At 37.9% G+C, this 288,358-nt stretch overlaps 1 protein-coding gene, 3 non-coding genes and 1 pseudogene across 4 annotated transcripts; 2 read left to right on the forward strand and 3 right to left on the reverse strand.

The window, feature by feature from the left end:
* Nucleotides 1-25,915: 25,915 nt before the first annotated feature.
* On the reverse strand, nt 25,916-142,329 carry SLCO6A1 (solute carrier organic anion transporter family member 6A1). Its single transcript, XM_066276812.1, has 13 exons — nt 141,987-142,329; nt 127,124-127,384; nt 122,018-122,200; nt 120,097-120,193; nt 115,845-115,966; nt 114,902-115,011; nt 92,973-93,117; nt 72,940-73,135; nt 67,695-67,848; nt 59,532-59,719; nt 36,142-36,206; nt 33,395-33,532; nt 25,916-26,064 (listed from the first exon to the last, which is right to left on the reverse strand). Exons 1-13 carry the CDS (start codon nt 142,327-142,329, stop codon nt 25,916-25,918), a joined length of 2,151 nt encoding a protein of 716 aa, XP_066132909.1.
* On the forward strand, nt 29,183-29,258 carry TRNAN-GUU (transfer RNA asparagine (anticodon GUU)). The gene has a single exon. It is a non-coding gene; the product is annotated as a tRNA-Asn (tRNA).
* On the forward strand, nt 44,811-44,917 carry LOC136336942 (U6 spliceosomal RNA). Its single transcript, XR_010731676.1, has one exon. It is a non-coding gene; the product is annotated as a U6 spliceosomal RNA (small nuclear RNA).
* Nucleotides 142,330-147,538: 5,209 nt separating the features above from the next.
* On the reverse strand, nt 147,539-147,640 carry LOC136336795 (U2 spliceosomal RNA; annotated as a pseudogene).
* A 136,853-nt stretch (nt 147,641-284,493) lies between these two features.
* On the reverse strand, nt 284,494-284,569 carry TRNAA-AGC (transfer RNA alanine (anticodon AGC)). The gene has a single exon. It is a non-coding gene; the product is annotated as a tRNA-Ala (tRNA).
* Between the last annotated feature and the right edge of the window lie 3,789 nt (nt 284,570-288,358).

A 288,358-nucleotide genomic window follows, 5' to 3' on the forward strand; every position in this document is an offset into this window, starting at 1 on the left:
TTAACACATTTGCACCAGGAATTTACTAAATCTTACTAAGAATGTATCTATATATATAAAAAGATAACTCTTTTGTCATTTTTAAATTTTTAACCCCTATTTTTTACTAATTCTAAAAAATATAACTAAAAAAATGTAACATAAAAATGTTTTTTAATGTCAGAATTGCAGCGGACCAGCGTGGCTCCTAATAACGGTGCGGAATTAAGGAAACACACTTATCAAAACAAAAATGATGGGACCGGGAGGACTCTTCAAAATGCCTGGTAGTACCCAAGTGCCCTATAGCCCCAGTTTGCTTTATTATATAGCCATATGCAAATCAAGGACCTTTATACAAAGTTGCACATCCAAGGCTAAGACAGGAACTCTCCCAAGGCAAAAACAGGATACATTAGTGAAATCTACCAACATCTGAAACAAACAAAGAGTCAGAGGAAGGGCATGTATATTGCTTCCAGAAACCCAAGGAAGCAAGTAGAGTGGATGCAAATACTCAGCATCATAGCCAAATATGGAGATGGAGGGGGGAGAACTTAGCCCCCCTCCATCTAAGCCTCAAATCTAAAATGGCTTTTTGCCATTTATGGTCCACAACATATCCCCCTTTTCTTTTTTATTTTTAATTTGTGTGCTGAGATTTGCACTCATCTGATTTCCTAGTTCCTCAGATTCGAATTTGGAGGCAGATTGAAAAAATACAGAACAAACACAAAATTAGTATAGCCAATGCTAACAGATACCCAAACAAACATTCTAATACATTACAGTGATTAAATCCTTTAAGCAAACTCTTGGCCAATACAACAAGAATCCATAAAAGAGTAGTGTCCTTAACATGTTCATCAAGTCCAAGTTGGCACCAACCCCATTCCAAATTTCTGCAAATGCAACCCAACCCCAGTTCAGTCCATCAAAAGCTGTCACAGGAGCAGGAGTCCAGGAAACAAATCCAGGAAAAGTCCACAGGGCACTGGAATTGCTGTTACACTTCTAAACTTTGCAGCTCACGTCCACATCCACGTCCCAAAGACCACTGCTTCTAGCTGGTAATGATTCAGGAGACTGGAAAAGCCAACCACAGCACACATGAAGACGGAGCTTCGTTTTCTTTAAACTGGAAAGATGAACCCAGGGGCCTTATACTGGAGCTTTACAGCCATGGGATGGTGAAGAGAACCTTGGGATACACTAAGCTGGATGGCAGAGATAAATTTGTAAGTTGGGAAAAAAGGAGCTCTAAATTAGGAGTGGGTCCCAGCCTAAAATATAAATGAGGCATTGAGGCAGGAAGAATAAAGGAAAACTATATGTTAAACAAAGCAGGGGGCCCTGGCCGGTTGGCTCAGTGGTAGAGCATCGGCCTGGCGTGCAGGGGTCCCGGGTTCGATTCCTGGCCAGGGCACACAGGAGAAGCGCCCATCTGCTTCTCCACCCCTCCCCCTCTCCTTCCTCTCTGTCTCTCTCTTCCCCTCCCGCAGCCAAGGCTCCATTGGAGCAAAGATGGCCGGTCACTGAGGATGGCTCCTTGGCCTCTGCTCCAGGCGCTAGAGTGGCTCTGGTTGCGACAGAGCAGTGCCCCTACGGGCAGAGCATCGCCCCCTGGTGGGCAGAGCATCGCCCCCTGGTGAGCGTGCCCGGTGGATCCCGGTTGGGCGCATGCGGGAGTTTACCCCCGACTGTCTCTTCCTGTTTCCAGCTTCAGAAAAAAAAACAAAAAAACAAAAAAACAAAAAAAACAACAAAGCAGGGCATGGGTGTTGGGCAGATAAAATGTATTATGCTCACTTTGTTAAAGAGGCCGTTGCCCAGGTGATATTAATGTGTGTTGAGAATTGTAGCATGAGGCTTGGTTTTGGGATTAAGCCTTTCCCACCCTTTTTGGTGTAAGGTGGTACAATCCAATCATGCCTCAGAGAAGTGACTTTGTATTAGAGACTTCCCTATTTTGTATATTGGATTAGAGGTTGTGAAGCTACACTATAAAATAGGGGTAGAACGGGAACTTGCCGCTTGGTTCCTGAGGTTAGCATGAGAGAGCAGAGAGAATAGAGCCAGCAGCGGGAGGAGGCCACGTGGAGGAGGCCAGGAAAAGCAGCCAAGATGGCGGAGTGCTGAGTGAGATGCCAGTTTGTACAGAGTTTGTATCTGGGATAAGGAAGGAGATGGGGAACTGAGGAGAATAAGTCTGGTGAGCTAGAAACCTTTGATTCTAGGAAACTCGGATAAATCAGTAGCTTTGTGAGCACTGAATGAGACTGGGTTTTGGAGCCCAGTGTGTATTTTTACTTGCCCGCCGGGTGCAAGGTAGGATTAAAGGCTATGGCCCACCAGTTTTTGGCTCCATGGTTTCTTTACCGACTGTCCGAATCCAATGCGAACCTGCAAGGGCCGGGCTGCTCTGATGGTGGCCCTGGCCCTGGCTCCTGGCTTTACAATGGGGTTATTAGTAATGCAGTTGGTCCTGAGGTCAGTGTAAAGCCAGTAGCCACGGCTACCATCACAGCTGCCTGGCCCATGCGGGTTCGCATTTGATTCAGACAGACGGTAATGAAACAATGGAGCCAAGAACTAATGGGCCATTACCTTTAATCCTAGTTTGCACCTGGCGGGCAAGAAATACACACAGTGGGAAAATACTTCCCTTTCCATTCAGGCTCCCAAAGCCACTAACTCATCCAAGTTTCCTAGAATCAAAGGTTTCTACCTCACCAGCCATATTTACTTCTGTTCCCCATCTCCTTCTCTCTGCACAAATTCTGCACAAACTGACTTCTTCAGCACTCCGCCATCTTGGCTGCTTCTCCTTGCAATGCTGTTGGGCAGATAAAATATATTATGCTCACTTTGTTAAAGATGGAGCTGCCCACATGGAAGCCATTGCCCAGGTGATATTAATGTGCGTTGGGGGCGGGCTATGGGCAGGCAGAATCCTTGTAGCCTGGGGCTTGGTTTTGGGATTAAGCCTTTCCCACCCTTTTTGATGTGGGGTGGTACAATCCAATCATGCCTCAGAGAAGTGACTCTACTAGAGACTTCCCTATTTTTGTATATTGAATTAGAGGTTGTGAAGTTACAATATAAAGTGGGGGCAGAACAGAGTTTGTGCTCTTGGTTCCTGAGATTAGCAAGAGAGAGCAGAGGAGAGCAGAGAAAGGCCACGTGGAGGAGGCCAGGAGAAGCAGCCAAGATGGTGCAGTGCTGAGTGAGATGCCAGTTTGTGTAGAGTTTGTATCTGGAATAAGGAAGGAGATGGGGAACAGAGGTGAATAAGTCTGGTGAGCTAGAAACCTTTGATTCTAGGAAACTCGGATAAATCAGTAGCTTTGTGAGCACTGAATGTGACTGGGTTTTGGAGCTGTTGGGCAGATAAAATGTATTATGCTCACTTTGTTAAAGATAACACGAGGAGGCCCTCGCCCAGGTGATATTAATGTGTGTTGGGGTGGGCTAAAGGCAGGCAGAATCCTTTAGCCTGGGGCTTGGTTTTGGGATTAAGCCTTTCCTACCCTTTTTGATGTAGGGCGGTACAATCCTATCATGCCTCAGAGGGTGACTTTGTATTAGAGACTTCCCTATTATGTATATTGGATTAAAGGTTTTGAATCTACACTATAAAATGGGGGCAGAATGGGAGCTTGCTCTCTTGGTTCTTGAGATTAATATTAGAGGAGACAGCAGATAGCAGAGAAAGGCCACGTGGAGGAGGCCAGAAGAAGCAGCCAAGATGGTGGAGTGTTGAGTGAGAAGCCAGTTTCTGCAGTTTGTGCAGGGAGAAGGAAGGAGATGGGGAACAGAGATGATTAAGTCTGGTGAGCTAGAAACCTTTGATTCTAGGAAACTCGGATAAGTCAGTAGCTTTGTGAGCACTGAATGTGAGTGGGTTTTGGAGCCCAGTGTGTGTTTTTACTTGCCCGCCGGGTGCAAGCTAGGATTAAAACTAATGGCCCACCAGTTTTTGGCTCTGTTATTTCTTTACCGACTGTCCGAATGCAATGCAAACCTGCATGGGCCAGGTGGCTGTGATAATGGCCCTTGGCTGCTGGCTTTATAAATGCTAATTTCAGGAACCAAGAGAGAGCAAGCCTCCAGTCTGCCCTGTTTTATAGTGTAGAAATCAAAACCTTTAAGCCAGTATACAAACAAGGAAGTCTCTTATACAAAGTCACTTATCTTCCTGACCAGGCGGTGGCGCAGTGGATAGAGCATTAGACTGGGATGCAGAAGGACCCAGGTTCGAGACCCCGAGGTCGCCAGCTTGAGCATGGGCTCATCTGGTTTGAGTAAAAATTCATCAGCTTGGACCCAAGGTCGCTGACTCAAGCAAGGGGTTACTCGGTCTGCTGAAGGCCCATATGAGAGAGCAATCAATGAACAACTAAGGTGTTGCAATGTGCAACAAAAAACTAATGATTGATGCCTCTCATCTCTTTGTTCCTGTATGTCTGTCCCTGTCTATCCCTCACTCTGACTCTCTCTCTGTCTCTGTCCAAAAATAAAATAAAATAAAACAAAGTCACTTATCTGAAGCATAAATGGGATTCCTCATAAGAGTATACCACCCCACATTATGCAACAGACAAGGGTGTGGGGAAAAGCTTAGTGTTGAGAAGATTTTAGAATTAAAGGGTGGGAAAGGCTTAGTCTTAAAACTAAGCCTTAGGCTATAAGGACCCTGCCTGCTTACAGCCTGTCTCCCACACCCAATGCAAACTATAAGCAAGCAAACATATACATCATATTTGCAAACTTATTTGACCCACAATCAGCCATGGCATTGCTTGTCTGGTTTTGCTGCTATTCTGGGCAAAGAGCTGAAACACAACTGAAGTGTAGATGTATTTGATGTGGGTCAGAACTGGGGGCTTTAATGCTTAAGGGCTATTTTCCGCCCCCCCCCCCCGTTTACTCTCCTGCTAAGGGGATCTAACCCATATGATTACAACATTTGAGGGGAGAAAAGGTCAAGGAATGGTCCAAATCACATTACCAGGAACATGAAATTAAAGGGTCTAAACACAGACCAACAATATGCTACTGTAAACAAGATCCTTGTTTTCCTACTTTTGCTTGTTGCTAGGTGTTGGGCAGATAAAATGTATTATGCTCACTTTGTTAAAGAGGCCGTTGCCCAGGTAATATTAATGTGTGTTGAGAATTGTTGTAGCCTGAGGCTTGGTTTTGGGATTAAGCCTGTCCCACCCTTTTTGGCGTGAGGTGGTACAATCCTATCATGCCTCATAGAAGTGATTTTGTATTAGAGACTTCCCCATTATGTATATTGGATTAAGGGTTTGGATTTCTACACTATAAAATGGGAACGGAGCGGGAGTTTGCTCTCTTGGTTCCTGAGGTTAGCATGAGAGAGCAGAGAGAATAGAGCCAGCAGCGGGAGGAGGCCACGTGGAGAAGGTCAGGAAAAGCAGCCAAGATGGCGGAGTACTGAGTGAGATGCCAGTTTGTACAGAGTTTGTATCTGGGATAAGGAAGGAAATGGGGAACTGAGGAGAATAAGGCTGTTGAGCTAGAAACCTTTGATTCTAGGAAACTCGGATAAATCAGTAGCTTTGTGAGCACTGAATGTGACTGGGGTTTTGGAGCCCAGTGTGTATTTTTACTTGCCCGCCGGGTGCAAGCTAGATTAAAGACTATGGCCCACCAGTTTTTGGCTCCATGGTTTCTTTACCGACTGTCCGAATCCAATGCGAACCTGCATGAGCCAGGCAGCTCTGATGCTGGCCATGGCCCTGCCTCCTGGCTTTACACTAGGCACCTGGGGCTTTCTACATTGGTGGCCTCCTGTGACTGATCTATAATCCTTGCTCTGCTCATGTCTAACTGCCTACCACACCTTCAAGCAAGAACAAGGGTGTAACCAGTGGATTAGTAATGGATAAAGCAATTCTGGACATTGTTCTTCCTGATGGCAAATGACCAACACTTTAGACGGTACAGATTTAAGGGCATAACCTTTGCCTTTCTTCTGCCCCACCTGTCTCCCAATAAACAACATTCCCTGTGGTTTATGCAGGGGAAGGGGGTGATGTATACGCCAGAAATGTCTGCCATAGTCTCCTGCTTTGGTACAAAAAATTAACCACTGGCATCCATACCTAACTCTACTTATCTCTTCCTTCTTTCTGAGCTTAAGTAAACAATAAGCTCTTTGTCCTAAAAATGCTGGGAATCCCTGGGTCTCTCCTTGCCTACACAAAGCAGAACTACATATTAAAAATAGTATATGACAATAACCAGTTTAGATAACATCACCATGCAATATATCTATCTCAGATTAAAAAGTAATAGAAATGAACTTGTTGCAATATTTTATAGTAAGTGAAAAATAGAAACTATATCTGATACTGATTTTTATTATCCTCACTTGTGTTGGTTCATATTACATGACTAATTAAACAGTATTTTCATGCCTGACCAGGAGGTGGTACAGTGGATAGAGCATCAAACTGCGATGCAGAGGACTCAGGTCCGAGACCCCAAGGTTGCCAGCTTGAGTTTGGGCTCATCTGGTTTGAGCAAAGTTCACCAGCTTGGACCCAGGCCGCTGGCTTGACCAAGGGGTTACTTAGTCTGCTGAAGGCCCACGGTCAAGGCACATATGAGAAAGCAATCAATGAACAACTAAGGTGTCCCAACGAAAAACTGATGATTGATGCTTCTCATCTCTCTCCTTTCCTGTCTGTCTGTCCCTATCTATCCCTCTCTCTGACTCTCTCTCTCTGTCTCTGTAAAAAAAATAAATAAATAAAAATGGAACTGCCTTAAAAAAATAAATGAACAGTATTTTCATCTGTTAGCTCATGACACAAGTTCAATTTATATATATTCCTTTGGAACATTTTTGTATAAATTGAGACATCCATTGCAATCTAGTTAAAAACTCATATGTTTGTCTAATACTATCTTAACTGTTTACTAATAAAAAATATATTATATTTTAACTGACTTTAAGGTGATAAGATATATTTATAAAAATGCTAACTAGGATTGACCTGTGGCAGTGCAGTGGATAAAACATCGACCTGGAATACTGAGGTCACTAGTTCAAATCCCTGGCTTTGCCTGGTCAAGGCACATATGGGAGTTGATGCTTCCTGCTCCTCCCCCTCTCTCTCTGTCTCTCTCTCTCTCTCTCCTCTCTAAAATGAATAAATAAAATCTAAAAAAAAATGCTAACTAGTCTTTTTGTTATCTCCAGTTTCAATGAAAAGTAAAAATACTTTTTTTATATTTTAAAAACCAACTTGCAAGCTAAATTTATTTGTCAATAGTGCAGCAGCTTTTGAATTGTATTTATTTCTTTGTGATCCTCCTGAAATCATTGAGCATGGAGACATTTTTCCTGTGAAGTTTCTTTCTTTTATTTTTTTCTGAAGTGAGAAGTAGGGAGGCAGAGAGGCAGACTTCTGCATGAACCCGAGATCCACCAGTCATGCCCACTAGGGGGCTGTAAAGCCAGCAGCCATAGTTACCACCACAGCAGCCTGGCCCATGCAGGTTCGCATTGGATTCGGACAGTCGGTAAAGAAACAATGGAGCCAAAAACTGATGAGCCACCATCTTTAATCCTAGCTTGCACCCAGCGGGCAACTAAAAACACACACTGGGCTCCAAAACCCACTCACATTCAGTGCTCACAAAGCTACTGACTTATCCGAGTTTCCTAGAATCAAAGGTTTCTAGCTCACCAGACTTATTCACCTCTGTTCCCCATCTCCTTCCTTCTCCCTGCACAAACTCTGCATAAACTGGCTTCTCACTCAACACTCCGCCATCTTGGCTGCATCTCCTGGCCTCCTCCATGTGGCCTTTCTCTGCTCTCCTAATGCTAATCTCAGGAACCAAGAGCACAAGCTCCCGTTCTGTCCCCATTTTATAGTGTAGAAATCCAAACCTTTAATCCAATATACAAAATAGGGAAGTCTCTAATACAAAGTCACTTCTCTGAGGCATGATGAGATTGTACCACCCCACATCAAAAAGGGTGGGAAAGGCTTAATCCCAAAACCAAGCCCCAGGCTACAAGGATTCTGCCTGCCCACAGCCCGCCTCCAACACACATTAATATTATCTGGGCGATGGCCTCCTCGTGGGCAGCGCCATCTTTAACAAAGTGAGCATAATACATTTTATCTACCCAACAGGGGCAATGCTCTACCCACCTATTGGGCATTGGTCCATTGCAACCAGAGTCATTCTAGCGCCTGAGGCAGAGGCCATGGAGCCATCCTCAGCACCTGGCCAACTTTGCTCCAGCGGTGCTGTGGCTACTGGAAGGAGAGAGAGAGATAGAGAAAGGAGAGGAGGAAGAATGGAGAGACAGATGGGTACCTCTCTTGTGTGCCCTGGGAGGGAATCAATCCCATGACTTCCACATGCCAGGTTGATGCTCTACCACTGAGCCAACCAGCCAGGGCCTCTCCTGTGAAGTTTCTTATGTGAAGTCCATGACAGATGGCAGCAAATCTTTCCTACCACCTTCTTAGTCGTTGTTGTTTCCTCAGTGTTCTTCATAGCAATTTAAACAAAACTAAATCTTTTCAATCAAATAATAACATTGAAGTGAAAAAGAAAAAAGTCATAAAGAAAATAAAACATAAAAGTAATAAAGTCATGTGATAAGTGCACTTTTTGTTCTAAAAATAATAAGGCAGGTTTTTTGTTTGAATGTTATATATAGTATATATGTTAAAATTATATATAATACTATATTACATATTATATATAATTATATATAGCATTAGTTTCCTAGGGCAAGCAGAAGAAAGTACCAAATGGGGTGGCTTAAAACAGCATAAATTTATTCCTTTGGAGGCTAGAATTTCAAAATCAAGGTATGAGTAAGGCCATGGTTCTTCCAAATGCTATAATGATGAATTCTCCTTTCCTCTTTTTAGTCACAACCTTGGCATTGTTTGGTTTAGAGACATATCACTCCATTTTCTGCCTTATTCTTCACATGATGCTCTGTGTCCATTCCTTTCTTATAAGAAGGCCTATCCTAAGCCAGTATGATTCCATCTTCACAGATCGTATTTCCAAATAATGTCCATATACAGGTCTTAGGGGATTAGTACATAAATATATCATTTAGGGGGACACAATTCACCTGCACTTACAGTAAACAAATTTTGCTGCAACAGGCTTCCATAGGAAACATGCAAGTGAGAAAGGCTGGAATAAGTTAAGAAGTGGCTTTAAAGAGAAGTCCTTCAGATTTAATTGCACATTTTCTAAATCCCACAGAAGGTTTTATACTGCTATTCAGCAATCTATTATCTGAGAATCTTTAAAATAACTAAAACAGACTTTGACTCCAATTGCATTAAAGATAAAAGTCACTTGCCATTCCTTAGCTCAACTGGTTTTTTTGAAAGTTTATTATCTAAAAAACAACAGAATAATGAACAACACAATGCTTCCTTTCAAAGACTCTACTCTAGAAAAGAGCCAGTCAGGTAAGCAATTATAACTCATTGTGTAACATGATCAGACTGGCATTTTAAAAAGAATCCTTTCACAGAAGGGTGGAGAGTGGGCTGGAAGAACAAAAGGCCAAGAGACCAGTGAGAGAAGTATCATGCTGATTATATAAGAGCACTTAGGTTACAAAGGTGAGGTCATGAGGAAATGGTTGTAATGACAAAAAGAAGAGACACACAAAAGATTGTGTAGCGTGAGAAATTCTGTAAGGTTCCAGTCACCAAATCTTTAACATCACCTGCAGTTGCATCCATCCTTTCCTGTGTCCTCTGTTGCCAAGGGCGAAGTCTTTTCTCTTTACTCAGCTAATCTTCCTGTGCTTTGAAATCCATCCTATCCCCTTCAGAGTAGTCTAGCTCTATTATCTATATTCTTGCTCTTTGACCACAATTTCTTTCTACTTGTTCCTTCTCACTACTAGCCTTTGAAAGTGCTCAAACTACCCATTATTACACTAAAAGCAACAACTACTACATCAGCCACCCTCAACAAACCTCAGGACTCTGTTCACAGCTGTACTTAGAGTTGTTATAGTTGATGTGTCCAACTGCTTATCTCCAACACCTTCCTTAATCTTCTAGCATTTGACTTCAGCTCCTACAATTCCTCTGAAAGTTCTCTCATCCTAATTTCCAATAAACTCTTTGTTGTTAAATCCAGTAGAAATTTTCATTGCTTACTTCCCTTGACCTCTCAGCAACATGTGACAATTCTGACTACTCCCATTATCTTCATATACTCTCTTACCTTGCCTTTTATTACATTGAATTTAATGGTGGTTTTCTTCTTTCTTCACCTTCTTAGTCTCTTCATCTAGCCATTTCTGATACATTATGTTTTTCAAAATTCCTGTTTGTAGTAGATTTTCATTGCTTGGGAAAATTTATCTTTTTCCACAGGTCAAATAATTATTTTTATACTGATGATCCCCAATTATGACTCCAATGGAGCTCTGTCTCCCCAGCTTCATATCTGTATTTTCAGTGGCAAAATGCATCAGGCTATTTCATGGATACCTCATAATTAGTATGTCCAAAACTGAACTCATATCTCCTAAGCCTTCTATTCCTCCTGTATACCACATATTAATAAATAGCAACACTCTCTATCAGATCATACAAGCCAGCTCCAAGGTACAAAGTTTAATATCTCTCCCATTTTCACTCTCTCTTTCCCTCCTTTTTCTCCCCTTTTCTCTCCCAGTTTCATTCCTCATCTCTCAACATTTCACCCTCAGTCTCACTGTACTACAGCAGTCCTGGTCACACTAACACTTTAACTCCTACAGATTTCTTCTTCTTAAAAGAATTACATTTGTTCATGATATATGCCTCTCCCAAACTGCCCGTGGGACCTAGGGGAAGCTGATTGCATGTTCAGCTCCAAGGCGAGGACCTAGGAGGAAGCTGATTGCGAGGACCTGAGTTAACCATCCAATTATACCAAATATATTCCCTTTGGTTTAATTAATTTAGGAGCTCAAATTTAAGTCAATCTAGTTATTATTACCTTTGCAACTGGTAGTGTTCCAAGACTCGGCACAAACCAAAATTTATTCTACCCCTGGAATACTCCCACACTGAAGCAAGGGAGTATTGTTTTCCTTGTCAAATTTGGGAAGAGAATTTTTCTCCTCCAATGAATGCATACAATGTAGCATGTTAGCTTTGCTGCCCTACTGATATTTATCTCCTTAAACTTCTTTATAATTATATTACAAATGTAATATTACAAATTATAAAAATTTATATCTTTAACCTGCAATTTGGCATTTTTTTTGTTCAAAAATTTTTGTAAGATTTGTTCATTTTGATAGCTATACTTCCACTGCATTCACTTTCATAGCAGCCTGGTTTCCATTACAAAAAGATAATACAGCGTATTTATACATTATCTTATTAATATTTATATATGTTTCCTTTATTTTCAAGGATTCTATAAACATTTCAAACATAACTCTTTTTTGGACATATGTAAGAATTTTCTAAGCTATATATTCTCAGGAATGAAATTTCTGAGGTACAGGATACACACTTTCAATTTAGAAGATAAAACTAAATGGCTATCCACAATGCTTGTACAATTTTACACTTATGTCAGAAGTATAATAGAGCTCCTGTTTGGACAAATCCTTGACAGGAAATATTGCCATGCTTTTTACATTTTTGCAATTCTAATGAGTACAAAATGGCGTTTTTATGATGTTTCTCAATTTGTGTTTTCATGCTTACTTAATTAGGTCAAACATCTTTTCATATGATTATTAGATAGTTGTGTTCCCTCCTTTATAAAACGCCTATTATTTTTCTATTAGGAGTTTGTTTTTTGCTGATTGAATTTTAGAACTCTAGTATTTACTTGTAATAATATATTCAGTATTGGCCTAGACTTAGGCAGGAAACACCCGTGTCTCGGGGTCTGTGCTTTGTGAGCCCTCACTCATGCTGGCTCTGCTCCGGCTCCCTCCCCTCCCACTGGGTGAGGGGCACATGAGGCCAAGGGATATGCCAGGAGTTCCAAGAACTTGGAAGTTTTCTGATTCAGCAAACCTGAACCTGCTTCCTCAACCCACACAGACCTCTTCTTTTTTGCTAAATCAATCACTGGCGGTCATACCACAGTGCTGGTAAAACCTAACCAACATTTTACTTTCAAATTTAAAAAAAAGAAATGCAGGAAAAATAAAAAGCAAAATCAATATAGTAGAGATTATTAAAACTATATTAATAATTATGCAAGAGCGTATGGCTTAAAATTGCCATTTAAAAAACAGATATATCACACTGGATGGGAAAATGTAATTAAAATATAAAGATACAAAAAAATTAAAATGAAAATACCGGAAAAGTTATTCTAGGTAAATAAAAACTAGTAAAGCTATATTATTATAAAATAGTAAGATAAAAGCAAAGTTAACGCAAAGAATACTAGATGATAGGAAAAGTTGTCATGCACTTTTGTCAATGTTATAATGTGTACTTTTTTTATTAATATTATGTTGGGCAGATAAAATATATTATGCTCACTTTGTTAAAGATGGCACTGCCCACATGGAAGCTGTTACCCAGGTATTATTAATGTGTGTTGGGGGCAGGCTGTGGGCAGGCAGGATCCTTGTAGCCTGGGGCTTGGTTTTAGGACTAAACCTTTCCCACCCTTTTTGATGTGGAGTGGTGCAATGCCTTCATGCCCCAGATAAGTGACTTTGTATCAGAGACTTCCCTATTTTGTATATTCGATTAAAGGTTTTGATTTCTACACTATAAAAGGGGGGCAGAATGGAAGCTTGCCCTCCCTCGGTTCCTGAAATTAGCATTAGAAAGCAAAGCAGAGAAAGGCCATGTGGAGGAGGCCTGGAGAAGCAGCCAAGATGGCAGAGTGCTGAAGGAAAAGCCAGTTTGTGCAGTTTGGGCAGGGAGAAGGGAAGAGATGGGGAACTAAGGTGAATAAGTCTGGTGAGCTAGAAACCTTTGATTCTAGGAAACTTGGATAAGTCAGTAGCTTTGTGAGCACTGAATGAGTGGGTTTTGGAGCCCAGTGTGTGTTGTACTTGCCCGCCTGGTGCAAGCTAGGATTAGAGATGATGGCCCACCAGTTTTTGGCTCCATTGTTTCTTTACCAACTGTCCGAATCTAATGCGAACCTGCATGGGCCAGGCAGCTGAGATGGTGGCCGTGGCCACTGGCTTCACATATTACTATTTCTACCTTTTTAATCAACAAAGTTTGCTCAGATTTAGCCAAATTTTTCCTTGTTCATAATTCCTTCTTGCCTTACACTATACTACTAAAATCACCTTTAGATTTCAAAATTCTATGCATTAGTGCAGATGTGAATGTCTAAAGGTGTTAGTTTGATTATTTGTATGTATGTTTTTTAAAATAATTGCTTCTTTTTGAAGTATTATCTTTGTGTCGCATTCTACCATTGCAGTCTAAATGTAAAGTTTAAAAAAAATTTTTTATTAATTTTAATTTGTGTTAACATGGATTCAAGTGTCCCACTCAATATAACTCCCTGACACTCAACCACGTGCCCCCGATTACACCCCCTTTTACCGCCTCCTCCTAACTGCCTCCTCCCTTCCCTCTGGGATTTGCTGTCCTGTTATCTGTATCTATGTGTTATGTGTATATAATTTCACTAATCTCTTCACCTTTTCTGATCCATCCCCTCATCCTCTTCCTTCTGACAGCTGTCCCTATGCTCCCTGTGACCTTGCTTCAGCCTCTATTTAGTTCCTAAGTGAGATCATGTGGTTAAATGTAAAGTTTTTTGTGCCTCAGTTTAGACTATATTCTTTAAAGGAGTGCCTCATTATAGGGCAGAGAATTTTTTAGAAGGTTCTATTAAGATCTGAATCTTGAGCCCTGGCCGGTTGGCTCAGCGGTAGAGCGTCAGCCTAGCGTGCGGAGGACCCGGGTTCGATTCCCGGCCAGGGCACATGGAGAAGCGCCCATTTGCTTCTCCACCCCTCCGCCGCGCTTTCCTCTCTGTCTCTCTCTTCCCCTCCCGCAGCCAAGGCTCTATTGGAGCAAAGATGGCCCGGGCGCTGGGGATGGCTCTGTGGCCTCTGCCTCAGGCGCTAGAGTGGCTCTGGTCGCAACATGGCGACGCCCAGGATGGGCAGAGCATCGCCCCCTGGTGGGCGTGCCGGGTGGATCCCGGTCGGGCACATGCGGGAGTCTGTCTGACTGTCTCTCCCTGTTTCCAGCTTCAGGAAAAAAAAAAAAAAAAAAAAAGATCTGAATCTTGGTCCTAAATGTTTTGTATAACATACTTGTCCTACCTACCAAAAAAAAAAAAAAAGAGCTATGTAATACTTCTGTAAGCTCAGAGTTCTTCTCACTTCTCACTGCATGTGCAGGCAGATTGAAGAACAAAGCACACACCAGGGCTATACTTTGCTTAAGAAACATATATTAGCCCTGGCCGGTTGGCGCAGTGGTAGAGCGTCGGCCTGGCGTGCAGAAGTCCCGGGTTCAATTCCCGGCCAGGGCACACAAGAGAAGTGCCCATCTGCTTCTCCACCCCTCCCCCTCTCCTTCCTCTCTGTCTCTCTCTTCCCCTTCCGCAGCCAAAGCTCCATTGGAGCAAAGATGGCCCGGGCACTGGGGATGGCTCCTTGGCCTCTGCCCCATGCGCTAGAGTGTCTCTGGTCGCAACAGAGCGACACCTTGGAGAGGCAGAGCATCGCCCCCTGTTGGGCAGAGCATCGCCCTTGGTGGGTGGGCTGGGTGGATCCTGGTCGAGCGCATGCAGGAGTCTGTCTGACTGTCTCTCCCCGTTTCTAACTTCAGAAAAATACAAAAAAAAAAAAAAAAAGAAACATATTTTAATCAAAAAGATTCAGAAAACTACAAAATAAAATAGTAAGCATAAATATACAAGAAAATACAACTAAAAAGAAAAGGATTATGCAATTTTAATATTTAACAAGGAAAAGTTCAGCAAAGAGCATTAAAAGAAGGACTGTAGAGTTATTAACATTTATATAACCAGAAATACAGTAACTTCTTGTGTAAAGCAGAACTTATGAAGGTTGAAGAAATAGACACTAAAAAGATGAGACTTTGTCATACTTCTCGAGGCTGCATTCCCTGAGAAGCACAACCTGAGGCAAGGATTTGCGTATAGTGATTTATTTGGGAGTGATTTAGTAAATGGATCAGAGGATGAATGAAAAGATAGTGAAGGATGCAAAGAAGACAATAGATGGTGAACCAATGCATAGAATATCACTCGACTGGAAGGCCGTGGGAAACCTGCCTCAGAGTTATTATTTGTGTTTATTTCCCCATCTACCTTAAGGATGAGGCAGCTTCTGAAGGCTTTCATTCTTTAAAACTACTGGCCTTCACTTACAGTTTGATAGAGACCTCTACAGTAGAAGTCACAGGCACTTGTGGTAGGATGCTCCAGACATGTTCTAGAATAGTGAACACTGGAAAACTGAGTTGTGCAGAGACACATGGTGAAATTGATCCCATGCACAGCTCTGATTCCCTTGTGCTCCATGTTAAGTTCGCTTAAGCTCCATTGTTGCATTATCACCTGACCTCCAGGGGTTTTATCTTATTCTTTTTCTTTTTAAGTTCTATTTTATTCTTTTGTTTGGAAAATGTTTCTCCTTTATTCTCTGTGTGTTGATTTCTGCACATGAGATAAAACAGCCATGTCATTCTTAACCAAGTGGCCTTGTGTATGTAATGTACCTTTTCCCACAGCTCGGCCCAGACTCCAGGTTATCTTACAAACATTTGTGATTGTCCGACTTGTCTTCTTTATTTATTTATTTATTTTTTTATTTTTTTATTTTTTGCATTTTTCTGAAGCTGGAAACAGGGAGAGACAGTCAGACAGACTCCCGCATGCGCCCGACTGGGATCCACCCAGCACGCCCACCAGGGGGCGACGCTCTGCCCATCCTGGGCGTCGCCATGTTGCGACCCTCCTGGGTGTCGCCATGTTGCGACCAGAGCCACTCTAGCACCTGGGGCAGAGGCCACAGAGCCATCCCCAGCGCCCGGGCCATCTTTGCTCCAATGGAGCCTTGGCTGCGGGAGGGGAAGAGAGAGACAGAGAGGAAGGCGCGGCGGAGGGGTGGAGAAGCAAATGGGCACTTCTCCTATGTGCCCTGGCCGGGAATCGAACCCGGGTCCTCCGCACGCTAGGCCGACGCTCTACCGCTGAGCCAACCGGCCAGGGCTCTTCTTTATTTTTAATGGCTCCCAGTAGTTGAGGATGGACAAACAAAAACTTAGGACACCAAAGAAGTAGAGGTATATAAAAGGCTATGTCGTTACTAGGCAATCAGTAATATCTGCCACTGACTCCCAGCCATTGCTCAAAAACTTCTTCCTACATATAAAATGCCAAAACTACATTAAGAAAACCTCATGTCCTTTATATTTAGAGACAATCCCAAAGTCTCATCACATCACTCCATCCAGCTCTAAGCCCAGAACTTCTGTGCTGTATTCTATCGTTATCATTAGGTCTGTATGTAGCTTGTTGTGTTCACATATTACTAGATGGAATGCACATAGCCCCTATATACAATAAATAATCAAGAAAACATTTTGAAAAATTATTTTAAGCCTGACCAGGCGGTGGCACAGTGGATAGAGCATCAGACTGAGATGCAGAGGACCCAGGTTTGAAATTCCAAGGTCGCCAGCTTGAGTACCAGCTCATTTGGCTTGAGCACAGGCTTACCACCTTGAGTGCAGGGTCACTGGTTTGAGTGTGGGATCATATATATGACCCCATGGCTGCTGGCTTGAGCCCAAGGTTGCTGGCTTGAGCAAGGAATCACTCATTCTGCTGCAGCCCCCTGGTCAAGGCACATAGGAGAAAGCAGTCAATGAATGGCTAAAGAGACTAAGGAGCGACAACAAAAAATTGATACTTCTCATCTCTCTCCCATCCTGTCTGTCTGTTCTGATCTGTCCCCCTCTCTGTCACTCTCTCTGTCTCTCTCCCTGTCTCTGTCACACACAAAAAACATTTTATTTTAAAAATATGGACTAGGAAAAAAAAATATGGACTAGGCCTTGGCTGGTTGCCTCACTGGATAGAGCGGTGGCCTGGTGTGCGGATGTTCTGGGTTCGATCCCCAGTCAGGGCACACAGGAGAAGTGACCATTTCTTCTCTTCCCCTCCATCTTCCTCTTCTCTCTCTCTTCCCCTCCTGCAGCCAGTGGCTCAACTGGTTCAAGTGTGGGCCTGGGAGCTGAGGATAGCTTGTTAGTCCGAGACTCAGCCTCGGGCACTGAGGCTAGTTCAGTACTCGAGCATCAACCCCAGACAAGAGTTGCCAGATGCATACTGATTGGGTCATGTGAGGAAGTCTGTCTCACTATCGCCCCTTTCACTTAAAAAGCAAAAATAAAATAATTAATTAAAAATATGAAATAGATTTTAAAATAGGGATTTAATAATATGGAATAGAAGTATGGATTAAATTTCCATATTTTTCGCCTGACCAAGTGGTAGCACAGTGGATAGAGCATCAGACTGGGATGCAGAGGACCCGGGTTTGAGACCCCGAGGTCGCCATCTTGAGCACAGGCTCATCCAGTTTGAGCCCAGGATCACTGGCTCAAGCAAGGGGTCACTTGGTCTGCTGTAGCCCCCCAGTCAAGGCACATGTAAGAAATCAATCAATGGACAACTAAGAACCGCAACAAAGAATTGATATATATTTCTCACCCCTCTCCCTTCCTGTCTGTCTGTCCCTCTCTCTGACTCTCTCTGTCTCTTCCAAAAAAAAAAAAAAAATCCAGTTGGCTTAAAATTTCCATATTTTTCTTTCCTTCCTGTTGGGAAGATAAAATATATTATGCTCACTTTGTTAAAGATGGCACTGCTCACATGGAAGCCGTTACCGCCCAGGTGATATTAATGTGTGTTGGGGGCAGGCTGTGGGCAGGCAAGATCCTTGTAGCCTGGGGCTTGGTTTTAGGCATAAGCCTTTCCAACCCTTTTTGATGTGGGGTGGTACAATCCCATTATGCCTCAGATAAGTGACTTTGTATCAGAGACTTCCCTATTTTGTATATTCGATTAAAAGTTTTGATTTCTGCACTATAAACTGGGGCAGACTGGGAGCTTGCTCTCTCAGTTCCTGAGATTAGCATTAGAGAGCAGAGCAGAGAAAGGCCACGTGGAGGAGGCCAGAAGAAGCAGCCAAGATGGTGGAGTGCTGAGGGAGAAGCCAGTTTGTGCAGAGTTTGTGCAGGGAGAAGGAAGGAGATGGGGAACAGAGGTGAATAAGTCTGGTGAGCTAGAAACCTTTGATTCTAGGAAACTCAGATAAGTCAGTGGCTTTGTGAGCACTGAATGAGTGGGTTTTGGAGCCCAGTGTGTGTTTTTACTTGCCCACCTGGTGCAAGCTAGGATTAAAGATGACGGCCCATCAGTTTTTGGCTCCGTTGTTCCTTTACCAAATGTCTGAATCCAGTGTGAACCTGCATGGGCCAAGCGGCTGTGATGGTGGCCATGGCAACTGGCTTTACACTTCCTAACACCACAGCTCCCTCTTTCCAACCCCAAGTGAGGGAGTGAACTAAGAGAGACTGACAATCTGAAACATAGATGACACATGAAAGATAATGGTGACATAGGAGGCTCCTGAACTCATACCCTCCTATGGACACACCAAATGTACAGCTAGCTATACATGGAGCCATTAGAAAATCCAAAACTGAAAAGAATCCAAAAACTAACAAAAAATCTTACAGATTGGGAGAACAAAAATACATCCACATCAAAATTGGTCTTGGTAGACCCTCAAATACTAGAAGCCATTAAGAATAAAGAAGGCAGCCCAGATAATCACAAATGTTTGTGATATAACTAAGAGCTTTGTTTGGGCTGAAGGAAAAGATAAATTACCTACATGGGACCACTTGGTTAAGAATGAGAGATGGCTCTTTTATCTCATGCTCAGAAACAAACACACAGAGATATAGTAAAATAAAATGACAAAAAGGAGAACTATGTTCCACTAAATAAAAAAAAGTTAAAAAATAAAAATATGTTCCAAACAATAGAATAAGATGGAACTCCAAAAAAAAGTAAAAGAAGAAAGAAATTAAAGAAGAGAAATGAAAGAAAAAAAATAAGATAAAACTACAGAAGTAGTTCTTAATGAAATGCAGATGAATGATTTACCTGATAAAGAGTTAAAAATAATGATCATAAAGACATACACTAAGGTCAGGAAAACATCCATAAAAAACCCCAAGAATTTCTTTAAAAAACAAAATATAATAAAGTGTCAATAATCACAGAACTGAAGAAATACAACAACTGAACTGGAAATTTCAATAGAGGGGTTTAACGTAAGACTAAATCACATTTGTAACAGCATCAAAAACAACAAAATACTTACAGGTAAATTTAAGCAATGAGGTGAAAGACTACACAGAAAACTAAAAGACATTGATAAGAGAAATCAATGAAGACAGTAATAAATGAAAAGATTTCTCATGCTTATACATTGAAAGAATTAATATTGTGGGGGTTTTTTGTTTTTTTTGTTTGTTTGTTTTTGTATTTTTCTGAAGCTGGAAACAGGGAGAGACAGCCAGACAGACTCCCGCATGCGCCTGACCGGGATCCACCCGGCACGCCCACCAGGGGCGACGCTCTGCCCACCAGGGGGCGATGCTCTGCCCCTCCGGGGCGTCGCTCTGCCGCGACCAGAGCCACTCTAGCACCTGGGGCAGAGGCCAAGGAGCCATCCCCAGCGCCCGGGCCATCTTTGCTCCAATGGAGCCTTGGCTGAGGGAGGGGAAGAGAAAGACAGAGAGGAAGGAGGGGAGGGGTGGAGAAGCAAATGGGCGCTTCTCCTATGTGCCCCGGCCGGGAATCGAACCCGGGTCCCCCGCACGCTAGGCCGACGCTCTACCGCTGAGCCAACTGACCAGGGCCAATATTGTTAAAATATCCATACTACACAAACCCATCTATAGATTCAATGCAATTTGTATAAAAATTCCACTGGTTTTTTTTTTAAGAACTACAAAAAACCATCCTAATATTTATATGGAACCACAGAAGTCTCCAAATATTCCAAGCAATCCTAGGACAGAAGAAAGCAGGAGGCATCACACTTCCTGATTTCAAGCTACAGTAATTATAATTTTTAAAAAGCTCTATATTATTATTATTATTATTATAAAGCTTTATTATATAATATTATAAAGCTATAATAATCAAAAGCAATATGGTACTGGCATAAAAACAGAGATATAGACTAATGGAACACAACCAAGAGTCCATGAAAAATCAACCCATGCATATACAGACAACTAATTCCTGACAAGGCAGCCAGCAATATCCAATGGAGAAAAGATAGTCTCTTTAATAAATTGTGCTGGGAAAATGAGATACTTACATGTAAAAGAATGACACTTGGTCCCTATCTTATACTCCTCACAAAAAATCAACTGAAAATGAATTAAAAACTTAAATATAAGACCAGAAACCATAAAACTCCTAGCAGAAAACATAGGAGCAAACCCCTTGACATTGATCTTGGCAGTGATTTTTTGGATATGGCACTTAAAACACAAGCAACAAAATAAAAAATAAAGTGGGACTACATCAAAATAAAAAGTTTTTACACAGCAAAAGAAATAATAAAATGAAAATACAACCTATAAAATGGGAAAAATATTTGTAATTTATATACTTGGTAAGGGGTTAATATTCAACACATATAAGGAACTTACACAATTCAGCAAAAAGAACCAACTGATTGAAAAATGGGCATCGGCTCTTGTTGTGGACTGTAAATGGCAAAAAGCCATTGTAGATTCGAGGCTTAGCAAAAGGCTAAGTTCTCCCCCCTTCACCTCCATGTTGGTTTAATGCTGAATATTTGCACCCAATTCACTTGCTTCCTTAAGTTGCTGGAAGCAATTTACATGCCTTTCCTCTTACTCTTTGTTTGTTCAGATGTTGGTTGATTTCACTTATATATGGTAGGGGGATTCCTGTTTATGCCTTGGGAGAGTTCCTGTTTTGGCCTCAGACGTGTAACTTTGTATCAAGAACTTCCTTGATTTGCATATGGCTATATATATAATAAAGCAAACTGGGGTTATGGGGCACTTGGATATTGCCATCAGCATTTAAAGAGTCCTCCCGGTCCCATCTTTTTAAATAAGTCTATTTCCTTAATTCTGCACCGTTCTTAGGAGCTGCGCTGATCCACGGCAGGCTCTTAATAGACATTTTTCTTAAGAAGATATACAAATAGCCAATAAGTACATGAAAAGGTGCTCATCATCAATTATCAACTCATACCTGTTAAAATGGCCATCAACAAAAAGACAGGAGATAGCAAATGCTGGTAAGGATATAAAAAAAGGGAACCCTTGTACACTGTTGGTGGAATTGAAAGTTGGTACAGCTGCTATGGAAAGCAATATGGAGGTGGTCAAAAAATTAAAAATAGAACTTCAATGGTCCAGCAATTTTATCTCTAATAATGTATCCAAAAGTAATGAATATACTATGTCAAAGAGATTTGCATTCCTATGTTCATAGCCTCATCATGACATGGAGACAACCTAAGTATCCAATTGATGAATTAAAAAGTTGTTATATATATATGCACACACATACATACACACAGAAGACACACATATACAAACACAATGGAATATCATTTAGCCATTAATAAAAGGAAATTTTGGCATTTGCAATAACATAAATGGACCTTGAGGGCATTCTGCTAAGTGAGAATAGTCAAACAGAGAAAGAAATACTGTATGATCTCACTTTTATGTACCATTTTATTTTATTTATTTATTTTTTTTTTCATTTTTTTCTGAAGCTGGAAATGGGGAGAGACAGTCAGACAGACTCCCGCATGCGCCCGACCGGATCCACCCGGCACGCCCACCAGGGGCGACGCTCTGCCCACCAGGGGGCGATAATCTGCCCATCCTGGGCATTGCCATGTTGCGACCAGAGCCACTCTAGCGCCTGGGGCAGAGGCCACAGAGCCATCCCCAGCGCCCGGGCCATCTTTGCTCCAATGGAGCCTTGGCTGCGGGAGGGGAAGAGAGAGACAGAGAGGAAAGCGCGGCGGAGGGGTGGAGAAGCAAATGGGCGCTTCTCCTGTGTGCCCTGGCCCGGAATCGAACCCGGGTCCTCCGCACGCTAGGCCGACGCTCTACCGCTGAGTATGTACCATTTTAAACAAGGAAAATAGGCCCTGGCTGGTTGGCTTAGCGGTAAAGAGTGTTGGCCCAGTGTGTGAAAGTCCCAGGTTCGATTCTCGGCCAGGACATTCCACCTCTCCTTCCTCTCCTTCCTCTCTGTCTCTCTCTTCCCCTCCCTCAGCCAAGACTCCATTGGAGCAAAATTGGCCCAGGTGCTGAGGACGGCTCCGTGGCCTCCACCTTAGACACTTGAGTAGCTTGGACCACAATGACAGAACATCGCCCCCTGGTGGGCATGATGGGTGGATCCCAGTCAAGCGCATGCAGGAGTCTGTCTGCCTGCCTCCCCCCTTCTAACTTTGGGGGAAAAAATACAAAAACAAAAAACAACAACAAAAAAACAAAGAAAATATAACAAACAAACATTAACTCCAAAGTCAGAAAAAAAATCAGGTTTGTCATTACCAGAGGCAGGGTTTTAAGGGTAGGGGATTGGGTGAAGGTGTTTAGATATATACTGCTCACATAAATTAGGGGATATTTAAAAATGAATATGAAGCAATAAAAAAAAGAAGCAATTGAATTTTTTTATTAAACAAGAACATCAAAAAGCAAAGGGCTAGTCAAAGAAAGTTGTTTGATTATGCAAATGAGATGCAAAACCAACTTTTATTTCATTGGTGAAAATGCACTATACAAAAGGCTGAAAGTACTGGAGTATCTGCAAGTTCCCTGATCACCTAATTTTTGTTAGCAATACAAACTTTCCTGTTGTAAGTTAAATACTGGGGATATGATGGACAAACATGATGACTACAGTTCATACTACTGTATGATATATCTGAAAGTTAAGAGAGGAGATTCTACCTAAGAGTTCTCATCACAAGGTAATGAACATTGATTTTATTTTAATCTACATGAAATTATGAATCTCAATTCAATTTATTGTGGAAATCATTTCACAATATATGTAACTTAAATCATTATGCTAAATACACCTTAAACTTACACAATGAATGTCAATTATATCTTAATAAATCTAGGGGAAAATTAGAGTAAGCTGTTAGTGCTGAAAAGGGAAGTATTCCATTAATAAATGAAAACTTGATACTTTTTATTGCACATGAGAAAGATTACATGGGTAATTTACAGCAGGAAACCTACAATCAGTATAAACAAGAATCCAGAAAAGGAACTTGAGGAACTAGGATTTTCATAGTAACTACAACTTTGGAGAAAATACCAGTTGAAGAGCACAAATAAACTCTCATCAATGCTAAAACAGAAGAATTTCTACTATACTATTATGTACGTGTTCCTTTAAAATGTTCTTTTAGGCAAAATCAAGCACCAGAAACAACTAGGCTTAGGAAAAAAATACTGACAAGGTAAACTACTAAAAAATCTATGCAACTGTGTAACCTGTCCTAACAAAAACAATCAGTCTTAATAAATCTTACCACAGCTAAATCCCCATTAGTATTTTCACCCAGCACCACTGTCAAACAATTGTAGGTTTCAATGCTGTGCTCAACTTCCTCCTTTGATATGTAGCTCCTTGAAGGCATGAATATTCAATAGAGATATTTCATCGTAAATTAAAAATCTTATATTAAGAAATATTTCCATCTTCTTCATTAGCACTTGCAGCTTCACTAGATACATTAACATTGTAGAAAGTACAAGATTCTTGATAACATTAAGTCATTCGAAACTGACTGCAAAAGGAAGGTATTTCTGCAGGATTTTTAGCTTGTTTTTCTTAAGACCTAATTTATTGCTAAGGTCTTCTCTTTGGTAGTGAGAATAAGTCCCATGATTGTTTTAAAGCCTGTAGATTGTAGATTGGTATTAACCAATGGACTATCTGGGTTATACTTATATCATTTCTCTATTTACCAATCCTCTGTGAACTAGTTTATGACAAACTGTTGCATGTCCTATTGCAGCATAAAGTTATATTTAAATCTAAAGTCTTAATGCTACTTCCCAAATCATTATAATTTTATTATACCTTTGCTGGTTTGCATATATATATATATATATATATATATATATGAAATATACTTTGTATATATTTTATTTGAAATAATATGTATTTATACATATACCTATATTACAGGTTTGTTTTTTAATACATATATGATATGTATTTATATATACACCCATGTTACAAGCACCTTCAAAACAAATGTGACTGTTATCATTTTACCTTATTTCCTGGTTATATAAACTTTCAAATACTACATTTAGATAGTAGAATGTTAAGAAAGGATATGAATAAACTAAAACTATTAAACTTTATTTCTCCTAGAAAAACCTATATTGTAAACTGAAGTTTAAAATTCTATATTTATTAAAAACATATTAGAACTGTTTCACAAGAAAGTACTTTATTATGAAAAGAAAGATCTTCATAGGTACATTTTTATTACTTAGGTAAACATCATGTGTGATACTTCTTTTTGAATACAGAGCACAGCAACACATTTTGTAGAATCTTTGAAGGAGCAACTTCTGTTTTCATAGCCTGAGCTTCAGATATTCTGCCATCTTGCTGGTTCAAACAGAGAAGAGTCAAGTAGTTAAGGAGATTTTCACATAAAGACTAGTTTATAGATCTTCATAAATGCATATTAAAATTAAGAAAAATATATGGTATGATATGAATATTCCCTGCTTTACATTCCTTTCTTCCAGATATGACCACAAACAGGGCAATGTCTACCATTACACACAGAGTCATTGACTAATGTCAATAACAAAGGACAAATTTTGTCAGTTTTCCTTCTCTCAAAAGAATAAAAGCCATTGTAGAGAAGTTTTTGTTTTATAACAATCTGATTTTTATTCCAATACTTGGAAAATTGCTATATAATTTGAATGGATGTACTAAGATATATGAAGTAATTATAACAAAAACTTTTGTTGACTCATATTTAAGCTTAAGAAAAATTCCACAAATTGTTGACACATTTTCTACATTCAAATCTGAATACTTCTTCACATGAAATAATTATTATTAATCAGAAAATGAGAAGCACAAAATGGATATCATTTCAGGTATCAAGTAGTCTATTAATAAAATTCAAGTCAAAGTAAAAATAGGTATTATGATCATTCTGAATTTTATGTCTACTAAAATTAAAGGACCATGGAAAATATGTATTGTAAACTGGCCAAATGACTAGAGAAACGTCTCTATGATCATATAAGAGATAAAATGTTAATTTTTAAAGGTGTAAAATAGGTTTCTTTTGGAGAATAAATATAACTTTGATTTACAATTTTATTTTATGAATTGGACTGACAAATAAAATTTTATTTTGAAAAGTTATTGGAAATAAACATCCACAATGCAAATGAAAAGTTACAAGAATAAAACATATAAAACCTAAGTAATCTTGTATTATCAAAGGCCAGTAACTACTATATAAGCTGTCCTTGCAATCAGAATTAATTTGTGTATTTTTTCACTTTCATTTCATCCATCTCTTTAAAGTATTATCATTATATTGAAAATATTAAATATGTTTATTAGAATATATTTTAAAAATTCAAAATACAAAGACTATATTATATTTTTACCAAAAGTATAATAGAACATAGCATCATATGAATCACATTTATTTAATTAAACATGTAATTATATTATTATTGTTTTAAAATTAATTAAATTAACATTCACTGATGGACTGACCATGTGTAATTCTCATAGAATGATGATCTAGTTACAAATCAGTTCTTTTCTTCTTTCTTTTTTTTTTAACTTCTACATTCTTCAAAGGTATAGGCCAGACAGTGCTTGTTTTTGGTGAATGTATGTATAGGCAAAATGCAATACTACTGAAGATGATAGTGAATAATTTGCATGAAACACCTATATTAAAAAAAATACAACCATCAGATGCATAAATTTATTTAAAGCAGAAATGTTTGAGGAAAGGATGTCATTTGCCAAAGAGAAGTATATTTTATCTCTAAAGGTATCAGTTTTTCAATTGTAGAATGTAATTAATGTCATAAACATATCAAGTTATTTAAAGGAGATTTTAAAAAATGTTTACAAAACCTTTTAGATGTTTAAAACATATAGCTCAAGAAAAATACACTGCATGTTATTTCACAGAATGTATTAATTCGAAAACAGAAAAATGCATTTCTACATTCAAAACTCAAGTATCAATAGGAACTGGACTGATTAAGTCACTTCAAGAGGCTTTATTTTCTTAAAATATTCATCATTTCCCAAATACAAACAGAAATACTTTAGCAATATTAATTGATTATGTAGGGGTTTTAAATTAATTTTCATGTTTCAAGTTTTAGGAAGTTAGTATAGTATAAATATTATTAATAAGTACTTGAACTTTGGATGCAAATAACCTTGTTGATTAAAGTAAAAATAAATATCAGAGCAACAAATTTAATTATCTGACAATATAAATTTTAGTGGTTTCAAAAAAATAAAATAAACAAAACAGTATATACTGTATTACATTTGTATAAATTTCTAAACAGGCAAAACCAACATATTGTTATAGATTTCTGAAAGAGGTTTATCTGTGGAGGAGGGAAATTGACGGGAAAGTGGTACAGGGAAAATTTTTGTTTTGAGTGTTGGTTCCACAGGTGCCCTCAATCACCAAAAGCCATCAAACCTAATACTAAAGATCCATATAATTGTATATTAATTAAAAAAACTCAATGTTTAAATATTGCTGCTTGATGCATTTTTCACAAATAAAACACAGGGTATCCAGCATCTGAATCATAGACATGACCGCATGGTTGCTGATTTGAGCCAAAAGGTCGCTGGCTTGAAGCCCAAGGTCGCTGGCATGAGCCCGAGGTTGGTGACTTAAGCAAAGGGTCACTCGTTCTGCTGGAGCCCCCTAGTCAAAGCACATCTGAGAAAGCAATCAATGAACAATTATGGTGCCCCAATGAAGAATTGACGCTTCTCATCTCTCTCCCTTCCTGTCTGTCCTTATCTGTCCTCCTCTCTGACTCTGACTTTGCAAAAAAAAAAAAAAAAAAAGCAAAACACTGTCTGCATGCCAGAAGCCCTCTTCATATTTCCTCAAATTCAATACCCAAAAGGGTTAGTTTTGTTTGCTTTTGAAATAGGTATATTAGGTCAAAATTATGCAAGTGGAATATGACAATGCATATTCATATATGGCTGATATCTTTCAGCATTATGTTTGTATGATTCATGTATGTTTTATACAGTTGTATACATTTCCTTTTCATTGTTGTATAGTATTCTATTGTTGATTTTTATCACAATTTATTATTTGTTTTATTGTTTATTGACTATATGGTTATCCACTTTTCTATCACATTATCTCTCCTTTGTTTATTATTTATTTGTGGGAGTTCTTTATATATTTTGAACATTAGGTCTTTTTCACCTTTTTAGCTTTTACGCTGTCTTCTACACTGCATCTCTCTTTTCTAGCTCTTTATTTCTCTGATGATTAGAATTTATTAGTTTTAATATGGTCTGATTTTTCTTTTATAGCTAGTGCTTTTTATGAAATATTTTTCTTCTCCAAGACCATGGAGATATTCTCCTGTTTTTCTCACAAAGCTTTATTGTTTATCTTTTACATTTAGATTTACAATGCATTTAGATTTGATTTTTGTATATGATTTGACCTAGGGATCTAGATATATGTTTTTAGATATGCATATATAAAATGAGCCATTATTCTTTATTTAAAAACTGTCTTTTATCATTGCAGTGTCTCCTTCTTTTGTCATAAATCAGTTGTCTCTATTCTGTTCCATTGCTCAGCGTAATGACACCAGCATCAATAACCTACTGTATTATTATAGCTTGATAATGGGTTTTAATATCTGATATACTATATCCTGCAATTTGGGTCATCTTCAAGATTCTCTTGATAATTTTTGGCCCTTTGGCTTTCATATAAATTTTGTTTCCCTTTTCAACTTCAAAATCCTTCTGGTATTTTGTCTGTGACCACTTGATGTTGTAATTTAGAAGAAGTGATATTTTCAAATCTTCCTATCTGTAAACATATACATATTCTAATTTACTTACATTTTAGTGTCTCAAATAAAATTTGTAGTCATCAGTAAAAGTTTTTATACCATTTTATTTATTTATTTATTTATTTATTTTTCCATTTTTATTTTTTTTGACAGACAGAAAGTCAGAGAGAGGAACATATAGGGACAGACAGATAGGAAGGGATAGCATCAACTTGTGATTGCGGCACCTTAGTTGTTCACCGATTGCCTTCTCATATGTGCCTTGACTGGGGGCTATAGCAGAATGAGTGATCCCTTGCTCAAGCCAGTGACTTTAGGCTCAGGCCAGTGACCATGGGATCATGTCTATGATCCCATACTCAAGTCGATGACCCTGCGCTCAAGCTGGTGAGCCCACACTCAAGCTGGTGAGCTTGTGCTCAAGCAAGCAACCTCAAGGTTTCCAGCCTGGGTCCTCTGCATCCCAGTCCTACACTCTATTCACTGTGCCACCACCTGGTCAGGCTTTATACCATTTTCAATGGATCTCTTTTTGGTACTTCAATTTTTTGTTATTATATTTATTGTATTATTTTTGTATTTGGTTGTGCCTAGAATATAGAATCACAGTTGATTTTTGCATATTGATTATATATTAGGCAACCTTATAAGTTCACTTATTAATTCTAATTAATTTTATTTGTTAAAAATGCTAAGTACAGATATGTTTACTTTATAAAAATATGTTGTTATAGACTTATAATATGTGCTCTTTGCTGAATATATATGTAATATATATTTCAATGAAAATTCTTAAAAACAATCAAACCCAATGAAGTGGTAAACATAAAAAGTTAAAATAGGAAATATTTACAAAAGACTTATAAATCATCTCTCTAGTGCAATTTAAAAAGTTGATGGAATATTTTATTTGAGGAGAAAGGTATGTATTGAGTCATTCCAATGAAAACTTAAGATTAAGAGAAAGAAAGATGGCCCTGGCCGGTTGGCACAGTGGTAGAGTGTCGGCCTGTTGTGCAGAAGTCCCGGGTTTGATTCCCGGCCAGGGCACACAGGAGAAGCGCCCATCTGCTTCTCCACCCCTCCCCCTCTCCTTCCTCTCTGTCTCTCTCTTCCCCTCCCGCAGCCGAGGCTCCATTGGAGCAAAGATGGCCCGGGCTCTGGGGATGGCTCTGTGGCCTCTGCCTCAGGCGCTGGAGTGGCTCTGGTCGCAACAGAGCGACGCCCCGGAGGGGCAGAGCATTGCCCTCTGGTGGGCGTGCCGGGTGGATCCCGGTCAGGCGCATGCGAGAGTCTGTCTGACTATCTCTCCCCGTTTCCAGCTTCAAAAAAATACAAAAAATATATATATATATACAAAAAAAAAGAGAAAGAAAGATTAGAAGAATTTTCTTGCTATCAAAAGGAACTGATGGATTGATATAAAAAAATTTTACTAGCTTATTTGAGTGATAAAACTTTTGAGAATAATGAATAGCACAGCCCTCCTCCACAGGGGAAGATTTTTTTGGACATAAAATGTACAAATAGCCCTGGCCGGTTGGTTCAGTGATAGAGCATCGGCCTGGCATGCAGGAGTCCCAGGTTCGATTCCCAGCCAGGTTACACAGAAGAAGCGTCCATCTGCTTCTCACCCCTCCCCCTCTCCTTCCTCTCTGTCTCTCTCTTCCCCTCCCGCAGCCAAGGCTCCATTGGAGCAGAGTTGGCCCAGGCACTGAGGATGGCTCTGTGGCCTCTGTCTCAGGTGCTAGAATGGCCCTGGTCACAACAGAGCAATGCCCCAGATGGGCAGAGCATCACCCCCTGGTGGGCGTGCCGGGTGGATCCCGGTTGGGCGCATGTGGGAGTCTGTCTGACTGCCTCCCCATTTCCAACTTCAGAAAAATACAAAAAATAAAAAATGTACAAATAAAATTTTAGGTTTCAAAAATATACTAAAGTTTGCATGAGCTCCTCGGGTTCATGGATTTCCTTTGAAATAAGCTATAAAATTTGCTTTATAGTAGTTGTGTACATAGAACTTCTTGTGACAATGGTGGTGTTCTACATCTGTACTGTCTAATAGAGCAGTAAAATGTGACCATTAAGTATGTGAAATTTAGCCCTTGTTACTGTGAAACAATTTTTAATGGTATGTCTTTTTATTTAACTTGAATTTAGGCCTGACCTGTGGTGGTGCAGTGGATAAAGCTTCGACCTGGAATTGCTGAGGTCGCCAGTTTGAAACCCTGGGCTTGCCTGGTCAAGGCACATATGGGAGTTGATGCTTCCAGCTCCTCCCCCCTTCTCTCTCTCTGTCTCTCCTCTCTCTCTCTCTCTCTCTCTCTGTCTTTCCCTCTTCTCTCTAAAAATGAATAAATTAAAAAAAAATAAATAAATAAACTTGAATTTAAACAGCTGTACATTAAGATATGCCATATTGGACAGTGTGGCTCTCCAGTAGCTCATACTTGTCTTCCAAATTTACTGTGATTAAATCATCTGAGATGTTTTGTTAAAAATAAACATGCCTACCTCTAATTCTTGGTATTTCATTTCAGAGCCTCAGAACCTATATTTTTCACAAGCACTCCAAGGTTTTCTAATTGAAGTGACTCATAGAATACACTTTAAATTGTACTTGTTTACATGAAATTGCCACAAATGCATATTCCTTTTATAGTTTCCTGTGTTTGACTTCTCTTACTATAATTTTCTAAGTTCTTTATTACCCCCTCCTCTTTTAGTAGCTCCTTACCAGGATCTCTCATAGTTTATCAACTCTCTCAATTATGTGCTGACTTTGAAAACTGTGGAGTGGCCCTGGCCGGTTTTCTCAGTGGTTAGAATGTCAGCCCAGCATATGGACATCCGGTGTGATTCCCAGTCAAGGCACATAGGAGAAGCAACCACTTGATTCTCTCCCCCTTTCCCTCCCCTTTCTCTCCCTCTTCCTCTCCCACAGCCAATGGTTCGACTGCTTTGAGTATTAGCCTGAGCTCTGAGGATAGCTCAGTTGATTTGAACATTGACCCCAGATGCAGTTGCCAGGTGGATACCAGTTGGGGCGCATGCAGGAGTCTGTCTCTCTATCACACCTCCTCTCACTAGAAAGAAAGAAAGAAAGAAAGAAAGAAAGAAAGAAAGAAAGAAAGAAAGAAAGAAAGAAAGAAAGAAAGGAGGGAGGGAGGGAGGGAGGGAGGGAGGGAGGGAGGGAGGGAGGGAGGGAGGGAGGGAGGGAGGGAGGGAGGGAGGGAGGGAGGAGAGAGAGAGAGAGAGAGGAAGAGAGAGAGAAAGAAAGAGAAAGAGAAAGAAAGAAAGAAAGAAAGAAAGAAAGAAAGAAAGAAAGAAAGAAAAGAAAAAAATAGTTGAGCTTGTGACATACAGCTCTATCTAATATAAAAATTAAGAGACTCAGTCAGCAGTATTTTAAGAGAACTTCCTTAAGAACAATACCTAGTTTTGTTAAATTATCTCTAAGAAATTTATTTTGACTTCTTAAATGTCATTTTAATTTTTTTCTTAAATTTTACTTTGTTCAGGTTAAGTATTGACTAATTTTCTTGTTAATTAATTTCTGAATTACAAAGCATTTCTGTATACTGTTTATCAAACAGGTAATTGTTATTAAATATTAGTCTATCATTATGTGATTCTTTGAATTACTGACCCCATTTAATAAAATCACAAAACATATAAACACTTTAAAATATTTATCATACTGATAGCTTCTACATCATAAAATCATTCAATGTTATTACTGATTAAGACTTTAGAAATTATGTAGTCCAAAATCCTCCTTTTACAGATGAAAATATTGAGCTTTCCAAAGTAATACAAGCGTATCTAGACTTTCCCACCACTGTGACTATAGCTCACACCACCATAGCATCTCAATTTCTTATATGCCTTATTTTGTTCAATAACTATTGAATGATTGATATGTACTCAGCACTTTTTTTTTTTTTTTTTTTTTATTTTTCCGAAGCTGAAAATGGGGAGGCAGTCAGACAGACTCCCACATGTGCCTGACCAGGATTCACCGGCATGCCCACCGAGGGGCAATGCTCTGCCCATCTGGGGCGTTGCTCTGTTGCAACCAGAGCCATTCTAGCACCTGAGGCAGAGGCCATAGAGCCATCCTCAGCACCTGAGCTAAATTGGAGCCTTGGCTGTGGGAGGGGAAGAGAAAGACAGAGAGGAAGGTGAGGGTGAGGGGTGGAAAAGCAGATGGGTGCTTCTCCTTTGTGTCCTGGCCGGGAATAGAACCTGGGACTCCTGCACGCCAGGCCGAGGCTCTACCACTGAGCCAACTGGCCAGGGCCTACCCAGCACTTTTATATCATTGAGCATAAAAGACCATATAAAATTTACATTCAAATGGGGTCAGAGTATGTTGATGCTTCTTAACAGTGCAAAAAATTTTTTTCAATCCAACCTTTTTTTTTTTTTTTTTTTTTTAGTGAGAGGAGGAGAGGCATAGACAGACTCCCACTTGCCCCCCAACTGGGATCTACACAGCAAGCCCACTAGGTGGCAATGCTCTGCCCACCTGGGGCATTGTTCCATTGTTCCATTGCTCCGTTTCGAACAGTGCCAATTTTTAGCGCCTGCGGTGGAGGCCATGGAACCATCCTCAGAGCCTGCAGCCAACTCACTCTAACTGAGCTCTGGCTGCAAGAGGGGAGGAGGAGGAAGAGAGAGAAAGAAAGAAAGAGAGAGAGAAAGAGAGAGAGAGAGAGAGAAAGAGAGAGAGAGAGAGGTGTGTGGAGAAGCAGATGGGCACTTCTCTTGTGTGCCCTGACCAGAAATCGAACCCAGGACTTCCACAGGCTGGGTCAATGCTCTACCACTGAGCCAGCCAGCCAGGGTTTCAATAATCCAATCTTTTACTGTGGGAATGGGAAGGGCCACAAAGTCAAACAACTTGATTATATATGTGTACAGGCAAAGTCACTTCCCAAACTAATATTCTGATTATTATTATCCTTTTTATAGAGATAGCATAAAACAATTGTGTATATAATGCAGAGACTCAAAAACTTGTGGAAATTCTATAGTGCTTTAGTATTCAAAATATCTTTTATATAATAAAGCTTCTTTAATCATCAAAGTATTCATTTATTGAGTATTACTATACCTTACTATAAACCACAAGTTTTAAAACAATTTTATCTCTCTACATTTCTTCAATAGATATCACTTACATAATCCTAAAAATAGGAAGGCCATTTGTTTCGTGTTATACATCCAACAATTTCCTGTATGTCCACAGCGTCCCTTAACCCGAAAGGTACAAGAAGTTTCTCCTGCCGCTCTAAAAATTATTGGTCCAGGTATAGAGCCTACAAAAAATGCAGAAATGGTAAATTCCCCATAAAAAACAATAGGTTGGCATCAGAATAACTTTTATCCTAATATTAAGCTTATACATATATATTTAGTAATCATCACTGTAAACATATTTAAATTTTTCTAATCCTGACTAGGCTATGGCACAGTGGATAGAGTGTCAGACTGGGATGTGGAGGACCCAGGTTCGAGACCCTGAGGTCACCAGCTTGAGCGTGGGCTCCTCTGGTTTGAGCAAGGCTCACCGTCTTGAGCCCAAGGTCACTGGCTCGAGCAAGGGGTCACTTGGTCTGCTGTAGCCCCCACCCCCTCCCGTCAAGGCACATATGAAAAATCAATCAATGAACAACTAAGGAACCGCAATGAAGAATTGATGTTTCTCATCTCTCCCTTCCTGTCTGTCTGTCCCTATCTGTCCCTCTCTCTGACTCTGTCTCTGCCACAAAAAATAAAAATTTCTAAGAATTTAGTTTTAAATAAGATTGGAAATAACTAGAAACAATGTGTTTTTGAGAAATCCTTATCCCCGTAAGTATAAGAAATTGGTGGCTTTGCATGTTGTTATTTAGTTGACAAAAAAAACTGTTGTTAATTTTTTAATGAAAAATTTAGGATAAAGTATTTCAAACAGAGATACTGATACTACATATTGATTTTAAGAACTCAGTGTTCCTTCAATAACTAAAAAATTAATTTCATAACTTCCTAGTTATCAAAATACTCAGAAAAATATCTTAAAGTGCAAGTGCTTTGGTATGTTAATAGCAACTCTAGATTTAGATGACCTCTTATCAAGAGGAACAGTGCAGTGCTGCTGCCTGAGGGAAACCTCAGAGATAATATCTCTTTAGCAACAATGTCACAACTAGAAGTGAATGAAGTAATTTTTTTTAGAAAGCCACCCCAAAGACATCAGAACCAGTTTCTCAGAACTAACATGTCTAATCATAGACCATCTTCCTTAAGAAATTATCAGTCTCGGATTTAATTTCCCATCGGGGCATACAGGAGAAGCAACCATCTGCTTCTCCACGTCTCCTCCTCTTCCCCTCCTGCAGGCATGGCTCAAATGGTTTGAGCACATGGCCCAAGGAACTGACTAAGGATAGCTCCCTGGAACCTCCACCTTAGGCGCTAAAAATAGCATGGTTGCGACCATTGTCCCAGGTGGGCAGAGCATCGTCCTCAGACAGGGGTTGCCAGGTAGATCCCAGCGGGTGTGTATGCAGGAGTCTGTCTCTCTATCTCCCCTCCTCTCACTTAGAAAGAAAGAAAAAATATTATTTAAAATAAAAAGAAATTATCATGATGCTCATGCCTCACAATTCTTGATTCCTGCCATAGACCATTTAACACCAGAAATCTTATCTCCGTGAGTGCTAGCACTCTGTTTATAATTGCTAACGGTGAAAAATCCTAGGCCTCCTATGCATTTTTTTATTTCCCACTATATTTTCCCAATCCATGATAAATCTTTGTAACACTAGCTCCAAACATATATTGGATACGCTTATTTTTCTCTGGCCTCCTATGACACCCAGAATCCAATTTAATGTGACTATGACTTATATTTCAGCAAAGCTTCCATTTTTATTTTCTCCACATTATAATCTATTAAGTATTTCTCCTCAGCAACAACTATCTTTTAAAAGTAACAGATAAAGCTATCCTCTGCTTAAAATTCTTTCATGGCAAAGCCCTGTAATATAGAGATAGTCTATATCTAAACATCTTATCCCACCCACTCCCATTAAAAACGCATCTATTTCACTGAATTCATTTCTGATGTAGGAAACTGTCTATGCAATTGATGTTTCTTATGCTCCCTTTTCCATTACAAACTGTTCATATCTAGTAAATCATTATTCACCATAAAAATATCCCACAATTTTCTCCAATTAAAGCTCATTTTAATCCTGCCAACTGATCTGACTATAGAATGAGTTCTGTTACACATCAGAGGCACACTAAAATTTTTCTACATTCTTGACTCCATTGATCATATGACTTTTAGTCTTCAGTCCAGTCTTGTTTCCTTACCCCATCAATATTTCAGTCCAATTTTTGAATCAAGGACCTTAATATAGTCACAATATGGACTTAAAAGCTAGTTTTTTTTCTATTTTAACAAAGCCTGGAGCACAGAGTGCATTACCCTCAGCAAAACTAATTTGTTCTTTTGTTACAGTACTTAAAAATATCAGATTCAGTGACTTGGGTAATGAAATATTTAAAAGTACTCATCAAGGTTACTAACTTTCTAAATATGAAGCCCTGTCCAGTTGTTATGCTTATATAAGTACTTCATTTCAGCTTACAAAACCACTTATATGAGCTTAATGAACATAATTCTGACCCAACAGATTATCTCTTCTAATTGAATATAATAGTGCATATTTTATATGACAGGATGGGCTTAACATTAGGTATTATCTTTTACACTAAGTATTGTATCATAAATTTTGCAAAACATCACCTAGTTCACTTATTTTTGTTTCAGTTTACTGTTTATTTATTTGAAGTTATAAATATGCATGTAAACACATAGATATATCAAAACATGAACATTTCAATGTAATAAAATATTGCTAAAAGTTCATACCAAACACTCTCAAAATCACATAGGTCAAACCCAAGGCCAGAGAACGTAGTTTGTTAGGTACAACCCTGCAAGCAAGTAACAATGATATCATCAAAACATCATTATTATTAGGTATAGAGCATCTTTTATAGGTTTGAAGTTCATTTTATTCCTGTGCATGAATTAGACAAAGAATCTTTGGCAAGTCACAGTTCAATCTGTTTGACTTAAAGAACTGTGACTCCTCCCATTTCTCCATAACCTGCCCCTTGCCAACCAATTCCAAAATTTCTTGCTCTTCACAGGAGGAAGGAGTTATGGCTTCCTGAAAAAAAAAAGCATAGCATTAGCTTTCCCATTTCTCTTTCTTCATTCTGTAGTGCACACAGATCAGTTTATATTTCTCTTTTTGCCCCTGTAAGACCAACTCTGCTTTCTTTACATTCTGTTTGCCCTGGGAGGCTGCCCTAAATGGAGGCTGCGCCACATCAGCAGGCTCTCTTGCCTTATGGCAGGGGTCCCCAAACTACAGCCCAGGGAGTTGCATGCGGCTCCCTGAGGCCATTAATCCGGCCCCCAACGCACTTCTGGAAGGGGCACCTCTTTCACTGGTGGTCAGTGAGAGGAGCATAGTTCCCGTTAAAATACTGGTCAGTTTGTTGATTTAAATTTACTTGTTCTTTATTTTAAATATTGTATTTGTTCCCGTTTTGTTTTTTTACTTTAAAATAAGATATGTGCAGTGTGCATAGGGATTTGTTCATAGTTTTTTTTATAATCCGGCCCTCCAACGGTCTGAGGGACAGTGAACTGGCCCCCCTGTGTAAAAAGTTTGGGGACCCCTGCCTTATGTCTTCTGCCAATGGGAATAAAAGTGAGGTCAAGATCTTCATTGCCAGGCCCCAACCCTGCTTAGTTTCTTCAGGCTGACTAGGTGCCTAGACAAAGAATTACCCCGTACAGGTCTCCCTCCTTCCTACTTGTTTTACTTTGGGCCTGACGGGATTGAAAACAGACCAGAGATACTGCATTATATCTTGGGATTTCTTACACCTATCCACTGTCTAACTGGCCACTTTATTCAACATTACTTGAAAAGTAGGGGGGGTGTCATCTCTTTCCTGTTGGGCCTCTCACTGTTACCCTCACTATTCAAAGTCCAAAATAACTAAAAAATAACTTTCCCAAATAAATACAATGAAGGTAATATCTGCATTCCTTACTGGTCAAACTGAGACTTTGGTTAAAAAAAAAAAATAGTGCATAATATCTCATATTATCGTTTGGAAAATAAATTGAAAATACAATAAAAAATAATCAACATTTTAGTAAGTAAAAAAGTAAAAGTTACATTTTAAGTGGATCTTTTAAATAAATTTTATGTTTACTTTTTGTTTTCTTGTTCTAGAATTTAAACAACAAATTAGCATAACCAGTATTTTCATCCAAAGTGGCTCAATTTATTAAAATATAGAATATGTATAATATTTTGTGACTATTTTACAAAAAGTGAAATAATTCTGCCTACTATATATATATTATTTCCTCAAATGTTTCCTACTAGTAAAATGAAAATAATCAATTCTCAAATCATAATTTTTAAATAAAAAATCTACTCTTATAAGCTGATACATTGAATAAGTAAGAAAAGTAAAGTTCCATATTTAAAACCACACTTTAGTCTCAACTTTCTGGTGTAGAGGAAATGATTATATGCCTAACTATAATTGAGTATTCTGCTTCATTTAGCATAAGTAGTTTTCTTATATGTATGATATTATTGCTCTCTGAAGCCTCTATAGAGCAGATCATAACTCATAAGTATAATCATTAAGAAGTATTCATGTATCTTCAGTTTGATTATAACCCTCTTTCTTAACAGATATACAAAACAAGATGAAGAAATTAATGATTCCCAGGATTTTCTAAATCAATTAAATAACTCAAAAGTAAATAATATTATGTACAAATAACCAAAATTTTAATGAAAAACTACTGTGTTAATTAAAAAGTGAATACTTTTCAGTATCTTGTAACAAATAAGGTTATGATAGGTTGATTTAAGAATTTCAAGGAATAAACAAAAATTTTGTTAGTATCCCTCCAAAATGTAAGAGGCAGTTCCTACTATCTCTTCCAAATTCTAAATTCACATTTTCAGTTTGTATCTTTCATATAAGACATCAATTGTAGACTTAAGTTCCTGCCTTGACCTAAAGTTGTTCTTTCCCTAGTGCTCCCTGTCATAAAAAGTGGAACCATCATCCATGCAGTTTCCAAGCCCAAAACCTGGAAAGAGGCATTCTTGATAACATCCTTTTCCCCACTCACTGCAATCAATAATCAAATACTGTTATTTTAAAAAAATAATTTGTTATATTTATTTCTATGATATTTTCTTTTTCTTTGGTATCATCTTTTTAAAAATTTTATTAGTTTTAATGGGGTGACATTAATCAATCAGGGTATAGAGATTCAAAGAAAACATCTCCAGGTTATTTTGACATTTGATTATGTTGCATACCCATCAACCAAAGTCATATAGTCTTCCGTCACCTTCTATCTGGGTTTCTTTGTGCCCCTCCTCTCCCAACACTTCTTCTTCTCCTCCTCCCTCTCCTCCCTCCCTGTCCGGTAACCACAACACACTTGTCCATGTCCCTGAGTCTCATTTTTATGTCCCACCTATGTATAGAATCATATAGTTCTTAGTTTTTTCTGATTTACTTATTTCACTCATGTATAATGTTATCAAGGTCCATCCATTCTGTTGTAAATGATCCGATGTCATCATTTCTTATGGTTGAGTAGTATTCCATAGTATATATCATATGTACCACATCTTCTTTATCCAATCATATATTGAAGGACTCTTTGGTTCTTTCTATGTCATGGCCACTGTAAACAATGCTGCAATGAACATCGGGCTGCATGTGTCTTTATGTACCAATGTTTCTGAGTTATGGGGGTATATGACCAGTAGAGGGATTCCTGGGTCATATGGTAGTTCTATTTTTAATTTTTTTAGAAACCACCATACTTTCTTCCATAATGGTTATACTACTTTACATTCTCACCAACAGTGGAAGAGGGTTCCTTTTTATCCACAGCCTCTCCTACACTTATTACCTATCTTATTGATAATAGCTCATCTAACAGGTGTGAGGTGGTATCTCATTGTAGTTTGGGTTTGCATTTCTCTAATAACTAATGAAGATGGGTATCTTTTCATATATCTGTTGGCCATTTGTATTTCTTCCTGGGAGAAGTGTCTGTTCATGTCCTCTTCCCATTTTTTATTGGATTGTTTGTTTGTTTGTTGTTGAGTTTTATGAGTTCTTTGTATATTTTGGATATTAGGCCCTTATCTGAGCTGTTGTTTGAAAATATCATTTCCCATTTAGTTGGCTGTCTGTTTGTTTTGTTGTATGTTTCTTTTGCTCTGCAAAAGCTTCTTAGTCTGATGTAGTCCCATTCCTTTATCTTTGCTTCACTTCCCTTGCCTTTGGAGTCAAATTCATAAAGTGTTCTTTGTAACCAAGGTCCATGAGTTTAGTACCTATGCTTTCTTCTATGTAATTTACTGATTTAGGTCTTTGACCTATTTTGACTTAAATTTAGTAAAAGGGAACAAACTGTAGTCGAGTTTTATTCTTTTGCATGTGGCTTTCCAGTTTTCCCAGCACCATTTGTTGAAGAGGCTTTCTTTTCTCCATTGTGTGTTGTTGGCCCCTTTATCAAAAATTATTTGACCATATAGATGTGGATTTATTTCTGGGCTTTTTATTCTGTTCCATTGGTCTGAGTGTCTATTTTTCTGCCAATACTATGCTGTTTTGATTATCGTGGCTCTATAATATAATTTGAAGTCAGGTATTGTAATGCCCCCAGCTTCATTTTTTTTCCTTAGGATTGCTCTGGCTATTCGAGGATTTTATTTTATTTTATTTTAAAGAATTTTTATTTATTTATTCATTTTAGAGAGAAGAGGGAGAGAGAGAGAGAGAGAGAGAGAGAGAGAGAGAGAGAGGAGAGACAGAGAGAGAAGGGAGGGAGGAGCTGGAAGCATCAACTCCCATATGTGCCTTGACCAGGCAAGCCCAGGGTTTCGAACCGGCAACCTCAGCATTTCCAGGTCGATGCTTTATCCACTGCGCCACCACAGGTCAGGCTATTCGAGGATTTTTACAGTTCCATATAAACCTGATGATTTTTGGTTCCATTTCTTTAAGAAATGACATTGGGAATTGCATTAAATTTGTATATCGCTTTGGGTAATATAGTCATTTTGACTATATTTATTCTTCCTATCCAAGAACAAGGAATATTTTTTCATTTCATTATATCTTTTTCAATTTCCCTTAACAATGCTTCATAGTTTTTATTATATAGGTCCTTTACATTCTTTGTTATGTTTATTCCTAGGTAATTAAATTTTTTTGTTGCAACCATGAAGGGGATTGTTTTTTTGAGCTCATTTTCTAATGTTTCATTGTTGGCATAAAGGAGGGCAATGGACTTTTGTATATTAATTTTGTATCCTACAACGTTACTGTATTGGTTTATTGTTTCTAATAGCCTTTCTGAGAAGTCTTTGGGGTTTTCAATGTACAGAATCATATCATCTTCAGAAAGTAAAACCTTTACTTCTTTTTCCCAATATGAATGCCTTTTATTTCTTTCTCTTGTCTGATTGCTCTGGCTAGAACTTCACACTACGTTGAATAAGAGAAGAGAGAGTGCACAACCTTGTCTTGTTCCTGATTTTAGAGGAAAAGTCCTCAGTTTTATGCCATTTAATATGATGTTAGCTGATGGTTTATCATAAATGGCATTTATTATGTTGAGATATGTTCCTTCTATACCTATTCTGTTGAGTGTTTTAAACATAAAATGATGTTGTATTTTATCGAATGCCTTTTTGCATCTATTGATAGAATCATGTGTTTTTTGTTTATGTGGTGTTGATATGATGTATTACGTTAACTATTTTATGTATGTTGAGCCATCCTTGTGATTCTGGGAAGAATGCCACTAGATCATGATGAATTTTTTTTTTTTTGTATTTTTCTAAAGCTGAAAATGGGGAGAGACAGTCAGACAGACTCCCGCATGCGCCCAACCGAGATCCACCCGGCACGCCCACCAGGGGCACGCTCTGCTCACCAGGGGGCGATGCTCTGCCCCTCCGGGGCGTCGCTCTGCCACGACCAGAGCCACTCTGGCGCCTGGGGCAGAGGCCAAGGAGCCATCCCCAGCACCTGGGCCATCTTTGCTCCAATGGAGCCTTGGCTGCGGGAGGGGAAGAGAGAGACAGAGAGGAAGGAGGGGGGGTGGAGAAGCAAATGGGCGCTTCTCCTGTATGCCCTGGCCGGGAATCGAACCCGGGTCCCCCACACGCCAGGCTGATGCTCTACCTCTGAGCCAACCGGCCAGGGCATGAATTATTTTTTTAATGTGCTGTTGTATTCAATTTGCTAGTATTTTGTTTAGGATTTTAGCATCTGTATTCATTAGAGATATTGGTCTGTAGTTCTTTTTGTGTGTGTTGTCCTTGCCAGGATTCGATATGAGGGTTATGTTGGCCTCATAAAATGTGTTTGGCAGTATTGCTTCTTCTTCAACTATTTGGAAGACTTTGAGTAGAATAGGAACCAAGTCTTCTTTAAATGTTTGATAGAATTCACTAGCATAGCTATCTGGTCCTCAACGTTTATTTTTGAGGAAGTCTTTAATAGTTGTTTCTATTTCCTCCCTGCTTATTGGTCTGTTTAGGCTTTCTGCTTCTTCATGACTCAGTCTAGGAAGATTGTATTGTTCTAGAAATTTATCCATTTTTTCTATATTTTTAAATTTGGTGGCATATAGTTTTTCATAGTATTCTACAATAATTCTTTGTATATCTATGATATCTGTGGTGATTTCTTCTCTTTCATTTTGGATTTTGTTTATGTAACTTCTTTCTCTTTTTTCCTTGGTGAGTCTTGCCAGGGGTTTGTCAATTTTGTTGATCTTTTCAAAGAACCAGCTCCTTGTTCTATTAACTTTTTTATAGTTTTCTGTCCTCTATTATATTTATTTCTGCTCTGATTTTTATCATTTACTTTCTTCTGCTTGTTTTGGGTTGTCTTTGTTCTTCTTTTTCTAGTTCCTTAAGATGTGAAGTTAAGTGGTTTACTTGGGCTCTCTCTTGTTTTTTCATATAGGCCTGTAGTGATATGAACTTCCCCCTTATTACTGCTTTTGCTGCATCCCAGAGATTCTGATATGTTGTATTGTTATTTTTGTTTGCCTATATAGTATCTTTTGATCTCTGCGGTTATTTCTTCTTTGTCCTACTCATTTTTTAAAAGTATGTTGTTTAATTTCCACATTTTTGTGGGTTTTTTTCCCCTCTTTTTTGCAGTTGAATTCTAGTTTCAAGGCTTTATGATCAGAAAATATGTTTGGTATAATTTCAATCTTTCTGAATTTGTTGATGTTATTTTTATGGCCCCACATATGGTCAATTCTTTTGAATGTTCCATATACAGTAGAGAAAAATGTATACTCTGGCACTTTGGGATGCAAAGTCCTGTATATCTCTATCATACCCAATTGTTCTAGTGTTTCATTTAAGGCCAATATTTCTTTATTGATTTTCTGTTTGGATGAACGATCTAGAGTCGACAGCAGTGTATTGAGGTCTCCAAGTATAATTGTAATTTTGTCAGTTTTTGTTTTTAGGTCAGTCAGTAGTTATCTTATATATTTTGGTCCTTTTTAGTTTGGTGCATATATATTAAGAAGTGTTATGTCTTCTTGATTCAATGTCCCCTTTATCATTATGAAATGACTGTTTTTGTCTCTGATTACCTTTGTTATCTTATAGTCAGCATTTTTAGATATGAATATTGCTACACTGCTCTTTTTTGGATATTATTTGCTGTATTGTTTTTCAACCTTTCACTTTGAATTTGTTTTTCTTCTTGTAGCTTAGATGTGTTTCTTATAGACAGCACACAGTTAGATTTTCTTTTTTAATCCATTCTGCTACTCTCTATCTGTTTATTGGTGAGTTCAATTCATTTACATTTAGTGTAATTATTGATATTTGAGGATTTCCTATTGCCATTTTATATATTGATTTCTGATAGTTTTGTATCTTGTTTGGTTCTTCTCTTTTATTTTTCTATAATTTGTTTTTGTTTAGTTGTAGTCATACTTCTTTTGTCTGTTACTTCTTTTTTTCAAGCCATGTACTTCTGTGTTTTTTTTTTAGGGATGGTTACCATTAAGTAATGGAAAGCATACATATCATGTTCACTGTAGTACATTATCTCATGAGTGCTTCTGCACTCTATTGTCCTTTGCTACTATTAATCTTTGTCCTCTCCCCTTTTTTTGTTTCTCTGTCACAGATTAATCTTGTTTTTATTGCAATCTTGATGAAGCTTTTACTTTTAATTTTATTTTGTTTTGTTCTTTGTGTCTGGTTGGAAAACCCCCTCTAGTATTTCCTGAAGTGTGAGTTTTCTGGTGATAAATTCCCTCATCCTTTCTGTATTTGTGGTTGTTTTTATTTCCCCTTCATATTTGAAGGATAGCTTGATGGGTATAGTATTCTTGGTGGAAGTTCCTCTCTTTCAGAACTTTAAATATTGGAGTCCACTCTCTTCTAGCTTGTAAAGTTTCTGCTGAAATATCTGTTGTTAATCTAATGGGCCTTCCGTTATATGTTGTATTCTTCTTTTCCCTTGCTGCCTTAAGAATTTTTTCTTTGTCATTGGTTTGTGCCAATTTTATTATGATGTGTCTTGGAGTAGGTTTGTTAGAGTTAAGATAACTCAATGTTTTGTTTGCTTCTTGAATTCGAGGCTTTAGTTATTTCTACAGTCTTGGGAAGTTCTCGTCTATTATTTGTTTGAATATGTCATTCATTCCATTCTGTCTCTCTTCTCCTTCTGATATACCCATTATTCTTATGTTGCTTTTTCTGATGGAGTCAGACAATTCCTGTAGGATTATCTCATTTTTTTAAATTTGTGAGTCTCTCTTCCCTTCTCTCTGTAGTACCTCTAGTTGCCTGTCTTCTATGTGACTAATTCTCTCCTCCATCTGGCCTGTTTTATTGGCTAAGCTTGTTACCTCATTTTTCAGTTCATAAATTGAGTTTTTCATCTGTTTGATTTGTTTTCATAGTTTCAATTTCCTTGGTGAAGTGTTCATTCTGTTCATTGAATTGTGTTTTGAGCTCACTAAATTGCCTTTCTGTGCTTTCTTGTCTATCCCTGAGTATTTTTTGGACTTCAATTTTAAATTCTCTGTCATTTAATTCCAAGGTTTCTAAGCTATTGAAATTTTTATCTATAGATTTTTCCTCATCTATCTCAATTACATCACTGTCATTTGTATCTATGATATTCAATTTCTTTTTCTTTAATGGCATTTGAGAGTGGCACTGTTAATAACACTAATAAGAGTTGATAAAAAATTTTTTTGAGATAATACAGTGAAAAACAGAAAATTATATTGTGCTAATTGAAACAAAAATATGTTGAACAGAGGGCTTGGGTTGGGGGAGATTGACAATATAATTTGTTTATAAATGATAGTCAAATGGAAGAAATGGGGTAAGAAGAAAAAAAAGAAAAAAAGAAAGTGAAAAATTAAAATTCTATTGTATTAAGTGACACAAAAACTATAGAATAGTGCTTGCTTCAGCAGCTCATATACCAAAATTGGAATGATACAGAGATTATTAGCATGGCCCCTGCACAAGGAAGACACACAAATTTGTGAAGTGTTCCATATTTTTCAGATAGATGAGGAAAAATCTATGGAGAAAAAATTTAATATATTGGAAACCTTGGAGCTAAATGACAGAGAATTTAAAATAGAAATCCTAAAAATACTCAGAGATATACAAGAAAACACAGAAAGGCAATTTAGGGAGCTCAGAAAACAACTCAATGAACACAAAGAATATATTACCAAGGAAATTGAATCTATAAAAACAAATCAAACAGGGATGAAAAACTCAGTTCATGAGCTGAAAAACGAGGTAACAAGCTTAGCTAATAAAACAGGCCAGATATAAGGTAGGATTAGTGAAATAGAAGACAAGCAACTTGAGGCACAACAGAGAGAAGAAGAAAGAGACTCAAAAATTTAAAAAAATGAGAAAGCCCTAAAGGAATTGTCTGACTCCATCAAAAAGAATAACATAAGAATAATAGGTATATCAGAGGGAGAAGAGAGAGAAAATGGAATGGAGAACATATTCAAACAAATAATAGATGAGAACTTCCCAAGCCTGTGGAAAAAAACTAAAGCCTCAAATTCAAGAAGCAAACAGAACTCCGAGTTTTCTTAACCCCAACAAACCTACCCCAAGGCACATCATAATGAAATTGGCACAAACCAACTGCAAAGAAAAAATTCTCAAGGCAGCCAGGGAAAATAAGAATACAAAATATAAAGGAAGGCCCATTAGATTATCATCTGATTTCTCAACAGAAACTCTATAAGCCAGAAGAGAGTGGACCTCAATATTTAAAGTCTTGAAAGAGAAACTTTCAGCCATGAATACTATACCCATCAAAGCTATCCTTCAAATACGAAGGAGAAATAAAAACATTCACAGATACAGAAAAGATAAAGGAATTTATCATCAGAAAACCCCCACTCTAGGAATTATTAAAGGGGGTTTTCCAACCAGATAAAGAACAAAACAAAACCACAAGTAAATGTTCCACCAAGAACACAATAATACCAAATTTAATCTATGACAACAACAAAAAAAAAGGTGGGAGAGATAACAAAGATTAACAGTAGCAAAGGAAGATGGAGTGCAAAAGTATTCACAAGATAGTGCACTACAATGAACATGATATGTATGCTTTCCATAACTTAATGGTAACCACTCCTGAAAAAACCACCACAGAAGCACATGATTTAAAAAAAGGTAGCAACAGAGGAAAGAAGTATAAAATACAAACAAAAACAAAAGATAGAAAAATAAGAGAGAAGAATCAAACAAAACATAAAACTAACAGAAAGCAATGTATAAAATGGCAATAGGGAACTCACAAGTGTCAATAATTACACTAAATGTAAATGGATTAAACTCACCAATAAAAAGGCACAGAGTAGCAGAATGGATTAAAAAAAAATTCAACTGTATGCTGCCTATAAGAAACTCATCTAAACAACAAGGATAAAAACAAATTAAAAATGAAAGGCTGGGAAACCATACTCCAAGCAAATAACATCTGAAAAAAAAGCAGGCGTAGCAATACTCACATCAGATAATGCTGACTACAAGACAGCAAAAGTACTCAGAGACAAAAATGGTCATTTCATAATAATTAAGGGGACGCTGAATCAAGAAGACATAACAATTTCTAATATACATGCACCAAACCAAGGAGCACCAAAATATATAAGACAGCTACTTATTGACCTTAAAACAAAAACTCACAAAAATACAATCATACTCGGAGACCTCAATACACCACTGACGACTCTAGATCGGTCATCCAAACAGAGAATCAATAAAGATATATTGGCCTTAAAATGAAACACTAGAGTAATTGGATATGATAGACATCTACAGGACATTTTATCCCTAAGTGACAGAGTATACATTTTTCTCCAGTGTACATGGATCATTCTCAAGAATTGACCATATGTTGGGCCACAAAAACAACATCAGCAAATTCAGAAAAATTGAAGTTGTACCAAGGATATTTTCTGATCATAATGCCTTGAAACTAGAATTCAACTGCAAAAAGGAGGGGAAAAAAACCCACAAAAATGTGGAAACTAAACAACATACTTTTCAAAAATAAATAGGTCAAAGAAGAAATAAGCACAGAGATCAAAAGATATATACAGACAAATGAAAATGACAATAAAGATATATTGGCCTTAAATGAAACACTAGAGTAATTGAATATGATAGACATCTACAGGACATTTTATCTCAAAGTGACAGAGTATACATTTTTCTCCAGTGTACATGGATCATTCTCAAGAATTGACCATATGTTGGGCCACAAAAACAACATCAGCAAATTCAGAAAAATCAAATCCCATATCAAAATCTATGGGATGCAACAAAAGCAGTGATAAGAGGGAAGTTCATATCACTTCAGGCTTATATGATCAAGAGAGAGCCCAAGTGAACCACTTAACTTCACAACTTTAGGAACTGGAAAAAGGAGAACAAAGACAACTCAAAACCAGCCAAAGAAAGGAGATAATAAAAATCAGAGCAGAAATAAATAAAATAGAAAACAGGAAAACTATAGGAGAAGTTTGTACCTAGATGAAAAGATCCTGGGATAATATCAAGATTGAGATCATTGTCAATTCATTCAAGAAGTGTGGCATTTCAAATGCCATAGATGGAACTGAGGATAAGGCAATATATAAAGACAGTGATTCATCATCAGATACAGATGAGGACAGGCTAATTGATGGATGAGGAGTTGACTATGATGAGGAGTTGTATAAATTTTATGATAAATAAAACTTGAGTTCAATAACTTTATGTAATTTTTTTTTTTTCAAATTTCAGGCCCCAAAATTAAGGTGCATCTTATACATGGGAATGTCTTATACATGTGAAAATATGGGTAATCACCATGTGAAACCTTAGGTGAAGATGGCCAAGAGAGATAGGGAAAATGATAAAAACTAGAAATAAATATGTCAATTCAAAAGAAGTAAAGAAAGGAACTAAAAAAGTAGAAAAAAATTTAAAAGAAACATTAAAATAAAAGACAAAAAATCTAACATGTTAACAATTATTTTTAATTTAATAGTCTTATATAGTTCAATGAAAAACTAAGTTGCTAACTTTTTTAATAAAGTCAACTACATATGGCTTACAAGATATACCTTAAATATATATAGTCAGAGAAAGATTGAAAGTAAAAACATAAAAAAGTATATATTATGAAAATGCTAATAAAATATAGCTGATGAAGCAATATTTTAGTCAGAACAAGTAACTCTAAGATAAGTTATTAGAGAGAAAGAAGACTATTTCATAAGGTCAATAAAGCAGAAAGTGGTAATAATCCTAAGTTTGTTTTCAACTAATATATATTCAAAATATATACATCAAAGTTGAAATAAAATAATAAATAAATCCACCATAATAAAACTTTTAAATCATTTGTAAGTCTAAAGAAACTTTCAAAGAAAGAAACCATAAAAACATGTTCTCTAAATACAGTGGAATCAATCTAAAAATAAATAACAATATATAACAAATGATTTTGAAATGTTAATTTCTTTTTTTAACCGAGACAGAGAGAGAGTCAGAAAGAGGGACAGAGAGTCAGAAAGGGAGAATGATGAGAAGCATCAATTCTTCATTATGGCATCTTAGTTGTTCATTGATTGCTTTCTCATATGTACTTTAACCAGGGGGGCTCCAGCAGAGCAAGTGATCCTTACTCAATCAAGCCAGCAACCTTGGGCTTTAGGTCAATGATCATGGGGTCATATCTATGACCCCAAGCTCAAGGCAGTGACCCCCGCTCAAGCTGGTGAGCTTGTGCTTAAGCCAACAAACTTAGGGTTTCCAGCCCAGGTCATCTATGTCCCAGTTCGACACTATTCATTGCACCACCCCATGGTCAGGTCAAATGTTAAGAAATTAAACAATACGTTTTGAATAACACTTGGTTCAAATAAAAAACACGTTAAAAGGTGAAAGAATGTGAAAACAACAAGACATTTGGATGTATACTTTGATAGAAAAGGCATATATACTAACATACAGAAGATATATGTGAATAAAACTAAAATACTTTTAATATAAAAGTCATATGATAAAAATTACAAAGATAAAAGTAGGAAGATTTAGTAGTACCCCCTACGAACACACACAGTGTCTCAATTTTTAATTTGAAACCTCTCACAAAGAAATTTCGAGGCAGGTGACATCACAAGTGATTTCTTCTAAATACTAAATTTAAAAAAATAACACCATAACTAGATAAAATAGTAAAGATATTATGAAAAAAGATATACTTCCCAACTCATTTTATGAGGCCAAAATAACACTAATGCAAAGACCAAACAACCTCATTAATAAGATGGGAAAATTATAAGGCAACTTTATTTGTAAATACAGATAAAAAATTCTAAAGAAAATATCAGTGAAATAAATCAAGCAACTAACCAAATCCAATTTATTCCTACAATAAAATAGACATATAATACTGTAATAATCTTAATACATAAAATGCATTTGCTAAATTTTAAAATTTATTTATTAAAATGTTTTAGTAAACTAGAAATGGAAAGAAATGTTTCTTTTGATAGGCAGTACAAATACCACACTTACTGTGAAATGTAGAGCATATGTAACAATGAAATATGAAGTCTTTATGTCCTATTGCGCATAAAAAATAAGGATAGTAATTATCACTACATCTATTCAGTATTGTACGAGATAACTTAAGTACAAGATAAAAAGGTATAAAGGAAAATTAGAAATAAAAACCTTTATTTGAAGGTTATGATTATGTACATAAAAAATCTGATATAATCTACCAACAAAATATTGGAAATTAATATGAGCACAGTCATAGAATATGAGGCCAAAGAACAAGAATAAATTTTATTTTTCTCTACCAGCAATAAACAATTATATTATACTGTGCTATATAATAGACATCAAAATCATTAATTACCAAGGAATGAATCTAATAAAGGTACTATATGATGTCCACCATGGAAATAAAAATTATTAAACATTATTGAAAGAAATAAATGAAGACAAATCAATGTGAGAAATTATACCTCACTGACCGATCAAGAGACTCAAGTGTGGTAGCTATAACAAGCATTTCTCCCAGATTTATTCAAAGGTATCCCAATCACAATCTCAGCATATCTTTTATAGACATCAACTAGGTAATTTTATTTATTTATTATTTTATTCAGTGAAAGGAGCGGAGGCAGAGAGACAGACTTCCACATGCACCCCAACTGTGATTACTTGGCAAGCCCACTAGGATAGGAGGCTCTGCCTATTTGGGGCATTGCTCCATTGCTCAGCAACTGAGTTCTTCTTAGTGACTGAGACAAAGGCCATGGAGCTATCCTCAGTGCCTGAGGCCAACTTGCTCTTATCAAGCCATGTCTACAGGAAGAGAAGAGAGACAGAGAGAGAGAGATAGAGAGAGAGAGAGAGAGGAAAAGAAGCAAGAGGGGGGAGGGGAAGAGAAGAAAATGGCACTTCTACTGTGTGCCTTGACCATGAATATAACCTGGGACATCCACATGCTGGGCTGATGCTCTACCATTGAGCCAACTGGCCAGGGCCTACATAGGTAATTTTAATTACATAGAAATACAAAGAGCTGACTTACCAAGTGGTAGAGAAGTGGATAGAATGTCAGCCTAGGATGCTGAGGATTCATGTTCAAAACCCTAATTTTGCCAGCTTGAGTGTGGGCTCATCTTCCTTGAGTGTGGAATCATAGATATGACCTCATGGTCACTGGCTTGAGCCCAAGATCACTGACTTGAGCAAAGGGTCACTGGTTCAGCTGGAGCCCCCGGTCAAAGCACAGAGGAGAAAGCAATCAATGAACATCTAAGGTGCCACAACTATGAGTTGATGCTTTTCATTTCTCTCTCTCTCTCTCACTTCTTCTCTGTCTGTCCTTATTCGTCTCTCTCTCTCCCTCTCTCTCACTTAAAATAAAATAGATGATACCAAGGAGGCCTATACCAAGACATATTATAATTAAAATGCCAAAGTTAAGAGACAAAAAAAGAATATTAAAAGCTGCAAAAGAAAAACAGTTAATTACCTACAGAGGAGCTCCCATAAGGATGACATCACACTTCTCAACAGAAACACTTCACTTCAGTCCTGAAGGGATTGGTGAGAAAGATTCAAAGTGATGTAAAATGATCCTACAACCAAGACTACTCTATACAGACTATCATTTAAAAATGAAAGAGAAATAGTTTCCCAGACCAAAAAATGGTTCAAGAAATTCATTACAAATAAAATCAGTTCTGTAAGAAGTGTTAAAGGGCCTTCTATAAAAAGAGCAAAGAAAAAAAGAAATCCAGAAAAAGAGGATTATAGGTTTGAAGAATAACATGGCAATAAATAAGTACATTTCAATAAAAACCTTAAATGTGAATGGATTAAATGCTCCAATCAAAAGACAGGATAGCTGCATGAATAAGAAAACAAGACCTGATTATATGCTATCTAGAAAAGACCCACCTCAGAACAAAAGGCACACATAGATTGCAAGTGAAGGGAAGAAACAAAGCATTTCAAACAAATGAAAATGAAAAAAATAGCTGGGGTAGCAATACTTATATCTGACAAAATAGCCTTTAAAACAAAGGCTCTATAGTAAGGGACAAAGAAGGTCATTACATAATGATTAAGGGTGCAATTCAACAAGAGAATATAACCATTGTAAATATTTATGCACCCAATATAGGAGAACCTAAATATATTAAGCAGATTTTGATGGACATAAAGGGTGAGATTAACACCCAACTATAGTAGTAGGGGATTTTAATACCCCACTAACATCAGTGAATAAATCTTCCAGACAGAAAACTAACAAAGAAACTATTGTCTTAAACAACATACTAAATACATTGAATTTAATTGATATCTTCAGAAGATTTCACCCCAAAGCAGCAGAATATACATGCTTTTCAAGTGCTCATGATACATTTTCTAGGATAGACCACATGTTAAGATACAAAACAAGTATCAATAAAAAGAAGACTGAAATCATACCAGCCATCTTCTTGACAATGGCACAAAACTAGAAATCAACTACAATAGAAAAACTAAAAAAAAATATTAAAATATTTGGAGGCTAAATAGCATGTTATTAAATAAGAAATGGGCTAACAATGAGACCAAGGAAGAAATCAGAAATTACTTTGAAACAAATAAAAATGAACATACAACTCAAAATCTATGGGGTACAGTTGAAGCAGTCCTGAGAGGAAAATTCATAGCATTACAGGCATACCTTAAGAAGATAAAACTCAAATAAACAACCTAACCCTGCACCTAAAAGAACTAGAAAAAGGACAACAAATAAAGCCCAGCAGAAGTAGAAGGAAGGAGATAATAAAGATCAGAACAGAAGTAAATGATGTAGAGGCTAAAAAAATTACAGAAGATCAATAAAACCAAGAGCTGATTCTTTGAAAGATAAACAAGATTGACGAACCTTTACCCAGATTAAAGAAAAAAACAGAGAGAAGACCAAAATAAATAAAATTAGAAATGAAAGTGGAGAAGTAAGAACTGACACTGCAGAAATACAAAGGATTATAAGAAAATACTATGAAGATCTATATGTCAAAAATGTTAAACAACCTAGGAGAAGTGGATAAGTTTCTATAAACATACAATCTTCCAAAACTCAATCTGGAAGAATCAGAAAACCTAAACAGACCAATTACAATAAATGAAATTGAAACAGTTATCAAAAAACTCCCTGTGGGGAGGGGGGAGAGGGAGAGGGAAAGGGGGATGGGGAGGGGCACAAAGAAAACTAGATAGAAGGTGACAGAGGACAATCTGACTTTGGGTGATGGGTATGCAACATAATTGAATGACAAGATAACCTGGACATGTTATCTTTGAATATATGTATCCTGATTTATTGATGTCACCCCATTAAAAAAATAAAATTATTAAAAAACAAAACAAAACTCCCTGCAAACAAAAGTCCTGGTCGGGATGGCTTCACAGGTGATTTTACCAAACATTCAAAGAAGAACTAACATGTATCTTTCTCAAGCTATTTTAAAAATTCAAGAAAAGGAAAGACTTCCAAGCTCCTTTTATGAAGCAAGCATTATCCTCATTCCAAAACCAGGTAAAGACACTACAAAGAAAGAAAATTATAGGTCAATATTGCTGATGAACATAGATGCTAAAATTCTCAACCAATTATTAGCCAACTAGATTCAGCAATACATTAAAAAGAACATATATCATGATAAAGTGAAATTTATTCTGGGGAGGCAAAGTTGGTAAAATATTTGCAAATCAATGAATGTGATTCATCACATAAACAAAATGAGAGATAAAATTTACATGATCATATCAATAGATGCAGCAAAAACATTTGATAAAATCCAGCACCCATTTATGATCAAAACTCTTAGCAAAGTTGGAATGCAGGAAACATATCTCAACATAATAAAGGCAATGGGCCTGACCTGTGGTGGCGCAGTGGGATAAAGCATCGACCTGGAACACTGAGGTCGCCAGTTCGAAACCTTGGGCTTGCCTGGTCAAGGCACATATGGGAGCTGATGCTTCCTGCTCCTCCCCCTTCTCTCTATCTCTGTCTCTCTCTCTCATTCCTCTCTCTCTAAAAAAAATCAATAAATAAAATATTAAAAAAAAATAAAGGCAATGTATGACAAACCAACAGTCAACATCATACTCAATGGGAATAAATTAAAAACAATCCCTTTAAAATTAGGAACAAGGCAGGAGTGCCCTCTTTCACCATTCTTTTAATTTTTTTTTCAGAGACAGAGAGAGAGAGTCAGAGAGAGGGATAGACAGGGACAGAAAGACAGGAATGGAGAGAGATGAGAAGCATCAATCATCAGATTTTATGTTGCAACACCTTAGTTGTTCATTGATTGCTTTTTCATAATGTGCCTTGACTGTGGGCCTTCAGCAGACTGAGTAACCCTTTGCTCAAGCTAGCAACCTTGGGTCCAAGCTCATGAAGCTTTGCTCAAACCAGATGAGCCTGAGCTCAAGCTGGCGACCTTGGGGTCTCAAACCTAGTTCCTCCGCATCGCAGTCCGATGCTCTATCCACTGTGCCACCGCCTGGTCAGTTCTTTCACCATTCTTATTCATCATAATTCTGAAAGTCCTAGCCACAGCAATCAGACAAGAAGAAGAAATAAAGCCATCCAAATTGGAAAAGAATAAGTAAAACTTTCATAATTTTCTGATGATATGATACTGTACATAGAAAACCCTAAAGTCTACTAGATATGATAAATGAATTCAGCAAGGTGGCAGGATATAAAATTAATATTCAGAAATCAGTAGCATATTTATACACAAACAATAAACTGTCAGAGAGAGAAATTAAAGAAACAATCCCCTTCACTATTGCAACAACAACAAAAAATAATAAAGTACCTAGGAGTAAATTTAACCAAGGAAGTAAAAGACTTGTACTTGGAAAATTATAAGACACTGAAAAAAGAAATTGAGGAAGATACAAACAAGTAGATGCATATACTGTGTTCACGGATAGGAAGAATTAACATCATTAAAATGGCCAAACTACCTGAAGCAATCTATAGATTCAATGCAATTCCTATTAAAATACTAATGCATATTTTACAGATCTAGAACAAATATTCCAAAAATTTAAATGGAACCAAAAAAGAACCTGAATTTCCTCAGCAATCTTGAAAATGAAGAACAAAATGTAAGGTATCACATTTCCTGATATCAAGTTATATGACAAGGCCACTGTAATCAAAACAACTTGATACTGGCATAGGAACAGGCATACAAATCAATAGAACAGAACAGAGAACCCAGAAATAAACCCATGCCTTGACAGTCAATTAGTATCTGACAAAGGAAGCAAGAGTATATAATGGAGTAAAGACAGTCTCTGTAATAAATTGTATTGGGAAAGTTGGACTGGTACATGTAAAGAAATTAAGCTAGACCACCAACTTAAACCATTCACAAAAACAAACTCAAAATGGATAGAAGACTTAAATGTAAGTCACAAAACCATAAAAATCTTGGAAGATATAGGCAGTAAACTCTCTGATATCTCTTGTAGCAACATTTTTGCCAATGTATCTCTGTGGGCAAGGGAAATAAAGGACAAAATAAACAAATGGGGCTATATCAGATTAAAAAGCTTTTTCACAGTAAAAGACACTATTAACAAAATAAAAAAGGCAACCCACTCAATGGGAGAACATATTCACTGATATGTCTGACAAAGGGTTAATAAACAAAATTTGTAAAGAACTTCTAAAACTCAACACCAGGAAGGTAAATAATCCAATTAAAAAATGGGCAAAGGAACTGAATAGAAACTTCTCCAAAGAAGACATAGAGATGGCCAATAGGCATATGAAAAAATGTTTAATGCCACCAATCATCAGAGAAATGCAAATTAAAACAAAAATGAGATATCACCTCACACCTGTCAGTATGGTGCTCATTAACAGATCAACAAGCAAATGTTGGTGAGAGTGTAGAAAAAAGTGAACCCTCTTGCACTGCTGGTGGGAATGCAGACTTATACAGCCACTATGAAAAACAGTATGACATTTTCTCAAAAATTAAAAATGGAACTGTTTTTTTGACCCAGCTATTCTACTTTTTAGAAATATATCCTAAGAATCCCAAAATACTAATTTAAAAGAAGATATGTACCCTTATGTTTATTGTAGTATTGCTTTCAATAGCCAAGATCTGAAAACAGCCCAAGTGTCCATCAGCAGATGAGTGGATAAAAAAGTAGCTGTACATATACACAATGGAATACTATGTAGTCATGAAAAAGAAGGAAATCTTAACTTTTGCGATGGTATAGATGGACCCAGAGATTATTATGCTAAGTGAAATAAGCCAGCCAGAGAAAGACAAATATCATATGTGGAATCTCATGAACATGGTGAACTGAGGAACGAAATAGAGGCTGAGGTGGGGTCACGGGGAGCAGTGGGACAGCTGTCAGATGGAAGAGGGATGAGGGGACAGGATCAGAGAAAGTGAAGAGATTCGGCTAATTATATATACATAGCACATAGATACAGATAATAGGACAGCAAGTCCCAGAGGAGAGGAGGAAGGTTAGGGGGAGGGGGAACCGAAGGCGTGGGTTGAGGGGCACATTGTGGGGGGATGTTGAGGGTATTATATAGAGTGGAAAACTTGAATCCATGGTAACACAATAAATTTTAAAATGTAATTAAAAATATAAAATAAATAAATTTGATTTTACTGTGGTATATCTCAGTGTTGATTGCTTTGGGTTAATTTTCCTAGATATTTGATGTGACATGGCAATAAGTAAATTCCAATACTATTTTATTTCATTGTTTATTTATTTTTTATTATTTCAGTATTTATTAAAAATTATTTCAGTAAATTTTAATTTATAGATTTAAATATTTATTGTTTGACTGTTTTGGTTTTCTTTTTTTCTCCAATTTTGTATGTTGATCTTTTCCTATCTTCTATATTTGTCTCATTCTTCTTTTAAGGCCTTTTTTCTTAATTTTATTTTATATTCTCCATTTCTCTTTCTCTCTCTCATTTTCTATGCCTCATATTTGCTTTCTACCTTGTCTTTTCTTCCTTGTGTGCTTTATAACTTACTTTTAATTTCTAAATTTTTTCTCTTTTTTTCTGAGTTCTATTCCTTTTTATTCCATAACCTTCTTCACCTAGATATTTTTCTCTTTTTTTATGACTACAATTGTTTAATTTTTTTTTTTTTGGTTTAAACTTATATAGTTACATTTATATATTATCTGATTTTTGTAATTTTTTTTTAAGTGACAGTAGGGGAAGAGACAGTCTTCTGCATGTACCCCAACCGGAACTCACCCAGCAATCCGTATCTGGGGCTGATACTCAAATCAACCGAGCCATCCTCAACTTCTGACAGACCGTCCGTACCACTGGCTCTGAGAAGGGAAGAAAAACAGATGGTCGCTTCCCATGTGTGCACTGACCGGGATCAAACCAGTGATATTTACATGCCAGGCTGATGCTCTATTCATTGAGTCAACCAACCAACGCCTGATTTTGGTAATGTTTTTCAAGTGAGTTTTTATTGTCTGAAATAATGATTAAATTTTTTTATTTCTTTCACTATAATTATTTTGTATGTAGGTAGAACCTTTTTTTTTTCTACTTATTCGTACTTGAATAAGATAGATTTTCTTCTTAAATTAGAGGCAAAAGTTTATTAAATTGGAACATGGGCCAGGGTTTTCAAGCTTCAAATAAAGTTACCTCTGTTGATATAGGGAGACTTGCATGTTTAGCTGTACTTCCTCTGCCTTTCCAAACCTGGCCTACTTCAAAAGAACATCTACCAACCTTAGACATATGAGGTCTCTTTACATTTCTTTCCAAGGTCATGTATTCATTTGTAGAAAGGATATTTTGTTGGCATTTTTTGAGATCTGTTGTGGCCCTCCTGGGCATTTTCTAAGCCTTTTCATTCATTCTTTTCGGAAATATTCTGCCTTAATTACTTTGGTCTTGGTCACAGAACTTCTAACAGTATTGTCCTCTTTCTCTGAGTAGAAATACATGACAAAGATAGTTGAAATCTGTCAATCCTGAGACCCTCTCCACATTTCTTGTAATTCTTTGTGACATCTTTGTGAAATTACAAACTGGAATACAGCTTCAATTTAGGCAATACTTATATGAAATTTCAACTTTGTCATTTTTTATCTTTCTCATAATAGTACTGAAAATATAGTATATGTGTGTGTGTGTTTGTGTGTGTGTGTTTTAGTCTCATTATTGCTTTATATAGTTACCAAGTTCAGAATTGAAAAGATGCAGAACTAAACTTCTGGAATATTATTATCATCTTTCTTATCTCAGTGCTGGGAATATTTCCTTGGATGTTTCACATGAGCTTTTAAGAAGGCATATTCAACATTGTACTGATTATCTTCAATCTGAGCTTTCTCTTCTCCTTAAATGTCTTCTTATCTTAGTGAATGGATTATCATTAATTTAGCTCTCCAGACTGGGAATCTGAACATAATCATAAATTTCTCCATATTTTGTGCCAGAAATATTAAAGTAATAACCTTGCCCTTTTATTTAAACTAAATATTTCTCAAATATGTTCTCTTATATCTATCTCTAAATACCATACTAAATTCTAAAATGCCTTAAGTATTTCTTTTCTTTCCAGTTTTTCCCCTCAGCATCACTTTCCACACAATTTTCAAAGAATTCTATCTAAAATGTACATTTGATCACTTTTACTTCTGCGGTTTATAACTGTCAATGACTTCCAGTTGGACATAGGATAACAGTATTCACATTAACATGGCAAAGAAAGCCACCCGTTATCAAGCCCTTACCAAGCTCAAATCTCCTGTCCCATTCACCATCATGCTACTCCTGCCATAACAAAACTCCTTGCCCAGATAATGTATGCAGTTTGCCCTACTGTCACTGTGCACTTTTCCTGTTAAGATCTTAACCCCAGTCTGCTTGCATTATGAGAAATCACTTATCTTCATAACTTACTTTAAGTGCCATACCTTCTGTAAGCATTTCTAAATCATCCTAGGTAAAAATTACAATCTTCACTTTGTTCTGTGTCAGGCTGTACAAGCTTTAACCAAGTTACTTCTAAGTATTCATTCTACTTCTTTTTAAGTGTTTTTCTCCTCTTATTAAACTCTAAGCAACTTAAGGTCAAGGTCCATATTTTATTGGTCCTTATCCATACGAATACATAAAAAAGTTGCTTCCGACATTGATATGTCCAAGTTTTGTCTCCCATCTGAAGTGCAAGTTCATTGCAGGCAGAGACTACATGTGCCCACTTCAGATCTTATTTCTGCATATATTTTTTTCATATTTTCATCTGCTTTTTTATGGGACAAAATATTGCTCCTTATGATATAAAGTTTTATGTTAGCTTTTGGAGAAAAAAAATAATTTGAAAATAATAATCAGATATTCTGCTACTGTGATAAAAATAAATATTAAGTCTATTTTTACATACAGAAAAAACAAATGAATAACAAATGTTGCCTTAATTTGGAACAGTAATAAACTTATATAGCTTAATTCTAAAATTCTAAACATTATGTTCCTTCGTTGATGACACTGATGTTTTCTCATGCTCAAATTGTCTATTATAAAATTAAATATTCAATAAGTTCCTATAAGCAATGAATCAACATTATAATTGCATCTGTGTTATAATTAAGAACTTTCCTATATATACAAAATATCCAGGTATGGTAAAGTAAGTATTTAAATTTAATTTTAAGTTAAAGCTAAACTAAATGTGATACCTATAGACTATGCAAATAAGATAATTTGGCATATACATAAATTTTTAACAATGTAACAATTTGCCTGTATATGAATTTTTTATCTTATAAATTAAATTTTATTAATTAGTTAATTTGAACTAAATGTGATATATGTAGACATTATACCGTAAATTAGTTAAAATGGAGAATGAAACATACACATGAATTTGAAAATGTAACAATTTCCCTTTTATCAGTTTTTACTTTTAAACAAGAGTAAATCACTTATTATAATATTGTAAAATCTTCCTAAAATTGCCTTTTTATATATTAAAAGACAGTTATTATGAATAATAATATACATACCGAAGGATGGTCAGCATGTTTGGTATACCAGAAAATCCAGCAAATAAAATTGTAGAAAAGATAAACACAACGAACAAAGGTAATTGATAGCACTTCGAACCACATGTTCCAGGTCTAGCATCAATAAAGTCACCCTGATCATCTGAAGTTGTTAATCCTTCATTAATGCAAGAACAATTGAAATATGTCTATGAAAATTAAGATAGAAAATGATCTTTTAGAAAGATAGTTATAAAGCACAAACATTATCATAAAATAAAAATTAAATCAATAACTATATGGAGTCTAGCCAACTTTATCAGTCAATGCCCTTACATTAAATCTACTAGACATCATTTAGAAATTAAATATTAATTATAAGTCCAAAATACCTAACAAAGACTCATGTGTTTGTGTATGTGTGTATGTAACTATAGTTACTTAAGAAAAATTCTATTAATATAAGAAATTCCACAAGAGATATTTATATGTAATCACACAAATAAGTTTTAGAGAGCTAAGTAAATTGAGAGCAATGAAGGATAATGCAATAAAAAAAATTAAACTTAGCTGGATTTGAACTATGGAAGTTTTGGGGATCACACTACAAAGATGATTTTATTTTATATGGAATGATGGCAAGGCTGTTGTCTATTAGGCAGAGTAAGCATTGTCTTGGACACCAAGTACATTAGGGTCACATAAAAATGTTGCAATTTTAGGGGTTTTTTTGTTTGTTTTTGTTTTTTTTTGTGACAGAGACAGAGAGAGGGACAGATAGGGACAAGCAGGAAGGGAGAGAGATGAAAAGCATCAATTCTTTGTTGCAGCACCTAACTTATTCATTGATTGCTTTCTCATATGTGCCTTGAACTGGGGGCTACAGAAGAGCGAGTGACCCCTTGCTCAAGCCAACAACCTTGGGCTCAAGCTGGTGAGCTCTGCTCAAAACAGATGAGCCTGCGCTCAAATTGGTGACCTCAGGGTTTCAAACCTGAATCCTTCGTATTCTAGTCTAATGCCCTATCCACTGTGCTACTACTGCCTGTGGTCAGTCACAATTTTAGTATTTTTTTTTACAATTTTAGTATTTTTTAATTTAAAAAATGAATATAATAATAAATCCAGCCTGGATCATATGATATTTGTCTTCATTATAACACAGTTGTACATTAATTTTCTAAATTAATTAAATTTTTTTGCTTACAAAGGCAAAGTGTCTAGGGCCAATGAAAGTCACAATGTAGTCTTACATGGAAGCTGATGAAATTTGAGGTGGTTGTAGGGTTGACAATTCATGAAAGATGAATAGGTAATATTTTCTAAGAAGAACTAAACAGAATTTGAAGGTACAGAGAGCAGTTAGCAGTTTATTAATCTATTGAAAAGACTTTCTAAATTTAAAAAATGATCATAAATTCAACAGAAATATGGAACTAGGTTACTAGTGAAGGTATAAGAGGAAACAAAGATAGCTTGAATCTAAGTTAGTCATAAAATGGTGGTCCAAAAGTCATCTCAATTTGTTACTAAGTGGTTCCTGAATATGCTAAAAAAAAATAGAAATAACCAAATATTCAAAGTGAAATTTTTTTTATTCCACCCTATTTTTTTAGTGCCTATGTTATAAACATCATTCTAGGTATTGGGAAAACACACTAAACAATACAATAAAAATACAGGGCATGTCGGGGTAAACTTATCATGAGCAGTGACTACTTCAATGACTCAGTGATGACTGAACAGAGATATGAAGAAGGTAGTGGAAGAAGCCATTTGGTTATCTGAAAAAAAGAAATGCAATATGCCTAACCTAGGGTGACACAGTTGATAAAGCCTTGACCTGGAACACTGAGGTCGCTGGTTCAAAACCCTGCACTTGTCCAGGAGTTGATGCTTCCTTCTCTTACCCCCTTTTTCTTTCTCTCTCTCACTCTCTCTCCTCTCTAAAATGAATAAATAAATTTTTTAAATGCAATTCAGGTAGGAAAACAAAAACAAACCAGAAATTGATAAGCCTTGAGGCAGGAGTTTGCTTGATAAAGTTCAAATAAATACAAGCAGAAAAATGTGGCTAGAGTAGAGTGAACATGAAGTAAACTAAAAGAAAAGAAAATTAGAGTAGTGGGGGAAGATGAGTTATACAAAAATTGGTAAATAATTATAAGAAAAATTTAAGAGCTTTGGTTTTTAATCTTACTAATGTGAAAACATTGGAAGATATATATCTATAAATAACATTTTAAAAGACAACTGGGCTGCTATATTGAAACTATTGGACTATAAAGGTAAAGATGAAACTAAAGAAAATACTTAAAAAGCTATTGAAACAAGTTGCAAGACAATGTGGCCTGAAACCAGGGTAAATATCTGAGGAAATGATAATTAGATCTAGCATTAATTTGAGAGCAGATTTGAAAGGATTTTCTGAAGAGTCTTAGGGTAGAAATGGTTATCAGAAGGTGACAGTCACGTGGAGTCTTCCCTGAAAGAAACTAAAACCCTCAGCCAGGGACACAACTATGTCCATGAGTCAGAAAGAGAACAAAAACATTTATCATGACTTCAATGTTTTTCCTCATTTCTCTGACTTTCTATTTGAATTTCTTGTCATTCTAATTCAGTCAGAAGCCCGAAGGCAAAGGAGCTCTCATCCTATAGGTAAGTCTTCAGGAACAATGAGGAGGGTGAAGAAAGGTGAAAAATGGAACTCGAGGTCAGAGAAAAGATATCTAGTACAACAAATGGCGGCAGGCTATAGAACCTGGGCTGACTAAGAGCAAAGGTTAAAATATGAAGAAGGGATAGTAAACCGAGTATAAAATCTCTAGATATCAGGCTCTGGAAGGGTCAAAGAACTACGAAATTATATTTGGTCGTATTCAAAGAAATACGACCAAAATGTCGAAAGTTATATCAAAATGAAAGAGTAAAATATATTTAATTCAAATGTGGATGTAAAGCCAGGAGCCATGGCCAGGGCCACTATCACAGCAGCCTGGTCCATGCAGGTTCACATTAGATTCGGACAGTCGGTAAAGAAACAATGGAGCCAAAAACTGATAGGCCATTTTCTTTAATTCTAGCTTGCACCTGGCGGGCAAGTAAAAACACACACTGGGCTCCAAAACCCACTCACATTCAGTGCTCACAAAGCTACTGACTTATCCGAGTTTCCTAGAATCAAAGGTTTCTAGTTCACCAGCCTTATTCTCCTCAGTTCCCCATCTCCTTCCTTATCCCAGATATAAACTCTGCACAAACTGGCATCTCACTCAGCACTCTGCCATCTTGGCTGCTTCTCCTGGCCACATGGCCTCTTTCTGCTCTCTGCTCTGCTCCCTCTGCTCTCTGATGCTAGTCATCCCAGGAACCAAGAGAGCAAGCTCCTATTATGCCCCTATTTTATAGTGTAGCTTCACAACCTTTAATCCAATATACAAAATAGGGAAGTCTCTAATATAAAGTCACTTCTCTGAGTCATGATGGGATTGTACCACCCCACATCAAAAAGGGTGGGAAAGGCTTAATCCCAAAACCAAGCCCCAGGCTACAAAGATTCTCAACACACATTAATATCACCTGGGCGACGGCCTCCCGTGGGCAGCGCCATTTTTAACAAAGTGAGCATAATACATTTTATCTGCCCAACAGTGGACAAAAAAAAAGATTATTTAATAAATCGAGATGTGATCACGAACTAAACCTGACAAGGTCAGGGAGAACCTACATACACCATGGCCTTGCGAACTCAGGGAACAAAGTTCAACACAGGATGATCTAAATCAAACCTTTCTAACTAAAAGCAGTTTATACTGTGTAGTCATGTCCTAGGGAGTTATTCTCTATCTGACTGAAGGTTAATGTTTGCTTTGAAGCCTATTATCTTTTGCATATGCAAAAATGATAACTTGCCTTCAAGGTGTGGGGGCAAGCTTCTTTTTCTGCCCCCTCAGAGCAGGCATTCTACCAGAGCAGGAACCAACAAATGCCTTTATTGTTATTACTATCAGGTTAATTAACTTGCATGTCTTGTGCCTTCCTACTTAAGAGAGGGTTAAATGTATACATTTTTACTTTTATCCAATCCCAGAGATTTCCCTTGCTTTGCTTTCTCCCACCTCCCTAATCTATCACCAAATCTCTAAAAGATATTTCTCCTCAAAATAAAAAGGAGTTTAAACTTTGTATTGCATGGCTGTTTTAGCTCTTGTCTATCAGATTGGATCAAAATGCCAAAGTCAAATAGTTCTGTTTTGTACTGTGGCAACAACATCAGTATTTAAAAATCATTTACCTATTTCAAACAAAAATGGAGAAAATAAGTAGGATTATAAAATAAGATTTTCTGTAAATTAATAAGTGTTTGAAAATGGGCAGTTGACTTATAAGAGTCCATTATTGCTTTCTTATTACATTTAATGCTTTCAGTGGTAACACATCATAAAGATTTTAAATGTCATTTTAAATATATAATTGTAAAGCCAGTGGCCAAGGCCAGGGGCACTATCACAGCAACCTTCCAGCCCATGCAGGTTCACATTGGATTCGGACAGTCGGCAAAGAAACAGCGGAGCCAAAAACTGGTGGGCCATAGTCTTTAATTCTAGCTTTGCACCCGGCGGGCAAGTAAAAATACACACTGGGCTCCAAAACCCAGTCACATTCAGTGCTCACAAAGCTACTGACTTATCCGAGTTTCCTAGAATCAAAGGTTTCTAGCTCACCAGACTTATTCACCGCTGTTCCCCATCTCCTTTCCTTATCCCAGATACAAACTCTACACAAACTGGCATCTCACTCAGCACTCCGCCATCTTGGCTGCTTCTCCTGGCCTCCTCCACGTGGCCTTACTCTGCTCTCCTCTGCTCTCTCTTCTAATCTCAGGAACCAAGAGCCCAAACTCCGGTTTTGCCCCCACGTTATACTGTAGCTTCACAACCTCTAATCCAATATACAAAGTAGGGCAATGGCCTCTTTAACAAAGTGAGCATAATACATTTTATCTGCCCAACAATCCACCCCTATGCTCACTTTACTACCCACAATCTATACCACCAGCATTCCTGTGCAAGGAAATTAGAACATTACACAGATTACAACAGCAAAAATCATACAGTTTCAACAATTACAAAGGTACATTTCACCAGTCTCTCAGCACTTAGCCCAAAGCACAAAATGTCCTCGGTCTTCTTTCTAGCCACGGGAAAAACTTCCTGGGGCAGGGGAGTGCTTCCAGCAAAGCCACCCCCCACCTCCATCAGGGTATTTCACATTGTCCAAATTCCGTAATCCATAAATCCATCCAACAAAGGAGCCAATGCCCACTCCGGTCGTAGTCCAGGAAACCAGTCCATGCACATGGGGCGTCAGCCACCCCCCTCATTCCTGCCGTCTTTGCAGGTCTTACACTGTCCCAAAGAGGGGCACGTGGCCATGGCAGTCAGCATTTCCATCTCTGCTCCGGATAGCATGTCCAGTCCTGTGTCCCAAAATTGCAAACCTACCGGGGCCGCAGTAGGTGCTCCTTCCAGCTGGGCTTCCATCTTCTGGAGACTGCAGATCACAACTCCAGCCCAATTCTCCTCATCCTCCAAAGAGGAATTGAAAACACCAACTCCTGCTGCCAGGCTCAAACCCCGGGCTGCCGCTGCCTTCTGCTCCGCAGACCTTGCAGCTCCGGACCCGGCCTCAGCCTCAGCCTCAGCCCCGGCCTCCTGCCGCTGCTGGCTCTCCACAACATCCAGGGCAATCTGCAACTCACGAACCTCTGAATCCTCCTCCAGCGTTTGCTCCATTTCCAGGCGAATCTCGCAAACCTGGTCGGCCTTCTCCTCCAGCGTTTCCTCCAGCTCCAGGGTCAGCATCTGTCTCTTCTGCGTTTGCTGCAGCTCCTTCCACTGCTCGGTTTGCAGGTCCCGGGCGGCGTCTTCCACAGAGCTCTCAGTTTCCTCACGCATGGCTGTAAAAGTTAGCCAGCCTACAATCCCCAAAAGGACAGCCATGGGGAACCCTAACACTAGCCAGTCCTCTACTCCACCGCTCAAAGGCTCCTTGCCGATCTGTATCGAATCCTGCCGACTACGCCAAATGTAAAGCCAGTGGCCAAGGCCAGGGGCACTATCACAGAAAACCTTCCAGCCCATGCAGGTTCACATTGGATTCGGACAGTCGGCAAAGAAACAGCGGAGCCAAAAACTGGTGGGCCATAGTATTTAATTCTAGCTTTGCACCCGGCGGGCAAGTAAAAATACACACTGGGCTCCAAAACCCAGTCACATTCAGTGCTCACAAAGCTACTGACTTATCCGAGTTTCCTAGAATCAAAGGTTTCTAGCTCACCAGACTTATTCACCGCTGTTCCCCATCTCCTTTCCTTATCCCAGATACAAACTCTACACAAACTGGCATCTCACTCAGCACTCTGCCATCTTGGCTGCTTCTCCTGGCCTCCTCCACGTGGCCTTACTCTGCTCTCCTCTGCTCTCTCTTCTAATCTCAGGAACCAAGAGCCCAAACTCCGGTTTTGCCCCCACTTTATACTGTAGCTTCACAACCTCTAATCCAATATACAAAGTAGGGCAACGGCCTCTTTAACAAAGTGAGCATAATACATTTTATCTGCCCAACAATAATGTAACACTTATTAAAGACTTTTTAAAGGGTGTACAATATTTTTATATTAATATCAATAAAAAACTGAAGATATATGATTAGATCATAAGACACTGAAACATGACTACGAGGAACTAAAGTCGGTCAGGTATGCTAATACCTTGTAATGAAATGATCTGGGTGTAACAGGAAAAAAATATTGTTATGTAGATTCATAATTAATAAAGGACTCTATCACCTAGAGAAGTGATATAATGCCTATGGGTCAGAGAAATATATATTTCTGTTGCTCTCTCCCCTTTACAATAACTAGCCAGAGAAGGAGGAGAGAAACAGAATTTTTAAAGCCTGATTTCTGTCTTCTATGCCATTTAAAAAGAAGAAGCTGAAGTTATTGTCAGAGACAGATTAAGGCAGGTTGAGGACCCAGGCTCAGAAGAAAATATTGGGCCCCTTAAAAAAAAGAGAGAGACAGGGGAAATAAAAATACATTTTAACTATATATATTTTTTAAACTATATTTTTTAATAAATAAAAAATATTATGTACTCTTAATGTTAAAATTGTATATATAAAACTGTAAGGCCAGGGACCACTACCATCGTGGCTAGTCACATGCAGGTTCTCATTGAATTCGAGCAGATGGTAAATAAACAGTGGAGCCAAAAACTGGTGGCACATTCCTTTATTCTAGCCTCACACTGGCCAGCGAATAAACACACACAGAGTTCCCAAAGCCACTTACACATTCTCTGGTTCTACAACCAGGAGAATCTTCTTCGGTTTTTCCTAGAATCAAAGGCCCCCACCAGTCTCAGTCACCTCTGGTTCCCCATCTGCACACCTTCTCCCTTCTCCTCTCTGCACAAATTGGCTTCTCCTTCAGCACCCTGCCATCTTGGCTTCCTTCTCCCTTTTCCCCCTTTTCCTTCTCTGTTGTTTTTAAAACTTTTTGGCGTGAAAACCCCTCCTTCCGTGACATTATCATAACAATGGCCCTTCCCAAGCAGGGAGGTAATTAGCAATTTCACTGACCAGCACCATTTTTAATAATAACAGTGAGCAAACTCAAAAAACACAAATTTTACAAACTCATTTAACCAATAGAAACCAAACTCGGTGTCATTAGAAAAAGCGTAAAGTTGGGGTTTTGTGGGGCCCTTCAGAAGTCAGGGCCCAGGGCGGGCACCCGGTGCACCAGTCATTAAATCCACCTCTGGTTATAGTCCATTATTTATTATTTAGCTAATAGCTCTTTGATGGAACTTTGGATATAAGAAAATTAACCTGCAGTCAAACACAAGAAGCTGAGTGGGAAACTGCTCTACATGACAAGAAAAAACCTGTCTGGAGGTTGATAGAAGGCCCTGGGATATAGGAATTCTGATAGTAATGCTCCTCAAAATGAGCAAATAGGGAAATTTTAAAATAAGACATGATTTATGTAAATATCAAAGGACAACATAGATAATTGTTTAATTTTAAGTTATTTGTATTGCTACCATAACATAATCATCCACAAGTTGAACATCTGACATGGGAGGAAAAAACACAATTAAAAATAAGTACCTTTTGATTATTTAATGTTTTAGAATATGTACAGCCTGCAAAGCAAGGAGAAAAATATCGAACATCATTTCTTCCACATACAAGAGAATAAAATTCAGTTGAGCATTTACAATGGGAATTGCAAGGAGCTGTCAGGTTTCCCAACTGACTTGTTCTGTAAAAAAAGAGACTGAAAGTAATTATAATGCCATTGCAGTGTACTTATTAGTGTCCACATCAAGATATCAGTGAGATCCATAGGAATGTTTTTAAAATAATTTTAACAGTTTTATTAAGGTATACCTGATATACTATAGACTGTACATGTTTAAAATTTACAACTTGAAATTTTTGATATATGTATACGCTTATGAAATCATTATCACAATCATGTTAACAAACATAATCATCATCCCCAAAAAGTTTCCCAAGGCTCCTTTGTACTTAATTCTTCCACCCCCTTGCATCTTCTGACCTAAGTTTTTTGTCACTATTCATCAGTTCGCATTTCATAGCATTTTGTGAAATAAAATACAATAATATGCAGTTTCTTCTTCTGGCTTCTTTCATGCCACTGAATTTTATTATATATAGTCTCTGTACGATAGTATACCTACATTCATGTCTCTTGAGTAAATATTAAGGGGTAGATGTTTGGATGATATGATAGGTGTTCAATTAACTTTTTAAGAAACTGTCAGCTTTCTATAGTGGTTGTAATATTTTACATTGCCTACAGGGGTGTATAAGCTTCACTTGCTCTCTGCATTTCTCATCAACACTTGGTTTGGTCCGTCTTTTTAATTTTAGACATTCTGACAAGAGATATAGTAGTTTTATATTGTGGTTTGTAATATGAATTTTTCTAGCAACAATGATGTTGAATATCTTTTATCATATGGATATTTAAGTATTTTTTTCTCAGTACAAATGCTAATGATATAGTATATTTTTTTGCTTATTTTTTATTGATTTAAATTTATTGTGTTTACATATATTAAAGTGTCCCACAAATACATCCCTCCTGCCCCCATGTTCACTTCAACATAACCCCTTGCCCCTCTCCCCTCCAGCATTTGCTTTTCTGCTCTCTATAACGCTATGTTATATATTTATATTTCATCAAACTCTTTCCCTTCTCTGATCCCATCCTCTCATCCCCTTTCCCTCTAGTCCCTTTGATCCTGCCTCTGCCTCTAATCTGTCCTCAGTTTATATTTTTCATTGGATTCCTCAAATGAGTGAGGTCATATAATATTTTTCTTCTCTGCCTGGCTTATTTCACTTAAAATAATAGTTTCCAGATCCACCATATTGTCACAAAAAGTAAGATTTCCTTCTTTTTCATGGCCCCATAGTATTCCATTGTGTATATGTACCACTGCTTCTTAATCCACTCGTAAACTGAGAGACACTTGGACCATTTCCAGATCTTGGCTATTATAAACAATGCTGCCATAAACATAGGGGTGCATTTCTTCTTTTGAATCAGTGATATGGTGTTCTTGGGATATATTCCTAAAAGTGGGATGGCTGGGTCAAAAGGCAGTTCCATTTTTAATTTTTTAAGGAATCTCCATACTGTTTTCCACAGAAGCTGCACCAGTCTGCATTCCCACCAGCAGTGCAGGAGGGTTCCCTTTTCTCCACATCCTTGCCAGCACTTATTCTGTGTTGTTTTGTTGATGAGCGCCATTCTGACTGGTGTGAAGTGATATCTCATTGTGGTTTTAATTTGCATTTCTCTAATGATTAGTGATGTTGAGCATTTATTCCTATGCCTATTGACCATCTGTATGTCCTCTTTGGAGAAGTGTCTATTCATTTCTTTTGCCCATTTTTTGATTGGATTGTTTATCTTTCTGTTGTTGAGTTTTACAAGTTCTTTATAAATTTTGGTTATTAACCCCTTATCAGACGTATTGTCGAATATGTTCTCCTATCATGTGTTTTGTCTTTCTATTTTGTTCATATTGTCTTTAGCTCTACCAAAGCTTTTTAGTTTGATATAGTCTCATTTGTTCATCCTGCCCTTTATTTCACTTACCCATGGAGATAAATCAGCAAATATATTGCTGCAAGAGATGTTGGAGCACTTACTGCTTATGTTTTCTTCTAAAATGCTTATGGTTTTCCAACTTACATTTAAGTATTTTATACATTTTGAGTTTATTTTTGTGAATGGTGTAAGTTGGTGGTCTAGTTTCATATTTTTGCATGTAGCTGTCCAATTTTACCAACACCATATGATAAAGAGACTGTCTTTACTCCATTGTATGCCCTTACCTCCTTTGTCAAATATCAATTGTCCATAAAGGTGTGGGTTTGTTTCTGGATTCTCTGTTCTGTTCCATTGATCTATATGCCTGTTCTTATGCCAGTACCAGGTTGTTTTGAGTATAATGGCCTTGTAGTATGAATTGATATCAAGAAGTGTGATACCACCCACTTTATTCTTCTTTTTCTAGATTGCTGAGGCTATTCGTGTTCTTTTTTGGTTCCATATAAATTTTTGGGATATGTACTTTATATCTTTGAAATATGTCATTGATATTTTAATTGGTATTGCATTGAATTTATAAATTGTTTTGGGTAATATAAACATTAATGATGTTTATTGTTCCTATCCATGAACATAGTATATGCTTCCACTTGTTTGTATCTTTCTTGATTTCTTTTATCAATGTTTTATAATTTTCCAAGTATAAATCATTAACCTCCTTGGTTAAATTTACTCCTAGGTACTTTATCTTTTTTGTTGCAATAGTGACCCATGTAGAGTTGAAAATATACATATAACTTAAGTTGACACTGTATATATGGATTTCCAACTTGGATCAAAAATACTATTTTCCATCCCTGGCCATTGGTGCAGTGGTAGAGCACTGACCCAGTGTGTGTAAAGTTCTGGGTTCAATTTCCAGGTAGGGGACATAGAAGAAGTGACTATCTGCTTTTCCTCTTTCTCCATCTCACTCTCTCTCTCTCTTCTGCTCTCACAGTCATGGCTTGATTGATTCGAGCATGTGGGTCTCAAGTGCTGAGGATGGTTCTGTAGAGCTTCCACCTCAGGCATTAAAAATAGCTCAGTTGCAAGCATTGGCCCAAGATATGCAGAGCATTGACCCCAAACAGTAGTTGCTGAGTGGATCTTGGATGGGGAGCATGAGGCAGTCTGTCTCATTATCTCCTCGCCTCTCATTAAAATATGATATATATGTGTATATATATATATACACATACACACATACACACACACACACACACACACACACACTACTTTCCATCCACAGTTGGTAATCCATGGATATGAAATTCAGGAACACAAAGGGCTGACTGTATATTTATTGAAAATAATATACAGTCAATGGGCCCACACAGTGCAAACCAATGTTATTCAATAACTGGTTTCCTTATTGGTCCATACTATCATCTGTTTTGTCTCACAGTTTTGGGCCATGTCCTTGGCCTTTTGGTAATTTTTTTTTTAAATGCAAGATATTTGCCTAAGACAATTTACAGCTCTACATACTATCGTTTGTTCAGAGTGCTGGGTCTCTCTTTCTGCTGCTAGGTAGAGTACTGGCCAATCACATCAACCTGAGTAGAGACCTAATTAACTTCGATCTAGGCTGTTGTAAGGCCAGGGGCCACTTCCATCATGGTCATTTACATGCAGGTTCACATTACTTTCAGGCAGATGGTAAAAAAACAGCAGAGCCAAAAAATGGCGGGCCATTCCTTTATTCTAGCCTCGCAATCAGCCGGCAAGTAAAAAACAGTGAGAGAAAAACACTTCCCTTTCTATTCAGGGCTCTCAAAGCCACTGACTCATCTAGTTTTCTCTAGAATCAAAGGCCCCCACCAGTTTAAGTCACCTCTGGTTCCCCATCTGCTAACATGGCTTCTTACTCTGCAAAACTGGCTTCTCTCTCCTTCCCCTCCATCTTGGCTTCTTCCTCTTCTCCTTCTTTCTTTTTCTAAAAACTACCTGGGCTCACAAAGACCCCTCCTCTAGCACATATTAGCATAACAATGGCCCTTCCCACACAGTAAGGTAATTAGCAGTTTCACCTGGGCAGTGCCATTCACATGGGCAGCTCCATTTTTAACAATAAAAGTAAGCAAACTCAGAAAATACAGACTTTACAAACTCATTTGCCCAACAGCTGTAGTATCATAGAAAGGCCCTTACTCCTAGGTCTTAGCCTTTCAGATGAGTTCACCAAAGTTCCTCTCACTAGCACATTTTAACCTCCCCAGAACATTCATCTTTTACATTAAGAGCATCATAATTCTGCTGAAAAATTTCTATGCTTTTTATTAGATTCTGCTTTATTTCAACCTCTTAGCTTCCTAATTCAACAAATATATCAAGTAAAAGCCCAATACCTATATAGTATTATCTCATTTGTCTACCTTCTTCTTTTTCTGATCCCCTACCCTGTCCATGTTCTAATTTTTGTCTCTTTACACTCATAGGCCTGTCAAAAATTTGTGCTGGTTTCTTATTATCTTAGTAGATGCTTTTTGCCCAAATCCTTTTTCCAAACTCTTCTTACCAATGTCCAGAGTTAGCAAATATGTTCAGGAAGTTCCTTTACCTGTTTCAGGATTTTGGCTTTTAAATTCCTACTTGCCTAAGTAGCTTTTAAACAAACCTTTTAAAACTTTATTCAGCTTTTCTAGTTCTTTTTAGTGGGCACATTGGTCTGCCATGTGCTACTCCATTTGTAGCTGGAAGTGGAAGTCTTATTTTCTTGTTTTATTTGCTCAGTACTTTGGTTTCCAATTCTAGTTATTCTCCTCTATATTTAACATCAGACTCTGCTCAGTTCTTTGAATTTTTGCATGCTTAGCTGAAAGGAAACATTATTCATGCATACTTCCAGATATACTTCAGTTCCATTCTTTGATATCTTTAAGGAGGCAGGCATACCAATTCAGGAACACAAACTAAGGCTAACTTTGTACAGATAGTACTGTCGCCATGTTGCTAGCCACTTTAATAAGAATTCTACTTCTAGGTTCTGAATCATTTCAATGTGTTTTTTCTTTAGTACTTTATGAATGCATCAGCAATCATATAGCAAGCTATCATTATTATACTTCTTCCCTTAATATGAAAGGTTAAACTATGCTTCATATTTCTTAATAATCCCAAGAGTGATAAAGATAAAAGTTACTGGATAAATAATTATTAATTGACTAAGAAATACATTGTTGGGTTTGGAGGTAAATATATAATGCATAAAATTATATTTACCCGCTATAGTTTTCACTAATTCCAGCAAAAGGTTCTGGTTCACAGCGTACAAGTAATGAAAACACAAGCAGTACAAGTGACATTGCAGATGTAACAATTATAAATCTCATAAAGCCTTTACAATCCATACGTAACTTGGAAACAATGATGCCTCCCAAAAGCTGGCTAAGTGCAGCTCCTGGAATTAAAACAAGTCCTGAAAGAAGAAAGGAGGAAGAGAAAACACAATAAAAAATAATTAACAAAAGGTAGTACAGAAAATTTATACATGATGCTATCTCCTCTGCTCTAAACATACAACAAACATAGATTTAAATAAAGAGACAGAGAGAAAACTTGAAGGCATGATAATCATCTCAACAAACCTGAATCTTAAAATTAATACAAATTTGTGAGTGAGGCTGAATCTATAGGTCTAATGGACCTGAGCTGGTAAATTTTCTGCTACATAGTAACAATGTCTAAGATAAACCCAAAACTTAATCCATGCAAAATAGATGAGAACTGTCTTATTGAGAACTATTATTGAACAGATGCCTAGATATTTATGGTTTATAGCAAAAGATATGCTCAGAGTGACAAGAGTTCACAAACAGGGATTTGTTACCAAGATTAAAACCAAGCTACCCACTGCTTCTGTGAATGCATGTGCAATACCAACAACCTCATCACAAAATGAGACTCCAAAATAGCCATTATGAGATATAGCTTTCTCTTCCATGAAGCCTAAGGGATCAAAAATAGTAAGCACAATAAGGAAAAAGAGGAGGGGAAGAAATATAGTTAAAAAATACTTAATCAGATGAAGATAGCAGTTATTCCACGCATTGATATGATCTCCTCTGCACCAAACATAGAAATGGTAGATTTAAATAGGAAAATAAGAAGAGAAATATAAGGTAAAAACAAACAAACAAAACTATTAAAACTTGATTACATTTAAATCATAGACTTGTCTGGTGGACTTGTAAATAATTTTAGAATGCTCAAAAAGATTAATGACACTATAACATCCATAAAAATGAAGAAATAAAATAATAAGAGAAAGTAATAAAAAATAAGAGCAATTGAGAATGTTGAGAGTAAGGGCGGAGTAGGAAGCAATACCGATAAATCTCCCCCAAAACTCAACAAGATCTTCAACTAGAAACAGAAAAACCTATACTTGGAGCTTCCAGATTCTTCGCAATACACCCAAAGGTATGATTGAGTGAAAAATTGGCTAAATATATAACCAAACCCCGAAGGAAATAGGGAGTAAGAAATGCTCCGCCTTCCTCACTAACCTAAACAGGGCGGCTTTCTCTGGTAACTGTGAATATAGAAACTGAGGCGGTCAAAGGGGGTGAATAGATCCAGGCCGCCGCAGCAAAAACGGCAGAACCAGGCTGTGGCTCAGAGATCCAAGCCGAGGAAAATCTGATCCTGTGGCAACCCGGGCAATACAAGCTAACACTCGCACCAAACCCAAACAAAGAAAGACAAGCGGAGCGGCCATTTTACCCGGTCTCCTGGTCGGTGCGCAGTTAGTGGAAGAGAGATTTCTTCCTAAGCCGCGGAAGTGGGTGCCTGTGTTGCCCCACGGAGAGGCAGGGTCAGAGGCCTTTCTGTGGGCTGAGGGCAGAGTCTCTGGGCAGCCCCAGCGCCCTGGGAAAGCCACGCACAGGAGGGAGTGAGAACTAATCCCAACGGTGGAGATTTTCCGTGCTGGAGGCTGTTTCACTCAGAGGGAACCGCGGCCGGCCTCATATCCTGGTTTGCGCGCGCAGATAAGGGGTGAGCGATTCCTCCGAGTGCCTCGGCAGTGCGCGCCCGTGTTATCGCACAGAGGGGCAGAGTCAGGGGCCTTTGTGTGGGCCAAAGCGGAATCTCGGGCCGCCCCAGCGCCTTGCAAAAGCCGCACACGGGGACGGAGCGAGACTCAATTCCAATGCTGCAACTTTTCCCTGCGGTAGGGGGTTTCACTCAGAGCGTGAGACTGCTGGCCGGATATCCTGGTTGCAGACAGTGAGTGAGAGTTTCCTCCAAGCGCCCCGGAAGTGGGCACCCGCTTGTGTTACCGGATAGAGTGGCACAGCCAGAGGTCTTCGAGTGGGCGGAAAGCCCGCCTGATTATGCTAGCAGCTCTGACTGACTGAGCCTTACCCAGAGCCCTGTGCTGAGTGGAAATAGAGTGGGGAGTTGCCAGCAATTTGAGCCTCTTACTATCCAGGCAGAGGCAGCAGCAACCCCATACCTGGACTATCAGGCTACTAATTGAGGAAGGAAAGACTAGGAGAAAGGCTCCAGGAACACGGACTCTCTCACTGTCGGAGCCTATAAATGCTAATGAGCTTCGACTGCCAACGAGACTAAAGCACAATACATGACATTGCCATAGAGACTTATCAACTGCAAACCTCTACCTGAGCGTGCCAAAGGGGCAGAACCCGGGGTACAGAGTCACCGACCAGGAAGAGGGAGAGAAAAGAAAAAGCAAGAAGATAACCTCTCAAAATCAAGAATAATCTGCAGACTTTATAACCTATCCCATTTTATTATATTTGTTCATTTGTTTCTCTTATCTTCATTCTTGAGACTTTTTTTTCCTCCTCCAATTTGGCCGATTAACTCTCTACCGGTCTTACTCTCTCCTCTCCTTGAACTACACTACCCATAAGTGTTACATCTCCCATTATCATTTCTCTTCTCTTCCTTTCTCTCTATGAGGGTTGCACTCCAAAACCCTTAACTCTCTCTCTCTCTCTCCTTTCTTTTTTCTTCTTTTAGTGGTTCCCTCTTTTTTTCTCTCTCTCTCTTTCTTTTCTCCCTCTATATTAGTTTCTTCCTTTCTCCTTTACATCTCCTTTCATTCAAACCTCAATAACAAACAAATTATCTTATCTGGGACTCAAACCTATGTTTGTGGCATTTTGGGGGGTTTTTACTTCACCTTTTTAACTCACTAGCAGTGCTCCCATCCCTGGCTCTCCATATTATCTAGTTCTTGTTCCACTAAATACAATAGTAAGTTTTTAATTTGTCCCCCCATTTTTCCATTTTCCTCTTATTCCTCTCATCATAACTCTTAGAAAACCAACACCTAAAAGCAAATCATTTTATTCTTGACCCAAATTTTTTCCTTATTTGCTTTTTGTGGGTCCATACGCTCTTTTTTTTTTCTTTTTTCTTTTTTTTTTTTTCCTTTTTTTTTCTTTTTTTTCTTTCTCTCTTTTTTGCCCCTTTATTACTTTTCCCCAATTCAGGCCCTCCATCACAGGCATTGTTTGTTATAACTCACAGTCCACCACAAGATTTTCTCAAGAAAGAGGGGAGAGGAGAGGAGAGGAAAAAAAGAGGGGGGGAATAATTTCCTTTTTTAAAAAATTTTTATTTTATTTTATTTTTCTATATTTCATTATTAATTTTTTTTAAAAAAAACAACTCTTTTCGATTTGTTATTTTTTTATTTTTTTAACTTTTTATTCTTTATTAAATCTCATTAATACTATCAACAAAACCACCCTCAGATGCCATTAAGGAAGAGAAAATCGAATATCATGGATACAAAAGAAAGAGAGGTAACACAGCTAGATGAGGAAAAATCTATGGAGAAAAAATTTAATATATTGGAAACCTTGGAGCTAAATGACAGAGAATTCAAGATAGAAATCCTAAAAATCCTCCGAGATATACAAGAAAACACAGAAAGGCAATATAGGGAGCTCAGAAAACAACTCCATGAACACAAAGAATATATGTCCAAGGAAATTGAAACTATAAAAACAAATCAAACAGAGATGAAAAACTCAATTAACGAGCTGAAAAACGAAGTAACAAGCTTAGCTAATAGAACAGGTCAGATAGAAGAGAGGATTAGTGAAATAGAAGACAAGCAACTTGAGGCACAACAGAGAGAAGAAGAAAGAGACTCAAAAATTAAAAAAAATGAGATAGCCCTACAAGAATTATCTGACTCCATCAAAAAGAATAACATAAGAATAATAGGTATATCAGAGGGAGAAGAGAGAGAAAATGGAATGGAGAACATACTTAAACAAATAATTGATGAGAACTTCCCAAGCCTGTGGAAAGAACTAAAGCCTCAAGTTCAAGAAGCAAACAGAACTCCAAGTTTTCTTAACCCCAACAAACCTACTCCAAGGCATATCATAATGAAATTGACACAAACCAACAGCAAAGAAAAAATTCTCAAGGCAGCCAGGGAAAAGAAAAATACAACATATAAAGGAAGGCCCATTAGATTATCATCAGATTTCTCAGCAGAAACTCTACAAGCTAGAAGAGAGTGGACCCCAATATTTAAAGTCCTGAAAGAGAGGAACTTTCAGCCACGAATACTATACCCATCAAAGCTATCCTTCAAATACGAAGGAGAAATAAAAACATTCACAGATACAGAAAAGATGAGGGAATTTATCATCAGAAAACCCCCACTCCAGGAATTACTAAAGGGGGTTCTCCAATCAGATACAAAGAACAAAAAAAAAAACAGAGCCACAAGTAAAAGCTCCAAGAAGAACACAATAAAACCAAATTTAAACTGTGACAACAACAAAAAGAAAGAGGGGGAGAAGACGGAGATTAACAGTAGCAAAGGACGATGGAGTGCAAAAGTACTCACAAAATAGTTCGCTACAATGAACAGGGTAGGGACCCTTTTCATTACTCAAAGGTAACCACCATTGAAAAAACCACCACAGAAGCACATGAGATAAAAAAGATAGCAACAGAGGAAAGATGTATGGAATACAACCAAATAAAAACAAAAGATAGAAAAACAAAAGAGAAGGATCAAACAAGACACAAAACTAACAGAAAGCAAGATATAAAATGGCAATAGGGAACTCACAAGTATCAATAATTACACTAAATGTAAATGGATTAAACTCACCAATAAAAAGGCACAGAGTAGCAGAATGGATTAAAAAAGAAAATCCAACTGTATGCTGCCTACAGGAAACTCATCTAAGTAACAAGGATAAAAACAAATTCAAAGTGAAAGGCTGGAAAACAATACTCCAAGCAAATAACATCCAAAAAAAAGCAGGTGTAGCAATACTCATATCGGATAATGCTGACTACAAGACAGGAAAAGTACTTAGAGACAAAAATGGCCATTTCATAATGGCTAAGTGGACACTGAATCAAGAAGACATAACAATTCTTAATATATATGCACCAAACCAAGGAGCACCAAAATATATAAGACAGCTACTTATTGATCTTAAAACAAAAACTGACAAAAATACAATCATACTTGGAGACCTCAATACACCGCTGACGGCTCTAGATCGGTCATCCAAACAGAGAATCAACAAAGACATAGTGGCCTTAAACAAAACACTAGAGCACCTGGATATGATAGACATCTACAGGACATTTCATCCCAAAGTGACTGAGTATACATTTTTCTCCAGTGTACATGGATCATTCTCAAGAATTGACCATATGTTGGGCCACAAAAACAATATCAGCAAATTCAGAAAAATTGAAGTTGTACCAAGCATATTTTCTGATCATAAAGCCTTGAAACTAGAATTCAACTGCAAAAAAGAGGAAAAAAATCCCACAAAAATGTTGAAACTAAACAACATACTTTTAAAAAATGAATGGGTCAAAGAAGAAATAAGTGCAGAGATCAAAAGATATATACAGACTAATGAAAATGACAATACGACATATCAGAATCTATGGGATGCAGCAAAAGCAGTGATAAGAGGGAAGTTCATATCGCTTCAGGCATATATGAACAAACAAGAGAGAGCCCAAGTGAACCACTTAACTTCCCACCTTAAGGAACTAGAAAAAGAAGAACAAAGACAACCCAAAACCAGCCGAAGAAAGGAGATAATAAAAATCAGAGCAGAAATAAATGAATTAGAGAACAGAAAAACTATAGAAAAAATTAATAGAACAAGGAGCTGGTTCTTTGAAAAGATCAACAAAATTGACAAACCCTTGGCAAGACTTACCAAGGAAAAAAGAGAAAGAACTCATATAAACAAAATCCATAATGAAAGAGGAGAAATCACCACGGACACCGTAGATATACAAAGAATTATTGTAGAATACTATGAAAAACTTTATGCCACTAAATTCAACAACCTAGAAGAAATGGATAAATTCCTAGAACAATACAACCTTCCTAGACTGAGTCAAGAAGAAGCAGAAAGCCTAAACAGACCTATCAGTAGAGAAGAAATAGAAAAAACCATTAAAAACCTCCCCAAAAATAAAAGTCCAGGCCCTGACGGCTATACCAGCGAATTTTATCAAACATTCAAAGAAGACTTGGTTCCTATTCTACTCAAAGTCTTCCAAAAAATTGAAGAAGAAGCAATACTTCCAAACACATTTTATGAGGCCAACATAACCCTCATACCAAAACCAGGCAAGGATGGCACAAAAAAAGAAAACTACAGACCAATATCTCTAATGAATACAGATGCTAAAATACTAAACAAAATACTAGCAAATCGAATACAACAACATATTAAAAAAATAATACATCATGATCAAGTGGGATTCATCCCAGAATCTCAAGGATGGTTCAACATACGTAAAACGGTTAATGTAATACACCATATCAACAAAACAAAGAACAAAAACCACATGATCTTATCAATAGACGCAGAAAAGGCTTTCGATAAAATACAACACAATTTTATGTTTAAGACTCTCAACAAAATGGGTATAGAAGGAAAATATCTCAACATGATAAAGGCCATATATGATAAACCATCAGCTAACATCATATTAAATGGCACTAAACTGAAGGCTTTCCCCCTTAAATCAGGAACAAGACAGGGTTGTCCACTCTCTCCACTCTTATTTAATGTGGTACTAGAGGTTCTAGCCAGAGCAATCAGACAAGACAAAGAAATAAAAGGCATCCATATCGGAAAAGAAGAAGGAAAGGTATCACTTTTTGCAGATGATATGATCCTATACATCGAAAACCCCAAAGAATCCACAAAAAGACTACTAGAAACAATAAGCCAATACAGTAAGGTCGCAGGATACAAAATTAACATACAGAAGTCAATAGCCTTTCTATATGCCAACAATGAAACAACTGAGAAGGAACTCAAAAGAATAATCCCCTTCACGATTGCAACAAAAAAAATAAAATACTTAGGAATAAACATAACAAAGAATGTAAAGGACTTATATAATGAAAACTATAAACCATTGTTAAGGGAAATCGAAAAAGATATAATGAGATGGAAGAATATACCTTGTTCTTGGCTAGGAAGAATACATATAATCAAGATGGCTATATTACCCAAAGCAATATACAAATTTAATGCAATTCCCATCAAAATTCCAATGACATTTTTTAAAGAAATAGAGCAAAAAATCATCAGATTTATATGGAACTATAAAAAACCCCGAATAGCCAAAGCAATCCTAAAGAAAAAGAATGAAGCTGGGGGCATAACAATACCTGACTTCAAACTCTATTATAGGGCCACGACAATCAAAACAGCATGGTATTGGCAGAAAAATAGACACTCAGACCAATGGAACAGAATAGAAAGTCCAGAAATAAAACCACATATATATAGTCAAATAATTTTTGATAAAGGGGCCAAGAACACACAATGGAGAAAAGAAAGCCTCTTCAATAAATGGTGCTGGGAAAACTGGAAAGCCACATGCAAAAGAATGAAAATGGACTACAGTCTCTCCCCCTGTACAAAAATTAACTCAAAATGGATCAAAGATCTAAACATAAGACCTGAAACAATTAAGTACATAGAAGAAGACATAGGTACTCAACTCATGGACCTGGGTTTTAAAGAGCATTTTATGAATTTGACTCCAATGGCAAGAGAAGTGAAGGCAAAAATTAATGAATGGGACTACATCAGACTAAGAAGTTTTTGCTCAGCAAGAGAAACTGATAACAAAATAAACAGAAAGCCAACTAAATGGGAAATGATATTTTCAAACAACAGCTCAGATAAGGGCCTAATATCCAAAATATACAAAGAACTCATAAAACTCAACAACAAACAATAAACCAATCCAATAAAAAAATGGGAAGAGGATATGAATAGACACTTCTCCCAGGAAGAAATACAAATGGCCAACAGATATATGAAAAGATGCTCATCTTCTTTAGCTATTAGAGAAATGCAAATCAAAACGGCAATGAGATACCACCTCACACCTGTTCGATTAGCTGTTATTAGCAAGTCAGGTAATAGCAAATGTTGGAGAGGCTGTGGAGAAAAAGGAACCCTCATACACTGTTGGTGGGAATGTAAAGTAGTACAACCATTATGGAAGAAAGTATGGTGGTTCCTCAAAAAACTGAAAATAGAACTACCTTATGACCCAGCAATCCCTCTACTGGGTATATATCCCCAAAACTCAGAAACATTGATACGTAAAGACACATGCAGCCCCATGTTTATTGCAGCATTGTTCACAGTGGCCAGGACATGGAAACAACCAAAAAGCCCATCAATAGATGACTGGATAAAGAAGATGTGGCACATATACACTATGGAATACTACTCAGCCATAAGAAATGATGACATCGGAACATTTACAGCAAAATGGTGGGATCTTGATAACATGATAAGAAGCGAAATAAGTAAATCAGAAAAAAACAGGAACTGTATTATTCCATACGTAGGTGGGACATAATAGTGAAACTAAGAGACATTGATAAGAGTGTGGTGGTTATGGGGGGGGAGGGGGGAATGGAAGAGGGATAGGGGGTGGGAGGGGCACAAAGAAAACAAGATAGAAGGTGACAGAGGACAATCTGACTTTGGGTGGTGGGTATGCAACATAATTGAACGACAAGATAACCTGGACTTGTTATCTTTGAATATATATATCCTGATTTATTGATGTCACCCCATTAAAAAAATAAAATTATAAAAAAAAAAAAATAAGAGCAATTGAATAAAAAAGAATAAATAAGAAACCCATATATTTAAAAATATAATTGTTAAAATAAAAACTCAAATCTCAGACTAGAGACATTTGAAAAGTGAATTAATAAGTTAGAAGAAAACATATTATTCATCCAGTATGTAATTTAAAAAAAAGAGTATAAGGAGAATAACTAAAATAAGCATTTAAAAGGCAATGAGTACAGTGGAGATTTTTTTTTTTTTTTTTTTACAGAGACAGAGAGAGAGAGTCAGAGAGAGGGATAGATAGGGACAGACAGGAACAGAGAGAGATGAGAAGCATCAATCAGTTTTTCGTTGCGACACCTTAGTTGTTCATTGATTGCTTTCTCATATGTGCCTTGACTGCAGACCTTTAGCAGACCCAGTAACCCCTTACTTGAGCCAGAGTTCTTGGGTCCAAGCTGGTGAACTTTTGCTCAAACCAGATGAGCCTACGCTCAAGCTGGCGACCTCAGGGTCTCAAATTTGGGTCTTCCGCATCCCAGTTTGATGCTCTATCCACTGCGCCATCTCCTGGTCAGGCTAGAGAAATTTGATATACATGATCTCAGCAAGATGATGGGCAAATTCAAAAATAGTAAGGTATAGTGATAGTATATTTCTCCCAAAATTAGGGGATATTTCAAAATGAATATGAAGCAATAAAATATACCTAATTTTTGTGAGCAGTGTATATATCCCTTATATGATGTGGTGAAAATTGCATGTTACCCCTGTGGTCTTCCTTTCAAAATCCATGATTCTGTTTAATCATGAGAAAAACATTAAACAATTCTCAATTGAGGAACATTCTAAAAAAATACCTGGAAAGCACTCCTTAAAACTGTCAAAGTCACCTGACCTGTGGTGGTGCAGTGGATAAAGCGTCGACCTGGAAATGCTGAGGTCGCCGGTTTGAAACCCTGGACTTGCCGGATCAAGGCACATATGGGAGTTGATGCTTCCAGCTCCTCCCCCCTTCTCTCTCTGTCTCTCTCCTCTCTCTAGCTCTCTGTGTCTCCCTGTCCTCTCTAAAAAAATGAATAAATAAAAAAAAAACAAAAAAAAACAACAAAACTGTCAAAGTCATCAAAAACAAAAGAAGACTGAGAAGTTATCATACCCAAAGAGAGTCTAAGGGGACATGAGAACTAAATATAATGTGGATGAGATCCTGGAACAGAAAAAGAATATTATGTAAAAGTTAAGAAAATATAAATAAAATGTTGACTTTAGTTAGTAATAACATACTGATACTGATCCATTAATTCTAACAAATCTACCACACTAACATAATATATATTAACAAAAAGGAACCTAGGCATGAAATATATAAAAACTCTATACTGTCTTCAATTTATTTTTCTGTAAATATAGAACAATTCAAAATACAAAAGTTTGTTTTAAAAGACAATGATAATAGGATAAGAAACCTCACAAAATGTTTTATAGCAGTCTTAAAAAATATAATGGAAGGTATACCAGAAAAACAGTATTGAAAAATTGGAACTGAGAATAAAAATTTTTCATAATTAAAGAAGTATTAGTCCTGGGGATAAAAGTACACTTCAACTACTGAGGAGTAAAAAATAAATAAATAATTAAATCCATCTTGCACATAAGGAAATAAGCTAAAGAAATTCATAACATCGATAAAAACAAAAATTATAAAAGCTGCCAGAGAGCCTGCTACTCACAAGAGAATAATAAGTATAACTAGTCTTTTTAAAGATAAAAATAACCTGACCAGGTGGTGGCAGAGTGGATAGAATGTCAGAATGGGATGCAGAGGTCCCAGGTTTGAAGCCTTGAGGTGGCCGGCTTGAGTGCCAGCTCATCCAGCTTGAGTGCAAGGTCACTGGCTTGAGTATGGGATCATAGACATGACCTCATGGTCACTGGCTTGAACCCAAAGGATGCTGGCTTGAAGCCCAAGGTTGCTGGCTTGAGCAAGGGGCTTACTCTGCTGGAGCCCCCTGGTCAAGGCACATATGAGAAAGCAATCAGTGAACAGCTAAAGTGTCACAATGAAGAACTGATGCTTCTCATCTCTCTCCCTTCTTGTCTGTCTGTCCCTATCTGTTCCTCTCTGACTCTGCAAAAAAAAAAAAAAAAAAAGAACAAAACATTGTCTGTACCCTAGAAGCCCTCTTCATATTTCCTCAAATTCAATAACCCAAAAGGGTTAGTTTTGTTTGCTTTTGAAATAGGTATATCAGGTCAAAATTATGCAAATGAAATATGGCAGTGCAAATTCATATATGTTTGGTTTCTTTCTTTCAACATTATGTTTGTATGATTCATGAATGTTTTATGTAGTTGTATACTGTCTGTCTGTCACTTTCTCTGTCTCTCTCTTTGTCTCTGTCTCAAAAAAAAGATAAAAATAATAACCTAGATAAAGACATTTGCACCTGCATACACACGCTCCTGAAAACTAGGGTTAGTGAATTGTCAGAGGGATACTTTAATTTCCTAAAGCAACTGAAGGAGATAAAATGAGTTCACTGAGAGAAGACAGGATAGTAGGAAAAAATAAAAATAAACAAATAGAAGGGCAATAAACAAAAATAATACAAATAAGTTAAAATTACTTAAGTAAATTTTTTTTGTGACAGAGGTAGAGACAAAGAGAAACAGAGAGAGGAACAGATAGACTGAAAGGGAGAGAGATAAGAAGGATCAATTCTTTGTTGCAGCACCTTAGTTTCTCAGTGATTGCTTTCTCATATGTGCCTTGACTGGGGGACTACGGCAGAGTGACTGATCCCTTGCTCAAGCCAGCAACCTTGTGTTCAAGCTGGTGAGCCTTGTTCAAACCAGATGAGTCTGTGCTCAAAATGACGACTTCGGGGGTTTGAACCTGGGTCCTCCAGGTCTCAGTCCAATGCTCTTTCCACTGCACCACCGCCTGGTCAGGCACTTAAGTAAATTAATAATCACAATAATACTAAATAAATAAAATTAAACTATTAAAAAGACATTATCAATGAACAGACACTTCTCCCAGGAAGAAATACAAATGGCCAACAGATATATGAAAAGATGCTCATCTTCTTTAGCTGTTAGAGAAATGCAAATCAAAACTGCAATGAGATACCACCTCACACCTGTTCGATTAGCTATTATTAGCAAGACAGGTAATAGCAAATGTTGGAGAGGCTGTGGAGAAAAAGGAACCCTCATACACTGTTGGTGGGAATGTAAAGTAGTACAACCATTATGGAAGAAAGTATGGTGGTTCCTCAAAAAACTGAAAATAGAACTACCTTATGACCCAGCAATCCCTCTACTGGGTATATACCCCCAAAACTCAGAAACATTGATACGTAAAGACACATGCAGCCCCATGTTTATTGCAGCATTGTTCACAGTGGCCAGGACATGGAAACAACCAAAAAGCCCATCAATAGATGACTGGATAAAGAAGATGTGGCACATATACACTATGGAATACTACTCAGCCATAAGAAATGATGACATCGGAACATTTACAGCAAAATGGTGGGATCTTGATAACATGATACGAAGCGAAATAAGTAAATCAGAAAAAAACAGGAACTGCATTATTCCATACGTAGGTGGGACATAAAAGTGAAACTAAGAGACATTGATGGGAGTGTGGTGGTTACGGGGGGGGGGGAGGGGGGAATGGGAGAGGGAAAGGGGGAGGGGGAGGGGCACAAAGAAAACAAGATAGAAGGTGACAGAGGACAATATGACTTTGGGTGATGGGTATGCAACATAATTGAACGACAAGATAACCTGGACTTGTTATCTTTGAATATATGTATCCTGATTTATTGATGTCACCCCATTAAAAAAATAAAATTATTAAAATTAAAAAAAATTACAATTAGGTTAAATACATCTGAGGGAAGTTGAATGAAAATAAGTTCAGTAAGAAAAGAAGTGGCATAAAAATATTGACCATTAAAATGATCTTGTTCACATAAAAAAAAAGACATTATCAAATTGGATATTTTTAAAAAGCAAGGTTTGAAAATAAAGAAATGAAAAAATATGTATCATGAAAATAGATCATGACATTGTATAAAATAATTATGTAAAAGTTGCCCAGATTTCAAGAAAAGTAAAAATCCAAAAACAAATTAGTATTTCAATCAGCTTTCTCAAAACAGATTTAGCTTATAATATTATTAAAGGTATTGAAAATATTAATTGATTTGAACAATCAGTTATTTTAAAAGAGAAACAAAAGTATATATTTAGCAACTAAAAATCTCACTCATTTATGGCTTAAATAAAAATGTGATGATGAAATTTAAAAATACTTAGAAATGAACAATAATAAATTTATATTTAAATGAATGAGATGTAATTTAAAAAATCTATAAGCAATGATACCTCCTCCATGTTGTTAGGAGCATTAAATAAGTTAATAAAATGTCTTAGAACAGTATCTAATCACAGAGTAAATATATGTGTTTATTAAAAGGTAGATATTTATGGAAAAATTCATTTATTAGAAAGCAAAAAGGTACAGAGTAGGGGCAACATTTATCAAGAAAATTATGAGCACTGGAACTGAATCAAGAGACTTCAGAGGGTAAGCAATAAGCCTGCAGGTAAGGACATCAAGAAGAAGCAAAGCACATTTTACCCCAGAATCACCAAAGTTGTGGGTAATAGGTACCAACAAAAACAAGAGTGAGGTAGGGTTAAAAATAAGAGGATGGCAGTGTATATAAAATGTTTGATCATCAAAATTCCTATGCCCACCTACATGCCAAATGACTGACCAAGATGACTAGATTATTCAGTTTAAACTTGACAAGTGTAGATTTGGGAAAACAGTAAACAGAAAACTGAGACCTGAACTCAGGTAAAAAAACATTGACTGTCAGGCTTATTGCCATAAGTAATAAGAAAATACTGGATACTGGGAGTTCAACAATCATATAGCTCGGTCCTTAAAAGGCCACCCTAAAAGGAAACAAATCAGGCCCTGGCCAAGAGCATCAGCATGGCGTGTGAAAGTCCCGGGTCCGATTCCCAGTCAGGGCACACAGGAGAAGTGCCCATATGCTTCTCCACCCTTCCCCCTCTCCTTCCTCTCTGTCTCTCTCTTTTTCTCCAGCAGCCAAGGCTCCATTGGAGCAAAGTTGGCCTGGGTGCTGAGATTGGCTCCATGGCTTCCACCTCAGGCATTAGAATGGCTCTGGTTGCAACAGAGCAACACCCCAGATGGGCAGAGCATCGCCCCCTGCTGGGCATGCCAGGTGGATCTCGTTTGGGCGCGTGTAGGAGTCTGTCTGACTGCTTCCCTGCTTTTAACTTCAGAAAAATACAAAAAAAAAAAAAAAAAGGAAACAAAACAGTTGAAAATTCAACTAGAATGCATAGAATTGCCAATCAACTTTTTTTTAATGACACTCTTAACTGACTGAGCTAACTGTCCAGTGCCCCAATCAACTTTTTATGTAAATATGTCATTGGTGTAGGAAAAAGTATACAAATCACAACTGTACATAGTGATGAATTTTCAAAGTGAACATGATATATGTAACCACTACCCAGGCCAAAAATTGAACATTACTAGAAGATCCAGAGGCTATTTCATGCACTTACTGAATTTTATGACATATGGTCATAAAGTATGCATACATTATGCCTTCATATATTCAGCATGATGTTTGAAAAATTCACCCATATTTTTGTGGATAATGAAAGATCAAATCTTCTTATTGCTAGTACAGTATATATGTCTACACCACAACTTATTTGTTTGTTGTAATGTGAATTGTGTTTCTATTTTAAAAATTCATGTACATGTTTTGTGAACATTTTCATTTCTGTTGAGCATATTGCTAAGAAAGGAACTTATGTTGGGAATGTGACTAGGAGCAAAATTTCTGGGTCAGGGGTATGTTTATATTCAGATATTTATGATATTGCCAAACAGATTTATAAAATGGTAAATCAGTTTATGCTCTCACCAGTAGAAGAAACACCAATAGCTCCACATCCATACCAACATCTGTCTCTCTCTTTTTCACTTTAGGTATTTTGGTAAATAGGTAATATTAGTATTACATTGTAGCATTTCTCTGAAAACCATTGAAGGTGAGTACATTTTCATATGAATATTGGCCAATTGATAAATCATCTTATATATAAGATGTTCAAGTCTTTTGTTCATTATTATGGATTATTTACCTTTTTATTATTGTCAAATACTTTTACATATCTGCATACAAGTCCTTTGTAGAAGTATTTCTATAAAAAGATTTTTGTTCTTGCACTCACACTCATTTTAAAATTTTTTTATTAATTTTAATTTATTGTGTTAACATGAATTCAAATGTCCCACTCAATATAACACCCTCACCCCACCCCTTTGTCCCCCATTATCCCTCCTCTGCCACCTCCCCTTAACTACCTCCCCCCTTCCCTTGGGGATTTGCCTATATATATATGTTTTGTAAATATAATTTCACTAATCCCTTCCCCTTCTCTGATCCCATCCCCTCCTCCCCTTCCCTCTGACAGTTGTCTCTCTGCTCCCTGTGACCCTGCCTTTGCCTCTATTCCATTCTTCAGGCATTTGCACTCTACACTTACATTTGTGAGCTGAAATTCTTGATTTTAGTGTAATATCATTTATTTTATTCTTTATTGTTATGTGATTTATGTCCTATTTTAAAAATCTTTGCCTTCTCTGAGGCCATGAAGATCTTTCCTTATACCTTATTCTAAAAAAGCTTTATTGTTTTATCATTCACATTGAGATCTATAATTCATCTAGAATTTGTATTTATGTATGTAATGAGGTAGAGGTCAAGATTTATCTTTTTTCATAAGGATGTATAATTGGCCTAATATCACCAATATTTAATTAACTCAGGTTTTTTTGATACATTTTAAAATTATGTTGGTGAGGGCATACATATACCTAACTATGTGTAGTACCCACATTAGGGAATCCAAATCTCCAAATATTTTATAATGGATAGTAATCATGCTTGCCTTTTGAGCCAGAGGGAGATGTTATTTTTTTTATTTAAAAATATTTTTATTTATTGATTTTTAGACAAAGAGGATGAAAGAGAGATAGTGAAAGAGAGAAACATAGAATTGTTGTTTCACTTGTTCATGCTGTTCTTGGTTGATTCTTGTATGTGCCCTCATCCGGGATCAAACCTGAAACCTTGGAATGTCAGGAAGATGCTTTAACCAAGTGTGCTACCTGGTTTGGGTCGTGAGATGTTATTTTTATTATACTTGACAGCAAGCGTGTCTTCTCTTAGTTCAAGACGGGACATTAACTCTGTCTTTCAAAACTAAGCAAACCTGCTCTCACTCTCAAGGAGGACTCTATCTCTATTATCAAAGACTGCTCACATTGTACAAAGACCCTTGGAAATATGAATCACAGAGTAATCAGTACTTCTGCTTGTAGGATATATAGCACCAGAGGCTAAGGGAGAATTGCTGTTCAATAAATAGTGATTATTACATATATATATATATATATATATATATATATATATATATATGTAAAGATTGGCAGGTTGAGGGAGAAGATCCCTTAATTTATATACAAGAGGCACTCCTTAAATATGAATACATGAAAAGGTTAAAAGTCAAAGGACAGAAAAAAATGGTACTGTATGAATACTAACATAAAAGGTGGTGTAACTACAGTAATTTTAAATATAGCATTCTTCAAAGCAAGAGGCATTCCTAAGTATAAAAAATGATTACTCCTGTAATGCAACCCATTGTATGTGCAGATGTCACTGGCTCTTCTTCATGTCATCTTGTGGACTGGGACTCAGAAAACTCATACATACACATACATACACACACACTCACACACACATACACACAGATTCTAGCTACTGCTATTGCTCATTCACAAACTTTCCTTCATTTATGAACAAGGAGTTTTATGCCTTCTGCTAGCATCCACAAAACTATGTTAGAATAATATTTTTGCTTTTAAATAGAGTAAAATCTAATCCCTTCACAGATTTTCGCACTTTTGGTGACAAAGATGGGACACTGACAGAGACATGGCTTTATGAAGGATGAAGAATGACAGCCTCGTAGACCAAGTAACAGGATTTGACAGTATTGATCAATACAGAATCGGTAATGAACATGCTGATTTTTGCCTATTAATGGTGAAGAACTGGAGAGGTGGCTGCATGCAGAAGTAGATTTAAAGACAGGACCACAGAAGATACATGGTAGCTATTAACTCTCTTGCAGGCAAAAAGACTTCCTCACAAATCTGACCATCAGCCTCTGATTTGCCCCATGGTAACAGCTAAGATACACCCTGGTTGAACAGAGGATTCCTCCTGATTTCAGACAACAGTTACAGAAACGTGCAACTCCATTGAGTGTGAAAGGACAGGAATTTACAACTACTGAGGACAGGAACTGGTGCATAATTAGAAGTTTATCTGATTTGTTTGGTTGGTAATGGAAAAGAGCGCATAACTGCTTGTTATGGTGAAATGGCAGTAGCTGGGCTGTCTGCTGGCTGTAATGAAATTTATGGCACAGACTGATGGTACTTAATATGCTTTCCTGGACATTGCCATATCTTTCCTTTCTATACCATTAGCACACACAGACAAAGACCAATTCTCATTGATGCTGCAAGGCCACAAATCCACATTTGCAGTACTCCCTCAGAGGTACCTAAACTCATCAGCTGTTCACTACAAGAAGATGGGTCAGCATTTGTTGTGACTACCACTATGCTCTGATACCCAGCACTTTCACTGATAGATGATATCCAGTTGGCTGGAGGTTCAGAAGCTGCAGACTCAATGGCTATGACTTTGGTGTTACCACACCTTCATCAGGGAGGGTGACTGAGAAAGCCCAACAAAATAGAGATGATAGATTCATAATATCCAATCCCTCAGACAGTTAAGGAAAAATAGTTGTCTCCTTTTCTCCCAACCAAAAGGCAGCCTAACATCACTTTGGACCCTCAGAATTGGAGATGTAAATTACTAACTTGGGCATTCCACTTAGTCTTTCCTAATAGCTAAGCTATAGACCTATACTGGAAGCTAATAAACAAGCTGTGGCACACTCCCTGCTTTGAGGTAGCACAAACCTAACGGCTCATTTGAGCTACAAGTCTCCAGGACTGATGATTTTGTGTGCTGGAGCCTCTGGAAAAGGGCGACAGCCTCCACTCAAAAAAACCCTTTGGGTAGAGAACTCACTGATTTCCTGAAACAGATACATTTAAAAAGCAACTCTTGGTTTACTAATGGCCTCCTGTCAACCTAAAGCCCTGACCAATGAAGGCTTTGATATTCATATTTTTGGATGGACCAACTCAGACTCATAACTATTTCTCAAGCCTTATTTGTCAAATAGAAATGGTAATATTTAAGCCATAGGCATGTTCATAAGAGATTTTTCAAGTGTTTAAAGAAGCATCTCCAATAGACTATACAGCCTTCAGAAGACTATGGAAATCTCTCTTAAATAAAGTTAGTCTTGGTTACTCAGGGGAGCTTTCCAGAAGGATCACTGACAATTTATGTTCACCCTTAGGGAAGTCATCTCTACAATAAGAATAATGCAATTAGAAAAGGTTGTACAATATTTGTCTCTGATTTCAATTGAACTAATAAATGACCACCTCATCCCTGGAAAGCACTACGGTCAGCCTGCCACTGATCAGCATTTTTATTTCTGGTAGACAGAATTGCCGAGAACTTTATCTTTTTAGACCAAGGTAAAATATATGCAATGACTAATACATTCTATTATACCTGAATTAATACCTGATGTTAAGTGAATAGGTCAATATAGAAACTTTCAGAGAAAGCCATCTTACTTTCTAAGGTAGACCCTGAGGGCCAAGGAGTTTGTTAATTGGCTGGGTCCCACACCTTGCCGGCATGGTTGAGACCAACATTATAGGTAGCCTTATCCTGTTGCTTGGAATTCTGTTGTATCAGCCTTAATTAAATACAATGGGAAAGAAATGGAATGGATTTAGTCTCAATCCCTGTTGATAAGATTAATCATGATGGCAAACAACATGGTTTACTCGTGGGAAAAATTGTCATTATGGGTCTTGAAACTGTGTCATGTTTTTGGCTTTTGTACTATTTGTAATCTGACAATGATGTGCCCTTATCACAAAATCTACTTAATAATAAGCTGATAATAAATGTTTTTGCACATTTTAACATCTGTTTTTTTATTTGGCCTACATGTTTTATGTTCTTTCTTTCCTTTCTTGCTTTTTCTTTTTTACTATTAATTAAAGTTTTTCAAATTAATAAACTTTTTTACTGTGCTTTTAGTGGTTACACTAAAAGTTACAGCATGCATTCTTGACTTTTTTTTAAGCATAAAATAAATAATTACATTTACCACTTTCCCATTAATGCTAGCACCTGAAAACATTCAATCAATTTGTAACCTCTTTTGGAGAGCCAATTGTCGATATCTAGTAAAATTGAAGACATACACAACAGCAATTCCCCTTCAATGTCTAAACCTGGATCAACTTTTACAAATGTGCACAAGGGAACATACAAAAGCCTACTGTTAGCATATTGTTTGAAAGAGAGAAAAAGACTGCAGGCAATTTTATGTGTCAGTAGGACAAATGGGTAAGTAAATAGTGGTATGTTCATAAAAACAGAATCTTATAGTACAGTAAATTGCCATAAATAGATATCAATATGAATCTGATGAACATAATTTCAAATGAAAGTAACAAAGAATATGTGCAAAATGATACATAAATTATAGAAATAGATTGCATATGGATAGGGACATAAGCACTAAAAAGACACAAACGTGTGAAAAAGATGCATTCTAACTTTAGAAGGGTGGTTACTGATGGGGAGGGAGAAAAGAGATGGGATAAGGGAGGGAAGGGAGGGGTACAGAAGTCTTATAAGATTTCATGTCTTAAGAAATAATGCAGTGATTACAAAGTGCTCATTTAAAAAATTTAAGCAAATGGTATTTAGGTATTTAAAATATGAACAACTACTATTTCTCCTCTACTTTTTCTTTTTTGAGATATTTTATAAATAAATATAAGAAAACTTTACATAAAAATTTCAAAATGAGTACATTGAGCAGAAAAGTTACCTGTAATGGTAACTGCCACAGCAGGTGTTAATACAAACAAATTCTCTGTATATTTAGGCAAAAATTCAGAAGCTCCAACCAGAAGTAAAGATTCCGAAGCTCTGGTCAGAGCTAAGCATACTAACATTGGCATCTTCAGCAGAATCTGAAACAGAAATAAAATATATGTCGATTATTTTATTTTGTTAGCTAAGAAGAAACTGAAAATCCCCACTCATGTATTAATAACCAATTCACAAAAATTTAACTTTTCCCATGTAAACTGAAAAATGTATACATATTAAATCCAACCAAAGATTTATAATTCGCCAATATATACATACTATGAAAGATATGTAATGTTTGAACCATTTTTATTTGTAATTTGACATCCATACCACCTGTAATTTTTATTTGTGAGTTTGTAATTTGTCAGAAAGATTAAGAAAAAATAGATATCATTAACAAGGTATCTAAAATTTCCCTTAGCTTTATTTTTTTCTTAGTAAATATTTTTATTTAACTGAAAAATAGACAAAGAAAATTTAAACAACATTAAAGGTACATCTCTAGGATTGCAATCAACATTCTGTAATATTTTAATCCTGGGAATTTCTGATATATAAAGAATGGGATCATTAGAGTGTCAGCCTGGCATGTGGATGTCCCAGATTCAATTCCCGGTCAGGGCACACAGGAAAAGTGCCCATCTGCTTTTCCACTCCTCCTCTTCTCCTTTCTCTCTATCTCTCTCTTCCCCTTCTGTAGCCAAAGCTCCATTGGAGCAAAGTTGGCCTGGGTGCTGAGGATGGCTCTATGGCTTCCACCTCAGGCATTAGAATGTCTCTGGTTGCAATGGAACAGTGCACCTGACAGGCAGAGCATCGCCCCCCTTAGTGGGAATGCCAGGTGGATCCTGGTTGGGCACATGCAGCAGTATGTTTTTCTGCCTCCCTGTTTCTCACTTCAGAAAAATACAAAAATAAATAAATGGGTTCATTTAAATTCTGCATTTTATCCAATAAAAAAAAAATGAGCAGAGAATCTGAACAGACACATCTTCCAAGAAGACATACAAATAGCCAACATCTATTTGAAAACTTGCTCAACTTCACTAGCTGTTATGAAAATGCAAATCAAAACTATGAGATAACCACTCATAACTGTTAGAATAGCTATTTTCAAAAAGAAAAATAATAGCAAGTATTGGAGATGTTGTGGAGAAAAAGAAACTCATTCATTGCTTGTGGAAATGTAAACTGGTACAGCCACTGTGGAAAACAGTACAGTGCTTCTTCAAAAAATTAAGAATAGAGTTACCACATGACCTAGCAGTCCCTCTGCTGGGTGTCTACCCAAAAACTTGAAAACATTTACTTGCAAGGATATACACACCCCTATGTTCATTGCAGCACTGTTCATGGTGGCCAAGACATGGAATCAACCAATGTGTCCTTTGATAGATGACTGGATAGAGAAGACATGGTACATATATACTATGGAATACTACCCAATCATAAGAAAAGATAAAATATTCCATTTGCAACAACATGGATAGACCTTGAGAAAATTATGCTAAGCAAAATAAGTCAGCCAGCCTAATCAGGTGGTGGCGCAGTGGACTGGGATACGGAAGGACCCAGGTTTGAGACCTCAAGGTCGCCAGCTTGAGTGCGGGCTCATCTGGCTTTAGCAAAAAGAAAAAAAACTCACCAGCGTGGACCCAAGGTCGCTGGCTCAAGCAAGGGGTTACTCGGTCTGCTGAAAGCTTTTGGTCAAGGCTCATACAAGAAAGTAATCAATGAACAACTAAGGAGTCCCAACAAAAAACTGATGATTGATGCTTCACATCTCTTGCCGTTCCTGTCTGTCCCTATCTATCCCTCTCTCTGACTCTCTCTCTGTCCCTGTAAAAAATAAATACATAAGTCAGCTAGCAAAAGCTAAGAACCATATGATTTCACTCATATGTGGATAAAACTGAAACACATAGACACAGACAACTGTTGGTCATTATCAGAGGAAAGGGAAATGGGAGGGTAGTAAAGAGTAGAGGGAGATAAATATACGGTGATGGAAGATGATTCAACATTGAGTGGGGGCACACAATGTAATATACAGATCATGTATTTTATAAAAATGTATACTTGAAACCTATATAATCTTATTAATCAATGTCACCTCAATAAATTTAATTAAAAAAATTAATTCTGCATTAGCAAATGTTTTGAACTTATTTAGAAACCTTACTAGGAAGTATAGTGATGATTTACTCTTACCTATTATACTATTACACTATACAGGCTAATTAACATGATAGTAAATTACATTAAAATATTAACTTTTAAACTAATTTCTGCATTTTCTGGATATGTATGTATATATATCTTGGAAAATATTTACTGGTGTCTTACATTTGCATATTTTAAAATTAACTTAAAATTTCTTTTTTCAGTCTTAAACACTTTTTAAAATCTAATATATTCTTTATATTTACCTAATTTGTCTTCTGATGGTTATTTAACTTCATATAGAGTTATTCCACAATATTTATCTAATCTCATAGGGTTAAATGTTTAGGCTGACTTTAACACACTACTGTCACAAATATGGCTATATTAAACATCCTGGTGCATGCACCCTTAAGGACCTAGGATAGAGTGTTTGGAAGTATATACTCCAGAAAGAAGTTCTAGGGCATTGTAATTTGGTATATACTTCAATCCATAATCTCTAGATTTTTTTCTCTAGAATGTATCCGTTTATACTTCCACTATAATGTAAAGAGAGTTGCATTTTCTTCCTGTAGTAGCTTATGCCTTCCAAAATTCATCCGAGCAATATTTCTGGTTCTGCATCTCCTTCCAGATTTACCATTCCCTCATCAGGAGGCACTGAACATAAAATGGTCTTTATGAAACTACCTCAACAAAGAAGTACAGTCATGTGCCACTCAAATATGGAGATATGTTCTAATTTGTCTCTAAGGGAGTTGGTCATTGAACAAACATCATAGAGAGAGCATTTACACAAACATAGGTGGTATTGTTTACTACACACTTATACTGTATGGTATAGCCTATTGCTTCTAGGCTATAAACCTGTGCAAAATGACATAAAACTAAATCAAGCACAAGATAAAATGATACAATCAAGAGACAAGGTAAACACAAGGCTGCCATTGGCATAACTGTTTTACAGTGTACTGTTTTACAGCAAACATTTTTATAAGTAGAAAGAGTACACTCATAAGTAACAATAAAAATTATAATATAATAGATACATAAATAAGTAACTCAGTCATTTATTATATTATCAATTAGTATACTCTGTACATAATTGTACTTGCTTTAATTCTATACCAGTGGTAGCACAGTAGGCTTATTTACAACAGACAAACACTGAAATATTCATTGTGTTATGAATTATAATAGCTATGATATTGCTAGGCAATATGAAATTTTCAGCTCCACTATAATCTTATGGGACCATTATCATATATGCGGTTCATCTTTGACCAAAACATTCTTATTTAGTGTATGACTGTAATGCTTCATGACTTCTGAGGTTGGATCATAGAAGGACAATATTATTTCTGCTGGGAACACTCACTCACTCAGAACAGAAGAAGAGGGTCATGTATGGGTGTTCTAGCAAACAGCTGGATCAAAAGCCAATAAATGAGTGAAGAACCCCTCATATAATTCCATTTCCCAGACTCAGATTATTCCAGTTGACCACAAACAGAGGTCAGAGGAACAAATTTTGCCCAAATTGAAGATTCATGATTAAAATAGATGTTCTATTATTTTAAGCCACTAAGTTTCATAGTAGTTTGTCATTAAAAATAGATAACTGGTACACCCCACAAAATAAGAAGTACTTAATATTATTAGCTGGTTTTCAAAATCTTGCCATGCTCACAAATATAAAGTAGTATCATAATGTTTTATTTTTTTATTTCTCTAATTTTAAATATACTTGAGAATTTCTTCATATAATTCTTAGCTAAAATTCATTTGTGTGTGTAAGCTGGTTATTCATATTTCTATTAGACTTCCTAAAATTCTGATGTAGATTTTCTGAGAATTCCTTGTTTATTATAAATATTAATCTCTTGATTGATTTAGGTATCTTGTCACCTACCTCTATGTCACAAGATATGTCTTTCATTTTTAACATGAATGGTTTTGTTTTCTTCTAATCATATTTTATTAACCTAGAAATCTCCTTTGTGCATGATATGCAGTACATATCTAACTTCATTTCACCATAGAAAGAACCAAATATGTCATCACGTCTACTAAACAAGTATCTTTGAAGATTCTCTTTTATCATATAGCAAGTTTTTATATGTATTAATCTGTTGGGGTTATCTGTTCTGCTCCAGTATTCTTTTTATCTGTACTGAGAAAATGCTTCACTGGTTTTACTACTATGGCTTTGTAGCCTATCTAAATGTGTACTAAAACCAATGCTCTTTGTTTTCCTAAAGCTGCCTTTATTCTACCATATTAATTTTGGAATTAATTTGCCATTTACTAAAAAAAAAATATTCTTGCCATAGTACTCATTAAATTGCATTGAATTCATAGATTATTTGAGGAAAAAAAATCACATATGAAAGTTGTCATTTTGGTCTATGGCCATACCACCCTGAATGCACCCAATCTCGTCTGAAAGTTGTCATTTCATCCATTAACATGGTATATCTCTCAACTTATCCCAGTCTTCTCTAATACTGTTACATACAGTTTTAAATTTTTTTGAAGTCTTGAGCAACTCTGCTAAAGTATTGCTGAATTATTTAGAGTTTTGTGATTCTTTTAAATGTTACCATCTAATTTTAAAAGTAGATATAATTCTTATATATCCACTCATTTACAGATGGAGACTTGGGTGGCTTCCAAATCTTGGTTATTGTAAATAATGCTACAATGAACACAGAGATGCATACATTCTTTCAAATTAGTTCTTCAGGATTATTCATATAAATTCCCAGAAATAGAATTGCTGGGTCATAAGGTAGTTTCATCTTTAACTTTCTGAGGTAACTTCATACTGCTTTCCACAGTGGCTACACCAACCTACATTACCATCAACAGTGCACAAGGGTTCCTTTTTCTCTACATCCTTGCCAACCTTCCTTTCTTTTTCTTTCTTTTTTTTTTACAGGGACAGAGAGAGAGTCAGGGAGAGGGATAGATAGGGACAGACAGACAGGAACAGAGAGAGATGAGAAGCATCAATCTTCAATTTTTCATTGTGACACCTTAGTTGTTCATTGATTGCTTTCTCATATGTGCCTTGACCACGGGCCTTCAGCAGACCAAGTAACCCTTTGCTTGAGCCAGTGACCTTGCGTCCAAGCTGGTGAGCTTTGCTCAAACCAGATGAGCCCATGCTCAAGCTGGCGACCTTGGGGTCTCAAACCTGGGCCTCCTGATCCCAGTCCAACACTCTATCCACTGTGCCAGTGCCTGGTCAGGCGCCCTTTCTTGTTTGTTGATTTATTAGTGATAACCCTTCTAATAGGTGTGAGGTGATATCTCATTGTGGTTTTAATTTGCATTTCTCTTATAATTAATGAGATTGATACTATCTTTACTTCATTGACTGTATTTGCCTCTTTTGTTAAATATTAATTGACTATATGAGCATTGGTTTATTTCTGGGGTCTCTTCTGTTTCATTGATCTACATGTCAGTTTTCATGCCACTACCAACTGTGGTACATTCACTCAACAGAATACTACTCAGCTGTAAAATAAAAGGAAATGTCACCCCTTGTGACAGCATGAATGGATCCAGAGAGCATTATGTTAATTGAAATAATCCAGTCAGAGAAATACAAGTACGATATGATTTCATTCATATATGGAATCAAATGAACAATATTAACTAACAAGCAAAATAAGAGACAGACTCATAGAGTGTAGCCTGGCCACTGTCAGGGAATGAGGTTGAAAAACTAGGTGGAGGGGATGGAGGGATTGAGAAAAAAGAAAAAAGAAGAAGAAAGAAAGAAAGAAAGAAAAAAAGAAAGAAAGAAAGAAAGAAGAAGAAAAGAAAAGAGAAATAACTTATAGTCATAGACAATAGTGAGGTAATTGCCAGGGGATCAGGGATAAGGAAAGGTGGAGGTGGGTTTAGGGGGGATAAATGGTAACGGAAGACTTGATTTAGGAGAGTAAACCCACAATACAATGTACAGGTGATGTGCTATAGAATTGTGCACCTGGAATCTGTACAATTGTGTTAACTAGTATCACCCTCAAAAAATTCAATGAAAATAAATAAATAAATAAATAGGGAATAAATGTAGATAATTCTTGTTGAATATTTTTATGTATTTGAATTTTATTTTTTGTTTTACTTTTATTGTTCAACTAATAAATTATAGCTGTTTTGTAGTTCCTTTAGTTCAAAATGTTAATTTATTTATAATAATTATTGAGAACTGAATACTAAGCACAGTTCTTACTATAATGCAAGTTGTAGTAATATTCCTTGATTCTATAGGAAGTGGCAGTCTTATTAGATATAACAAGTAGAACAAGGGACAAAAACTCTGATTTTGGTCTTGGCTCTACACTGATTTTTGGAACAACAACAAACAAATCGCAATCTCTACATATAGTCAGCGACATATATATAAAACTTCTGGGAAGTTTTATGTAATAGTAAACAGAACAATGGCACTGGAGTCACATACATACTATATTCTTTTCTTTTTTCTTTTTTTTTTTTGTATTTTTATGAAGCTGGAAACGGGGAGAGACAGTCAGACAGACTCCCGCATGCGCCCCACCGGGATCGACCCGGCACGCCCACCAGGGGCTATGCTCTGCCCACCAGGGGGCGATGCTCTGCCCCTCCAGGGCGTCGCTCTGCCGCGACCAGAGCCACTCTAGCGCCTGGGGCAGAGGCCAAGGAGCCATCCCCAGCGCCAGGGCCATCTTTGCTCCAATGGAGCCTTGGCTGCAGGAGGGGAAAAGAGAGACAGAGAGGAAGGAGGGGGGGGGGTGAAGAAGCAAATGGGCGCTTCTCCTATGTGCCCTGGCCGGGAATCGAACCTGGGTCCCCCGCACACCAGGCCGACGCTCTATCACTGAGCCAACCGGCCAGGGCCCATACTATATTCTTAAATTCTTAGCCTCAGTTTAGCTTGGTGTATATGTGTGTGTGCATGTGTCTGTGTCAAATATGTCTTTGGAAAAATTGTTCATCCTTTTAAAATACTGGGTTATCATCTATAAAATAGAAATGATAACATCTATTTTTCCAGGTGATTATGAGAATTTAATACATGTAAAACTTAATATAATTTCTGGCATATAGAAGTTGCCCATTAAATAATAGACATAATTTTCATAATTTATAAAATAAGAGGGTCACCATGGATTACTAGATTTGTTGTTTGCAAACCTCAGTAAAAGTTAAGCCATTTGGAGGGTATAAAACGCAGATTTCCAGGTCCTGCTTCCAGAGTTTCTGATCCAGTAGGTCTGGAGTAGGGTATAAGAATTTGCATTTCTAACAAATTCCCAGAAAATGATGATGATGATGATGATGGTGGTGGTGGTGGTTTGAAAAAACCACACTGAGATCCACTGCACTTGATAATTTTTGTATTTAAACTCTTTAGATGAAAATGAACAGACTCATTGGTTAATTCAATTGAAATGACTTATCATGGTACATATGAAAGTAACAAAGCTAAAAACACTTTCTCAGTGCTAAACAATTCACAAAGAAACAGAACACCATTCAGTATAAGATGGCAGCTTATCTTTTCTGCTCAATAGCGGGAATTCCACTGTTTTTCTTTTGATTGCTTCAAAGGCCTAATATGTTCAGTTTCGGTCAGTTTATTGTCTCTATGTCTACTTTTATTATTGCTATTGATTATTTTCTATCCATTTGTTTCTCTGTCAATGGCCTTTGCTCATTCATTTTCTCTGTCAATTTATTAAAGCTGTGTTGTTTGAATTTCCCTCTTTTTATCCTATTTATATTCTCTCAAGAAAGAGGAATTAACTAAATTAGACAGTTTAGAGCAAGGTGTCCTTATCAAACATTGTTCTCACGATATGATATTTAACAGGTTTTTGGAAAAATCTAAAGATTGCTCTCTTGAAATCAAGTGCTGATCCTAGACCTAAAACATAGTGACTCCTGCAGAAACAAACACTTTCAGGCTCTTTTTCAGAAAGAAACTCTGGGCACTTTATTTGGAAAGGAAGTAGGAGTATAGCAAACACTCAGAATACAATAGATTCCCTTCCAATAAAATGTCCAGGTTTTCATATTGGTTTTGCTTTTAATCTATTTCTTTTTCTTTTTTCTATTTTTTCTTTTTTTTTTTAGAAAGAGACAAAGGGAAAGAGATAAGAAGGGTCAATTCACAGTTGTGGCACCATAGTTGTTCATTGATTGCTTTTTCATGGGGCCTTGACCAGGGGGCCCCAGTTTAGCGAATGACCCCTCGTTCAAGCCAACAACCTTGGGCTTCAAGCCAACTACCTCTGGGCTCAAGTCAGCGACCATGGGGTCATGACTATGATCTCACACTCAAGCTGGCATTCCCGCATTCAAGCTGGTAGGCCTGCGCTCAAGCCAGTAACCATGGGGTTTTGAACCTGGTTCCTCAGTGTCCCAGACCAATGTGTTATCCTCTGCACCACCACTTAGGCTTAACTCATTTCTTTTCTTAGGTATAAATTAGGGAGTCAAAGAAGAAGGCCAGATATACAAATTAGTTTCCAAATGGTTTCATGTGGTAAACTCAGGCTTGATTCTGGCAGTTGTTGATATACAAAGGGATAAATCAAATTACTTCTGCACAGTAGCAGACAGTTTTTTGTTTGTTTGTTTGTTTTTGTTTTTTTGTGTTTTGTTTTTTTTTGTATTTTTCTGAAGCTGGAAACGGGGAGAGACAGTCAGACAGACTCCTTCCCGCATGCGCCCTACCGGGATCCACCCGGCACGCCCACCAGGGGCGATGCTCTGCCTACCAGGGGGCAATGCTCTGCCCCTCCAGGGCATCGCTCTGCCGCAACCAGAGCCACTCTAGCGCCTGGGGCAGAGGCCAAGAAGCTATTCCCAGCGCCCAGGCCATCTTTGCTCCAATGGAGCCTTGGCTGTGGGAGGGGAATAGAGAGACAGAGAGGAAGGAGCGGGGGTGGAGAAGCAAATGGGTGCCTCTCCTATGTGCCCTGGCTGGGAATCGAACCCGGGTTCCCCGCATGCCAGGCCGATGCTCTACCGCTGAGCCAACCGGCCAGGGCCAAAGTAGCAGACAGTTTTATGCAACATCTATACCTTGCAGTACTGCAGCTCTTAGCTCTACCATATCACAGAATTTGTCTACAACAAGAGACTTTAGTTGCAAGAGGAATTTCATGCTCATCTGGGTATATGATTTCAAAGTAGGCTAGATACTATTGCGTTTGTTTACTTAGTAGGAGTCTTAAATAAAGACAGGATCAGCAAAATATAAAGTAGAAAGTAGAAAGGCCATACAAAAGTAGACCATGGTTAAGAATAGGACTCAAGTACAGTGAGAAAAAAGGTTAATGAGGAAACTGATAAAGAGGATTGTTGCAGGAAGGAAAGAGATCTTAAAGAAAAATCCAAGGTTAAATGAACATGAGGTGTATAGTGTCCCAATTAATTCTGGAACTTTTTCATTCATGTGGCAAAAGCATTCATCTACTCCCTACCCTAATCAAGGCTGTGTGATGGGAGACATTGATTTTACCATTAAAATGCCTTGGTGTCTATTGACAAATAGGAGGAAAACATAAATTGAAAAGGATACCAATAAACTTCTTTGAACTTCTCAAGTGTTTTATTTGATAATTTAACTTCTTACTTACTCTGGTCTTGATACTTTATGGTAAATACATATATTTAGTATAGAAAATAAGTAATTGTTATCTTCATTAAATCTGTCAATAAGAATAAAATATCTCACCTACAAAGTGCTGCTTATTGCAAGATTTAAAATATTTCAGCTGTCTTTGATGTAATCTCACCTACTCTGCTTCATGAACATCAATTTATTTAGTAAAACTTAGACGGAAACTCAGACTAAAACTTACACATTATGTTCTGATATAAATGCAAGAGATAAATATATTTTAAAATCATGTTACTTATATACAATGTACATTGAGTATACTTTTTACAATAGTAATTTATTTTCAAAGGACATTCAATATTTTGACTAGAAATAGTAAAATATCTCAATAATTTGGACACTAGCTTCTTCTGCTATCTACTGTTATATATTAACAGTCATATAAGCAATGAACAGCACCTCATTTTAATTTTATCCTCTATAGTTCACTAAGTTCTTTTAATATTCATTGACACTTCTCTGTTCATTGAGTCCTGGTGTATAAATGTATTCCCTGCTAATAAGATATAAGACTTAAGGACTGAGATGAAGAAAAAGAGTGTAAAAGTGTTGATCTCTCCAGTCCACATTTAAAAGAGGCTTTTCCTCTGTGAAATCTTATTCCTTGTCTGCTTCTAGCCAGTTTTAATGTCATTGCTTTCTTCTTTTCCATGATTTATTTCTCAAACCTCCAAGCATTATGTTTTTATTCTTTTAAAATATGTTCTAATCATTATATTCTTATAGTTAAAGATATAAAGCTATTGTTTCTATTCACTGTTCTACTTTCTATTCTTCAGAATTAATCCCTCCTACTTTATATTTATAACTTTCCACCTTATAGATATATAACTTTATAAAAATATTAAATATTTTTCTTTTTTCTAGCTTTTTACATATTATTTTACCTTTTGTATCCATTTTATCTATGTTGACAGTATAAAATTAAGTTTACTGACATTTTAATAAAACTCTTCTCTTTCTTTACTTGATGAATTTTCAAATATATATGGTAATAGTAGAGAGAATCCATCCTAAAAATAGCCACTATGCTGATTCCCTTTAAAAATTAAGTAAAGAAGACTTTTTTAAAAAACACTCTATGTCTAGAAAAATAGGAGATGTATATCTCAAACAGCTGTTAGATGCTGATACATTTTACTGTTTAGAATGATTTGCTTGCAGAATTTTCATCAGTCCTTCTACTGGGAGCTTCTATAAACAGTCAATGGACTTCAAGCTAATGATGCTTCTAAATGCCATGAGCCAGAAAGTATTGAACTATAGGATTAGTAGAGAAGACAAACAATAGGCCTTAATAAAATCAAGTTCCTCACACTAGTCTTTTTAATTTTCTTATTTTTCAGTTGATAACTCATTCTTCTTTTCAACATAAAAGGGAGATCTTATAATGAAAATTTCCTTTAATTTTTGTGTGCAGTTTCCTTATCTAATATAAAAATCAGAACTATCTCAAGTAGGCATTCATATCATGTACATATTTGTTGAGTTTTTACCATGTGCTCTGTACTGATCTCTATAGCTTATATTTCTGTGAGAAAAATACCATTATGATACCAATTTCTTAGCTGAAGAAAGTAAGGCTCAGAAAGGGTAAAATACCATATTTCATTGAATTTAAAATGCCATCAATTGCAAGAGACCCCATTATTTTATATTCCACTAAGAAACAAAAATACTGCCACTTACACACTGTGATACAATATCGTACGAAAATTTCTATGCTATGCAATTATCAATCTCACCAGCTTTTGAATTTTATTAGATCTATTAAGAAGTACTTGCAAATTTTCCTGATTCATCTGCTTAGCCTGACAGGTGGTAAGCAATTCTTTTGCAGGTATCTCAATAAAAGAGCAATAAAGGTCTCTACTGTAGAAATGTTTACTTAAGTCCCATAAAACACTTAAATATTACTTTGCAAGAAATTGTGAACAAGTCATTCTTCCAACAGTAGTTATTGGTTTTACTAATATCAGAATTACATCCTATTACTGTTTCTGCCTTATTACACATGCAATAACTTTATAATTCAACACAAAATATTGCATCATCTTTTGAAAGAGTAAAAAAAAAAGTTTACTCAATATGGATATCACCACTAGAAGTTATAACTTAAGTAATGACTATATGAACAGCATGACCAACTTAGCCCATACTCAGGCATTATCTACTATGTCACAATTACATCCTGACTTACAGTTATTTCAAGACTCCATCAATTTAAAATCCAACTCAATTTTAAAGATGTTAAAATTTGAAGGGAAAAAAGTGTGCCTTCAAATCAAAGAAATATGGACATTTGCATAAGGTCCCACCAGTAGTAAATGCTATATGATGTCTCCACTGTAGTTAGGCCTGAAAACAGATATGGATAAGGATAAGAAGGAACCTGAGTTACAGTTAGCCTTCTTGCTTCTTGGATGAACCACAGAGCACAAAAAGATGGTCTCTAAGATTTTTTTCCAACAATAGTCAGGTGGTCAGTATCTAGTGTGCAACCTGGCTTTTGGGCTTAGGTGAAAAGAACAGACCCTAACAAGAAAAATCTTCTGCTTACAAGATCTGTCACAGAGAAGCAAAAGCTCACATTTAGTTCTGCTTCTTACTCATTTCCAGAAATCCATAGCATCTCTAGCCATTCTGTGATGAGGGATAATTATCATTACCACTGCTCAACTCCACTTTTCTTGCACAAATTCTTTAATTATTTGTATTGCTTAACTGATTCACAAGTAAACACTAACCTAGTGGATAAAACTGGCTGACTTCTTTATTATCAGGTAAGATATACTCTAATTTCACCAACGTGGTTTAACAGAAAAGCTCTGCTGAGAAACTCAGCTTTGGCAGGTGCTTACACCATAAAACAAGCAAACAGTTAGAATTTATTAATGTAGTAGGCCTTCTAAACTATGACTCATTATCCATTTGTTTTCTCTCTGAAATTCAGCTTGGTACAATGTTAAAGGCAAGAACCTAGATGCATGGGCTTTTTTGTTGGATCTTAATATTATATGTCTGTGTCTAGAATTTAGAACATTTGTTGGGGTGACACTGGGTAACAAAATTATACAGGTTTCACATGCACAATTCTACAACACATCTCTGCACTTCATATTGTGTGTTCACACCCCAAGCCAAGTGTCCAGCCATCACCACTTATCCTCTCAATGTTGCCTTACCTTTCCCCACCGCTGGCAATTTCCACACTGTTTTCCCTGTATGAGTCCCCCCACCCCTGGCTTTTTTTGTCCTTTTTTTGTTCTATCTCTCCTACCCTCTCACTCAGCCCCACCCCCACTGCAACCACTGTCAGCCCTCTCTCTGAGTCTGTCTCTATTTTGCTTGTTAGTTTATTTTGTTCATTAGATTTCACATATGAATAAAATCATATGGTACTTGTCTTTGACTAGCTTATTTCACTTAACCTAATGTTCTTCAGGTCCATCCATGCAGACACAAAAGGTAGGATTGCCTTCCTTTTTATGGCTGTGTTGTATTTCATTGTGTATATGTATCACAGCTTTTTAATCCACTCATCTACTGACAGGCACTCGGGCTGCTTTCAACCCTTGGCTATTGTAAATAATGCTGCAATGAACACAGGGGTTATATAATTCTTTCATATTTGTGTTTTGGGTTTCTTTGGAGAAATTTGCAGAAGTGGAATCATTGGGTAAAATTTATAAAGAACTTATAAAATTAAACAGCAAAAAAGCAAACAATCCAATTAAGAAATTAGAAAAGGACCTGAATAGACACTTCTCCAAAGACGACATACAGATGACAAATAGACATGAAAAATTGCTCAATGTCTCTAATCGTCAAAAAAATGCAAACTAAAACCACAATGAAATATCACCTCACATTTCTCAGAGAGCTATCATCAACAAATCTACAAACAACATGTGCTGGCGAGGCTGTACAGAAAAGGGAACTCTTATGTATTGTTGGTGGGAATGCAGATTAGTGTAGCCACTATAGAAAGCAGTATGGAGTTATCTCAAAAAGTCAAAAATGTAATTGTCTTATAACCCAGCAATTTCACTTTTGGGGATTTATCTGAATAAACCCAAAACACTAATTTGAAAGACTATAGCACCCCTGTGTTCATTGTAGCATTCACTGCAAGAAGTTAAAAATGGGGCCCTGGCCGGTTGGCTCATTTGATAGAGTATCATCCCAACGTGCATGCAGACATCCTGGGTTCTATCCCTAGTCAGGACACACATAAGAAGTGACCATCTGCTTCTCTTCCCTGCCCTCCCTCCCTTCTCATTTTCTTTCCCCTCACAGCCAGTTGCTTGATTGGTTCCAGTGTCGCCCCGGGCATTGAGGATAGCTCAGCTGATTCAAGCATCAGCTCAGACAAGGGTCAACAGGTGAATCCCAGTTGGGTCACATGTGGGAGTCTGTCTATCTCCTCTCCTCTCGCTTAAAACAAAATGGAACTGCCTTATGAATTAAGATTTTTCTTTCTCTTTTAAGGCTCTAAAAGCTCAGATTGTTGATACCTGGAAGGTTTAATATTTTGTCTCCTTCTTACACAAACTATTGCCAGTAGCCCTCAATTTTATAATTGCCAAGTGATTCTTCAATTGGTTCCTGCAGTTGAAATATACTACAACTGAATAAGAAACCTAGGGAAAACTTCCTGAATCTGTCCCCAAATTGCAATGCTTTTTTGATTCTTCTCCCACTGTAATCCAGTTTTACACAGTCACAGTCATGTTTAAAAAGTAACAAAATTTATATCATGTTCAAATTATTTCTTTACAAAAAAAATATTAGTGACTTCTTATTGCACTCAGAATAAAATCTATAATTCTTATCATGTACCGCAAGGATGTCATTAGCACACCCGAATTTGTGCTGTCTCCAGGTCTTTCTACATAAGTCTCTTGGCCTTGTATTGAATTAATGACCCTTCCTCACCAGGCTTACTCCTTCTAAGTCTTTAGATTTCTCCATTTAAATAATCCCTATTCCATGAAGCGTTCTTCCCCCAATGTCGAAAGTAGGTTTCACACAGAATTTTCTCTACTGAATTGTTAATCAGTTGCTATTAATCTAAGGGATTTATGGTTTTTGTTTTATTTGTTTTTTTGTTTGTTTTGAAATCTGAGACCCACACAAAAGTATAGTTCCGTAAAAACATGGTTGTTAGTTTCTACTTTCTCTTCAATACCTAAGACAGCAACACTACACACTAAAAGAGAGGTGAATAAATAAAAGTAAAATAACTTCTATTGTATTACTATGTGCCAGTCACTATTTTAAACACCTTACATATAATCATATGCTGTACACCTGGATCTAATGAAAAATAATATTGAGTGTAAACTGGAATTAAAAAATAAAATTTAGAAAATAATAAAAAATTAAATACATGGTTAATCAAAATGTTCTGAATCTTATTTAATATGAGCCTTATTTACAGATTTAAATTTATATTATAGATAGCTTTATTTATACATGCAATTTTGCATATTTTATTTATAATCAACATACAATCAACATAAAAAAGACCCTGGCCAGTTGGCTCAGTGGTAGAGCGTCAGTCTGGTGTGCAGGAGTCCTGGCCAGGGTACACAGGAGAGGCACCCATCTGCTTCTCCACCCTTCCCCCTCTCCTTCCTCTCTGTCTCTCTCTTCCCTTCCCGCAGCCAGGGCTCCATTGGAGCAAGGTTGACCCAGGCGCTGAGGATGGCTCCATGGCCTCTGCCTCAGGCGCTAGAATGGTTCTGGTTGCAGTGGAGCGGCACCCCATATGGGCAGAGCGTCGCCCCCTGGTGGGCATGTTGGGTGGATCTCGGTCTGTCTGACTGCCTTCCCATTTCCAGCTTCAGAAAAATACAAAAAAAGAAAAAAATCAATAAAAATGCAAGTGCATTTAAAAAAAGACCCTGGTTGGTTGGCTCAGTGGTTGGTAGAGCATCCACCTGATGTATGGATGTCCCTGGTTTGATTCTTGGTCAGGGCACACAGAAGAAGCACCCATCTACTTCTTCATCCCTCCCCCTCTTGCTTCTCTCTCTCATTCACTCTCCTCCTTTTCCCCTCCTGCAGCTATGACTCTATTAGAGCGAGTTGGCCCTTGGTGCTGAGGATGGCTCCATGGCCTCCACCTCAGGTGCTAAAAAATGGCTCCAATTGCAATGGAGCAGAGCATTGCCCCTAGTGGGCTTGTGGGTGAATCCTGGTTGGGGCGTGTGCAGGAGTCTGTCTCTGCCTCCCCTCCTCTCAGAAAGAAAGAAAGAAAGAAAGAAAGAAAGAAAGAAAGAAAGAAAGAAAGAGAAAAGAGAAAGAAGGAAATTAGATGGGTATGGTTCTATCAGGCTGTAATAAAAAAAATTTTTTTAAGAGTAAAAATTTATTCCATTTAAATTACATACCAGTTCTTACTTGCTGAACTAAAAATAAAAGTTTTTCAAATAATTGTTCACATAAATTCCAGGTAAGCTTAAAGTAAGGTAACCTCACTTTTAACAATTATTTTGTTCTTGGCTGCCTTTGTCAATGTATTAGAAATATCACAAAGTTCTGGTTCTGGTTCTCTTAGCCTTCCTTCTTCCTGGGACAAGCACCTATCGTGTACTAAATGTATAAGCCAATGACATATGCAGATCCTACTCTGTAATTGTGCTTCCAGAATTAGGGTAAGTAGAATGATTTCTGATAAATTAGATTAATGTTTCTCCAAGTGTAGTCCTAATTTCCAGAATTTTTAAAAAACAGTTGAAAATTTTCCAGTTTCAGCCACTGTGTTTTGGAGGTGGAGACTTTCTAAGCTTCTCACTCTAACATTCCAGAAGTCCCACATTCTAATAAAGTTGAAAGAGAATTAAGGTATCTTCTAGGTACCTAACCAGACAGGTGTCAGTCAGAATCTAAGACAGTTAACAAGGCATTAAATTTTTTGGTATCCTAATAATAATTAAATCACTCTATTTCTAAGAGAAAGTTATTGGAATAAGCTTGTTTTTGCTTCTTGTATGGCAACTGTATTTAAGAAAAATAAAATAACTTAAAACATCCATGTTTAAATTTTCTGAAAAGTGTTAATACATGTATTTTAATTTTTAACAGTATTAGAAAGGTTAAATCTAATTTATTTCTATATTGTTAAAATATACACAGGTAATATTTTGGTAAAAATTAAAATAAAATATAATCCATTACCAGAAAGGGTTCATGATTTGACAAAAAGTAAACACTTCTGTGTTTGAATAAAAATGAGTAAACAAAACTTATGATTTGGCCATGGCCAATTGGCTCAGCGGTAGAGCATCGGCCCCATGTGTTGAAATCCCAGGCTCAATTTCTAGTCAAGAGCACAAAAGAGAAGTGACCATCTGTTTCTCCTTCTCTCCCTCTCTCTCTTTCCCCTTCCCATAGCCATGGCTCAAATTGTTTGAGCAAAGTTGGCCCAGGTGCTGAGGATGGCTCCATGGCCTCATCTCAGGTGCTAAAAATAGCTCAGTTTCCAAGCAACAAAGCAGCAGCCCCAGACAGGCAGAGCATTGCTTAGGTAGGAGGCTTGCCAAGTGGATCCTGGTCGGGGTGCATGTAGAAGTTTGTCTCAGTGCCTCCTCACCTCTCATTTAATAAAAAAAAAGAATTATGTCCTGGCCGGTTGGCTCAGCAGTAGAGCGTCAGCCTGGCGTGCGGGGGACCCGGGTTCGATTCCTGGCCAGGGCACATAGGAGAAGCGCCCATTTGCTTCTCCACCCCCCTCCTTCCTCTCTGTCTCTCTCTCTTCCCCTCCCGCAGCCAAGGCTCCATTGGAGCAAAGATGGCCCCGGGTGCTGGGGATGGCTCCTTGGCCTCTGTCCCAGGCACTAGAGTGGCTCTGGTCATGGCGGAGCGATGCCCCTGGTGGGCGTGCCGGGTGGATCCCGGTCGGGTGCATGCGGGAGTCTGTCTGACTGTCTCTCCCCGTTTCCAGCTTCAGAAAAATACAAAAAAAAAAAAAAAAGAATTAGTATTTTATACAACATACCTATTCATTTTAGGAAGAATTAGACTAATACAGTAATAAGCACTATGTATATGTTTATCCCATATATACATGTTATGTTATGCTATATTATATTTCGAATGAATATCTATGAAAGCATTAAAGAAGAAGAAACTAATGTTAGGTAAGATGTATACAGAGATTCTATTTATTTATTTATTTATTTATTTATTTATTTATTTATTTATTTTGAATGGAGACGAGAAAGAAGAACATTTGAAGCCAAGAGATTAACATTTACAAAAGTACAGAACTATAAAAGTACTTGATATATCCATGAAAGAGCAAGTGGCTGGCATATGATAGAGGTAAAAATACTATTCTAAAATAAGAAAGGAAAATTTAGCTGATGCGTTTGTGAAGGGTATCCAAAGTCTCACTAAAAGAGTGTGAAATCCATCTACAAAGTAATCTGGGAAATGACTTGATAAAATCTATATTCAATGTAAAAAACTTATATAATGAAAACTAAAAACCATTGTTAAGGGAAATCGAAAAAGATACAATATTCCTTGTTCTTGGATAGGTAGAATAAATATAATCAAGATGGCCATATTACCCAAGGCAATATACAAATTTAATGCAATTCCCATCAAAATTCCAATGACATTTTAAAAAGAAATGGAGTAAAAAATCAACTGATTTATATAGAACTATAAAAAACCCCGAATAGCCAAAGAAATCCTAAAGAAAAAGACGAAGCTGGGAGCATTACAACACCTGACTTCAAACTATATTATAGAGCCACGCAATCAAAACAGCATGGTATTGGCAGAAAAATAGACACTCAGACCAATGGAACAGAATAGAAAGTCCAGAAATAAAACCACATATATATGGTCAAATAATTTTTGATTAAGGGGCCAACAACACACAATGGAGAAAAGAAAGCCTCTTCAACAAATGGTGCTAGGAAAACTGGAAAGCCACATGCAAAAGAATGAAACTCGACTACAGTTTGTTCCCTTGTACTAAAATTAATTCAAAATGGATCAAAGACCTAAATATAAGACCTGAAACAATAAAGTACATAGAAGAAGACATAGGTTCTAAGCTCATGGCCCTTGGTTTTAAAGAGCATTTTATGAATTTGACTCCAAAGGCAAGGGGAAGTGAAGGCAAAAATTAATGAATGGGACTACATCAGACTAAGAAGTTTTTGCTCAGCAAGAGAAACTGACAACAAAATAAACAGACAGCCAATTAAATGGGAAATGATATTTTCAAACAACTGCTCAGATAAGGGCTTAATATCCAAAATATACAAAGAACTCATAAAATTCAACAACAAACAATCCAATAAAAAAATGGGAAGAGGACATGAACAGACACTTCTCTCAGGAAGAAATACAAATGGCCAACAGATATATGAAAAGATGTTCATCTTCATTAGTTATTAGAGAAATGCAAATCAAAACTACAATGAGCCTGACCTGTGGTGGCGCAGTGGATAAAGCGTCGACCTGGAAATGCTGAGGTCGCCGGTTCGAAACCCTGGGCTTGCCTGGTCAAGGCACATATGGGAGTTGATGCTTCCAGCTTCTCCCCCCTTCTCTTTCTCTGTCTCTCTTTTCTCTCTCTCTCTCTCTCCCTCTCTCTCTCTCTGTCTCTCCTTCTCTTCTCTAAAATGAATAAATAAAAAAAATTATAAAAAAAAAACTGCAATGAGATACCACCTCACACCTGTTCGATTAGCTATTATTAACAAGACAGGTAATAGCAAATGTTGGAAAGGCTGTGGAGAAAAAGGAACCCTCATTCATTGTTGGTGGGAATGTAAAGTAGTACAACCATTATGGAAGAAAGTATGGTGGTTCCTCAAAAAACTGAAAATAGAGCTACCTTATGACCCAGCAATCCCTCTACTGGGTATATACCCCCAAAACTCAGAAACATTGATACATAAAGACACATGCAGCCCCATGTTCACTGCAGCATTGTTCACAGTGGCCAAGACATGGAAACAACCAAAAAGCCCTTCAATAGAAGACTGGATAAAGAAGATGTGGCACATATACACTATGGAATACTACTGAGCCATAAGAAATGATGACATCGGATCATTTACAACAAAATGGTGGGATCTTGATAACATTATACGAAGTGAAATAAGTAAATCAGAAAAAAACCAAGAACTGCATTATTCCATATGTAGGTGGGACATAGAAACGAGACTAAGAGACATTGATAAGAGTGTGGTGGTTACGGTGGGGGGGAGGGAGAGGAAAAGGGGAGGGGGAAGGGCACAAAGAAAACTAGATAGAAGTTGATGGAGGACAATCTGACTTTGGGTGATGGGTATGCAACATAATTGATTGACAAGATAACCTGGACATGTTTTTTTTTAACATATGTACCCTGATATATCAATGTCACCCTAGTAAAATTAATAAAATATAAATAAATAAAAAAAACTATATTCAAAAAATACAACTCTGCAAGCAACATAAAGGAAATTATGAGAAGAGAAGACAAATTGAATGTAGAATCATTATTTAGAGGTCGAGTTTTTTAACCCCACTATATCTGTATTGTATGCCTTGTTTCTCACCTAAAGAAATAGAGTTCTTCTCCATTTGATATTGAGATGAGCATTTTTAATAAAAATACTATGTTTGTGCGGCAATGAGATACCACCTCACACCTGTTCGATTAGCTGTTATTAGCAAGTCAGGTAATAGCAAATGTTGGAGAGGCTGTGGAGAAAAAGGAACCCTCATACACTGTTGGTGGGAATGTAAAGTAGTACAACCATTATGGAAGAAAGTATGGTGGTTCCTCAAAAAACTGAAAATAGAACTACCTTATGACCCAGCAATCCCTCTACTGGGTATATATCCCCAAAACTCAGAAACATTGATACGTAAAGACACATGCAGCCCCATGTTTATTGCAGCATTGTTCACAGTGGCCAGGACATGGAAACAACCAAAAAGCCCATCAATAGATGACTGGATAAAGAAGATGTGGCACATATACACTATGGAATACTACTCAGCCATAAGAAATGATGACATCGGAACATTTACAGCAAAATGGTGGGATCTTGATAACATGATACGAAGCGAAATAAGTAAATCAGAAAAAAACAGGAACTGTATTATTCCATACGTAGGTGGGACATAATAGTGAAACTAAGAGACATTGATAAGAGTGTGGTGGTTACGGGGGGGAGGGGGGAATGGGAGAGGGATAGGGGGTGGGAGGGGCACAAAGAAAACAAGATAGAAGGTGACAGAGGACAATCTGACTTTGGGTGGTGGGTATGCAACATAATTGAATGACAAGATAACCTGGACTTGTTATCTTTGAATATATGTATCCTGATTTATTGATGTCACCCCATTAAAAAAATAAAATTATAAAAAAAAAAAAAATACTATGTTTGTGAGAATATTTGTTAACTTCTAGAGTTCTCTTCTAAGTCATTTCAACATAAAGGCCCCAGCTGGTTGGCTCAGTGGACAGAGTATCAGCCAGCATGTAGATATCCTAGGTTCAATACTCAGTTAGGGCACACATGAAAAGCAACCATCTACTTCTCCTCTCTTTCCTCTCTCGCTTCTGTCTCTCTTTCCCTCTCCCAGCCAGTTGCTCAACTGGTTCGAGCATCAGCCTCAGGTGCTGAGGATACCTGGGTTGGTTCAAGCATCAGCACCAGATGGGATTGCTGGGTGGATCCCAGTCAGGGTGCATGCGAGCTCTATCTCCCCTCTTTATATATATAATGTTAATACCTGCATTTTAGCAGGGAAAAAATAAACACAAAATGATATAACAGAAATATTTAATAAAAGAAGGAAAATACTTGGTACCACTGTTTGACGCTAGCTAAGGTCCTGGCAATGCTTCCTATGAAAGCTGGATCCTAAATGAATAAGTTTATTAAGACTTCAAAAGTTCCACTCAGATTTAATTTGAACACTTTATAGCTATTTCCTTAAAACTGTTATTAGAAATTTGAACGTCAACTTAATTGGCTTGTTCATGTAAAATATTTTACCCAAATAGAAGCAAAGAAATCTTTGATACTTGTTCCAAACTCCAGATCTTTAAACTTTTTGTCCAACCAATTAGGCTTTTTGCGTTCTGCAGCTTTAATTTTTGCTGTACCTATATGTTAACAAACAAAAGAATCTTATAATATGTTCAAATAACTAAAACACATATATGAACATACATATTCATCCTAATAAACCTAGATTGTCTTGGAATACCAAGTAAGCTATTTTTGAACAAGTTAGAGTCAATCTAATTAAGTAAAAGATTCTTTTAACAATGCTATCCTAAAGAACATTCTATTATAATGAAAATCTTTCGTGTGTGTACTGTACAATATACTCTAGCCATTAAATACTTAAAATTTAGCTTCTATGACTAATTGAATTTTTAATTTAATTTAGTTTAAAATTTAAATAGCCACATATGGCCAGTTATTACAGTATTTGGCAGTATAGTACTAAAATATAAGAGTAATCTTTGACATTACTAAAAATATTTTATGTCAATAGTAGCACAATAAAATGCACTACCACTAAGAGAATATTTGAATTCTCTAGGATTTTATGAATTTTTTAGATTTTTTTAAAAGGATTTCAATAGTTATTATTTTATCTTACAACAATCATATGAGGAAGTACATGTACTAAATAATGCTAGGTAAACAGTTGTATTAAGGCTTCTTTAAGAAAACTTATGAACCTTAGCTATAAAGCATTTTCAAAAATAAATGACAACAAGCAGAAATATGTACTAATGGAAGTTTGGTATAAAACAAGAAGCATTTGGCCATAGGCTTTGTTCAATACAATGATAATACTATCATATGTCTTTTTATCTCCACGACAGAGAGAAACATAGTTCAGACATATGCTGAGAATGGAAGATGAGGGTGTGATGAGGAACCTACTGTCCTTTAATTTAATAAATTAAATCATTATAGTCACCTCGTATACGCTGTGGAAAGCATGACAATGGTATTAATGTAGACCACGCAATAATTGAAACAAAAACATAACGAATCCACCAAGTGTGCAGCCAGTGTTCATTATCATCACTGTGTCTAATGCTTTAAAAGAGAAAAAGAAAAATTTCAAGTTTGTGTATTTTATTACAAAGTCATAATCTAATGGGAGGGGGAGAGAGCAAAAAAATGAAACATTTTTAATTAATTTGTCCCTGTTGTTTGTTTTGCTGAGAATGAGTCCTCCAGTTATACAGGTTCCCTTTTGCCTTGTAGGATCCTAAAAATTTCCTTTTTCTTCTTCTCCCCTGTCCACTCAGGTGGTGAAGAGTAATTCTTTGGTTCATTTTAACTCTTCGCCAACAGAAGCTATGCACTTGGAAGACTATCTCATTAAATCTCACTTCTCCTTTAATATCATTCCTTTGGCTTTAAATCATCCTCTTTGCCCTTTAATGAAAAAAAAAAACCTCTCCTTTAAGTTGCAAACTAACCTTTTAAACCACATTTGCTATGAAGTCTCTCTCTTATAGTCTCTTTCTGAACTATCAGACTAGTGATGGGTCACCTACTCATCCTTCGGACCCTTTGTTAGCCATCATCTTCTCTCTCCCCTACAATTTTTCTTGCTCCACCTTTGTAAACTGTGAAACTTCAGAGTGGGCAGAGTGGGTTGGGATTATGAAGGATCCTGTGCTGGGATTTTTAATTTTTCTCTTTTTACTCACAGTTATTTTACAAGCTCAGCATTCTTTGTCTTCAGTAGTACTGAGGCCATAATTTTGTGGAAATTTTTCATAATTGGGAAGTTATTTTGTAATCTTAGGGAGGAGATTGAGGGAAGTTGATTACTGTGCAGATGCCTTTGTCTGCAGTTTCATACACACTTAGACCTTGTCCACCCAGCCATCATGGGGAAATGCTCACATCCTCAGGAACCGGTTCTGGAGGTGCTGGTTTCTCACAGGTGACTCTACTGCCAACAAACACCTGATGAGTAGCTTGATTATAGGCCCATCTCTCCCAATGTGGAGAATATTCCCAGTTTTATTGACAGGTCAACTCCTTATTCATTGCTACATTATTCAGGGATAGCAATTCTAAAGTTGCAAACTTGATTTCCATTATCCAGTAGGCATGTGTTATGCATAGAGAGTTTCAACTCCAGATTGTCACTAGGGGTACAAGTTTCCTCATCAATTATAATTTTGAGAAATTTTATTTTTTTTACATTTGAAGCCAGCTATGTAACTATATGCATTATATTACATATATGATTATTACATTTGGGTAAATGATTGAGTACTTAAAATTTAAAGTAAACTTAGAAGAACTAAAAGTATAAGCAAAGAATTTAATAGTGTAATATAATATATATATAAGACAAACAAAATAAATATTTCCTCTTACTAAAAACATATATTAGTAAATATAGTAATATAAATATTCTATGTTCAATACTAACAAAATATATAAAATTAGTAAGAAGCTTATTAGAATATTTTTAATAAAAAAATCATAAAACATTATTGAAGTACATAAAAGAAAACATAAAATAGAGCAACATACTATATTTTTGCACAGAAAAATAATCATTTGAAATTTGATATATAAATTTAAGTATTTCAAATTAAAATGATTGTAACCTGAAATTATCAAATTTATCTGGAAAGTAACTTTTCAAAACCAGCCCCTGATTTTTAATAAATAATAATGAGTAGGATCTTATTTAACTAAATATCAAATCACATGATAAAGCTTTAGTTATTAAATATAACTATAGTTATATTTAGGTAACTTAATTATTTTATTTATTAAAACATTGTAGTGTTGAAATTAAATAGAAAAAATATCAGAGAATAGATAGTCAAAAGAAAAAAATCATATTTGCAGGGAAATTTATTTTATGGTAAATATGGTATTTAATATCAGCAAAAATGATTTAATTAAAAAAATGAAATGATAAAATGTCATTAGTACAATTAGATATCCTTTTGAGAGAAAAATAGAATCTTGGCCTGTACTTTATATTATATGCAAAAGTAAATTGAAATTGGAAGTTAAATATAAATTTAAAACCAAACCAGACAAATACACTACAAGAATAGAAAATTACAGGCAAATATCCTTGATGAGCATAGATGCAAAAACCTCAACAAAATATCAGTAGACCTAGTTGAACAAAACATTATAACCTCACCATGTTAAAATGGTATTTATTTCAGAAATACATGAATGGTTCAATGTCCGCCAATCAATTTATGTGATACACACCACAGTAACAAAATGAAAGATAAAAATCATATGATCATGTCAATTGTAGAAAAGCATTTGACAAAATTTAAAATCCATTGATAATAAAAACTCTTAATAAAGTGCCTACAGATGAAACATATTTCAATATAATAAAGGCCATATATGATGATTTTATAGCTAATATTATACTCTAGGATCAAGAATAAGACAAGAATGTCCAATCCCTTCACTTTTATTCAACATCACACTGGAAGTACTAGCCAGAGTGATTAGGTAAAGAAGAAGAAGAAGATGAAGAAGAAGAAAAAGGAGGAGGAGAAGGTGGAGGAAGAGGAGGAGGAGAAGGAGGAGGAGGAGGAGGAGGAGAAGGAGAACAAGAAGAAAGAAGAAAGAAGAAAGAAGAAGAAGAAGAAGAAGAAGAAGAAGAAGAAGAAGAAGAGCAGGAGGAGGAGGAGGAGGAGGAGGAGGAAGAAGAAGAAGAAGAAGAAGAAGAAGAAGAAGAAGAAGAAGAAGAAGAAGAAGGAGGAGGAGGAGGAGGAGGAGGAGGAGGAGGAGGAGGAGGAGGAGGAGGAGGAGGAGGAGGAGGAGGAGGAGGAGGGGAGGAGGAGGAAAGGAGAGGAGGAGGAGAGGAAGGAAGGAAGGAAGGAAGGAAGGAAGGAAGGAAGGAAGGAAGGAAGGAAGGAAGGAAGGAAGGGAGGGAGGAAGGAAGGGAGAGAAAGAAAGAAATGGCATCAAAATCAGAAAGGAATATAAGTAAAATTGTCTCTGTTTGAAGATATGATACTATATGTAGAAAACCCTAAAGGGTCCAATGAAAAAGCTGTTAAAGACACCATTCTATCAAGTCAACTATTTCTGGACAATGAGGGCAGAGAATAAGATCAGTGAATTCTGGATTTAGCAAGCTGTCAGTAACTTTCTTTGTGTTATCATTGTTATCATATGTTCCCTAAGTCAGAGACAATATTATGTGAGAAACCACAGATGGTTACAGTGGTAAAGTTTATGTTACATGTTTTTTACCACATTTTAAAAAACTGTATGTGGAATTAGTAGTAAGATTGTCATTTAAATGGCCTTTTTAAAATTATACTTCAAGCAGTAATGGTAAAAATGTACATTATAGATATATTTACATGTACATATTAGGTGCATATAAGTCACCTCTACATATATTTTTCTAAAAAATATAACTATTACAAATTAAATGTATATATTTATAAGCTAAAGTCAGTGGTGGGATTCAGCCGGGTTGCAGTGATTAAGCAGAACCGATATCTAATTTTTTGTTTAGTTCAGAAAACCAGTTATTAAAATGGCACTTGTAATCAGGATTCTCTCTAGAGTGAGCACCTGGGCAGCCACCCAATGTGGAAATCACAAATTTACATTCCTTACTCTTTTTTAACATTCATCTGCACAACAGTGTATTCTCAGTGCCTGTAGTAATGCTCATTCCATCTATAGGTGAAAATAACTTGATAGAATTATGCTTGTAACGTTTATTTATTCATTTCACAAAACTAATTATACCTTTGAAACTACAGATGAAAACTACATTTTTGGAGAGAAATAAGAACTTTATTTTAATTTATCATCAACAATAACAAAAATGTACATTTTAATTCCCTCATGTTTGTTACTGCAGTAAACAAACATATAACAGAAAGAGAAAAAGTGGCAAATAACCAGCGGAATGCAAGCTGTCATTTGTCAGGTATTATTTAATATTCTTTCATTAATATTTTAAAACTCTTTCTTATAATCTAGTTTTGTGTACCTCTTTTACTGATCTTATTTAAGTATTAAATGCATGATATAATAAAGTACCCTTTGGTATATTGGGGTTTTTTATACTTAAAATGGTCATTAGAGCAGAGAACTGGTTTTTAAATTATTTGGATCCCACCACTGGCTAAAGTGTCTATTCAATAAATATATTACACAATGTAGACAAAAAAGGAAAGAACATGGCTTACCTTTCATCAATAGTACTGTTCTCGGCGGTCATAACTAAGGGTGCTGCTATCACATAACCGAAAGCATAGCCAGCTGTTACTGAAGCTTCTGCAAGGCCTATAACATGAATATTGAACATCAAAGAGTTATATAAGCCAACTTTGTCAGAATAAAAGTTATGTCACTAAAATGGATTCTCTCTGAAAGCTTCAGAGTATATTTTATTAGTCAGTGTTCTCCAGAGAAACAGAACAAATAAGACATTTAGAAAGCGAGAGAGCCTTTAAGGGTCAGCTTGTGCAATTGTTGGGGCTAGCAAGTCCAAATCTGTTTGACAGGCTGGAAATCCAGGTGAGAGTTAATGTTATAGTTGTGAGTCTACAATTAAGTCTGAAATCCATAAGGCAAGCCAGCTGGCTGGGAAAACTAAAACAAGAATTTTTTTGTTGCAGTCTAGAGACAGATTTACTTCTTCTTTAGGAAAGCTCAGTCTTGATTCTAAAAAGGCTTCAACTGATTAGAGGAGGCTCACCCATATTATGGAGGGTAATCTGCTTTACACAGAGTCTACTGATTGTAAATATTAGTCACATCAAAAAAATCACAGAAACAGTTAGACTTGTATTTGACCAAACCGGTTGCCATAATAAAATTAACCATCAATCATATTATCCAATGCATGTATTAGAGAAATTCAGATAACTGAATTATATAATCCACTGTACCTTATCTATATAGTCATACTTAACATATATAAATTCAATATACCTTATTTTACTTTACTTAGTGGAACTAAAATAAGATGATACTTTATAATGATACATTATCATAACTTTCATCTTTCATCTTAGCTGCCTGAGGTAAGCCTCTCTCTGCAGTGTATAGATGTGTTTTAATTGCTATTCAGTAGATCCAAAAGTAAAACAAATACATTTGTTTCCATCCTCAGTTAAGACAAATAACTCTCAGCAAGTTTTTTTTCTAAAAGCAAACATATATGAATACCATTTATTTTAGTTTATGAGCATGACTTCCCTTACTTCTGATTGAAAACTTACTATTTTGGTGCAAAATGCTATTTTCTTTTAAGTCACCTTCACATTAAATATAGAAAAACAACTTTAATTTGTTTTACAGAAATGATAGTTAGCTAACCCTGTACAAATAAATGATCTACCAGGACTAAAAGCTATTGCAATATAAGGAAGTACCAGTTATTCTGATACACCTCAGGGTTACTTCTAGGAGGACACAGTAGCACAGAACACTGAAAATGGAGGACGCTACGTGTGGGCCATTCAACACCATATCACTTCTCTCCTTGAAGGGATGAACAAGATTGTTTTCATTAACTTCAAAATATCAGAGCCCCTCAAAAAGACTAAGTGAGTTAATGTATGTAAAGAACTTAGTACAATGATGACTGTTTTAGCACACCATTTAACCTACTCCTAAAGAAGCATAAAACAATGTTGCTATTCCCTTATGAACATGATGGCAGCAACTTCCCACATATATCCCTAAAGTTTAAACATACAGGTACTCAAGAAATTCAATCTGGTAATTCTGAGATGTTTTCCTAGAGAAATAAACTGCAACCTATATAATTTGATATGACATATGTATATATAATAGACATATACAACATATATAGAAAGAGTATAGTTTTTATTACTTAAGAATACATTTTTCCTATTGCTCTATATCTTTTAGGGTGTCCTTCAGATGACTTTTCTACAATTCCAAATCTCAAGCAACTCTTCAGAATTAAGTGGCTCAATGTGATTTTGAAGTTAAGCATACCAGTTACCATTTATTACAAAGTTTTTATAAGAGCTAATAATTAGCAGTTGTATATCAGTTTAGATATGAACATCAAAATATAGAGTCTCAATAATAACTCAGAATGGGTAAATGATATTAGAAGGGTAAAAAACTTGCCTAAATAAGTACCAGTTGAGTATCTGGAAACGCTGTCATCAAGAAAAGTTATTCCAAGGATATAAAGAGGTATTCCTGCTATTCCCTGCACCGTCTGTCCAAGGATGAAGAAAGATATGTATTTGGACTGGAATGATATGGGTGTCTTGCAACTTCTTGGAATCTTTGTTTCTTCGCAAATATCTTTTAAAAAGATAATTTTAATTTTTTGCTAAATGAGTCAAAACATAAACATACAACAAATATATAGTATCTTTTATGAAATAATTTACCTTTTTCAAACTATTTCTACCATTATAGTTTTTCTTTTAGTTAAGATTTAATTACATTGCATGTAGTTGTTCTATGATCATCAGGTTATCAGAAAAATGCAATCATAAATTAAAGTTTGTGGGAATACTGAAAAGATGCAAATACTATAAACCAAATGTAAATGTGTATGTATGACTCTATGTATATATACACTCTTATGTTTGAATAGGTAAATATACATATCTTAAATTTGGCATCTAATAACTCTGACTTTTGACCCAGGATTAAAGTATTTATAATTTTAGATTATTTGAATTACTAAAGATTACCTTCTAAGTTTAGTTCCATATCCACTTCTTCAGCATCATCACATTATTGTGTTACTTTATACCCACTAACTCTAGGATATTGGTTCATAAGGACAAGACATTTTACAAGTAGTTTTCAACTTGTATGCCATAAGAATGTTTAAAACATGCAATATCTAATTATTTAGTCAGGGGCACTGACCTCTCTTCCATTATATTGTTAAATAAAGAAATGACAACAGCAAAGACAATAATAACTATCCAATGTGAATGAATCAAAATTATACCCATTTTTTGTCAGATCAACAAAAAAATATTTTTTTGGTGTGCCACAGAATTTTAGTAATTAGTTTATATGTGCCATGAGATGAAAAAGGTTGAAAATTGTTGCATTATACAATAAAATTTTGTTGGCCATTATTTAATAATCCATTACATTTTAAATTTCTTTAGAGGACAGTCTATTTCTTGTGTTTGTTAGTATTACATTTTTTATTAGATTGGTAGATACAAACAATATTAGATCATTCTGATTGTGTACATTTGATTGGAATTAACAAAATGATTAAAATATTATTTGAAACACTGGGCAATGTATAGATTGCAAAATAGTACACTAATGGGAAATTTCAGCTGGTTTAGTATTCATATGGAATATTTGATTTCATGTTAAATAGGAGTAGGTCTCTAGAATTGTGATTTAAACTACTTATGATTCAATTTTTATATAGCCATATCAGTATCAGTGTGATATTTTCAACATCCTGGCCTTTTAGTTTCTTGAATTGCTTTCTTTCCACATAAGGTAAGATATGCCACTTACCTTAGTTACTCAATTTAAACTTTCAAAAACAATGAACTGCAAACCTTCCTTCATTACGTTTTTTTTTTTTTTTTCCCTGAAGCTGGAAACGGGGAGAGACAGACAGACTCCCACATGCGCCCGACCGGATCCACTCGGCACGCCCACCAGGGGGCGACGCTCTGCCCCTCCGGGGCGTCGCTTTGTTGCGACCAGAGCCACTCTAGCGCCTGGGGCAGAGGCCAAGGAGCCATCCCCAGCACCCGGGCCATCTTTGCTCCAATGAAGCCTCGCTGCGAGAGGGGAAGAGAGAGACAGAAAGGAAGGAGAGGGGGAGGGGTGGAGAAGCAGATGGGTGCTTTTCCTGTGTGCCCTGGCTGGGAATCGAACCCGGGACTTCTGCACGCCAGGTCGACGCTCTACCACTGAGCCAACCGGCCAGGGCCATTACAATTTTAAGTATCCTACAAATATCTTTATCTTTCTAGTTTACTCCTTCTACAATTTCAACAATCCTTAAAACCCACTAGGACGTGTAATCCATTAATTCGGCTCTTTTTCACTATCCCAATCTCCTTTTTACAATATGTCCTTATTCTCTTGTTTTCATTATAACACTTTTAAATCTCTTGCTCTCTTTTATATCATTCAATCCCTCTGTAAAATTGCAAAATTAAACTCTTCTCTTTACTCTATACACCTACACATTTAAAGCTGAATGTGGCCACAGAAAAACACACAACCATGCAAATCTCACTTTGAATTCATGATTATTAAATTTAAGGAGGTCTTTTACCATCATGATAATCAAACATGTCCCTTGTCTAATACTCTTGCCTTCTCCTAGAAAATTCAACTTGTTTTCTTTCTCATTTCATATTAAGGAATGTAAAATAAGCTACAAATATAACAAAATGACAAGGAGAATCTGATAAAGGAAGAAAGCAGATGTCAATAGATGGAAGGTTTCAACAAAAGAACTGCTGTTTTTGATTATATAAGTGAGTTAGAAGAAGTAGTGGGTAAACTTAGAGTGAGGTAATAGATATTAAGGAATTTCTCAATAAAGTGGCAATTGATTGCAACCATGGGCATGTGGGTGGTCAATTAAAAGTAAAGGTCTAGAAACTAAAGATCAGAGTGCGGTACAACTTATTTTCACAAACTAGTGAAGAAAATTCAGTTTTAACTGCTAAAAGATTTGGTGTGGTATGATATCTACTTGTTTGAGGCATAGGGCCTGAAGATCAACTTCTCATGAGTACCGACAACTGTAAAGACATGGAAGGAGCAGAGAAAAGGAACGATAAGCGGTGGGAAATGGGCTGTTCCAAAGAGAACATATAAATCACACACACACACACACACCAATTGATGTGTGACCATAGAACAGAAAATTGGTTATGTAAGAAATAAACATTTAAACAAAGTAAAATATCTGCATAGATAGGTGATGGAATGAGTATTTTACTGCAAAGACTGCTTATTTCTGCTTTTCTAATACCAGGCTGATGGTTACCCAGTAAATATACTAAATAGGTATTGTTAGATTAATTTCATGTTCCTAATCACAAACAGAAATAAAATATGTAGAATCAAGATGATATAAAGAAGGCACAAATAAAGAAAGATTGTACTATTTCTACCCCATGACCCTTATTAAGTGCTAATCAAGGAGCATTTTTAGTATGTCTCAATCAGTGCTTCCTAACCTCTCACCTTTCTGACCAGGACAGGGTAAAGGGTACAATAGCAATGATGTGGGTTTTCTTGTTCTGTTTTTTTATTTTTCTTTTTACAGAGACAGAGAGAGTCAGAGAGAAGGATAGATAGGGACAGACAGGAATGGAGAGAGATGAGAAGCATCAATCATTAGTTTTTTGTTGTGACACCTTAGTTGTTCATCGATTGCTTTCTCATATGTGCCTTGACTGCGGGCATTCCGCAGACCGAGTAACAACCCCTTGCTCAAGCCAGTGACCTTGGGTCCAAGCTGGGGAGCTTTTACTCAAACCAGATGAACCCACGCTCAAGCTGGCGGCCTCAAGGTCTCGAACCTGGGTCTTCCGCATCCCAGCTCGACGCTCTATCCACTGCGCCACTGCCTGGTCAGGCTGATATGTTTTTAATTCCCTTTTTCCCATAAGTAATACTCTAGTTCAATTAGCTGTCCATTCTACAAATATAATAATAAATATATTATGAATATATTCTACAAATAAATAAATACATTTATTTGAAAACCTTATATATGTACATAATATATAGTTCATATATTGGTATGATGTATATCAGTATATAACTTAAATATAAACTTTATAGTAAATACATATATTAATTATATTAATATATTATGTAAATTATTATACTTAAAATGAGTTACTTTAGTTGATATTATACATTGCTAACATACATTTTAAATATCATAAGCTTGCATACACACACACACACACACACAGACACCCTCAGCCTTTTTCTATCATGTCTTGTCCAATTTGAACTTGCCAAAATAGATAAATGCATTCCAACAATTTTACAAGCCTATAAACCACAAGAAAGTTGTGAATAAGGTCAGAAATAGTGCTGACATTTAAACAGCGTTTAACTATCGAGAGTAGCAAAAAGATTGTTGAGTACATATTCTTGGCCCTGGTCAGTTGGCTCAGTGGTAGAGTGTCAGCCAGGCATGTGGATGTCCCTGGGTTCAATTCCCAGTCTGGGTACACAGGAGAAGCACCCATTTACTTCCTCACCCTTCCCCCTCTTGCTTCTCCCTCTCTATCTCTCTTTCCCTCCTGCAGTCATGGCTCAATTGGAGTGAGTTGGCTGAAGATGGCTTCATGGCCTCTGCCACAGGCACTAAGAGCTCAGTTGCTGAGCAACAGAGCAATGCCCCAGATGGGCAGAGCATCACCCCCTAGTGGGCTTGATGGGTGAATCCCAGTTGGAGCGCATGTGGGAGTCTGCCTCTGTCTCCCTCCTCTTAATGAATAAAAAAAGATAAAGGTATACATATTCTTTAAGATTTTATGTATTGACTTTAAGAGAGAGGAGAGACAGAAAATCAAAAAGTAGGGGGAGGAGCGGGAAGCATCAACTGGTAGTTTATTCTTGTATGTTCCTTGACCAGGCAAGTCCAGGGATTTGAACCCATGAACTCAGCATTCCAGGTCAATGCTTTATCCACTGTGCCACCACAGACCAGGCTGAATGAATACATTTTAAAAAATGAACAAAGTGAAGAAGCCACCAATGATTTTAGATTCAAATTCCTATGTCAAAGGGCAGCTCCCATTCTGAAATGGTAGGAGTAGCTAGAAAATGCCTGACCTATCTTTTTTTCGTGCGTAAGTTTTTATGTTTGTATTTGTGTTTCTGTGTACATGTTTTAAGGTAAAAATAATAGAATTAATTAAAGAATATTGTAGAAAAAATAAGGAATTACTAAACTTCTCAAGAGTTAAAAAATTAATAAAAGAAAAATAATTTCACAAAATAATTATCATAAAATATTCTTTCTTCTTCCTAGGCCCATCTTATATGAAAGGATACATAATCGTAAGTTGAGAGAATGGATATATGTTACTAGGAAGCTACAATTAATTGGCATCATAAACTTGATCATATAAATAGATATAGATGTATGAATGTACAACAGACAAATATGACAAGTCTATTTTAAATTCCTAAAGGCAATGATTTAAATGAATAATGATTTGATGTATGACAGTATCAAAATCTTACCTTCACTTTCAGTTTTCATTTGATATTTTTCACCACTGTAGTTTGGAAAAGCAAATAAAAGTGATCCAAATCCTATTAAAAAGCAGGAAAATGTAATCCATCTTATTATGTTTCCTCTTACTCCATAGTATGATATAAACAATACTATCAGGCAAGATGAAATATCATAACTTGTTGACAATATTATACTTGCAAAGGTTTTCACATGATTGTTCTTCGTAAATGTGTCAATGCTCATATCTACAAGACCAAACACAATACCTAAAATGTAAAAAAAAGAAAAAAAAGCAATTAATATAAATTTTAAGGGACAAAATAGATCACCATTATAATCATTATAAAGCAAAACTCAGTTTATAGTGATTTAAGTTTATTTCACACTATTCTGAATCATTCTGATTTATAAGCACATGATGATTCCTTTTCTAAGACACTAATAGGACTAAACCTCTATTGAAATATTTGTTAATGGAATTATTGTAAGTAATTTTTAAATACTATATTCATGAGTAATTTAGCAAAGAATATGATCTTTTTAATCATCTCAGTACTGTTACTTTGATGTATATTTTAATTATAAAAATGAATAAATAAAAAATTAGTATTTACTATCCAGAACAGTAAGTAAAACATTTTGGCCCAGTGTACATGTTGGCTCAGCAGGGAGAGCATTGGCCTGGCATATGGACATCCCGGGTTTGATTTCTGGTCAGGGGGCACAAGAGAAGCAAACATCTGCTCTCTGCTCCTCCTTCTGCACCTTTTCTCCTTCTTCTCCTTCTCCAGCCAGTGGCTCAGTTGGTCCGAGCATCAAGCCAGACACTGAGGATAGCTTGGTTGGTCCCAGCATGGGTCAGCTTCAGACACTAAAAACAGCCCTGTTGAGCATCAGCCCAGACAGGGTTGCAGGGTGGATCTCGGTCAGGGCATATGCGGGAGTCTGTCTCACTATCTCCCTTCCTCTCACTTAAAAACAAACAAACAAACAAACATTATCAAAATAGAAAAAGCCCAACATGTACTCCACAAGCACATTCTTTTCTCTCCCTCAATAACCCTCTATCCTATACTTGAAACTCATTCTTCTTAGCCTTAACACATTTCTGGCAATGTATATTTACTAAGGTGACCAATTGTCCTCCTTTAGGGAGGAACAGTCCTTCTTTTGTAAGTTCCATCCTCCCTCAAAAAGTGTCCTCCTACATGTTTTCCTTTTTGATACTGGAAGACTAATCTGTAAATGTCCATATTTTATCGATTAAGAGTTGATCCATTACGTGTGATGTGGCATATTTGTATCTAAATGAGCACTTTTTTCTTACAATTACACGTATCATTAAAAATTAATAGGCATGTAAGTATAATTACAATATAAAATATTACAAATGTTTTTATTATGCATTTATCATTTTATAGTGTATTATTGATGAAATGAATAAAATGTTTCTTTTATTTACGATATTGTTTTCTTCAATTTATTTTTGTCCTTTTCATTGTAAAAAGTTGGTCACCTTATATACAGTGCAGAGTATTGCTTGTCAGGTTCTTGAACATTAAATAAATAGTATCACATATGCCCATTTCCATCACTCAGAATCCAGCTGGGGAAAAGTAATCATACTAAATATTTTAAACAAAAAGAAATTGACATAGAAGTTAGTTGGTTATAAATAATACATTTCTTGGATTGAAAAGGGAAAATAGTTAATAATCAAAACCCATGATATCTCTGCTGCCAGTGTTGCTGGAGTATGGGCAGCTGCAGGGGTGGCAGTGGTGGTGGCTGTGGCTGTGGCGGCTGTGGCTGTGGTGGCTGTGGCTGTGGCTGTGGTGGCTGTGGCTGTGGTGGCTGTGGCTGTGGCTGTGGCTGTGGTGGCTGTGGCTGTGGCTGTGGCGGCTGTGGCTGTGGTGGCTGTGGCTGTGGTGGCTGTGGCTGTGGCTGTGGTGGCTGTGGCTGTGGCGGCTGTGGCTGTGGCGGCTGTGGCTGTGGTGGCTGCTGCTGCTGGGCCTGCACTCGCTACCTCTTCTGCAGGAAGCCAGGACCACTGCTAGTGCTTAGAGCTGGCACACAATCACCAGCTGCTCCTGCTTCTCTTCCAGTGGCCAGAGCCCAGAAGCACTACGCTGCTGAGTTGTCCACTGTTGCTACTGATGGAGCTGCATTAATTACTAACCATAAGTCCTGGAGCCTTCACAACCTCAGGATTGCTGCTGCTGTCAAAAATATCACCAGAAACAGGGAGCAGAAAACAAAAAAAATAAACTTCCCTTTGCTCCTTTTTCAAATCTACTGCCACATTTTTCACTGGTACCACCTAGGTGAAGCCAGCTGGCCAGGAAATCTGATAAATGTAGTTAGTTTACAGGCTGCTAATTTCCTATGTAATGCCGGCGGCCAAGGCCAGGCAGATTCACACTGGACTTGGCAGATGGTAGAGAAACTGCAGAGCTGGAAAGGGTTGGGCCATTCCGTTTAATAAAGTCTCAAAATGGCAGCACACAGCCAGAGGAAACCACCTCTCAGGCAAACAAACAGCAAGTATGGCCCCTCACAGTGGAGGGCAGACAACAAGCCATCCACAATCCCCACGAGCACAAGCACGCATAGCCTTATATAGGCTAATGCACACGTGCCTCTGCCAGGTGCTCGTGCACTAATCAAGAAAAGTGCTTGCAGCTGGTACACCAGTGAGCAAGCCTAACACAGGTGCCCCACACCTTACAACAGGAATGAGTCCCCAAGGGGAACAATGGAGTTTGTGACCAACAGACAAACCCTTGCAAAGTTCCCCTTTAGACTGCTCAAGGTACATTTTCACCCTTCTTCCCATATTTAAACTACCATACCAAATTAATAGCAATATCATCATACTTCTTCCTGACATGTTTCAATTATTCTTTCAAGAACCTTCTTATGCTTTCCCCTGAAGAAAGGGAGGTACATAGGAAACACATAACCCAATCAGTCGCCATATCTACCTCAAGGTCATCCTAATCCTTTTAGTTCAGTCACAAACATGAATTGATTTCCTTTAACATAAAAACCAAATCACAAAGGTATAAATGGTACAGAGACATATAAAAGATTTAATTAAGCAAATATACCATAGGCCTAACTGAATTTGTGAGGGAATTGTATTGCAAAAAACACCATAACTCTGACTTAGAACCACAGTGATTTGACAAACCAACAGTAGCAAGAAACAAGATATAAAAACTTTCCTGCACTCAAGAAAGGAATTTTTCCAACTCTCATTTTAGCTGTGGTTAAGAAGGATAATGGACAAGGCAAGACATGTCCTGTCAGTAATGGTGGACATCTCTGGAGTCAGGGTATTAACTCCCCTTCTCATTCAGGAACATTCTGTAACCTAGAGATGAAGTTATAAAGTTATCACCCACAATATTCTTTTATAAAATAGTAAGATAAAGAGAATGTGAAAAAATTAAAAACTGGAATACACACATAAACAAATGTATATATGTTTTGTGTGTTTACACAGAAAACAAACAAGAAAGAGAAAAATGTATACTTGCCATAGTTTTCATTTCTCTAAATATTTATGAGACACAGTTGATACTTATAACCTCCTACCCTATTCACTCCCTCTTCTACCTCTTATTCTCACATAACATACATAGTTTATTTCAAAGTATACACTTCACTCTACAGACTAGCACCCAGACTTTTTGATTGTTGTTTCCTAGGTGGAATGCTATCTGAGTCTTCAGTGGGACACTATAAGTATCTATAAGGCCAATAGTTTCTAGCAGTAAGAACAGTGAATTCCATAAACATGAACTCTCTGATATACTTCTTTCACTATAAAATACATTCCTTCATTAGAAGAAATGTGATGATAACATATTTCCCCTGTATAAGATGCTCTCATGTATAAGGTTCACCTTAATTTTGGGGCCTGAAATTAAAATATATATATATATATTACATAAAGTTATTGAACTTTTTATTCATCATAAAATTCATACAACTCCTCATCTTCATGAAAAAAAAATGGGAAATGCAAGTAAAAAAATCTACAACCACTGTATAAGACACACCCAGTTTCTAGACCCCACATTTTTTGGAAAACAGGTACATCTTATATATGGGAGAATATGGTAAATAAGATGATCATGATGGTGTATAAGGCATTCATTAAGCCCAAATATAGTTGTTTTAGCAAAATCATGGTGATAAAAGAACCCATATCCAAAACAAATCATCTATTTCAGTGAGAAGAAATTATTGCCCACTTCATAATAGAAAAGTATGATGTAATCAACTTGCCTCCAGGTAGCTGGTTTATTCCACTAGGGAATGGAGCCATTTCCTGGATTGTGTTGTCTTTTCTGGTAGATAAGACAGGCACTCAACAGTGCAATAGCCAGATCAGCTCTGATAAAGATAAATCCATGCATTCAGCTTTTATATAACCTTTACCTTTGACACAATTGTCACTACAAGCCCACTGAAGAAACTGCTGAGAAAAGAGTCTGGCTAATATTCAGAGAATAGTTTTCTATCTACCTCATTATTGAGAGCTTCCACTGTAATGGATTTCTTTGGTGAACATTTGCATGGGATAATTTCCCATTCAGAAAGATATACCAATTACCTAGCCCTCCTAGTCACAAGATGGTCAACCCATTAGGCAATGGCAGTTTGGTAACTAGGAAATTTAATCAAATTGTACTGCTCAATGTTCTGCCCATTGGAAGGATTTTCCTTTTCTTCTATTTTTCAGGGACTCCCTGAGTGGAAGGGACTATAATGTTTACCATAGGATACTTTCACCTTCAAAAATCATAGGCACTAAAGATTATGTTTCTTTCTTAGTAATGAATAGTACAAATGAAGAAACTTTTCGGATTGGCCTGTAGAGACATTACTGAAGTGGCAGGAAAATTTGTGGTGTAAAACACATTATCTCCTAGGGCAGACTTTATGTTAGTTATTCTGGGTGTCTAAATTTCCATCATAGGAGTCAATTACAGAAGCTATTGGTTTCCCAAAGTTCTGCCCTCAATAAGAACCTTATCTCAGGCAACATTTGAAATGACTGTTTGTCTCTACATGCCATGGACTTCCAGTGTACCATTTTCCACAGGCACAACTATTGTTATTTCTGCTGCTTTCAAGCCCAATTAGGTCAGATAACCAATTCCAGAATCCTATCTTTGAGGGATGGTTTGTTTGTTTGTTCCTGATTCAATGCTTGATATGGAGTACGATATAAAAAAATATATCATTTTTATAACTTATAGACAAACTAATTTTGTTACATTGGTGAAGCTAAAAGTTTAGTCAAAACTTTTCCAATACCATTATATCTCATAGCATTTTTTGAAAGAAATATTATTGTTGATACATATTTTAACCAATTTTTTAACCATACTTATCTCTAATAAAAAGGTATTGATATTTTTCTGAAGAACATATGTTTAATATGATCTCATTTCTATTCTCATGAAATTAGCTGCAATTAATCAAAGTTGTCTTTTATAGTTTTGTAGCAAAGGATTGACTCTACAAATCTTGGTTACTCTAAAAAAAGACCTGTTTTTAGGACTGACCTTTGGCTCCTGGGAGATGACTCTGAGTCTTTGAATATTTTGCCTAATAAGAGCCCCTTTATAGGTCTAAAACCTTGGACCACACAGTAGCAATTGGATCAGATAATTTACACTAACAAGATGAGTTAAGATGAATATCTATTGTTGCAAGCCTGAAGTTTTTGGTCATGCTGTATGAGTTTGTTTAGTTTATGTTAATAATATATGTATGGTGAAGGTCATTTTTGGTGTATATGTACAGGTGGTGTGGGGTGTGCTTAATGGAGCCTGAGTAGCTGAGGTCGGTCAGTCACACAGATGCTGCACGCCTAAATGACTGATCCTATCCCCAAAATCCTGGGCATCAAGGCTCATGTGAGCTTCCTTGCTTGGCAGCTCTTTGCATGTGTTACCACACATCGTTGCTGAAAGAATTAAGCATGTCCATGTGTTTTCACTCAGGAACAGACATATGGAAGCTGGGCCCTGGTTTCTTCTATACTTTATCTCATGTGCCTTTTCCCTTTGCTGATTTTAATCTGTATCCTTTCACTCGAATAAATCATAACCACGAGTATAACATCTTTCTCTGAGTCCTAAGACCTTTTTGTGAATCATTCAGTCTGAGTGAGGTCTTAGGGACCGTCAACATAATAGTTAATAAATTTGAAGTTTGTTAAGGCCTCCAAATGACTCTTCACTGTGGGTTATAATATTTTAATTGAGAAAACACTTTCTAAAAATATGTATCTGAGAAGACACTTTCTAAAAATATGTATCTAAGAAAACACTACTAAATAATATTTCAGTTTTGCTTTTGTACTGAAATATTTAGCCAAAATTCTCTATTAACAGAAACTTTCTTTAACAATACTTTATAAAACCCTGCAAATAAGTTGGCTTTATTTATCATTATGATTTTAAATGTTTTGCCAAACTTAAATGTACAAAGCCATGGGCATCCTTATTTTACTTTCAATATGTGAACATAAATCAATGTGATTTACTATATTAAGAAAATAAACTAACAAACAAAATAGAAATAGACAAAATGATAGAGAACAGACTGACAGCTGTCAGAGGGGAAGAGTGTGTGGAGCTGGATAGAAAAGGTGAAGGAATTAAGGGAAAAAATACCCTCATAGACACAGACAACAGCGTGAGGATTACCAGAAGGAAAGGGGGTAGGGAAAGGTAGTAGAGAGTAAAGGATGGATAAATGGTGATGGAAGGAGACTTCTCTTGGGGTGATGAACACACAATACCTTATACAGATAATGTACTATAAAATTGTATACCTGAAACCTATATTTTTTATTAACCGGTCATCGCAATAAAATCAATTAAAAAGAAAAAGATAATAAAGAACAAAAAACACATGAACATCAGAATGCAGAAAAAAATTGACAAAAACCAATATACTTCTATAATAAAAACACTCAGTGAACTAAGAATAGGAATAGAAAGCAAGTTCCTCACACTGATAAAGTACATATAGACTGGGGCAAAAATAAGTTTACAGTTGTCAGCACACAAAACACAGAGTTTTTCCGTGTAGTATTATTTATTAATTATTATATTATATTCCATACAAACTACTGTAAACTACTTTTGCCTCATCCTATTTATAAAATTTCTATGACATAATTACAATGTTAATAATAGAATTATCATATGACCCAGCAATTCCACTTCTAGGTATAAACCCCAGAGGGAAAATATATATATTGTTGAGAATATATGTGATGAGATTGTGAATTCAACTGTCATTATAACTCATCAACTCATACAGTTAAATTTTGTGTTTCATTCCCAGAAAAATCAGTTCTATGGTTAAAAAAATAAATGAAGAATTACTTTAAGGCTTTGATGGGAACTTTTAATTCTTGGATCTAATCTGAACTGAGAGTTGAGACCTGAGTTTGACATTTCTCTTCATAAGTGCTTAAGGGCACTGAGAGTGGCAAGATGCCAATGGAGTACGCAGACATTCCAACTTACACCTCCCAGAACCAAAGTAAGTTACAACTTAATTTTAAGAACAATCATCTGGAAAAACCAACTCTGGGCTAAACCAAGAGGAATCTATAACCAAAGAACAATGAAGAAGCCACACTGAGACTGGAAGGAAAAGTGGAAACATGGAGAGGGCTGCCCAGCTCCCAGGAGCAGACAGCAGCCTGTAGGGACTCACGTGGCAGGAGGTGAGTTTAGTGGAGAGGGGAGGGTCCCGGGCCCAGGACCGAAGCCCCAGCCTTAAGCCCCAAGCCTAGAAGAGGCATACAGACAGTATTTAGCTATGAGACAAGTCAGGATACTGTTTCCGAGAAAGAAACAGATTTCTCAGACCAAGAATTCATCTTAAAGGGACTGCGCAGAAAACCTCTTTCATAACCACTCACCTGGGGCTCCAGGGGACAGGGAGAGATGAGCGGACCAAAGTAGCAGGAAGAGAGTGTAATCTAGGAGGCACAGGGAGAAATACTTTGAGGGGCAGCCACCCTAAAACCTGGGCTGAGTCACCCCCAAATCTAAAGTGAATATTTTTCCTGGAACCTGAAATACCAGCAAAGGGAAGCAGATCACCAGCCAAACAGAATCTCCACAGCTGCAGTCAGAGCAAAGAATTGCTTAGAACAGGGGTCCCCAAACTACGGCCCACAGGCCGCATGCAGCCCCCGAGGCCATTTATCTGGCCCCTGCCACACTTCCAGAAGGGGCACCTCTTTCATTGGTGGTCAGTGAGAGGAGCACATTGACCATTTCATTAGCCAAAAGCAGGCTCATAGTTCCCATTGAAATACTGGTCAGTTTGTTGATTTAAATTTACTTGTTCTTTATTTTAACTATTGTATTTGTTCCCGTTTTGTTTTTTCACTTTAAAATAAGATATGTGCAGTGTGCATAAGGATTTGTTCATAGTTTTTTTTTATAGTCCAGCCCTCCAATGGTCTGAGGGACAGTAAACTGGCCCCCTGTGTAAAAAGTTTGGGGACCCCTGGTTTAGAAGCAGGGAGCCATCAGGGATACAGTATTGAGTGCTAAGGTCTGAGCTGCATCGCCACCCTCACACTGCTGAGTGCTTGCCAGAAGGCAGCAGAAGTGGGACACGGGAGATCGGTCCCATCCGTGGGGACGGAAGCCAGGAGCCAGTGGTGGCTGTGGCCCAAGTGCATGAATGCAGTCTTGCCTGCAGGGGTCAGGTGGAAGCTGGGGAACCTGCTCAGGCTTTCAGCCTGGGCACACCAAAGCAGTCCTGAAGCTAGGGGCCAGCCAAGGCTTGCAGCCCAGATGCCCTGAATGCAGACCTGCCCGTAAAGTTGGTGTGATGGCTGGGGGCTGGCCAAGGCTTTCAGATGAGGCACACATGGTCAGTCTTACCCACAAAGGCAAGGCTGAAGCCGCAGGAACTGCAGCAGTGGGCCAGCGCCAACAATGCCTGTGCTTGAACGCCCAAGGCAGCAGCAGTGGTGAGGGTGAGCTTGTGAACAGACTGTACCTCGGGAACACAAAGGACACAACCATTGGACTCCTGTGGTCATACCCTTCTGAGGGCTAAAAAGAAAGAAATATATAAAATAATTTAAAATGAGAAAGACACTTGGATAGAATGACAACTGAAGCTAAAGGGCAAGCCACATCCAATACCTTACCTGACCCCTGATTTATAGTCCTAAGCCCAACAAGTAGCCACCAATAAGAGGCAGCAGAAAGCAGATTTCAGGGGATCCTGAACATTTAAACAAACATCCTCCAGGCCAAAATGAGATAAAATCCAGCCTAACTAGATATAAACTAGATATTAATAATGGCACCTAGGCTCAGCAGAGACAGCCACAGGATCTGGATCACCTATTGCTCCAAAATGATAGATAAGGGCCAGTCACAGGCAGCAATCCCCACTGGTCTGCACCAGGCTTTAGCAAAGAAGGACCAGGGAGGGCACATCCAGAGGTCAGATACAGACAGCATCAGTTCAGGAACTAACAACCCTTCTTAGAGTGACATCTTTTTTTTTTTTTTCTTTTTTTTTCTTTTTTTTTCATTTTTCTGAAGCTGGAAACAGGGAGAGACAGTCAGACAGACTCCCGCATGCACCCGACCGGGATCCACCCGGCACGCCCACCATGGGCGACGCTCTGCCCACCAGGGGGCGATGCTCTGCCCATCCTGGGCGTCGCCATGTTGCGACCAGAGCCACTCTAGTGCCTGAGGCAGAGGCCACAGAGCCATCCCCAGCGCCCGGGCCATCTTTGCTCCAATGGAGCCTTGGCTGCGGGAGGGGAAGAGAGAGACAGAGAGGAAAGCGCGGCGGAGGGGTGGAGAAGCAAATGGGCGCTTCTCCTGTGTGCCCTGGCTGGGAATCGAATAGAGTGACATCTTAAGAAAGGGCTCCTCACACCTAACCCAGTTAAGATATAGAAAATGGAAAAGAGGCTCTACTAGTTAAGGAGACCACAACTCGAACAGCCTGAAAACCACAAACAGAAACAATGGGAAGATAGAGGAACGTAAGCCGTATGAATCAATAAGAAAAATCCCTAGAGAAAAGATCTGGATGAAATGGAAATAATCAAATTACTAGATGCAGAGTTTAAAATAATGACTGTTAGGATGCTTAGGAATCTCAAAGCTACAATGGATGGACTTAATAAGCACTAAAATAAAGAAATTGTAAGCATCAAAAAGGACACTGAAATTATTAAAAAAAAAAACAGACAGAAATTACAAACACAATATCAGAAATGAAGACTAACTAGAAGAAATAAAAAGCAGGCTGAATGAAGCAGAGGATTGAATCAGTGACTTAGAGGACAAGATAAGCAAAAAGCACAGAAGCAGAACAGCAAAAAGAAAAAGGATCAGAAAGTCTGAGGAAACTCTAAGAAAGCTCTTAGACAACATGAAGAGAAACAATATCCACATATTAGGGGTTCCTAAAGAAGAAGAGAAAGAACAAGGGATAGAGAACCTGTTTGAAGAAATTATAGTTGAAAATTTCCCTGAATTAATGCAGGAAAGAGTCATATAGGTTCAAGAAGCTGAAAGAACCCCATTTAAAAAAGAACTCAAAGAGATCTACACTAAGACACATCATAATCAAAATATCAAAGCTAAGAGATAAAGAAAGAATGCTAAAAGTTGTGAGAGAAAAACAGTCAATCACCTACAGAGGAACCCCCATGAGGATGACATCTGCCTTCTCAATAGAAACACTTGAAGCCAGAAGGAAATGGCAAAAAATATTCAAACTAATGCAGAACAACAGCATACAACCAAGACTTCTTTATCCATCAAGGCTATTGTTTAAAATTGAAGGAGAAATAAAAAGCTTCCCAGACCAAAAAACAAAACAAAACAAAAAAACCCCAAGGAATTCAACACAACCAAACGAATGATTTAAGAAATGTTAAGGGGCCTGCCTTAGACAGAACAAAGCAGGAAAGAAATGTAGTAAAAGAGGAATTTAGATTTAAAGAAAAAAATGGCAATAAACAACTACATATCAATAATAACCTTAATTGCAAATGAATTAAATGCTCCAATCAAAAGACATAGGGTAGCTGCGTGGATAAAAAACAAGACCCATACAGATGCTGTCTACAAGAAACACACCTCAAAACAAAAGATACACATAGACTGAAAGTAAAAGGATGAAAAAAAATATTTCATGCAAATGGAAATTTTAAAAAAGCTGAAGTAGCAATACTTATATCTGACAAAATAGACTTTAAAACAAAGACTATAGTAAAGGATAAATAAGATCACTACATAATAGTAAAGAGAGCAATCCAGGAGGAAGAGATAACCATTATAAATATCTATTCACCTAATATAGGAGCACTTAAATATATAAAGCAGATTTTGATGGATCAAAGATCAGAAGCAATACTATAATAGTAGGGGATTCCCATACCCCACTAATATCTTCAAGAAAGAAAATTACAAAAATACCAGCAGAATTAAGGGATACACTAGATCAACTGGATTTAATAGATATCTTCAAAACCTTTCACACTAATGCAGCAGAATATACATTCTTTTCAAGTGTTCATGGTGCATTCTCTAGCATAGACCACATGTTAGGGCATAAAACGAGCCTCATCAAATTTAAGAAAATTGAAATCATATCTTCTGGGATTACTCTTGATATCAATTCCATAATAGTCTGGATCCAATCAAGAGAGAGAAACTACACAGTAATTTGAACAAAGACATTTTGATATAAAGAATGATTAATTATAACAGAGGATGAAGTAAGGAATTAGGTAGTTAGAAGTAAAGAGAATGCTAAAGAATATAGAAATAGACAGTATAAGGAGAAACCATTTTACCTAGGGAAGTGTACTTACTGAAGGGCTAAAATTCAGACCTGTTGAAGAGGGTACAACAAAATTTTGGCAAAATGATTCCAACAACATATAAAAAAAGATAATAATTCAGTAATAAGAGTTTATCCCAGGAATTCAAGTTTGGTGAAATAGCTAAAAATAAAAGAGTGCAAACTACGATATTAATAGAAAAAAATTAAGGGCATATAATGTCTCAGGAAATACAGGGAAAAAAATTTGATAAAATTCAACACAAATTCATGATAAAAATTCTCAACTAACTAAGAATAAAAGAAAACACCTGCAAACTGATAAATGGCATCTACAAAAATCTATAGTTAACATACTTAATGATGAAAAGTTAAATGATTTCTACCTACAATCAGAAAAAATAAGTGAACTCTTTTTTTCAAATTTCTATTCAATATTGTACTGGAGGTCTTAACCAGTGTAACAAAGCAAGAAAAAGAAAAAGCATATATATTAGAAAGAAAGAAGTAAAACTATCCTGATTCACAGGTGACATGATCATGAATGTAAAAAATCCTAAGGAATCTGCCAAAAGACTCCTGTAACTAATAAGTTAATTTATCTAAGTTGTAGAATAGAAGACATAAATAAATAAAAGGATATTCCATGATCAGACATCAAAACACTCAATGTTATTAAGATGTCAATTTTCTTCAAATTTATAGAATCAAAAAACAATCCAATTAAAATCCCAGTAAATTTTTACAGAAATCAACCAATTAGTTTTAAAATTAAAGTAAAAAGGCAAAGTATCTAGAATAGCCAAAACAACTTTCCCAAAAAACAAAGTCAGAAGAACACCTGATTTTAATATATATATATATAAAATAAAGCCACAGTACTAGTACAACATAATATTTGCATAAATATATATATAGTACAGTACTACGTCAGTAGAATAGAATACAGAGGCTAGAAATAGACTCAGAGAAAGATCAGAATTTCAACAAAAGTGCCAAAATAATTTTATGGGATGAATAAAAGTCTTTTCAATAATGCTGTGTTGGTCAAATAAGTTTGTAAAATATGATTATTATGTTTGCTTGCTTATAGTTTGCATTGGGGGCTGGGCATTGTCAGGTATATGTGGGTCTGCGAAATTGCAAATTACCTCCCTGCTTGGGAAGGGCCATTGTTTTGCTGATGTTTGCTTGAGGAGAGGGTTTTGCACCAGAAAGTTTTGAAAAGAAAGCAGAAGAAGAAGGAAAGAAAGAAGCCATGTCTGCAGAGTGAGAGGAGAGAGAATGCAGAGTGCTGAAGAAGAAGCCATGTTGGCAGGGAGGAGGTGTGCATATGGGAAACCAGAGGTGAGGGGCTTTTGTGAGCTCTGCTGAGACTGGTGGGGCCTTTGATTCTAGGAGAAACTGGAAAAGATTCGCCCGGTTGTGGAACTTGGAGAATGTGTCAGTGGCCTTTGGAGCCCTGAGTGGAAGGGAAGTGTTTTCCCTCTGTGTGTTGCCCGTTGGCTGATGCGAGACTTTAATAAAGGAATGGCCCACCATTCTTTGGCTCCACTGTTTCTTTACTGTTTGTCTGAATTCAATGGGACCTTGCATCTGTACGGCCACGATGGCCATGACTACTGGCCATACATGCTGTAATAAAGGTTCTATATGGGAAGAAAAATGAACTTTGACCCTTTCCACACACACACACACACACACACACACACTCATTCAAAATTGATCAGAGACCTAAACATAAGAATTAAACCATAAAACTTCTAGAAGACAACCAAGGAGAAAACCTTTATGACATTGACTTAAGCAATACTTTTTTTTTGGATATAAACCTAAAAGAATAAACCATTTAAAAATGAACAAGTTTGACTTCAACAAAGCTGAAACCTGTTTTCATAAAAAAAGACACAGGTAAAAAAATGAAAAGACAAACCACAAATATGGGAGAGAAAAGGAGGGAAATAGGCAGACACGTAGGCATGCATGCATGCATGGTCTGTGTCTGGTCATAAGGAAACAATAAATAAAGATTGAAGTTCAACATAAAGAATGAAAAACATGTATACTCTAAGACTTGCATGTACATAATTTGAATTTTGATTCTTATAGAGAAATCCACCTCTTAAATTCACACAGGAGTTCCCTGGCTGGTTGGCTCATCAGTAGAGCATCGGCCAGGTGTGTGGAAGTCCTGGGTTTGATTCCCAGTCATGGCACACAGGAGAAGCACCCATCTGCTTCTCCACCCTTCCCCCTCTCCTTTCTCTCTGTACCTCTCTTCCTCTCCTGCAGTCAAGGCTCCATTGGAGCAAAGTTGGTCTGGGCGCTGAGGAGGGCTCCATGGCCTCTGCCTCAGGCACTAGAATGGCTTCTGCCTAAAGGGAGCAATGCTCCAGATGGGCCGAGCATCACCCCCTGGTGGGCATGCCAGGTGGTTCCCGGTTAGGCACATGTGGGAGTCTGTCTGACTGCCTCCCTACCTCTAACTTCAGAAACATAAAAAAAAAAAATCACACCAGAGAAAACAAGATCCAGGCAGGAAATGGTTTCGCCAATGTGCCTCGAACTTGTGGGCAGAAGCAGAAACAACCTAGTGGTCACAGATACTACTTTCAACTTTATTTAATCCCCCAAGTGATTCAACCCTGAGCTTCTCAGGGTTGGTGACCACACAACAATAATGATTCAACACTGTTCCTTTCAGGTATCTGGAGGCTAGACCTTTATGGCTTACACTGTAAGAGGTAACTAACTTCCAATGACATGTCTGATGATGGGAGCCCAAAATCATGCAGCTGCCCGGCTGCCTGTTTAACCGGCTTTCATCTTCTTCATTCATACCTTGACAACGTTTGAGAAGGCAGCTTCCTCAAGCTGGACCACCTGGTCCCTCCACTGCCTTCTCCACCTGGACAACCACTGGGCGGGCCCCTGCTGCCTTCTCCAGAACTATACCTCCACCCCCACCCACCCCCTCAAGCTCACCTTGAGCGAGCTGCAGGGTGCAGAACAAAGTCTGGAAGCAGCGGATGTCATTAAAACGCTGACAGTAAGGAATAACAATGCAGCCTAAGCCACAGGGCTTCTCCAAACTTTGATTCTGTTTTTCCGCCTTCTTGGTGGTAACAGGGGGTGTGACCTCAGTCTTGTGCTTTCTCTTTTTTTGGGTCCTGTGCAAGTTCATCAGGACAGCTGTAAGCGCCTTTACATACTGGGATTTTCTCCTGGCCAGCGTGGGGTCCGCGAGTATTTTGCTCTGGGGAGGCTGGTCTTCCGCTGTCTGAGCCTGAGTGGCCTGGGGCTCCCCTGCCACCCGGGCTTCCCGCATGGCTGCGCGGGCGCCTGCGGGGCCGGGGCGAGGCTCAGGCTAGGCCAGCACTTCAGGCTGTGCAGCCTGTCTCCTGTCGTTGTCACTCTCAGTCGCAGCTGCGGCCTGCTCTGCTCGCCCCAACTGACCAGCCGGCGGGCGTGGACGTTGGGGAATTGACACCTGCAGCCCACGTCTCTAGAGGGAACGTTCCTTCTGGGGCTGGAGACAAACGTTCCGAGAGATTGACAGTTGCTCTGAGAGACCTTTCAGGGCTATTTCCTTTTTGTTTCCAAGAGGGAAATACATACATACATACATACATACATATACATACATACATAGCTAGTACTACCGGATTCTGGTAACTGTTAGCTGAGAGGAAGCGCCAGTGTAACTTTAATGGTTGTCTTCTCCTTAGGAAGCAATGAGAGAGAAACGTGCAAAGATGGGACTGTGGAACTGTCTTCCAAGTCTCCCTGACTTACTTTAGTATAGTGTTCAAGCTGGATAATCTCACTGAAAACAATCTGGAAATTGTTGGAGGGGGGGAAAGAAATCAGAAGACAGGCAGAAGACACTTCTATCACATTTGGAGAAACCGAAAAAGATCATAACAGTGTTTCCATCATAAGAAAAAAGAATTGTAAGGTGGTAGATATTGACTAACTTTATTGTAATTTTTTTGCAATATATATATATATCAAATCATTATGTTGTATATATAAAACTAATACAATGTTATGTGTCAATTATGTCTCAATAAAACTGGAGGTGGGGGATTAAAAAAATAATACAAAGTCTGTACAAACCCTTCCAGAAACTAAAAGAGCAAAAAACAGTATAGTAACTGCAAAGAGAAGCAGAGGGAATTATAAAAACTGTTCCTATATATGTCCATAATACTGTTAAGAAAATAGCCTGACCAGGTGGTGGTGCAGTGGATAGAGCAGCGGACTGGGATGCAGAGGACCCAGGTTTAAAACCCTGAAGTTGCCAGCTTAAGAGCGGGGTCGTTGGTTTGAGTGGAGGATCATAGACACGACTCCATGGTCGCTGGCTTAAAGCCCAAGGCTTGAGCAAGGGGTCGCTCACTCTGCTGGAGCCCCCCAGTCAGGGGACATATGAGAAAGCAGTTGAACAACTAAGGAGCCGCAATGAAGAATTGATGCTTCTCATCTCTCTCTCTCTCTCTCCTGTCTGTCCTTATCTGTCCATTTCTCTCTCTGTCTCTGTCACAAAAAAAAAGAAAAAAAAAATCCAGGTCCTGGCTAGATTAGACCTTCATCAGTTGATTAGACCATTATCCCGATACACGAAGGTTGCAGGTTCGATCCACAGTCAGGACACACAAGAATCAAGAATCAACCAATGAGTGCATAAATAAATGGAACAACAAATCAATGCCTCTCTCTTTCCAAAATCAATCAATAAATAAAAATTTAAAAAAGAAACCCACTGTTCTTACAGTTATATTACTAATATTTCCAAACTGTAGGGATAATTTAATGTAGAATGAAGCTGCTTATGTCAAGATTTCACTATAACTCAATAACATTCTGTTCTTGCAGAAAATTAGGGAGCTAGGAGAGCATATAATTTTTCTAGTTCAGTAAATTTAAAATGTTTAAATACCTACAATAAAAAATATACTTTACACTGTGACTCAGTACTCACATTTACACACTCATAATGTCTATATTGTATATGTGTGCATGTATGTGTATGATTTAAACACACACACACACACACACACGTTACTTGTATACTGTATGTCTGTAAAGTCATGGTGCACTGTTGACCAGTCACAGGAAAGCAAAAAAAGACGATAGAAATGTGAAATCTGCACCAAATAAAAGGAAAACCCTCCCAGTTTCTGTAGGATGATGTGGCAGCATAATTGCATGTGCAGATGATGATGTAACACCGTGTATACAGCAGAGCAGCCCACAGCCATGCCAGTCGGGATGTGGAAGGTAAAGAGGAAAGTTCAGTGTGTTCTGTGGCTTGCTAAATTCAAATCCATGACCAAAGTGCAACGTGAATATTGCCATGTTTATAACAAAGCGCCACCACATAGGAATAACATTACTTGGTGGGATAAGCAGTAGAAGGAAACCGGCAGTTTGGTGGAGAAACCCCGTTCTGGTAGGCCATCAGTCAGTGACGAGTCTGTAGAGGCTATATGGGATAGCTACCTAAGGAGCCCTAAAAAATCTGTGCGTGAGCCCACATCGAACTGCACTGAACAGGTATGAAACTGGGAGAGTCTTTCTTTTATTTGGTGCAGATTTCATATTTTTATCGTCTTTTGTTGCTTTCCTGTGACCGGTCAAAAGTGCACCATGACTTTACAGACACACTGTATATAACAAAAAATACTCATAAAATACATCATTAATTTACTTTTTAATATTTGTAGCAAATTTTTATTTTTTTATTTTTATTTTTTAAAGTCTTTTGGTTTTGTTTATTTATGTTTTATTTATTTATTTTTTAATTTTATTTATTCATTTTTTTAGAGAGGAGAGAGAAAGGGGGAGAGAGAGACAGAGAGGGAGAGAGAGAGGAGAGAGAGACAGAGAGAGAAGGGGGGAGGAGCTGGAAGCATCAGCTCCCATATGTGCCTTGACCAGGCAAGCCCAGGGTTTCAAACCGGCAACCTCAGCATTTCCAGGTCGACGTTTTATCCACTGCGCCACCACAGGTCAGGCTGTAGCAAATTTTTAAATGAAAAACACAGGCCTAGAATATTTTTCTTTCTCCTAATCAAATGACTCAACACACTCATTGATGTTCTGCAGACCTGACACAACTGCAGCACAGTAACACTCTAGTGGACACAATTCTCATTTAGGTTTTAGGCTATGACAGCTAAGTTAGTATTTCTAGACAGCATTTTTAAAATTCATTAGTGTTTTCTTGCATGTTTTATTAAAATAATTATTACATATTCATTTTTAACTTCCTTATCTTTCAGAGTTTTTGTCAATGTTGTTCATGACAAGTTGATAGACTTTTATATAACATCTAGTGGGAATAAATGGATATGTGTAAAGTGCTGAAAGAGAAATTAATGTGTCAGAGAAACACTTCAAATACCCATTGATACATTATTAGTGCAAACAATAGCTGTGGTAAACAAACTAGGACTTAAAGTATTATGGCAATAATGCAGGTTCTAAGCTGGCAAAAAAGGCTTCTAGCACAGTGCAGGCTGCAGGGCAGAAGTTTAATAAATCATAGCTTGTATTACGAGGCTGTCAGATACGTTTTAATATTCAATCTTTTGAGCAGTTAAAAGTTAATTCTCCTACTCTTCAAATTTCCTTCAGTACTATATATATTTTTTTCTTCATATCTTTTCTATGAAAGTAGTAAGAACTGTCTAGTGTTCATTTATAGATGGTTAATAGTTGAGAACCTGTACAAAACAAATTGTAAATGGGATCTCACTGACAAACATTACCGGTGAAATACTATCAGAATGACTCTTGATTTTATCCTACCTTAATCCATTGCATGTATTTGGAGAGATATTTACTAATTGATATTAATTACACACTCAGTATTTTGTTGGCTCATAATTGCTTGAAACTTCATAAGCCTCAGCAAATTTCCAACAATTCTATAGTCCCTTTCAGCTCACCGGCTAAACCAGAAATATATAACCTTGACTTCATATAAAAAATACTTTGATACTTAAAAAACCTTAATAACAGGTCACATGCCAGGCCAATTAATTCAGAATATCTGGTTTGTAAGGTCCAAGGATTATGATTTTTAAGATTCCCCAGTGATTCCCATATGCTGCCAGATTGCTCTCCTTTTTCCCTTCCCTTTAGTTTTTCCTCTGCCTTTTCTGGATCATTTTTCATTTCATAATAATCATCTTTGCAAAAAAATCTAGCCATTCAGTTCCAGAAGCTCAAGATAAGTTCAGGGGTTGTGCAGATTAGGAGGTGTCAAATTCATCTTTATTATATCAAAAGTCCCAGGATTTTTGGATAAGAAGCCTTCTCTTTTCTCTCTCTAACAAAAGGAGTAGCATAGATCAGAGGCTAATCACAAAAGGCAATTCTTTAATTAAACTAAAATTTAAAAATAAAAATTTTATTCCTAGTTTAGTGAGTTTTGAGGTTAACTGGCTTAGACCTTTCTCATCTTTCTTTATTTTGAGGATAAATACTATCATATTTTCTATTTTTCATAACTTTTTGAAAATGGTAGGAGTACATTTTTGAATTAAGATATTTTTGTACATTTTTTTCATGCAATATTTAATCATTTTCTGATATTTTGTATTTAATTCCAAAAAACTGTTCTATTATTTCAAGTAGGTCATAATGGTATTAAACATACTCAGAAATATGTTAAGAGACTTTGGCTAGAAATAAATGACTAAGATTTGCTCAAATGTCTTAAGGTTTACAAACTAGACTCACACCTATGCCGTACCAAACGTGTTCCAAAGGAGAAAGAGAAGTCTGAGGGTTTTCTAGGAAAAGGAACATGCATGAGAAGAATCAGTTCTGCATTCACAGCCCCTGGATTGGTGGTCCATATAGTAGTCAGCAGGTGTCTGGTGGTCATGGAACATTTCTTTGTGAAGTCATTTAGATGGTTAACTAAAGGTTTGATCTTTGTCCATGCAGTAACACACAACACACTTATGTGCATCCAAGTATTGACACAGAGCAAAGTTTCAAGGTTTTAGTTCCCAGAGCCAGTTTAAACTAGGATTATCATATCATTTCCTTATGCCTCAACTCACTTGCAGTGAACAATTCAGCAGCTTGACCACATGACTCCATTTTATTTGTCCACTCTATTCTCAATGGTAAATTATAAAAATAAATACTACCAGTTAGAGCTACTCAAATAGAACATTAACAGTAGTACCGTGCAAGTAAAACTGGTTTCTCATGAGAGAGAAGGAATTTTAGCTATGATTGGGAAGCTCTTTTCCTATGATTAAGATGTTTTTGTTGTAGAGTCTTGGCTTACAAACAGGGTTTCTCTTGTTTGTTTGGTTGGATTTTTTTTTAAAAAAAGGAAGCCTGTTCAGGCTTCTTGTATAAGAATTGTGTATTTGGGCAAAAGCCTATTTCACATTTCTGTGTCACTGTTTTCATAACAGTTATTACATAATAAATTAAATATAATATAAATTTTAAAACAAGCTAACAGAAACAATTAAAAATCAAACCAGTTTGTTTTTCATCCTCTTCAAAGCTCGAACTGGATTACATAATAGTAAATAAACATCAAATTTTTAAATTGATAATAACAGATACTACACTTGATCTTAGCCAAAAGGCCAAGAAGTGACAAATGTCAAATCTTTAAATAAACATAATATATGCTTTAACTAAATATGCAGCATTGTAGTCAAATAATATATTAAATTGACTAAAAAATAGTTATAAGTGTAAAATATACTACATTTGCAATCAGAGAGCTAACTCAGGATTCCCCTTTCATACTTATTAACTTAATGTCTTTGACAAATCACTTAAACTCTCTCAACTCAAGGATCCTATTTATAAAATGGAGATTCTCCCTACCTTATTTTATATGGTAGTTATGAAGGTGACAATATAAATTAAAATGAATTAAAACTATAAAATATATAATTTTTCATTTAAAATAAATTTGAAAATAAAAATTTAAATAATTTAAATTTTAAAATAAAAAGTACATTAGCAAAAATAACCACAGTTCTTTTCTCCAACGTTTATGGCTTGGATTTACTTCTAGTTTAAAATAGAGTCTCATTATTTCCCACACTAAAATCCTAGAAGGTAAACTGCTTTGTTAGCATGTCTTCATTTCTAGAATCTAGGATAACTTGTTTAATTTTCAAAACAGAAACAAAGGAGGAAGTGAAAAAGAAAAATGCAATTTGTTGTGTGCCTACTTTCAATCTCCATACTAGATATTTAACTAAAATTTTACTCAGTGTTTCAAACATACAGGCCAAGGCCTGGCCTGTGGTGGCGCAGTGGATAAAGCGTCGATCTGGAAATGCTGAGGTCGCCAGTTCGAAACCCTGGGCTTGCTGGTCAAGGCACATATGGGAGTTGATGCTTCCAGCTCCTCCCCCCTTCTCTCTCTCTGTCTCTCCCTCTCCTCTCTAAAATGAATAAGAAAAATAAAAATAAAAATTACACTTTAAAAAAAAACATACAGGCCTAGGGAAGGTAAGCCCTTGCTTAGAATAATACATTGATAAGGAGGGAGGTATTTAGGGGTTCTTGACCAAGAGCAATTTTGTCTCCTAGGGGTCATTTGGCAATATCTAGATACATTTTTTACTTGTTGCAACTCTAGGTGCAGGAGGCTGCTCAATTTCCTACAATGCACAGGAGCAGCACCCACAATAATTATCTAGCTCTAAGTATCAATAGTGCCAAGATTGAAAAGTCCTGGTCAAAACTCATCCTCCTTCTACATGTAATATTGAAAATGAAAGTTGTTTCTAGGTTTAAATATTTCACAATATTCAGCTCTCACAGATGTACCAGCTTCAATCTAAGGTGTAGTCTCTCTGTGTTCTGAATATACCTGGGAAGCTCCATTTCAGATCTCACTAAATTATCTTTTCATTTAAGCAATAAAGGAGATTTCTGGAAAAAAAAATCATGCTAATCCATTCAAGAAAAATGATTCAGGTTCAGAAAGAAGTGATGATTCTAAAAGAGAAGGTAGGTCTATTACACAGATGGTGCCCTGGCCTCTTCTCCCTCACCCACAGTGAATATCATTGTACCCTAGGGAGAGGAATGTGAGCAAATGCTAAAGGAGCTTTCTCGTGAAACCCTCTTTACAGCCCTGAGAAGCTCTGTAATAGCTCTACAATAGTATAACATTAAAGAGAAGAAAGACTACTATTCCCATTTGAGTTTCTTCTTGGAGCATGATGTGGATATAAGAATAAGAACAGTGTTATACCTAAGTTTGCACCAGATAAGACTTCATATTTGAAAACAGACCATACTCTTGCTTAATAGTGTTAGAGGATTTTTAGCTTCAAAATACTTTAATGTGGTTTTGGCAGCCAACAATAAGTCTAGAGCTAGGGAAAAAGAAAAGACCAATCTTTTTGTATTACTTGACCCTGTGAATGGCACCAACATCCACTTAGTCTTGGTCAGAAGTCATGGTAGTCATCCTTAATTTTTTCATCTTCCTAACTCCTTGGTACATTCTCAGATCCAGTGATAGAATAGAATTTCAAGTATTGCAATCTATTTATCTATTTTACTCATTGAGACACAATGTAATATTTTATTCAAATAAAGGATGTCATAGTTCAAAAACTGTTTTGAATCTTTGGATTTTAAGAATTGAACCTGCAAGACTTTCCATGGTCTGACTGCTGCATTTGACTGACTTGACCATGGCTTCCTTGGTCTTCATGGTCCAGCTACTTTCAGTTCATTGTGACTCCCCTAACACTTCATGCTACCATTTCACTTTGACCATACTGATGTCCATTAAGCAAGCATCTCATTGTATTTGTGTGTATATATGTGTGTGTATGTACATATATGTCCGTGTGTCTGTATCCTCATCAAATTGAAAGTGTCTTGAGAGCACAGTGCTCAGCACTTTGAAGAATTTAATTAATACTGATTATCAACTAATCTAATTAATCAACTGATGAATCATTTAAAAGTGGATGATACACAATGTCTGAGAAATCGAAGACAACAACCCATGGAATGTATGAGTAATAGTTTAGGAAAATTTTACTCTGGCTGGGTAGCTCAGTTGGTTAGAGCATTGACTCAGTACACTAAGGTTGCAGGTTCTACCCCCAGTCAGGGCACATACAAGAATCAACCAATGAATGCATAGATAACTGGAACAACAAATCAGTATTTCTCTCTCTCTGAAATAAATCAATAATTTTTTTAAATGTTAATATTTTGAGAAATTTTTTAAGGAAGCATATTTGAACATATTACTGAGGTAAAGACGAAACCAGAGAAATATTTTCCTTGGATTGGTTTACCCTGGGAAAACTATGCAGAGAAAAAAGAATATGCTATGAACAAAAGAATTTACAAGAAGTATTTTTAGCTATAAATATTAGACTCCCAAGTTGTAATAACATTTTACCCTATTAATACCTGCATACTTCTAGGTTCTGAACTGCATGGCTGACTTGGGTAGCTCTAGTTAGTACCTTACCAAGGAAACTGAGAGAGAATCTTCCTTCTTCTGATTCTGATTTGTTCCTTATTTATCTTTGTCCTGTTTCCAAGATTATTTGAGTAAATCTTTATGCAAGGAGACAACTATATGGCTGTATAGTCATATTTTAAATGCCCCTAAATGCTTAAAATCTACATGGAGGAAAAAAATTATTCCCTTAAAAAAGAAAGTCTGGAAATCACTGAAGCAAGCAGCAGATGACAGTTGTAAAATATGTCGCTTTCACTAGAAGAAAGAGAATCCCACAAAGGTCAGAACAACCACACCCAGAGTATTGTTTATGAACATAACTGCATCCACAAGGAAAAAATGCACGTCCTCCTAGGGGAAGTCCTGTCCATGTAAACTGTGCTTTTTTTGTGGTGGTTGTTTTGATCACAACTTTTTAAGTCCAAAGGAGAATCAGAAAGAAGTATTAAGTGGTCCCACACTAACACTTTTAATCTGAGCCAGAAATGAGTCCTTTGACATGTTTAAATCTCTAAGAAAAAAAAGTTATAGAGCAGGGCTGTCCAGTAGAAGTATCAGCACATACGGAATTTAAATTTTTATAGTACCTACCATAAAAAAATAAAAGGAAACAGGTAAAATTAACTTGATATTTTATTTAACCAAATATGTCTAAAATAAAATCACTTCAACATGCAATCAATATTTTAAATCATTAATTTTAATGAGATAGTTTGCATTTTTTATTCTTACTTAGTCTTCATTCAGTATTGAGAGTGTATTTTAGACTTACAACACACCTCAGTTAGGACTATTCACATTGCTGGTGCTCAATAGCCACATGTCACTAGTGGCTACCACAAAAGAGAATGCAGTTAATTACAGAGGCTCCTTTCACTTCTAAAAAGTTAAATATATGAGTCATCTGGGAAATAAATTTTGTTAAGTCACAAAATTAATAACAACTCTTTTAACTATTAATTACTTAACTGATGTCCTGGTGTTCTATATCTTACATAATTTACTATGTATTTCCATTTTTATAATAAATTTGTTTGTTTTTTTTAAATGTTTTTTTAAAACTACTTTTTTTTAATTTTTTATTTATTTATTTTAGAGAGGAGAGGGAGAGACAGAGAGAGAGAGAGAGAGAGAGAGAGAGAGAGAAGGGGGGAGGAGCTGGAAGCATCAACTCCCAAATGTGCCTTGACCAGGCAAGCCCAGGGTTTCGAACTGGCGACCTCAGCATTTCCAGATCGACACTTTATCCACTGCGCCACCACAGGTCAGGCCTATAATAAATTTGTTTTTTAAAGCCAAGCTTTATGACTTAGTTGTGTCTTTTTAAATATTAGCATATATTCAAATGGAGAATGTCTAACCACACAGTTTTTATTACAGAATACAGGGCATTGCCATCCATCTACAAGAATTGTAGTCTACGTATTTAAGAAGAAATAGTGGATCATTGTGTGCCTTGTATATTTACCCTTAGCTTTTTGTTGTTGAGTATCACACTCAACAATCAATATTGGCTGTCTTTACATGAAGAAATAAATTCTGTATTGAATTCCACTTAGTGAGTTAACTATAATTTATTTAACTGGTCCCTGGCCAGCTGGCTCAGTAGATAGAGTGCAGGACCAGCATGTGGGCATCCTGGGTTTGATCCCCCAACAGGGCACATAAGAGAAATGGCCATCTGCTCCTTTCCTATCCTTCTCCCCCTTCTCTCTCTCTTTCCCTCCCACAGCCAGTGGATCATTTGTTTCAAGCATTGCCCTGGGCACTGAGGATAGCTCCGTTGGTCTGTTGGTCTGAGCATCGGCCCCAAATAGTGGTTGCCGGGTATATTTTGGTTGGGGTGCATGCAGAAGTCTATCTCTATATCTCCCATCCTCTCACTTAAAAATATTTTTTTTATTTAAGTGTTTCCATATTGATGGTATTGGCTTGTTTCCAATTTGTGCCTGATAATACTGAACTGATTATCTTAATATGTAGAAATACAAATTTTCTGAAATACAAATCACTGACTTAAAATAGCTTTTAATAGAAAATATAATTAGAGTTATGAAATATATCCGAAATTTAAAATTGCTAAATGAAAAAATCTTAAGCTTCTAGGTTACTAAACTTATCAGGAAGTGCTTTGGTTGGTAGCTGTATTTCAATGCCTATATAGAAATTTTATGTAATAGTCACTGTTAACTTCTAGAAAACATGCAAATGATTTTAATATCTATACTTTTGTAGATTCAAAATCTTAAGAAATATTGAGACTAGGTTGAATTGAACAATAAATGTATAAGAGGTTCTGTTAAATATCCTCCACATAATATCAATTTCAGCCAAACATGCATGTAGGAAGAACTACTCTCTACAGTAACCTATTGAGAGTAATTCAGGTAACTCTCTTTAACAAATAACTCAATAAAGCAGGTAAATAACATGATGATACAAATTAATGTAGTTTAATACAAGACTGACCTCAACAATTAAGGAATACAGAAATGTGTACCTTTAGTAAATGGTCTTCGTTTGCTTACCTGCTCTAGGAAATTACTCTTGCTTCCTCACTGAGAGGAGTTAATCTTGCTACAGTTTTTTTGTTTGTTTGTTTGTTTTTTGTTTTTTACAGAGACAGAGAGAGAGTCAAAGAGAAGAATAGACAGGAACGAAGAGAGATGAGAAGCATCAATCATCAGTTTTTCGTTGCGATACCTTAGTTGTTCATTGATTGCTTTCTCATCTGTGCCTGGACTGTGGGTCTTCAGCAGACTGTGGGTGAGCTTTGCTCAAACCAGATGAGCTGCGCTCAGGCTGGCGACCTCTCCAACCTGGGTCCTCCGCATCCCAGTCTGATGTTCTATCCACTGCGCCACCGCCTGGTCAGGCTGCTACAGTTTCTAATGTGCAGCCTACCATAATTATGTAATCAAGCAATACATATTCTACACAAGAAATAAGATCTACAGCTTCTAGGCTAAAAATGACCGCAATCTACTGCTAAAAATAGTTAAAATGTGAGTGTTATAGATGCTACTTTTTTCAATAACTACAGGCTTTTTTTTTCTTTTTTTTCCTTTTTTCGAATGTAAAAACAAAAAAAAAACGCGACGGGGACGCGGGAGCTGCGCCCAACGCACAGCACACGCACGCACGCAGGCAGGACCCGGCGCCGCCAGCCCGGACACGCAGGCCAGGCCTGGCGGGACCTTCCCCCGACTCAGAGAGGGGAGGCACAGGCCGCACGGCCCGCCCACCGGCGCCCCGGGAAGGGCGAGAGGGGGGGCAGCGGAGGAGCGGGGACCATGCCCAACCAAACTCCTCCAGGTAGCTTACAAGAAGCTACGCGCACCGGAGGGGCGGCGACTGGGGGGTCCGGTACCCTAAGGCTCCCTCACGGATCGCTAGAGAAGGCTTTCTCACTGGGGCGCAGCGCCCCTAAACCCAGGCACCGAGACCCCGTCGGGCCCCGCCGAGGTGGAAGTCCGGGAGCATGAGGGCAGGGTGGGCAGGGGCGCCAAAGGGAGGCCCACAGCGACCCAGAAGGCGCTCAACCCTGGCCGGTCGCGGCTGCTCGGCCCTCGCAGGCTGCGACACGACACGGGTATTCGCCCACGGGAGCGGCACGGGCCTCCCCCACAGACCACGCGGCCGGTGGCGGCGATCACGAGCGAGCGGCAACGACTGGGGCGTGCCACTCTCATCCCCGCGTTTTCTCCCCACACTGCGCCTCCTTCGAGGCTCCGCCCGGACACAACCCACCGGCCGCGGTGAAACCCCACGGGGGCCGGCTGGGCACAGGCGGCGACAACGCCAGCTCGGCCTCGGGCAGCTGACGGACAACCCGGAGCGCTCCAGGGGCACCGCCCAAGGCCGGGCGAAACGCGGCCGCGCGCCCACCTAACCCCACGCGTGGAGGGCCCGCTCAACGACGCACAGCCAGAGAGGCCGAGGGCAGAGAGTGTCTGCCGCGTCAGGAGACCACGTCCTCCGCCGTCCACGCCACAAGGCGGAGAGAGCGAGAGGGCCGAGGTCGGGCCAGATTCCGGAACCTCCTCTCTCTTTTCTCAGCCATCCCCACCGTCAGGCGGGGAGGGAGGGCGAGGAGAGGAGAGGGGCCCGCAGAGCGGAGCGAGAAGAGCGGTCCCATTCACCAGGAATGCCCCGTCCCTCCTCCCGCACGGCTTAGGCCGGGCCGAGAGAGCACGACGCCACCACATCAATCAATAACTACATCAATCAATAACTACAGGCTTTAACTGAACTTTATTTTTTGGCTTCCCACAAGTCTCCTTAGTTAATTGAGATTAGAAGTTTAAGCAGAGGATAAATGAAATGCTCAAAACCCAAAGAAAAACAAAAGTGGGGGGATGTGAAAGAAACATCATCCATAGTAAATAAAGCAAAATTTGGATATAGCTCCTCTGCTTACTTATGAACTTGGTTTAAGTCTTTTATATATTCTGACTTTTTGTTCCTCATTTGTAAAATGAGAATAATAATAAACCATTTGAAAGATTATTCTGGGGATTACAAGTAATATACTAAAAGTGTCTAGCATGGTTCCTGGCATGCAGTAGATACTCAAAAAAGGTAATTATTTATCAACGTATTAGAATCATAAACTTTTATATTAAAAAATACCTACAGTGTGTAGCCCTCTACAAGGTAGACCCTCAACCAGTGAATAGAAGTCGAATAAATAGAAGGCAGAAATATATTAACAGATGGTCTCACAAAAGGCTATATAGAGAGACAACAATTGAGATTATCCTTAATGAACTGGGAAACATTAAAAAAATAATAATGCTTGCAAGAAGCTAACAGCCTAAATTGATATTTGCTGTAAGGTACAATAGAGATAATGTCTAAGACCCTTAGAAAGGAAACTAAAAGCTGTCACAATGAGTTTTAAGCCTTCTTGAAATAACTTTACATACAACAAACTACTCTGAAAGGGAAGGAATGGGAATAAAAGATAAACAATGTGTAGATACCCAGGAATGACTCCTTAATTGATATCTTTGCAAAAATAGAACCCAGAGAGTGGTGGCACTGGGAGAGCTGACATCTCTCAATTAAAAATGTGTGTTGGCCCTAGCCGGTTGGCTCAGTGGTAGAGTGTCAGTCCCATGTGTGGATGTCCTGGATTTATTCTCAGCCAAGGCACATAGGAGAGACACCATCTGCTTCTCCATCCTTCCCTCTCTCCTTTCTCTCTGTCTCTCTCTTCCCCTCCTGCAGCCAAGGCTCCGTGGGAGCAAAGTTGGCTCAGGCGCTGAGGATGGCTCCATGGCCTCCGCCTCAGGCGCTAGAATGGCTCGGATTGCAGCAAAGCAAAGCCCCAGAGAGGTCGAGCATCACCTTCTGGTGGGCTTGCTGGGTGGATCCCAGTCGGGTGCATGCAGAAGTCTGTCGGAGACACACACACACACACACACACACACACACACACCTGCACACGCGTGCACACGCATGCGCTTCTCACTTTGAAAAAATACAAAAAAAGTTGAAATAAACATTAAATTTTTTCTACTAGTTAGGTATGGATGTTTAAGAATCAGTGTGCAAGATGTATTGGAGTTGGAGATACTGGAAGATCACTTAGGTGGTCAATAAATGAAACAATATACAGTTGAATGAAAAAATAGATGGTGAAGAAGACCTTTAGAAATGTATTCCTGTTAGAATTTATTTTGAAATAAATTCAGGTGAAAACCCATCCAGATGATTGTTAGATTACATATTAAAGTTTTAAAAACAAGTGAAAAATTGTCCCTGGCCAGTTGGCTCAGTGGTAGAGCGTCAGCCTGGTGTGCAGAAGTCCTGGGTTCGATTTCCGGCCAGGGCACACAGGAGAAGCGCCCATCTGCTTCTCCACCCCTCCCCCTCTCCTTTCTCTGTCTCTCTCTTCCCCTCCCGCAGCGAGGCCCCATTGGAGCAAGGATGGCCCAGGCGCTGGGGATGGCTCCTTGGCCTCTGCCCCAGGCTCTAGAGTGGCTCTTTTCGCGACAGAGCGATGCCCCAGAGGGGCAGAGCATCGCCCCCTGGTGGGCAGAGCGTCGCCCCCTGGTGGGCGTGCCGGGTGGATCCCGGTCGGCGCATGCGGGAGTCTGTCTCACTGTTTATCCCCGTTTCCAGCTTTGGAAAAATACAAAAAAAAAAAAGTGAAAAATTAAAGATAAACATATGTTGGCCTGGCCTGTAGTGGCACAGTGGATAAAGCATAGACCTGGAATGCTGAGATGACCAGTTCAAAACCTCAGGCTTGCATGATCAAGGCATATATGGAAGTTGATGCTTCCTGCTCCTCCCCCTTCTCTCTCTCTCCTCTCTAAAAATAAATAAATATAAAAATAAACATGTATTGTCAAATATAAATTATTTTCACTTGTTAAAATGCTAAAGCAGACTTTATTCAAGACTATTACTGAAACAGGGGTGAGAAATTGTACTTAATTCCAAATTCAACAAAGATAAATGGGGATTTATAGCTAAAGAGCAGACTGAGAATGTTAGTGGATTGGAAATTACTAAGAGGAAACATTAAGAGTAGGAGAGAATCCTTGCTAATATAATCCTTGCAAAAGACAGGCCAAGTATTTATACATCAAAGGTGGGGATGAGGAACTTGATCAGATACTAAGGGTGATTAAATATCAAGGGTGTGGATGATGATGACTTAGCAGGGTTCTGGTTGAACCCTCTATTCTACATAATTGAATCGAGGGCTCAGAGGAGTTCATCAAAAATTGGTCAAGGAGGGAGTCTTTATATGTATATTTGATGGTTTGCTACTGCGCTGTTGATAATGTTTGACATATCTGAAATAAATCTATTTCAATATTATAAGCAACTATAAAATAATCCCTTAATAAATTGAAAAATAGCATGTCTCATCGATAATCTTAAAGCACATCAGCTAATATCACCAAGAACACCTCCAAAAGTCTAACTGCAAAAGAGAATGAATACAAAATCAGGGATTTAGGAGAGGGTACTGAAAAGGGTTGGGATGCTAGGGTGTTCTTGGCCAACACTGATCAGTATTTGTAATTTATGGTGGTCTCTGTCACAGTCAGTGATTGTCTTTTCAGAACTCATGAGACTCGACAGTTACTGTTAGGTCATTTTGTCTGTGGTGTTTAGAACATATAGATCCAAAAGAATTGGTGTTAAAAGAGTTTGATTTGGGAGACCAATATAGATAGTCTGTAATTTGGTCGAGAAGATTTACCTGATTTTTCGGTGCAGTTTGTACGTTGTGGTCTCTGTCTACATTCCTAGTTCCCCTTGACAACTTGACTGCCAGAATGGATTTCCTTTCCCCTCTCCTTCATCAGAGGAATCGTATTAAAAGGTTTAATTTGCTGCCATCTAGTGGGCATATGCTCTCACTTTTTAATATTAAATATAAAAGAAATGGATTTAGACATAAAATAGACTTACATGCTCTTTCACTGTTATATACCTTCTTTTTCAGGGAAATATCTTTAACTATTTTCAACCACATAATGCTTTAATGTTCCTATTCATGCTTTTAGTACTCTATTAGTGCTGAGTTGGAGTTACTGATTATATTCAGTGTGCAACATTATATTTTTTATTATATTGTGCTAACTTTTATAGCAGTGCATAATAGATTTGTACAAATTTAAATAAAAATTCAAAATATTTAAAATTTTTTAAATCAAAATTTTAAAAATGCTTTAATAAGAAACATCTGATTTGCCAATTTTTAAGGCCAGATTGATTATATACAAATTGATAACCAATAAGGATAACCTGACCCACAATAAAGTTTTAGCAGATTTATTAACATTTTATGTAGGAAGTAATTTGACTGAAGAAAACATCTATTATCTTTGTTCTCTCATTTTTACAGAGAGGTCTTCTACATTCCCCAGAGAGGAATATTGGTGATTACTTACGGTCACTTCTCTGTCTCATTATTTGAATATCTCCCAAGAAGAAGGATTAATTTATCAAATTTGTGAAAGTGGGGGAAGGACACTGAGTATATAGGACTCTGGCCCGCAGTTTTTTCTATGACAACATGTAAGTTCAATTCAATGGAAAGAAGTAAAAAGCATATTTCACTTTTAAGTTTCTGTTGTGTTCTTTGATTTAGCTTTTCTGAATAGATCTGATATTACTACAACTGATATTTTCTCCCTCCCTCACTTCATTTTTTAAAAATTTTTGTGACAGAGACAGAAAGACAGAGAGAAGGACAGATAGAGACAGAGAGGAAGGAAGAGAGAGATGAGAAGAATCAATTCTTCATTGCTGCATTGTAGTTGATCATTGATTGATTTCCCACATATGCCTTGACTGTGGGGTTACAGCAGAACGAGTGACCCCTTGCTCAAGCCAGTGACCTTGGGTTCAAGCTGGTGAGCTGTACTCAAGGCGAGCTCAGGTCTTCAAACCTGGGTCCTCTGCATCCCAGTCCAATGCTCTATCCACTGCACCACCACCTGGTCAGGCCTTCCCTCACTTCTGTATCTACTTTTTAAAGGTATTCAGAACTAAAAGGCAAAAAGAGGGTGTAATTAATATTACCAACAAAACCCAGTATTTTCTTTATTGTGTATCTAAGAAACACAATAACAATTGAATTAGAGGAAGTAAAATCAATGGTATAAGGTCTCTTTTTCTGTGGGGTTTAGAGATGAGTCATAAGTAGAGAAAGATTTCTGAAAGGCCAAGCAAAAGAGAAATACTAAAAAATGTATTGAAATAGAATGCAGGAATTGAGAGAACAACCATTTATTTAGCTTCACTAAGATAACTATCTTCAAATACAGGTAATTTCAAGAAATTCAGAAGAGCCTTTTGTATTCTTAGAAAGTTTCTGACCTAATTCAAAGTCCTGGAGCAAATGATAAAAACACTTTTTTTTCTTTTTTACATCTCCTAATAGCAAGATAACAAATCTAAAGGCCAGTGAAACTGAAAATTGGAAGAAACAGAAAATTAATCTTCATTGACTTATTATATGTCCTACTAAATAATGCACCGGTATTGGCTGGTTTCCTCTCTCGCTTTCTCCCCCCTTCTGCTGTTCGATTCTCCTCTCTGAGGGGCCAGCCCTGCAGGCTGCAGTCTCTAGGCTTTGTAGTCATCTGTCCTCTGATAGGTTTGGCCAGTGGGAAGGTGAGAAGAAAGAAGAAACCAGCCTATTTATTTTCTTCTCTATCTGCCTCTCTGACAACAGCTGCATAGTCCCCAGGGCCCCATGATCCGCCAGTGAGTTTCAGAAATGCTGCCCTCTCCTTCCTTCCCTCCAGCCACAGGAGGGGGGCCACTTCCCCCTCTGCTCATCTCTGCAGTGCCTCACTGTCCTCTGTTTGGTGTCTCAGACTTTTCATCACCTATTTAACCAACTCCTGGTATTTATGTCTTAAAAAACAAACAAAACAAAAAAACTTGTATATTGGTCTTTGGTTTCAGTTTTCCTGTCAGAATCCTGACGATACACACAATATATATGTATACTATACATATATATCCATGCATAGCTTCATTCAGATGCTGATTCCATCTCTAACTCTCTCCTAAGAAAGCAACTTTGGTGAGACTGAGAAAGCAATGAAGACTCCTTTAGGGTCACAATGTGGTATAATTAAGCTTTAAGAAGAACATCTTGATGAGAGAAAGGTTTGATTTAGAAATGTTTGGGTTTGAATGCTTAGAACTTGCCCCATCCCAAGTCCACCACATTGACGGAACCCATTGACCAAAGGTGAGACCCTTACGCAAGGGTAAATAAGGGTGATGGACTGGGGGGATTGGCAGTAAAGATGAAAAGGGGACAGAAAGACTTCCTTGCCCCAGGAACACCCGACCTCTTTATCATAGTCATTGAAACCCAGACTTTTACCAGATTCACTCCCTCCATGAATTTCTAGAATGTTTCTGAGGAATATTAACACATCCTACTAAGCTCTATTGGAAAGCATCATTAAAAAAGAGAAAACATTGCTCACCTCAAAAGAGTCAGCAATGTCAAATATTTATTTATTACATTAATGAGGGAACAAGCAAGATGGAGAATGTAGTAGTTCAAATACAAAACTAATTAATATCCTTCAGGGCAATAATACTGCAAGCTCTGGGTTTCATCTTTCTTTTTGAAGGGCAGAAAGCATTTTATCTCTCAAAATTTATATTCAGAAAACAATCATGTGAATCAGCTTCTACAAGTTAATAACAACATTTACAGAAATATAAAAACACAATTTTACTCATTAGTGTTCTTCATCTGAAAACTAAAAATATTTCATATAGTCATTTTATTTGACACTGGAGGATCTATATGTTAAATGAAAGCAGCACAGTAAGATCCTGGATGGATAAAAGGTATACCTTATTTTAGAATGTGAGAAAGAACAGTAGTGCAAAGAAAGAGGAAAACAGGCTTGGCCCCTGTGATATAACCCTTCTCCAGCACAAATTCTCAGGCAGAGTACAGGTGGAGCTCAAGATCTGTAAAGTGATTTCTTTAAAACTCTCCTTATTCTCTGAAGTGTTCATGTAGCCAGTTTAGGCCACCATATTAACTCATTTGATCCTTAGAAAAACACTATGGTATTATTCATTGATTTTACACATGAGAACATTTGGGCAAAGAGATGTAACATCACTTCTTCAAGGTCACAAACACCAACTGGCGCAGCCAGGATTTATATTCGAGTTTTCTTTAACGCCTACATTCTTAGGCACTATTCTCTATATCTCATATACATACTGTAAATATATAAATATATATAGCGTGCAACATTTTGCTTTGAAATTGTGTATCAATAAAATATTAAGGAAGAAAAACAAGTGAGAATAAAGGAAATTACAAATTATCTCAAAGATTATTTGCTCTAAATGTCTAATACTATGTATTCAATATTTATTTAATTCATAGAAACTTATAACCAGAAGGAAGGCTGTCATTCTGTTTAATTTTCTCTGATTATCTAGTATTACTATTTGGTAATAATTTTTTGTTTCTACAGTATTTTGACTTGCTAAAATATTTCCTTTCCTGCCTCTTTCTTCTTGTACCAGGAAGACTCTGTCAGGAAAAAAAGCATGAATACAAACAACTAAATTCCTTTTCCAGTTCTCCCTCTAAAATCTCACTTGTCCTATTGTCTGAAGAGCAGAAATAAATAAAAGGCACAATTAGTGTCTTTGGAAAATATGAATCCCTGAATTGATGTTATTGCAAATCTTGAAAAATTTCTTTTCCTCTTTTGCTCACATGAAAAGGAATGGATCAACTCCTTACCATTTCTTTTTCTCAAATAAGAAATGACCATTTTACTTGCATAAATATTAGCTCTAATTTATTGATTCTTTTTAATTTCTCAAGATATTTTTAACAAACAACTTCATAAATAATCCTTTCAAAATGCCAAAAATCTTTAGAATTGAATACTGGGGTAGTAAATTAAACTAAGTTCCCATTGAGAGTAATTTTTTTTTCCTGCATGCCAATAAAGAATAAGCAGGCTTTTGGAATTGTGATCTTCAGATTCATGTCTCCATTAATTTCTGAATCTGCATTTTGATTCATGAATTTATAGAGGATGTTGGTAAAAGGAGTGCAGAATCTTTCTTGAAATTGTGCCATAAATCTAGGGTATTCTGTAGCAAACAGCATCTCTGGGGAAATCATCTATTGCAAGTAATATTAACCTTACAAGCTTCAAGAAACCTCATTTCCCAGAGACTCAAAGACAGTAGATTTAGCCAGGCTATTGCATTTCTATAGTAAGTCAACAGGCTTTTGCAATTTGGGGGGCAGAAATCAATTCTCAGATTTCAGTAAACACCAAAGATCTGCTTGTCTGAAATAATGGGAAAAAAATAGACAGTAACGGTGTGAGCCATTTAATGGCAGGTATTGCTTGCCCATCTGCCTACACTTGTCATGGCACTTCAGGCCATGCTCATGCTTGGAGGGGGGATAGGCAATAGAAAGAGAGAAGGAAACACTACATTTTGAGCCAAAAGTGGGAAAACAGTGTTGTTAAAAGTTTAATATGTCATATATAGAAAGAACATTTTTTATTACTCCATTACTCTTAGATTTGAGATATTATTGGTTATTAGTGTGTTCCAAGGAGAAACAAGTCTCTTTGACTACAGAAATGCAAACAAAAACTTCTATTGTTCGTTGAATTGTTTCCTTTTTTGTTTCTTTTGGTTTTTTATGTTTATAATTCTGATCTCAATGGTCAGAGCATTAATTTCATCAGTCAAAATTTCTTCTCTGCTACAGCAAATATTTAACATCTCTGAACCTAGTTTCCTTATCTGTAAGATGTGGCAAATAACACCTGACTTTGTACTGGGAATGAGTTAAAATTAAGTATATTAAAACTCACTACAGTGCAAACACATTGTAGTATTATTCAGTAAATGGTGAGAACAGTGGTCATTATTTGAGTCAACTAGAAATCCATAGGAAAAGGACCTCATGGAGTTTTTGACACAAAAAGTGGGAACTCAGTATATTTAAGGAGCTATTATTATTCTAAAAGAAACTTATTATTTAAGTTATTTATTTAATTTGGATGCACAGTGTACATCATGTATGAACTTATGCATTAGTAGTCCTTGTTCTTTCGTGAAGGAATAAAGGTAGAACTTCTCTCTCACCTTGTCAGTTCTCTACTATGTGTGTGTTTTTTTTGTAATTTTCTGAAGTTGGAAACGGAGGCAGTCAGACAGACTCCCGCATGCACCCGACCGGGATCCACCCGGCATGCCCACCAGGGGGCAATGCTCCACCCATCTGGGCCACTGCTCTGTTGCAACCAGAGCCATTCTAGTTCCTGAGGCAGAGGCCATAGAGCCATCCTCAGCGCCCAGGCCAACTTTGCTCCAATGAAGCCTTGACTGCAGGAGGGGAAGAGAGAGTCAGAGAGGAAAGATGGGGAGGGATGGAGAAGCAGATGGGCTCTTCTCCTGTGTGCCCTGGCCGGAAATCGAACCTGGGACTCCTGCACACCAGGCCAACGCTCTACCACTGAGCCAACTGGCCAGGGCCACTACTATGTGTATTTTTATTCATGTGCAGATCACTAGAACCCAGGATATATCTCTCACTATCGAGAGAAGGATGATGGTAAAACAAGACAAGGTTTAGGAACTGTTCTGTAAAACAAAACCAAGAAAGGAAAGTGTAGGCAGAATTATGGCAGACTGAATTTTGTAATTGCTGAGAGCAAAAGAAACTTGGTCTAGAGTTTAGGGAAGCCATATCAGTAATGTTAATCATTCAAGTCTGAAAAGTTGCTTCAATACTAAAATTCTTGCATTAAAAATGCCCTTTAAGATTAGTAATATTCTTTCTTGATACTGAGTTTGAGGTGAATTCTTGCTGAGTTTGAGGATTCAACCAGTGATAGCACCTAAATTGTGGGGATTGATATGAATTCAGGTTGTAGAATGGCCTTAAGATTCCCATCAAATATCACTGCACATTAGAATCAGTTCTTCTAAAAGTCTGTGTAAGTCTGTATTCATTTTCTAGGGATGCTATAAAAAAAAATACTACAAACTAAGTGGTTAAAAGCAACAAAAATTTATTGTCTCATAGTTCCCAATACTAGAAGTTCAAGATCAAGGTGTCAGCAGAGCTGGATCCTTCTAAAGGCTGTGAAAGAGAATCTCTCCTATGGCTCTCCCCTAACTTCTGGTGGTTTGCTGACAACCTTTGGCATCCTTTGGCTTGTTGGAGCCTCATCCTGATCTCTGCCTTTATTTTCACAAGGCGTTCCCTTTATGCCTATCTCCAAATTTCCCATGTTTATAAGGGCTTCAGTCATATTGGATTAGGAGCCCAACCTACTGCAGTATGGTCTCACTTGAACTAATTTCATCTGCTACAACTCTACTTCTAAATAGGGTCATATTCTGAAGTAATGGGCATTAGGACTTCAATATATATATTTGGGGGCAATTAAATTCTACTCTTAACAGGATCCTTGGGAGTATCATCTGTTGCTAAATTCCTCTGAAAAAACCCCATGATGCTAAGAGGAAAGGAGTGTGAGTACTTTGGTGTAGGAATATGTGTGTGAACATATTGCAGAAAGCAGATTATCTATGCAGTGGAGTGAATTAGGCAAAATAATGAGGGATTCATTGGATAACTTAGTGGAAAAAGGGCCCTGAGTATTGGAAAAGAATTCTCCATGGGTCTTTCTTATTTCTGCATGTCTATGTGAAGTGAACAGATTGAAGAGACCTTAAATGTTGAGAAGTTTTAACAAATTAAGGTTTTATAAACATGTTTCTAAAATCCTGCTATTAAGACCTGATTTTAAGAAGGTAATAGAAAAATACCTAAAATAATAATAATAATTAATTATTATTAATAATAATTATTATTTTGTGTGACAAAGATAAAGAAAGACAGCAAGAAGGACAGATAGAGACAGACAGACAGGAAGGGAGAGAGATAAGAAGCATCAATTCTTCATTGCAGCTCCATAGTCTCCTTAGTTGCTCATTGATTATTTTTTTTCATATGTGCCTTGACTGGGGGGCTCCAGAAGAGCCAGTGACCCCTTGCTCAAACCAGCAACCTTGGGCTCAAGCCAGTGACCTTGGGTTTAAGCCAGCGACCTTGAGCTTCAAGCCAGCAACCATGGGGTCATGTCTATGATCATATGCTCAAGCCAGCAACCCCGCACTCAAGCTGGTGAGTCCACGCTCAAGCTGGCGACCTCGAAGTTTTGAACCTGGATCCTCTGGGTCTCAGTTCAGTGCTCTATCTACTACGGCACTGCCTGGTCAGGCTAAAATTATTCTTTTGTGACTACTTATTTGCAATTTATATCAAAGTATATAGCATGAGGAGTCAAAAATAGAGAACAATTTATTTAAAAAATAAATGAAAGGTAATGAAATTCTTGATAGTGAACAATACATTTAAATGACAGTGGGAGATTCATAGGTAATTGCAGGGTTTAGGAAAATCTAGCATTATCTAGGGAGAAGCCAACAAATTAGGATGAATAAATCAGATTAAATTGGAATTTCATAAGGATAGTTTTTAAATGAGTATGGGAAAAGTTTCTCTGGATATGGGATATGGTGACTATTCTGCTATTTGGGGTCTAAAGGGCATTACATTTTGGACAGAAATTCTGCTTCTGCAGAGACTGATTACTTTTTGCTTTTGTTTTTTGCATAAACCCATCTTCTCTTCTTTACTTTCATTCTCTGAAATCTATTATTATCTAATCCATTTCAAGTGTTTGTTTTGATAGTTAGTGTTAATCAGGCAGAAGTAGGCACAGACTGTCAGGTTTCAGCTAGCTGTGTGTCACACCTCCCTACAAGCAGCCGGATAGCCAACCGAAGCAGACACTGATTCAGCGGCACTGTCAGAGGCATTGCTCCTGAAATGTCAAAGAACAAACAGTAAGTGACATTTTGTGAAAGGAAAGATAAATGCATGCAGGTTACCATACATTTGACTCTTGCCTCAAGAATTAAATATTAAATGTATATATTGAATTGACAGCACATACTAGAAAGGTGATTGTGTGTGAGTGTGTTTAAATCAAAAGCTATGGTTCTGGTAAATCAAAATTTTCTTCTTGAACCATGTATTTTGCTCTACAAAAATTATTCTAAAGGTTTTGGCTAATTAACATTACATTCATAAAATGTGAAAGGGTTGGTTTCTCTGTCTTTATTTTTAAGTGAACTAATATCCTTTTCGGTTTCTTTCTTATTTTAACTTACTTTTCAGTTAGGCATGGCGTAGAATTAGGATTTGATCTCAGTAGACATTAACCCATTTATTTAATAAGAATCTTTGAATGAGAGGTGATATATTATAGTGATTAAAAATGTGGATTATTTTTTTATTAAGTGAGAGGTAGGGAAGCAGGAAGGTAGAAAGACAGACTCCAGCATGCACCTCAACTGGGGTCCACTTGGTAAGCCCCCCACAGAGGGATGCTCTGCCCATCTAGAGCTGCTGCTCCATTGCTTGGCAACAGAGCTATTTCAGCACCTGAGGCAGATCGTGGAGCCATCCTCAGTGCCTGGGGCCAACTTTCCCAAACCATTAGAGCCATGGCTATGGGAGAGGAAGAGAGAGATAGAAAAGTTGGGGGAGTGAAGAAACAGACAGTAGCTTCTCCTGTGTGCACTGATCAGGATGGAACCCAGGACTTCTATAAGCCAGGCTGACACTCTACTGCTGAGCCATCCAGACAGGGCTAAAAATGTGGAGATAGACATTAATTTACCTGAATTTGTATCCTAACTCCATTATTGATCAGTTCTTTACAATGTTTCAGTGGACTTCTTTAAATCTAGTTTAAAGTTAACAATGCTACCAGTTGCTATATTATTGAGATGTGCATTCTTCTTAGCCTAAAAAGCTATTGCAGGAGCATAGGGGAGGAAATAGAGATAGAAATAGGTCAATGCAAGGCTGTAGGGCTGTGGACTGGGTCAAAAATTTTTTTAATTTATAACCAAGAATATATGTGACAGACAGGAATTAATATTGCAGGGAGAAAGAGCAGCACATCACAATATAAAAAGAGAGCACATCTGGGAATTTTCCAATACTTTTTGATGACTAGAATTAAAGTAATCTAAAAGAGTAGGAAAATGAGCTAGGAGAAGAAAGGTGAGCTAACATATTATTAGGCATGTTTTAGATACAGTATTATATATATTGCAAAGAGTTGATATAACATTTTTATTTTAAATTAAACAGTTAACTCTCCTTGATCACTGAAAGCAACTTAGGACTCATTGCAAATATAAAAGATGTGTTGTTATTTTGTCCCTTCAATGATGATAAATAAGAGCAGGGTGTCTATAGTCCATCTTCACTATCTTACTCTCTAGGAAAATAAGAAAAAGAGGCCCAGCAATGTTTATTGTGATTGCCACTGACATGAAGTGTTTTGAAAGGATCTGAAGATTTTGGAATCTCAAGCAACCATGACTATTAGTGACACAGATTGCTTTTCCTTTTCTGGTAACTGAATCCTCTTTTTTTCTTTTTTTGCAAATTTCCTTTACCTCTTTGATGTCATTCTAACAATGTGTCAATCCCAACCAACCCAGGTTGTCCAATTAAGCACCACAAGCTTCTGGAATTAATGATTACTACAGGAGCAGACACTTGGCCCAAAGAAAGCCAGTCAGTTTTGTTTCTGACAAGTAACACTAACTCAGGATGAAAGGCGCTCTTCTTCTGATATTCAGAGCTCTAAAATTCACACAACTCCGGTGTTCCCAGGGTCAACATTAGTGCTATATGTAGGAAGCCTGACTGAAGCCAACATAGAGGAAAGCAGAGCCAAGAGATGGAGAAAGAAAAAGAACAAGAAGTCCTGAATAAACTCATCTTAAACCAGCACTAACTATTAGAGTTATCAGTAATATTCGCCAATAAATTTTATGTTTTTCTTAAACCAATTTAATTGAACTTCTGGCTCTACCTATCAAAAGACTACACAGATGATCTGTAATATGAGAACTTTGATCAAGACAACTGACTAGACGAAATAAAACACAGGCATCTCTGACATTTTATATGCCGAATAAATGTAGTTCATTTCACATATCTCATTAAACATTTCAGAAGAAAGAGCTACTCTATATGTTTACTTTAAAGGGACTTGGAAATTTGGCAAACAAAAATCCCAATTCTTAATTAGAATTATCTGTACTTAGTAAACCCATTAGGAATTCTAATTTTTTATTCAGAAACTATGTGGAAATAGTTAAAGTGATTAAGGACATAGACTTTAGAACCCTATCACAAGGGTTTGCAATAAGGTTTTGCCACTTCCCAGCTGTGTGACCTTGAGAAAGTCACTTCACCTCTTAGTGCCTCAGTTTCCTCTTCTATAAAATAGATATAATAATTGTTTCTATCTCATAAGGCTATTATGGGCATGAAGAGGATTAGTATAGGTAAGAGGCTTAGTGCCATGGTGGCATATCATAAACATTATACAAATATGTAAAGAGAATACAATGCTACTTTTAAAGCTATGGCATAAAACTACAATATACTTTTTATTAAATAAATAAATGCAAAGAATAATCTTTATAAAGGTATTGTGGTCGCTAACAACATTTCTGTTAAATGGTGAGCTTCAGATTAATGAAATTTATATAACGCTCTCTAGCTTTTTGAATTATAGCTATCTTGTATAATTTTTCACTTACTTAGCTATTTAAAAAAATAACATCCATGTGTGCATACTTAATCTCAATCTTTTAACAACTAAATTGCTTCCTAAGATCTTTATTTAAGGGAGGACTACAGGAATCATTAATTTAATTAAGGGCTAGAAGCACTAGAGATAATTACACTGGCTCTTCCATACTGAACCCTGATGTGGGAAATAATTTGACAAGGCTTTGCTTAACTTTCAACAATAAAATCAATAACAGGGAATGAGCTACGCACCATGTTCAGTAAGTAAATAGATATTAGTACACTGCAATTAAGCCTCAGTCCATATATTGCATTTGTAAGTAAATAATGATTTGCAAATTGTAGCCCAATTTAGCAGTTTTAACATTTGCTAAACATTGAGAAATGAGATTAAACACTTGGAAGTGGCAAAAAACTAGCACTGCCCCTTACCAGGTAAGAGATTTTCATTAAGTCATATAACTCTATGTGTCTCAAGGTCCTTATTTATAAAATAAATATAGTTCTTATCCTATTTAATGAAAATATTTCTGTATAGCTCAACACAATAATTTTGACCAGTCTTTTAAAAGTTATGTGATGTGATTGCAAACCAGCTCTTCTATATGACTTTATATCTTTGGCAAAGATCATCAAGAAGACATGATGGCTGGTTTGACCCATAAGTGGGACCTGTGCAATTGGAGGCTCTCAACTTCCTCCCCATGTTTGGAATGTGTGTTCCCCTGTCTTTCCTGCACTAGAAGCTGCCAAGAACACAGCCTTGAGATAGAAATTGGTGATGAGACTATCTGGACTATATATGTGACTACTAACCTCAATTTATATAAACTTTTAAGATTCGGCAGCTGGGTGCAGAAATCTACTCGTTTTATGGCCTCTACTTGTCTTACTGCCATCTACAAATCTGGAGTGGTCTGCATTTTTCTTCCATCTCTCCCTGCCTCTGAGTGCATGGGCTGGTTTCAGATTACAGTCACAAAGCTCCTAGCCAAAGTTGTGACCCAACACAATCTTTCTTTTTTTTTTTATTTTTATTAATTTTACTAGAGTGACATCAATAAATCAGGGTACATATGTTCAAAGAAAACATGTCCAGGTTATCTTGTTGATCAATTATGTTGCATACCCATCACCCAAAGTCAGATTGTCCTCCATCACCTTCTATCTAGTTGTCTTTGTGCCCCTCCCCCTCCCCCCTTCACCTCTCCCTCCCTCCCCCATAACCACCACACTCTTGTCAATGTCTCTTAGTCTCGTTTTCATGAACCACCTATGTATGGAATAATGCAGTTCTTGGTTTTTTCTGATTTACTTATTTCACTCCGTATAATGTTATCAAGATCCCACCATTTTGTTGTAAATGATTCGATGTCATCATTTCTTATGGCTGAGTAGTATTCTATAGTGTATATGTGCCACATCTTCTTTATCCAGTCTTCTATTGAAGGGCATTTTGGTTGTTTCCATGTCTTGGCCACTGTTAACAATGCTGCAATGAACATGGGGCTGCATGTGTCTTTACGTATCAATGTTTCTGAGCTTTTGGGGTATATACCCAGTAGAGGGATTACTGGGTTATAAGGTAGTTCTATTTTCAGTTTTTTGAGGAACCACCATACTTTCTTCCATAATGGTTTTTGCACTACTTTAAATTCCCACCAACACTGAATGAGGGTTCTTTTTTCTCCACAGCCTCTCCAACATTTGCTATTACCTGTCTTCTTAATAATAGCTAATCTAACAGGTATCTCATTGCAGTTTTGATTTGCATTTCTCTAATAACTAATGAAGATGAGCATCTTTTCATATCTCTGTTGGCCATTTATATTTCTTCCTGGAGAAGTGTCTGTTCATGTCCTCTTCCCATTTTTTTATTGGATTGTTTGTTTGTTGTTCAGTTTTATGAGTTCTTTGTATATTTTGGATATTAGCCCCTTATCTGAGCTGTTGTTTGAAAATATTATTTCCCATTTAGTTGGCTGTCTGTTTATTTTGTTGTCAATTTCTCTTGCTGAGCAAAAACTTCTTAGTCTGATGTAGTCCCAATCATTTATTTTTGCCTTCACTTCCCTTGCCTTTGGAGACAAATTCATAAAATGCTCTTTAAAACCAAGGTCCATGAGTTTAGTACCTATGTTTTCTTCTATGTACTTTATTGTTTCAGGTCTTATATTTAGGTCTTTGATCCATTTTGAATTAATTTTAGTATAAGGGGACAAACTATAGTCGAGTTTCATTCTTTTGCATGTGGCTTTCCAGTTTTCCCAGCACCATTTGTTGAAGAGGCTTTCTTTTCTCCTTTGTGTGTTGTTGGCCCCTTTATCAAAAATTATTTGAGCACATATATGTGGTTTTATTTCTGGACTTTCTATTCTGTTCCATTGGTCTGAGTGTCTATTTTTCTGCCAATACCATGCTGGCTTGATTGTCGTGGCCCTATAATAGAGTTTGAAGTCAGGTATTGTAATGCCCCAGCTTCATTTTTTTTTCTTAAGATTGCTTTGGCTATTCGAGGTTTTTTATAGTTCCATATAAATCTGATGATTTTTTGTTCCATTTCTTTAAAAAATGTCATTGGAATTTTGATGGGAATTCCATTAAATTTGTATATTGCTTTGGGTAATATGACCATCTTGATTATATTTATTCTTCCTATCCAAGAACAAGGAATATTCTCCCATCTCATTGTACCTTTTTTGATTTTTCTTAACAATGCTTTGTAGTTTTCGTTATATAGGTCCTTTACATTTTTTGTTATGTTTATTCCTAGGTATTTTATTTTTTTGTTGCAATCGTGAAGGGGATTATTTTTTTGAGTTCGTTCTGAAATGTTTCATTGTTGGTATATAGAAAGGCTATGAACTTTTGTATGTTAATTTTGTATTCTACAACCTTGCTGTATTGGCTTATTGTTTCTAATAGGTTTTTTTGTAGATATTTTGGGGTTTTCAATGTATAGGATCATATCATCTGCAAAAAGTGATACCTTTACTTCTTCTTTTCCAATATGGATGCCTTTTATTTCTTTGTCTTGTCTGATTGCTCTGGCTAGAACCTCTAGCACCACATTAAATAAGAGTGGAGAGAGTGGACAACCCTGCCTTGTTTCTGATTTCAGGGGGAAAGCCTTCAGTTTTGTGCCATTTAATATGATGTTAGCTGATGGTTTATTATATATGGCCTTTATCATGTTGAGATATTTTCCTTCTGTACCCATTTTGTTGAGACTCTTAAACATAAAATTGTGTTGTATTTTATCAAATGCCTTTTCTGCATCTATTGATAAATCACGTGGTTTTTGTTCTTTGTTTTGTTGATATGGTGTATTACGTTAATCGTTTTACATATGTTGAACCATCCTTGAGATTCTGGGATGAATCCCACTTGATCATGATATATTATTTTTTTAATATGTTGTTGTATTCGATTTACTAGTATTTTGTTTAGTATTTTAGCATCTGTATTCATTAGAGATATTGGTCTGTAGTTTTCTTTTTTGTGCCGTCCTTGCCCGGTTTCAGTATGAGGGTTATGTTGGCCTCATAATATGTGTTTGGAAGCACTGCTTCTTTTTCAATTTTTTGGAAGACTTTGAGTAGAATAGGAACCAAGTCTTCTTTGAATATTTGATAGAATTCACTAGTATAATTGTCTGGGCCTGGACTTTTATTTTGGGGGAGGTTTTTAATAGTTTTTTTCTATTTCTTCCCTACTAATTGGTCTGTTTAGGCTTTCTGCTTCTTCTTGACTCAGTCTAGGAAGGTTGTATTGTTCTAGGAATTTATCCATTTCTTCTAGATTGTTGAATTTAGTGGCATATAGTTTTTTCATAGTATTCTACAATAATTCTTTGTATATCTATGATGTCTGTGGTGATTTCTCCTCTTTCATTTTGGATTTTGTTTATATGAGTCCTTTCTCTTTTTTCCTTGGTAAGTCTTGCCAAGGGTTTGTCAATTTTGTTGATCTTTTCAAAGAACCAGCTTCTTGTTTTATTGATTTTTTCTATAGTTTTTCTGTTCTCTATTTCATTTATTTCTGCTCTGATTTTTATTATCTCCTTTCTTCAGCTGGTTTTGGGTTGTCTTTGTTCTTTTTTCAGTTCCTTAAGGTGTGAAGTTAACTGTTTTACTTGGGCTCTCTCTTGTTTGTTCATACAAGCCTGGAGTGATATGAACTTCCCTCTTATCACTGCTTTTGCAATATGTCGTATTGTCATTTTTGTTTGTCTGTATATCTTTTGATCTCTGTGCTAATTTCTTCTTTGACCCATTCATTTTTTAAAAGTATGTTGTTTAGTTTCCACATTTTTGTGGGGTTTTTTTCCTCTTTTTTGCAGTTGAATTCTAGTTTCAAGGCTTTGTATCAGATAATATGCTTGGTACAACTTCGAATTTTCTGAATTTGCTGATATTTTTGTTGCCCAACATATGGTCAATTCTTCAGAATGATCCATGTACACTGGAGAAAAATGTATACTCTCTCACTTTGGGAAGAAATGTCCTGTAGATGTTTATCATATCCAGGTGCTCTAGTGTTTTGTTTAAGGCCAATATATTTTTATTGATTCTCTGTTTGGATGACCGATCTAGAGTCGTCAGCAGTGTATTGAGGTCTCCAAGTATGGTTGTATTTTTGTCAGTTTTTGTTTTTAGGTCAATAAGTAGCTGTCTTGTATATTTTGGTGCTCCTTGGTTTGGTGCATATATATTAAGAATTGTTATATCTTTTTGATTCAGCGTCCTCTTAATCATTATGAAATGACCATTTTTGTCTCTGAGTACTTTTGCTGTCTTGTAGTCAGCATTATCAGATATGAGTATTGCTACAGCCTGCTTTTTTTTTGGATGTTATATGCTTGGAATATTGTTTTCCAGCCTTTCACTTTGAATTTGTCTTTATTCTTGTTGTTTAGATGAGTTTCTTGTAGGCAGCATACAGTTGGATTTTTTTAAAATCCATTCTGCTACTCTGTGCCTTTTTATTGGTGAGTTTAATCCGTTTACATTTAGCATAATTATTGACACTTGTGGATTCCCTATTGCCATTTTTATACATTGCTTTCTGTTAGTTTTGTGTCTTGTTTGATTCTTCCTTTCGTTTTTCCATCCTTTGTTTTTGTTTGGTTGTATTCTATACATCTTTCTTCTGTTGCTATCTTTTTTATCTCATGTGCTTCTGGGGTGGTTTTTTCAAGGGTGGTCACCATTAAGTAATGAAAAGGGTTCCTACGTTGTTCATTGTAGTGCACTAGTTTGTGAGTACTTTTGCACTCCATCGTCCTTTGCTACTGTTAATCTCCATACTCTCCCCTTTTTTGTTGTTGTTGTCACAGTTTAAATTTGGTTTTATTGGGTTCTTCTTGGAGCTTTTACTTGTCGTTTTGTTTTGTTTTGTTCTTTGTATCTGGTTGGAAAACCCCCTTTAGTAATTCCTGAAGTGGGGGTTTTCTGATGATAAATTTCCTCATCTTTTCTGTATCTGTGAATGTTTATATTTCTCCTTTGTATTTGAAGGATAGCTTTGATGGGTATAGTATTCTTGGCTGAAAGTTCCTCTCTTTCAGGACTTTAAATATTGGGGTCCACTCTCTTCTAGCTTGGAGAGTTTCTGCTGAGAAATCTGATGATAATCTAATGGGCCTTCCTTTATATGTTGTATTCTTCTTTTCCCTGGCTGCCTTGAGAATTTTTTATTTGTCATTGGTTTGTGCCAATTTTATTATGATGTGCCTTGGAGTAGGTTTGTTGGGGTTAAGAAAACTCGGAGTTCTGTTTGCTTCTTGAATTTGAGGCTTTAGTTCTTTCCACAGGCTTGGGAAGTTCTCATCTATTATTTGTTTGAATATGTTCTCCATTCCATTTTCTCTCTCTTCTCCCTCTGATATACCTATTATTCTTATGTTATTCTTTTTGATGGAGTCAGACAATTCCTGTAGGGCTTTCTCATTTTTTAAAAAAATTTTTGAGTCTCTCTCTTCTTCTCTCTGTTGTGCCTCAAGTTGCTTGTCTTCTATTTCACTAATCCTACCTTCTATCTGGCTTGTCCTATTAGCTAAGCTTGTTATCTCGTTTTTTAGCTCATGAATGGAGTTTTTCACCTCTGTTTGATTTGTTTCTATAGTTTCAATTTTCTTGGTAATATATTCTTTGTGTTCATTCAGTTGTTTTCTGAGCTCCCTAAATTGCCTTTCTGTATTTTCTTGTATATCTCTGAGTATTTTTAGGATTTATATTTTAAATTCTCTGTCATTTAGCTCCAAGGTTTCTAATATATTAAATTTTTTCTCCATAGATTTTTCCTCATCTATCTGTGCTACTTCTCTGTCTTTTGTATTCATGGTATTCGATTTTCTTTTCCTTAATGGCATCTGAGGGTGGTTTTGTGGATAGTACTTCGTGTTTAGTGTGGAAGTTCTGTAGGCTCCAAGGATAGATTTTTCTGTTTCTGGTTGAATTTTTGGGGAGATTTATCGGTATCGCTCCTTATGGCGCCATTTCTCTGATGTTACTCCTTGACCCAACAGAATCTTCAAGGCAATTTGCACTGAACACTTTACCTGTCCTATAGTAATACTAATTATCCAATCCTTGCTATGTAATACATATTATCATATTTCCATTTTATAACTGAGACATAATAATGATCAATAACCAGTCCAAAATAACTCACAGAACAAGTGATGGAGTCTGGATTCCAAACCAGTTTGGTCTGTCATGGAAATGTTTCAGTTTGCCTAACCCAGATGCCCAACCTCATTTTCCTTAGGCTTCACTTTTGATTCTAGTTGTGGCTTTGACAATCAGGTAAGGGTTTGCTTTTCCTCACTTGGGTCTGATAGTCTCTTGCCTTCAGTGGTTGCCCAGAGCCTTTCCAATTCTGTGCCCTGGTAGTTCTGCAGGATCCCATTCAGCAGGTGCACAAAGGTGATTGGGGAATAATAACACTGGGTAACCCTCAGTCAGTGGTGGATGAAAGCTAAGAACAAATGCTTCCTCTTGCGTGTCCTCAGGTGGACAGTTCTGAGATATTCTATATTTGTCTCAGAAGGATGGAGCTCTGTTACCTACAGCAGTGGTCCCCAACCTTTTTGGGGCCACGGACCAGTTAATGTCAAAAAATATTTTCATGGCCCGGCCTTTAGGGTGGGATGGATAAATGTATCATGTGACCGAGACAAGTGTCAAGAGTGAGTCTTCGATGGATGTAACAGAGGGAATCTGGTCATTTCTTAAAAATAAAACATTGTTCAGACTTAAATATAAATAAAATGGAAATAATATAAGTTATTTATTCTTTTTATGTGGACCGGTACCAAATGGCCCATGGACTGGTACTAGTCTGTGGCCTGGGGGTTGGGGACCACTGACATACAGTAATGCCTAGCTCAGTGATTTACCTTTGTCTTGACTTCTGCCTCCCTGTTTGACTCTCCTCACTGCTGCTGTTGGGTCTGCCCCTCAAATAACCACTGCACACAAATATTTCATTAGGTTCTGCTTTTTATAAGATCTCAGATAAAGATTGGACTAATTTAAGAATTATGGAAGACCAAGTTTCCATTAAATTAAGAACTCATGATATCTAGCACCAATAAAGGAAAGAGCCTCATTATTTTAGGTGTTGTGGACAAAACAAAAAGATAGATATAGTAGAAAGCACTCATAGTTACAGCCACAGGAGAATGAATTTTATTATCTAGATATTATTCTTCAGGATATAAGGGGTAGTGATAAATAGTATGTTTATAAGCCTCTTAGGCAAAAATCAGTCTTCGTATTAATGATTTGCCTTGTTTTTACAGAAAATAATCTACTGGCGCACAAGTAGGGCTTCATATCCTCGTTAGATCTAATACCTTTTGGCTCATGTAGTGCTTCCCCTGCATATACTCAGTCTCCTAGTTCTTATTAATGAAAATAAGTCCATTTGTGATAGATCATCTCCTTGAGGGTAGACAGAACAGAAAGAGAGAAAAGGAGCCAAGTAAAAAGGTACTATTATTTATCTTTGCTTATTTAAGATACAGTTAAAGAACCAAGCAAGTTTAATTATCTAATTATCTAAGTAATCTATTTGAAATATGTTTGGCAGGAAAACTTTACCAAGATTTGAAATCAAACTACTTGATTAGGTCATTCTGACCAACATAAAGATGTCTCTGATATATTACAAGTTTGTAGTCTGTTTTCTGAATTCCAAACATCTCCATATCACTTCCTCTTCTATTTTCCAAAGCAAAACAACAACAACACACCTTAATGCTACTCCTAGAGATAATCCCACACTTGATGGACTTTTGTCCCAGGTTCCATGGTTAAATAATAACCAAGAGAACCATAAGAAATATTCCACACAATTCAATACTGACTGTTTTATACTGTTTAAACTACTGTAATGTGAGAGCAAGGCTTTGTGGGGATTAATTATCAAGGTGGTTGCTAAAAATTAATAAAAGTATTCACTAGAATATAATTAGTATGCCTTGTTAATCACCCTTGCCATGAGTGCTACTATTTTTTTATTATTATTATTCAGTGAGAAGAGGAGAGGCAGAGAGATAGACTCCCACATGTGCCCTGACCAGGATCCACCCAGCAAGCCTACTAGGGAGTGATGCTCTGCTCATCTGGGGCGTTGCTCTGTTGCTCAGTAACATAGTTCTTCTTAGTACCTGAGGCAGAGGCCATGGAGCCATCCTCAGCATCTGGAGCAAACTTGTTTCAATTAAGCCATGGCTGCAGGAGGGGGAGAAAGAGAGAGAGAGAAGCAAGAGTGGGAGGGTGTGGTGAAGCAGATGGGTGCTTCTCCTCGCGTCCCCTGACCAGGAATTGAACACAGGACATTCACACCCCATGCCAATGCTCTACCACTGAGCCAACTGGCCAGGGCAATGTTACCGTTTATAAAGACAGAATGTTAAGATCTACTTCATACAAAGAGGAAGAGATGAAAAATCTATATAAGCCTACTGGACCAAAGCTTGATATATTCTAGTTCTTCAAAATTTGTAAAAAATATTCATTCTTTTCTTTGATATACAAAAGCCTTTAGTTACTCCTGATTATATCAATGTGCATAAGATTACAAAAATTAAATAATAATAGTTATTATTTAGTAACTTAATTGTCAGGCACTGTGCAAAGCACTTTTCATAGACTTTGTCATTTAATACTGTACTCTGTTAATTAGGCACACATATCATCCCAATTTTATAGTTTTGGGAAAGGAGGCAAGAGAAGTGTCTAATTAACTAAGGTCACAGAGCTCATCAGAATTTAACAAGTCTAACACACACAAATAAAAATCCCTCGTTATTAACTTATAAATATCACTAAAAAAATAGTTGTTTAAAGACAACGTGACTTCCAATGACAGATAACCCAGTGATAACCACTAGAAGAGTGTTTTAATAATCCAAGCTGAAAATCCTGTCAAATTAATCAGAAATTATGTTTTTTATTAAGTACTGATTATTCAATACACCTAACCAATGTAGCTTTTTCATATGATAGAAATTTGCAGCCTGACCAGGCCATGGCACTGTAGATAGAGCATTGGACTGGGATGAGGAGGACCCAGGTTTGAAACCCCAAGGTTGCCAGCTTGAGTGCGGGCTCATCTGGTTTGGACAAGGTTCACCAGCTAAGCCCAAGGTCTCTGGCTTGAGCAAGGGGTTACTCAGTCTGCTGTAGCCCTCCAGTCAAGGCACACATGAAAAACAATCAATAAACAAGTAAGGTGCTGCAGTGAAGAATTGACGCTTCTCACCTATCTCCCTTCCTATCTTCTGTCTGTCCCTTTCTGTCCTTCTCTCTGACTCTGTCTCTGTCACACACACAAAAAAACAAACAAAAAAAAAAAAAAAAAACTTCCACAAAATTTCTAGCTCAAAATTAACCATGTATTTCTGACTGTGAAAAACAAAGGTAAATGTAGAGCTGGCAGGGCATTAAACATAACCATGACTAACAGGATGGTTTCCAAAGTATTGTAACGTAGCATCATCACTCAGAAATAGCCTATTTAACAAAAAATTCTAAGAGATGCTGCTTACCTATTTCTTTGTTTTTGTTTGTTTGTTTATTTTTCCCATTCTGGAATATTATTGTTTTTCTAAATGACATACTGCTATAGGTAGGTCAGAATGCTCCTACAGCAGTGGTACTCAATTGTGACCACACAATAGAATCATTTAGGAAGCTTTAAAAAATATTGATTTCTGGGTCCCATACTTAGAGATTCCTATTTCATTAGTGTAGGGTATGATCTGATCAGGAATTATTAAAGCTCCGCAGATATTTCTAACATGCAGTCAGGGTTGATAAGCACTGTCTCAAAGCCTGTTATCTTTCACATAGCTTTATATTGCCTCCCTATAAAAAAGAACATTCTGGGTGACTCAGATTTACTCTGAAAGTGGATTTGAGGAGCTATATACTCCACAAAGCTGTAGTCCTCTTTGCTACGCTGTGCAACACACCTCAGCCTTGGTCCCAAAGGGGCTTCATGGAGATGAACACTGCTTCAATACAGGAGCTAAAACTGCTTGCAACTTCTCGTTGCTCACCAAACAAGCATTCCATCTATTAAGAATGCCACCTAAGGAATTCAGCTGGTATTCCTCAGAATAAATAGAATACTAGAGGATAAGCCTCCTAAATACAAAAGGTCATGGTAAAGGGGAGATGTGTAGTATCAAGTGACTGTGTTTCTCAAAGCAACAAGACATATTCTAAAGGGTGAAAGTCCTACATCTCTATAATAACTCAATGCAAATTAATTGACTTCAAGAGTTCTCTTTATTTTAATTATTATTAAGTGAGAGGGGAAACAGAAAGACATACTCCCACATGTACCCCGACCACCTGGCAAAGCTCCTTACCAGGGGGACACTGCCCAGAAGCAGAGGGTTGCTTCTCCTGTGTGCCCTGACTAGTAATAAAACCAGGCACTTTCACGTGCTGACCCAGTGCTCTACTACTGAGCCAACCAGCCAGAGCACAAGAGTTCTTAATTTGGAAAATAAGGGGCCTATGATAAAAAATATTTATGGTATAATTATTCTAGTTTAAGTAATTTCTGCAGAATCTTGAAACATTTGAAATACCTGGTGGTAATTCAGTATTTTTGCTGTCCTGTATATTTGTTAATTGTTTCAGAAAACTGAAATGAAAAAGTATATTTTTACTGTCTTTCAGGGGGCTAGTTCACAGAAGAAAGTTCTTTCACAGATTCTAATCTGTTTCAACCTACAGCTAGTGCTCGACTTAGGAACACATTTGGTTCCAATAGACCGGTCATAACACAATTTGGTCGGAAGTTGAGTAGGCTATATATACAGTACTGTGAAACCCTCTGCTTCTCCAGTCCTCCCTCCTTCTCTCTTTCTTCTCCAGCAGCCATGGCTTGATTGGTTCAAGCAAGTTGGCCCCAGGCATTGAGGACAGCTCCACGGCCTCACCTCAGGTGCTAAAATAGCTCAGTAGCTGAGCAACGGAGCAATGGCCCCAGATGGGCAGTGTCCCCCTGGTAAGGAGCTTTGCCAGGTGGTCGGGGTACATGTGGGAGTATGTCTTTCTGTTTCCCCTCTCACTTAATAATAATTAAAATAAAGAGAACTCTTGAAGTCAATTAATCTTTAAGTCATATTTTATCATAATTTTCTTTCATTATTGTTATATGTCATAATTTTATTCATTTTATGCCATTTGTATTATCTCTACACCATTTTGTTTCTTATTTTTACATTTGTCAGGTTTAAGTAAAACACTGCATTACCAGTACAACTGGTTTAATATTTGCAAAGACAATTTCCTCTTGGTAGACATCTTGGGAGGGGTTTGATGAAAAATATCCAAGACACAAAACACAAATTGCTGTACCGAGTCTGGGATAACAGTTGAAATGGTGCACACGGAGATGGTAGTGCTGCTGGAAGCTGGTCCGCCCTGTTGTACGCCCAGCTGGGCAATGCTTGCGCAGTCAGACGCGGAGCAGTCGTGGCTAGTGATTGTGGACTTAAAGTTGAATGGTCGTAAGTTGTATAAGTCGTAAATCAATCAATATTTGTATTTAATTTAATAAAATTACTTTTTGCAATAGTGAAGGATTGGTAATAGCTACTGGAAATGTCAAGAACATGAACTGGTTATACCATATGTTGCATATGACCTAGGTATAGAATCATCTCTGAAAAGGTTTTAACAATATTTTTAATAAATATTACATAATTAAAGTTATAACATTTATACCTGGAAGATATGTAAATTTATCTATATAGGCTTTCAAAATTAATTTTTAATAAAAATAATTTTATTTTATAATTATTGATTTGTTTTATGTTAGCCACATACTAATTTTCTTTTTTATATTATTTTATTTTTTATTTAGAAAATTAAATCGAACAGTGTGACATTGATCCACAAGTTTACATAGATTCCAGGCAAACATCACTACATAATTAGAATAGTCAATTATGTTGTACATCTATCACCCAAAGCCAAATCATTTTCCATCCCCTTATATTTGTCCTTCTTTACACCCTTCCCTGAATCCCCTCTTTCCCTTCTCTTACATCTTCCCCCCTGTTAACCACTGCACTCTTTTTTTAAAGTTTTTTTTTTTAATTTGTTCATTTTAGAGGAGAGAGAGAGAGAGAGAGAGAGAGAGAGAAGGAGGGAGGAGCAGGAAGCTTCAACTCTCATATGTGCCTTGACCGGGCAAGCCCAGGGCTTTGAACCAGCAACCTCAGCATTCCAGGTCGACGCTTTATCCACTGTGCCACCACAGGTCAGGCAACGACTGCACTCTTATCTATGTTCATGAGTCTTAGCTTTGTATTCCACCTATGTGTGAAATAATACAGTTCTTAGCTTTTTCTGATTTACTTATTTTCCTTAGTATAATGTTTTCAAGGTCGATCCATGTTGTCATAAATGACTTTATACTGTCATTTCTTATGGCTGAGTAGTATTCCATTGTGTATTTATACCATATCTTCTTTATCCAATCCTCTATTGAAGGACACTTTGGTTGTTTCCATGTCTTGGCCACTGTGAATAATGCTGTGATGAGTATGGAGGTGCATGTGTCTATGTACCAATGTTTTCAAATTTTTAGGGTAGATACCCAGTAGTGGGATTGCTGGGTCATACAGTAGTTATTCTGCATATTGATTTTGTATCCTGTGTATTACTATATTGATTTATTGTTTCTATTAGTCTTTCTCTGGAGTCATTGGGATCTCTCTCTCTCTCTCTCTCTCTCTCTCTCTATATATATATATATATATATATATATATATATATGATCCTGTCATCTGCAAAAAGTGAAACCTTTACTCCTTCTTTTCTGATCTAAATGCTTTTTATTTCTTTCTCTTGTCTGATCACTCTGGCAAAAACTTCCAGAACTTTGGTGAGTAAGAATGAAGAGAGTGGGCAGCCTTGTCTTTCTCTTGATTTTAGAGTAAAAGTTTTCAGTTTTTCACCATTTAGTATGATATTAGCTGATGGTTTGTCATATATTGCCTTCATTATTTTGAGGTAGTTTCCTTCTATATCCATTTTACTGAGTATTTTAAACATCAAGAGATGTATCTTATTGAATTCCTTCTCTGTGTCTATTGATAGAATCGTGTGATTATTGCTCTTTGTTTTGTTAATATCATGTGTAAATTAATCAATTTACTTATATTGAACCATTCATGTACTCCTGGAATGAATCCCATTATATCATGATGCATTATTTTTTAATGTGTTGTTTTCTTTGATTAACTAGTATTTTATTTAGGATTTTTGCATTTGTATTGTTAGAGGTATTGGTCTGCAGCTTCCTTTTTTTGTAATGTCTTTGCCAGGTTTTGGTATAAGGGTTATGTTGGCCTCATAAAGTATGTTAGGGAGTATTGTTTCTTCTTCTATTTTTGGAAGACTTTGAGAAGTATAGGAACCAACTTGTCCATTTTTTTCCTAAAGTGAGAAGCAGGTAGGCAGAGACAGACTCCCGCATGTGCCCAACGAGGATCCACCTGGTATGCCCACTAGGAGGCAATGCTCTGTTCTTCTGCAGTGTTGCTCCATTGCAACCGAAGCCATTCTAGTGCCTGAGGCAGAGGCCATGAAGCCATCCTCAATGCCCAGGTCAACTTTGCTCAAACAGAGCCTTGGCTGCAGCAGGGGGAGAAAGAGATAGAAAGAAAGAAGAGGGGGAGCAGTGGAGAAGCAGATGGGTGCTTCTTCTATATACCCTGGCCAGGAATCAAAACCGGGACATCCACACGCGAAACTGATGCTCTACTGCTGAGCCAAACAGCCAGAGCTGGAACCAAATCTTCCATAAATGTTTGGTAGAATTCACTAGTGTAGAAATCTGGTCCTGGACTTTATTTTGGGGGAGCTTTTTGATAGTTGTTTCCATTTCCTTCTTGCTTTTGGGTGTGTTTAGGCTTTCCACTTCTTTCTAACTCAGTCTAGGATGATTGTAGAGTTCTAGAAATTTATCCATTTTCTCTACATTGCTAAATTTGATGCCATATAATTTTTATACTATTATATAATGCTCTTTGTATATCTAAAATATCTGTGGCAATTTCTCATCTTTCACTTTTGATTTATTATATAGGTACTTTCTCTTTTTTCCTGAGTCTAGTCAGTGGTTTAACAATTTGATCAATTTCTTCAAAGAACCGGCTCTTTGTTGTAATAATTTTTCTATACTTTTTCTGTTCTCTCTTTATTTATTTCTGCTCAAATATATACATAGAAGAAGAAAGTTACTTTAAAATACAAATTAACTGCTATTTTCTTCTAACTTTTGTAACTCTATCTACACAAAGAGGTTACTGTTGAAATTGAAAAATCTGATTTTATATAAAAATCCATGTTCTGATAAAACTCCAGGTCATAAACAAAGCACTGTTAGGATAAAAGAATACTTTATGTAGCCTAAGATTTTTTTTTATAATAATTTTATTTTTTTAATGGGGTGACATCAATAAATCAGGATACATATATTCAAAGATAACAAGTCCAGGTTATCTTGTCATTCAATTATGTTGCATACCCATCACCCAAAGTCAGATTGTCCTCTGTCACCTTCTATCTTGTTTTCTCTGTGCCCCTCGCCCTCCCCCTTTCACTCTCCCATTCCCCCCTACCCCCCGTAACCACCACACTCTTATCAATGTCTCTTACTTTCACTTTTATGTCCCACCTACGTATAAAATAATGCAGTTCCTGGTTTTTTCTGATTTACTTATTTCGCTTCGTATCATGTTAACAAGATCCCACCATTTTGCTGTAAATGTTCCGATGTCATCATTTCTTATGGCTGAGTAGTATTCCATAGTGTATATGTGCCACATCTTCTTTATTCAGACATCTATTGACGGGCTTTTTGGTTGTATCCATGTCCTGGCCACTGTGAACAATGCTGCAATAAACATGGGCTGCATGTGTCTTTACGTATCAATGTTTCTGAGTTTTGGGGGTATATACCCAGTAGAGGGATTGCTGGGTCATAAGGTAGTTCTATTTTCAGTTTTTTGAGGAACCACCATACTTTCTTCCATAATGGTTGTACTACTTTACATTCCCACCAACAGTGGATGAGGGTTCCTTTTTCTCCACAGCCTCTCCAACATTTGCTATTACCCGTCTTGCTAATAATAGCTAATCAAACAGGTGTGAGGTGGTATCTCATTGCAGTTTTGATTTGCATTTCTCTAATAGCAAAAAAAGATGAACATCTTTTCATATATCTGTTGGCCATCTGTATTTCTTCCTGGGAGAAGTGTCTGTTCATGTCCTCTTCCCATTTTTTTATGGGATTGTTTGTTTGTTTGTTGTTGAGTTTTATGAGTTCTTTGTATATTTTGGATATTAGGCCCTTATATGAGCTGTTATTTGAAAATATCATTTCCCATTTAGTTGGCTTTCTGTTTATTTTGTTGTCAGTTTCTCTTGCTGAGCAAAAACTTCTTAGTCTGATGTAGTCCCATTCATTAATTTTTGCCTTCACTTCTCTTGCCATTGGAGTCAAATTCATAAAATGCTCTTTAAAACCCAGGTCCATGAGTTGAGTACCTATGTCTTCTTCTATGTACTTAATTGTTTCAGGTCTTATGTTTAGATCTTTGATCCATTTTGAGTTAATTTTTGTACAGGGCGAGAGACTGTAGTCCAGTTTCATTCTTTTGCATGTGGCTTTCAAGTTTTCCCAGCACCATTTATTGAAGAGGCTTTCTTTTCTCCATTGTGTGTTGTTGGCCCCTTTATCAAAAATTATTTGACTATATATACGTGGTTTTATTTCTGGACTTTCTATTCTGTTCCATTGGTCTGAGTGTCTATTTTTCTGCCAATACCATGCTGTTTTGATTGTCGTGGCCCTAGAATAGAGTTTGAAGTCAGGTATTGTTATGCCCCCAGCTTCATTCTTTTTCTTTAGGATTGCTTTGGCTATTCGGGGTTTTTTATAGTTCCATATAAATCTGATGATTTTTTGCTCTATTTCTTTAAAAAATGTCATTGGAAGTTTGATGGGAATTGCATTAAATTTGTATATTGCTTTGGGTAATATAGCCATCTTGGTTATATTTATTCTACCTAGCCAAGAACAAGGTATATTCTTCCATCTCATTATATCTTTTTCGATTTCCCTTAACAATGGTTTATAGTTTTCATTATATAAGTCCTTTACATTCTTTGTTATGTTTATTCCTAAGTATTTTATTTTTTTTGTTGCAATCATGAAGGAGATTATTCTTTTGAGTTCGTTCTCAGTTGTTTCATTGTTGGCATATAGAAAGGCTATTGACTTCTGTATGTTAATTTTGTATCCTGCGACCTTACAGTATTGGCTTATTGTTTCTAGGGGTCTTTTTGTGGATTCTTTGGGGTTTTCGATGTATAGGATCATATCATCTGCAAAAAGTGATACCTTTACTTCTTCTTTTCTGATATGGATGCCTTTTATTTCTTTGTCTTGTCTGATTGCTCTGGCTAGAACCTCTAGTACCACATTAAATAAGAGTGGAGAGAGTGGACGACCCTGTCTTGTTCCTGATTTAAGGGGGAAAGCCTTCAGTTTAGTGCCATTTAATATTATGTTAGCTGATGGTTTATCATATATGGCCTTTATCATGTTGAGATATTTTCCTTCTATACCCATTTTGTTGAGAGTCTTAAACATAAAATTGTGTTGAATTTTATCAAAAGCCTTTTCTGCATCTATTGATAAGATCATGTGGTTTTTGTTCTTTGTTTTGTTGATATTGTGTATTATGTTAACCGTTTTACGTATGTTGAACCATCCTTGAGATTCTGGGATGAATCCCACTTGATCATGATGTATTATTTTTTTAATATGTTGTTGTATTCGATTTGCTAGTATTTTGTTTAGTATTTTAGCATCTGTATTCATTAGAGATATTGGTCTGTAGTTTTCTTTTTTTGCGCCATCCTTGCCTGGTTTTGGTATGAGGGTTATGTTGGCCTTATAAAATGTGTTTGGAAGTATTGCTTCTTCTTCAATTTTTTGGAAGACTTTGAGTAGAATAGGAACCAAGTCTTCTTTGAATGTTTGATAAAATTCGCTGTTATAGCCATTAGACCCTGGACTTTTATATTTGGGGAGGTTTTTAATGGTTTTTTCTATTTCTTCTCTACTAATAGGTCTGTTTAGGCTTTCTGCTTCTTCATGACTCAGTCTAGGAAGGTTGTATTGTTCTAGGAATTTATCCATTTCTTCTAGGTTGTTGAATTTAGTGGCATAAAGTTTTTCATAGTATTCTACAATAATTCTTTGTATATCTACGGTGTCCGTGGTGATTTCTCCTCTTTCATTTTGGATTTTGTTTATATGAGTTCTTTCTCTTTTTTCCTTGGTAAGTCTCGCCAAGGGTTTGTCAATTTTGTTGATCTTTTCAAAGAACCAGCTCCTTGTTCTATTATTTTTTTCTATAGTTTTTCTGTTCTCTAATTCATTTATTTCTGCTCTGCTTTTTATTATGTCCTTTCTTCGGCTGGTTTTGGGTTTTCTTTGTTCTTCTTTTTCTAGTTCCTTAAGGTGGGAAGTTAAGTGGTTTACTTGGGCTGTCTCTAGTTTGTTCATATATGCCTGAAGTGATATGAACTTCCCTCTTATCACTGCTTTTGCTGCATCCCATAGATTCTGATAAGTCATATTGTCATTTTCATTAGTCTGTATATATTTTTTGATCTCTGCACTTATTTCTTTGATCCATTCATTTTTTAAAAGTATGTTGTTTAGTTTCCACATTTTTGTGGGATTTTTTCCCCTTTTTTGCAGTTGAATTCTAGTTTCAAGGCTTTATGATCAGAAAATATGCTTGGTACAACTTCGATTTTTCTGAATTTGCTGATGTTGTTTTTGTGGCCCAACATATGGTCAATTCTTGAGAATGATCCATGTACACTGGAGAAAAATGTATACTCAGTCACTTTGGGATGAAATGTCCTGTAGATGTCTATCATATTCAGGTGCTCTAGTGTTTTGTTTAAGGCCACTATGTCTTTGTTGATTCTCTGTTTGGATGACCGATCTAGAGCCATCAGCGGTGTATTGAGGTCTCCAAGTATGATTGTATTTTTGTCAGTTTTTGTTTTAAGATCAATAAGTAGCTGTCTTGTATATTTTGGTGCTCCTTGGTTTGGTGCATATATATTAAGAATTGTTATATCTTTTTGATTCAGCATCCTCTTAATCATTATGAAATGGCCATTTTTGTCTTTGAGTACTTTTCCTGTCTTGTAGTCAGCATTATCCGATATGAGTATTGCTACGGCCTGCTTTTTTTTTGGATGTTATTTGCTTGGAGTATTGTTTTCCAGCCTTTCACTTTGAATTTGTTTTTATCCTTGTTACTTAGATGAGTTTCCTGTAGGCAGCATACAGTTGGATTTTCTTTTTTAATCCATTCTGCTACTCTGTGCCTTTTTATTGGTGAGTTTAATCCGTTTACATTTATTGTAATTATTGACACTTGTGAGTTCCCTATTGCCATTTTATAAATTGCTTTGTGTTAGTTTTGTGTCTTGTTTGATCTTTCTCTTTCGTTTTTCTATCTTTTGTTTTTATTTGGTTGTATTCCATACATCTTTCCTCTGTTGCTATCTTTTTTATCTCATGTGCTTCTGTGGTGGTTTTTTCAATGGTGGTTACCTTTGAGTAATGAAAAGGGTCCCTACCCTGTTCATTGTAGCGAACTATTTTGTGAGTACTTTTGCACTCCATCGTCCTTTGCTACTGTTAATCTCTATCTTCTCCCCCCCTTTCTTTTTGTTGTTGTCACAGTTTAAATTTGGTTTTATTGTGTTCTTCTTGAAGCTTTCACTTGTGGCTCTGTTTTTTTTGTTGTTGTTGTTCTTTGTATCTGATTGGAGAACCCCCTTTAGTAATTCCTGGAGTGGGGGTTTTCTGATGATAAATTTCCTCATATTTTCTGTATCTGTGAATGTTTATATTTCTCCTTTGTATTTGAAGGATAGCTTTGATGGGTATAGTATTCTTGGCTGAAAGTTCCTCTCTTTCTTTTTTAAATATTGGGGTCCACTCTCTTCTAGCTTGGAGAGTTTCTGTTGAGAAATCTGATGATAATCTAATGGGCCTTCCTTTATATGTTGTATTCTTCTTTTCCCTGGCTGCCTTGAGAATTTTTTATTTGCTGTTGGTTTGTGTCAATTTCATTATGATATGCCTTGGAGTAGGTTTGTTGGGGTTAAGAAAACTCGGAGTTCTGTTTGCTTCTTGAATTTGAGGCTTTAGTTCTTTCCACAGGCTTGGGAAGTTCTCATCTATTATTTGTTTGAATACGTTCTCCATTCCATTTTCTCTCTCTTCTCCCTCTGATATACCTATTATTCTTATGTTATTCTTTTTGATGGAGTCAGATAATTCTTGTAGGGCTATCTCATTTTTTTAATTTTTGAGTCTCTTTCTTCTCTCTGTTGTGCCTCAAGTTGCTTGTCTTCTATTTCACTAATCCTCTCTTCTATCTGACCTGTTCTATTAGCTAAGCTTGTTATTTCATTTTTCAGCTCGTGAATTGAGTTTTTCATTTCTGTTTGATTTGTTTTTATAGTTTCAATTTCCTTGGACATATATTCTTTGTGTTCATTGAGTTGTTTTTTGAGCTCCCTAAATTGCCTTTCTGTGTTTTCTTGTATATCTTGGAGGATTTTTAGGATTTCTATCTTGAATTCTCTGTCATTTAGCGCCAAGGTTTCCAATAAATTAAATTTTTTCTCCATAGATTTTTCCTCATCTAGCTGTGTTACCTCTCTTTCTTTTGTATCCACAATATTCGATTTTCTCTTCCTTAATGGCATCTGAGGGTGGTTTTGTTGATAATATTAATGAGATTTAATAAAGAATAAAAAGTTAAAAAATACAAAATCGAAAAGAGTTGTTTTTTTAAAAAAATTAATAATGAAATAAAGAAAAATAAAATAAAATTATTTCACTCCTTTTTTTCCTCTCCTCTTCTCTCCCCTCTTTCTTGAGAAAATCTTGTGGTGAACTGTGAATTATAACAAACAATGCCTGTAATGGAGGGCTTGAATTGGGGAAAAGTAATAAAGGGGCAAAAAAAAAAGAAAAAAAAAGAAAAAAGAAGGGGGTATGGACCCACAAAAAGCAAATAAGGAAAAAATTTGGGTCAAGAATAAAATGATTTGCTTTTAGGTGTTGGTTGACTAAGAGTTATGATGAGAGGAATAAGAGGAAAACAGAAAAATGGGGGGACAAATTAAAAAATTACTATTGTATTTAGTGGAACAAGAACTAGATAAAATGGAGAGCCAGGGATGGGACCACTGCTAGTGAGTTAAAAAGGTGAAGTAAAAACCCCCCAAAATGCCACAAACATAAGTTTGAGTCCCAGATAAGATAATTTGTTTGTTATTGAGGTTTGAATGAGAGGAGATATAAAGGAGAAAGGAAGAAACTAATATAGAGAGAGAAAAGCAAGAGGAGAGAGAAAAAAAGAGGGAACCACTAAAAGAAGAAAAAAGAAAAAAGAGGAGAGAGAGAGAGAGAGTTAAGGGTTTTGGAGTGCAACCCTCATAGAGAGAAAGGAAGAGGAGAGAAAAGATAATGGGAGATGTAACACTTATGGGTAGTGTAGTTCAAGGAGAGGAGAGAGTAAGACCAGCAGAGAGTTAATTGGCCAAATTGGAGGAGGAAAAAAAATATCAAGAATGAAGATAAGAGAAACAAACGAACAAATATAATAAAATGGGATAGGTTATAAAGTCTGCAGATTATTCTTGATTTTGAGAGGTTATCTTCTTGCTTTTTCTTTTCTCTCCCTCTTCCTGATCGGTGATTCTGTACCCCGGGTTCTGCCCCTTTGGCACGCTCAGGTAGAGGTTTGCAGTTAATAAGTCTCTATTGCGATGTCATATATTGTGCTTTAGTCTCATTGGCAGTCGAGGTTCATTAGCATTTATAGGCTCCACCAGTGAGAGAGTCCGTGTTCCTGGAGCCTTTCTCCTAGTCTTTCCTTCCTCAATTAGTAGCCTGATAATCCAGCTATGGGGTTGCTGCTGCCTCTGCCTGGATAGTAAGAGGCTCAAAGAGCTGGCAACTCCCCACTCTATTTCCACTCAGCACAGGGCTCTGGGTAAGGCTCAGTCAGTCAAAGCTGCTAGCATAATCAGGCGGGTTTTCCGCCCACTCAAAGACCTCTGGTTCTGCCACTCTGTCTGGTAACACAGGCGGGCGCCCACTCCTGGGGCGCTTGGAGGAAACTCTCGCTCACTATCTGTGCGCGCAGACCAGGATATCTGGCCAGCAGTCTCACGCTCTGAGTGAAACCCCCAGCCTCATGGAAAAGTTGCAGGGTTGGAATTGGCTCTCACTCCGTCCCCGTGCGCGGCTTTTGCAAGGCGCTGGGGTGGCCCGAGATTCCGCTTTGGCCCACACAAAGGCCCCTGACTCTGCCCCTCTGTGCAATAATACGGGCATGCACTGCCGAGGCACTCGGAGGAATCTCTTGCTCACTATCTGCGCACACAGACCAGGATATGAGGCCGGCCGCGTTTCCCTCTGAGTGAATCCCCTACCAGCATGGAAAAGGTCCACCATTGGAATTAGTTCTCGCTCCCTCCCATGCACGGCTTTCCCAGGACACTGGGGCTGCCCAGAGACCCCGCTTTTGGCCCACAGAAAGGCCTTTGACTCTGCCTCTCTGTGGGGTAACATGGGCACCCACTCCCGGGACTTAGGAAGAAATCTCTCGCCCACTATCTGCGTGCGCCGACCAGGAGATCGGGTAAAATGGCTGCCCCACTTGTCTTTCTTTGTTTGGGTTTGGCGCGAGTGTTAGCTTGTATTGCCCGGCTTGCCACAGGATCAGTTTTTTCCTCGGCTTGGATCTCCGTGCCACAGCCTGGTTCGGCCGTTTGTGCCGCAGCCTGGATCTATTCACCCCCTTTGCCCACCTCAGTTTCTATATTCACGGATCCCAGAGAAAGCCGCCCTGTTTAGGTTAGTGAGGAAGGCGGAGCATTTCTTACTCCCTATTTCCTTCGGGGTTTGGTTATATATTTAGCCAATTTTTCACTGGACCATACCTTCGGGTGTATTGCGAAACATCTGGAGGCTCCAAGGATAGGTTTTTCTGTTTCTGGTTGAAGACCTTGTTGAGTTTTGGGGGAGATTTATCAGTATCGCTTCCTACCCCGCCATTACTCTGATGTCATCTGCCATAGCCTAAGATTTAAAGAGCTTTCTGAGCAGAAAATAGAGACTATGTAGTCACAAGAGCCTGAAGTTAATTTTGAAGTAGAAACAAACATGCACATGAGCAAAGCTACCTCACAGCACTTGAAACTGGATTTGGCAGAAAACCCTGATACACCGAAAAGGAAAATCTGATGTGTAAGTGAGCATTAATAATTGTCTGGAAGAATAGAATATATTCAGAAGTATGAACTGATCTTTGTACAAGTTCTTAGGAGAAGTACAGTAGCAATTCTTTGAAATTATATGGATTCATCAGTTCGAGTGTGTAAGCACGGTTGGTGTATTTACATTACTGTATAACAAAACTGAGTGCAATCTCAACTCCTAGTGAATCTCAAAATAATGCCAAGAATGCTTCTCTGGAAAAGCAGACAACTGGGTAAGTGTATTAAGTATTACAGTAATTTTAATTACTAATTGTGGTGGTGTTTTAAAAAGAAGAGCCCTGGCCGGTTGGCTCAGCGGTAGAGCATCAGCCTAGCGTGCGGAGGACCTGGGTTCGATTCCTGGCCAGGGCACACAGGAGAGGCGCCCATTTGCTTCTCCACCCCTCCGCCGTGCCTTCCTCTCTGTCTCTCTCTTCCCCTCCCGCAACCAAGGCTCCATTGGAGCAAAGATGGCCCAGGCGCTGGGGATGGCTCTGTGGCCTCTGCCTCAGGCGCTAGAGTGGCTCTGGTCGCAACATGGCGACACCCAGGATGGGCAGAGCATCGCCCCCTGGTGGGCAGAGCGTCGCCCCATGGTGGGCGTGCCGGGTGGATCCCAGTCAGGTGCATGCGGGAGTCTGTCTGACTGTCTCTCCCTGTTTCCAGCTTCAGAAAAAAAAAAAAAGGAAGAAAGATAGGCTTGGTATCTATGGTCACTTTTGAATGTTCTTGTGCTGTGGTTGTTACAGACAGTTCTAAAGGATACAGAAGGTTTTAAAGATATTTTATGTTTGAGGTCTGCTTTAAAGGAAGAAGGTATACTGATGAACTGTTTCTTCTAGTACTAATAGAGACGCAGGTCTTAGGTGCAATGTTCTTTTCGAAACACTGTTCTTTTACTTAGGAGCAAAGTCTAGTATGGGTTTTCCATTTCAATTGGAATCCAAATGCGATCACGACATTTTTTCTGATAGGACAGAAGCTGAATATTTTTGAATTGTGTCTGTAAAATGTGAAAAAAACAATGTGATGAATATTGACAATGAATTTTAACAATTCATTATACTTGTCACTGAAAACCTACTTGTTTACAGTGTAATATTTTATAGGAAATTGCTGAACTTCAGGCAAAGTATCTTTAGTTATTTACACAGTAAAAACGTAATGCTTCCTAAATGACCAAAACAGTATTCTGACAATTCTAGAAAAAGGCAGAGAGGCGAAAAAGTACAAATTAATGTTAGAATATCATCTGGAGCATATTATGATATACAGTTTGATACTAAAAGCAGAACAACAGAAAGTATAGAGCAATATTTCATTACACTTCTAGGATAATTCTGGGTTCATCTATATGAATTAGCTATCTCAAAATTATTAAGGCAGGGGATACCATGACAGAACATAGACTGGTTCTTTAAGAATGTCTCTTCGATTATGCACGTTTATTTAGCCAACTACTCTGTGTAATGTAGAAAATATCTCTAGTTTTAACTTTAGTGCTCTTGTAATGTTTCCTGTACATGTACAGTTAAGAAGGACTTGCTGCTCATGTTAGCTAGATTACTAAAATTACCTTAATTTTGGGGTTCAGAGCTGTTTTCCTCAGCATTGTATGACTCTATTTACAAAGTGAGGTTACTGTTTAAATGAGGAATCTGATTTTATATAGAAATCCATGTTCTGGTTAAAGTCCAGTTCAAAGCACTGTTTAACCTAACAAAACACTCTTAGGATAAAGAAAGACTTTATGTAGCCTAAGCTTTAAAGAGCTCTCTGAGAAGAAATACAGAATATATATTCATAAAAGCCTGAAGTTAATTTTCAAGTAGAAACAAACATGCACTTGAGCAAAGCTACCTCACAACACTTGAAACTGGATTTGGCAGAAAACCCTGATACAACAAAAAGGTAAATCTGATGTGTAAGTGAGCATTAACATTTGTGCTGGAAGAATAGAATATCTTCAGAAGTATGAACTGATCATTGTACAAGTTCTTAGGAAAAGTACAGTAACAATTCTTTGAAATTACAGGGTTTAATTGAATTCCAGTGTGTGAGCACGGTTGGTGTATTCACATTACTGTGTAACAAAACTGAGTACGACCTCAACTTCAAGTGAATCTCAAAATATCACCAAGCATGCTTCTCTGGAAGAGCAGACAACTGAGTGACTTTATTAAGTGCTACAGTAAATTTGACTGCTCATTGTCCTGGTGTTTGTAAAAAAAAGTAAAGAAAGGATTAATATCTATGTTCATTTTAAATGCTGTAGTTGTTTTAGACAGTTCTAACTTCTACAGAAGGCTATGAGGATATTTTGTTTGCGTTAAAGAAAGAAGGTAAACGTATGAACTGTTTCTTCTAGTACTTATACAGATGCATGTCTTACCACAATGTTCTTTTCCAAATGCAGATTTTTTACTTATGAGCAAAGTCTTGTAAAAGTGTTCCATTTCGATAGGAATCCAAATGCGATCATGGCACTGTTTCTGATAGGACAGAAGCTGAATGCTTTGAATGGTGTAAAACGTGAAAGAAACAATGTGATGAATACTGACAAAGCAGTTCAACAATTCTTTATATTTGTTACTGAAAACCTACTTATTTACGGTGAAATTTTTCAAGAAATAGCTTGACTTCTGGCAAAGTATGTATAGTTATTTACACAGTGAAAACATAATGCTTAATAAATGACCAAAATGGTATTCTGACACTTCTAAAAAAAGGCAGAGAGAGATGAATGAGTTCAAAGTAATGTTAGAATATCTTCGGGAGCATATTATGATATAGAGTTTGATATTAAAGGCAGAATAACAGAAAGTATAGAGCAATATTTCATTAAAGTTCTAGGATACTTCTGGGTTCATCTGTATGAATTAGCTATTTGGAATTTATTCAGGCTGGGAATACTATGACAGAACATAGACTGGTTGTTTAGCAATGACTCTTCGATTATGCACATATACTTAACCAAGTACTCTCTGTAATGTAAAAAATATCTCTATTTTTAACTTTTGTGCCCTTGTATCATTTCCAGTACATGTGCAGGTAAGAGTGCAGGTAAGAAAGACTTGCTGCTCATGGCTCTTTGAGTATGCACGTATCTTTAGCTAAATACTCTGTGTAATGAAGAATGTATCTCTAGTTTAATTTTACTGCTCTTGTAATTTTTCCAATACATGCGCAGTTAAGAATGACTTGCTGCTCATGTTAGCTAGATTACTGAAGTTACCAACAATTCGAAGTTCAGAGCTACTCTCCTCATGATTGTATGACTGTTTCCACAGTGTGGTTACTGTTTAACTTGAGGAATCTGATTTTATATAGAAATCTGTGTTCTGGTAAAAGTCCAATTCATAAGGAAAGCACTGTTAGGATAAAAGAAGAATTTATGTAGCCTAAGCCTTTAAGAGATATCTGAGAAGGAAATACAGAGTATGTATTTACAAAAGCCTGAAGTTAATTTTCACGTACAGACAAACATACACATGAGAAAACTACTTCACAATACTTGAAACTGTGTTTGGCATAAAACCCTGATACAACGAAAAGATAAATCTGATGTGTAAGAGAGCTTTAACATTTCTGCTGGAAAATTAGAATATCTTCAGAAGTATGAACTGATCTTTGTACAAGTTCTTAGGAGAAGTACAGTAGCAATTCCTTGAAATTACAAGGTTTCATTCATTTCAAGTGTGTTAGTACGGTTCGTGTATTCACATTACTGTGTAACAAAACTGAGTACGATCTCAACTCATAGTGAATCTCAAAATATTGTAAAGCATGCTTCTCCGGAAGAGCGGACAACTCAGTGACTTTATTAAGTGCTACAGTAAATTTGACTGCTCATTGTGCTGGTATTTATAAAAAGAGGAAAGAAAGGATGAATATCTATGTTCATTTTAAATACTGTGGTTGTTATAGACAGTTCTAATTTCTATAGAAGGCTTTAAGGATATTTTGTGTTTGCTGTTTGCTTTAAAGAAAGAAGGTGCGCACATGAGTTGTTTCTTCTAGTACTGATACAGATGCATGTCTTGCCACAATGTTCTTTTCCTAATGCGGATTTTTTTACTTATGAGCAAAGTCTTGTATGAGTGTTCTGTTTCAATAGGAATCCAAATGCGATCACGGCACTGTTTCTGATAGGACAGAAGCTGAATGCTTTGAATGGTGTTGTAAAACATGAAAGAAACAATGTGATGAATACTGACAAAGCAGTTCAACAATTTTTTATATTTGTTACTGAAAACCTACTTATTTACAGTGTAATATTTTTCAAGAAATAGCTTGACTTCTGCAAAGTATGTATAGTTATTTACACAGTGAAAACGTAATGCTTATTAAATGACCAAAACGGTATTCTGACACTTCTAGAAAAAGGCAGAGAGAGATGAATGAGTTCAAATTAATGTAATAATATCTTTGGGAGAATATTATGATATAGAGTTTGATATTAAAGGCAGAATAACAGAAAAGATAGAGCAATATTTCATTAAAGTTTTAGGATACTTCTGGGTTCATCTGTATGAATTAGCTATTTGGAATTTATTCAGGCTGGGGATATCAGGACTGGTTGTTTAACAATGACTCTTCAATTATGCACATATACTTAGTCAAGTACACTGTGTAAAGTAGAAATATCTCTATTTTTAACTTTTGTGCCCTTGTATCATTTCCAGTACATGTGCAGTTAAGAAAGACTTGCTGCTCATGGCTCTTTGAGTATGCACGTATCTTTAGCCAAATACTCTGTGTAATGTAGAACATATCTCTAGTTTTAATTTTACTGCTCTTATAATGTTTCCAATACATGCGCAGTTAAGAATGACTTGCTGCTCATATTAGCTGGATTCCTGAATTTACCATCAAATTCGAGTCAGAGCTGTTTTCCTCAGGATTGTATGACTCTATTTACACAGTGTGGTTACTGTTTAACTTGAGAAATCTGATTTTGTATAGATGTTCGTGTTTTGGTAAAAGTCCAGTTCATAAAGAAAGCACTGTTAGGATGAAAGAAGACTTTATGTAGGCAAAGCCTTTAAGAGATTTTTGAGCAGGAAATACAGAGTATGCATTCACAAAAGCCTGAAGTTAATTTTCAAGTGCAGACAAACATGCACATGAGCAAAATTACCTCACAACACTTGAAACTGAATTTGGCAGAAAACCCTGATACAACGAAAGGCAAATATGGTGTATAAGTGAGCTTTTACATTTTTGTTGGAAGAGTAGAATATCTTCAAAAGTATAAACTGATCTTTGTACAAGTTCTCAGGAGAAGTAGGGTAACAAATCTTTGAAATTACAAGGTTTCATTCATTTCAAGTGTGTAAGTATGATTGGTATATTCACATTACTGTGTAACAAAACTGAGTACGATCTCAACTTGTAGTGAATCTCAAAATACTGTAAAGCATGCTTCTCTTGATGAGCAGAAAACTGGGTAACATTATTAAGTGTTACAGTTAATTTGACTACTCATAGAGGCGGTGTTTGTAAAAGGAGGAAAGAAAGGATTAAATGTTCATTTTAAATGCTGTGGTTGTTACAGACAGTTCTAAATTCTACAGAAGTCTTTAAGGATATTTTATGTTTGCTGTTTGCTTTAAAGAAAGAAGGTGCACTTATGAACTGTGTCTTCTAGTACTGATACAGATGCATGTCTTACCTGCAATGTTCTTTTCCAAATGCTTATTTTTTACTTATGAGCAAAGTCTTGTATGAGTGTTCCGTTTCAATTGGAATCCAAATGCGATCACGACACTGTTTCTGATAGGACAGAAGCTGAACATTTTTAATTGTGTTTTAAAATGTAAAAGAAACAATGTGATGAATACTGACAATGCAGTTCAACAATTCATTATACTTGTCACTGAACACCTACTTGTATACAGTGTAATATTTTTCAGGAAATTGCTGGACTTCCGGCAAAGTATATTTAGTTATTTACACAGTGATAACCTAATTCTTTCTAAATGACCTAAACGGTATTCTAACAAACACTTCTAGAAAAAGGCAGAGAGAGTTGAATGAGTTCAAATTAATGTTAGAATATCTTCTGGAGCATATTATGATATACAGTTTGATATTAAAAGCAGAATAACAGAAAGTATAGAGCAATATTTCATTACAGTTCTAGGATACTTCTAGGTTCATCTATATGAATTAGCTATCTTGAAATTATTAAAGCTGAGGATACCATGAAAGAACATAGACTATTTTTTTAAGAGTGGCTTTTTGCTTATGTATGTATCTTTAGGCAAGTACTCTGTGTAATGTAGAAAATATCTCTAGTTTTAACTAAGTGCTCTTGTAACGTTTCCAGTACATGTGCATTTAAGAGAGACTTGCTGCTCATGGCTTTTTGAGTTTGCACGTATTTTTAGCCAAGTATTCTGTGTAATGTATAAATTATTCTAGTTTTAACTTTAATGCCTTTGTAACATTTCCAGTAGTGTGCAGTTAAAAAGGACTTGCTGCTCGCGTTAACTAGATGATTGAAGTTACCTTTAAATTTGGGATTCAGAGCTGTTTTCCTCAGGGTTTTGTGACTCTATTTACACAGTGAGATTACTGTTTTAAATGGGGAATATGACTTTATATAGAAATCTGTGGTCTTGTAAAAGACCAGTGCATAAACGAACCACTGTTAGGATAAAAGTAGACTTTATGTAGCCTAAGTTTTAAAGAGCTTTCTGAGCAGGAAATAGAGACTATGTAGTCACAGAAGCCTGAAGTAAATTTTCAAGTACAAACAAATATACGCATGAGCAAAACTACCTCACAACACTTGAAACTTTATTTGACAAAAAACCGCAGATACAACGAAAAGGTAAATCTGATGTGTAAGTGTGCAATAACAATTGTCTTGGAAGAATAGAATATCTTCGAAAGTATGAACTGATCTTTGTACAAGTTCTCACTAAAAGTAGAGTAACAGTTCCTTGAAACCACATGGTTTCATTCAGTTCATGTGTGTAAGCACGGTTGGTATATTCACATTACTGTGTAACAAAATTGAGTATGAATTAGTGAATCTCAAAATATTGTCAAGCACTGCTTCTCTGGAAGAGCAGGCAACTGGGTAACTCTATTAAGTACCAAAGTAATTTTGACTACTAATTGTGGTGGTGTTTGTTAAAAGAGGAAAGAAAGGCTTGATATCAATGGTCACTTTTGAACGTTTGTATTCTGTTGTTGTGATAGACAGTTCTAAAGTCTATAGAAGGCTTTAAAGGTATTTTATGTTTGCTGTCTGTTTTAAAACATGAAGGTACACTGATGAACTGTTTCTTCTAGTACTGATACAGATGCATGTCTTACCTGCAATGTTCTTTTCCAAATGCTCTTCTTTTACTACAGAGCAAAGTCTAGTATGGGTTTTTTGTTTCAATTGGAATCCAAATGCGATCACGACACTGTTTCTGATAGGACAGGAGCTGAATGTTTTGAATTGTGTCTGTAAAACGTGAAAGAAACAATGTGATGAATATTGACAATGCATTTCAACAATTCATTATACTTGTCACTGAAAACCTACTTGTTTACAGTGTAATATTTTTCAGGAAATTGCTGGACTTCTTTTAAAGTATGTTTAATTATGTACGCAGTGATAACGTAATGCTTTCTAAATGACCAAAACGGTATTCTGACACTTCTTTTAGGGAAAGGCAGAGAGAGGCTAATGAGTTCACATTAATGTTAGAATATCTTCTAGCAGGGGTCTCAAACTTGCGGCCCGCGGGCCGCATGCGGCCCACCCACCAATTTTATGCAGCCCACAGACTGGCCCGCAGATTAATCCACGAAGTTTGATTAGTCTGCGGGCCGCACAAAATTGGTGGGCGGGCCACACAGCTGCGAGTTTGAGACCCCTGTAGACCTTAATATGATATTAAAAGCAGAATAAGCCCTGGCCGGTTGGCTCAGAGGTAGAGCATCGGCCTAGCGTGCGGAGGACCCGGGTTTGATTCCCGGCCAGGGCACACAGGAGAGGCGCCCATTTGCTTCTCCACCCCTCCGCCACGCTTTCCTCTCTGTCTCTCTCTTCCCCTCCCACAACCAAGGCTCCATTGGAGCAAAGATGGCCCGGGCACTGGGGATGGCTCCTTGGCCTCTGCCTCAGGCGCTAGAGTGGCTCTGGTCGCAACATGGCGACGCCCAGGATGGGCAGAGCATCGCCCCCTGGTGGGCAGAGCGTCGCCCCTGGTGGGTGTGCCGGGTGGATCCCGGTCGGGCGCATGCGGGAGTCTGTCTGACTGTCTCTCCCTGTTTCCAGCTTCAGAAAAATGAAAAAAAAAAAAAAAAGGCAGAATAACAGAAAGTATAGAGAAACATTTCAGTTATAGAATACTTCTGGGTCATCTATATGAAATTTTGTAAATTAGCTATCTGGAATTTTGTAAAGGCTGAGGATACCATGACAGAACATAGACTGGTAATTTAACAATGGTTCTTTGATTATGCACGTATCTTGAGCCAAGTACTTTGTGTAATGTAGAAAATATCTCGTTTAAACTTTAGTGCCCTTGTAACATTTCTTGTACATGTGCAGTTAAGATAAACTTGCTGCTCATGTTAGCTAGATGATTGAATTTACCTTTAAATTCACAGTTACCAGCTGTTTTCCTCAGGATTGTGTGACTGTATTTACATAAGTAGGTTACTGTTTAACTTGAGAAATCTGATATTATATACAGTGTGTCCATATAGTCGTGGTGCATTTTTGAGTGGTCACAGGAAAGCAACAAAAGAAGATAGAAATGTGAAATCTTCACCAAATAAAGGAAAACCCTCCCCATTTTTGCAGAATTATGTGTCAGCATGTGTGCATGTGCAGTGATGTAACACCATGTATACAGCTGAGCAGCCTAAGGCCATGCCAGTCAAGATGTGGATGGTACAGAGGAAAGTTCAGTGTGTTCTGTGGCATACCAAATTCGAATTCGAGACCCAAGTGCAATGTGAATGTTGGCGCATTTATAAGAAACTGCCACCACATAGGAGTAACATTACTCGGTGGGATAAGCAGTTGAAGGAAACTGGCAGTTTGGTGGAGAAACCTTGTTCTGGTAGGCCATCAGTCAGTGACGATTCTGTAGACGCTATACAAGATAGCTACCTAAGGAGCGCTAAAGAATCTGTGCGTGACCCCACATCTAACTGCACTGAATAGGTGAAACTGGGAGATTTTTCCTTTTATTTGTTGCAGATTTCATGTTTCTATTGTCTTTTGTTGCTTTACTGTGATGGTCAAATGCGCACCTGGACTTTATGGACACACTGTACTATTTCCTTTCTTCTGTTGATTTCGGGTTGCCTTTATTATTTATTTTCTAGTTTCTTAAGATATGATGTTAAGTTATTTACTTTGGAACTCTTTTTTTTCTTTATTTAAGCCTGTAAAGATATGAACTTCCCTCTTGTTACTGCTTTTGCTGCATCCCAGAAATTTTGATATGTCATACTGTCATTTTTGTTAATCTGTATATATCCTTTAATCTCTGCTTTTTTTTATATAAATAAATTTTTATATTAATGGGGTGACATCAATAAATCAAGACACATATATTCAAAGAAAACATGTCCAGGTTATCTTGTTATTCAATTCTGTTGCATACCCATCACCCAAAGAGAGATTGTCCTCTGTCATCTTCTATCTAGTTTTCTTTGTACCCCTCCCCCTCCCCCTCTCCTTCCATCCCTCCCCCACCCACTGTAACCACCACACTCTTGTCCATCTTTCTTAGTCTCGTTTTTATGTCCCACCAATGTATGGAATCCTGCAGTTCTTGTTTTTTTCTGATTTACTTATTTCACTCCGTATAATGTTATCAAGATCCCATCATTTTGTTGTAAGTGATCTGATGTCATCATTTCTTATGACTGAATAGTATACCATGGTGTATATGTGCCACATCTTCTTTATCTAGTCTTCTTTTTTTATTTTTTTACAATTATTAAAGCCTTTAAGCAAACTCTTGGCCAATACAGCAAGAATCCATTAAAGAGTAGTGTCCTTAACATGTTCACCAAGTCCAAGTTGGCCCCAACACCATGCCAAATCCCTGAAAAAATGCAACCCAATCCCAGTTTAGTCTGTTAGGAGCTGTCACATGGAGCAGGAATCCAGGAAAAGTCCACATCTAGGAAAAGTCCGCATGGCACTGGAATTGTTGTCACAATTCTATAATTTGCAGCTCACATCCAAGTCCCAATGACTGCTGCTTCTAGCTGGTAATTATTCAGGTAGACTGGAAAAGCCATCTGCAGCATCTGTGGATATGGAGCTTCTGTTCTCCTCTGCCTGGAGAGATGACACCAGGTTGCTTTTCCCTGGAGCTCTGTGACTGTGGCCTGGTAAAGAGAACCTTGGGATACACTAAGCTGGGTGACAAAAGTAAATTCATAATAGAAGTTGGCAAAAGGGGGAAAGAGAGCTCTAAGTTAGGAGTAGGTCCCAGCCTGAAATATGAGTGGGGCATTGAGGTAGGAGGAATAAAGGAAACACTATATATTAAACAAAGCAGCAGAAAATAGGACTATCACCACCCACAACAGAGATCTTTGAGGGAAGAATAAAAAACCTGACTATTCAGGCAAGACATAGTTAAGTGGCCCTTGTGCAAATGAGATCAGTTTACCTGCTTCTTGGAAGAAATACCCTAGGCTTGTCCACAGTGTTGTAGATGGGGCTGATGGCCCTGGGCATCTTCAGCCTTCAGTGGCAAACCCCAGCACTCTGGGCAAGGTTAAGTCATAGGTGGCTGGAGCAGGGCTGGAAGAGACTGAACCCTCCCTTAGAGGAGCGAGGGGGAAGCCTACCTTCCAGTGTCCCTGTTTCCTCACAGCAGAGGCATGTAAGTCTGGCAGGCTTTAGCTCAATGACCTTCCTTTCTACTATTGAAGCAGGACCCAAATGGCATCCTATGAGACCCCTTTGGGGCGTTGGAGCCTTTAAGGGTGTATCCTGAAAGCTGGTAGTTCCCCTGATCTCTATTGGGCTTTTTCTGCCTCTAGGTATCTTAAAGGCCATGCTCAGAAGATCTCGCTGAGGGGTTTGAGGATCCCCATCTGCCTATATAAATCTTTTCCATATGTCTGGAGCTATTTTGACAAAGACAAAATAGTGTTATTAGCTGGATCAAATAAAGAAGGTAGTAGTTTGCAGGCAAAAAAGATTTGGCATCTCCTGTTCATCAGCATTCAAAAGAAATATAAATTTTTTTAAGTAAAAAGCATGATATGGTAGATCTGTAGGAGTTCCAAGATATGACTACTCCCTTTTAAATTTTTTCTTTTAAATTGACCTTAAAATATTTGCTGGGTACACTTTAATAATATCTTGACTTTAAAGATTGTAAGAATGACAAAATACAGTAAATGCTTTTGCTCCATATGCAGGAGCATTTTCAGTTTAACCAGTTTAGGAAATCCAATAATAGAACAATGCATACAGACAATGAGCTATAACATGCTTAGCAGCCTCTCCTGTTCTGACAGAGGTTACTATAAATCCAGAATATGTATCCACTGTAACATGGACATAGGACTGTTTGCCAAATGAAGGTATATGAGTAACATCCATTTGCCAAAGTTGTCCTGGTAGGGGTCCTTGAGGGTTAACTCCAAATGAAGGGGCAGATTGTAGTATAGGACCCCTTGGACAGGATTTCCCAATCTGCTGTGCTGCTTCCTGAGAAAGTTGAAACTGTTTACACAGGGCTGCAGCATTCTGGTGATGAATAGTATGAGACTGAATTGCTCGATCTGTCATGGTTGCTCCAAATAATTTTCTTTTGGGTAGCTTGATCAAGAAGGGCATTCCTAGGCCCTGGCAGATTTGCTCAGTGGTAGAGCATCGGCCTGGTGTGCAGGATTCCTGGGTTGGATTCCTGGCCAGAGCACACAGAAGAAGCACCCATCTGCCTCTCCAACCTCCCCCTCCCCTTCCTTTCTGTCTCTCTGTTCCCCTCCCGCAGCCAAGGCTCCACTGGAGCAAAGCCACCTAGGGAGCTAAGGATGGTCCCGTGGCCCCTGTCTTGGCACTAGAATGGCTCTGGTTGCAACAGAGCAACACCTCAGATGGGCAGAGTATTCCCCCCTGGTAGGCATGCTGGGTGGATCTCGGTCGGGTGCATGCAGGAGTCTGTCTTACTTCCTCCACATTTTCAACTTCAGAAAAATACAAAAAAAAAGAAAAGAAAAGAAAAGAAAAAAGATTTTAAAAAAAGAAAAAAGAAAGAAAAAGAAGAAAAGAAAAAAAAGGGGGGAATTCCCTTGTGCTAAAGCTCCAGGGAGCATGGAGTGAGCTCGAGTATATCCTATGAAACATGGACCTCTATGTTGACATACAAGTCTTTGAAGAAGGAGGAACTGCTGAAATAGTTCATCAGCATTTATCCCTACGACAGCAGTCTTTATAGTGGAAACACCATAAGTAAATATTTGCTGTCTGTATATAGATTAAAGGGGGAATATGGCAAATGCTGAAAAGCCATGATAATGGCATATAATTCTACACTTTGAGCTGATTTTAAGTTGACAGTTTCAGTATAAAGTTGTCCATTGATTTGCAAGAGCGATTTGCCATTTAGTGGAAGTTTCCCAGAGCCATTGTTGTTGATCCTTTGAAAAAAGGAACAACAATAATTTTGAGGCTCAAAACCTATAACCTGTAAGGGTCGCCTATGCCCCTTGATAATTCAGGAAGCAACAAGATCAAAATATGGAAGTGTATTCCATGAGCTATTAGATTGCCAATGTGCCCAAGCTGTAGCTGCTCTTGTACAAATTGAGCAGCTGCCCTAAATTTCTCCTGAGAAAGAGGCCATTGGTATACCCATACAGGATTATCTGATTTCCAAGTAATTGGGTCTGCACAATGCATTATTGAAGTTGCAGGAGCTACCAAGGCCCCTATGCTAAATTTTGATATCCTAATTCACACCTTCTGGTATTGGGTGCCACTTCTATGGGGGTGAGAATTCCTCGCTGTTCTTTCCCTAGACCCTGGTGGGCAAAAATCCCCAATCAAGAATCTGAGTACTGACTAAACCAGTAGGACTGACAAGCCACACTCCCATATTTTTCAAAACATCTCTCCCTCACAAATTAATTGGCCATCCAGGGAGCATATAAGGCTTAAAAAACCCAGAATGACTTTCTTAATCTTCCCAATTTAGAAAACTAGAACTTTGTTGAGGGGATTTACTCTGCCCTATACTTTGTAATTCTGTGGCTGCTGCATGAGTGGGCCAGGAAGAAGGCCAATGTAGCTTAGCAATAACAGATACATCAGCTCCAGTATCTAAAAGTCCTTTAAATTAATGCTCATGTATCATTAGTTCCATTTCAGGGCGTTCCTGACCTATTTTTTTTAATCCAATTGGCAAAATCAGAGGAGCCAAATCACCAATTTTCTTGGGGCCCCTTTTGCAAGATGTGGCCTGAGAAGCAGAATTAGCATCCTTATACTATTCTTCTAACTGTCTGAATTAACCGTGAGACACATTCTTTTTATATTATGATTAATTTTGATGGGGTGACATTGATAAAATTGTCTTCTGTCACCTTCTAACTGGTTTTCTTTGTGCCCCTCCTCTCCCCCAACCCCCTAACTCTCCTCCTCCCCACCCTGTAACCCCAACACTGTTGTCCATTTCTAAAAAAAATAATCTCTGCTTTTATTTCTTCTTTGACCCAGTCATTTTTTAGACGTATGTTGTTTAACTTCCACATTTGTGGTTTTCTTTACTTCTTTTTTGCCTTTGAACTTTTACTTTAAAGCCTTATGGTCATAGAATATGCTTGGTACAATTTCAGTCTTCCTGAATTTGTTGATGTTAGCTTTATGACCCAATGTATGGTCTATTCTTGCTAATGTTACATATACATTGGAGAAATATGTGGACTCGGAAGTCTTGGGATAAAATGTCCTGTTAAATTGTCAGATATCAGTATGGCTACACCTGTTCTTCTTTGGGTATTATTTGCTTGGAGATTCATTTTTCAACCTTTCACTTTGAGTCTACTTTTGTCCTTGCAGCTTAGATGTGTCTCTTGAAGGTATTATATGGTTGGGTTTTGATATTTGATCCAATCTGCTACTCTGTGCCTCTTTTTATGTAATGTTTTCTGATAGTATATTGAAACCACACTCCGAATCTTTAAAAATATCATTGCTCATAAATGAGCTTTTTCCACCATACTCAATTAAAAATGTCACTATGGGAGGGAACTTCTGTTGGTTTACCTGCCTACTATTTTTTCTCTCTCCTGTGTTAACTACAGAGTTTTCTTTTATGGGTTGTGGTTTGGACTGTTTCACATAGTACTTCTTTCCTACTCCAGAGTGGCCATATCATCCAGGCTGACACAAGGCTTGTCACGTGACTCGAGCAGCAGCAATAAGAATTTTCACTGAGACTGATCTAGAGATATTAAAACATTTTTCAGAAGGTTCTACCTGGCTGAATCTAAACTAACAGCTATCTTCTTTCCTGGCATAAGAAAATAACCTGTCTCTACAATGAAACCAATAAACAAGGAGATGCAGGAATATAGACAGAAAGAATTCTGCTTAGATTATTTAAGTCTCTTACAGCTGAAGCATATCTCTTTAATCCCAGTAAGGTGTGCCAATGAATCCCTGTGTTTTTATTTTATTTTAAGTTAGTTTGATTAATGCTTTTACTAAGTGATTCCTATTACAATTTGTATTCTTAAATGTGGTATAGATACCAAATTTTCAAGTAAAGTCATCAATTATAGTGTAGATTCATCAATAAATTACTTTTTTTTTACTTTATTGGTTTTTTGGAACTCATGTGCTTCTAACATTGTGGGATAACTATCTTAGAAAAGTTTGCAGAAAACAGTTTACATCCTTATTATTATGTATCATAAATAATATATAGATATTAACCTTAATGTTTGACCCTTTAGTTTGCCATTGTTCTTAATTTTGTTTTTAGTGTGGCCTGTTTTGTTCTGTTTAAAATGACCAGTGCTATCTTAGTGTTTTTATTGTACTGAATTCTGTGCTACAATTTCTTCATCATTGCGTATTCTCATCTTTCTTTTACCCACACTTTTGTGATGTGGAACAAAAACAAAATTCTTGAGTACTTCCTTCTTCTTGAGTACTTCCTTCCTCCTCTTAGCTCTTTTGGAGTATAACTTCTAGTCCTTTATCTGGGTCTTCTCCTCTCCATGAAATCCTTATATTGGGTTAGATAGAACTGCATACTTTAAGGGGAGAACAGGAAGAGAGAACCAGATAGTCTTGGTAATGGTACAGGAGAACTGAAACTCCCTGAAACCCAGACTGAGGAAGGATAAAAGGAGAGCTGCCTGGCTTGTTGCCTCTTCTGGGCTCTTTAGTAGGAACAAATATTTGCAGCCAGATTGACACAGTTAAACCTCCCTGCCTGATTGTAGTTGTATCCCTTACTGCATTGGTAAGCACTGTGGAGAGATGAGCTGTGAATTATTTCCCAGAAGAAAGGACACAAAGGGCTGAGACAGTTCTGATTAACTGCCCTGAGTTTGCCAGGTTGTATCTCCTGGGTGAGGACAACAACAGGCCAACAGGGGCTGCCCAACTCACTTTCAAAACAAGATTATTAAGAGTGTTTACCAAGTGGCCACTATGAATTATTTTAGATAGTCCATATATTATGTCCTAAACTAAAAATTATCCTGAATTATAATGAATTATTTGGGCAAACTCTGGAAATCAAGGTTAGCATATTTTCTCTTTAACCTGTCACATGTACACTGATGAGAGCAAACTGAATTTAAGGAATAATTACTCTTCCTCACTAGGACTGAGAAGAGAATTATATGAGATTTTTCCAAGTCCTCATGTATTTTATAATTTTCATTATACTGCAGACTGAGCCTCAAGGGAATAAATATTGAGGTAGTTGTTTTTGTTTGTTTGGGTTTTTTTTTACTGTTTTGTTTTGCTCTTTACAAAACAAGTTCCTGTAGGAAATTGCTGTGAGACACACAGACTAAGCCTTTTGAATTCAATGACATATTTTATTTAGCATTATTTATTGGGATGAAAAGAAGACATAAAGCTGAAATAGGTGTCATGAATTAGTGGGGGTCGGTGGAGAAAAGATTGTCCAGAATATCATTGGAGAAAACAAACATAAAGCCACACAAATGTATATTTTTAACATCCCTTAAGTTAAAATATACCTTAAAGAATTTAACCAGATGTTTCTGAAATTATAATATAACTTCTATATCTTCCATTTCTCACTGTACTTTTAGAATGGCATTCACCACCTAGCATCTGAGTTCTCTGCACAAGTGCATAGTCTATAAATTCAGGTAATCATTGCTAGGCTACTGAAAAACTAAAATCCAAAATTCATGTAGGAAAGAAAAACAAGAGCTGATGGAAAGAGAAAACATAAAGAAAAAGAAAATACTTTCTATGCCTCTACAAATCTGGTTTAATTAAATTAATGAGAATTTGAGCCCTGGCCATTGAGGCTGCACTTACACACAAGATCCAATCTAGCTACTTTCTTGAAAATATCCTGTTGCCTGACCTGTGGTGCCACAGTAAATAAAATGTTGATTTAGAACACTGAGGATGTCAGTTCAAAACCTGGGGCTTGCCTGTTCAAGGCACATATGCAAGTTGATGCTTCTTACTTCTCCTCCCTTCTCTCTCTCTCTTTCTTCTCTCTTAAATAAATAAAAATTTTAAACATAAAGAAAATAACCTGTCAATTATCAGCCAGATAGTTAATCCATTTTAAAAAGAGATTTCCTGATTGTAAGGTTGAACTAATTGGCTGTTTGACTGAACTGACTGGCAATTTAGGTTAAAAAAAAATCTGAGCTACATGTATCTAAATAAAGTTACTCAAATTTCTTAATAATCTTAGCACTTGATGCATACTCTTAGGACAATAGCTTAAATGTGTCAGTGTCCCATAAACGCTTGTTGAATTTTGGTACAAAGACTTCATGTTTTATTAAACAATATTTGGTCAGTACCAAGATCCATGCTGTTGCGATGACTAAATAAATAAATAATAAATAAATAAATAGAACAACATACTTTAACCTACCAAATCTCCTTTTGTGATTCCATCCATTAGAAATAAATATGTTAAAACATAAACATAATACATTGTACATGTACGATGAAGAATTTTTTAAATGGTTTAGTAAAATGCTATTAATATTATTAAAATTACAGGACAATATTTATCAAAAGGGGAAATTTGAATAAATTGTGGAACACAGATTACATAGAAAAAAATTATGAATTTTTAAAGAATGTGTTCACTACATCTCAGATAAGTAGATAAATTTAATGTTGAACTTTATAGTGTAAGACACAAAGATACCTAAAAAGTATATTCAACATGATCTGTTTTCAATAAAATATTTATATTAAAAATAAAAACTACTTGGAGACCAGATGAAATGCACCAAAGGGTGGAGGGAGGACAACAGTCCTTGTCAGCAGATCAAAGGACTGAAGCCCTGTCCCCAGTCTTACTCACATATTTATTAGCCAGTACAAATAACTCAAGAAAGCGGACAGCAGTTTTCAGGGGCTGAAGTAAAGGGAAAGGAACATGCTGACTCCTAATCTCTGTTCTGAGAACCTAAACATATTTTGTTGCTAAATCTTATCCAGCTGTTTTGCTGTTTCCAGCATTCAATGTCTCCAGTACAGTCAGAGAGGCCTGTGGATTCTCATCCACTCAGGGTTTTTGCCTTAGGGCACCTCACTGTCTCTGATTGTTATCCTAACTCTGCATGTTTTCACAGAATGTTCTCACACCATGCCAAATAACTATGAGGGAAAAAGTCCAAAGTGGTAGACATACCTCCTTATTACCGTTCTCCATTTTATTGCATTTTGCGGATATTTTGAGGTTTGTTTGTTTGTTTTTGAGAGAGAGAAAGAAGTATCGAGAGAGACGTCAGAGAAATGGCACCGTGAGGAGCGCAACCAACAAATCTCCCCAAAATTTCAACAAGTTCATAACCAGAGACAGAAAAATCTATCCTTGGAGCATCTGGGAGTCCAACACACTGAAAATGAAGGTATGATCGAGCAAAATATTGACTAAATATATAATCAACCCTGAAGGAAATAAGATGGAGAAAGGAACACTCCACCTTCCTCAATAACCTGAGCAAAGGCTGCTTTCACTTGGAACTGATATAGCATCGGGGGGGGGGGAGGCTAAGGGTGTGGAGGAAGCTAGGCTGTGGCACAGATGTTCAAACCGAGGAAAGAGTGTGCCTGTGGTGACTCAGCCCACACAAGCTAATGCCCGCACTGGTCTCCAGCAGAAATGGGCGAGCAGCAGCTGCCAGTGGTGCACAGGGCACCAAAGCGAACTTCCCTATGCCCAAGCTTCTCTGGGGGGGCAGGGTGCCTCACCCAGCCATTCAAGTTAACAATCAATAGTCAGGGGAGGGGAGCGTGGGCAGCTTGCAGTCCTTCCTGGAGCAGATAGGGGCACACAGGCAGCTTGCAGTTCTTCCTGGAGCAGATCGGCGGATCCAATCAATGAACTTAGCATAATTCACAGTCTGCTCACAACCCAACTGACCTACGTGGCTCTAACTGACTAGATCTCTCTCAGTTCAGCGATCTAAGACAAAAGGCATGATATTTTTTAGTGCCTCTTGCTAAAGGGGTGGGGGCAACTTCTGATTGGCAGAGCTTTCATACTCAGGGATATATGCTAAAAAGAGAAACTTGGCAACTGTTAAGACCTCCTGTACTGCAGGCAGTGCCTAGGGCATCTTCTTCTCAGCAAAAACAGGTTACAAAGTGCAAAAGTCTTGGGGAGAGTGGTCCCACAGAGTGCTGAGGTATACTGGACACACATGGAGGCTCATAGAAAGCACCTTGAGAGCAAATGGCTCTCAGACCCACCTGATTACACTGGTGGTTCTGACTGACAGAGCCTTACCCAGAGCCCTGTGTTGAGTGGGGATAGAGTAGGGATTTGCCAGCTCTTTGAACCTATTACTCCCCAGGCAGAGGCAGTGGCAGCCTCATAACTGGATCATTGGGCTGCTAATTCAGGAAGGAGAGGCTAGGAGAGAGGCTCCAGGAAAACAACTCTCCCATTGTTGGAGCCTGCAAATGCTAACAAGCCCCTACTACCAACAAGACTGAAGTCTAGTATATGACATCACCATAGAGTCTCATAAACAGCAAATCCCTACCTATGCGTGCCACAGGGGCAGAGCCTGGGGTACAGAGTCAACAACCAGGAAGAGGGATAGGAAATAAAAAGGAAGAAGTTAACCTCTCAAAATCAAGAAAAATCCACAGACTTTATAACTTGTTCCACTATTTTTTTTGTTTGTTTCATCTTTTTGCCTTTATTATTATTATTTCTTTTTCCTCTACCTTGGTTCTTTTATTCTCTGCCAGTCTTATTCTTTCCTCTTCTTGAACTACACTACCCATAAGTGTTACATTTCCCTTTTTTTTTCTTTTCTTCTTTCTTTCTTTGCATGAGGGTTACACTCCAAAACCCTTAACTCTCTCTCTCTTTGTTTTTTTTCTTTTTTCTTCTTTTCCTTTTCCCCTTTTTCTTCTTTTTCCCTCTCTATTAGTTTCTTCTTTTCTCCTTTTACTTTTCCTCTCATTTAATCTTCAATCAAGATCAAATTATTTTATTTGGGCTCAATTTTTTTTCTGTGTCACTTTGGGTGATTTTTACTTCACCTTTTAACTCATTAGCATTCCTCCCAACCTCGGCTCTCCATTCTATCTAGTTTTTGCTCCACTTAATACAATAGTAATTTATTTCCATTTTCCTGTTTCCCTCTTATCCCTCTCATTATATCTCTTAGTTGACCATCACTTACAAGCAAATCATTTTATACTTGACTCATTTTTTTTTCTTTTTGCACCTTGTCGGTCCCTACCTCCTTTTTTGCCCTTTGAACACTTTCCCCAACCCAGGCCCTTTGTTATAGGCAGTTTTTACTCCATTTAGCATAATATAATTCACAGTTCATCACGATATTTTCCCAAGGAGGAGGAGAGAGGAGGGGAAGAGAAGGAAAAAAAAGGGGAAATAATAAATTATTATATTTTCCAAATTTTTTTCCATTTTTTACTTTTACTTTTTATTCTTTATTAATTCTCATTAGTGCTATCAACAAGACCACTCTCAGATGCCACTAAGAAAAAGGAAATTAAATATCATGGATACAAAAGATAGAGAAATAGCACAGATAGATGCGGAAAAATCTATGGAGAAAAAATTTAATATATTGGAAACCTTGGAACTAAATGACAAAGAATTTAAAATAGAAATTCTAAAAATACTCAAAGATATACAAGAAAACTCAGAAAGGCAATTTAGGAAGCTCAGAAAACAACTGAACGAACACAAAGAATATATTACCAAGAAAATTGAAACTATAAAAACAAATCAAACAGAGATGAAAAACTCAATTCACAAGTTGAAAAACGAGGTAATAAGCTTAGCTAATAAAACAGGCCAGATAAAGGTAGGACTAGTGACATAGAAGAAAAGCAACTTGAGGTACAACAGAGAGAAAAGAGAGACTCAAAAATTAAAAAAAAAAAGAGAAAGCCCTACAAGAATTGTCTGACTCCATCAAAAATAATAACATAAGAATAATAGGTATATGAAAGGGAGAAGAGAGAGAAAATGGATTGGAGACTATATTCAAACAAATAATAGATGAGAACTTCCCAAGCCTGTGGAAAGAACTAAAGCCTCAAATTCAAAAAGCAAACAGAACTCCGAGTTTTCTTAACCACAACAAACCTACTCCAAGGCACATAAATGAAATTGGTACAAACCAACGACAAAGAAAAAATTCTCAAGGCAGCCAGGAAAAAGAAGAATACAACATATAAAGGAAGGCCTATTTGATTATCATCAGATTTCTCAGCAGAAACTCTACAAGCTAAAATAGAGTGGACCCCAATACTTAAAGTGCTGAAGGAGAGGAACTTTCAGCCAAGAATACTATACCCATCAAAGTTATCCTTCAAATATGAAGGAGAAATAAAAACATTCACAGATACAAAAAAGATGAGGACATTTATCATCAGAAAACCCCCACTCCAAGAATTACTAAAGGGGGGTTTCCAACCAGATACAAAGAACAAAACAAAACAAAACCACAAATAAAAGCTTCACAAAGAACACAATAAAACCAAATTTAAACTGTGACAACAAAAACAAAAAAAAAAGGGGAGAAGATGGAGATTAACACTAGCAAAGGACAATAGAATGCAGAAACACCCATAAGATAGGGTACTACTATGAATATGGTAGGTAGTCTTTTCATTACTTAATGGTAACCACCCTGGAAAAAACCACCACAGAAGCACATGACATTAAAAAGGTAGCAACAGGAAAAAAAGGAAGGAATACAAACAAACAAACACATATAAAAAAAAACAAAAGAGAAGAATCAAACAAGATACAAAACTAACAGAAAGCAATTTATAAAATGGCAATAGGGAACCTACAAATGTCAATAATTACATTAAATATAAATGGATTAAACTCACCAATAAAAAAACACAGAGTAGCAGAATGGATAAAAAAAGAAAATCCAACTGTATGCTGCCTACAAGAAACACATCTAAGCAACAAGGATAAAAACAAATTCAAAGTGAAAGACTGGTAAACAATACTCCAAGCAAATATTCAAAAAAAAGCAGGTATAGCAATACTCATATTTAATAATGCTGACTACAAGACAAATATGATCATTTTTTTTAATAAATTTTTATTAATGTTAATGGGATGACATTAATAAATCAGGGTACATATATTCAAAGAAAACATGTCTAGGTTATCTTGTCATTAAATTATGATGCATACCCCTCGCCCAGAGTCAGATTGTCCTCCGTCACCCTCTATCTAGTTCTCTGTGCGCCTCCCCCTCCCCCTCTCTCCCTCCCTCCCTCCTGCGTCCTCCCTCTCCCCACCCCTGGTAACCACCACACTCTTGTCCATGTCTCTTAGTCTCATTTTTATGTTCCACCAATGTATGGAATCATGTAGTTCTTGTTTTTTTCTGATTTCCTTATTTCACTCCATATAATGTTATCAAGATCCCACCATTTTGCTGTAAATGATCTGATGTCATCATTTCTTATGGCTGAGTAGTATTCCATAGTGTATATGTGCCACATCTTCTTTATCCAGTCTTCTATTGAAGGGCTTTTTGGTTGTTTCCATGTCTTGGCCACTGTGAACAGTGCTGCAATGAACATGGGGCTACATGTGTCTTTACGTATCAATGTTTCTGAGGTTTTGGGGTATATACCCAGTAGAGGGATTGCTGGGTCATAAGGTAGTTCTATTTGCAGTTTTTTGAGGAACCACCATACTTTCCTCCATAATGGTTGTACTACTTTATAGTCCCACCAACAGTGGATGAGAGTTCCCTTTTCTCCGCAGCCTCTCCAACATTTGCTATTACCCGTCTTGTTGATAATAGCTAATCTAACAGGGGTGAGGTGGTATGTCATTGAAGTTTTGATTTGCATTTCTCTAATAACTAATGAAGCTGAGCATCTTTTCATATATCTGTTGGCCATTTGTATTTCTTCATGGGAGAAGTGTCTGTTCATGTCCTCTTCCCATTTTTTTTATTGGATTGTTTGTTTGTTTGTTGTTGAGTTTTATGAGTTCTTTGTAAATTTTGGATATTAGGCCCTTATCTGAGCTGTTGTTTGAAAATATCATTTCCCAGTTAGTTGGCTGTCTGTTTATTTTGATATCAGTTTCTCTTGCTGAGCAAAAACTTTTTATTCTGATGTAGTCCCATTCATTTATCTTTGCCTTCACTTCTCTTGCCATTGGAGTCAAGTTCATAAAATGTTCTTTAAAACTCAGGTCCATGAGTTTAGTACCTATGTCTTTTTCTATGTACTTTATTGTTTCAGTTCTTATATTTAGATCTTTGATCCATTTTGAATTAATTTTAGTACACGGGAACAGGCTGTAGTCGAGTTTCATTCTTTTGCATGTGGCTTTCCAGTTTTCCCAACACCATTTGTTGTAGAGGCTTCTTTTCTCCATTGTGTGTTGTTGGCCCCTTTATCAAAGATTATTTGACCATATATATGTGGTTTTATTTCTGGGCTTTCTATTCTGTTCCATTGGTCTGAGTGTCTATTTTTCTACCAATACCATGCTGTTTTGATTATCGTGGCCCTATAATATAGTTTAAAGTCAGGTATTGTAATGCCCCCAGCTTCATTCTTTTTCCTTAGGATTGCTTTGGCTATTCGGGGATTTTTATAGTTCCATATAAATCTGATGATTTTTTGTTCCATTTCTTTAAAAATGTCATAGGAATTTTGATGGGAATTGCATTAAATTTATATATTGCTTTGGGTAATATGGCCATTTTAATTATATTTATTCTTCCTATCCAAAAACAAGGAATATTTTTCCATCTCATTGTGTCTTTTTCTATTTCTCTTAACAATGCCTTGTAGTTTTCGTTATATAGGTCCTTTACATTCTTTGTTATGTTTATTCCTAGGTATTTTATTTTTTTTGTTGCAATCGTGAAGGGGATTATTTTTTTGAGTTTGTTTTCTAATGTTTCATTTTTGGCATATAGAAAGGCTATGGACTTTTGTATGTTAATTTTGTATCCTGCAACCTTACTATATTGGTTTATTGTTTCTAGTAATCTTTTTGTGGAGTCCTTCAGGTTTTTGATGTATAGGATCATATCATCAGCAAAAAATGATACCTTTACTTCTTCTTTTCCGATATGGATGCCTTTTATTTCTTTGTCTTGTCTGATTGCTTTGGCCAGAACTTCTAGCACCACATTAAATAAGAGTGGAATGAGTGGACAACCCTGTCTTGTTCCTGATTTAAGGTGGAAAGTCCTCAGTTTTATGTCATTTAATATGATGTTGGCTGATGGTTTATCATATATGGCCTTTATCATGTTGAGATATTTTTCTTCTATACCCATTTTGTTGAGACTCTTAAACATAAAATTGTGTTGTATTTTATCAAAAGCTTTTTCTGCATCTATTGATAAAATCATGTGGTTTTTGTTCTTTGTTTTGTTGATATGGTGTATTACGTTAACCGTTTTACGTATGTTGAACCATCCTTGAGATTCAGGGATGAATCCGACTTGATCATGATGTATTATTTTTTTAATATGTTGTTGTATTCGATTTGCCAGTATTTTGTTTAGTATTTTAGCATCTGTATTCATTAGAGATATTGGTCTGTAGTTTTCTTTTTTTTGTGCCATCCTTGCCAGGTTTTGGTATGAGGGTTATGTTGGCCTCATAAAATGTGTTTGAAGAGTGACGTCACAGAAATGGCGCCGTGAGCAGCGCGTCCGACAGCTCTCCCCGAAATCACAACAAATTTATCAACTAGAAACAGAAAAATTTATCCTTGGAGCATTCCGGAGTTCCACACAAACAGATAGTGAAAGGACTGTTATCACTTGAATCTGAGAGACGAGGTTGTGGAGGAATTTACCACAGGGACGTTCATTCAAGCCGCGAGGAAGTGCGCCTGTGGTGAGTCAGCCCACACTTGGGAGCCACGAGCCGCCGCCGCAAGCCGCCGCCGCGAGCCACCGCGAGCAGCCGCACCCGCACCCGGTCAGGTTGGGCACCGCTAACGTTCCCAGCGGCCTGCACACTGCGAGTGAGAGTCGCCAGCCACCGGTGGCCGGACCACCCCATTCGCGTGCGTGCCTTGGGCATTCCACGTGCCCAGAGCGCTCTACTGGCCTGTACACCCAGAGTGCTCCATTATCCTGCGCCTGGTGCGATCCAGCCGCCAGCGGCAGGGCGAGTGGGAGAGGCTTGGGAGATTCTCTCTGTGGGCGGGGCACCTCACCCAGCCATTCAAGCTAACAATCAAGCGTTGGGGGAGGGGCGCGTGCAGGCAGCCTAAAATACCTTCGGAAGCACAGCTGCGACCCAATCACTGAAACTAGCTTAACCCATGAAATCTGCGCACCCTCGGTTCTAATTGATAAGATCTCTCTCAGTTCAGCGACCCAAGACAAGAGGCGTGATATTTTTTAGTGCCTCTCACTAAAGGGGCGGGGGCAACTTCTGATTGATAGAGCCTCCATATTCAGGGATAAACGCTAACAAGAAGGACTTGGCAGATAATAAGATCTATACTACACTAGTCGCAAGCAGAGACTAGTGCCTCTTCTTCCCTGCAAAAACAGGCTACAAAGTGTGGAAAGCCTGGGTTGAGAGGTCCAACTAAATGATAGGTGCTGAACAGTCACCTTGACAACAATTGACTCCCACCCCCGCCTGATTAAACTGGAGGCCCTGACTGTCAGAGCATTTCCCAAAGCCCGGCACTGAGTGGGGATAGAGTGGGGATTTCTCAGCTCTTTGAGCCTCTTACTCCCCAGGCAGAAGCAGTTGCAGCCTTATAGCTGGATCACCAGGCTGCTAATTCAGAAAGGGGGGACTAGGAGAGAGAATCCAAGAAAGCAAACTCTCTCATCGTTGGACCCTGCAAATGCCAACAAGCCTTGACTACCAACAAGACTAAAGCCAATTATATGACATTGCCATAGAATCCCATCAACTGCAATCCCTACCTAAGTGTGACACAGGGGCAGAGCCTGGGGTACAGAGTCACCGACCAGGAAGAGGGAGAGAAAAAAAAAAGGAAGAAGTTAACCTCTCAAAATCAAGAAAAATCCACAGACTTTACAACTTGATCCACTAATTTTTTTTGTTGTTGTTGTTGTTTGTTTCTTCTATCTTATTGCCTTTATTTCCTCCACCTCGGTCCTTCTATTCTCTGCCCATCTTATGCTTCCCCTTTCTTGAACTACACTACCCATGAGTGTTGCATTTTATTTCTCTTCTTCATCCTCACCCTCCTTTAAGGTTATACTCCAAAACACTTAACTCTCATTCTCTCCTCTTTTGTTTTTTTTTTTTGTTTTACTTTATTTTGTTTTTTTCTCTTCCTATTTTATTTCTTCCTTCGTTTTTCTCTTTTTCTTATTTTTTCCGTTCTATTCGTTTTTTCTTTTCTCATTTTACTTTCCTCCCATATAATCCTCAATCATGAACAAATTAGGTAATTTGGGACTCAAGGCTTTTTTTTGGCTTTATTTCTCTTTTTTGCTTTTGTTTTTATTTTTTTCTTGTTTGTTTATTTTTGTGGCATTTTGGGTCCTCCCAACCCAAGGTCTCCATTGTATTTAATCTTCGCTCCACTTAATACAACAGATTTTTACTTATTATTTTTATTTTTTTCTTCTTTATTATTCTTTTTTGTTCCATTTTTCTGGTTCCCTCTTATCCCTCTCATTATTTCTCTTAGTTGACCATCACTTACAAGCAAATCATCTTATGCTTGTCTAACATTTTCTTCCTTTTTTTTTTTTTTTTTTGTATTTAGTAGGTCCCTACTCCCTTTTTTTGCCCCTTGAACTCTTCACCCCAAATCAGGCCCTCCATTATAGGCACGATATTTCCCTGAGGAGGGAAAGAGAAGAAAGAAAAAAGGGGGAAATAATAAATTATTACTGTTTTTTTTTGAAGGGTGTTTTACCTTTTTTTTTTTTTCTCTTTTTTTTTTTTACTTTTTACTCATTATTAATTCTAATTAGTGCTATCAACAAGACCACCCTCAGATGCCGATAAGAAAGAGGAAATCGAATATTATGGATACAAAAGAAAGAGAGGTAACACAAAAGATGTGGAAAAATCTATGGAGAAAAGACTTAACATATTGGAAGCCTTGGAGCTAAATGACAGAAAATTTAAAATAGAAATCTTAAAAATACTCAGAGATATACAAGAAAACACAGAAAGGCAATATAGGGAGATCAGAAAACAACTCAATGAACACAAAGAATATATTACCAAGGAAATTGAAACTATAAAAACAAATCAAACAGAAATGAAAAACTCAATTCACAAGCTGAAAAACGAGGGAACAAGCTTAGCTAACAGAACAGCCCAGATTGAAGATAGGATTAGTGAAATAGAAGACAAACAACTTGAGGCACAACAGAGAGAAGAAGAAAAAGACTCAAAAATAATAAAAAACGAGAAAGCCCTACAGGAATTGTCTGACTCCATCAGAAAGAATAACATAAGAATAATAGGTATATCAGAGGGAGAAGAGAAAGAAAATGGAATAAAGAATATACTCAAACAAATAATAGACGAGAACTTCCCAAGCCTGTGGAAAGAACTAAAGCCTCAAATTCAAGAAGCAAACAGAACACCGAGTTTTCTTAACCCCAACAAACCCACTCCAAGGCACATCATAATAAAGATGACACAAACCAATAACAAAGAAAAAATTCTCAAGGCAGCCAGGGAAAAGAAGAGTACAACATATAAAGGAAGGCCTATTACATTATCATCAGATTTCTCAGCAGAAACTCTACAAGCTAGAAGAGAGTGGACCCCAATATTTAAAGCCCTGAAAGAGAGGAACTTTCAGCCAAGAATACTATACCCATCAAAGCTATCCTTCAAGTATGAAGGAGATATAAAAACATTCACAAATACAGAAAAGATGAGAGAATTTATCAACAGAAAGCCCCCACTCCAGGAAATACTAAAGGGGGTTTTCCAACCAGATTCAAAGAACAAAAGAAAACAACAACACAAATAACAGCTCCACAAAGAACACAATAAAACCAAACTTAAACTGTGACAACAAAGGAAAAAAAGGGGAGAGAGGATGGAGATTAACAGTAGCAAAGGACGATGAAGTGCAGAAATACTTATAAGATAGGGTACTACAATGAATATGGTAGGTACCCTTTTCATTACTTAATGGTAACCACCCTTGAAAAAACCACCACAAAAACACTGGACTTAAAAAAGGTAGCAACAGAGGAAAGAAGTATGGAATACAAACAAACAAAAACAAATGATAGAAAAACAAAAGAGAAGAATCAAACAAGATACAAAACTAACAGAAAGCAATTTATAAAATGGCAGTAAGGAACCCACAAGTGTCAATAATTACACTAAATGTAAATGGATTAAACTTACCAATAAAAAGACACAGAGTAGCAGAATGGATTAAAAAAGAAAATCCAACTATATGCTGCCTACAAGAAACACATCTAAGCAACAAGGATAAAAACAAATTCAAAGTGAAAGGCTGGAAAACAGAACTCCAAGCAAACAACACCCAAAAAAAGGCAGGTGTAGCAATTCTCATATCTAATAATGCTGACTACAAGACAGAAAAAGTACTCAGAGACAAAAATGGTCATTTCATAATGATTAAGGGGAAGTTGAATCAAGAAGACATAACAATCCTTAATATATATGCACCAAACCAAGGAGCACCAAAATATATAAGACAGCTACTTATTGACCTTAAAACAAAAACTAACAAAAATACAATCATACTTGGAGACCTCAATACACCTCTGAAGGCTCTAGATCGGTCATCCAAACAAAGAATCAACAAAGACATAGTGGCCTTAAACAAAATACTAGAACACCTGGATATGATAGACATCTACAGGACACTTCATCCCAAAGTGACAGAGTATACATTTTTCTCTAGTGTACATGGAACATTCTCAAGAATTGACCATATGTTGGGCCACAAAGACAATATCAGCAAATTTAGAAAAATTGAAATTGTACCAAGCATATTTTCTGATCATAAAGCCTTGAAACTAGAATTCAACTGCAAAAAAGAGGGGGAAAAACCCACAAAAATGTGGAAACTAAACAACATACTTCTAAAAAATGAATGGGTCAAAGAAGAAATAAGCGCAGAGATCAAAAGATATATACAGACAAATGAAAATGAAAATACGACATATCAGAATATCTGGGATGCAGCAAAAGCAGTAATAAGAGGAAAGCTCATATCACTTCAGGCCTATATGAACAAACAAGAGAGAGCCGAAGTAAACCACTTAACTTCACACCTTAAGGAACTAGAAAAAGAAGAACAAAGACAACCCAAAACCAGCCGAAGAAAGGAGATAATAAAAATCAGAGCAGAAATAAATGAAATAGAGAACAGAAAAACTATAGAAAAAATCAATAAAACAAGGAGCTGGTTCTTTGAAAAGATCAACAAAATTGACAAACCCTTGGCAAGACTCACCAAGGAAAAAAGGCACAGGACTCAAATAAATAAAATCCAAAATGAAAGAGGAGAGATCACCACAGACATCATAGATATACAAAGAATTATTGTAGAATACTATGAAAAATTATATGCCACCAAATACAATAATCTAGAAGAAATGGATATATTCCTAGAACAATACAACCTTCCTAGACTGAGTCATGAAGAAGCAGAAAACCTAAACAGACCAATCAGCAGGGAGGAAATAGAAAAAACTATTAAAAACCACCCCAAAAATAAAAGTCCAGGCCCAGACGGTTATACTAATGAATTCTATCAAACATTCAAAGAAGACTTGGTTCCTATTCTACTCAAAGTCTTCCAAAAAATTGAAGAAGAAGCAATACTTCCAAACACATTCTATGAGGCCAACATAACCCTCATACCAAAACCTGGCAAGGATGGCACAAAGAAAGAAAACTGCAGACCAATATCTCTAATGAATACAGATGCTAAAATACTAAACAAAATACTGGCAAACCAAATACAACAACATATTAAAAAAATAATATATCATGATCAAGTGGGATTCATCCCAGAATCTCAAGGATGGTTCAACATACGAAAAACGGTTAACGTAATACACCATATCAACAAAACAAAGAACAAAAACCACATGATCTTATCAATAGATGCAGAAAAGGCTTTTGATAAAATACAACACAATTTTATGTTTAAGACTCTCAACAAAATGGGTATAGAAGGAAAATATCTCAACATGATAAAGGCCATATATGATAAACCATCAGCCAACATCCTATTAAACGGCATAAAACTGAGGACTTTCTACCTTAAATCAGGAACAAGACAGAGTTGTCCACTCTCTCCACTCTTATTTAACGTGGTGCTAGAAGTTCTGGCCAGAGCAATCAGACAAGACAAAGAAATAAAAGGCATCCATATCGGAAAAGAAGAAGTAAAGCTATCACTTTTTGCTGATGATATGATCCTATACATCGAAAACCCGAAGGACTCCACAAAAAGATTATTAGAAACAATAAACCAATACAGTAAGGTCGCAGGATACAAAATTAACATACAAAAGTCCATAGCCTTTCTATATGCCAACAATGAAATATTAGAAAACGAACTCAAAAAAATAATCCCCTTCACGATTGCAACAAAAAAAATAAAATACCTAGGAATAAACATAACAAAGAACGTAAAGGACCTATATAATGAAAATTACAAAGCATTGTTAAGGGAAATCAAAAAAGATACAATGAGATGGAAAAATATTCCTTGTTCTTGGATAGGAAGAATAAATATAATCAAAATGGCCATATTACCCAAAGCAATATACAAATTTAATGCAATTCCCATCAAAATCCCTATGAGATTTTTTAAAGAAATGGAACAAAAAATCATCAGATTTATATGGAACTATAAAAAACCCCGAATAGCCAAAACAATCCTAAGGAAAAAGAATGAAGCTGGGGGCATTACAATACCTGACTTTAAACTATATTATAGGGCCACGATAATCAAAACAGCATGGTATTGGCAAAAAAATAGACACTCAGACCAATGGAACAGAATAGAAAGCCCAGAAATAAAACCACATATATATGGTCAAATAATCTTTGATAAAGGGGCCAACAACACACAATGGAGAAAAGAAAGCCTCTTCAACAAATGGTGTTGGGAAAACTGGAAAGCCACATGCAAAAGAATGAAACTCGACTACAGCCTGTCCCCGTGTACTAAAATTAATTCAAAATGGATCAAAGACCTAAATATAAGACCTGAAACAATAAAGTACATAGAAGAAGACATAGGTACTAAAATCATGGACCTGGGTTTTAAAGAACATTTTATGAACTTGACTCCAATGGCAAGAGAAGTGAAGGCAAAGATAAATGAATGGGACTACATCAGAATAAAAAGTTTTTGCTCAGCAAGAGAAACTGATATCAAAATAAACAGACAGCCAACTAAATGGGAAATGATATTTTCAAACGACAGCTCAGATAAGGGCCTAATATCCAAAATTTACAAAGAACTCATAAAACTCAACAACAAACAAACAATCCAATTAAAAAATGGGAAGAGGACATGAACAGACACTTTTCCCAGAAAGAGATACAAATGGCCAAAAGATATATGAAAAGATGCTCAGCTTCATTAGTTATTAGAGAAATGCAAATCAAAACTACAATGAGATACCACCTCACTCCTGTTAGATTAGCTATTATCAACAAGACGGGTAATAGCAAATGTTGGAGAGGCTGTGGAGAAAAAGGAACCCTCATTCACTGTTGGTGGGACTGTAAAGTAGTACAACCATTATGGAGGAAAGTATGGTGGTTCCTCAAAAAACTGCAAATAGAACTACCTTATGACCCAGCAATCCCTCTACTGGGTATATACCCCAAAACCTCAGAAACATTGATACGTGAAGACACATGTAGCCCCATGTTCATTGCAGCACTGTTCACAGTGGCCAAGACATGGAAACAACCAAAAAGCCCTTCAATAGAAGACTGGATAAAGAAGATGTGGCACATATACACTATGGAATACTACTCAGCCATAAGAAATGATGACATCAGATCATTTACAGCAAAATGGTGGGATCTTGATAACATTATATGGAGTGAAATAAGGAAATCAGAAAAAAACAAGAACTACATGATTCCATACATTGGTGGAACATAAAAATGAGACTAAGAGACATGGACAAGAGTGTGGTGGTTACCAAGGGTGGGGGGAGGGAGGACATGGGATGGAGGGAGGGAGAGAGTTAGGGGGAGGGGGAGGGGCACAAAGAACTAGATAGAGGGTGGCGGAGGACAATCTGACTTTGGGCGAGGGGTTTGCAACATAATTTGATGACAAAATAACCTAGACATGTTTTCTTTGAATATATGTACCCTGATTTATTAATGTCATCCCATTACCAATAATAAAAATTTATTATTAAAAAAAATTTGTTTGGAAGTATTGCTTCTTCTTCAATTTTTTGGAAGACTGAGTAGAATAGGAACTAAGTCTTCTTTGAATGTTTGATAGAATTCACTAATATAACCGCCTGTGCCTGGACTTTTATTTTTGGGGAGGATTTAATCGTTTTTTCTATTTCCTCCCTGCTGTTTGGTCTGTTTAGGCTTTCTGCTTCTTCATGACTCAGTCTAGGAAGGTTGTATTGTTCTAGGAATTTATCCATTTCTTCTAGGTTGTTGAATTTGGTGGCAAATAGTTTTTCATAGTATTCTACAATAATTCTTTGTATATCTATGATGTCTGTGGTGATCTTTCCTCTTTCATTTTGGATTTTATTTATTTGAGTCCTGTGCCTTTTTTCCTTGGTGAGTCTTGCCAAGGGTTTGTCAATTTTGTTGATCTTTTCAAAGAACCAGCTCCTTGTTTTATTGATTTTTTCTATAGTTTTTCTGTTCTCTATTTCATTTATTTCTGCTCTGATTTTTATTATCTCCTTTCTTCGGCTGGTTTTGGGTTGTCTTTGTTCTTCTTTTTCTAGTTCCTTAAGGTGTGAAGTTAAGTGGTTTACTTCGGCTCTCTCTTGTTTGTTCATATAGGCCTGAAGTGATATGAACTTTCCTCTTATTACTGCTTTTGCTGCATCCCAGAGATTCTGATATGTCATATTTTCATTTTCATTTGTCTGTATATATCTTTTGATCTCTGCGCTTATTTCTTCTTTGATCCATTCATTTTTTAGAAGTATGTTGTTTAGTTTCGACATTTTTGTGGGTTTTTCCCCCTCTTTTTTGCAGTTGAATTCTAGTTTCAAGGGTTTATGATCAGAGAATATGCTTGGTACAATTTCAATTTTTCTAAATTTGCTGATATTGTCTTTGTGGCCCAACATATGGTCAATTCTTGAGAATGTTCCATGTACACTAGAGAAAAATGTATACTCTGTCACTTTGGGATGAAGTGTCCTGTAGATGTCTATCATATCCAGGTGTTCTAGTATTTCATTTAAGGCCACTATATCTTTCTTGATTCTCTGTTTAGATGACCGATCTAGAGCCATCAGCAGTGTATTGAGGTCTCCAAGTATGATTGTATTTTTGTAAGTTTTTGTTTTAAGGTCAATAAGTAGCTGTCTTATATATTTTGGTGCTCCTTGGTTTGGTGCATATATATTAAGGATTGTTATTTCTTCTTGATTCGGTGTCCCCTTAATTATTAATAAATGACCATTTTTGTCTCTGAGTACTTTTTCTGTCTTGTAGTAGGCACTATTAGATATGAGTATTGTTACACCTGCTTTTTTTGGGGTGTTGTTTGCTTGGAGTTCTGTTTTCCAGCCTTTCACTTTGAATTTGTTTTTATCCTTGTTGCTTAGATAAGTTTCTTGTAGGCAGCATATAGTTGAATTTTCTTTTTTAATCCATTCTGCTACTCTGTGTCTTTTTATTGGTAAGTTTAATCCATTTACATTTAGTGTAATTATTGACACTTGTGGGTTCCCTAGTCCCATTTTATAAATTGCTTTCTGTTAGTTTTGTATCTTGTTTGATTCTTCTCTTTTGTTTTTCTATCATTTGTTTTTGTTTGTTTGTATTCCATACTTCTTTCCTCTGTTGCTATTTTTTTTAAGTCCAGTGTTTTTGTGGTGGTTTTTTCAAGTGTGGTTACCATTAAGTAATGAAAAGGGTACCTACCATATTCATTGTAGTACCCTATCTTATGAGTATTTCTGCACTTCATCGTCCTTTGCTACTGTTAGTCTCCATCCTCTCCCCCCTTTTCTTCTTTTGTTGTCACTGTTTAAATTTGGTTTTATTGTTTTCTTGGTGGAGCTGTTACTTGTGGTGTTGTTTTCTTTTGTTCTTTGAATCTGGTTGGAAAACCCCCTTTAGTATTTCCTGGAGTGGGGGCTTTCTGATGATAAATTCTCTCATGTTTTCTGTATTTGTGAATGTTTTTATATCTCCTTCATACTTGAAGGATAGCTTTGATGGGTATAGTATTCTTGGCTGAAAGTTCCTCTCTTTCAGGGCTTTAAATATTGGGGTCCACTCTCTTCTAGTTTGTAGAGTTTCTGCTGAGAAATCTGATGATAATGTAATAGGCCTTCCTTTATATGTTGTACTCTTCTTTTCCCTGGCTGCCTTGAGAATTTTTTCTTTGTCATTGGTTTGTGTCATCTTCATAATGATGTGCCTTGGAGTGGGTTTGTTGGGGTTAAGAAAACTCGGTGTTCTGTTTGCTTCTTGAATTTGAGGCTTTAGTTCTTTCCACAGGCTTGGGAAGTTCTCATCTATTATTTGTTTGAGTATATTCTCCATTCCATTGTCTTTCTCTTCTCCCTCTGATATACCTATTATCCTTATGTTATTCTTTCTGATGGAGTCAGACAATTCCTGTAGGACTTTCTCGTTTTTTATTATTTTTGAGTTTCTTTCTTCTTCTCTTTGTTGTGCCTCAAGTTGCTTGTCTTCTATTTCACTAATTCTATCTTCTATCTGGGCTGTTCTATTAGCTAAGCTTGTTACCTCATTTTTCAGCTCGTGAATTGAGTTTTTCATTTCTGTTTGATTTGTTTTTATAGTTTCAATTTCCTTGGTAATATATTCTTTGTGTTCATTGAGTTGTTTTCTGATCTCTCTAAATTGCCTTTCTGTGTTTTCTTGTATATCTCTGAGTATTTTTAAGATTTCTATTTTAAATTGTCTGTCATTTAGCTCCAAGGCTTACAATATGTTAAATCTTTTCTTCATAGATTTTTCCACATTTATTTGTGTTACCTCTCTATCTTTTGTATCCAAAATATTCGATTTCCTCTTTCTTATTTGCATCTGAGGGTGGTCTTGTTGATAGCACTAATTAGAATTAGTAAAGATTAAAAAGTAAAAAAGAAAAACACCCCACAAAAAAAACAGTAATAATTTATTATTTCCCCCTTTTTTCTTTCTTCTCTTCCCCTCCTCTCCCCTCCTCAGGGAAATATCATGATGACCTGTGAATTATATTATGCTAAATGAAACAAAAACTGCCTATAACGGAGGGCCTGATTTGGGGTGAAGAGTTCAAGGGGCAAAAAAGGGAGTAGGGACCTACTAAATGCAAAAAAAGAAAAGGAGAAAATCTTAGACAAGCATAAAATGATTTGCTTATAATTGATGGTTGACTAAGAGATATAATGAGAGGGATAAGAGGGAAACAGAAAAAAGGAGAAAAAATAATAAAGAAGAAAAATAATAAAAATAATAAGTAAAAATCTGTTGTATTAATTGAAGCGAAGACTAAATACAATGGAGATCTTGGGTTGGGAGGAATGCCAGTGAGTTAAAAAGCAACGTCAAAGGTACCCAAAATGCCACAAAAACAAACAAAAGAAAACCATAAACAAAAGAAAAAAAATTGAGTCCCAAATTAAATAATTTGTTCGTGATTGAGGATTGAATGGGAGGAAAAGTAAAAGGAGAAAAGATGAAACGAATAGAAAGGAAAAAATTAGAAAAATAGAAAACGAAGGAAGAAAAAAAGGAAAAGAAAAAAAAACATAAGGGGAGATAGTGAGAATTAAGGGTTTTGGAGTGTAACCCTAAAGGAGAGTGAGGATAAAAAAAAGAAATAAAATGTAACACTCATGAGTAGTGTAGTTCAAGAAAAGGGAAGCATAAGATGGGCAGAGAATAAAAGGAATGATGGGACAATGCTTATCCATTGAGCAATCCAGCCAGGGCTGATATTGTGTTTTTTACAGATTGAAGTTTTGTGACAATCTTGCATGGAGACAGTCTATAGGCATCAGTTTTTTAGCAGCATTTTTTTCACTTTATGTCTTTTTGTGCATTTTGTTATTTCTTAAAATATTTCAAACTTTTTTATTGTTATTATTATATTTGTTATGGTGCTCTATGTTCAGTGACTTTTGATGTCACAAGGGGCAAAATCCTACACCAACAAAAAAATTGCGACTCATGGAAGGCTCAGATGATGGCTAACATATTTTAGCAATAAAATATTTTTAAATTAAGGCATGTACATTTTTTAAACATAATGCTAATGTATACTTAACAGACTGTAGTATAAAGCAAACATACATTTTATATGCACTGGGAAACCAAAAAGTTCATGTGAGTCACTTTATTGCAATGTTTGCTTTATTGTGGTGGTCTAAAAGTGAACACACAATACTGTATCCAAGGTATGCCTATATTTTAAGTTCTGGAATTAATAGATAAAATTTAATTACAATATCACATTTATAATATTTCAATAGTTTTGAAATAGTAATAGATCAGTTATTTATTATGATCAAATCTTTAAAAATGAGAGAAAAATTATTAAAAGGCACTTTTAGTAATTAGAACAAGAACCTCTATAAAATGTGTTAAGTCTAGAATTATCCTGTTCAACCCATTTAGAATGATGCCTTCTTCTGTCATTGGGAGGAAAGAGTAGATGATAATATTGGTGACCAAGCAGACATAAACACAAGGAGAAGTCATATAGCAATATAGATTTAAACATAAATCTTCAGGAGAATACTGATTAACTGCAAAAAAAAACGCACTATAAAACAGGTGCAGAAAACTCAATCTTTTTTTTTTTTAAATAAATAATTTTTTATTTTAATGGGGTGACATCAATAAATCAGGGTACATACATTCAAAGAAAACATTTCCAGGTTATCTTGTCATTTAGTTCTGTTGCATACCCATCACCCGAAGAGAGATCGTCCTCTGCCACCCTCCATCCAGTTCTCTCTGTACCCCTCCCCCTCCCCCTCTCCCTCCTTCCTTCCCCCCACCCCCCATAGCCACCACACTCCTGTTCATGCCTCTTAGTCTCGCTTTTATGTCCCACCAATGTATGGAATCCTGCAGTTCCTGTTTTTTTCTGATTCACTTATTTCATCCCGCACAATGCTACCAAGACTCCACCATTCCGCTATAAGTGATCCGATGTCACCATTTCTCCTAGCTGAATAATATACCATGGTGTATATGTGCCCCATCTTCTTCATCCAGTCCTCTATTTTTTTTTACAGTGATTAACAGCCTTTAAGCAAACTCTTGGCCAATACAGCAAGAATCCATGAATGAGTAGTGTCCTTAACATGTTCCCCAAGTCCAAGTTGGCCCCAACACCATGCCAAATCCCTGAAAAATGCAACCCAACCACAGTTCAGTCTGTTAGGAGCTGTCACAGGGAGCAGGAGTCCAGGAAAGTTCCCCACAGGAAAAGTCCACATGGCACTGGAATTGTTGTCACCATTCTATACTTTGCAGCTCATGTCCAAGTCCCAATGACCGCTGCTTCTAGCTGGTAATGATTCAGGCAGATTGGAAAAAGCCATTTGCAGCATGCGTGGATATGGAGCTTCTGTTCTCCTCTGCCTGGAGAGTTGAGACCAGGTTGCTTTTCCCTGGAGCTCTGTGACTGTGGCCTGGTAAAGAGAACCTTGGGATACACTAAGCTGGGTGACAAAGGTAAATTCATAATACAAGTTGGCAAAAGGAAGAAAGAGAGCTCTAAATTAAGAGTAGGTCTCAGCCTGAAATATGAGTGGGGCATTGAGGTATGAGGGATAAAGGAAACACTATATATTAAGCAAAGCCACAGAAAATAGGACTATCAACACTCACAACAGAGATCTTTGAGGGAAGAAAAAAAAACCTGACTATTCAGGCAAAACATAGTTAAGTGGCCCTTGTGCGAATGAGATCAGTTTACCTGTTTCTTGGAAGAAATACCCTAGGCTCATCCACAGTGTCGTAGATGGGGCCGACGGCCCTGGGCACCTTCAGCCTTCAGTGGCAAACCCCAGCTTTCTGGGCAAGGTTAGGTCATAGGTGGCTGGAGCAGGGCTGGAAGAGACTGAACCCTCCCTTAGAGGAGCGAGGGGGAAGCCCACCTTCCAGTGTCCCTGTTTCCTCACAGCAGAGGCGTGTAAGCCTGGCAGGCTTTAGCTCAATGACCTTCCTTTCCACTATTGAAGCAGGACCCAGATGGCATCCTATGAGACCCTTTGGGGTGTTGGAGCCTTTAAGGGTGTATCCTAAAAGCTGGTAGTTCCCCTGATCTCTATTGGGCTTTTTCTGCCTCTAGGTATCTTAAAAGCCATTCTTAGAAGATCTCACTGAGGGGTTTGAGGATCCCCTTCCGCCTATATAAATCTTTTCCATATATCTGGAGCTATTTGGAAAAAAGACAGAACAGTGTTATTAGCTAGATCTAATAAAGAAGGTAGTAGTTTGCAGGCGAAAAAGATTTGGTGTCTCCTGTTCATCAGCATTCAAAAGAAATGTAAATTATTATTATTTTTAAGTAAAAAGCATGATATGGTAGACCCGTCGGAGTCATTGGCCTGGTGTGCAGGATTCCCGGGTTCGATTCCCAGCCAGAGCACACAGGAGAAGTGCCCATCTACCTCTCCACTCCTCCCCCTCTCCTTCCTCTTGGTCTCTCTCCTCCCGCCCGCAGCCAAGGCTCCACCAGAGCAAATCCACCCTGGACACTAAGGATGGCCCCATGGTCTCCGCCCCAGTCACTAGAATGCCTCCGGTTGTAACAGAGCAACATCCCAGAAGGGCAGAGCATTCCCCCCGGTAGGCATGCCAGGTGGATCCCAGTCAGGCACATGCAGGAGTCTGTCTGACTGCCTCCCCATCCCCATCCTCAGAAATATACAGAAAATAAATAAATAAAAGAAAAATACTAAAAAAAAAGGGGGGGCATTCCTTTGTGCTAAAGCACCAGGGAGCATGGAGTGAGCTTGAGTATGTCCTATGAAACATGGAGCTCTATGTAAAACTCAATCTTTTAAACAGCATCATCTTTATTTTACGTTGACTTGTAGAATTTAAATAATCAGAAACTCAGACTAATAAGCAAAACAGAAATTGCTATAGCTCTATATCGTGTGAAGAATGTAGTTGAGTGGAAAGGAAATGGAGGTAAGACAGTGGGACCAGCCTCTCTGAATGACTTCTGTTAAACCACTTAACTTCAACGTACATGAGTTTGCTCATTTTTAAGTTGTGGAAAGCAAGTTTTGCTCTTGCATCACCAGAATGTCGTAGAGCTGTTGCTATGAAATATACATTGATTTCCTCTGGAAATTTGTAAAACAAATTTATTCATTTACAATCTCCTTTCCATTAGAAGAGTTGAAACAGGATATAGTCCTGTCTAAGCCACAGTTCCTATGAACAAAGATAACCAGTATAGCCACAGGATGCATGGGTCTACAGCCTACTCAAAGCTGTTTACTGTTTTTATATAGATTTTTTCCAAAAAATAGATATAAATTATTGTATACAATAGGTTAAAGGTTTATAGTTAAAATATGTAATTTATAGCTAACCATGATTAATATACATAGAAAGTTTCTTCTATTAAAAATTATTGAACTTATTCTCTACAAAGCTTATACTTGAATCTTTTTATTTAGCTATTTTAATTATTAACTCAAAACTGCACTGTGTAGTTTACTTTGTAAAATCAACATACTATAGAAAAATATTGTATAAATTAATAAAATTAAAATTTTTAATATGCCCTAGGTACTTGGTGCAGTCTCTAAAATTAAACATTGGCAATATATTCAATGATTTAAACAATATATATTTAACTAAGATGAGGAAAAGAAAGTTAGCCCTTGAATTCTTATGGCCACACTGGAAATGATATCATAACCTTGGTCAGTACTGCTCTTCAGGCACCCATGCAGTTAGGAGATATGAGAAACATGAAGCTTCCCAGCCATTGGGAAGCTTCATTCTAAATTGAGAATAAATACAGTTCATGGTTGTTCAAGTCTTAGAAAAACAATAATACAGCTGGCCACTGATGAGAGCAAGCCCAAACCCAAGAGTAGAATTCCAAAGACTTATATTAATGATTTTCTTTCTGAAGTCCATTATCTATATAAGAAAATTCCGTGTACTGTTTCTCTTGGAGGGTACTTAATCTGATTTATAAAACTTATTAAATATTTTTAAATCTTCTGGTATAGAATATAGAATAATAAATGTATTGACTTTTTAAAGATAGATACCATCTAAAAGTATACTTTATATAGAATAGACATAAAAGAGAAATAATAGCATTCCAAGTAAACAAATCCCCTGATATTATATACTACCCAAATATTGCTGTCTTATATGTGTAATTGAGTGTATCTGGCCATTTAGGAAAATATTTTTGTTCATTGAATTGAAGAGGTTTTTATTAGACGAACCCAAAGAAAATTACTTGAAATAATGTATTTCTCATTCTTAATATTGCTAATTTAAAATAATTTAAAGCTTTTAAAAATAATTTTTAAAAATATACTTTTTTACACTCAAATTGCATTTATCTACTTATAGGAAGTACTGAAATTGCTTAGTACTTTTTTGTTGTAGTCAATATTTGTATTAAAACTAGTTCTACTAAATTAATTGAAAGTAATGGGCTATCAAAGTAATTTAAGAATCTTTCTAGGGGCCCTGCCAGTTGGCTCAGAGGTAGAGCGTCGGCCTGGCGTGCAGGAGTCCCAGGTTCGATTCCCAGCCAGGGCACACAAAAGAAGCGCCCATCTGCTTCTCCACCCCTCCCCCTCTCCTTCCTCTCTGTCTCTCTCTTCCTCTCCCACAGCCAAGGCTCCACTGGAGCAAAGTTTGCCCGGGCGCTGAGGATGGCTCCGTGGCCTCTGCCTCAGGCACTAGAATGGCTCTGATTGCAGCAGAGCAACACCCCAGATGGGCAGAGCATTGACCCCTGGTGGGCATGCCGGGTGGATCCTGGTCGGGCGCATGCGGGAGTCTGTCTGACTGCCTCCCCGTTTCCAACTTCGGAAAAATACAAAAAAAAAAAAAAAAAAAAAAAGAATCTTTCTAGGCATAGTACAAAGGAAAACTTTATCTTTTTAATAAATTAATGTAGGCTCTTCTCTAATTATTTTTAATGCTTTTTATCTATTTTTTTTTTTAATTTTTACATGTTGTTACTGTCAGTATTAAAATACATGGACTTTTAGAGGATAGGAGCTATGTCTTTTATTTATCTTTACATTTGCTGGGTCTAGAATTGTGTCTGCCACATGTCAGGTTCTGAATTAAAATTTGAAGAATGGGAAAATAACAAATGAATGATCTAGTAATATCAGAGAACTATATAACTATCTTCCCATATATTCATTTTATATACTAACGTTGCTACTCACTAAAAAATGAATTTCTTTTTTATTTAGAAGCACAGGACTTTCTTGCTTACTCAGTACTTTATTCTAATTTATCAGTTTTCTTATAGAAAGAAGGAAAGTTTTATAAATTATTCTGTGTCTAGGATTTATCCAAGATTTTATAGCACTTTCTTTCTTTACTCTTTCTTCTATTAAGAAAATAGTATGTAGCACAAGAAAGAAATGGTTATTTGATGTGTGATGAAGGCGTTGGCTAATGTTATGGTGATCATTATTTTGCAATATATAAGTGTATATTCAACAATTGAATATACTTACATAATATTATATGTCAATTATATCTCAAAAAAGCTGAAAAAAGTATTCATCAGATTCATAGAGAAAGTAGAATAGAGCTAACCAGGGACTAAGTAGTAAATGTTTAATGGTTACAGGTTTCAATTTGAAACAATGAAAATTTCTGGATATGGACAAAGATGATGGTTGCACAACAATGTTAATATACTTAATGCTACTGAACTGTACACTTAAAAATGGCCAAAACAGCCCTGGCCGGTTGGCTCAGCGGTAGAGTGTCGGCCTGGTGTGCGGGGGACCCGGGTTCGATTCCCGGCCAGGGCACACAGGAGAAGCGCCCATTTGCTTCTCCACCCCCACCCCCTCCTTCCTCTCTGTCTCTCTCTTCCCCTCCCGCAGCCAAGGCTCCATTGGAGCAAAGATGGCCCTGGCACTGGGGATGGCTCCTTGGCCTCTGCCCCAGGCGCTAGAGCGGCTCTGGTCGCAGCAGAGCGACGCCTTGGAGGGGCAGAGCATCGCCCCCTGGTGGGCAGAGCGTCGTCGCCCCTGGTGGGCGTGCCGGGTGGATCCCAGTCGGGCGCATGCGGGAGTCTGTCTGTCTCTCCCCGTTTCCAGCTTCAGAAAAATACAAAAAAAATGGCCAAAATGGTAAATTTCATGTTATGTATATTTTACCACAATAAAAAGATATTTAAACAAATTTTATTTTTATATTTGATTATTCCTTAGAATTTTTACCTTAAATTCATAAACTACCACACAAAAATAATATTTAAAAATAAATATGAATGTCTAAATAAAAATAGGATAAAAATGGACATGTTGCAATTCTTCTAAATCTAATATAAATTTAGATTTTATAGGCATTTCTTTTCATGTGTGCACTAAGTGAAGTCATTTGCTTAAACTAGTTGTAAGAAAAGTGACTGGGAGAGTATTCATTTGATTTTATGAGAAACGAGGCAAACTGTTTTTCAGAGTAGCTACAACATTTTGTATCTCTTCCAGCAATATATAAAAGTTTCAGTAGTTCCGTATTCATATTAATACTTGGACACTCTTAGCTACTCTAGTAGCTGCATAATCATATCTCATTCTAGTTTCAATTTGCATTTCCTTAATGATTAATGATATTAAGCATTTTTTTTTGTTTGTTTTCTTTTGTGTGTGTGTGATAGAGAGAGACACAGACAGAGAGAGGGACAGATAGGGACAAACAGGAAGGGAGAGAGATGGAAAGCATCAATTTTTGGTTGCAGTTCCTTAGTTGTTCATTGATTGCTTTCTCATATGTGCCTTGACCAGAGGGCTACAGCAGAGCAAGTGAACCTTTATCATATAAATAGAAAGGCCTCCTCCATGTGGCCTTTCTCTGTTCTCCTCTCTGCTGTCTCCTCTAATGCTAATAATCCCAGGAACCGAGAGAGCAAGCTCCTGTTCTGCCCCCATTTTGTAGTGTAGAAATTCAAACCTTTAATCCAATATACAAAATAGGGAAGTCTCTAATACAAAGTCACCCATCAGAGACATGATGGGATTGTACCACCCCACATTAAAAAGGGTGGGAAAGGCTTAATCCCAAAACCAAGCCCCAGGCTACAAGGATTCTGCCTGCCCACAGCCTGCCCCCAACACACGTTAATATCACCTGGGTGATGGCCTCCATGTGGGCAGCGCCATCTTTAACAAAATGAGCATAATATATTTTATCTGCCCAACACTCACCAAGACAGGCAAATGTTGCATCTACCAAGCGTGAGAACAAACGTCGGAGACTTTCAGGGGTTTAGATCTTACTTTATTGGCCAAGTTTAACCTGCGCAGGGACAAACTCTCAAGGTGTCTGGAGACACCATACCCACAAGGGGCTGCAACCGAGAGTCGTGCCTGGCGCTTACAACTAGGTCCTTATATATCCTAAGTGAGCAAGCATTATACAGAAGCAGATGTGGCAGTTAGCTATTCGCTAGGAGGTTGCGCATAGCATAGCAACAGGGGAAGGGTATATATAGCTCAGTGGAGAATGTCAAACATAAACTTTTTTTTTTAATTTTTATTTATTTATTCATTTTTAGAGATGAGAGAGAGAGGGAGAGAAAGAGACAGAGAGAGAGAGAGAGAGAGGAGAGAGACAGAGAGAGAGAAGGAGGAGGAGCTGGAAGCATCAACTCCCATATGTGCCTTGACCAGGCAAGCCTAGGGTTTCGAACCGGTGCCCTCAGCATTTCCAGGTCGACGCTTTATCCACTGTGCCACCACAGGTCAGGCAAACATAAACTTCTGATAAAGGTCTCTGACTCATAGAATGCAGGATGTTCGCCCAACTTTGTGCTGAACTCTTTGTTCTCGGCCTCACAGGGACCTTGTCAGCACTTCCCTGTTCCTGTTTTTCTAAGAGTTAGTCTCTGGCAGCCACAGCACACTTCCTTGAACCTAACATTCCCCCATCTCTTTTGGGCATAAATTGAACCTTTGATTCTTCATCAGTGGGGACAATGGTTTAAGGCTGGGACAGAACCATTAACTTCACTACTTCTATTCTTTCTTTAATGAAGGCAAGGAGCTTGTTAAGGATTATTGGTCCAAAGGTAAGGACCAATAGAAGCAATAGGAGGGGTCCAGTGATTGCAGATATAAGAGTAGTTAACCAAGGAGAGGTCTTAAACATGGAGGCATACCAACTAGAGCTTTCTTTTTCCGTATCTCTAATTTTTAATCTGTTGGTGAGTGTCTTGATATTTTCTCTAATTACTCCAGAGTGGTTAGCATAAAAGCAACACTCCTCCCTTAATGCAGCACATAACCCACCTTGCCGGAGGAAGAGGAGGTCTAGTCCTCTCCTATTCTGTAAGGCTACTTCAGCAAGGGAGTCTACTTGGCGCACTAAATGTATTACCTGATCTTGGAGGAGTGAGATATCCTTTGAGAAGGTTTTAGATAGCTGTCTAAGGTTGGCTTCCCCTTGAATGAGTGATGTCGCCCCTACAGCGGCAGAACCTATGATTCCTATAGTAGCTACGATAGGAATAAGGAGTGAGGCCCACTTTGCCTGCCTTGGGGAAGCAATGAGGAATTTGGGGTTTCCTCCATATAGATATACCTGTGGGATGATATAAGCACTTACACAAAGTTCAGGATGAGTGGGGACTATACACTTGAAGATACCTTGAGTGCGCCCAAACCATAGTCCTTCAGGAGCCTTTGTTACTTTTGGGCCCTCTAGGGTGGCAGGTAAGGTTTCTTGGTTAAGACAATAGTCACTATAATTGGAGTTACTTAAGGTGAAATTTGCCAGAAGGTAGCAGGTCTCTTTCCCATGGAACTCTGCTAAAGTGAGAGATCCTTCAGAGAAACAATCTTTTATCTGATCCTGGTTCCGGTCCCTCGTAAGGGTTACTGTAGTGGGAGCCAGTTCCTCTTCTCTCGAGGTGTTGGCCCCCAGCCCTACATAGAAAGGGGATCTGGGATTAAGACATAGCCAGCAAGACTCTGTAACTCTAGGCTGTGTACTGTTAAAGAAGGGAAATACCTTATCTAATAAATCTAGGGCATAAAACTCTTGGTGGTGTGGTCTCTCTAGTAACAGGCTGGGAGTGTAAAAAGGCAATTTATGGTCCTGCTCTTCTGGCTCGACTGGGGAAGAGCCTGCAGTAGGAGTCGTAGTAGCTCCGCTGTGGTCTGCGCCTGTCTTACTGTCCGGGAGCTTAGGTACTGCCGGGAGGCTGACAGGGGGCCTACGTGGCCTGAGTGGCAACCCACTTCCTGCTCCTCAAAGGAGAGGTCTGTTCTTAGTAGAAAGTTTTCTGATAGTGAAAAAGGTCCCTGGGTCATGTCCAGTTACATAGAGTCTAATTCCCCAGGTTCGGCCCTTATCCCAATCAGGATCTTCTGGTTTCAGGACTCTTATTGTAGTGGGGTTGCAAGCTTTTCGAGCGCAACGTGGGTCCCGCCCTGAGGTAGGCTCTGGTCCTTTTCGAATTAAGTCAATATGAGGGTCTTTGCCTCCCCAAGGGGTCCATTCCCCTTTGCTGACTAAAGATTCGCAACCCCACTGTCTACAATAATAATCTGAGTGGGACCCACACGTGCCTCATTTACCTGGCTCTGGCTCTAAACACCCATAGAGGCCGGTGTAAAAAAGGTTTTTGTTCTTTTGAGCTACATCACACCGGGTGAGATCCCAAGACATCCCAGAAAAAGCTGGGGTATCACAGAAATTATCATCAAAGAATTTTGTGAGGTCAGTCTCTAGGGTTACTGAAGATATTTTTTTCCAGGTATAATTAATTGTTAGCAATTATAGTTCCATCAGCTGTTCTAACTAATACCCATTCTTGCTGCTCTAGTCCGCTACTGGGCAAACAATAGAATGCTGTTAGTCCCGAGTAGAGGAGAAGGTGAGCCTTAGAGGTTCCCCAGGGGTCCGTTTGACTTGCCATCTCTGAGGCCCTTCGTCTGGTGGATGGGCCGGCTTCACGTGGGAGAGGTGGATCCAGTAGGGCTTTTCAGCTACCTTAACAGCTGTAGGTGTGCTCAGGAGCACCTGGAACGGTCCATTCCATCGTGGCTCAAGGTTGCCCTGTCTGTGGTTGAGAACCCATACCCACTGTCCAGGCTCCGGAGACTCCGGTAGTCAGGAGTTATGTTCCTCGTCCTATTGGGCTGACCTCTGGAGGGCTCGTACCTCACTCCTGATATGTTGCAGAGCCTGCAAGGACTTGAGGAAGTTATGGTTAGAAACTTCTAGTTCCTCTCTTGTTAATTGAGGCACAAGGGGTATGGGTTGCCCAAACAGGATTTCATAAGGGGCCCATTTCTTAAGATAAGGGGTACATCTGGTTCTAAAGAGGGCAAAAGGGAGTAGCTCAACCCAGTTTTCACTGGTCTCTTCTCTAAGTTTAATTATAGTCTCTTTCAGAGTCCTGTTCATCCTTTCTACCTGTTCTGAACTTTGGGGCCTATAAATGCAATGCAATTTCCAATTGATACCTAGCTTAGTAGCTAGTTCTTGAGATATCCTAGAGATAAATGCAGGTCCATTGTCTGATCCTAGGGTTAGGGGAATGCCATATCTAGGTATGATTTTCCTTAATAAGACTTTGAAAACTGTGGGAGCAGCCTCTCCTCACGTGGGGAATGCTTCCACCTATCCTGAAAAGGTGTCTACTAATACTAATAAATACTTATAACCTGACTTCCCAGGGGTCATCTCTGTGAAATCTACTTCCCATAACTCTCCAGGAGCTTTCCCCCGATACCTCACAAAGGGAGGCAACTTCTTATTCTGTGCATTTACCCTGGCACAGATGCTGCATCTAGAGACAACGGAGTAGACAATATCCCTGATGTTGGGCCCGGAATAATATTTCTTGACAGGTTGTTCTAGCTTATTCTGCCCTAGGTGAGTGCTAGTATGGATATCTCTCACTATTTCTCTTACTATTCCCTGGGGTAAATAGAGCCGGGAATCAGGAAGCTCTATCCATCCCTGCTGATTTTTCTTCCCCTTTAACTGTAACCCTTCCTGCTCTTCTTTTGAGGAATATCTAGGATCCAGAGGTAGAGTTGGCTTAGGCAGCAATGGCAGAAGGCTTTCCTGTGGCCCAATGGCTGCTTCTCTTGCAGCTGAGTCTGCTAGGTTGTTACCTTTTATAATAGGAGAATCCCCCTTCTGGTGTGCTTTGCAGTGGATGATGGCAACTTTGGTAGGTAGCCAAATGGCATCTAGGAGGGCAAGAATTTCACTGTGGTTCTTAATGTCTTTCCCCCCTGCTGTCAGGAGGCCTCTCTCCTTGTATATGGCTTCGTGGACATGGGCGGTGGCAAATGCATAACGGCTGTCAGTATAGGTGTTGGCAACTTTTCCCTCCGCTATCTGTAAGGCTCTGGTTAGTCCTATCAGCTCTGCCCTCTGTGCAGATGTCCCTGCGGGCAGCACTTTCTGCCATAAGACCTTATCTCCTGTGGTCACTGCTGCTCCTGCATACCGCTGTCCATCCTTGATAAAACTGCTCCCATCAGTAAAGAGGGTCAGGTCTGCCTTTTCATAGGCCCGATCCCTTAAGTCCGGGCGGGAGCCAGTCACTGTGTCAAGGATTTTCTTGCAACTGTGAACCAAAGTGGAGTCTGGCATTGGCAACAGGGTTGCTGGGTTCAGGGCCGCTGTTTTGAGGAACTGAACAGATGGAGGATTCAACAGCTGAACCTGATACTGCGTCAGCCTTGCATTAAATAGCCACCTGTCAGGAGGTGCTCGCAGCACTTGCTCTACGTAGTGTTCCCCAATTACTTGGATGTCCTGTCCCAAAGTCAACTTACTAGCCTCCTTGACTAGTATTAAGGTGGCAGCAAGTGCCCTCAGACATGCTGGCCATTCCGAGGCTACAGGGTCAAGTTTCTTGGACAGATAGGCGACGGGCCTCTTCCACGGCCCGAGCTCCTGGCTCAGTACCCCCAGAGCTACCCCTCCCCTTTCTGCTATAAATAGCTGAAAGGGTTTGGCCATATCCGGTAGGGCCAAAGCTGGGGCAGTCACTAGGGCCTCCTTAAGTGCTTGGAACGCTTGTTTTTCCTTATCTGTCCATGTGAATTGCTCTTCCTTTCCCCTGGATAGTTCCTGTAGGGGTCTAGCTAGTTCTGCAAAGCCCAATATCCACAGTCGGCAGTATCCTACTGCACCCAGGAATTCTCACACCTGCCTCTTGCTGGTAGGCTCGGGGATCTGCAAGACTGTCTAGATTCGCTGGCTGGACAATGTCCTTTGCCCTCCCTGTAAGTTATACCCCAAATAACTTACAGTTTGCATCACAATCTGGGCCTTCTTGGTGGAGACTCGATACCCCATTTGCCAGAGATCTTGTAGCAGGTCCGAGGTAGCTTCCTCACACTCTCTTTTGTTCTTGGAAGCTATGAGGATGTCACCCACATACTGGAGCAGTATGATCAACGGATGGGAGGAGCAGAAAGCCTGCAGATCTTTGCTGAGGGCCTCATTAAAAATGGTGGGGGAATTCTTAAACCCTTGTGGTAGTCTGGTCCAAGTGAACTGCCCCACCAGTCCATTTTCTGGGTCATTCCATTCAAAGGCAAAGATCTCTTGGCTTTGAGGTGCCAAGGGAATACAAAAGAAGGCATCTTTCAAATCCAGGACTGAGTAATAGGTATGGGTTGGGGGCAATGAGCTCAGTAAGGTTGGGCACCATGGGATGAATAGTCTCTACCCATGCATTCACCTCCCACAAGTCCTGCACCGGGTGATAGTCATGGGTCCCTGGCTTTTGGACAGGGAGTAACGGGGTGTTCCAGGCTGATTGGCATTCTCGGAGTATGCCTGCCTTCAGCAGGCGCTGCAAGTGCCGTGCAATGCCCTGTCTGGCTCGGGCTGGGACTGGGTATTGCCTGATCCTAACTGGGCTAGCAGTGCTCAGCAGCTGCACTAGGACAGGTGGTTGGTGGGTGGCCAAACCTGTTGGGTTGGTCTCCGCCCAAACTTCAGGTACCCTGGCACGCAGAGCATCCGGAACTCCTGCTCCTTCCTCTTTACCTCCTTGGATAGTGGCAAGTAAGTATTCTTCAGACAGTGGGACAGTTATTTCCAAGCTAACCTCCGCCTCCTTGTCCCTCGTAGGGCTCTCCTTCCGTCGGAAGGTAATGGTGGCCTGAACTTTCTGCAATAAGTCCCTTCCAAGTAGTGGGTAAAGGCAGTCTGGAATGACTAGAAAGGAGTGGGTAATGGTGCCTCGGCCTAAGTTAGTAATTCTTGCGGTAGCCCATGGATAGGCTTCTGCTTTGCCTGTTGCCCCTATTATTTTGGTAGTTGCCTTCTGAATTTGCCCCTGTGGTTGCTTTAGGACTGAGTAGGTGGCTCCCGTGTCGACTAGAAAGTCTATTGGCTTTCCTTCAACTGTCAAGGTGACCATGGGCTCCTGGGAGCTGACTGGAATGGAGCCCTGGTCCCGTCAGTCTAAGGTTTGGAGCAAGACCTCTGGGCCCTGTTTTGGCCCTTGGCTGTCGGCCTTCAACTTTGGACACTCTTTCTTCCAGTGCCCTTTCTCCTAACAATAGACACACTGATCTTTGGCTATTCGCCATCCCTGGCCCTTTTGCTGTCCCACTTTCCCTTTGCGAGGAGGTTTCTGGGCAGCAATCAGGATTTTGGCAACTTCCTTCTCCCTGCCAACCTCCGGATCATCCCTATTGACATACACCTTCTGGGCTATCTCTTAAAGCTTGCTTCTATTTTCTCCTTCAAATCCTTCTATCTTCTGAAGATTTTCCCTAATATCTGAGGTGGTCTGAGTCAAAAAGGCTATATTTACAAGTCTCCTATTCTCTTCTGCCTCAGGATCTAGAGGGGTATATACTCTATAAGCCTCCATGAGTCTTTCTAGGAAGGCTACTGGGGATTCCTCTCTTCCCTGGATGACTTCACTAACCTTACTGAAGTTGGTAGGTTTTCTCGCAGCTGCCTTGAGCCCCCTCAGCAGAGCCCAGCGATACTGAAGAAGCATGTCCCTTCCCCCGGTAGTACTAGGGTCCCAGGCCGGGGGCTGAGAAGGGAGTATGTCTTCTATCTCCCTCCTCCCGGCCATAGTCTCTCCCTCCTCCCCCAGGACCGCCTTTGCAGCCTCCTGCATTATCCTGTCTCTCTCTTCAGAAGTGAAGAGAGTTTGCAGAATCTGTTGACAGTCATCCCAGGTGGGCTGATGAGTTCTGAATATGGTTTCGAGGAGGGAGATTAGCCCTTGGGGTTTCTCAGAGAATGGGGGATTCTGATGTTTCCAATTATATAAGTCACTGGTGGAGAAGGGCACATAAATGAGGCGGGGAGGTGCCCGTGGTAGAACATCTGGTGCCAGCAGTGCCTCCCGCCGGCAGCAAAACTCCCTCCCCATAGAATGCCCCTCCATGGGTGTGGGGTGGGCTCGGGAGCACGCCCGCATCCTGACGTGAGGAATCTGGTTCCTCTGGATGCGGGTAAGGCGGAGGCACATTCACCGGGTCTAGGTGGTCCTCTGGTGGTTTGGGCAAGACTGGATAAAGCCTAGGCTGGCTATGAGGCTGTTTCGGGGTGTGGGCTTCCCCCTTTTCCTTTTCCTTGACCTTCTTTTCTCCCGCAGTGAGGCAAACTGCCCGTCTGCCTCGCTGGTTTCCCTTCAAACACTTCCTAATGCAGTGTTTCCCAACCTTTTTTGTGCCATGCCCCACCTTAACATTTCTAAAATGTTTATGTCCCCCCCTATGTAACATACATAATTTTTAACATTAAAAAATTGATTTGTTCACTTAATAAACATAAATGATAGGTTCTAGGAAGAAATCACTATGGAATTGTTAACAAAACACAGTAAGTAAAATTTCAAAACATATAATGAAAAACAGAAATGTAAATACCAAATAATTTTAATACAGATTTTTCTATATTAATTTATTATTTTAATTTAGTGTGATCCTTGCGCTTGATGCTTGCTGCACAGAGATTTTATATTAGGTTCCAATTTGGTTAGCTTTAGTCTCAAGTCTCCACATTGTGTTATATCCAGCCGATTTCTTTTTTTTTTTTACCAGTAAATCATTTACAGCACTAAATCCACATTCAGCTAAAAACGAAGATGGAAACAGTAGCAATAGTTTTCTTGCACATTTGGTTGAATTTGGGTATTTGATTTCTGTTTCCTCACAAAGCCATGCCATCGCTCCTTTGATATTAAATAAAGCTTTAACTGACTCATCATTTTGCAATTCTGCGAGTTCTTCTTGATACTGCATATTTGATATATCAGACAAATCCACTAACATTGGCTGCATCATCCATGTTGGGAAATCAATTTGTTTTATTTTTTTTTTCTTTTGGAAATTAAATTTATTGGCATTATTTTGGTAAATAACATTATATACATTTCAAGTGTACAACTTTATAATATGACATCTGTATGCTCTAATTTAAATTCTTTTTTTTTTTTTGATTCTTTTTTTTTAATAAATTTTTATTAATGGTAATGGGATGACATTAATAAATCAGGGTACATATATTCAAAGAAAACATGTCTAGGTTATTTTGTCATCAAATTATGTTGCAAACCCCTCGCCCAAAGTCAGATTGTCCTCCGTCACCCTCTATCTAGTTCTCTGTGCCCCTCCCCCTCCCCCTAACTCTCTCCCTCCCTCCCTCCCATGTCCTCCCTCCCCCCCCCCACCCTTGGTAACCACCACACTCTTGTCCATGTCTCTTAGTCTCATTTTTATGTTCCACCAATGTATGGAATCATGTAGTTCTTGTTTTTTTCTGATTTGCTTATTTCACTCCTTATAATGTTATCAAGATCCCACCATTTTGCTGTAAATGATCTGATGTCATCATTTCTTATGGCTGAGTAGTATTCCATAGTGTATATGTGCCACATCTTCTTTATCCAGTCTTCTATTGAAGGGCTTTTTGGTTGTTTCCATGTCTTGGCCACTGTGAACAGTGCTGCAATGAACATGGGGCTACATGTGTCTTCACGTATCAATGTTTCTGAGGTTTTGGGGTATATACCCAGTAGAGGGATTGCTGGGTCATAAGGTAGTTCTATTTGCAGTTTTTTGAGGAACCACCATACTTTCCTCCATAATGGTTGTACTACTTTACAGTCCCACCAACAGTGAATGAGGGTTCCTTTTTCTCCACAGCCTCTCCAACATTTGCTATTACCCGTCTTGTTGATAATAGCTAATCTAACAGGAGTGAGGTGGTATCTCATTGTAGTTTTGATTTGCATTTCTCTAATAACTAATGAAGCTGAGCATCTTTTCATATATCTGTTGGCCATTTGTATCTCTTCCTGGGAGAAGTGTCTGTTCATGTCCTCTATCCATTTTTTTATTGGATTGTTTGTTTGTTTGTTGTTGAGTTTTATGAGTTCTTTGTAAATTTTGGATATTAGGCCCTTATCTGAGCTGTCGTTTGAAAATATCATTTCCCATTAAGTTGGCTGTCTGTTTATTTTGATATCAGTTTCTCTTGCTGAGCAAAAACTTTTAATTCTGATGTAGTCCCATTCATTTATCTTTGCCTTCACTTCTCTTGCCATTGGAGTCAAGTTCATAAAATGTTCTTTAAAACCCAGGTCCATGATTTTAGTACCTATGTCTTCTTCTATGTACTTTATTGTTTCAGGTCTTATATTTAGGTCTTTGATCCATTTTGAATTAATTTTAGTACACGGGGACAGGCTGTAGTCGAGTTTCATTCTTTTGCATGTGGCTTTCCAGTTTTCCCAACACCATTTGTTGAAGAGGCTTTCTTTTCTCCATTGTGTGTTGTTGGCCCCTTTATCAAAGATTATTTGACCATATATATGTGGTTTTATTTCTGGGCTTTCTATTCTGTTCCATTGGTCTGAGTGTCTATTTTTCTGCCAATACCATGCTGTTTTGATTATCGTGGCCCTATAATATAGTTTAAAGTCAGGTATTGTAATGCCCCCAGCTTCATTCTTTTTCCTTAGGATTGTTTTGGCTATTCGGGGTTTTTTATAGTTCCATATAAATCTGATGATTTTTTGTTCCATTTCTTTAAAAAATCTCATAGGGATTTTGATGGGAATTGCATTAAATTTGTATATTGCTTTGGGTAATATGGCCATTTTGATTATATTTATTCTTCCTATCCAAGAACAAGGAATATTTTTCCATCTCATTGTATCTTTTTTGATTTCCCTTAACAATGCTTTGTAATTTTCATTATATAGGTCCTTTACGTTCTTTGTTATGTTTATTCCTAGGTATTTTATTTTTTTTGTTGCAATCGTGAAGGGGATTATTTTTTTGAGTTCGTTTTCTAATATTTCATTGTTGGCATATAGAAAGGCTATGGACTTTTGTATGTTAATTTTGTATCCTGCGACCTTACTGTATTGGTTTATTGTTTCTAATAATCTTTTTGTGGAGTCCTTCGGGTTTTCGATGTATAGGATCATATCATCAGCAAAAAGTGATAGCTTTACTTCTTCTTTTCCGATATGGATGCCTTTTATTTCTTTGTCTTGTCTGATTGCTCTGGCCAGAACTTCTAGCACCACGTTGAATAAAAGTGGAGAGAGTGGACAACCCTGTCTTGTTCCTGATTTAAGGTAGAAAGTCCTCAGTTTTATGCCGTTTCATAGGATGTTGGCTGATGGTTTATCATATATGGCCTTTATCATGTTGAGATATTTTCCTTCTATACCCATTTTGTTGAGAGTCTTAAACATAAAATTGTGTTGTATTTTATCAAAAGCCTTTTCTGCATCTATTGATAAGATCATGTGGTTTTTGTTCTTTGTTTTGTTGATATGGTGTATTACGTTAACCGTTTTGCGTATGTTGAACCATCCTTGAGATTCTGGGATGAATCCCACTTGATCATGATGTATTATTTTTTTAATATGTTGTTGTATTCGGTTTGCCAGTATTTTGTTTAGTATTTTAGCATCTGTATTATTAGAGATATTGGTCTGTAGTTTTCTTTCTTTGTGCCATCCTTGCCAGGTTTTGGTATGAGAGTTATGTTGGCCTCATAAAATGTGTTTGGAAGTATTGCTTCTTCTTCAATTTTTTGGAAGACTTTGAGTAGAATAGGAACCAAGTCTTCTTTGAATGTTTGATAGAATTCACTAGTATAACCGTCTGGACCTGGACTTTTATTTTTGGGGAGATTTTTAATAGTTTTTTCTATTTCCTCCCTGCTGATTGGTCTGTTTAGGCTTTCTGCTTCTTCATGACTCAGTCTAGGAAGGTTGTATTGTTCTAGGAATTTATCCATTTCTTCTAGATTGTTGTATTTGGTGGCATATAATTTTTCATAGTATTCTACAATAATTCTTTGTATATCTATGATGTCTGTGGTGATCTCTCCTCTTTCATTTTGGATTTTATTTATTTGAGTCCTGTGTCTTTTTTCCTTGGTGAGTCTTGCCAAGGGTTTGTCAATTTTGTTGATCTTTTCAAAGAACCAGCTCCTTGTTTTATTGATTTTTTCTATAGTTTTTCTGTTCTCTATTTCATTTATTTCTGCTCTGATTTTTATTATCTCCTTTCTTCGGCTGGTTTTGGGTTGTCTTTGTTCTTCTTTTTCTAGTTCCTTAAGGTGTGAAGTTAAGTGGTTTACTTCGGCTCTCTCTTGTTTGTTCATATAGGCCTGAAGTGATATGAACTTTCCTCTTATTACTGCTTTTGCTGCATCCCAGAGATTCTGATATGTCGTATTTTCATTTTCATTTGTCTGTATATATCTTTTGATTTCTGCACTTATTTCTTCTCTGACCCATTCATTTTTTAGAAGTATGTTGTTTAGTTTCCACATTTTTGTGGGTTTTTCCCCCTCTTTTTTGCAGTTGAATTCTAGTTTCAAGGCTTTATGATCAGAAAATATGCTTGGTACAATTTCAATTTTTCTAAATTTGCTGATATTGTCTTTGTGGTCCAACATATGGTCAATTCTTGAGAATGTTCCATGTACACTAGAGAAAAATGTATACTCTGTCGCTTTGGGATGAAGTGTCCTGTAGATGTCTATCATATCCAGGTGTTCTAGTATTTCGTTTAAGGCCACTATATCTTTATTGATTCTCTGTTTGGATGACCGATCTAGAGCCGTCAGCGGTGTATTGAGGTCTCCAAGTATGATTGTATTTTTGTTAGTTTTTGTTTTAAGGTCAATAAGTAGCTGTCTTATATATTTTGGTGCTCCTTGGTTTGGTGCATATATATTAAGGATTGTTATGTCTTCTTGATTCAACTTCCCCTTAATCATTATGAAATGACCATTTTTGTCTCTGAGTACTTTTTCTGTCTTGTAGTCAGCATTATTAGATATGAGTATTGCTACGCCTGCTTTTTTTTGGGTGTTGTTTGCTTGGAGTATTGTTTTCCAGCCTTTCACTTTGAATTTGTTTTTATCCTTGTTGCTTAGATGTGTTTCTTGTAGGCAGCATAGAGTTGGATTTTCTTTTTTAATCCATTCTGCTACTCTGTGTCTTTTTATTGGTAAGTTTAATCCATTTACATTTAGTGTAATTATTGACACTTGTGGGTTCCCTACTGCCATTTTATAAATTGCTTTCTGTTAGTTTTGTATCTAGTTTGATTCTTCTCTTTTGTTTTTCTATCATTTGTTTTTGTTTGTTTGTGTTCCATACTTCTTTCCTCTGTTGCTACCTTTTTTAAGTCAAGTGTTTTTGTGGTGGTTTTTTTAAGGGTGGTTACCATTAAGTAATGAAAAGGGTACCTACCATATTCATTGTAGTACCCTATCTTATAAGTATTTCTGCACTTCATCATCCTTTGCTACTGTTAATCTCCATCCTCTCCCCCCTTTTTTTCCTTTGTTGGCACAGTTTAAGTTTGGTTTTATTGTGTTCTAGGTGGAGCTGTTACTTGTGGTGTTGTTTTCTTTTGTTCTTTGAATCTGGTTGGAAAACCCCCCTTAGTATTTCCTGGAGTGGGGGCTTTCTGTTGATAAATTCTCTCATCTTTTCTGTATTTGTGAATGTTTTTATATCTCCTTTATACTTGAAGGATAGCTTTGATGGGTATAGTATTCTTGGCTGAGAGTTCCTCTCTTTCAGGGCTTTAAATATTGGGGTCCACTCTCTTCTAGCTTGTAGAGTTTCTGCTGAGAAATCTGATGATAATCTAATAGGCCTTCCTTTATATGTTGTACTCTTCTTTTCCCTGGCTGCCTTGAGAATTTTTTCTTTGTCATTGGTTTGTGTCATCTTTATTATGATGTGCCTTGGAGTGGGTTTGTTGGGGTTAAGAAAACTTGGTGTTCTGTTTGCTTCTTGAATTTGAGGCTTTAGTTCCTTCCACAGGCTTGGGAAGTTCTCGTCTATTATTTGTTTGAGTATATTCTCCATTCCATTTTCTTTCTCTTCTCCCTCTGATATACCTATTATTCTTATGTTATTCTTTCTGATGGAGTCAGACAAGTCCTGTAGGGCTTTCTTGTTTTTTATTATTTTTGAGTCTCTTTCTTCTTCTCTCTGTTGTGCCTCAAGTTGTTTGTCTTCTATTTCACTAATCCTATCTTCAATCTGGGCTGTTCTGTTAGCTAAGCTTGTTATCTCGTTTTTCAGCTCGTGAATTGAGTTTTTCATTTCTGTTTGATTTGTTTTTATAGTTTCAATTTCCTTGGTAATATATTCTTTGTGTTCATTGAGTTGTTTTCTGATCTCCCTATATTGCCTTTCTGTGTTTTCTTGTATATCTCTGAGTGTTTTTAAGATTTCTATTTTAAATTCTCTGTCATTTAGCTCCAAGGCTTCCAATATGTTAAGTCTTTTCTCCATAGATTTTTCCACATCTATTTGTGTTACCTCTCTTTCTTTTGTATCCATAATATTCGATTTCCTCTTTCTTATCGGCATCTGAGGGTGGTCTTATTGATAGCACTAATTAGAATTAATAAAGAGTAAAAAGAAAAAAAAAAAGGGTAAAACACCCTTCAAAAAAAACCAGTAATAATTTATTATTTCCCCCTTTTTTTCTCTCTTCTCTTTCCCTCCTCTCCCCTCCTCAGGGAAATATCGTGCCTATAATGGAGGGCCTGATTTGGGGTGAAGAGTTCAAGGGGCAAAAAAAGAGAGTAGGGACCTACTAAATGCAAAAAAAAAAAAAGGAAGAAAATCTTAGACAAGCATAAGATGATTTGCTTGTAAGTGATGGTCAACTAAGAGATATAATGAGAGGGATAAGAGGGAATCAGAAAAAAGGACCAAAAAAGAATAATAAAGAAGAAAAAATAAAAATAATAAGTAAAAATCTGTTGTATTAAGTGGAGCGAAGACTAAATACAATGGAGACCTTGGGTTGGGAGGACCCAAAATGCCACAAAAATAAACAAGCAAGAGAAAAAAAAATAAAAACAAAAGCAAAAAAGAGAAATAAAGCCAAAAAAAAGCCTTGAGTCCCAAATTAACTAATTTGTTTGTGATTGAGGATTATATGGGAGGAAAGTAAAATGAGAAAAGAATAAACGAATAGAAAGGAAAAAATAAGAAAAAGAGAAAAACGAAGGAAGAAATAAAATAGGAGGAGAAAAAAACAAAATAAAGCAAGACAAAAAAAAAACAAAAGAGGAGAGAGTGAGAGTTAAGTGTTTTGGAGTATAACCTTAAAGGAGGGTGAGGATGAAGAAGAGAAATAAAATGCAACACTCATGGGTAGTGTAGTTCAAGAAAGGGGAAGCATAAGATGGGCAGAGAATAGAAGGACCGAGGTGGAGGAAATAAAGGCAAAAAGATAGAAGAAACAAACAACAACAACAACAACAACAAAAGAAAATTAGTGGATCAAGTTGTAAAGTCTGTGGGTTTTTCTTGATTTTGAGAGGTTAACTTCTTCCTTTTTCTTTTCTCTCCCTCTTCCTAGTCGGTGACTCTGTACCCCAGGCTCTGCCCCTGTGTCACTCTTAGGTAGGGATTTGCAGTTGATGGGATTCTATGGCAATGTCATATAATTGGCTTTAGTCTTGCTGGAAGTAAAGGCTTGTTGGCGTTTGCAGGGTCCAACGATGAAAGAGTTTGCTTTCCTGGATTCTCTCTCCTAGTCCCCCCTTTCTGAATTAGCAGCCTGGTGATCCAGCTATAAGGCTGCAACTGCTTCTGCCTGGGGAGTAAGAGGCTCAAAGAGCTGGGAAATCCCCACTCTATCCCCACTCAGTGCAAGGCTTTGGGAAAGGCTCTGACAGTCAGGGCCTCCAGTGTAATCAGGCGGGGGTGGGAGTCAATTGTTGTCAAGGTGACTGTTCAGCGCCTATCATTTAGTTGGACCTCTCAACCCAGGCTTTCCACACTTTGTAGCCTGTTTTTGCAGGGAAGAAGAGGCACTAGTCTCTGCTTACGACTAGTGTAGTATAGACCTTATTATCTGCCAAGTCCTTCTTGTTAGCGTTTATCCCTGAATATGGAGGCTCTATCAATCAGAAGTTGCCCCCGCCCCTTTAGCGAGAGGCACTAAAAAATATCACGCCTCTTGTCTTGGATCGCTGAACTGAGAGAGATCTTATCAATTAGAACCGAGGGTGCGCAGATTTTATGGGTTAGCTAATTTCAGTGATTGGGTCGCAGCTGTGCTTCCGAAGGTATTTTAGTCTGCCTGCGCACGCCCCTCCCCCAACGCTTGATTGTTAGCTTGAATGGCTGGGTGAGGTGCCCCGCCCACGGAGAGAATCTCCCAAGCCTCTCCCGCTCGCCCCGCCGCTGGCGGCTGGACTGCACCAGGCGCAGGATAATGGAGCCCCTTGGGTGTGCGGGCCAGCAGGGTGCCCTGGGCGTGTGGAATGCCCAAGGCACGCGCGTGAATGGGGCGCTCTGGGCACCAGTTTCCAGCGACCCCCACTCGCAGTGTGTGGGCCGCTGGGAACGTCAGCGGTGCTCAACCGGACCAGGCGCGCGCGCGGTGGCGGTTCGCAGCGGCTGCTCACGGTGGCGCCCCGCGGGGGCTCGCGGCGGCTCACGGTGGCGGCTCACGGTTCCCAAGTATAAGGGCTGACTCACCGCAGGCGCACTCCCTCGCAGCTTGAATGAGCGTCGCTGCTGCGGTAGCTTCCTTCACACCCTCGTCTCTCAGATTCAAGTGATAACAGTCCTTTTGCTTTCAGTTTGTGTGGAACTCCGGAATGCTCCGAGGATAAATTTTTCTGTTTCTAGTTGATAAATTTGTTGTGATTTAGGGGAGAGCTGTCGGACGCGCTTCTCACGGCGCCATTTCCATGACGTCACTCCTCAATCAATTTGTTTTAAATCAGAAAATCTTTCTTTTAAATCAGCCGATATAATATTCAAATGATTGACAATAACAAGTAAAGTGGTATCAGTTACTTCACATTTTTGGAGCCAATGAAACTGTTTAAAGCTTTTGTTGTTAATATGTTTCTGACATAACTCAATATTGGTAATGAAACCAAATATCTTTGCTTTTGCATCGACAAGAGTTTTATTTGTTCCTTGAAGTTGCTTATTTAATATATTTAGTCTTTCAAAGATATCAGCTAAATAACTCACAAATGCTTTACCATCTATTGTTAACAGATACTTCATTTCAGGTTTGTCGCTTAAAAAATCACTAAGAGTATCAAACAGTTCCATAAATCTTTTCAAACAGTTTCCTTTAGATAGCCATCTTACTTCAGTATGAAGTAAAAGTCTCACATGGTCTTCATTTTGTTCTTCACAAAATAGCTTGAAAAGACGCTCAAATTTCGCACTAGGTTTAATAGCATTAACACACTTTATTACTGTATGTAATAATTCATTCAGAACAGGCGAGATGTTTTTAGCTACCAAGTTTTCCCTGTGAATAACACAATGCACAAGAATCATTTCTGGATTCGCATCTTTCATCAATTTTAAGCAGCCATTTTTCTTGCCCATTATATTGGGAGCACCATCTGCAGCACAAGATGTTATATATTTTCATTGGTATATCATTGACATCTAAGTAGTTTTTTAGCTTATTATATATATCTTTGGAGGCAGTGGTGCTTTCTAATCTTTTACAGAACATTTCTTCAGCAAAATGTCCTTTATCAATATATCTTACATAAGTTATCAATACTGCCTCATTGTCTCTCAAAGTTGATTCATCCATTTGCAAGGAGAATTTTCTTGTTTTCAGCTTTTCAATAAGTTGTTTTTCAATATCCTCACTCATTTCCTCTATTCTTCTGCTAACAGAATTGTTACTGAGTGGCATAGATTTTACATCTTTGTCATCTTTTTCAAGAACCATTTTAAGAAATGCTGATATTGATGATTTTATTAAATTCTCTCCTATAGTGTGATTTTCTCCAGTTTTAGTGATGAATAAATAAATTTGATAACTAGCCTCAAGAACACGATTATTAGTTGAAGTATGAGCAGTAAATAGAGATTTTAATGTTGTTTTTTTTTCAAAATTTTTCTTTAAAGTTTTAAAGTAACTCAAATCTGAATTAATATGAGCACTATGTTTCGCCTTCAAATGTGCCTCAAGACGACCTCATTTCATTGATTCGTTGGTCAAGCATTGCTGGCATAAAAGACAAAAAGGAATCCGCTCATCGTGAACAGCGGGTATGAACCCAAATTTTAAATATTCCTCCGACTATTGATGAGTTTTTTTCTTGCTTGCACCACTCATTTTACTATGGGCTATAAGAAATAAAAATAAGATCAATTAAAAACTAATATTAAAATATGTGTTAAAATATATTCAATGTGACATAGAGTAAACGTATACTAAAAATTCATATTTATTTAAATGTATATAACACATTTACTATACTACCACTGGAAATCAAAAGGTATCTATATTTTTTCCACTTGACAAAATTTTCTGGAAAGTTATGCTTCTAAAATTAAAATTGTCATGCATGCACTATTATAGCCCCAATAATATTTATAAAATATTATTGCTTTCTAGCCCCGATGCAAGAAGTACTTAATAAAGAGTTTAATATTGATAAAAATAAAATCAAATACTTACCAATTATATCTATACAATATATATATGTATATTTATTAAATCAACGAGCTTTTACAACAGTTTTGACTGACACTTATTTCCAATTAACACCAACTGAATGATGTGAAACACTACAGAAGTTGCGATGGGCCAATTAGGTGAGAATAACTGCGTTGTTTAGCGAGTTTTTAAAACATCCGGGGTTCCCCGCGGCAGACCACACGCTCCGCGGTGAACCCAGGATGAAGTTTACTTGACGCCAATCACCCAGTTGATATTTTGGTCTCATCAAACAAAATTATACTTAATAATTATTTACTGCAATTATTTAAGAATTGCATTTTTTGTTAAATTTGGCACCGATATCTAGCATTGCATTTAAATGTCCCAGGGCGAAAGAGTTAAAGTCGTGTCGAGTCCATTTTCAAATTGCCCCCCTTAACTATCGAATTGCCCCCCTGTGGGGCATGGGCCCCACATTGGGAAACACCATCCTAATGTATCTGGGTCGCTCGGTAGCTATATCTACCCAAATGTCTATGTACAGATATTGGTCCGGGTGGGGAACCCTATAGATGGTGGCTCAGACAGCAAATAAAGTCAGAAGGTCAAAGGTACCCTCCGTGGGCCATCCTACATTAAAGGTGTACCACTCTAACTGACTTAAGGTTCGGAGAAATTCGGGGTCAGGTGGTGGGCCCCTGTATTCCCGGGCCCACCTCTAGAAATCACAGAAGTTCTTCAGCAGGCAGTCAAGTGGAGAGTCGGGCACAGATTCCTGCTGGCCCTTCCTGCGCAAATCAGGGAGGAATAAAAGGGGAGGATAAAGAAAAATGGATAAAGAAAAACAGACAACACAGACCAACAGGGCAGCAGACAACACAGTCTTTTGCACACACGAAATTGGCATATAAACTAAAACCAAATACAGCACGGCGCAGACAAATAAGAACCCTAACGTGATCAGACACTTCTAATGTTAGTGAAACCAAATTTCAGAGAGCAGCGTCCCACCTCTGAAAGTCCTGGGTAGGTTACCGGCAGCGTCCCACCTACTACCTCAGGGTTGTTTGCTCCGGAGCCCAAAAACCAAACCAAAAAGGATCCTCAGTAAATACTTACTCAGCTCAAGCTGCCCATCCAGTCTCCAAACCAAAACTCCACCGAGAGAGATCCCGGACGAGCCCCCCAAAAATGTTGCATCCACCAAGCGTGAGAACAAACATTGGAGACTTTCAGGGCTTTAGATCTTACTTTATTGGCCAAGTTTAACCTGTGCAGGGATGAACTCTCAAGGTGTCCGGAGACACCGTACCCACAAGGGGCTGCAAACGAGGGTTGTGCCTGGCGCTTACAACTAGGTCCTTATATATCCTAAGTGAGCAAACATTATACAGAAGCAGATGTGGCAGTTAGCTATTCGCTAGGGAGGTCGTGTGCAGCATAGCAACAGGGGAAGGGTATAGCTCAGTGGCGAATTTCAAACATAAACTTCTGATAAGGGTCTCTGACTCATAGAATGCAGGATGTTCGCCCAACTTTGTGCTGAACTCTTTGTTCTCGGCCTCACAGGGACTTTGTCAGCACTTCCCTGTTCCTGTTTTTCTAAGAGTTAGACTCTGGCAGCCACAGCACACTTCCTTGAACCTAACAGCAAGCTACAAGAAAAACCAAGGGAAAAAGCAGAAAACCTGCTTTTCCCATAGAGGGCAAGGGATCAGGGAGCAGAGAAAAAGGAAATCCTCCTGCACCTCTTGGTGGTGGGGGCAGAATCTCTCTTCCAGTAAACATTTTTTTTTTTTTTTTGCATTTTTCTGAAGCTGGAAACAGGGAGAGACAGTCAGACAGACTCCCGCATGCGCCCGACCGGGATCCACCCAGCACGCCCACCAGGGGCGACGCTCTGCCCACCAGGGGGCGATGCTCTGCCCATCCTGGGCGTCGCCATGTTGTGACCCTCCTGGGTGTCGCCATGTTGCAACCAGAGCCACTCTAGTGCCTGGGGCAGAAGCCAAGGAGCCATCCCCAGCGCCCGGGCCATCTTTGCTCCAATGGAGCCTTGGCTGCAGGAGGGGAAGAGAGAGACAGAGAGGAAGGCGCGGCGGAGGGGTGGAGAAGCAAATGGGCGCTTCTCCTATGTGCCCTGGCCGGGAATCGAACCCGGGTCCTCCACACGCTAGGCCGACGCTCTACCGCTGAGCCAACCGGCCAGGGCAATCTTCCAGTAAACATTAGCAAGACAATGGTCCCTTCTAGTCAGGAAGGGAACCTGCAACCTCACAGACCACTATATCTGGCCTTGCCCAGCCCCCAATGCAAACTATAAGTGAGCAAACATATACATCATATTTATAAACTTGTTTGACCAACAGGCATACCTTGTTTTAGTCATGCTTTGCTTTATTTTGATTCACAGATTTTTTTTTGATTTTTTTTTACAAATTGAAGATAAGATTTTTACTAGCAAAAAGATTATGACTCTTTTTATTGCAATATTCAGCTCATTGTGGTCTGAAACCTAATCTGCTATATCTCACATGTATTTCCTGAATATGCCTCAAAGTATTATTGTTGGAAATAATAAAGCAATCAGCTGGCCATGGGGAGGAGAGGAGAGGTAGCCAAGATGGAGGAATGCTGAAGAAGCCAGTTTGTGCAGAGTTTGTGCAGAGAGAAGGAGATGGGGAACAGAGGTGAATGAGACTGGTGAGGTTAGAAACCTTTGATTCTAGGAAACTTGGATAAGTCAGTGCTTTGTGAGCACTGAATGAGTGGGTTTTGGGGTCCAGTGTGTGTTTTTACTTTCCCGCCGGGGGAAATCTAGGATTAAAGCTGATGGCCCACCAGATTTTAGCTCCATTGTTTTATTATCATCTGTCCGAATCCAATGTGAACCTGCATGGGCCAGGTGGCTGTGATGGCGGCCGTGCCTACTGGCTTTACAAACACACAGTAGAAGTGGACAGCAGCTGTGTTTCTCTTACTTTGTCTTTCCCAGCCAGACACTGCTGGCTCATGAGCTGGGGTAAATAGTCAGGATCCCAGAATTCTCAGTGTTTCAAACTCGAAGTAGAGTTTCCATTTCATAAGTAGGGGCTAGGTGGAAGAAAAATCAGTTCTGATTCCAGTGGAAGTTGGGTTTATGTACAGTGTCAAATAAAAAGCATTTTATAAACCCCAAACTTGGATAATCTTAGGTTGTTGCAGTAAAAGTTATTTGAAGTTGAAATAGAAGGTAGCTTATAGGCTCTCAGTGTCTCATGTTCCTCTCCCACCACTGGAAAAGTCAAATCAAATATAAATAATCTCAGTATAAAGACATAAGCCCAGATATTCTGTGCTGTGGTTTAACCCATATTAAAGCTCAGTCCAGTCCAGGTGTGGCTCAAAGCCTATACTTAAAAGATTATTCAGCTGCCAACACCCACAGCATGCCTGCAGACATGGCTAGCACATTTCTCCCAGCAGGAAAGCAGAGAGATGAGCATAGACAGGAAAAAAGGATTAGATCTCTATCAAGCCCATGTTTATATTTTTGGACTGGGAAGGACTAGTTTCTCTTTAAGCTAATTAATCATTTATTTAAAATGTCACAGGCTTCTTTTAGTTCCTCCACTAACCAATCAGATCCTTCCTTTAAGGTACAATGACAAGCCTTCGTGGTCAGCATTCTGGCTTCCACTGCGCATGTTTTAAAGTAGAAGCACATAATCAGCTTCTCAGTAATCTAGGTAAAAATTGGTTTTACCCTCAGGGACCAGGGGGGCTAGAAAAACCTGTTCTTTTTTTAACAGGCTCAGGTCCAGAGGGCTCAATGGCACAATGAACAGTGAGGGCACAGTGGCTAATTATCCTGTGAATGTTTTTGCCTTCTAGCAATTTAGGCTAAATGAAATGTTGAAGCTTCTTACTGAAGCAAGATTTCCAAATTTTATAAAATATAATGTTCAATTCCCTTTGCTTTTTCTCCATCAATATCTAGCTACCTGCCTATGTTAACAGAAGGAAGTTCCATTTTTCATTAGAAATCTCCTGGAATTTGAGGAGCCACTGAGCCACTTCACCCGCAGGTGTTGTAAAGTACCAAAAGCTACAGAATTAATATTAATATTTTAAGAGGCTTGGAGAACATTTTATTAATTTGGGTTATGGTGTGCAGAGAAATTGTGAGAATAGTCTCTGTACTGTGTGATTGCCATTGTATTGTAAATGCAAAGGGGAGGAAAACATGGATCCCCAGACATTCCACCACACCTGTGGGGAAAGGGGTGAATGGCTAGCCAGGTGCAAGGAGAGAAAAGTAAAAAATAAACCTTTTCTTATAGCAATGAACCATTTGCGGGCATTTGTCCCCACAGAAACTACCTCTCCTATGTAAATGCATGTGGTTAACACGTATGACTCTGGACAAAGAGATGGCAGATAAACCCTAGATAATATAGGAATGCCTTTTAATATGCAAAGAGACATCTTTCTACCATTGTGTTGACTTGTAAATTGTTTTCTCCAAAATAATGTATGGCTTGCAAATTGAACATGGTCCTATCATGTTAAAGGACATATGACTATAACCAATAGTGGTAAGGAGCTCCTAATTTCAATTTTTGCTTCTGTACTTCCCACTTACAAAACTATAAAATGTAAGTAGAACAAAGGGCCGGCACACTCTCCTTCAGATTCCTGTTGGAGTTCTCGCCGCTTGGCCAAGCTAGACAATAAAGCTTTGGTGTGTAATTGATGGACCTTGTTTGTGTCTTCAATGTTTTGGGTCCCTCCGGATTAGGATTAAAAGAATTTAGCTTTAGTAGCAGGTAACTAGAGGCAGGATAAGAAGCACTACTGTCCTTAAGCAGAGAAAAAAAAAAAAAACTCCTGACTAGGAGCTAGAGCAAGAAGGGGTCCTACTGAAGGAAAAACAACCTGTTTGCTTCATGTTCTTTCCTTCAACCATTCCCCAGTTTCCTTTATCTGGCCCCAACTCCCTTCATCCGGTTTCTCCCACCATTCCTTAACCCTGTCATCCAGTTTCATGAAGATAACACTATCGTCACCTCCCCCACTTCCCCTTTGCATAGCCATTTCAACTAGCCAATTGGGAAGGAATAAGATTGTATAGTCAACACTCCAGTCAAGAAGGCAAGACCCAACCTAGGGCCTGCCTTAGGGATAAAAGCAGAACCTATTTACCTTCCCACATGCTTGCTGGCCGGCATCCACTAGTGGCAGCAGCCCTTCTGCAGAAATTAAAGTTGCCCTGCTGAGGAATTTTGTCTCTGTGAGTTTTGCTTAATGACAACTAACAATTTGGGGAATTGTCCAGGATCCCCGTTTCCCTCAGGAGGGGTCTCAGCACTTTGTTGAGGGAGACGCATCTCATTGCTCCATTGCAGTGTGTCTTGACTAAAGGGATGAACTCAGCCCAGGTAGCGAACAACCCTAGACTCACAGCAACACAGGGAAGGTGATAACATGATGACCAAGCAACTCTGTGCACCGACCAAGGTAAGAAAAGTCGTGGTACAGCGAAGTACTCCTTGGTGGCTGGGACAGGTGCAAGAGGTGGTGTGCGTGTGTCATACTGAGGCACGGAGGAGTGTGGAGTTCTTCTTTTTTTTTTTCTTTTTGTATTTTTCTGAAGCTGGAAACGGGGAGAGACAGTCAGACAGACTCCCGCATGCGCCCAACCGGGATCCACCCGGCACGCCCACCAGGGGTGACGCTCTGCCCACCAGGAGGCAATGCTCTGCCCCTCCGGGGCATTGCTCTGCCGCAACCAGAGCCACTCTAGCGCCTGGGGCAGAGTCCAAGGAGCCATCCCCAGCGCCTGGGCCATCTTTGCTCCAATGGAGCCTTGGCTGCGGGAGGGGAAGAGAGAGACAGAGAGGAAGGAAGAGGGGGTGGAGAAGCAAATGGGTGCCTCTCCTATGTGCCCTGGCCGGGAATCGAACCCGGGTCCCCCGCACGCTAGGCCGATGCTCTACCGCTGAGCCAACCCGCCAGGGCCTAGAGTGTGGAGTTCTAATGTGTGGTTCTGTGGTGACTCATAGGGCTTAGGGCAGTATTGGGTAATTCTTGATCCATTTTAGGGGTTTATACCAAACCACCAATTGCTAAGAAGCACCCAACATCCCTGCAAGGGGAGCGGCCAAAGACAGATGAAGCAAATGATAAGAGTGCAAGAAACCTCCAGGGGCAGGGGGTTGAGCCTCTGACAGGAGTCATGCCACAGTCAGGATAGAAAAATCACACCTCTCAGATAACAACTAGAGCAAAGATGGTACCAAACAAAAGGGAAAGAAACCTCTCAACAGTCTACTGGGCCAAACGTTCACTTATTAGTTTGATAATCCCCAAATGACAGAGGAAAAGAAGTAACAAATGATACAAATTTAGGAAGCTAAGATGTGGCTCTTTTGAGGCCTAATTTAAGTTCTTGCATGCAAAATTGGAAATACCGACTCTAGTGTTGAACTAAATGAAAATCTCATTCCTGTATTTACATGCTCTGGGCATTGTTGCTTTAAAATAGAAATATATAAGAAGCACTTATTTAAACTTAAATATAATAGAATTTTGGATCCTAATCTTGTTTCTTTTTTTTTTTGTACTTTGTAAAGTCTTGCAATACATACTATTTGCTGTGTTCTGTGTTCATTGTCTTCAGAGTTAAGTGCCAAATAGCAACTCTGCTATTAGGTTTAATTGGGTTTTATTTATATGTCATGCTTGTGTCTCTGTACTGTAATTCTTGTTTGTATGCAAAGCTGTACTCGAGTCTGTGAAACAGGAGGAATCAATTTCAGTTGAGAGCTCTTATCTGTCTGTCTTTCTGTCGGTTGGTCTAAAATCTTACTATTCTATGTGCATGGGGAACCCTCTGCCTCCACTATTTGGGCTTTGTTCCATCTGGACCTTGTAAAGGTCATTTACAATAATGATTAATGTGAAATAAACCTTAAAGACCAGTGTCTCAGTCCCTTCTTCTGGAGGATTTGAGTTATAAATACCTTCTGTTTGAACATTTTATTTAGAATTAGGTTTTTATGTTATGCACAAGCTTTCATGTTGTTCTTATTAAAGATTCTACTGAGAAAAAAAATAAGTTAATAATTCAAAGTGGGGGAAAGATCACACTCTCCTTTCCAGACAGACAGTAAAACTCAGAAAAAGAAGGAAAAAAAGAACAGTTTATTTCCTCTTCCTGGAGTCTGAAAACTATTGTAGTTCTGAGAACAATAGGAGAATTAACAGGACCTTGTGTGGGATGTAAAAATATGAGGGGGCATGCCAGGACCTCAATGTAGAGGGAGCACATATGGAACTTTTAAAATCCAATTGGCTCAATAGCCCATTCCCTCCATTCTCTTAGACCTTCTTAGAAAGTTGCAAAGGACAAATAAGAAATCTTGCCTTCTCTCCATCAATAATACTATTTATGCTTATAGTAAAATATAAAATGACTCCAAAGGTGTTTTGTTTTGTTTTGTTTTGTTTTGAGCCAGGTGGTCTAGAAAAGCATTTGATATTACTACTAGTTTAAATTTAATTAATTTATTTTAAAGTTCTTAACAGAAAATATGTGGGGTTTTTTGCCTGGATTTACAAAAGGTTCCTGTAATCTCTGTTATATTTTTTGAGAATATAAATTGGTTTACTAATGAAATATGTTCTGTCAATGTAAAATAACTTTTATACTGTAAGAAGTTTTTATGAGTTTATTTGAGCCAAACTTTCAACAATTGCCAGAAAGCATAGTCTTAACCAATTGAGAAGGTACTCCAGAAAATGGCAGCTTCACCACTTAGTTTTATACATCAGACTCAAAAGGGAAAATATAAGGGGTGTAAGGTCGGTGGATAATGGGGGATGGTCACGTGGGGAACCCAGGCCCATGAACTTTGGCTAGGACCGCCCACAATCAAGCCCACCAAAGGATGCTTCACAGGAACCATTTGGAAAGAAGCGATCGTCTGCCAGCCAGTGAAATTTCACCACGTCATAGTAGTTCCACTTCCCTAGAGGGACCCTTTAAATATCTCCCACACGGTTTAATCCGTGCAACTTCCCTAGCCTCCATCTCCTCCATCTTTCTTTCCTCAGGGCCAGGGAACCTTGCCCGGCGGGATGCGTGCTCTGTACTCAATAAAGCCTTTTGCTATTCCACACTCTGTGGCTCTGGCCTGTTCCTTTCTTCTCGGTGGGGAAAAATACCTTACATTTTGGTGCAGAAAACCCAGAAGGAGTTAGAAGTTCGCAAGGACCACTCCTTTCCCCTCCCCTCTGAGAAAGTACCAAGAGAAAGAACCAGGATCTCTGACTTTCCACCCACTTCAGCGCATGGTGCAGTAAGTCCCCTGCCTCCAGCCTTCCCCTCAGTTCTTTATTCCGGGACTCCCTGTCTGAAACCGTAGCTATGTCAGGGAACTCTTTTCCATCCGAGTGAGCGTGTGCTTGTGGAGACCTCCCCAAGCACATCCACTTTCATCCGTGGCTAGACCTTGAGTTTTTAGGATGCTAATGCTCAGGTCTGACCACTCCGAGAACTGAGGGCAGCTGTTGGGGCACAGGAATCTCCCTCCCTAAGGAAGAAGAAACTGTTCTTCTTCTCCGCTGTGGCCAGGCCACAGAACCCACATAATTAGCCTCCTGAAGGAACTTTCGGTGTTAACACCCTCACCAATTTAACTATCACCAAAACAAGCTGGGAACTGATTGGAGATCTCTTACATACATGGCTTCTAATTATTCGCACACCTGTCCTTAATCTCTGTGCCGCCTGTTCCACTGCATGGGCCTTTTTCTGGCCAGAGAAACCTCACCTAAAACCTCCACTCCTAATCTTTCCTTCTCTGCGGACTCCAAACTCTCTCTACCCTCTGAGAGCCTCCTCCCCTCCCTTCGCAAAAACCTGTTTCTTATTCGCCATCTACTAACTACCTTCTCTTTCTCCTCCCCTGCTGGCCAGGGGCCCCTCCCTTCACTGTGTTCTCTAGTACCTCCTCCATCAGGCCTTTTTCAGCTTGGCATTGGCTCTTACACTGGTTTTCAGGACGTCCAACTCCAATTTTCTTGCAGGAAGTTCCTGCCCTGTCTTGCCTTTGGCTCCTGTGTTTCCTGCCAGATCTGGGTGCCAGGCTCCACATGAGCCTCCCTCCTCTTATTCCCAATCCCTCAAACCCCTATCCGGAACCTGTGAACATGACATTTAAAGTTTTTAATGGTCCCAATTAGTAGAAACAGGCCAAGGCTGTTTGCCAGGCCCCCCATGCAGCAGAAAGTAACGCTCCAAACCCAAACTCTTGTGGCAACCCTGAGACCAGCAGAGCCACCAGCAGCTTGCTTTAAGTGTGGCAAGCAGGACCACTGGTCCTGGCAGGGCCCCTGCCCATGGCTGCCCACTGAGCCCTGCCCTGACTGCAAGCAGCCCGGTCACTGGTGGAGTGATTGCGCCTTTGGGCAACAGGTTTTTCCTCAGCACCTCTATGTGGAGGACAAGCCGCCCGAATGGGAAGGCCAATCCAGCCAGGTGCGTGCTTTGCTCAAACTCCTAGGACACGGCCTGGACTCGGAGAACCCAGGGTTCTGCAACAAGTGGGTAAGTCCATCTCATTTCTTGTGGACATGGGGGCTGCCTTCTCTGTTTTGCCTTCATACTCTGGACCTCTAGTTCCCTCACAGGTTTCAGTTATGGGAATGGATGGGACCCCTTCCTTTCCCCTTTTTATGCCACTCCTGACATGCAGTTCTGCCTCAAGCTTGCCTCCTTACAGGACCACTGGCAGTCAGAATCATTGGACTCCATCCATCTCCAGCTCACCAAAAGGCTGGACCCTGCAAATCCCCCTATTACTCCTCTTTTGTTTTAAAATCCTTATAGGACCGCATCTGCAAAGTTTCTCAACTCACAGCCACACAGATGTTCCTCCTGACGCCCCTCAAAACCACCACCTTCTGATCTCCCCTCTCCACGATGCCCCTATTCAGCAGGAAGTAGCCAGGTGAATAAACAGCACCCCTTTTTCTATTTAACACAAAAGGTCAGAATGTAAGGTCGGTGGATAATGGAGGATGGTCACGTGGGGAACCCAGGCCCGTGAACTTTGGCTAGGACCGCCCACAATCAAGCCCACCAAAGGAAGCTTCACAGGAACCATTTGGAAAGAAGCGATCATCTGCCAGCCAGTGAAATTTCACCACGTCATAGTAGCTCCACTTCCCTAGAGGGACCCTTTAAATATCTCCCACACAGTTTAATCCATGCAACTTCCCTAGCCTCCATCTTTCTTTCCTCGGGGCCAGGGAACCTTGCCGGGTGGGATGCGTGTTCTGTACTCAATAAAGCCATCTGCTATTCCACACTTTGTGGCTCTGAGACCTCTTCCTTCCTTCTCGGTGGGAAAAAATACCTTACAAGGGGGTTACATGAAATTGATTTGTGATAAATTAGGGAAGCAGGAGAAGGCAAAGCAGGGAAATCTCTGGGATTTGGTAAAAAGTAAAAGTGTATATGCTGAAACTTCTCCTGCATAGGTGGGAGCAAGACAGTTAACAGTTAATGACTCACATAATAATAACAATGAGGGGGGTGTTGGCTCCTGCTCTGGTGGTATATTTGGCCTGATGGGGGAAAAAAAGGATGATCCTCACCTTCCAAAAGCATGTTATCAGGTATATTATCATAGATGCAAAAGAAAACAGACAGGCTTGAGTAAAAATAAGTGTTCACCTTGTTGAGAGAGAACACCTCCCTAGGATATGACTAACCACCATAAACTGATTTTACTTAGAAAGGTTTGATTTAGATCATCCCAAATGTTTACTTTAGATCTCTGAGTTTGCAAGGCCATTGTTCAGTGTTCATCTGAGCTTGTCATGTTTAGATCATGGTCCCATCTTTTGTTTTTTGCCTCCACAGTTCATAGAAGTATTCATCTAAAATTGCTAATTATTAACTTAGTCCTCACTGAATGTTAAAGTTTTTAGAAATAGGATTCTGATTAATTTGAAAGAAATTGTATGATTTTAATATTAAAGGTGTAAGGTTTGGAAGTACTTTTTAATGAAAAAAGAAAAAAGTAAGTTGATTTGAAAGATGGTTATTTCTGAATAAAGAAGAAGGTTTGTTTGGAAGGAAGAAACAAAAAGAGAAGGAACTGAGAAAGTGAGCAAATATGAGAAAGGGGAAAGAAGAAAAAAATGCAAGTCAACAAGGGCAAGGAGGAGGAAAGGGAGAGAACACATGCTTTAAATGTAGAAAGTATAACCATTTTCAGAAAGTGTCCAGAATGGGAGAAAGAAAAACCCAATTCTCCTCATGACATTCAATGAAGAAAGGGGGGTCTGGGATTCTTCTGCTTCCATTAGTCCCACCCAGAGCCCTTGTAAACTTAGAGGTGAGACCACTAAGAACATTGTGTCACTTTCTTGATCGACTCTGGAGCCTCTCGCTCCTCACTTGGTTACTAACCACCCAGGCTCTTAATCTCCTCAAACCAAATTATGATCTCTGGGGTAAAAAGGAAAGGAATTTCAAGCATGGATTTTCCAAGAAACTATTGTTAGGTTCCAAGGTTAGGAATAACAAAATTGAATTCCTCTATGTCCTCAAGGCTGGGACCAATTTGTTAAGAAGAAATTTAATGGTAAGATTAGGACTAGGGCTCAAATTGAAAGGGGGGCCCTCAAGGCTTCCCTCTATCTTTTAACCTAGTGGAAGTGAAAGATTTAAAACAAACTCTAGCAGTAGAAATAGGATACCAAGATGCAAATACCTGAATAGAATGGATCAAATATTCTGTTAACACTCTAAACAAAAGCAACTGTTATGTTTGTGATATAGGGAGACTGGAGACTCAGTCCCTTTTCCACCCAGGTAGTCCTTGAACCCTGATGGAATAAACTGCCTAGTAGCCCTGTTTCAATATGCCACCATCTGGCAAAATGAGTCGATGTCGGTCATTATTGCTTCTGTTTCCCGAGGTCAAAGGCCCTGCAGGTCAGCCCCTAAAGGCTATTAGAGTGCCTGATCCTACTGCTGAATTCTCTTCATGCCTCTCAAGGTGGGAGGAAAATTTTTCTTTTGTAGGAAAAACCTAACTGTGCAGTGAAAGCCAACAGTTAACAGGGCTGACAGACCTATCTGCCCTTATAATTCCGGGAGCTGACATCTGGTGGTTTTGTAGGACAAAAATCTGTGAGACTCTACCAGTCAACTGGAGCAGCACTTGCTCCCTAATACAACTGGCCTCCCCTTTTACACTGGCATTCGCCTCTTCTGCCTTGCTTCTTGGCTTGTCAGGAACCGGTGAAACAAGAGGAGTATCATAACTCCCCACGGGTCATTCAACCTTTATATACATAGAGAGTCTATCGGAGTTCCACTGAGGTTCCCAACAAGTTTAAGGTACAGAATCAAATTACAGCCAGATTCAAATCAGTCTTATTCTGGTTAGTAACCATAAACAAGATTATAGATTGGATAAACTATATACATTATAATCAACAAAGATTTGTCAATTATACTAGGGATGTGATTAAGGGAATCACAGAACAAGTTGGCCCTACCAGCCAAATGGTCTGAGAAAATAGATGAGCTCTAACTATGATGCTAGCAGAGAAGGATGAAGTATGTTACGATTAGAACCCAATGTTGTACCTACATCCCCAATAACACAGCCCCAGACAGTACCATCACCAAAGCCTTAGATGGACTGACCACCCTAGTAGATGAATTAGCTGAAAACTCAGGTAAAGATGATCCCTTCATTGATTTAATGGAACAATGGTTTGAAAAATGGAAAGGATTAATGACCTCTGGACTCACCTCCTTAATAATTATTATTGGAGTCTTGATTCTTATAGGATGCTACATCATCCCATGTGCTCAAGGCCTAATTCAGAGCCTGATTAAGATGGCCATAACTAAGCAGAGCCTTCCTCCTTACTCTAACTAGGTGCTAGTAATGAACACTGATGACCAAAGCCAACTTTTACTTACTGAGTTTGAAGAAAAGAATGGGCCCTGGCCAGTTGGTTCAGTGGTAGAGCATCGGCCTGGCGTGTAGAAGTCCCGGGTTCGATTCCCGGCCAGGGCACACAGGAGAAGCACCCATCTGCTTCCCCACCCCTCCCCCTCTCCTTCCTCTCTGTCTCTCTCTTCCCCTCCTGCAGCCGAGGCTCCACTGGAGCAAAGATGGCCCGAGCGCTGGGGATGGTTCCTTGGCCTCTGCCCCAGGCGCTAGAGTGGCTCTGGTTGCGGCAGAGCGACGCCCCGGAGGGGCAGAGCATTGCCCCCTGGTGGGCATGCCGGGTGGATCCCGGTTGGGCACATGCGGGAGTCTGTCTGACTGCCTCACCATTTCCAGCTTCAGAAAAATACAACAACAACAAAAAAAGGAATAGGGGAACTGAAGAAAAAACAGCTTGTTTATCTCATGTTCTTTTTTTTTCCAACCATTCCACAACCCCCTCATCCAGTATCATGAAGGTAACACTATCCTCACCTCCTTTGTCTCCCCTTTGCATGGTCATTTCAACTAGCCAATTGGGAAAGAGTAAAATTGTATGGTCAACACCCCAGCCAGTGGAGCAAGACCCAGCCTAGAGCCTGCATTCGAGATAAAAACAAAACCTACCACCTTGCCCATGCACTTACTGAATGGCTTTCACTAGTGCAGCACACCCTTCTGCAGAATTTATTAAAGTTGCCTTGCCAAGGCATTTTGTCTCCACGAGTCTTGCTTAACTGCAATACTAACACTAAGTTCTTGGCTACAGCTGTCTGGAGTAGAATCTCTACCTTGCTGAGCTGGGAGGGAGGGAAAGAGGGAGACATCATGATTCAAATATCACAGACTCTCACCTTTTTTTTACTGAACTGTCCTAGCAATGCCATGGACAATCTCTGTTCTTTTTTTATTTTTCCCATAAGTATCTTCCCTGTCCCAAAGTCAACTCAAGAAAATCAAATTTCTCTCAAGCAAACAAACAAAACAACAATTTAGAAAAACAAACAGAATTTGGCAAAGAGAGGAAATATACAACTGAATCCTCTGCCTTGCCCTATCCCTGGGACAGTAGATTCTCATTGTTGAAGGGAGTACTCATTGGCTTTCTTTCATTCATATACAGTCTCTAGTGCAGAGTAGAAACTGAAAATTTCATGACTTTGGTTAAAGAGCTTGGGGTCATTGAGATTGTATCTGGAATGCCATAGGATTTTTTAGAAGCTTAGGAAACAAACATACCTTGATTTTTATTTATGGAATAGAGTTATTCATTCTATCCTTGAAAAGTCATTCAATATTCTATTTAAACAGACAATGTCTACATCATGATCAATAGTTTTATTGTTATAACCATGAGTGTTCTAATTTAGTGCATGTCTCCTGTCCTTTTTTCTGTAATTTTGGCCAAAGCATAGTCAAAAGCATTTAAAATCAGTCTTAATTGATCCAGACAGTATTACAAATACTGTTGTACTTAGACTTTTGATCTCTGAGACAGGTCTCTCGTGTGGTAATAATGACACATGGCAAGAATAAATGATGGACTTTTTTTTCACTTTATATACACATTTGACCAAAGGCTGAAAGGAAATAAGTCAGAATGATAGAGGAGAATGATGTGGAGTTTTTATAGCCTATTAGTTTTACTTTCTCTACTGAGATGTCATCATAGATCATAATTCCCTTGAGATTAACTAAATTTACATAATCTTTTTGTCAGAAATAACTGAATAAATGTCAGCCTCCCTTCTAGTGATGTCTCTAACAATAACACTATTGTTTTAGTATCTTTCTTGAATGATATCAGAGTCTCTGAAATCTGGCACAAGGTTTTACAAAAGACAACATACTGAACAGTGAGAAATGGAGGGGAGGTGTGATTAATCGTTAAAGGAGAGGTGCACAGAAGCGTAACTCCATCTCCTGACAGAGGCTCCAGCAGCAGATGACACCGAGTCGAGTAATAGCATTGTTAGAGAAGTTTGGCCGACTGCTTTGGGCACCATCTGCTCATTTTCTCCCTGAAGAGTAGTACTCCTTTGCAGAAGTTAAAGGGAAAGTTAAAAAAGCTACTCAAGCACTTTGTAAAATTCCATTGATTTTCAGAATTGTGAGTCACTCAAATATAACCCAAAGAAAAGTTCACATCAAAGAGGGCAAGAATCATCAGAGGTGAACCAGACTGGCAAAAAGAAATATTTAAATCTAAATGAAATTCATCATCATATCTCTTGCTCTTTCTTTCTGAGTGTGGAGTATGGTCTGGAAAGCAAATAGAATCAACCAGAATTCTTATCTTAACCTGAACATTTTACTTACCCAAATGAGCTCTTCCTATATCTCCTCTTAAAGTTGAAATATAGAAATGGAATTGAAAAAGGAAGTTTGGGAGGTAGAATAGACAGTAAAGGATATATTTGCAGAGAATCTACAGGATCATGCTAAAGAGAATCCAACAGAGATGGCACCACATTTTCTTATACAATATCACTTGCAACCTACATGACACCTTTTGTTTGTTAAGGGTTTGAAGCCTGGACACAATTGAGGCAGTTTAGTATAGTGATTAAGAGCCGGAGGATTTAGCTTAACCAGGCAGTGGTGCAGTGGACAGAGCACTGGACTGGGATGCAGAGGACCCAGGTTTGAAACCTTGAGGTCGCCAGTTTGCGAGCGGGCTCATCAGGCTTAAGCATGGGATCATAAACGTGACCCCATGGTTGCTGGTTTGATCCCAAAGGTCACTGGCTTGAGCAAGGGGTCACTGGCTCAGCTGGAGCCCGAGTCAAGGCACACATGAGAAAGCAATCAATGAACAACTAAAGTGCCACAAGGAAGACTTGATGCTTCTCATCTCTCTCCTTTCCTATCTCTCCGCTTCTATCTGTCCCTCCCTCTGTCTCTGTCGCAAAAAAGAAAAAAAGAGCAGGAGGATTTTTTTTTAAATGCTGGTTTTTCAATTTGCATACACAAATACACAAGAGCATGAGGTTTTGATATAAGGCAGACTGGTGTTTAATTTCCAGTTCTACCACTTACTAGCACTGTATAAAATCTTGGGAAAATCACTGATCTAAATCTCATTTTTTCATGAGTTATTAAAAAGTACTTTTAAGGGTTCTACATCACGCAACTCCTGGGGTATTCATTTAGAGAATTTCATGTGAATTGTGCATCCTGCAATCATTCAACGTGACTAGCCCTGTGCCTAGGATATAATGAGCACTAAAAAGGAAGCTGTTAAATATCTAATGTTTAATTCAGTTCTCTGCTGTAAACAAGAATGAGGAAGCTCTGCAGATGTCAGTATAGCCTGATGGATAAAAGCATGAACCATAGAGCCAGACTGTCAGTATTCTAATATTGAGTTGTGCTACTTAATAGCCATGTGATCTTGGTAGGTTTACTTAAATTCTTAGTGTCTCAGTTTTTTCCTTACTAAAGAGAGGATAATATGTTCTATGAAAAAGTTTTCTAAATATGTTGTTAAGGTGAAAAGCAAAATTATTTTCTTTAAAACTAGGGGAATTATATACATGTATTAACTTATATACTGGGTGGGCAAAAGTAGGCATACAGTTGTAATACAGACAAATAATACAATAATTAATAAATAATAATAGGAGAATAAATTGGTTTTCATACTCACAACTGTAAAACTACTTTACTGAACCCTGTAGGCATAAAGTTTCTCTACAAGAATGCTAAAAAGTTGATAACATTTATTACCTACTTGGACGGGAATAGAAGAAAAATTTTCATCAGATAGCTCTTTATGCTAATAGATTTTGAACCCACTGAATGTACTAGCTATTGAGAAATTAAATTTTAAATAGAGCTAATATTATCAGTTCAATATCATTTGCCTTATAGCTATTACTAATATTACAATCAAATATTAATTGGATACTAATGCGTACTATAATACATTGTGTGTTACACAAAGGAAATATTAACTTACTCATTCAAGAACATTTAATTGGACACAGCAAATATATATGAGCTTACAGCATGAGGAAAAACACCCTGAAAGAAGTGTGCAGATCACATTCCAGAGTGAGGAGAGGTCAAAGGACTTAGAGTCCACCTCCTGCATACATCACCAGTGAGGCCTCTTTGGATGCATTAGTTTTCACAGGCATTCCAGGTAGAAGAAATGGCACAATTTAATGACAACAGATAGTACATGATTGGGAAGCACCAAGAACTACAGAAGGTAAAGAACAGAGAATATGACTAATGCAAGAATTTGGGAGGGGTGACGTCACGGAAATGGCGCCGTGAGGAGCGCGTCCGACAGCTCTCCCCTAAATCACAACAAATTTATCAACTAGAAACAGAAAAATTTATCCTCGGAGCATTCCGGAGTTCCACACAAACTGATAGCGAAAGGACTGTTATCACTTGAATCTGAGAGACGAGGGTGTGGAGGAATCGACCACAGGGACGTTCTTTCAAACCGCAAGGAAGTCCGCCTGTGTGCTATCAATAAGACCACCCTCAGATGCCGATAAGAAAGAGGAAATCGAATATTATGGATACAAAAGAAAGAGAGGTAACACAAATAGATGTGGAAAAATCTATGGAGAAAAGACTTAACATATTGGAAGCCTTGGAGCTAAATGACAGAGAATTTAAAATAGAAATCTTAAAAATACTCAGAGATATACAAGAAAACACAGAAAGGCAATATAGGGAGATCAGAAAACAACTCAATGAACACAAAGAATATATTACCAAGGAAATTGAAACTATAAAAACAAATCAAACAGAAATGAAAAACTCAATTCACGAGCTGAAAAACGAGGTAACAAGCTTAGCTAACAGAACAGCCCAGATTGAAGATAGGATTAGTGAAATAGAAGACAAACAACTTGAGGCACAACAGAGAGAAGAAAAAAGAGACTCAAAAATAATAAAAAACGAGAAAGCCCTACAGGAATTGTCTGACTCCATCAGAAAGAATAACATAAGAATAATAGGTATATCAGAGGGAGAAGAGAAAGAAAATGGAATGGAGAATATACTCAAACAAATAATAGACGAGAACTTCCCAAGCCTGTGGAAGGAACTAAAGCCTCAAATTCAAGAAGCAAACAGAACACCGAGTTTTCTTAACCCCAACAAACCCACTCCAAGGCACATCATAATAAAGATGACACAAACCAATGACAAAGAAAAAATTCTCAAGGCAGCCAGGGAAAAGAAGAGTACAACATATAAAGGAAGGACTATTAGATTATCATCAGATTTCTCAGCAGAAACTCTACAAGCTAGAAGAGAGTGGACCCCAATATTTAAAGCCCTGAAAGAGAGGAACTTTCAGCCAAGAATACTATACCCATCAAAGCTATCCTTCAAGTATGAAGGAGATATAAAAACATTCACAAATACAGAAAAGATGAGAGAATTTATCAACAGAAAGCCCCCACTCCAGGAAATACTAAAGGGGGTTTTCCAACCAGATTCAAAGAACAAAAGAAAACAACACTACAAGTAACAGCTCCACCAAGAACACCATAAAACCAAACTTAAACTGTGACAACAAAGGAAAAAAAGGGGAGAGAGGATGGAGATTAACAGTAGCAAAGGATGATGAAGTGCAGAAATACTTATAAGATAGGGTACTACAATGAATATGGTAGGTACCCTTTTCATTACTTAATGGTAACCACCCTTAAAAAAACCACCACAAAAACACTTGACTTAAAAAAGGTAGCAACAGAGGAAAGAAGTATGGAACACAAACAAACAAAAACAAATGATAGAAAAACAAAAGAGAAGAATCAAACTAGATACAAAACTAACAGAAAGCAATTTATAAAATGGCAGTAGGGAACCCACAAGTGTCAATAATTACACTAAATGTAAATGGATTAAACTTACCAATAAAAAGACACAGAGTAGCAGAATGGATTAAAAAAGAAAATCCAACTATATGCTGCCTACAAGAAACACATCTAAGCAACAAGGATAAAAACAAATTCAAAGTGAAAGGCTGGAAAACAATACTCCAAGCAAACAACACCCAAAAAAAAGCAGGCATAGCAATACTCATATCTAATAATGCTGACTACAAGACAGAAAAAGTACTCAGAGACAAAAATGGTCATTTCATAATGATTAAGGGGAAGTTGAATCAAGAAGACATAACAATCCTTAATATATATGCACCAAACCAAGGAGCACCAAAATATATAAGACAGCTACTTATTGACCTTAAAAAAAAAACTAACAAAAATACAATCATACTTGGAGATCTCAATACACCGCTGACGGCTCTAGATCGGTCATCCAAACAGAGAATCAATAAAGATATAGTGGCCTTAAACGAAATACTAGAACACCTGGATATGATAGACATCTACAGGACACTTCATCCCAAAGCGACAGAGTATACATTTTTCTCTAGTGTACATGGAACATTCTCAAGAATTGACCATATGTTGGGCCACAAAGACAATATCAGCAAATTTAGAAAAATTGAAATTGTACCAAGCATATTTTCTGATCATAAAGCCTTGAAACTAGAATTCAACTGCAAAAAAGAGGGGGAAAAACCCACAAAAATGTGGAAACTAAACAACATACTTCTAAAAAATGAATGGGTCAAAGAAGAAATAAGCGCAGAAATCAAAAGATATATACAGACAAATGAAAATGAAAATACGACATATCAGAATCTCTGGGATGCAGCAAAAGCAGTAATAAGAGGAAAGTTCATATCACTTCAGGCCTATATGAACAAACAAGAGAGAGCCGAAGTAAACCACTTAACTTCACACCTTAAGGAACTAGAAAAAGAAGAACAAAGACAACCCAAAACCAGCCGAAGAAAGGAGATAATAAAAATCAGAGCAGAAATAAATGAAATAGAGAACAGAAAAACTATAGAAAAAATCAATAAAACAAGGAACTGGTTCTTTGAAAAGATCAACAAAATTGACAAACCCTTGGCAAGACTCACCAAGGAAAAAAGACACAGGACTCAAATAAATAAAATCCAAAATGAAAGAGGAGAGATCACCACAGACATCATAGATATACAAAGAATTATTGTAGAATACTATGAAAAATTATATGCCACCAAATACAACAATCTAGAAGAAATGGATAAATTCCTAGAACAATACAACCTTCCTAGACTGAGTCATGAAGAAGCAGAAAGCCTAAACAGACCAATCAGCAGGGAGGAAATAGAAAAAACTATTAAAAATCTCCCCAAAAATAAAAGTCCAGGCCCAGACAGTTATACTAGTGAATTCTATCAAACATTCAAAGAAGACTTGGTTCCTAAACTACTCAAAGTCTTCCAAAAAATTGAAGAAGAAGCAATACTTCCAAACACATTTTATGAGGCCAACATAACCCTCATACCAAAACCTGGCAAGGATGGCACAAAGAAAGAAAACTACAGACCAATATCTCTAATGAATACAGATGCTAAAATACTAAACAAAATACTGGCAAACCGAATACAACAACATATTAAAAAAAGAATACATCATGATCAAGTGGGATTCATCCCAGAATCTCAAGGATGGTTCAACATACGCAAAACGGTTAACGTAATACACCATATCAACAAAACAAAGAACAAAAACCACATGATCTTATCAATAGATGCAGAAAAGGCTTTTGATAAAATACAACACAATTTTATGTTTAAGACTCTCAACAAAATGGGTATAGAAGGAAAATATCTCAACATGATAAAGGCCATATATGATAAACCATCAGCCAACATCCTATGAAACGGCATAAAACTGAGGACTTTCTACCTTAAATCAGGAACAAGACAGGGTTGTCCACTCTCTCCACTCTTATTCAACGTGGTGCTAGAAGTTCTGGCCAGAGCAATCAGACAAGACAAAGAAATAAAAGGCATCCATATCGGAAAAGAAGAAGTAAAGCTATCACTTTTTGCTGATGATATGATCCTATACATCGAAAACCCGAAGGACTCCACAAAAAGATTATTAGAAACAATAAACCAATACAGTAAGGTCGCAGGATACAAAATTAACATACAAAAGTCCATAGCCTTTCTATATGCCAACAATGAAATATTAGAAAACGAACTCAAAAAGATAATCCCCTTCACGATTGCAACAAAAAAAATAAAATACCTAGGAATAAACATAACAAAGAACGTAAAGGACCTATATAATGAAAATTACAAAGCATTGTTAAGGGAAATCGAAAAAGATACAATGAGATGGAAAAATATTCCTTGTTCTTGGATAGGAAGAATAAATATAATCAAAATGGCCATATTACCCAAAGCAATATACAAATTTAATGCAATTCCCATCAAAATCCCTATGAGATTTTTTAAAGAAATGGAACAAAAAATCATCAGATTTATATGGAACTATAAAAAACCCCAAATAGCCAAAACAATCCTAAAGAAAAAGAATGAAGCTGGGGGCATTACAATACCTGACTTTAAACTATATTATAGGGCCACGATAATCAAAACAGCATGGTATTGGCAGAAAAATAGACACTGAGACCAATGGAACAGAATAGAAAGCCCAGAAATAAAACCACATATATATGGTCAATAATCTTTGATAAAGGGGCCAACAACACACAATGGAGAAAAGAAAGCCTCTTCAACAAATGGTGTTGGGAAAACTGGAAAGCCACATGCAAAAGAATGAAACTCGACTACAGCCTGTCCCCGTGTACTAAAATTAATTCAAAATGGATCAAAGACCTAAATATAAGACCTGAAACAATAAAGTACATAGAAGAAGGCATAGGTACTAAAATCATGGACCTGGGTTTTAAAGAACATTTTATGAACTTGACTCCAATGGCAAGAGAAGTGAAGGCAAAGATAAATGAATGGGACTACATCAGAATTAAAAGTTTTTGCTCAGCAAGAGAAACTGATATCAAAATAAACAGACAGCCAACTTAATGGGAAATGATATTTTCAAACGACAGCTCAGATAAGGGCCTAATATCCAAAATTTACAAAGAACTCATAAAACTCAACAACAAACAAACAAACAATCCAATAAAAAAATGGGAAGAGGACATGAACAGACACTTCTCCCAGGAAGAGATACAAATGGCCAACAGATATATGAAAAGATGCTCAGCTTCATTAGTTATTAGAGAAATGCAAATCAAAACTACAATGAGATACCACCTCACTCCTGTTAGATTAGCTATTATCAACAAGACGGGTAATAGCAAATGTTGGAGAGGCTGTGGAGAAAAAGGAACCCTCATTTACTGTTGGTGGGACTGTAAAGTAGTACAACCATTATGGAGGAAAGTATGGTGGTTCCTCAAAAAACTACAAATAGAACTACCTTATGACCCAGCAATCCCTCTACTGGGTATATACCCCAAAACCTCAGAAACATTGATACGTGAAGACACATGTAGCCCCATGTTCATTGCAGCACTGTTCACAGTGGCCAAGACATGGAAACAACCAAAAAGCCCTTCAATAGAAGACTGGATAAAGAAGATGTGGCACATATACACTATGGAATACTACTCAGCCATAAGAAATGATGACATCGGATCATTTACAGCAAAATGGTGGGATCTTGATAACATTATAAGGAGTGAAATAAGTAAATCAGAAAAAAACAAGAACTACATGATTCCATACATTGGTGGAACATAAAAATGAGACTAAGAGACATGGACAAGAGTGTGGTGGTTACCAAGGGTGGGGGGGGAGGGAGGACATGGGAGGGAGGGAGGGAGAGAGTTAGGGGGAGGTGGAGGGGCACAGAGAACTAGATAGAGGATGACGGAGGACAATCTGACTTTGGGCGAGGGGTTTGCAAAATAATTTGATGACAAAATAACCTAGACATGTTTTCTTTGAATATATGTACCCTGATTTATTAATGTCATCCCATTACCATTAATAAAAATTTATTAAAAAAAAAAAAAAAAGAATTTGGAAGAGAAATAACTTCTTTCACATTTCAACACAGAATATTTTCTGACTAGAATAAATAAATGTGTGTGTTTCTCGAGGCATACAGATGAAATGAAAGATGAAATTACTCAGCAAAAGGGAGAGACTTTATTAATAATAACATTGACTGATTCATTGATCAGTCTTACAATATTAACTTTCAAACATCTATGTCAGTGTTTTTTAACCTTTTTCATTTCATAACACACATAAACTAATTACTAAAATTCTGCAGCACTTTAAAAAATATATTTTTTGCCAATCTGAAAAATAAATAGGTATAACTTTTTTGTGTGTGTGGTAGAGACAGAGAGAGTCAGAGAGAGGGCAGATAGGGATAGACAGACAGGAAGGGAGTTAGATGAGAAACATCAATTCTTTGTTGCGGTTCCTTAGTTGTTCATTGATTGATTTCTCATATATGCTGTAAAGCCAGTAGGCAGGGCCACTATCACAGCAGCCTGGCCTATGCAGGTTTGCATTGGATTCGGACAGTCGGAGCCAAGAACTGATGGGCCATTATCTTTAATCCTAGCTTGCACCCGGTGGGCAAATAAAAACACACACTGGGCTCCAAAACCCACTCACATTCAGTGCTCACAAAGCTACTGACTTATCCGAGTTTCCTAGAATCAAAGGTTTCTAGCTCACCAGACTTATTCACCTCTGTTTCCCATCTCTTTCTGTTGGGCAGATAAAATGTATTATGCTCACTTTGTTAAAGAGGCCATTGCCCAGGTGATATTAATGTGTGTTGAGAATCCTTGTAGCCTGGGGCTTGGTTTTGGGATTAAGCCTTTCCCACCCTTTTTGATGTGGGGTGGTACAATCCAATCATGCCTCAGAGAAGTGACTCTACTAGAGACTTCCCTATTTTTGTATATTGAATTAGAGGTTGTGAAGCTACAATATAAAATGGGGGCAGAACAGAGTTTGTGCTCTTGGTTCCTGAGATTAGCAAGAGAGAGCAGAGGAGAGCAGAGAAAGGCCACGTGGAGGAGGCCAGGAGAAGCAGCCAAGATGGTGCAGTGCTGAGTGAGATGCCAGTTTGTGTAGAGTTTGTATCTGGAATAAGGAAGGAGATGGGGAACAGAGGTGAATAAGTCTGGTGAGCTAGAAACCTTTGATTCTAGGAAACTCGGATAAATCAGTAGCTTTGTGAGCACTGAATGTGACTGGGTTTTGGAGCTGTTGGGCAGATAAAATGTATTATGCTCACTTTGTTAAAGATAACACGAGGAGGCCCTCGCCCAGGTGATATTAATGTGTGTTGGGGTGGGCTAAAGGCAGGCAGAATCCTTTAGCCTGGGGCTTGGTTTTGGGATTAAGCCTTTCCTACCCTTTTTGATGTAGGGCGGTACAATCCTATCATGCCTCAGAGGGTGACTTTGTATTAGAGACTTCCCTATTATGTATATTGGATTAAGGGTTTGGATTTCTACACTATAAAATGGGGGCAAAACGAGAGCTTGGGCTCTTGGTTCCTGAGATTAGAATGAGAGAGCAGAGAAAGTAGAGCCAGCAGCAGAAGGAGGCCACGTGGAGTAGGCCAGGAGAAGCAGCCAAGATGGTGGAGTGCTGAGTGAGATGCCAGTTTGTGTAGAGTTTGTATTTGGGATAAGGAAGGAGATGGGGAACTGAGGAGAATAAGTCTGGTGAGCTAGAAACCTTTGATTCTAGGAAACTCGGATAAGTCAGTGGCTTTGTGAGCACTGAGTGTGACTGGGTTTTGGAGCCCAGTGTGTATTTTTACTTGCCCGCCGGGTGCAAGGTAGGATTAAAGGCTATGGCCCACCAGTTTTTGGCTCCATGGTTTCTTTATCGACTGTCCGAATCCAATGTGAACCTGCATGAGTCGGGCTGCTCTGATAGTGGCTCTGGTCCTGGCCGTGCCTACTGGCTTTACAGGAGCCCAGTGTGTATTTTTACTTGCCCACCGGGTGCAAGCTAGAATTAAAGATGACAGCCCATCAGTTTTTGGCTCCGTTGTTTCTTTACCGACTGTCCGAATCCAATGCGAACCTGCATAGGCCAGAAGGCTGCTTTGATAGTGGCCCTGGCCGTGGCTGTTGGCTTTACACCTTCCTTCTCCCTGCACAAACTCTGCACTAACTGGCTTCTCACTCAGCACTCCACTATCTTGGCTGCTTCTCCTGGCCTCCTCCACGTGGCCTTTCTCTGCTCTCCTTTCTGCTCTCTCCTCTAATGATAATCTCAGGAACCAAGAGTGTAAGCTTCCGTTCTGCCCCCATTTTATAGTGTAGAAATCCAAACCTTTAATCCAATATACAAAATAGGGAAGTCTCTAATACAAAGTCACTTATCTGGGGCATGATGGGATTGTACCACCCCACATCAAAAAGGGTGGGAAAGGCTTAATCCCAAAATCAAGCCCCAGGCTACAAGGATTCTGCCTGCCCACAGCCCACAGAGACACACATTAATATCACCTGGGCAATGGCCTCCACGTGGGCAGCGCCATCTTTAACAAAGTGAGCATAATACATTTTATCTGCCCAACAATCCACCCCTATGCTCACTTTACTACACACAATCTACATCACCAGCATCTCTGTGCAAGGAAATTAGGCACATTACACAAATTACAACAGCATAAATCATACAGTTTCAACAATCACAAAGGTACACTTCACCAGTCTCTGAGCACTTTGCCCAAAGCGCAAAATGTCCTCGGCCTTCTTTCTAGCCATGGGAAAAGCTTCCTGGGGCAGGGGAGTGCTTCCAGCAAAGCCACCCCCCACCCCCATCAGGGTATATCAATCGCATTGTCCAAAATCCATAAGTCCATCCAACAAAGGAGCCAGTACCCACTCTGGTCATAGTCCAGGAAATCAGTCCATGCACATGAGATCTCAGCCACCCCCCCTCATCCCTGCCGTCCTGGCAGGTCTTACACTGTCCCAAAGAGGGGCACATGGTAATGGCAGTCAGCATTTCCATCTCTGCTCCGGGGAGCATGTCCAGCCCTATGTCCCAAAATTGCAGACCTACCAGGACCGTAGTAGGTGCTGCTTCCAGCTGGGCTCTCATCTTCTGGAGACTGCAGATTGCAACTCCAGCCCAATTCTCCTCATCTTCCAAAGAGGAACTGAAAACACCAGCTCCCACTGTTGGGCTCGAGTCCCGGGCTGCTGTCGCCTTCTGCTCCGCAGACCTTGCAGCTCCGGACCCGGCCTGAGCCTCAGCCTCAGCCCTGGCCTCCTGCCGCTGCTGGCTCTCCACAATGTCCAGGGCAATCTGCAACTCACAATTCCTCCTCCAGCAGCTGCTCCATTTCCAGGCGAATCTCACAAACCTGGTCGGCCTCCTCCTCCAGCACTTCCTCCAGCTCCAGGGTCAGCATCTGTTTCTCCCATGTTTGCTGCAGCTCCTTCCACTGCTCGGTTTGCAGGTCCCGGGCAGCCTCTTCCACAGAGCTCTCAGTTTCCTCACACCTGGCTGTAAAAGTCAGCCAGCCTACGGTCCGCAAAAGGACAGCCATGGGGAACCATAACAGCAGCCAGTCCTCTACAATGCACATCAAAGATGTCAGCTCCATACAGATCTCCAAATTCTGCCACAGAATACACCAAATGTAAAGCCAGTATTCACGGCCAGGGCCACCATTACAACAGCCTGGCCCATGCAGTTTCGCATTGGATTCGGACAGTCGGTAAAGAAACAACGGAGCCAAGAACTGATGGGCCATTATCTTTAATCCTAGCTTGCACCCGGTGGGCAAGTAAAAACACACACTGGGCTCCAAAACCCACTCACATTCAATGCTCACAAAGCTACTGACTTATCCGAGTTTCCTAGAATCAAAGGTTTCTAGCTCACCAGACTTATTCACCTCTGTTTCCCATCTCCTTCCTTCTCCCTGCACAAACTCTGCACTAACTGGCTTCTCACTCAACACTCCGCCATCTTGGTTGCTTCTTCTGGCCTCCTCCACATGGCCTTTCTCTGCTCTCCTTTCTGCTCTGTCCTCTAATGATAATCTCAGGAACCAAGAGCGCAAGCTCCCGTTCTGCCTCCATTTTATAGTGTAGAAATCCAAACCTTTAATCCAATATACAAAATAGGGAAGTCTCTAATACAAAGTCACTTATCTGGGGCATAATGGGATTGTACCACCCCACATCAAAAAGGGTGGGAAAGGCCCAGGCTACAAGGATTCTGCCTGCCCACAGCCCACAGAGACACACATTAATATCACCTGGACAATGACCTCCACGTGGGCAGCACCATCTTTAATAAAGTGAGCATAATACATTTTATCTGCCCAACATATGCCTTGACCCGTGGGGTTACAGCAAACCGAGTGACCCTTTGCTTGAGCCAGTGACCTTGGGCTCAAGCTGGTGAGCCTTGCTCAAACCAGATGAGCCCGTGCTCAAGCTGGCGACCTCGGAGTCTAGAACCTGGGTCCTCCACATCCCAGTTTGACACTCTATCCACTGCGCCACCGCCTGGCCAGGCAAATAGATATAACTTCGATTCATTCACACCAGATGGCTATTGTTGTATTGGTTGTCATTTTTTTTATCCAACAATCTAAGGGAAAAAAGATCAGTGTCCTGGACTTAATAGGTATTGCATGTTTTAAAAAGTCTTGTAGCACACCGATGTGCCTCTTACAGCAAGCACACTGGTTGAAATCACTGACCTGTGTAGAGAATAGCAATTATTAGTTATCTTCTCATAAAAGTTTGAGGCCTTTAGAAAATGAGTTTCTGATTTCAATCAGTTTACAAAGCCTAAATCAATTCAATTGCAAACCATGAATATTTTTCCAATATTTTCTTGAAGCTACCTCTGTTAAGTTTTTCTATGGTTCCTTCCAAGTATAGAAGCTAAAAGTCAGTTCTAATTCTTCTCATTTATATACTATTGTTGAATAATAGTCTTTGTTCTGAAAATTAAAAAGGATTTGAAATTGACACTATTGTTAATTTAAGAATAATTAATAGATAATGTAACAATAATTAACACATTAATGTTTTGATGTCCTATGGAAAATCTCATTTGGTATCAACTAAATGCTTCTTTCACCCCTTCCTAGATTCTTGTGCTGCAGTTCTAACCCCCAACGTGATGGTACTTGGAAGTGGGGCCTTTGGGAGGTTATTAAGCTTAGATTAATCTCCTATGAGGGAACATAGGTTTAAGAGGAACAGACGTCAAAGCTTTCTTTCTTTGTCATAAGAGGTTAAAATGATAAGTCAACTATTCACAGCCATGAAGAAGGTCTTTACTAAGAACCAAATTTGCTGACACCTTAATCTTAGACTTCTTACCTTCTGGAACTGTGATAAATAAATTACTGTTTAAGCCATCCAGTCTACTGTATTTTGTTTCTAAGACACCATTCTTAACAAAATGCAATTGATATAGTCATTTCGAACTACTCTCACTTCTTGAAATGGACCATGTTCTCTCAACCCCAGGCCATTGCATGTGCTTATCCTTATTTGAGACACCTATCCTTTTAACTACCCTATTCCTTTTCTGGCCAATCCCTGTGTAATACTCAGGCCTCAGCTTAGATACTCTTTTCCTTCAGCTGAATGCAACACACACACACACACACACACACACACACACACACAGATTGATTCCATTGGATTTTCCTCCCAGTTTCTCATTACAGAATACACTACTTAAGGACAGGAATACTGTCTTGTTGATAATACCTAACTCAGTAGGAAATCAACAAATATTCTTTGACTGCTTGTTTCTTCCTTGGATAAACCTATATCTAGAGTCTGAGCCAATTGTTCTCACATAAAGTTGCTCCTAACCCTAAAGAAAGTTAACAAAGCTCTGAAACAGGTGATGAAACATTTGGAAAAGAGAAACACTTGCCAAATCACAGTTATGAGCGGTGATCTCAAAAGTTAAATAAAAATCTTTATCAGTGCATTTTTGGACCCTTCACAGATAATTATTTGGGAAGCTCTTTTCTTCCTTCTGTGCAGAGGAGAAAAGGAGGTTTTACAAATAAGGCATTTTGACAAAGCCAGACAGTGAGCTTTTACATTTGTGTTGAAATACTTAAGAAGAGACTGACTTTTTACTTAAAATAGTGTTGCTCTTGTAAAACTTTTTTTAAGCAATATTTACCTTTTCGCTGCTAAGAATGAGAGATTCAATTTTTAGAATTTCTATCCATTCTTGAATGATATTGAAGAACTGGACATTTTATTTTATTTATTTCGTAGAAGAACTGGGCATTTTATAAAACCCTGCTTGATTGTTTTATCTACAAGATGACATTCAAATATTCTAATTTTCTTGTCTATTTAATCATTCCATTATTATTACAAATGTATCTTTTTTTGTCGGCTGAGAGAAAGAACAATTATCACAGACTTCACATCATGATGATACAAATTGCTTATACGGGACTGTCTGTGTGTGGGAGTTTGTTATTTTTCAATAAAAACAGGGCTTATGAAATATGCATGTAGAAATAGAATGTCACTCCTTGGAATGATATTTAATAGTTTAGAACCAATATAAATGAACTATTTAAACCAATTGCATTCAAATTGTTCTAAGTGTCTGCCAAATTACGAAATGCATACATCAAACAGTGTGGAAGAGACCTAGAAACTAGTCCTCAAAGCACTTAAAAATATTTTTCTAAGCTGTGCCACAAACAGATGGACACAAAAATATGTTCCATTTCTTCCATTCATAGTTGTTCTGGAAAAGAAACACTTTATTAATATATAACCATTTATAGCTGGTGTTACACTTGTTAGAATTTTGACTATCTCTGCCTTTCATCATCAGTTGCAATATATTAAGTATTTTCATATTCAACATTATGGCAGCAATATTAAGTGTAGTTAGAGGTAAACATTTTAGTTGTTTAGAAGCTTAAAACTGCAGATGGGCATGTGTAATATGCATAGAAAATAGCCAATTATACATTCAAAGTACAAGAGCCAACCCCCGAATATATTGTATTTCTCCATGTATAAAACGCTCCCATGTATAACATGTACATCAATTTTGGGACCTGGAATTTGAAAAATAAATTATTACATAATGTTATTGAACTCAAGTTTTATTCATCATAAAATTCATACAAATCCTCATCACTGTCAAAACTCCCATCCATTACCTTGTCCTTCTCTGTGTCTGATGACAAATCACTGTCTTCAACAATAAACACAAAAAAAGCACAAAAAAGTGGGAAATGCAAGTAATAAAAAAGCTACAACCACTGTATAAGATGCACCAGTTTTTAGACCCCAAATTTTTCCAGAAACAGTGCATATTATACATGGGGAAATATGATAGGTTAAAAAAACTGGTGTTACTCAGCACAAACCTTTTAACCCAGAGGGAAAGGTGAATAGGGAGCAAGTATCAGTAAGGTGGACAGTGTCTGATGCACACCATTTGTTGGCAGGTGCAAATGAGCTGAGAAGTGACTGAGAAAAATATTAAGTGTGTTTATTAGATCACCAACTTTATGAGCATTCAAAATTGGATATAGATTAACAACCCAAGAAAATGAAACCATAAAAAGAAACCATATCCATAACACACAAGAAAGAATCCAAACTTCACACTAACATCCTAAAAATAGTGTTTTCTAAATTATACATTTTCCCAGGAGAACATTTTGGAAGCTGGATTTCTAAGCTTTACATGCTCTGGACCCTGGTTTCATTGGTTGCCTCACACTGTTTCCCTTAGCCATGCTAAGCTTTTTACTTTCTCTCCTTTTTGCTTGGGTGAAGGGATGGGATGGCTGTTCCTGGAATACACCTGCCTTGGGGGCTTCGCACTAGCTGTTTCATAATCTAACTTCACATATCTGACTTCCTGTCATTCATAGTTGAGTTGAAATTTTCATTTCCTCAGCTTTCTAAAGAAGTCACTTTCATATATCACCATATTTTATTTTGTATTATGGCTATTGGTGGAATTCAAGTAATTTAATAACCAGTTCTCTGCCCTAATGACTATATTAAGTATAAAAATATATATACCAAAAGGTAGTTTATTATTTTATACAATTTAATACATAAATAAGAACAATAAAAGAGGTAAATAAAACTAGATTATGTTATAAGAAAAAGTTTTAAAATATTAATGAAAAAATATTAAATAATACCTGACAAAAAACAATAAAAATGTTATTTAAGATATTCCATATTGCTTCTTTTTTTTATTCAGTGAGAGGAGGGGAGGCAGAGAAACAGACTCCCTCATGTGCCTCAACAGGGATCCCCCTAGCAAGCCCACTAGGGGGCGATGCTCTGCCCATCTGGAGTGTTGCTCCATTGCTCAGCAACCGAGCTCTTCTTAGAGCCTCAGGAGAACATAGAGACATGCTTAGTGCCTGGGGCCAACTCACTCCAATTGAGCCATGTCTGCAGGAGGGAAAGAAAGAGAGAGAGAGACACAAGAGGGGGAGGGGTAGAGAAGCAGATGGGTACTTCTCCTGTGTGCCCTGACCAGGAATCAAACCCAGGACATACACAACTGGGCCACTGCTTTACCACTGAGCCAACCAGCCAGGGCCCATATTGCTTCTTTTTTTTTTTTTTTTTTTTTCATTTTTCTGAAGCTGGAAACAGGGAGAGACAGTGAGACAGACTCCCGCATGCGCCCGACCGGGATCCACCCGGCATGCTCTGCCCACCAGGGGGCGATGCTCTGCCCATCCTGGGCGTCGCCATGTTGCGACCAGAGCCACTCTAGCGCCTGAGGCAGAGGCCACAGAGTCATCCATTGCTCCAATGGAGCCTTGGTTGCGGGAGGGGAAGAGAGAGACAGAGAGGAAAGCGCGGCAGAGGGGTGGAGAAGCAAATGGGTGCTTCTCCTGTGTGCCCTGGCCGGGAATCGAACCCGGGTCCTCCGCACGCTAGGCGGACGCTCTACCGCTGAGCCAACCAGCCAGGGCCCCATATTGCTTCTTGATTGGCATCCTCACTTGCAATTTTTTTCACCTATGGACAGAATGAAAATGACTACAGGTGTTTAGAATACACTATTGCACAGATGAACATTAAAAAAGTGTAAGGAATGTAAATTTGTGATTTCCACATTGGGCAGCTGCGCAGGCACCCACCTTAGAAAGAAATCTGACTACAAGTGTCATTTTAACAACTGGTTTGCCAAAGTCAACAAAATATTTATATTAGGTATTGGTTCTGCCAAACTGGTGCAAACCAGCTGATTATGGCCCTTATTACTAATTTAATATCTTATTTGTTCATGTGCTTGTTTACTTGAGTGTTTTTTTCTTTTCCATGTCTTGCCAATAGAATGTGAGCTCCATGAGAGCAAATATCTTGTCTCTTATACATTGTTAACTTCCCAGTATATAAGACAGTTCCTAATGCACAATAAGGACTCAATAAATGCTAGTAGAATTAATGCAGTTTGTTCATGTATTCTTTATTTTTATTTTTATTTATTCATTTTAGAGAGGAGAGAGAGGGAGAGAGAGAAAGACAGAAGGGAGGAGCTGGAAGCATCAACTCCCATATATGCCTTGACCAGGCAAGCCCAGGGTTTCAAACCGGCGACCTCAGCATTTCCAGGTTGACGCTTTATCCACTGCGTCTCCACAGGTCAGGCTTGTTCATGTATTCTTTCATGATAAATTAAAAAAAAAAAAACGAATGACAAGCTCAATGCTTTCTGAAGCAGTAATTAACATACACCTATACCTTAAATCCTTTGGGATGTAAATGGAATATAAAGATATGAAGATATCCTAGGAAACTTTTATCTGCAACAGGCCCACCAGAATATGCTAACCAAAACATATGGAAATGCATCCTTTTAAAGAATTAACTCCATTAAAGGAAAACATTGAATAAGTCACTTATCTCTTTTGGGGGGAAAACAATTATCTACTCCATTGCATATATACACATACAAAGTAGTAATACAAAAAGAGAAATAGAGCTAAACATTTTAACATATGAGTTACTGAAACATACCAATAACTTAGTTCATTTAGTATACTATTCTAAAAGAGAACATATTAGGAGGTAGGAACTGGAGAAGTGCCTAAAAGTACTAGGTAGGCAGAAAATCATCTGCACATCCAACTTGGTTTTGTCAGTTCTTTTTTTTTTTTTTCTTTACAGAGACAGAGAGAAAGTCAAAGGGATAGACAGGGACAGACAGACAGGAACGGAGAGATGAGAAGCATCAATCATTAGTTTTTTGTTGTGCATTGCGATACTTTAGTTGTTCATTGATTGTTTTCTCATATGCGCCTTGACCTCGAGCCTTCAGCAGACCGAGTAACCCCTTGCTTGAGCCAGTGACCTTGGGTCCAAGCTGGTGAGCTTTTTGCTCAAACTAGATGAGCCCGCACTCAAGCTGGCGACCTTGGGGTCTCGAACCTGGGTCTTCGGCATCCCAGTCTGACACTCTACCCACCTGGTCAGGCTTATTAGTTCTTTTGATGATTGCTAAGAATTGTATCATCAATTGGTTATAATGATTGCTATTGGGATAAGTGTGTGAATTCAGCAAAATCCTTATTCTTGAAGCTAAAATTGTGTGTGCTTATCATAACTTATAATCATAGTACCCATGAGAAGTCTGTCTCAAATTGATGACTATTGTATTTTTAAGGAAGTGTCTTGATTATCCATGATTTTATTTCTTAGTTAGAAAATAAGCAGAGGAAAGGTGAAATTTCCTCTGTGAAATTGTGAAAAAATGAGAATGCTAAGACTGTGTTGGAAAGGGTGTTTATAAGAAAGAATGGTTTAAATGACAACATATATATATATATATATATATAAAACTTTTTTTTTTTCTGAAGCTGGAAACGGGGAGAGACAGTCAGACAGACTCCCGCATGCACCCGACCGGGATCCACCTGGCACGCCCACCAGGGGGCAATGCTCTGCCCCTCCGGGGCGTCGCTCTGTTGCGACCAGAGCCACTCCAGCGCCTGGGGCAAAGGCCAAGGAGCCATCCCCAGCGCCCGGGCCATCTTTGCTCCAATGGAGCCTTGGCTGCGGGAGGGGAAGAGAGAGACAGAGAGGAAGGAGAGGGGGTAGAGAAGCAAATGGACGCTTCTCCTGTGTGCCCTGGCCGGGAATCGAACCCGGAACTTCTGCACGCCAGGCCGATGCTCTACCACTGAGCCAACCAGCCAGGGCCTATATATAACATTTTTAATTACTATGTACAAGACCAGTGGCCGAAGCATAATATGTTGATTGCTCATAGAAAGAAATCTTATCTTTTAAAAAATTTAAGCATTAGAAGTCTATTTCAGCCTCTTCAATAAGTGCCGCTGGTAAAATTGGAAAGCCACATGCAAACAAATAAAACCTGATTATTGCTTATTCTTGTACCCTAAAAATAACTCAAAATGTGCCTAAGACCTGAAACAGTAAATTGCATAAAGAAAACAAAAGTACTATGCTGCAGACCAGTGTGGCTAGTAATTGTCCAGGTCCTGAGTAAGAATGGCACAGAATGAAGAAACAAACTCAAAGAGAAAAAGGATGGGATCGGGAGGCATCTGCAACACCTTTAGCTTGCAAGAGAGAATCTCCATCCTCAAATCACTTTATTCATAGGGCAGAGTAAAGTCATTAGCAAATCAAAGAGATCTTTAAAACAAAGACACATTTTCAAGGCAACTCAAGAATTCTCCCAAGTGTAGAATACTCCCACCATACACATACATCTTAACTTCACAAAACAAAGAATAAAAAGAAAACTGCCTCCAGTCTCTCCCTGGGCATGGGGAATTGGAGGAGTAAAACAATCCAGCATCACAGCTAACTTAAAGGTGTGGGGAAAAACTTAGCCTTTAGCAACTTAAACAAGTGAGATAGGGGGTTGGACAGACTGTCAGTTTACTGCCAATCCCTCAAAAATCTAAACTGCAAGCTTGCAGTCCCCAATAGTACTAAACTTATAGGCCTTGGTCTTGGAGAGGATTTTATGAATTTGACCCCAAAGACAAGAGAAGTAAAGGCAAAAATAAATAAATGAACTATATTAAACTAAAAAGCTTCTGCACAGCAAAAGAAACTGACAACAAAACAAAAAAGCCAACCAGCTGAATTAGAGAAGATATTTGTAAATGAAACTCTGACAAGAGGTCAATATTCAAAATATATAAAGAACTCATAAAACTCAACATCAAATGAAAACTACAATGAGATACCACCTTGCACCTGTAAGAATGGCTATTATCATCAAGACAAGAAATAACCAAAATTGGAGAGGCTGTGGGAAAAAAAGAGCCCTCATTCTCTGCTGGTAGGAATGTAAACTGGTGCAGCCAATATGGAAAACATTACAGAAGTTTCTTAAAAATTTAAGAATAGAATTACCATATGACTCAACAATCCTTCTTAGGTAGCTACATAAAAAAGAAACTGAAAAGATTTGTTTGCAAGAATATATATACCCTTATATTTATTGCAGCATTATTCATTGTGGCCAAGACATAAAAACAACTGAAGTGCCCTTCCAGAGGTGATTGGATAAAGATGTAGTGCATATGTACAATAGAATACTACTGAGCCATAAAAAAGAAGATGAAATACTGTCATGTTCAACAGCATAGATAGATCTTGAGAATATCAGGCTAAGCAAAGTCACAGAAAAAGTCAAGAACCATATGATTTCATTCATATGTGGAATATAATACTGAAAGCAACAAATGAACAAACAGGAAAAATAAACAAAAACTCATAGA

This window comes from Saccopteryx bilineata, chromosome 4, assembly GCF_036850765.1.
Source record: "Saccopteryx bilineata isolate mSacBil1 chromosome 4, mSacBil1_pri_phased_curated, whole genome shotgun sequence".
In the NCBI taxonomy this organism is placed as follows: Eukaryota; Metazoa; Chordata; class Mammalia; order Chiroptera; family Emballonuridae; genus Saccopteryx; species Saccopteryx bilineata.

Excerpts from the sequence above, each read along its gene's own strand:
- SLCO6A1 (XM_066276812.1), bottom strand. The coding sequence starts at position 142,329 with ATGCGGGAAGCCCGGGTGGCAGGGGAGCCCCAGGCCACTCAGGCTCAG. Across the intron at positions 73,136-92,972 it reads TGTGGCAGTTACCATTACAG|GACTTGTTTTAATTCCAGGA; the intron begins GTAACTTTTCTG and ends TTCTTCTTTCAG. Across the intron at positions 33,533-36,141 it reads TGTGATTTTGAGAGTGTTTG|GCTCTATACCTGGACCAATA; the intron begins GTATGAACTTTT and ends CATTTTTTGTAG.